The sequence below is a fragment of the Ochotona princeps genome, chromosome 7 (assembly GCF_030435755.1).
Source record: "Ochotona princeps isolate mOchPri1 chromosome 7, mOchPri1.hap1, whole genome shotgun sequence".
NCBI lineage: Eukaryota > Metazoa > Chordata > Mammalia > Lagomorpha > Ochotonidae > Ochotona > Ochotona princeps.
The window spans coordinates 71,555,019-71,791,838 of NC_080838.1; the positions used below are offsets into that span (position 1 = coordinate 71,555,019).

The 236,820-nt window shown below is 38.7% G+C and overlaps 6 protein-coding genes and 4 pseudogenes across 8 annotated transcripts; 7 read left to right on the forward strand and 3 right to left on the reverse strand.

Annotated features, from left to right (window-relative positions):
- Positions 1 to 11,170: 11,170 nt before the first annotated feature.
- On the forward strand, positions 11,171 to 28,864 carry LOC131477920 (UDP-glucuronosyltransferase 2B14-like). Its single transcript, XM_058667252.1, has 6 exons — positions 11,171 to 11,901; positions 13,395 to 13,543; positions 20,215 to 20,346; positions 22,551 to 22,638; positions 23,757 to 23,976; positions 28,528 to 28,864. Exons 1-6 carry the CDS (start codon positions 11,178 to 11,180, stop codon positions 28,802 to 28,804), a joined length of 1,590 nt encoding a protein of 529 aa, XP_058523235.1. The 5' UTR covers positions 11,171 to 11,177; the 3' UTR covers positions 28,805 to 28,864.
- Positions 28,865 to 56,157: 27,293 nt separating this feature from the next.
- LOC101526606 (UDP-glucuronosyltransferase 2B14-like) lies at positions 56,158 to 66,560 on the forward strand (annotated as a pseudogene).
- Positions 66,561 to 82,350: 15,790 nt separating this feature from the next.
- Positions 82,351 to 97,064, forward strand: LOC101526841 (UDP-glucuronosyltransferase 2B14-like). Its single transcript, XM_004596208.4, has 6 exons — positions 82,351 to 83,109; positions 84,819 to 84,967; positions 88,436 to 88,567; positions 94,008 to 94,095; positions 95,225 to 95,444; positions 96,712 to 97,064. The coding sequence occupies exons 1-6, from the start codon at positions 82,386 to 82,388 to the stop codon at positions 96,986 to 96,988; spliced, it is 1,590 nt and encodes a 529-aa protein (XP_004596265.2). The 5' UTR covers positions 82,351 to 82,385; the 3' UTR covers positions 96,989 to 97,064.
- LOC105942393 (cadherin-2-like) lies at positions 88,748 to 92,614 on the forward strand (annotated as a pseudogene). Its single transcript, XR_009245864.1, has 2 exons — positions 88,748 to 88,780; positions 90,026 to 92,614. The product of XR_009245864.1 is annotated as a cadherin-2-like (transcript).
- Positions 97,065 to 111,407: 14,343 nt separating the features above from the next.
- On the forward strand, positions 111,408 to 211,783 carry LOC101527092 (UDP-glucuronosyltransferase 2B14-like). 2 transcript variants are annotated; one of them, XM_058667253.1, is made up of 6 exons: positions 111,408 to 112,144; positions 118,489 to 118,637; positions 120,303 to 120,434; positions 122,107 to 122,194; positions 124,023 to 124,242; positions 211,595 to 211,783. In XM_058667253.1, the coding sequence occupies exons 1-6, from the start codon at positions 111,424 to 111,426 to the stop codon at positions 211,713 to 211,715; spliced, it is 1,431 nt and encodes a 476-aa protein (XP_058523236.1). In that variant the 5' UTR covers positions 111,408 to 111,423; the 3' UTR covers positions 211,716 to 211,783. The 2 variants fall into 2 exon arrangements, with proteins under 2 accessions (XP_058523236.1, XP_004596266.2); XM_004596209.3 differs by lacking the exon at positions 211,595 to 211,783 and adding an exon at positions 127,626 to 128,242.
- On the reverse strand, positions 133,125 to 134,795 carry LOC101520535 (UDP-glucuronosyltransferase 2B14-like; annotated as a pseudogene).
- LOC101520782 (UDP-glucuronosyltransferase 2B31-like) lies at positions 136,474 to 146,229 on the reverse strand (annotated as a pseudogene).
- LOC118759004 (UDP-glucuronosyltransferase 2B16-like) lies at positions 164,989 to 178,291 on the reverse strand. The gene is made up of 6 exons (XM_058667242.1): positions 177,551 to 178,291; positions 175,857 to 176,005; positions 171,151 to 171,282; positions 168,637 to 168,724; positions 167,525 to 167,744; positions 164,989 to 165,339 (listed from the first exon to the last, which is right to left on the reverse strand). Exons 1-6 carry the CDS (start codon positions 178,284 to 178,286, stop codon positions 165,060 to 165,062), a joined length of 1,605 nt encoding a protein of 534 aa, XP_058523225.1. The 5' UTR covers positions 178,287 to 178,291; the 3' UTR covers positions 164,989 to 165,059.
- Positions 194,521 to 204,167, forward strand: LOC101521271 (UDP-glucuronosyltransferase 2B16-like). The gene is made up of 6 exons (XM_058667243.1): positions 194,521 to 195,261; positions 196,484 to 196,632; positions 200,138 to 200,269; positions 201,368 to 201,455; positions 202,378 to 202,597; positions 203,862 to 204,167. The coding sequence occupies exons 1-6, from the start codon at positions 194,526 to 194,528 to the stop codon at positions 204,139 to 204,141; spliced, it is 1,605 nt and encodes a 534-aa protein (XP_058523226.1). The 5' UTR covers positions 194,521 to 194,525; the 3' UTR covers positions 204,142 to 204,167.
- A 12,213-nt stretch (positions 211,784 to 223,996) lies between the features above and the next one.
- Positions 223,997 to 235,262, forward strand: LOC101521515 (UDP-glucuronosyltransferase 2B16-like). The gene is made up of 6 exons (XM_058667244.1): positions 223,997 to 224,735; positions 225,962 to 226,110; positions 228,446 to 228,577; positions 229,676 to 229,763; positions 230,988 to 231,207; positions 234,819 to 235,262. The coding sequence occupies exons 1-6, from the start codon at positions 224,000 to 224,002 to the stop codon at positions 235,096 to 235,098; spliced, it is 1,605 nt and encodes a 534-aa protein (XP_058523227.1). The 5' UTR covers positions 223,997 to 223,999; the 3' UTR covers positions 235,099 to 235,262.
- Positions 235,263 to 236,820: the final 1,558 nt, after the last annotated feature.

The following is a 236,820-nucleotide window of genomic DNA, read 5'->3' on the forward strand; positions in this document are numbered from 1 at the left end:
GTAGTCTGAGTCTGTGGATAATAATGCTTGAATATTTTCCTTCTCCTGACTTAAGCGCCCTCATTTCTTAGCCAGCTTTTTCTAGTCATATATTTCTGAACAACATCTGGGATACGTAGAATACAAAAATCAAAACTTTAAAATATCACTCTATGTATTCTTTCTTCACAATGATGTAGTAAATGGAATCAATGAACAAATTGAACATACTTAGAAGTCTATTTCAAAAAGTGTTAAATGGCTTAAAAAATATCTACCTCTTGCACTGAAATAGTAATCAGAGGCTTTGTGTGTAGAACACAGATTATAAAGGTAAGTAAAAATATTTGCACAATTGGGGCCCAGTGCAATAGTGTAATGGTTAAGGTCTTCATTTTGAATGTGCTGGGATCCCATATGTGTACCGGTTCTAATCCCGACAGCCTCACTTCCCATCCAGCTCCCTGCTTGTGGCCTGGGAAAGCAGTCAAGGATGGCCCGAAGTCTTGGGACCCTGCATCCAAGTGGGAGACCTGGAAAGAAGTTCCTGGCTCCTTGCTTTGGATCAGCGCAGCATCGGCCATTGCGGTCACTTGGGGAGTGAATCATTGCACGGAAGATCTTCCTCTTTGTCTCTCCTCCTCTCTGTACATCTGTCTTTCCAATAAAATAAATAAAACAATCTTTTAAAAAATTTTGCATAATTGAAGATAGATTTCAATGAGCAAATGAAAGACAGATATCTACAGACAGATATTTTAGGCAGAAAAACTAATCTTTAGAATACTTTTTTGCATACAAAGGATTTTGGCAACAACTTTTAATGGTGATAATTAGGATAAAAATGTTCATCAAATAAAGAGATAACAGTTGGCTTTATTAAACTTTGAAAATACAGCCAATATAACTGAGGGAGTTTGAAAGTAAAATTACAACACACAGTGAAATATAAAAAAGGAAAAATACAATATGTTAGTGCTCTTTACACAAACTTTTCCTTAAGGGAGAAGAGCTGTGTCATTCATTAGAGCGAGGCAGGAATAAAGCTCTAAATGCACTCAGAAAGACAAATCCTGGCCTATTTTTTTTTAAGTTGAATATTTAAGTTGTGGAAACTAAATAATCACATGTTGTATTTTCTTTATGGTTATTAACCCATATTGAGTATGTAATATCTCTGTGAATGCTCAAAGTTGGAGACAAGGATTTCTTTTGTTTGTGTTCATCTTGATTGGATTACACCACTAGTTGGGATGCCCACATCCCATACTGGAGTGTCTGGGCTTGAGTTGTGCCCTTTCCTACAATTCAGCTCTCTGTTACTGTACCTGCGAGGCAGCAGATGATGACCCAAGAGTATGGGATGCTGACACGTATGTGGATGACTCACAGAGCTACTCACTTATTCCTTAACCTCATCCAGCTCAGTTGGCCGAATCTGGAGAGTGAACCAGTGGATAGACAATCCATTATTTCTCTCTCTCTCTCTCTTCTCACAAACACACACTCTCAAATAAAAATAAAACAATGTATTTTATAAATATTTAAACAGAAACTCTAAATGATCACCTAAAGGAACAACTTTAAGGTAATATTTTCTTTTTTTAAAGATTTATTTATTTTTATTACAAAGTCAGATATACAGAGAGGAGGAGAGACAGAGAGGAAGATCTTCCATCCAATGATTCACTCCCCAAGTGACCGCTACGGCTGGAGCTGCACCAATCCAAAGCCAGGAACCCGGACCCTCCTCCAGGTCTCCCACGTGCGTGCAGGATCCCAAAGCTTTGGGTCATCCTCGACTGCTTTCCCAGGCCACAAGCAGGGAGCTGGATGGGAAGTGGAGCTGCTGGGATTAGAACCGGTGCCCATATGGGATCCCGACACATTCAAGGTGAGGACTTTAAGCCGCTAAGCCACGCCGCCGGGCCCTAAGGTAATATTTTCATCTTTTTTTCTTGTTAATAGTCTTTGTTTATATCAAATACACCACATAAATCTTGAAAACACAATTCCACAGAAATTAGAGACAAGAGTCAAATATTAGTGAAATCCATCTTGCAAATAATGGATGACTCTTAAGTGATCTGCTTCAGAGCCTAATTGTATAGCTAGGAGATTTGCTGTTTAATTTCTAGTATAATGTAATTTTTTTTTTTAAAGATTTACTCATTTTATTACAGTCACATATACACAGAGGAGGAGAGACAGAGAGGAAGATCTTCCGTCCAATGATTCACTCCACAAGTGAGCCGCAACGGGCCGATGCGCGCCAATCCGAAGCCAGGAACCTGGAACCTCTTCCGGGTCTCCCACTTGGATGCAGTGTCCCAATGCATTGGGCCGTCCTCAGCTGCTTTCCCAGGCCACAAGCAGGGAGCTGGATGGGAAGTGGAGCAGCCGGGACTAGAACCGGCACCCATATGGGATCCCAGGGCGTTCAAGGTGAGGACTTTAGCCGCTAGGCCATGCTGCCGGGCCCTAGTATAATGTAATGTTTAATAAAAGATAATACACAAATATGCCAACCCTAGGTCTTCATCATATATTATTTAAGCCCATCAATACCATCAAGTATATTATTTGAAATATTGTTAGTAAACCCAACAATGAGGACAGATTCCAAGAGGAGCCTTTGCAAAGATGTGTCTTCCTTCTCCAGCACCTTGCAAGGTCACTCAATTATGCTCTACTGATGAAGCTCAACACTCAAGGAACTGTCAAAGAAGAAACATCTGCAAGGCCTAGACTCAATATCACAAAACTAAGTTTGATTTCTACAGACGAAAAAAAAAAAAACTTGGTAGAGCAGGTAGTAATATTCAACATTTTGCATCTTTTAGCAATGCACGTGTTTGAGGATCACACTGAAAATATTAAATAAAACAGATATTTTTCTGAAAATGAAGTTCTTCAAAATGGTGACACACAGAATTCTGCAAACATGAGCACAGAAATGTCTCTTTAGGTTTGCACACCCCCTTGTGGTTACTTTCTGAAGCTCAAATGCATGATTAAAACTGATGAACAGTTTGGTTGCAATCCAAGCTATCTTAATTTTAATTAGAAGTCTGTTCTTGGGCCCGGCGGCGTGGCCTAGCGGCTAAAGTCCTCGCCTTGAAAGCCCCGAGATCCCATATGGGTGCCGGTTCTAATCCCGGCAGCTCCACTTCCCATCCAGCTCCCTGCTTGTGGCCTGGGAAAGCAGTTGAGGATGGCCCAATGCTTTGGGACCCTGCTCCCGCGTGGGAGACCTGGAAGAGGTTCCAGGTTCCTGGCTTTGGATTGGCGCGCATCGGCCCGTTGCGGCTCACTTGTGGAGTGAATCATTGGACGGAACATCTTCCTCTCTGTCTCTCCTCCTCTGTGTATATCTGGCTGTAATAAAAATGAATAAATCTTTAAAAAAAAAAAAAGAAGTCTGTTCTTTCGGCTCTATGTTTACTTATCAACCATCTCCTCTCCTCCCAGGAATTCGTCAAACCAGCACTTGTGTGAACCGTTAAATGGTACCTGTTGATTTTTATCAAATAAAATAAATGAATATGTATTACAAATCCAATTGTGAAATCCTGCATTATTAATTTGATAAATCATACTTTTTTTGCTTCTACTGCATGGTCTTCTGATTTTATTTTTCTTCAGTCAGATTTTTCACATATAAATATTTTAGACATTTTTGGCATTTCATATATGACCTTGCCAGAGATTAGTTATATGAAATGTCTCTTATTCATTTGGAAAGATGATAAACACTCTCACATGAAGAAAACTTCAAAATCTTTTTGGAAAAATGAAATTAAAAATAAATGTTATTTCTTAACATAGACTCATATCAAGTTCCAAACATTTAATAAGTGACAACCTAAACCTTTTTTGTCCATCTTTAAAAACTGAGGGTCCTGGTACTGTTTTTTTTTTTCTTTTAACTTAAGAAAAATTGATGATATTTAAGTATTTATTAAGGTCAGGAAATAAAATAGCCAGAAGGAGTGAGGTTAGGAATGTCAAGTGCAAGCCTAATGGTTTCTCATCATATTACTCACAAAACAGCTGGTGTATCAATTGGACCTATACAGCTTGTCACCTCTCCACTCCAAACCACTAGTTTTCAGTCCCTGTCTCTTACCTTCAAGTAAAGTGACCTTGTTTTTTGAGACTCTTAGGATTGACTCTTCACCAACACGCACCAAGGCCTCATTCATGGACATCCCTAGGCAGCAATTCCACAACCCCAAGACCCCAGAGCTTGCTGCTGGGTGGCCAGCGAGCAGAGCATGGCACCAATAGGGTCGCTGGATGCCCAGGCAAGCCCAAAACTTGATCACTGTGTGGCAGCGGTGACTGTGGCCAGGGTCTCAAGCATTGAGTCTGACTTGGTTTGGGTACTTGAAGAGAGAAAGATCTTCCATCAGCTGGGTCACAGCCCAAATGGCCAGAATGGCCAGAGCCAAGCCCATCTGAAGACAGGAGCCAGGAGCTTCTTCTGGGTCTCACATGAGTGCACAGTTCAAAACTTTGGAGCATCCCCTGCTGTTTTTCCAAGTTGTAAGCAGGGAGCTGGGAGGGAAATGGAGCAGCTGGAACATCACTGGAGTCCATATGGAATTTGCAGTCAGAGGATTAGCCCATTGAGTTATTTTAACAGCCTGGATTGTGTGTGTGTGATTCCTACCAATCTTTTCAAGTATTCTTTCTATGCAGTTCCTCTTTGTTCATGAGGGAATTAGTGTTTCCCCCCAACGCACAGGAAATGGAAGAGTCTATGCAGAGCTTAGAGAAAGCATAATTGTGGTCAGCAGCATGACAAAAGAAAAGGTCACTGTGATTTTATCAGCCCTTGTGTGGCTGCAAAAAAAGGTCAGAAAATGATGGCAATGTTGAGGAACAATAGGATAAAGTTTCTAAGTTTTGCACAGTATGTGATTATAGGGATATTAATGTTTGAACTGTTATAATACCTCTGGCTTGCCTCTGGAATCACTTGTAAGAAAAAGATAAACACAGCAGATGGTTAAGTAATTCAGAAGGTGCTTTTGGCTAATATCAATTTTGACACTAATGTTATCAAAAAGAAATATATTTAGTGATGCAGGTTAAGGCTTTATATTATGATGATATATATTATATCAAGTACAGAGAAATCACTAAATTGTATACTCTGTTTTGTTCCTCTTACTTGCAAGGTTCCTAAGGACACTGCACATTCTATTCAGTTCTACAGCAGAGAAAGCAAGCTTAGTGCTCACCAGCTCTAAGGCCAATTACCTGTCAAGTCAAGAAGATTTATATAAAGAGAAAAATGAGTCTGCCTCAGTGATCTGGCTCTGCAGATATCTGAGGGAGGAAATGGACTCTGTATGAGTAAAATCAGAAAATGCTAGGAAATTTTAAGCATCCATTAGACAATAACAGAGAAAACAGATGAGAACCCAGGACACTTCCCACAGAGAGTGGTAACAGCTGCCTAGTAACAATCACAGAGCTATTCACATATCATAAATAAACATTTAGAACTAGTTTAGGATTGTTCATTATATTTAACAATCCTTTGTAATCCTACAAACTATTTGAGTAGGATTAGCTGTAGCAGATCCTGAGTTAAAGCCTGTTGATGTTGTTGAATTAAGCTGATACAATGCATAGGTATACTCGGTGTCTCATTAAAGTGTAGAATTAAGACATCAGGGTAAACAGGTTGAGTCACTTAGAGACCATAGATTTATTCCCAGTTTACTTTTCAGCAGTAAATCTAAACTGTGGCAACCATTTTTTTGCCTGTAATATTTTTTGATAATGTTTCACAGATTCGTACTTCTCTCACTTGGATAGAAGTTGCCAGATTATTAGCATTGTTCTCAGTCACCATGTTTCTCATTTTCTGTTGACATCCTTAGGTTACAAGCTTGCCTTGCAGTACATTTTTTTTTTCGCAGTGCATTTTTTTTTTGATAATTACTATTCCTTCTGTTTTTTTTTTTTTTTTTTTTTTTTTTTTTTGGTAAAATACTCACATAAATCATCGCTCCAAGCTGTAGATGGGTAATGAAGCCTCTTGGGAAAATAACACTGCACAAACGATTCTGTCAGTACAAGTAATAGCAGGCTAATAACAGCTTGAAACATAGCACAAACAAGGCTTCCCAAGAGCCAAAGTTCATCCATCCTTTCCCTCCAATCAATTTATACAGAAAAAAGTGGAGTCAGACAAACATGAACAGAATAGCCTCTTCTTGAATGACAATTGCACAGTTCAAAAGAAAAGAAAGTGGAGATCACAACCCTGATTTCCCCAAGGAATCCATGATCTTTTAGTTTTAAAGTAAATACAAAGTGTTTCAGGCCCAATGGATCCTGGGTACTCACAGGCTTTGTCTCACAGAACTTTTCTTCCCCAGCTCTAGGCAACTACCTAGATTGCTTTGTACCTAGGCAAGTGTTACACTTCCGGGAGAAAAGGAGCTTATAAATGTCAGATATTCTGGACCTGGTCAAAGCCAAATCTGTGCTAACTATACCAGTGTGCCAGCATAGTTGCTCATAAGATATGTGTGGTGGTGGTGGGGGGGAGATGCCAGTATGCCAACAGACAGGGTCTGAGGACAAGCGTATGACTCTGCATGAGCCCTGGGTAGGCAGCAGAGCCCCAGGCTGGCCTAGTACAGTACAAGAGGACTAGGCTTGTGGATCTATGGGCATGGGGACAGTGGATTGCTCAGGTAAGCACATCTAGAGATGTGTGGAAGGCAGGAGTGCAGGAGGCCAGCTCCAGCCAACTTCAGAGCTCCAGAAGGGTGTGTGCATTTGGTCAGGAAAAGATCGACACAGACACAGCCACTTGGTGCCCTCTCCTAACAACTCAAGAAGCTATCATTTTTATTTACTCAGACCCATCACAAGCTTCTGCACAAACATTTAATTGTTCTATTTTGCTTCATAACTAAGCAGGTGCTCTTAAAGATAACTCTGCAAAACATTATATTCATTTTCTTTAAAGCAAGCCATTATTCATTTTTCAGTAGCAGCCACTGGGCAGCAGCCAAGACTCCAAGGCCAAGACACATGTGGTTACCTACTAATCAGTAATATACTCCCACTACATTTCTGCTTCTACAGCTTAGCTATCACTTAATGGGAAAAATGTGTTAAAAGAAAAAACTTTTCTATTTTTACAACTTATCTTTCATGTACTAAGAAAAACATGTCCTAAGAAAAATATAAAAATTCAAAGTAAAATTTTTAAACATTAAATCCCTCTATAGCTACAGGATTTAGAACCTCACAAATACTCAATAATTAAAAGTGTATTTCTATAATATTAATAAAAGCATCCTTTAATTCCTGTAGCCAAAAGTCATAAAAGCAGCTGTAACAGATACATTTTCTATGTTCCAAAGAATTACAAAGACAGTCTAACATTTAAGGTCACAGTAGCTATATTTATGGCCATAGTAGTTTCAGCTCATACTCCTACCGCTTTCACTAATTTTTAGGGTACTTATCAAGCCGTTTCCCAGACGGTGTGCTACATGTATGGAGCAGATTGTGGGGCAATAGTTAGGCACATAATAAAGTGTCCAGAAATGGCATGGGCTTGATTGTACTCTTGTGTGTAAATTGTTAAATGCCCACTCACCAAGATATTATCAACAGCATTAACTCCCAAGCTCACATTGGTTGCAAAAACCATGTCACAAGGGCAAACAACAATGCCTCAGGAGATTACAGAATTCTTTGGCTGGGTGATTGAGTGCCCATGCAAAGTGGAGAAACTGGATTGAAATGGTTGGAGAGACATCTGCCAGGCCTTGCCGTGCAGCTGCAGGCTCCTTGTGGCCTTGCCAACAGGGGAGCTGTTCTCTTTACACCTTTGTGTTTCCACACCCACAGCATGGACCCCAGCACTTCCCCTTCTTTTATCATTAAGTTGAAGGGTGCACAGTTCTCTGTAAGTGGCTTGAATCACGAAGATCAAATGTCAGAAGATGACTGGACCAAGAAACAATACCAAAAAGAAAACAGTGTAATTTCTTAATTAATAAAAACAAGGAAAAGGTCTTATCAGAAACAAAAGATGAAAGAGATTATAAAAACTGAGCAGCAACACCTCCTAAGAAAGGGCCTGAAGATGAGAGTGAGAAATGGCAGAAATTTGTGCATGTAATTTCTGGATGCTGAAAGTAGGAGAAGTGCTATTCCATATACCTTGGAGATGAGTCTTAACATCATTCCAAGAGATGTGTGAATCATAAGGGAGAGGAGTGATACAAATCCACTTGTAATTTTTAAGGCAAGTGGCACTAAACCTAGTTTTTAAGTGTTTAGTTTCATTACCAATATAAATCATTGCTTCTTCTAATTAATTAATTTGGGCCTCTAAATTTTTATCAATATTTTGAGTAAATAAAGCAAGACTAACATTACAAGAAAGAGGATTAACATGACAGGTATATGAAATTATTGTACCAAGGCAGTCACTGAAGCTGTAAGAGACGCAATAAGGGCAATAAATTCAGTGAGACAAAAAGATAAGAAACAACAAAGCATCTAGGATGAGACAAAGCCATAAAAATTAATTTGAAGGCATAAAGAACAGTGTCATCCCCTAATGCTTCAGTAATATCTACAGGTAGCATTACATAAGAGAACTTTTTTTTTTTTTAACATAATAGAAGTACCAGGCATCAGGGAAAAAATAAGACAATTAATAACATGCACTTAATACAAATTACAATATACATAGGGTTATTTTGGGAAAAGGAGGGTGAGCCTAACGGTCCCTCAATAAGGGGAGGGAAAGGAGAGGTATAAGTTACTTATCAGGAGTCCATTTGGAAAGTAACTTGAGTACTTTCTAAACGGAAAGTAACTTGAGTAACTTGAGTACTGTGTGGGGTAGCAGAGGGCAGATCAGCAGATGTACTTGTGAAGTGTCATCATGGCAAGTGTTGACCTTCTGTACAGACTCAGCCTTTAAAAACCAGTTCTGATAAGGGTGGCATCAAGGCTAGTGAAGCTCCCCTCTGTTGTTTATGGCCAGAGGCAGGCAGGAAGGAGATAGCACTGGGGTTTAGTCTGCTGTTTGGTGTCTTAATGGTATCAGCTGGTCCTGGCTCTTGGCAGAGATGACAGGGTTTCTGAAAAGCCACTTGAAATTGTAATTTGGGGGAAAAGACATGTATGGTATAATTGTCTAGAGCCTGGTCATGTAGTTGGTCTGCTTATTCATCATTTCTCTGTAATATGTGGAGTTCATTGATAGAGACCATTTAAATCCTTATTTAGAAACTCCCATAAAAATTACTTGGCAAAAAGATGCACTGTTTTAAAGAGTAATTTCCATAATTTGATATTATATAATCAATGAGTAAGTATCATTCAAAAAACATGAACTGAAACTCACATACTATCACTGCAATCACCTTGGAACCTCCTTGAAGTCATCTGTTTCATATCTTCACCATGAATGATTAAATTATTTGCCAAAATTATGAATAATTTCAAAACTTGAAACTGCCATGTCTGTGTAATTTTTATGAACAGAAGGAAACTTGACAAGAAAATCTTGAAACTGCCATGTCTCATATAGTAGCAGGAGTATCTCCAAATGTAACAAGAATTACTACTGACAATTATTGAAGGGCACAGTATTGGATAGATGTTGGGATTTTCTTAAGAACATACAGCAAATAGAAAAATGAAACATTCAAAGTCTTCATAAAAACAGTGAAACCCTGTGGCAGTTCAGCATGATCTGCTCCCTTCCCCCAACATAGGGTTCGGGAAACAGCAGTGTACTTTGGTGTTGCTAGACCACCAGACTCCTTCTGCCCATAGTTGAAAGTCAGATTATGTGGCTGATAAACCTTGAAGGTATAATTGCTCCATTCTTTTTTATATGATGATCCTGTTTTTACTGCAGTTTAACATCCAGACTGGTCATCCAAGAAGGGTATCCTTTCTATCTATTCTGTGTCCTAATACAGGAGATTGCTTTAGTCAAAACATAAGTACCCAGCTGCCCCAGCTCTTCTCATAAGCTGATGCTTCCATAATGGGAGAGGTTAGAGACCCCTTTTGTGGGATGCCACACACAAGGATAAATGCCACGAACTCTATTGTAAGGCCCATTGTATCCTATTTACATGAAATGCTTACTAAAGCTGACTTTGTAGAGGCACAATGAGAATTACTACTTTCTGAGGACTGGAGTAATCAAAAAGAGGAGTAGGGTAGGAGGCACAAAAGTAGAAGGTACAAGACTTCTTTAAGAATTATTCTTTTATTCTCATTTTGATTGAAAGGTAGAGACACAGAAAGATTTTTCCATCACCTGGTTTACTCTCCAAATATCAAAAACAGTCAGAAAGAGGCCAGGTCATGGCTAGGAATTTGAAAATGAATCTGGGTCTTCCACATAATAGACAGGAACTCAACAATCTGAGACATTATCTGGTTCTTCAAAAGTTAGGTATTGGCAAGAAGCTAGAGTCAACAAAATACCACTTGTGTCCAATCTTCATCTTACTGACTACCCATGGGAAATGTAGAGGAGGGCTTTCACTGCCTCCTTCCCATGTCTGATGGAATACTTGCACCTGGTAATATGACACAGAATGCATACATGCCATGTAATGTCTTAATGGCTACATCACCTGCTTGCCACAACATTTCTTCTCGAGGTAATAAAATGTTCTGAAATTGGCAGTATGGTAGTTGTACATGCATATGTGTATTTATATGAACATTGTTGCACTTGTATAAAACACACTGTATAAGACTGTACTATACACTTTGAGTTTGTGAATTCAGAACTTTAAGTACATAATTGTATTTTATAAAGTTTTGCAAATAATCTCTTGACCTACACTGTTCAAGAAATGTGAAAATGTTACAGAATGACTACATTTGTACATCAGTAGCATGCTATATTCTTACCTTTGCCACTTTTCTTGGCACTATTTAAAAATTTATGTATCATGGCTGGTATGTAGAGGCAGGTAAAGAAGCAAATCGACTCACTAGTATAAACACAACTGTTCACATGTTTTTTCAGGGGCTATCATAGTCCCTATCTCTGGGGTTCATAAGAGGTAGACAATTTGAAAACACAGGTTATATTTTAACTTTGGATTAAATTTTCTGGAATAAGAAAGGCAGAAGACAGCAGTTGGAGAGGAATCACTGACTTCACCAGAATGTCCCTGAAACAAGTTTCAGTTCTGCTGCTGCTGCTACAGCTGAGCTGTTGCTTCAGATCTGGGAGTTGTGGAAAGGTGCTGGTGTGGCCTATGGAGTACAGTCACTGGATGAATTTAAATGTAATCCTAGATGAACTTGTCCGGAGAGGTCATGAGGTGATCGTTCTGAGAAACTCAGCTTCCATTTTCCTTGATCCTAGCAAGCACACTGGCATTAAATTTGAAACTTTTCCTATTGATGCCACTAAAGAGGACATGGAAATGTTTTACATGCAATTTGTTAATATGTGGACAAATGCACTGCAGGACTCATATTGGGAATATCTTCCAGCATTGCAAAAAATCTTTTCAGAATATTCTGATAGTTGTGAAGGTCTCTGTAAAGCAGCAGTTTTGAACAAGAAACTCATGGAAAAACTACAAGAATCAAAGTTTGATGTCCTTATTTCAGATGCTGTTGGTCCATGTGGTGAACTGTTGGCAGAGCTGCTTAAAATCCCCTTTGTGTACAGTCTTCGCTTTACTCATGGCTACACTATGGAAAAGTACAGTGGAGGACTTTCATTGCCTCCTTCCTATGTCCCTATCATTCTGTCTGATTTAAGTGGCCAAATGACATTCATGGAGAGGGTAAAAAATATGCTGTTCATGCTTTATTTTGACCTTTGGTTTCAAATATTTAACGAGAAGAGATGGGACCAGTTTTGCAGTGAAGTGTTAGGTAAGTCATGGTTTTCATTGGCAATGTGGGGATCTAACTTTCCTGTGACTTTGAAGCTGATCTTGTATGAATGAGAAAACAGATCAATTAGCCACTTACAGGTTGAAATAAAATTAAAAGATACAATTATTTAAGAATCTATCAAATATTATGGAAAGGCTTTACATTAATGTAAATTTTTCATTAATGTTTGAGTTGAGTGGCCCATCCCTAAGATAGGGCATTCCTACTGCAAATGAATTACTCAGCATTTCTCTAAGGAATTACATGTCCATTTTATCAAACATCTGTCATGGTATAGCTAAGGTAGGTGATGCTTCCTAAATGAATGTAGCTATGAAGGTCAAAGTGTTACATGTTCTAGTCCAATGATGTGAGAAACACTGATAAAACTGTGAAGAAGTTAACACTTATCTGGCAGTCTCACCTTTTTGAAAATTTTCTTTCTTGACTTAAATAACTCAAAATAAGGGTGAAGACAAACATACATGTTTATAATTTATGAAAATCCTTGAAGTGACAGTTATACCATATATTGATATGTGCTGTATATACATATTTATGTATAAATAAGTATTAATCTGCTTCTATTATAAGGTCAAAACAGCAGTAAGATCATGGAATTCCATCACATTCTTTAAAACCTCAACAGTTTGGAGCAGATGGTATAGTAGACTGAGTTAAGCAACCAATTATAATACTAGTACTCCCAATAGAATGACTGCTTTAATTTTCAATCTATGTGCCTAGAAAGTAGTACAGGTTATCCAAGGAATTGAGTCTCTACCATCTATTTGCAAACCTGTTGGGAAAAAGACGCAGAACAGAGAGGAAATGGGGCATCAAATCCTAGCCCAGTTGAATTTATTAAAGGTTAATAATTTCTCTGAGGGTGGACAACTGCTCCTGTGTAGATGAGGGACTCTATGGCAGATGCCATGTGCTGCAGCAGAAAAGACGTTTTATAGCTTTGAGTGTTGAGATAGTGGAGAGGTGGAACTGTGGTAGCTTTTCATGGTCATGTGAAACATAGGAGGCCTTGCTCCAAGGGTCTGGGTTGTTGGACAGATATTCAAAGGAGCAGGTGTGGAACAAAATGAGGCAAGGGGCAGGTCAACCTTGAAATTCAGTGCAAGAGGCCCTAGGGACACTGTTGCTGCCTGGGAGTTCTAATGGCTGTGGAACCAGAATGACTGAGGCTTGTGTCTCTGTTCTGCTAACCTCGATGGAGTTCCTGGCTTTAGAGTAGCTTCACCTAGTCTGTTTTAACCACTTGGGAAATGAACAAGCAGATGAAGAGATCTCCAACACTCGTGTGGGTGTGTGTACGATTGTGTAAATTGTACTCATGAATCAAATTTTTCGAAATACATATATTTGTTTTATGGATTCACAGGCATTTGTATATCAATTGCTTCACTTTGAACGTTCTAAGAGCATGACATGATACACTTTACGTGACAATTCTCTTTCCTTTTCATTTCACGTTGCAGGAAGACCCGTTACATTCTATGAGCTGGTGGCAAAAGCTGACATGTGGCTCATTCGAAGCTATTGGGACTTGGAATTTCCTCGTCCCACCTTACCAAATGTCCATTTTGTTGGAGGGCTCCACTGTAAGCCTGCCAAACCTCTGCCCAAGGTAAGTAAGTTTCTGTTTGCGTTGCTTTGTTAATTGTCCATTTCATTGGAAATGTCCATGCATTGCATCTTTAGCATATTTTAATTACAAGAAGGCAGTATTGTGGAAAGTGAGATATACTGACTTGCCATTTAGAATCATATTTCCTTCTATACAATACAAGTATCTGGTTTTTAGTCATTGAGGATTTCTGAGGTCTTGCCCAAGGACTGTCATGCCAAAAAAAAGAAGGAAGATGGAGTTCAGTATAAGAAAATGAAATTGAATATAAAGGCTGAATATTTTAGAGGCAAAAAAGGAAGTTATAACCCCTGATAAAGAAAAGTCTTGAGTAAAGATGAGCTGGGGAGAGCTAAGACCAAATGAGGAAATTATTGTTATGAAATATCCACTTGTATACTAATCAGAGTTATCAAATAAGCCTTCAAGATGCAGAGCCTTGGTTCATCTACATTCAACCAAGACTATGGACAGAGGAATCCTTTTGGGGGGTTGTTGTAGAGCTTCAGATACAAGGGCTGGTGTTGTACTGATTAAAGTTAAGACATTGTGTACAATGCTGTATCACTTCCCTGTGCCAGACCAACTGCACCACCACTTTCTGCTTATCTACCCAGTGTTCGCGTGAGAAGGCCATGGAAACTGGCCTAACTGTTTAATCCCTTGCCAAGTACATGGGAGATCTGTTGATATTCTGTTCAACACCATAGCTTCTGCTTTCATCTTAGGCTAGCCTGACTATTGCACCATTTCAGAAGTGAGCCAGCAGATGGAAGACAAATATTTATCTTTCTCTCTTTCTCTGTAACTCTGATTTTTAAGTACATAGATACATCATTAAATGACAAGGTGTTCAAGCACAGTTGACAGATCACTAAGTTTTAGTAACCATTGACATGACATTATCACTTGCTGTGCTTGTGGGAAATATAAACAACAACAAGGACAAAAACTAAAAATGAACATGTCTTTGAAACCAACATGGAAGTATTACCATCTGTCTGCACTTATTTGCACTGGTACACTTTTCAATTATCCAAGAAATAGATGTAACCTGTGTGTTCATCTAATGAAAATATGACACACATACACCGAACACTTATGAGACCTAAAAAAGGATGGAATTTTGTTATTTTCAGATACATGTATTGTGTGGAAGTTACTGTCACATTAAAACAAATATCTTATGATGATACCTATATGTACAATTTTGAAATGCTGATCCCATACCAGTTAAAGGTAGACTGGGAGCTACCTTAAGTGGGAGATTCTGGTACTGGGATGGAGGCTAACAATGATGATCAAGTACTAACTTATAGTTAAAGAAGAGCAAGAAGATCTCCATGGATAGTGGGGTAATTCAGGCAATTAATCTGTACAGAAAATATTTCTTTAAAAATAAGAACCTGGAGAAAGGATACATTTCAGGGGAGACATGTTTACCCAGATTGGAACATTATGTAATGTGTTTATGCTATAAAATAACATGTGGTATTCTATAAATATATATAATTCTGTGTCAGATAAAAATAAAATAAAATAATATCTGTAATCTAGATACTCACAATTGATGTTGACTGTTGACCTTACTGATCTTTCTGGTGTTATTTTGGTTGTGCTAGTAACATCAAATGTGCCAAAGTATTTAGGTATACAATAGGACATGAATTTCTTTCTTTCCTTTTTTTTTTTAACTTCTTTTTCTTATCATCTTATGGTACAGTTCCATAGGCCCTGGGATTTCCCTTGTCCTCTTCTCAATTCCCTCCCCCTCACTGAGTTCCCCATTTATTTACCATAGTATAGTTCCTCATACACAGTCATATGTCCATCAATGTGGGCATGGACAATGGCAGAGAGTTCAGCATCCTATTCTCAAGACACAGTAAACAGTTTGGTTGGGAGTCCATCTTTGTCTGGAAGTAGAGATATATACTGCAATGTATTCTCACATCTGGATATGATTGTCTCCATTACACAGTTACTATACATCCCTTAAATGAAAACCCACAATACAAGATCAACGACAGAATGAAAAAAAGAAATTTACAATGCCATGTAGTTAAATAGCATGCTACTAGATTGATAGTCTCCATCACACTGTTACTATACATCCCACTACATGAAAAGCCACCAGGCATAACCAACAACAGGAAGAAAGAAAAAATAAATGAATAACACCATGAAGTTAAGTAACATTTTGCAGAATGACTAACATGTCGCTGAAGAAATGAAAAAGAAAATCAAGAATCTTCTTGAAGAAAAGGATGCTACTGTATGATCTATGAGTCATTGAGGAAGTTAATCAGAAGAAAGTGTTTTGAAGAGGTAAAAGTGACAAAAAAAATCAAAATCCAGGATATATAGTTTACACTGATATTTGTTGGTGAAATGTGTCTCCTGTAGGCAACAAATAGATGGGTTTTGTTTTTTAATCCAGACTACTAATCTATGAAGTTTGATTGATGAGTTTAAGCCATTTTACATTCAGGGTTGGTATAAATGGGTGGTAATTTGGTCCTGTCATTTTAGCAATGGGTTACTGATTCATTTAGTTTTCTGTTGTTATGTTACTGGGATGTTCTTCACATTTGCCTTTGGTTTTGGTGGGCTCTGTTCCTTTTCTCTGTCAAGAGAACATCTTTACTTATCATTTCTAGGGCAGGTTTGCAAGAGGCATATTCTTTTAACTTTTCTTTACTGTGAAAGAATTTCATTTCATTTTCAAAAACAAAGGAACTTTTGCTGGGCATGTGATCCTGGGCCGACAATTTTTTGCTTTTAGAATCTGGAATATATTGCTCCATTCTCTCTGGCCTGTAGAGTGGCCTGTGAAAGGTCTCCTGTGAGTTAATTGGCATTCCTTTATATGTCAACTGATTTTTTTCACGTGCACATTTATGGATCTTTTCCTTATGTTCAATGGAAGAGAGCTTGATGATCATGTGTCGTGGTGAAGATCGCTTTTGGTCAACACTGTTGGGAGTTCTGTGCCCCTCCTGGATGTTGTTTCCTAACTCCTTCTCCAGATTAGGGAAGTTTTCCCTTATTATTTCATTAAATGTTATTTGTAAACTCAGCTTCTCTTACTGAACCTTCTGGGACTCCCATAACTCTTATGTCTTCAGTAAAATTCACTGTGCCTTTGTCTCTTCTTTTGCTCTTGGTCATTGTTGTTCTGGTAATCAGATTCTTGTCCTTGGGGCAGGTTTCTACTCTGTCACCCACAGGTATACTGTTGGATTATACTTATTGCAGTTGGTACACGGCTCTTTGTTTGCAGTCAGCTGTGCCACTCCCTCCAGCAAGTTCCAGGTCTGGGTTCTTCTGTTATTTTCCACCATGGTCTCCGTAGCCCCACTTCCTGGCTCACCAGTCTCCACCTCATGTGATACCTTGCTGAGGCTGCATTGCTGTCTGCATAATTTTTCTCCCACTTCCAGTTGGAGTCGGTCCCAGGATTAGGAGACACCAGATGTCCTATTTAGCTAGGTTGTTGGTGGTGCTGATCTTGCCAGTACCTGCTGGCTGTTAGGTCTGAGGGCCACACGGGTCTATTTTGACCTGCACAATGCCATAGTCAGTATTATTTTCCTATGGGACCAGTGAAATGCACTGAGATCAGTGAGTTCTCATAAGCTCAATGCAGGCACAGCTCACTGTTGTCCTTGTGGTCTCAAATTCTTTTCCAACTTGTACGAAATAACACCTGATGTGCCACTACTAGACTTCGTGATCTGCAAGCCGTCAAGTCTGAGGGCTATCTAGACCTATCTTGGGTGGGACCTGGAGGATGCCACGTTGCTGAAGTTCATTGAGCCAGACATGAGTTCACTCCCAGTTCAGTGCATGCTCACTACTGTCCATAGTGCTTGCCTCCTAAAACAAAATGGTGCCTGATTGGCTCTAAGGGGTGGAGGTGGTGAAATCCACCCTACTCCCGCACTGTTCATCTGGGATCTGCTGCTCTGTCTCTACTCCTGGTCAAATTAAACAGACCAGCAGGACAAGCACTTCTTTGTCTGGGTTCACTGCCTGAGCTCCCGGTAGACATCCCTTCCCACCTGGTTGCTGGTGGAATGCCAGCTGCCAATTCAATTCAGATCACCACTCGTTGAATGCCTCTGGGGTATCAGTCACTGCAATGCCACACTGTTGTGTCCTTTGCTTTCCTGTGTCTGTTAATCTCCAGCTATCTGAAAATGAATACAGAAAAAATGCTAACTACATTTGGAATGAAGAGCTTATTATTCCTGCATGTTGTGGCTGAAAAGGGCCTTTCAGTTTACAGTTACTTAAGCATTTAGAATGACATATTTATGACACAATACAAAAACTAAATATGTGTTACATTCATATCACATTTATAGTGCACACACAATTCTTCAAAAACTGATGAAAACTGGAGTTAAAAGTTTGTTATGTTAGAAAATATATGAACACGTGTATATATTGATAAATTTCACTATTGATAAATTTCATCTAAATAGCTACGTTATGTTTCATTTTAGTGAATGTATGCAGTATAGCGGAAAATCTATACTTTTTTTCTTTTAACAAAATCATATTTCTATCATATTTTATGTGTTTTGGTCACTGTTTTTTCTTGTGAAAGTAAGCAATAAAATTACAAATTTGCCTACTCTTCCTTTTGTGTGTCTCAAATCATTGTAATTAACAACTCACAGTAAAACATTAATGAAAGGTTTCTGAAAATGTATGAATTACCCAGTATTTACCCTTGAATTTGTGCTAGATGATTTGTTGAAGGCAGTTTTCCTTTTTCGGCTTCTCTGAGCTGTGTGTTGCTTCAATTTGGAACATTTTATTATAGATGTATAATGCAATGGTTCTCCTCATTCACTCTGTAAACAAGTCTACTGCTGCATCTTGTAACATTTTTTTTCTTTATTTCTTACTCTAAGCTTTATTTTTGTAGAAAGCAAATAAAAAATGAAAAAACCAGATTCCTCACTCATATTCTGACTCAAAGACGGTGAAACTGCTTTTGGAAACTTGTAAAAATAATTTTCAATTGGAAGCGCATTCTCATACCAGGAACCAACTTACATATGCTAATTTACTTTCTGCAAAGGATTTCATTTTTATTAAAGGTGACTCACTACATGTACAAAAAAGTGTATTTGTCTAAAAGCTTGAAATGCAGGTGATGAATCTTCAGGATGATCATGGGACACTGACCAGGTCTCAAGTAAGCCTGACACCAAATGAATTTAACGTTGAGTCCCATTTTCTACACAATTCTGTTATGTAGAAAATAACAATTCTTTATATCCGTATTGCATGATATGCTAAACTGTATTTTTATCCACCTTCTAAATAATAGTCACATAATGTCTTCTTTAACTATTACACCATGGTGTCTATTTTGATATTAAATTTCTACACTATGTACAATAACTTTCAAAGGTCTAAAATACTTGTGAAAGTGTGATTCATAACAACTCTACTGTTTTTTTTTTAAAGATGTATTTTTAATTTTTTTACAAAGTCAGGTACACAGAGAGGATGAGAGACAGAGAGGAAGATCTTCCTTCCAATGATTCACTCCACAAGTGAGCCGCAGCCGGTGCTGCGCCAATCCGAAGCCAGGAATCTAGAACCTCTTCCAGGTCTCCCATGTGGGTGCAGGGTCCCAAAGCTCTGGGCTGTCCTCAACTGCTTTCCCAGGCCACAAGCAGGGAGCTGGATGGGAAGTGGAGCTGCCAGGATTAGAACTGACACCCATATGGGATCCAGGCTCGTTGAAGGCGAGTGTTTTAGGCGCTAGGCCACACTGCCGGGCCCTAACAACTCTATTGTTGAATGTTCTCTTAGTTTGCATAATAAAGTTTCATGAGAAATAATATTAAGACATTTGGAACAAGGAAACCAGAACTAGGTAATAAAATGATGATAATCATCATGATATCAGTATGAGGCTTGAATCCAAGTTAGTAATTTCAAAGTTTATCTTGGTACTCAATGTTAATATTATCTTTATTCCACAGCATATGTTGATTTTTCACAAATTATGAAAGTTTCACATACTATCTCATGTGACAAGTGATAGTTTAAAATAGCTTATACCATTGGCTAAGTAGGACACTAATATGAAACTATCCATGGAAAAATAAAAAAAATGCAAATAATTATATACAGCAAGTATTTATACAGGTAAACACTGGAAAAACCAAAACATCTAGTAATAAAAGGCAATGATCAAATAACATATGTATGTCTATGCCAAGGCATTTATTTTATAAATGAATCCTAAACAACATTAAATTAACCCAAAATAACATTTTGTTGAAATGGGTGGAACGAAATAGAAAATAAGGACCTATTTTTTCATGTAATAAGTAAGAAATGTACAGTAGAATTGCATTTCTTTAATACATGTAACAGAAGGAATATTGTATACTAAGTTTTTAATAAGGAGAAAATAACTTTGAAACACAATTGGCACAACAATGAGACTGCATTTTATACTATTACCTGTACACTAAAAAATGAGAAGTGGCAAATTTTGCACTGTATATTTTTACCACAGGTGCTCCTCTGTCATTCCTAATCACACTCAACATTCTTCCGTTTATTTGTACCAAGCCTTTCATTAGTGTGTGCTGTGCTGTTGCTATTTTGTGATGGAGCTAATTGTTTCTTCACAGGACATGGAAGACTTTGTGCAGAGCTCTGGAGAAGAGGGAGTCGTGGTGTTTTCCCTGGGCTCAATGGTCAGTAACATGACAGAAGAGAGGGCCAATGTGATTGCATCAGCCCTTGCCCAGCTTCCACAAAAGGTCAGAAAAGGTGCTTGATGGTGGGAGGTACTGAAGTGTGTGATCAACTCTGGGCAGAGTCTGATTTCACAAACTTCTTGTATGAAAAGTGAATGATTATAGTAGATTCATTTCTTCTCAGATATCATTCTAAGATGTCAGTTAAACAACAGAGATCTCAAAGATGCTAAAACATTGATGATGGGTTTTGATTTTGACTTCGATATCACTTTTGTGATTAAAAATATACTTAACAAGCACAGGCACTGCTTTAATATTACCTAAGTAATGTGATCATGTCCTAGAAATTATTGATTTGGCCATGTCTTTTGTGCCATTCCTTCTAGGACTGACAAGGCTTCTATATACACTAAAGATATTATCAGGCATTATTTAAATTTATGAACAATGTATAGTTTAGCTTCAAACTGTCTCTGCAGAGTGAATACAAGTGGATTTTGAGGAAATTCTGAAGTGCTTCATGCAGTTATAATTTTCTTGTAATTCTAGCTTGCTATTTCCCCTACATGACTAGGTGTGTTCTGGGTGTTATTCACAAGTATATTAAATAAAGGAGGAACGGGTCTCATTAATATTGAGTTCGGGTTGTTGTTCACTTGGGTACACAGATTTCCAAAAAGAGAAATGTTTATCCTGCCTCATGGGAATGGACTCTGCCATTGTCTAAATCACAGCACCATAGCATGCGGGAGGAGGATTCGATGGGGTTCCACACCTGGAGCTTGACTTTGTCCAATATAATCGTGGCTCCTTGAGGACTTGTATCTAACCTGTCTTATTGACACCTTTTCTGTATTGAGCAAGGAGAAAGGATTATAAAGAATCCAACATTAATAGCGGTGAAATGGGAAGAGGCTTAATGTTCACAATTCTGTATAATGTAATAGGAATTAATATTCCCAATATGAGTGTTTATTTATGAATGAGCGTTTATATCTACTATAAGCTTCTAGTAAACACCTATTTGTACATTTTTGTTTAGAGTGAAAAACTGAGTTTATTTTAACAAAAGCAACAAAAAAAGATTTGCTTTTATTGGAAAGTCAGATTTATAGTGAGGCAAAGAGACAGAGAAAGATCTTCCATCCGCTGGTTCATTCCCCATGTTGCCACAACGGCTGGAGCTTAACTGATTCAAAGCCAGGAGTCAGAAGCTTCTTCTTGGTATCACACATGGGTGTAGGATTCCAAGGCTTTGGGCCATCCTCCACCGCTTTTCCAGGCCATAAGCAGGGAGCTGGATGAGAAGTGGAGCTGTTGGGATTAGAACTGACACCCGTATGGGGTCCTGGTGCATGCTAAGCAAGGAACACAGCCACTAGTCTACTGTTCCAGGCCCTGAATTTACTTTTAACATGCACAGATTGCATAGAAAAGAAACACATGTGGTTTGTATTCTAGTTTAGGATAACTTCTTTGAAATTCAAAGTCAGTGCTGTACCTTATAGTGGGCATGATGTCTGAGTAGAGAAGAGCATGTTTATCGTGCCTTGTAATGCTTTATAGTTAATTGGGAGAGTTAAATTTAGCTGAGGAAATTTAGGAACATTACAATTTTGGACCTCGTTCAAATGCTATACTATGTATGAAACAGCTTACACTCTATTTTTCAATATTTCCAACTCTAGAAATCCTAATACATTGAAATGATTTCAAAAATGCAACTTCAAATTTTCCTAGAAGTGGTGTGCACTATTTGGTAATATGAAATAAGTTTTATATAATTCCTGAGAGCAATTAAACTATTTCTCACATATTTCTGATCATATGGAATTACTTTCTTGTCACTTAGAAGATGTCAAATCCTAACAAAATTATGGAAATGTGGACATAACTCATTTTAGTTTTTACAAGGAAGCTTTTAGTATTAGATTTGAAAGATAATGCTAACATTAAAACATACATATTTGAAGAATAAATAGTTCACTGCTAGTGTGTCATTCTTTGCATGAGAATTAAATAGCTGAAGCTGTCACTCACCAGCCAGCTCACTCGCTAAGGCTCTTTGTATGGAAAATTCTTAGATTTCACATCTGATCAAATATAAAATATCAGCACAGGAAAGGGGGTTCTGTTAAAACCCTTTGTCCTTTCCTTATCTTTTCTATGGACAACATTTAGTTTTTGATATGCCAATCATTTGAAATTTGTGATATGCTTTCTTTAAATTCAACCATGGGTAAGATATTTTCTTTATTTAACAGGTTTTATGGAGATTTGATGGAAAGAAACCAGAAACTTTAGGGCCCAACACTCAGGTCTATAAGTGGATTCCTCAGAATGATCTTCTTGGTAAGACCTTGCTTAAAAAAAAAAAAAAAAAAACTGCTGAAAACATGTGTAAGAGTCAATGCAGTTAGTAACAGTGCAATAGGAAGCTGGATGACCATGTATTATGGAGGAAATCATAAGACGTGTATATATCTACTTTACATTACCTCAAGACATAAAACATCATAATAGATGGAATATTTTAAAACACATATACATTGTGTCTGGAATCAAAAGATCTTCCAATGTAGTTTTGTCCCACAGAGAAATCTTATAACGCACTGCATTGTCTGTCGCCTGCTTCATTCATTATTTCCATGCTTTCCTCTAACATCATTGATTTCCCAAGCCAGAGAAGAAAAACTTTGGTGTTATATAAATGTATCTGCATATTTAAGTGTGATCACATTTCAAAATGAGTGTTGACTATCATTCTTCTGTTTTCCTCACTGCTGGGTGCCACAACCTGCTCTGTGGGAAACCCAAAATAACAGACCTAGTGAATTTTTGTTTTGATTTGAAAGGCGGATTAGAGAGAAAGAGTATTTTGAATCCGCTGATTTACTTCCCAAATGGCTGCAGCTGAGCTGATCTGAAACTAGGAGCCAGGAGCTTCTTCCTGGTCTCCACATTGGTGCAGGTTTCTAAAGACTTCAGTGATGTCCAATTGCTTTCCCATTTCAAAAGCAGGGAGCCAGCTCAGAAATGGAGCAGCTGGCACTAGGCCCAGTACCCCGATAGGATGCTGGCACTGCAAGATGGAATATTAGTATGTGGAGGCATCACACTGGCCGCTGATGCACTATATTTCTGAAAGAGGGTATTCCAATATGCACTCAGCTTCTATTTTTGTGTACGATAATTTATTCAGAATGTTTTCTTTCTTTATGCCTATGAGGTGAATTTGTATTCACTAGTCAAATATTACCAAACTTCTTCTGCAATGTGGCCTTCACTTACGTTTCCAAAGGACTTACATACCAGTTTCTTTTGATCGGAAAGCAATTTCATGCAGATTTATGTCTGTCAGTGATTTGTCAACCAGGGAGCTCTGTCCCTTTATCATCTCATACTGTGCATTTCCCATTTCATTCTAAGATTTAGGCTTAATAATTTTATTAAAAATTCTTCTACCCTAGGTCATCCAAAAACCAGAGCTTTTGTAACTCATGGTGGAACCAATGGCATCTATGAGGCAATTCACCATGGCGTCCCTATGGTGGGTCTTCCTTTGTTTGCAGAGCAACATGATAACATTGCCCACATGACAGCCAAGGGAGCAGCTGTGAGACTGAACTGGAAAACCATGTCAAGTGCAGATTTGCTCAATGCCTTGAGGGCAGTCATTCATGATCCTTCGTAAGTATTACTTTTATTACGACTAGACAGTGTTTCTGCCCTAAGACCTCTAATCATTTGCTTTACTGGATAAAACTGTGGAGTTGCGAGAGTGCCAGCTATCCTGAGGGAAACTTCAGAGGGAACCAGCTATTAGATGGTTCGATTAGTCTTTTGCCCCTAAAGCCAAGCATTGTTCACCATCTTTCGAGTCCTAACACGTGCGCTCATGCTCCACCTCCCCAACTCTAGGGTTTTTATGATTTGAAATAGCTGCTTAGGGACACCATGAATAAGGCCAGCTTTAGTGTAGGTGAGACATGAATTCCTGGTGATTCCCAGTAATAGGGACATGAAACTCTAGGGCAAGAGTGGGACTGAGGCCTGAAGGTTTGAAGGGGAGCACCCGTAAGATCTATTTGAGCCAGACTGAAACACCAGCCAAATTAGGATCCAGAAGTTGGAGTGGCCTAGTAGGGAGATAGTGGGCACCTCCCTCGTGGGTGACTACTCCCACTGGTGAGCACGAAAACCAGGACAGGGGCAGGGGTTGCTAAACAGAAAGGCACCTGCTAGTATATGTGTGGGCTGAATAGTAGGCTGGTTGGGTCGAACTAGGCTTCAATGTCCATTGATAAGTTCCAGAGCTTAATGTGAGGTGGGACAGACAGAACAAGCCTGTGGTACATACTCACATGCATGGGAACCAGGGAAGGGAGCAGGCCTGGTGGGGGTTATGGGGAGTCGCCCCAACCAGGCTGCAGCTCCCACTGGTTTGCGTGAGGACCGAGTATGAAGTGGGTAGGATTGAGCTAGACCACAATACCCATTGGTCCAAGTAGATGACAGGGCTGGAAATAGAACTGACCCAGCAGAGAAGGTCACCTTAAGGAGGGCTATGACATTAACAAACACACTAGAGAACCATATCTGGGGGAAGATTCTGTGGGGAGGTGTGGGCCAAACCCTATGGAAATTCTAGCCCCACAGGTTACTTCAAGAGATGGAGTGGTGGTGGACTAAGCTAGGTGTGACCGGGAAGTCTGTCATTGACCACAGATTGGAGAACCGGCGGCAGTCTGGACTAGTCAGGGCAGCTGCACTCAAGTGTGCATCCTGGGTGGGGTGTGGGGTGGGCTGGACTGCAACGTTCACCAGCTCAAGCAAGGCCAAGGGGAGGGCTGGAATGCACTGGGCACTGGCCTAAAGCTCAGTGGCATGTAGGAGAACTAGATCTGGGAAGGGATCAGGGGGAGAAACATGGGAAGCTCCCCTGGCGAGTTATAGCTCCCACTGGTGAACAGGTGGTCCAGACTTGGGAGTTGGATAGGCTGGGCAAAGTTGCACCAATGGCTTGTGAATGTATGAAAAGGTGATGAACGGGTGCACTGGGCAGTACTGAGCAAACCTTAGCCTACAATTAAAATTGGTTACCAGGTTGGAGCACAGGACATGCACAGCTAGGATTTTACACCAACTGGTCTGCATGAGCCATGGATACTGAGCCACAGTGTCTAAGGCAAGGTGAAGAGCTGTGCCACGCTGAGTCAGAGCAACCACTGGCATGTGTGCAATCTATGGCTGGGAACAGACCCGGTTGGGGGGCTAAGGGAACACCCTGACTGGGTGGAGGTTCCCACCAAGGGGCACACGAGCTGGAATGGGGGCTGCGTTCTGGTCAGGATACAGTTGTAGTCTTCCTTGGCACAAGTGTGGACTGGGACAAGACGCACCAGGCCAGGCTAGACTGCAACACCTTCTGGGGTTCTGGAGGACCAGGGTAGATGTGGGACAGACTAGGCTAGGTCTCAACCCCAACTGAGCCATATATGAGCTATATGTGGGTATGGATGAGCCTTGGCTGGGCTGAAACTTCCAACAGCAAAAACCAGAATGGGTTGAAGGCCAGTTGGGAAAAGCCACTGTTCCTGCTAGGACAGAAGGCAAACTGAATAGTGCTGCTCATGGACCTACTGGTATGTGCAAATCTGGCACTTGGAGGGATTCTGATGGAGGAGCCTGGGCAACTCCTCTGGCAGAACACAGACCCTGCATGTAAGCACAAGAAGCATGGAAGGAAACAGCCAAGAGGTCATGGAAAGTGTCCCACTGGCATACATTTGGCATGGGTCAGGGGCAGACCAGGCTGAATCAGTTCACATCATCCACTGGCAAATCCCAACGCCAGAAAAGAGTGTGGGTTGAGCCAGGTTTAGTCACGACAAAAGCAGTACACAACACAGAATGCCAAGGTGAGGTTGCCTGTGCCAGATGTGACCGCAGCACCCAACCAGCACACATGAGAATCAGGAAGCGAGGGGGCAGAACCGGCAGAGGAATAAGGGGTGGTTCCCTTGCTGGGCAGCTACTCCCAGTGGAGAGCATGAGCTGGGATGGGGGTAGACCAGACTAGGCAGGGCTACAACACCTGTGTGCCTCATGTGGACCAGATCAGGGAAAAACCAGGCTGGGCTGATTATTCCTACTGGTGCAATCTACAATTAGAGTGAATGAGGGTTGTTTGGGCTTAGCCACAGCATCAGCTGGCAGAGCTGGCACTGGGGGCTAGTTCTGTCAAGTTAAACCACAGAACTACCTGGAGAGTGCATAATTTGGGAGTGGGAGTGGCCTGGGAGGGAAATAGGGGGCTCCTCCCTCTTAGGTTACCACCCCCCAGCAGAGGGCATGAAAACTAGGGTGGGGGCAGGGGTGGCTAGACAGAGAGACACCCAACAACATCCGTGAGGGCTGGATAGTTGAGCTGGTTAGATGGAACAAGGTTTTAATACCCATTGACATGTATGAGAGCAGAAGGGGATTTGGGACAGACTGGGTTAGTCTGCCACACATACTGGCAAACCAGGGAAGGGGGCGCGCCTGGTGGGGGTTATTGTGGGTTGCTCTGAATAGGCTGCAGCCCCCACTGGTTTATGTGAGGGATGAGCATGTGCTGGGCAGAACCAGGCTGGAGTGTAAACACCCATTGGGTCCAGTGGAAGACAGGGATGGAAACAGAACCAACCCAGCAATTGCAACCACCAGCTGATCGGGGTGGTGGACTGTGCTGGGCCCTATACTTGCTAGTACATACAAGATTCTGGTCTGGGAATACCTCAAAGTTTCTTTGGGGATCCCCCAATCAAGCTTTCAGACTCAGAATGCTAACCATCAAAAGACAGAAGACAGAACAAGTCCATCAACCACCTCAGTTATATGTTGGTAATGAAAATACTGGGCAAATGGAGACTCTATGATGGACTGTATCAATCCATGGATTCTCCAACGACCACGTTGTGCTTGGAGTGGTGAGAGTGGCAGTAATTCAGATCTGTTGAACTATCAAAACTACTCTGCCGGCTCTACCTTCAGACCAGAGATGGTCTCCCCAAGAAACTGATGAACTTACCTGGACAATAAGATGCTGGACTTTTTGCCTGGTAGATGCTTGCAATGAAAGAATCACAACTGAATTTGAACTGTGGTAATGCAACAAGGTGGAGGAATCCACCATTGGTGGGGGGAATCCCAGTGCCTATAAAACCGTGTCACATAATGCAATGTAATCAATAATCAATCAATCAATCAATTAATCAATAAAAAGACTAGACAGTGTTTACCCATAAGTTACCAGATGAAGGCCAATAATACTTTTTTTAGCCTTAATAATACTTTTTTTTTAAAGATTTATTTATTTTTATTACAAAGTCAGATATACAGAGAGGAGAGACAGAGAGGAAGATCTTCCGTCCGATGATTCACTCCACAAGTGAGCACAACAGCTGGAGCTGAGCCGATCCAAAGCCAGGAACCAGGAACCTCTTCCGGGTCTCCCACACAGGTGCAGGGTCCCAAAGCTTTGGGCCGTCCTCAACTGCTTTCCCAGGCCACAAGCAGGGAGCTGGATGGAAAGTGGAGCTGCCAGGATTAGAACTGGCGCCCATATGGGATCCCGGCATATTCAAGGTGAGGACTTTAGGCGCTAGGCCACGCCGCCAGGCCCAATAATACTTTCTTTTAAATAACAAATAGATTTGTTATTTATATATTTATATATATTATATATAAATTTTATACATTTATATATATATTTATATATTTTCAACATATGTAGTAACTTCAGTTAAACTGTTAAACTTCAGTTAAACTGCTACCACTATATTCTTTTTAAGTATTTATTTATTTTTTAAATATTTATTTTATTTTTATTGGAAAGTCAGATATGCAGAGAGAAGGAGAGACAGAATGAAAGATCTTCTGTTCGTTTATTCTCTCTTCTAGTGACCGCAATGGCTAGAGTTGAGCCAATCCAGAACCTCTTCCGGGTGTCCCACGTGGGTGCGCCACGTGTGTGCAGGGTCCAAGGGCATTGGGCCATCCTCAGCTGCTTTCCCAGGCCACAAGCAGAGAGCTGGATGGGAAGCAGGGCCACCGGGATTAGGACTAACACCCAGACGGAATATGCAGAGAAAAATTTTTTTCCATATTTATGTACCATTCATTTTACAGTCCATGAATTTTCCAGATGTCTATCCTTTGTATGTTCTTCAACTTGTCTGCTTGATTTTCTTTCAGTTATAAAGAGAATGTCCTGACATTATCAAGAATTCATCATGACCAGCCTTTGAAGCCCCTGGACCGAGCTGTCTTCTGGATTGAGCATGTCATGCGTCACAAAGGAGCCAAACACCTGCGGGTTGCAGCCCACGACCTCACCTGGTACCAGTACCACTCTCTGGATGTGATTGGGTTCCTGCTGGCCTGTGTGGCAATCACTACTTATCTTGTCATAAAAATCTGTCTGTCTGTTTATCAAAAGCTTGTTAAGACAGAAAAGAAAAAGAGTGATTAAGAGTTCTTTCACACCGAAAGTGTCTGACCTGTGATACTTCAGCTTAATTCATGCTCTGGAGATCAAGATATGGCAATATTTTCCTGCTTGTTATGAGAATTGTGCCTTCTTGATTTATTGCTCTATTTAAGCTCTATTTAAGCTTTAAGTAAGCATTAAGGAATGCACAAGCCTAGTTACACAAATTTTCAAACAGTTCTACTTTAATGCTGACTTAGTCACGCTATTATAATTCTATAAAACAAAATACAAAACAAGACCCACTGAAAACCAGGTTATCAGAGAACAAGAAAATGCCTGATTTTTGTGTGTGCATAATCGGAAATGCCTGTGTATTTGACTAAATAAATTTATATGGATCATATGTGTCCTTATCAGAAAAAGTAGTCAAATTCTTGTGAAAGTGTGCAAGGTAATGTTTTCGGACCACTGCAGTATGTAAAGAGCAGTGCCGCACCGACTCACCTTGAAACAACTATGATGGATGATATCTTTAAGGAAATAAAAAGTGAGCTTCCTTAGCTAAGGGAAGATTCCATTCAATTTTGTGGTAATAGAAAATTGCTCAGACTGGGTAGGTAAAACACAATACATTTTGCCTGTTGGCGTCACTGCATTTTCTTGAGCAAAGACAAATATGGATCCCGGGCTCACCTACTGCCATAATCCAAGCAGATGGAAAACAGGCTACACTTGGGAAAGTCTCTTACCACAGTGATAGGCAGGTGATAGGAAGTTACTGTTCACATAAATCATAAAACGTGAAATTCAGGATCACTAGAACCCCATAAATTTAGTCTGATAAATGAACATTAAACTCTTATGCTTGTTTCTTCAGGTAATCCTGAAGAACTTTAAAAATATCAGCAAAACAAAACATTTAGAGCAAAACACATATGTGGTTAGTGTAGGAAGCCACCTGCTGGGATGTCCACACCCTCTACTGGAGTGTCTGGGCTTGAGTTGTGCCCTTTCCGACAATTCAGCTGTCTGCTAACGTACCTGCGAGGCAGCAGATGATGACCCAAGTGCCTGGCTTCTTGACTCTTATGTGGGTGACTCACGCCATTACTTCCTGATCCAGTTATACAGTTGGCCGAATCTGGAGAGTGAACCAGTGGATAGACAATTCTCTCTCTCTTCCTCTCTCATTTGCTCTTTCTCACATACAAACCCTCAAATGAAACACGTAATATATTTTTAAAATATGTAAGCACAGACACACCAAATGGTATCATAAAACTATATTATTTAGATAATACTTTATCTCAAATAATAGTAAACTGCATTTTGCAAACAAAGCAGTTTTTTTATTGGAAAGTCAGATTTACAGAGAGGAGAGACAGAGAGATGGTTCATCCACTGGTTCACTCTCCAATTTGCTGCAATGACCAAAACTGAGCTGATCCAAAGCCAGAAACCAGGAGCCAGGAGCTTTCTTCCAGTTGTCCCACATAGGTGCAGAGTCCAAAGGCTTTGGGCCATCCTCCATTGCTTTCCCAGGCCACAAGCTAGATGGGAAGTGGAGCAGCCAGGATAGCAACTGGCACCCATATGATCCTGGTGCATGCAAAATGAGGACTTCAGTCGTTAGGTTCCTGGGCCCTGCCCATAATGCATGAATCTTAAGTGATCTCTTTCAGAGACTAATTGTATAGTTACTTTATTTGCTGTTTTATTTCTTGTAGAATGTAATGTTTAATAAGAGAAAATAACACAGGCCTAGTAGCTAAATCCTTGCCTTGCATACATAGGGTCACATATGGGTGCGGGTTCATGTCCCAGAGGCTCTATTTCCCATCCAGCTCCTGGTTGTGGCCTGAGAAAACAAGGGAGGATGATCCAAGACCTTGGGACCCTGTACCCAGAACAGGCTCCTGGCTCCTGGCTTTGGATCAGCTGACCTCCGGCTGTTGCAGCCACATTGGGGGTGAAATAGCAAATGGAGGACCTTTCTCTCTGTATCTCCTTCTCTGTATATTTCTACCTTTCGAAAAAAAGGATAAATAAGTAAATCCTAAAATTTTTAAAAGATAATAACACAGGTCTGACTACTCTAGCTTTTTTATATATTATGTGAGTATGTTATTTAATATCATGTGGCATATTATTTAAAATATGCTAGTAAACACAAAAATACAGACTCAAATAAAGCAGTCTTAAATCGCTGTGTCTTCCTGACTCCAGCCACTTACACTGTCACTTTCCTGTGCTCTACTGATGAAGCTCAGCATTCAATCAACTGTGAAAGAAGAAATATTTGCAAGACCTAGTTTCACTATCATAAGTTTTATTTCTACAAACCAAAAATATTTTATAGAGAAGGCAGTAATCTTCAATATCTCACATTTTTTGCAATGTAAATTTTTGGAAATCACATTGAAAAATATCAATTGAGGGCCTGGTGAGGTAGCCTAGCAACTAAAGTCCTAGCCTTACAAGCACCGGGATTTCATGTGGGCGCCAGTCCTAATCCCAGTGGCCTCCTTTCCCATCCAGCTCCCTGCTTGTGGCCTGGGAAAACAGTTGAGGATGGCTCAGAGCCTTGGGACCCTGCACATGCGTGGAGGACGTGGAACAGGCTCAGGGTTCCTAGTTTCAGATCGGCTCAGCTCTAGCTGTTGAGACCCTTTGGGGAGGGAAGCAACAAACTAAAGATCTTACAGTCTGTCTCTTCTCTATGTATATCTGACTTCCCAACAAAAATAAATAAAAGAAAAAAGATAAAAAGAAAAATATCAAGTGAGGCAGAGGTTTTCTTCTGAAAGTGAAGTTCTTCAAATGGTGACACTCAAAGCCTCTGCCAACTTGAACACGGACTGGCACTGATACCTTGCACACCCCCTTGTGCTATCTTCCCTGTAACTCAAATACACGAACAGAACTGACACATGTTGTGGTGGAGTTTGGGTTGTAGTCAAAGATACATCAGCTTCAATGATAAACCTGTTGTTGTGGTTCCATGTGTACTTCTCCAACACCTCCTCTCTGGCTGTGACCAGTTCACCAGCACTGCAGCGGACAGTTAATTGGTGACTTATCAATAGCAGCTGTCCATATTTACCAAGTAAAATTGTACAAACATGTTTGTGTGGGGAGTGGCCGACCCCACACGGATGAGGGGCTTTAAGATGGCGGCTGGCCAAGTGCCAGGAGGCGGGACTTGTTCCCACCAGGAGGCAGGCAGGAAGTCACAAGGATAGGCTAATGCCCCCTCGCTGCTATTGCTGGCCTATCAGATAGCGCCCCGTGGACCCACGGGCAGCAGTGATTGGTGGAGAACAGTAAAAAGCATCCCGCTTTCGGCAATAAAGCCCCTTTCGTTTGCCCTTTCGTTTGCCTTCCCTTTTTTCATTCGTTCGGTTGTGTATGTGTTTGTTCGGTGTGTGCGTGTGCCAGTTGCGGTGGTGGCTCGTGTTTTTTCCAGGCCCTTGAAATTCCTCGTCATTTTAGTGTCGCTGCAGGGCGGCAACATGTTTGATCTGCTAAATCATAATTTGTAGTTGTTGTCCATTACACTTTCAACTCTCATTCACAAACTCATAATAAACACTTTTTCAAAAAGCATTTCTTTTTAAGTCTTTAGGTAGAAAAATTACATAATATAAGATAGGTAATTGTAAAAATCAAGATGCTGAGTTTTAATAATGGTGAATCAGGATTAATGGCAACATAAAAGAAATCAATGCAAGTCAGACTGATGGACAAAATTAATCAGATATTCATAGACCCTAAAATGTAGTGCTAGCTTGAGCAGACACAATACATACATAACGTGGCAGGAGCAAGGATACGACAAAATTAAAAGGATGCAAACATAAAATATGTTTCCAAAAACTGCAATAACGAATGGAATACTTATTAAAACCAGAATAGCAGTACAAAAGAGTGGTAAAATCACAGATGATATATCAAATGCAACATGTAAACAAAAACATTATTTGAAGATGTAATCAATTTATTAACAATTATGAGGGAAATATCGTATTCAACCAAAACTACTATTCCAAGGTAAAACCAGGAAAACAAAAGTTAGCACATTCATTTAGATTACTTTATTTAACTACATGTAACTTTAGTCTTCAACAACACATATATCGCAGTGGTATGCTACTTGCATTTAAATATTGTGGAGGTTGGACAAACTGTCCATACAGTCACAAATAGGAAGACTGAGAAGTTTTAGAGAAGGAAGCCAGGCCACGTCTTAACCTTGAAGGATCCTAGGAGCAACAGTCTTCTCCAGCAACGCCACAGCAGAGGGCTCGGTGGTCAGCTGGGCCCTGGCGGGACTCCAGCCCTTTTTTGCACATGCCCAAGGACCTCAACAAGCACACTTGGGGCATAAAAAAGGAAAGTCCCTGGGGCAAGCAGTGTGCGGACGCCACCACGAGAGGGCAGCAGGTGGCACACTTTAGGACTGGGCAGGGAGCAGGCTGGGTCCTGGAAGCCATCCCCTGGCCATTTGCTCCTCACAAGCCTAGGGCAAATCTTAGCCAAGACGCACAGAACCAAGCTCAGCACCACCAGAGCAAGCCTCCCTGCAACCTTGACTCCTGGTCGCCAACTGAACCCTTGGCACCACACAAGACAACATCACTTGCTTGGGGCAGACAGCCTGATGGAACGTAGGAACGCTCACACAAGCCGTGCTCCACCCCCAGAGCACACGTGTATCTAGGCACTCACTGCCATGGCAAGGGAGGTGGCAGGGACCCGCTCCTCAATGGAAGCACAAACAAACCCTGCTTCCTCCAGCTGAGAGTGAAGAAACACATGGCAGGAAGCCCTCCTGGCAAAGGTGTCCTGGCACCTCAACACCTGTGGCCGCTCACTGAACCCACTGACTGCCTTCTAATCAAAGCTTTCTCCAATAGCACCTCCAGAACCAAGACTCACCAGGCACTTGGCTAACAACCAGACTGTCCATGGGCATCTTCAACAGCACATGCAGCTCAAACAGAGCCTTGGGTTTGGTGCTGTGGCACAGCTGGCTAAGCCTGCCCCGGAAGGTGCCAGCTTCCCACATGGGTGCTGGGTGCAGTTGATGCTGCCCCACTTCTGATCCAGCCTCCTGCTTGTGGCCTGGGAGATGGTGAGGGATGGCACATGAGCTTAGAGTTACAGGCTCCTGGCTTCGACATCACCCAACCTGGATCCCTAGCCATTTCACAAGGGTACAAGAAAATGGAAGAATGCCCCCAGCTCGCTTGCTCTCTCTTGTTTTTCTCTCTCCACACTCTTTCTGTTTCTGTTTCTCTAAGTCTGACATTTGAATAAAATTTTAGTAAAAATAGGGCCCGGCGGCGTGGCCTATCAGCTGAAGTCCTCACCTTGAACGTGCCCCGGGATCCCATACGGGTGCTGCTTCTAATCCCGGCAGCCCCACTTCCCATCCAGCTCCCTGCTTGTGCCCTGGGAAAGCAGTCGAGGACGACCCAAAGCCTTGGGACCCTGCACCCGCGTGGGAGACCCGGAAGAGGTTCCAGGCTCCTGGCTTTGGATCGGCGCAGCACCGGCAGTTGCGCTCACTTGTGGAATGAATCATCGGACGGAAGATCTTCCTCTCTGTCTCTCCTCCTCTCTGTATATCTGACTTTGTAATAAAAATAAATAAATCTTAAAAAATTTTTGGTAAAAAGAAATAAAAATGCTAAGGAAATGCATTTATTGGAAGGAGGGAAGGGAAGGAAAGGAAGGACGGAGAAAAAGAAGTAAGGGAATGTGGAGTGAAAGCAGACGGAGGGGAGGTGACAGGGAGGCAGTGAGAATGACAGCCTGTCAGACTCGCAGCAGCATGCAGCAGTTTCCCAAGGGGCAGCTCAGATCTTGCCCCCAAGCCCAAGAGCTTGTGTTTTCCTGCATGCGTGGGGGCCCCACTAGGGCTTTGCTGCTTACAGCTCTCTATTCTGGAGGCTGAGCACATGGATTGTCCACAGAGGCTGAAAGAGGATGACAGAGACGTGTTAGAGAGGAGGTGAGGTCAAGTCTTGCCCTTTGTGGGCCCTGGGGACCAGAGCCTTCATAGCTACATGACAGCAGGGGCCCCGCGGCCAACTGTGCCCTGGTAGGACTCCAGCCCTTTTTGGCAAGCACACTTGGGGCATCCACAAAGGCCAGTCCCTGGGGCAAGCAGTGTGCGGACGCCACCACGAGAGGGCAGCAGGTGGCACACTTTAGGACTGGGCAGGGAGCAGGCTGGGTCCTGGAAGCCATCCCTTGGTCCTTTACCCCTAGCCTGCCCACGCCCACAGCACAGCTCCAGGGGGCAACCACGAGAAGGGTCCTAAAAGGCCTGAGGCTTGGGCCACTGGTATCCCGGGCAGCATGCCCCCCTACCCTCCTGCCTCAGTGACACTCTGCATGGCTTGTCGAGGGCCTGGCTATCTGGGGAGCACTACCTGCGAGGGCTCGGCCAAGATCCACAGCACCAAGCTCAGCCTCCCTGCGTCCTTGCTCCCTGGTCCCGGCCTTCACCCACGGCACCACGCCAGACCTCATGACCTGCGTGGGGCAGGGAACCAGATGGAAGGTGTGAGCGGCTGGGGCGTGGCAGGGGCAGGGCACAGGCGCCAGCCTGAGGCACTCTACTCACTCACCCATGGGCGCTTTGGGACTCTGGCAAGGGCGATGGGCACGTCCTCACTTGCATGTACTCGTTACCATTAGAGTCACTACGTGCTGCTCAAAGGAAACAGACAAACCGCGGTCGCCTGCAGAGCGCACACACGGCCACGCACTAGCTGCCGTGCGAATGGCCGCACCAGCACCCCGGGCTGCTCAATGCAAAGACAATAATGTCTGACTGCTTGCTAATGTCTATTTACCCATTCACTGACAATCAATTGCCTACTTGTTAGTGCCTATTTGTTCATTAGTATCTTTTTCCATACTGATTCCTGTTTGTTCATTGATATTTATTTGTTTACTAGTAACTGTCAGTACAGTAATACCTATTTTTCAGTTCACAAATACATATTCGACTGCTCACTAATACTCATGAACACTTGTATGACTTTTCATTACCGTTGATTTGTGTATTTATATATGAATCAATAACAGTTTATTCTTTATTTCCTACTGGTGTATTAATATTATTTGTATATACATTAATATGTTGTGTGTTCAGTAATACTTTCTTGATTGTTCTTTAATATTCATGTGTTCATCCATATGCTTTTGACTTTTCATAACTAACCATGTTCTGTTCTGAAGGACCCATTTGTATGTTCTGAATAATTTAGTTCTTTGCTTCTTAATACTTAACTGCCTTACTTAGGCGGCGTGGCCTAGCGGCTAAACTCCTCGCCTTGAACGCCCCGGGATCCCATATGGGTGCAGGTTCTAATCCCGGCAGCTCCACTTCCCATCCAGCTCCCTGCCTGTGGCCTGGGAAAGCAGTCGAGGATGCATTGGGATCCTGCACCCGCGTGGGAGACCCGGAAGAGGTTCCTGGTTCCCGGCTTCGGATCGGCGCGCACTGGCTGTTGCGGCTCACTTGCGGAGTGAATCATCGGACAGAAGATCTTCCTCTCTCTGTATATCTGACTTTGTAATAAAATAAATAAATATCTGTATATCTCTCCTCCTCTCTGTATATCTGACTTTGTAGTAAAATAAATAAGTCTTTTAAAAAAATACTTAACTGCCTTTGAATACTTATTTGTTCATTAATGTCTATTAGACCATTCATAGATACTTGCGACATTATTGGCTGTTTGTTCATTAATACCTGTTTCACTGCTCATTAAAATGCAGTTCTTCATTAATACTTTTTTAAAGATTTATTTATTTTCACTTGAAAGTCATACACAGAGGAAGAGAAACATAGAGAAAGTTCTTCTGTTCACTGATTCACGCCTCAAGTGGCTGCAAAAGCTAGATCTAAGCAAATCTGAAGCCAGAAGCCACCACATGGGCACAGGGTCCCAAAGCTTTGGGCTGTCCTCCACTGCTTTCCCAGGACACAAGCAGGGAGCTGGGTGGGGAGCAGGGCTGCCAGGACTATAACCAGCGGCCCCTAGAACCAGCACTCACATGGGATCCCAGTGTGTAAGGCAAAGACTTTAGCCACTAAGCTATAGCACCCAGCCCAAGAGAACAACATTAAGTATCATTTGTAGGGCAGACCTGGAAGAGTTGTGTTCTTTGAGCTTTCTTTGCTGTGGAAAAATTTTATTTAATTTTCAAAGACAAAGGAAAGCTTTGCTGGATACAAATTCTGTGCTGACGATTTTTGCTTTTAGAATCTGGAGTATGTCACACCATACTGGCCTGTGGTTTCCTGTGTGAGATCAGTTGTGAGTCTCCAAAGCCCCACAACTGGGTCACCACTCTCCATTGCCTGTGATCCTGTGCTGTGGTTGCACCCTGTCTTTCCAACCTTCCTCCCAATTCTGCTTCTGATAGTTTCCAGGATTAGGAAGACATCAGGTGTCCTAATAACCAGGCTATTGGTGGTGTTAAGTTGAGGACCACATGGACCTATTTTGAGTTGTAAGATGCTAAAGTTGGTGTTATTTTCCCTGCAGGACCAGTATAATACACTGAGTTGGAAGTGGGTTCACTCCCAGCTTTTGCACACAGCTTTTGCCACACTGTACAGAATGGTACCTGATATGCCACTGGTGGAGTTCTTGATCTGCTGGCCATTAGGTCTGGGAACTACCTGGACCTACTTTGGGTGGATCCTGTACTTTTTCATGTCAGTGCAATGCATTGAGCCAGAAATGAGTTCATTCCAAGGTCAGTGCATGTACAGTCCTGCCCCCATAACCTTTGCCTCCTTACACAAAATAGCACTCAATGCAGATCTGGAGTGTGTCTGGACTATGAGATCCACCCTGTTCCTGCACTGCCTGTTTGGGATCTGCTGCTCTGTCTCTGTTCCTGGTCAAATCAAACAAATCAGTAAGGCAGACAGTTCTTTGGATTTAACCTCCTGAGCTCCCAGTGAACTCCGCTGCCCACCTGGCTGCCAATGGAGCTCCAGCTGCCAGTGGAGCCAATGTCATGGCTCGCTGACTGCTGCTGGGTTATCTGGTCACTGCAACACCATACTGGTGTCTCTGATGCTTTTCTGTGTCTGTCAGTCTCCAGGTATCCCTCTGTCATTGGCTTGTTCTCTATGATTTCCTGAAATGTGCCCTCTCTGCATCACTCTGGCTATTGATTCTCTGTCTGTTTAAATGTGTCCTTACTGTTTTCCTGCATCTTGACTCTCCAAAATAACACATTTTATCAAGCATTTTAACAAACAGTACAGGCCAGATCTGGTAAGAGCTTAAGATTATCATTAAAAATATACAAGTAAGCAGATAACGTTAACTTCATTTAACACTCAACAACAGCGACAGAAAAATGTACAAAACCTGAGAAATGTCAAATCTCTCATTATCCAAGTCATTTACAATAACACACATAATATGACTCATCAAATGAACATTATTTATGATGGTGAAATATATCATGAGACAAAGAAGCATAGAATCACTTTCCTGTGGTCAAGAGCCAAAGGAAGATGCTAGCATAAACTGCAGAGAAGGGAGAAAATGTCCCCCAGGCTAGTACGGGTTAATGGATTTAGATCTTTCTCTAGCTAAGGTGGGGAACAAGTTTGGCAAGCTGTAGCTGTAGGCATTCCCCCTTCCATTCTAGACAATAGCAAAGGGAGTAGAGACAAAGAATGAACTCCCACCTCTTGCTAGATATTCCTGAAAGGGCCTGCGTGGGTGTAGCCAAGAGACATTAGCTATAAGTGAAACGGAAAAAGGAAGGCAGCAGGTGTATTCAGAAAGTCTAGTTTGTAATCGTTATAGAGGTAGGGCCAGAAAATTAGCTGAGTCAATTAAATCAAAACTATCTAAACACTGCCCATTTAGGCCAACATTTCCTTGCTTGTAAGCAGGCCGTGCTGTGGTACAAAAAAGATCAAGCATTTTTCATAAAGCTCTACGGAGAAGGTCAAGAGAGTCCTGATGTTTAAGGTTGAATGCCCAAAGAATGCCTACTGTAGAAGGTTTGTTTCTCATCTTGAGTGAGAGAATTAAAACAGAAATGATCTTCACTTCTTAGCTCTCCAAAGTTTGAGATGTCTCTCAAAAAGCTCCTGCTGCCTGTGGTGTCCAGATGTGTCCAGAAGCCCAGAGGGAGTGGAGGAAGGCAATGGTGGAATTAGCGTGTGTTGCCCACAGTTGCTTAGCCTTCCATGCCTCTGCTATGGGATATGTATTTGTCAGGACAGCTTGCTCAGTGAGTGATCAGTGTTATGTACCAGCAGTATGCAAGAACTGTCCCTCTGCCTGGTCAAACATACACTGTTGCTTAGGATACATGTTTAACAGAACAGCAAGTGCAGGAAATGATACCAATGGCATGCTAGAACTGGTCAAATACATATAGGCATATAGGCAAATAGTCATTCCCCCTACATATATTTGATTATGTATATAATCATTCTGCCCTCTCAGCTTGAGTTGGCACTGACACTGAGCCTGATTTCAATAATGACCCTTCTGGGCAAAAGTCTTAGCAAAGATATTTTGAGCTAGAGTTTGGATAGTTTGTGCCAGTCCTGGCTGCAACGTTGATTAACAACTCGGCAGGTGAAAGGACAAGGAAGCACAGTGTGAGAATAAAAAGTCTCCTCGGTAAGCTTTCTCTGAGGCATAGGTTACATGGAAAAGACCTGAGAGAGGGAACCCAGAAGAGGGGGAGGTATGAAGGAAGTGTGCACCACAGAACATGACAGTGAGGAGTCCAGAGGGACAAAGCATCCGTCTGTGAAAGGGTTATTTGAGGCCTGACCCAGAACTAAAGATAATTCTGGCAAATGCCAGCTAGTGGGGTCAGGAACCCACGTCTGTAGGAATTGAGAGGGGATTTGGCAGAGCAAAGAGAACATTTAGGAGTGACGATGAGACAGAGGGTGAGAGTCTGGACCTGGAGCCGAGTGGGGATTTATTGAAGAATGCAGTACAGACCTCAGGGACTCATCCTGAACTGTGCTCAGTTCTCCAACAAATCAATTGCCAAGCAAAGAACAGAATATATTTATCAGTAATTAACCCCAGCCAATTTCTCCAGACTCCTGTGTCTTTAATGTTGTGGTCGAAGATTGGACCTAATATTTAGTTCTTAGGTTCTTGCCTCTTACTTAAAAAACATTTTAAGTACAGACACTGTGACACATCTCAAGCAAGTGATAAGGTTTATTCTGAGGGTAAGGAAAACAGACACCCATAGAACATACTCACAGAGAGTGAGCCAGGAAATATAGGGTCAGGGAGAGAGACCACTACCTTTTGTCCTCAATCTGCAAGAAACAAGAGACAAAACAATTTGTGAACAATGAACAATGAGCACTAGCACTCATAGCTGATATGCTATTCTCCCAACAGCCGACCAAACTTCTCCTCTGGATTATTTTTAGATCTCTTGTTAAAAATTTCGTGACTGTACAAGTACAGACTCACTTCCGAGTTTTCTATTCTGTTCCATTGATCTTATGTTTTTCTTGACCAGTACAAGATGTTTGGATTACCACTGTTCTGTAACATGTTTTGAAGTGTGGAATTGTGATTCCTCCAACCTTATTTTTACTTTGCAGGGGTAATTTTAGTTCCTCACTTCCGGTTTGAACTCTTTTAATTTCTTTTTCTCAACTAATACCTCTAGTTAGGACTTACTATATAATGAGAATAATAATGGTGAAAGTGGACAACCTTGCCTGGTTCCAGATCTTAGTGGGAAAGCTTCCAGTAGGATGCTGGCATTTGGCTTCTCATATATTGATTTGATTGTGTTGTGGAATTTTCCTTCTGTGCTATCTTGTTCAGTGTATTTTAGATTTGGCTTGTTTAAGATATTTAGTTTAGGGTATCTGGTTGTTTAGGGTATTTGGACTTTATCATATGCCTTCTCTGAATACATTGAGACGATCATATTTTTATTCTTAATTTTTGTTAATACAGTATATTACATTTATTGTCTGAAATATTATTGATTGTGTTGGCTAGTATTTTGAGGATTTTTGCATCTATGTTCATCAGAGGTATTGGTCTGTAGTTCTCTTTCTTTGCTGGGTCTCTATCTGGCTTTGGTATTTAGGTAATGTAGGCTTCATAGAAAGAGTTTGGAAGGATTTTCTCCATAATGTTGCTTTAGGTTTATTTATATTATTAACTGCCTCGTGATTCAGGTTTGGTAGATGGTGTGTGTCCAAAAACCTATCCATTCCTTCTGTTATCTGGTGTTACATGGTTATTTGTAATAGTTCCTGATTATTAAATGTATGTCTGAGTTATTTATTGTTTATTTTTTATCTCTAATTCTATTATTTCTTATCTTCTCCCTACTTTTTATGATTAGTTAGTGAATAGGGAGTCTATTTTGTTCATTTTCTGAAAGAACCAGCTCTTTGATAAGCTGATCTCCTGTACTGTTCTTTTAGACAATAGTTGGTCTATTTTAGTCCTGTGATTAAGATTGAATCAAGCATCTTCTCAGACCACCATGGTGTGAAACTGGAGACCAACAAGTCAAAAAAGTCCAAAAGATACGCAAATACTTGGAAATGCTTCAATGGACAATGATTATAGAAGGAATCAAAGAAATATTTTAAAAACATGCTTGAAATGAATAAAGGCAACAACACAATGTGTCAAAAATTGCGGGACACAGACAAGGCTGTGCCAAGGACAGTTCATTGCAGTCAGTACGCATCAAGAAACTAGGAAGACACAAGGCAAAAAAGCTAACCACACATCTTAAGAAGCTAGTAAATCGGGCCCGGCGGCATGGCCTAGTGGCTAAACTCCTCGCCTACAATGCCCCGGGATCCCATATGGGCGCCGGTTCTAATCCCAGCAGCTCCACTTCCCATCCAGCTCCCTGCTTGTGGCCTGGGAAAGCAGTCGAGGACGGCCCAATGCACTGGGACCCTGCACCCGCGTGGGAAACCCGGAAGAGGTTCCTGGTTCCCGGCTTCGGATCGGTGCACTGGCCGTTGTGGCTCACTTGTGGATGAATCATCGGATGGAAGATCTTCCTCTCTGTCTCTCCTCCTCTCTGTATATCTGACTTTGTAATGAAAATAAAATAAATCTTAAAAAAAAAGAGAAGCTAGTAAATCAATTGCAGAATATCCCAAAGTTTAGCAGAGAAAAAAAGAAAGAATCCATAAAAGGGAGAAATTAGTCCCATGATGACCACCTCTGGGCATTTAAAGGCACACTCCTACATGTATGCTGCCCTCCCTCCTGCTTCTTGCTGCCCCCTCTCTCCTTCTTCCTTTTGCAATCCCCTCCTGCCACTTTGGCAGAAGATGTTTCTCTCCCTCTTTCTGCTTCCATTTGCCCAAAATTTTCTGCCTTTAGAAATAAGCACTATGCTTGTCTATGTTGTTGGTAACAATACAAATCTAACAAGCAGCTCTATTTTATTCCCCTTTGGATAGGTAGGACAATAAAAGTGCATATCTAGTGTGTTCTCTTTTCATATTGAATATTCTGGTCCATACAGCATATACTCTTGTCTAAAGAAATGACATAATCTAGATAGTATTTTCAGTTCTGCCTTTTCTATTAGCACTCTGAGCATTTGACTCTACCATGGATATAAGCAAAGTCTAATTCAGAATCAGTGTCTATTTCTATTAGGAACCATTTGTAGTAATCCTTACTTTGACCTATGTGGTGTGAACTTGAAATTAAGAAAAGGAGAGACAGATAAGATAAAGTGAAAGCAGAGAGAAACACTGACTGAGCCTTACCCAGCAGCTTCTATTTACTAACTAAACGTTATGAGACTTAATGTTGATGTGTATTCAAGAAACCATCTAGAGATCATCTGACAACATGAGGGAGGAAGAACAGGAGGTGTGTCTGCTATGTAACGAGCACTTCCCTTTGGCTTGGCCTTGTTAACCTTGGAACTTGTCACTTAGCATCACCATGGGAAACCTCTCCCAACTCTTCAGTTCTTGCCTGTCACTCTAGCTCACATTGTATAGATTTTTATTTCTTTGGTGGCCACTTGAAACACTCAAACCCAGGATATTAGTGTCAATCTTGTTTGCAAAATATAGTAGGTGTCTTTAAACCAGAAAATGTGCTGCATAACCACCTTGACGTCCATTTTACTGGCAAACACAATAGATTTTTACTGCCATTGCATGCTTGAGGTGGGAAAATAATATACTATAATATATCTATGTTCTATCCATGTTACATTGCTACAATACCCCCATACCCACTGATCTATTAGGTAAATATCCCTTGAAAAGAATGTGGCCAAACATCTGCTTCACAATCCTGATTACCTTACAAATCTAGAATGTAGTCTTTGATTGGCATGAACTGTTAGGTCAGGAGGCAGTTGGGAGAGCGAGAGGCTTTAATTTAGTCAAAGAATTTTTGTTAGGGAAAATAGTCTGACAGACTGCTCCTGGCTAGGAGACAGGGCATGAGCACTTCCACAAGGCAGGGTGACCACTTGAGCGAAATGACCACTCGGGGAAAATAGCACAGGGTTTTTATACATAATAGGCGTGGGGATGGTAGAAGGTGGCAACGTCTCTGTTTGCACATGCGAGTGACCTGCAGCACAGGATACTCATCTTGGTGGGCTGACATACGACCTGAGTGCATCCTCAGGGGGCATTTCAGCCATTCCCTAGGAGATAGGGCCTGGATGATCCATTATGGCCTCACTCTAACTCTGCCTCAGACCAGCATTCTGCTTTTCCCAATCTAAAGGAACCTGCTCTGCTTTGATGCATCCCTGAAATTTTCACAGCATTTGCTCAGGATTTTTCTCTGTTTTTAATACAATGATTACCATTTCCCCTTCGGCTGAGTCTATGGGCCAAAATATGAACCACTATATATGAACCAGTAAAAACACAAGCACAAAATGATTTTATTATTGTTCACTTGGTTTTTGTCTTCCATCATTGCTAGAAAAACAGGACATGATTTAGACCTCTCTGTTGATTTATTTTTAACTTCTTTGATCACAAAGCCATCCTTCTAAACAGGATGTTGCCTTTTCCCTACAATGCCAAAAAAATAGTAGCACTTTCTGGGTCAATTGAGAGTGGTTTTGGGGGAACTATAAAATATAGAAGTTGCTCAAAATCAGTGAAAAGTGGCGAGTGGCAAGAAACTCTCTTCCTTGTATCCCCAAGTAGCCTGAACCTGTAAAATAGTAACAATAAAAATGATAATAACACCATTGTTCTCGACATAGAGGTCTTCAATCCCATTAGAGTGTCTCTCTGATATACCTATCTACAACATGTGCACTTCAGGTGCCTTTTTACCTCATATACACCTGAGTGTTTGATTATTGCCCTACAGCAAGGAGTATATGTCTCCAAGTTTTCAGAAAGCGCAGTCTCAATAGATGTCACTAGGGGGTGCTCATAACCTATTGCCATAGGCTCTGGTCTATCACGCAGATGATTTGTTTCTACCACACTCCAGTTTTTATTCTGAACCTTTTTTGAGGGGAGGGGGTGTTTAGACAATTGTCCAGGTTCTAATTTAATAAGTTATATCAGCACAGAAGAGAGGATAGATTTGCCTGTCTTCTAAGCCATAACATTAAATACAAGAGGCAGTCCTCAGAAAAATTGAAACTCCCACCACATAATGTAATCAAGTAATAGACAAAACTACATGAAATATGTTAAAGAATATAGTTCTCCTATAAAGATATCTTAATTCTCAAAACATACACATTCCTAACTATAGCTTCCATTTGGGCTTTGTTATCAAGTTTTGGTTTCATAATACTAAATAGGGCAAGAGTTTCCCCGGCAGTTTCATATATTATCCATTGCCATAACGCATTTATGAAATCCACTTAAATATTTCCAACTTTCACAGTCTTACCGGGTTACACTTTTATGTTCCTTCAGTATGATGCTGATATGTTAAAACTTCACAAGTGACACCCCCTCTTCCCCAGCAGCATGTAATGTTGGCCGAGTGAGGGAAGGCAGCCAAAATCCACGACCAGGGACTTTCACTTCCCCAGATGTTGAGAGCCACTGTCAGGTCCTTGGGTCACACTAGGCATACCAAACAGGAGCTCAATCTCTCACTGCCCCTTTTCACACCCCCCCAGCCCCCCCGGTAGCACATAGAGGTGGCTGGGGGCGCTGGCAGGCAGCCTAGGTCCAGGTCGGAGGTTTTCATGCCTCTAGATGTCGAGAGGCAGTGGCGGGCCTTTGGGTCACACTAGGCTCACATCACCTCCCAGTGTCATGTGGTGATGGCTGGTGGGAGGGAAGGCAGCCTGGGTCCACGACAGGGAGCATTCACCCCGCCAGATGCCAAGAGGCAAGGGCAGGTTTTTGGATCATGCTAGGTGAGCTCTGGGTACTTAGAGGGTTAGCAAGACCCTCGGAGCATGACCCACTTTGGAGACCCTGGGATGGCTGGGAGGCTGGATGTGGCTTCCCCCCTTGTCTCCCTCTTCTCTTAGACACAGGAAGGAAAAAAAAAAGAGAATGTGGAAATGATGGTCTCACCCACCTTCCCATAGCCCTTGGCCCTTTGTAATCTAATCAACTATGTAAAAATCATCCAAAATAAAAATAATTATCTTTAAAAGAAGAACCTTTCCCTAACTTTGTTGAGCCCAGACATTAAACTATACCTGCCCTGCCCCTTGCTCTGTGCTTTACAATAGATACTTACTTCCTTCTACTACCCAGATGTCATTGATTGTTTTTCTGTGCATTTCATGAGTGCAGCCGTTAAGGGGTTTTACAACACTGCCATAAACCAACGTGGGGTGTTGTTCAGTAGCAAAATCCCTAATCATTAACCTGAGTGATCATTTTCTTTGTGTTTTTTTTTTTTTTTATGAATAAATGACTTTCTTTATTTCTTTTTTTTTTTTAAAGATTTATTCATTTTTTATTACAGCCAGATATATACAGAGGAGAGACAGAGAGGAAGATCTTCCGTCCGATGATTCACTCCCCAAGTGAGCCGCAACGGGCCAGTGCGCGCCGATCCGAAGCTGGGAACCTGGAACCTCTTCCGGGTCTCCCACGCGGGTGCAGTGTTCCAATGCATTGGGCCGTCCTCAACTGCTTTCCCAGGCCACAAGCAGGGAGCTGGATGGGAAGTGGAGCTGCCGGGATTAGAACTGGCACCCATATGGGATCCCGGGGCATTGAAGGCGAGAAGTTTAGCCGCTAGGCCACGCCGCCGGGCCCGACTTTCTTTATTTCTTTTTCCCTACGACTAACCCCCTTTTAGATTTATTTATTTTTATTAAAAGATAGATTTACTGACAGAAAGAAAGACAGAGAGTAAGGTTTCCATTGCTGGCTTACTCCCTACATGGCCACAATGGACAGTGCTAAGGTGAACTGAAGCCAGGAGCTGGGAGCTTCCTCAAGATCTCCCACAGGAATAAAGGGTCCCAAGAACTTGGATCATCCTCCCACACTTTCCTAGGTCGTAAATAGAGAGCTAGGTCAGAAATGGAACAGCCACACATGAATCAGCACTACATGGCATGCCAGGACCTCAGGCAGAGGATTAGTCAGTTGGGGTAGCGTGCCAGTCCCTGCCCTTACTTTCTAGTATATGTGCGTGTGAGTGTGTTTCAAATTGATTTCTGTAGGCATAAAGGGAAAATTTGCTCTAAACTTATTTTTAATAAAACCAGTGTCATAACCCTGGTTTGAGATAGCTAGCAGAGAGATGAGATCATTTAAGATCAAACTAACTAGTTAAAAATCAATCAGAAAATCTAGGTTAAAGAGCAATAATGTTAATAATATACAGATTGCAAGGGTCCAGATGGGATGGACCTGAAATCAAGACAAAAAGATTGAATTGGTTTACAAATATTTCAGAAATATGCCATAAGATGGATGGTTACAGATATGAGAACAATCAGAATCAAGACCTGCTGGCATGTTAGTAAACAACTCTGCTGCATTTTCATCAAATCACTCTGAATTCTGAGAGGATTTTAGGTGATTCCTCTGATAACCTGTCTCAAAAAGCTTGATAATGCATTTTTAAATTAATGCAATTTTTATTTCTTACTTTAAACAAGATAAGTACATTATATGTGATTAACTTACGTGTAGGTATCAGAGTTTAAGATTTACACATATTTTTCTTACTACATTTGTTTCCTATATTTTATTACAGTGATTAAAGCACTTTATTCTTTTAAGCTTCCAATCAAAAGTTGTAAGTACAGGCTTTTCTCAAATCCTCTCCACGGCTATCTAGAAACAATGATGTATGGCGATCAATAAGCACATCTGATGTGTGAATCTTTGTTGTAAAGACTTTTCTTCAATAAAAAGAACTACAGCTTTAAAAGAGCTTTATTGGTCCAGGAACAAGAAAGATCCAGGCTGAGTAGCATCTCATACCTAAGAGTGAGGCACTCAAACTCTGGGGAAGATCAAAAAGATCTCAGGCACGACGGAAGGGCGCAACAACCAGTCAAGTTGGCATTAATTTCAGCTAAAAAATAATAACTATGGATTATGATGACAAAATGAATTTTAAAAATCAAATATGCAGAGCATTTATACATGTTCCCCTTTTGTTTGAATTTTCAGTTAATTTTAAACACAATTTTCATAGATTGAAAACAATAAAAATTTAAATATGAAGAAATTCATCTTCCGTTATAGTATAATCTTAATAATCATTATGAAAAAACATTATGGAGCCAGAACTCATTAGGCAAATTCCATAGTAATTTTGTTTCAGGCAAGAATTATCTGTGGATGGAGCAAAAATTAGAGGGTAATGGGGGGATTCGAGTAGGATGCTTTCATAATCTCAAAGAATCTTCTCAAAAAGCATTTTTATTCCAAAAAGAAAATATATTGAAACTTCAGAAATTTACCCATATTATTTTACGCAGGTTATCAGAGATCATAATACAATTACTGAACAGTTTCAATATTATCCGCTTTTAAAACTCATGGAATGAGAAGACAACTTTTGTCAAAAATACTTTCAATATGAGCATAAAGAAATACTGAGCCAATGTACATAAGGATTAGACAAGATCTTCGAAAGAAATAATGAGAGAGAGAGAGAAAGAAGAAATGAAAGAAAGAAAGAAGGAAGGAAGGAAAAAGAAAAAAAGAAGAAAAACAAAAAAACAAAGAAACAAAGAGGAAAGGGTAAAGGAAGGAAAAAAAGAAATAGGAATTGGAAAACTGTGAGATAGAACTGAAAAATCTGATTTGAACTTTCTGCAGTCTTTACACCTCCATTATTACATCCCCTCTAAAAAAAATAGGAGTTTTCCTCTAAAAATACTGCAATAAATTCTCCAAAATAAGATTTTTCTCATTTTAATATGCCGGGGACACTTTAGGTAAAATAACATTGAGCTCTGTATAAAAAACAAGGTCCACTGTTGCCATATCTTTCCAAGATACACAGATATGATGCTGAGTCATTCTGTTTCCACATTTTTAAATATAAAAGGACAATCAAAGGCCAGTGAACTTCTGAAGCACATGAAAGAATGCAGTGCCAGGACAAAGTAAATAAATACATGTATGTGTGCACACACACAACTGAACAAACAGGCCTGATTTGATGACGCAATCTCTCATCCTCTCAGTGCAGACTTCCTCACATCTCACCATGGAACCCCTGAGACATCTCAAGCAACAGCTTCCAGTTTCCCCATTCTGTACACCTCCATCCCATGATCATTCCTCAGCATAATCCACGGTGTTCTAATCTCTTTCAGGCTCTACTTTCTGCGGGGAAAGTGTGGTGGCTCTAAAAACACAGACAAACAAAATGGAACTTGGGAACTAGGTTTCTCTCTGCTAATTTGAATAGCAATCTCATTTATGATCAAATTGAGAACTAGTAACTGCTGGCATTCAGAAAGATCACAAAATTACAAATTTAAACATTCACTAAAGTTTGAGTAGAATTAGGGAGGGCCATGAGGAAAATGAAACACTTATTGGTAGCATATAGACAGAGGAAATGGCGTACTTCATGTCAGCATAACTTGGAGATAAGCCACACTTTTTGATTTTCACATACTTATAAAATTCATAATTGAACAAAAATGGAGTTTACTAAAAACTCAGGATTATATGTATAAAATAATGCATGCTAATAATAGTGGAAACAGATTGTGGTTTGGATTTTATATTTTTTTGCATATATTATATATCTTAATGTATCACATATTATTTTTATCTATTCAAATATATAGTTTATATATTTTGTCCTAGCTATTATACAAGTAATAAATAAATTAGATAACAAATGAATAATTAATGATTAATAAAGTATTATTACACATGTGATAAATAGTGTGTTGTATTATATATTAATATAACATATAATATTAATATTATTAATAAAAACAACAAACAGAAAAACTGGTATTGAGTTTTACATGATGCTTTGTACTTCTTCACAATTTTTGTTTTGTAAATTTAAAACTTCCCTAAATCAAATGTATTTTAAAAAAGAAAAATACGGGCCCAGCACGGTAGTGTAGCTTGTTAGGCTGTTGCATGCAATGCTAACGTTATACATGGACACTGGTTTGAGTTCTGAGTTCCCCATTTCCAACCAGTCTTCCTGACCATGGCCTGGAAAGCAGCAGCAGACAGTTAAGAATCTTGAGAAACTGTACCCACACGGGAGACTTTGATGAATCTCCTGACTCCTGGATTGGATTGGTCATTTGGGGAATGAGCCAAGGGTGAAACATCAATCACTCTCTCTCTCCCTCCCTCTCTCTCTGTCCGTGTGTGTGTTTCATTCTCTCTATGTAGCTCTTTGCCTTACAAATAAGTCAGTCTGAAAATACTAAGTTGGTGTGATCTAACATATGTGAGTCACATGCACCAATAAAATCCATAAAGATACTAAAATGGCACATAATTGGAAGAAAAATGAAAAATATTTCTTAATTGTAAAAGATTTCAATTTTAATAAATGAAAAAACTATTAAATGTGTCCATTTGGCCTTGCTCAAAAATAAACTGAACTGTGACATCCTTTATTGTTTTTCTGTAACAATTATCCTGTTTTGATAATTCTCTCAATTAGACAGAGGTTATCAGGTTATTAAAATTATTCCTAGTCATTGTTTTTCTGTTGAAAACTGTAGGTTATAAGCTTATATTACAGTATTTTTTTGTTGAATTTTACACTTTCCTCATGTGTTTTTGCTTTTTTGTTTGTTTTAAGGTACAACACACAGGCAAACCATCACCCCAATGATAAACTTCAGATGGGCAGTTAGGCCTTTTGAGACAACACACTGTAAAAGTGACGCAAAGTAAACAGTAGGAGGCTAATAAAAGTCTGGAAAGTAACACAAATGAAGATTCCCAAGAGCCAAAGTTCAACCATCTCCACCTCCCCCTGTCTAATCTTGTGAGACAGGAAAAAAGTGCCCATCAGAAGTTGGAAAATCAACCACAAACAGAATAACCACTTCTTTGATAATTGCATAGTTCAAAAGCAAAGAAAGTGGAGATACATCTCAAACGTACCAAAGGGCTTCATGGTGGATTAAAAACCTTGCATGTAAACTTCTACACATATTCAAGCCTGAGTACTTACAGGTTGTGTACTCCAACAATAGTTTTCTTTGTATCTCACTACTACAGGCAAAAAATAAAATCATGCGAGGGCAGAAAATAAATAAATATATTGTAATACAATAAAATGCCGATAAGTATTAAAAATAAACTTCGAAATTCATGGCAAAAATGCAAGTACATACATGATTGAGCATATTTTTGTATTATTTTATCTTGCTTGCATTTGAAAATTAATTGCATCAATACAAAGTTGGTTTATTGACATTTGTTCTTGTAAAATCATGAACAAACACGTTTGTAATAAATGTAAAGATTCACCTTTAGCTTTTAAGCATGATTAGCATAATCATATTAAACAATGCAACATATATGTTACATTGAATTTATATCTTCATAAATGACAGAAATTTCCTAGATAAATATTCCTGTTTTCACTACCAGTTTTTTCCTAATATTGTCTCAATTATTTATATCAGCTACAAACTTCAGCATGTATATCCAACTCTAAAGCAAAAATAGAAACCTTAGGGATTTCTGTCTATGCTTAGATGTGAGTGCAATTTACATATCACTTTCAAAATTGTAACATAGGAAAAACAGGCATGTGTGGTAACATTGTCCAGAGGCTATTTATCTACTTGGTCTACTTATCCAGCATTGCTCTACAATGTGTAGTTGGTCAAGAGGGACAATTTAAATCTATATTTGATGAATCCAATGGAAATTACTTGATGACATAGACACACTGGTTTCTTTTTGTATTTTTTAAATTATGTAGTGAGAGAGCTGCACATCCATATGGGCCTCTGATTAGACTAGGAAGAGTCAAGGTGTGGAGCAAGGTGGGTAAGATATGTGTTTCAACTCTTTTTATTCTCCTGGACCTGCAGTGGGAGACAGTGAAGGGAGAGGAGGTCCCCTGTTGTCAAATTATATCACTGTCAGGGGATGGAGATGGTTTTGCTGTTGCCTTAGAGATATCAATGTGGGAAAGAATGTTGCAAGGGTATTACTTGTGTGGTCTTGATAGTTCTGAGAAGTTGTCAACTTTGTTGCACCAGAGGTTGAGAAGAAAATCTAAGGTCTACTGGCTGACTATATCCGCAGACCTAGGTGCTTGCTGCAAAGTTCCGCTCAAGTGTTGTTCAACTTGTTGTGCTTTCTATCTTTTGATGAGGTGTGTGAAATCCCCTGTTGATGCCCACTATTTCCCAACTCCGGACCCCGAGAACGAGGACCCAGCATGCCAGGACCACAGCCGCAAGGCAGTGAGGGGTCCCTGGCTATTTCTCAGGCCCAAGCGCTACCGCCTGCCTCCGGGTAAGCCCGCCATGAGGGAATCTCCTGACCGGGGCTAGAGGGCTAGCTCCACCCCTTGGCCATAAGCTAGAGGTGGGCGAGTGGGGGAGGGACCGGAACCTTGCTGGCCTGGGGACAACATCTTCCTCCTAGGTAACTATCCCTCTGATTAACACTAAAGCAAGATGGGGGGGATTGCTAAACAGAAACGCATATGCCAGTATTTATCTGGGCTGGGTAGGGGGCTGGTCGGGTCAAATTGGGCTTCAAAAAGCATCAATAATTTCCAGAGTTTAATGAGAGGCGGGACAGACTGAACAAGACTGTGATAATGTTTTTATGTCAGTCTGATTGCTCCCAAATAATCTCTTTCCACTAGTAGAATTCATCACGTGCTCATGAAGCAGACGATGGCATCATTTTTCCCAAAAGACTTCTGTGTTTCCTTTTATTAAGCATGTGTTGGTTACTCAGCGGCGCATTATTTTATCAGGGTGCTATACTCTGTTGTTGATGTTGTTGTTGTTGTTGTGATAGATGTGGCTGTTATGAACTGATGTCAATCCAGGAAACAGTAATATTATTTCAACCCCAAACAGCCTGTATCTCATGCAATAAGACATTGTGAAGTAACCAATGAACCAACAATCGATATGAGTCAGAATGCTTATGATCTACATTAAGAAATGTAAAACCTAATAAACTTGTAAGGCCCTATGATACTTGGAAATGGGGAGGGAGAGCAGAGAAATCTTACACCACCCCAGTAGGTGTGAGGAAGGCGGGAGAAGGATAACCCAGCAGGATCATAACTGGTAACTCAGAGACAGCAGACTCGAGTCAGCATTAGACAATAGCAAAACTACAAAGACGTGGGGGGAATCAGGAGCAATCCTAACAACCTCTTAACAGGAGGTCATACACATAGAGCAGCGGGGGACCCTAGAGTGGAGCAGAGGGACAGGAGGAGGCTTGTATCCCAACCCTGAAGACTCCCGGAGCCTCACCAAGGACTTTCAGTACGACCACCGAGGACTACATCCCTACTGCCAAGGAGACCATGGGGGAAAAGGAGTGCCTTCAGAGGCCAAAAACTCTGAGGTCACCCATCCCCATTTGGACCTACAATGTGGGATGGAAGAAGCCCAATTCCTGCCTTGCAGGATCCAGGGTCATCAGAACGACAACCAGGATCCCTGAGTGGTCCGCAGAAACAGAAGAACAGTAAACTTCCTTCAGAACTAGGGAGAAGAGCTTTCTCTGGCCCTTGCTGGCTTCCAACTTTGGGTCCCCACCCTCTTTTGTAAGGACCATCAGGATTGCTCCAGAACCCCTCATAACAAACAAACATATGAACAAACAAACTAGAATAGATAGACAGAGAACAACTAGGAATACTTAGAAACAGACAGGAAGTGGCCAGCCGGGATGCACTTATAACTCACTGGGTGGGACACAAAGATTAGTTACTCCTCTCTGGGGTGTTGAGGATTTCTCTGCACACCCCTCCCAAAAACGCTCACCTAACCTGTTGACATTGGAACTGTTAAAGTGATAGAGTTAGACTACCCGAAAAACAACCAGGTTTAACAAAATCATGCTTCAATGCTATAAAATGCTAAATACTAACATTGAAATAGACAAGAGACAGCTGAATAGCAATCTATAGCCATTTTAAGGTATATGGAACATGGTTGAATATAAACCAAAACTGAAATGTCTATGAGGAAGTCACAGGTTTTGGTCGAGAACCTGCATTTCCCTAGTAACATATTGGTTAATCAATACCACGCCAATTAATGCCATAATGTTGTAAATGGTTGTAACTATTATGTTGGGTTTTTTACTTGATTGGGATGATACTCTGCTGGTTCCACCTTCAGACCAGAGATGGTCTCACCAAGAAGCCATTGAAATTACCAGGACAATAAGATGCTGGACTTTATGATTGGTCAAAACCTCCAATGAAAGAATCTCAACTGAATTTGAACTATGGAAATGCAACAAGGTGGAGCAATCCGCCGTGGTGGGGGGGGGAGGGTTTGGGGAGGGGCGGGGGGAATTCCAGTGCATAAAAAAAAATGTGTCACATAATGCAATGAAATTAATAAATAAAAAATAATAAATAAAGAAAGAAAGAAAGAAAAGAAAAAAAAATAAATTCCCTTTTGGCTTAGAAGAGCTCATTGTGTTGTTTTTCAAAGACACTCTGTAACAGAGTAAGTTCTATGAAGTTATATATAATCAGTCAGTGAGTATCACTGAGAATATTTGAACTCAATTTGGCATACTACCAATTAAATCAGCTTGGAACCTCTTGTTACTTCTTCTATTTTATATCTTCATCATGAATGATCACAAATTTTGCAAAATTTATGACGTTTCAACACTTGTAAAGGCCTAAGTCTGTGTAACAGAGAACAATTTGACAAGAAAAACATGAAACATCCACTTTTCATATAGTAGCAGGTACATCTCCATAAACAAGCTCCCAGACAAAATAACTACTCAGAGTTATTGAAAAGCACAGCATTGGATAGGTGTTTGAGTTTTCCTAAGGACACAGCAAATAGAAAAATGAAACATGTTCAAAGTGCTCATAAAAACAGTGAGGGCCTGTGGCAGTTAGATGTGACCCACTCACTTTCTCCCTACACAGGCGAGTGTCAGGGAAACCTCAGTGTACTTAGATGTTGCCTAGACCATCAGACTTCTGGCCACAACTTCGGGTTGAAAGGTATGATATTAGTTATTATCCCTTTCAGCCAGGTTGAAGGTATGACTGCTCTGTTTTTGGAGTAATCCCAGAAAGCCATGCTATGAATTACACTGGCTGAAACACAGACAGGTCACACTTAGAAGGATATCCCTTCTTCTGTCTAGCCAGTGCCCTAACACAGCTTTAGTTGTAACATAATGTATGTCCAGCTACAAAAGTGTCATTTTTCAGATCCACTCCTAGGCTCCTGGTTCCATGATGGCAGAGGCTAAAGACCTCCTCCTGCATTAGGGATATCACTCACAGGGTGAATGCACATGAAATACCCACAAACAATAACCGTGCAAAAACAAAATAAATTATTATTTTCCAAGGACTGGTGTAGTCAAAATGGATCTAGTGTGGGAGACATAAAAGTAGAAGATGCAAGTATTCTGCTAGGATTATTTTTTAAATTTTATTTTGATTTTGATTGAAAAGCAGAGTGATAAACTTTCCATCCACTGTTTCACTCTTCAGATGCCAAAAACAATGAATTTTGGGTTGGCCAAGGCAAAGACTTGGGAAATGAATCTGAGTCTCCCACATGACTGTGAGGAACTCAACCCTATGAAACATCACATGCTTCTTTCAAAGGTATGCTTTAGCAGGAAGCTGGATCAAACCAAAGCCAGTGCTTGAACCAGGAAATATGACACAGGATGTGGGCTTGTCTTATCGTGTCTTAAATTCTGTACAAAATGTTTGTCCCCAGAGCTTTTAAAAAAAAATAATTAAATCTTATAAGCTGATAGTGATGGTGTTTCTACATTGATATGAATATGTAGTATGGCACTGACATGTGCACTTGGAGTTGGTGAGTTTAAATTTTTTTTGTACGTGAATTACATTTTATCAAATTTAAAAATACTTTGTTACACCAACTGTGCAAGAAATATGGAAAAGCCATACAGATACTTTATTTCTACCTTTCTGTCATGCCATATCCTCTCATTTGTCACTGCTCTTGGCTCTGTTATAAGTGGACATGGACTTCCTTAGAGAGCCGCTCAATCCTTCATTTGTGGTTAGAATGCTCTACCCTCTGATGGGTAGAGCCCATCTGAATTCCAACTGAACCTTTACCGTATGCTTTAACATTAATGGAAAACCTTTCCATAACATCTGACATATTCATAAATCATTGTATATTCATTTTATTTTGACCTATCAAAGTCTAAATAATGTGCTCTTGCATTCATACAAGCTCAGCTTCAAAGTTATGCAAAGCAGACCTCTACATTATCAATGAAAAGCATGATTAACTAATACTTCACTGTAAAATCATCCCATCTCGCTTTATTAGATAGTTGAACCAAAAATCAAAATAAAGCATGGACAGCATACGTTTTACCCTCTCCATGTCACTTGACCACACAAGTTACACAGAGTTATGGAGACAGAGGAAAGGGCAATAATGCAGTCTCCTTTTCCATAGTGTACCCAGGAGTCTCTCTCACACGTGGGCTGATGATCCTGGCTTAGGTAAAAATACTTGTTGGAAAAATAAAAACCTACTTGCTCACATAAACACAAGACCAGTTTTTCATGATTTATTCTCCTGCCATCCCAGCCCATAGCTCTAAGCGTTCATATGAAGTAATTACTTTGACTAGAATAAGTTATATTTTAACTTTAAGTTTGTTTATAAATATAAGCACAAGTAGCCCCAAAAAAGGGACAGCAGTTGGAGAAGAAGCAGTGACTTCACCAGAATGTCCCTGAAACACGTTTCAGTTCTGCTGCTGCTGCTACAGCTGAGCTGTTGCTTCAGATCTGGGAGTTGTGGAAAGGTGCTGGTGTGGCCTATGGAGTACAGTCTGTGGCTGAATTTAAATGTAATCGTAGATGAACTTGTCCGGAGAGGTCATGAGGTGATCGTTCTGAACCATAGCGCTTCAATTTTCGTTGACTCTGGCATAACAACTACTAGTAAATTTGAAACTTTTCCTATTGATGCCACTAAAGAGGACCTGGAAATGTTTTATATACAACTTGTTAATACATGGACAAATGCACTGCAGGACTCATATTGGGAATATCTTCCAGTGTTGTAAAAACTTCTTTTTTCAGGATATTCTGATGCTTGTGAAGATCTCTGTAAAGCAGCAGTTTTGAACAAGAAACTCATGAGAAAACTACAGGAATCAAAGTTTGATATCCTTATTTCAGATGCTTTTGGTCCATGTGGTGAACTGTTGGCAGAGCTGCTTAAAATCCCCTTTGTGTACAGTCTTCGCTTCTCTCCTGGCTACACTATGGAAAAGCACAGTGGAGGACTTTCATTGCCTCCTTCCTATGTCCCTATGATGCTGTCTGATATAAGTGGCCAAATGACATTCATGGAGGGGGTAAAAAATATGCTGTTCATGCTTTATTTTGACTTTTGGTTTCAAACATTTAATGAGAAGAGATGGGACCAGTTTTGCAGTGAAGTATTAGGTAAGTCATGGTTTTCATTGGCAATGTGGGGATCTAACTTTCCTGTGACTTTGAAGCTGATCTTGTATGAATGAGAAAGCAGAACAATCAGCCACTTATAGGTCAAAATAGAAGAAAAATACATACTACTGCAATAATGTGTGTGATATCAGTGAGGGGAGGAGACTTAGCAATGAGGGGAAACCCAGAGTCCATCGGACTATATTGCAAAATAATTTTCATTACATTAATAATAATACAATTAAAATGATAATACACAATGATGTATGAATGTGTCAGATGTTATGGAAACATTTTACATCAATGTAAAGGTTTTAATTTTTGGTTATTAGTTTGTGGTCCTTCCTAGCATACATGTTTATCACTATTTCTTGTGACATATAAAGTCAGAAGACACTAAGATGAATGTAGACATGATAATTAACACGCTGTGTGCTCAAGCCCACCTACCTACCTAGGGAATCCTGGAAAATTGCTTTCCCTAGTCTATATGAGCATCCTTACCTGAAAATTATTTGTCCATCTAACCTTCAGAATTCAATCATTTTTGAGAAACACCATGTTTTGCAAACTGAAAAATCTGTTGTTTGAGGTTTGTATTGGGTCTCTATTACTTCATTAAAACTTTGTAATATCTTCTTGAAAATTTGACATTTAATTGAATTTTTGCCAAAGTGGGTCAAAACTAAGAGTGAATATTAACAGATATTTTTACAACTCGTAAAAATCTTTCAAGTTACAGTTATAATTTTCATGTATAATGTTCTGTGCAAATAAATATGACTATGTTGCTAATGTGAGCCAAAATAACAGTGAGATCAAGGAATGCAGTCATAGCTTTAAAAATCATAGTTTGGGGAATGAATTGTGTCATAGTGAGTTAAGTGAACATTTGCAATTGATTCGGTTAGTGTGCTTGATCTAACTGCACATCTAAGTGGTAGGCGGTAGATAATAATCCAAGTATTTGGGTTCTCTGTGTCCTTTTTGAGAGCCCAACAAGCGTTTACTGGTTCTTGGCAGAGTGGCCTTGCCTTTGATGATGCAACCACTTGGGGACTGTGCGAGCAGATAGATTTCTCCTCCTCTTTCTCTGTCTCTCTATTTCTTCTAATGTGAACAAATATTTTTTTTTTTTAAAAAAAAGAAGGACTAGAAAGAGACTGAATGGGGGGATGATGAAGGTAAGGGGAATGTTGGCAAAGGTAACGGGAGATAGAAGTAACCTCACGGTTTACTCGGTACTTTGTAGAAACTGACTAATTATTCCTAGGAAAGCTTTATGCAAAGTTTGATCAATTCTGACTCTAAAATATTTGTTTACATTCTCACTGGATTTCTTTTGGTAATTTTATAGAGAAAACTAGGATCATCAAATTCCAATACAGACTGTTTAATTGAGAATGGTTGTGAATATACTGACTGAGGTGACATTAGAGACATACATCTTTGTGTTGCACTTACATATATCTAATACGTGAACAAAGTGTAAAGTGTACTTGTAATTTTGCGTGGATATATATACTTGCTTTATGACTGCACAGGCCATTTTGTACATCACATCAGTATCACTTCAGCATTTCTCAGAACATTCATATGACAGTTCTCTCTCTTTTCTGCCTTCCCTTTTTCTTTTTCAGGAAGACCTGTTAAATTCTTGGAGACAGTGGGGAAAGCTGACATGTGATTCATTCGAAGCTAATTGGGATTTGAAATTTCATCACTCAACCTTACCAAATGTCCATTATGTTGGAGGGCTCCATTGTAAACCTGCTAAACCTCTGCCCAAGGCAAGTATGTTCCTGTTTGCTTTGCTTATTTTGCATTTTATTAAAAATGCCCTTTCAGTATATATTTAGCATTTTTTAATCTCAGGGAGTATAAGTTATGAAAAGTGAAATAAAGTGGCCTGCCAACTAGAAGCACATGTCTTTTTATGCAATCACAGGTCTCCAGATTATATCTTTGAGACATAATGGGTCATCTAGCAAATTTGGATAAAAAATTAAAAATAACAAAAAAATCGAGCAAAATTTAGTATGGGAGAATGAAGTTGAATATAGAGACTGACTGCTCTTGTGACAAAAGGAAGAAGTTATGATACCTGATGAAGGTATTGGAGAGAGAACCTTGGTCAAGATGACCTGGAAGAGCTATGACAGAATGATTTAGTAAGCCTATGAGCTCTGTCCTTTCACATTAGTGAAAATTAAAAGAAAAGACCTTCACGATGCAGACTCTTGTCAATCTACTCACAGCCAGGACTGAGGAAGGAAGCATCATTCAGAAGGTTGTTGCAAGCATTCAGGCACAGGGAACACAGCGTTATGCTCTTGCAGCTAATACATCATTTGCCTTACCATATCCCACATTGGTATCAGACAAATTGTATCCCGCTTCGTATTCTTCTCCCTGCTATTAACCTGGGAAGGCAATGGAAGATGCTCTGAATGTTTGTTTCCCTACCACCCATACGGCAGACCCTCTTGAAGTTCATGATTCTTGTCTCCATCTGGGAGAGCCTGGCTGTTGCAGCCATTTGGAAAGTGAGGCTGGAGACAGATGCTCAGTCTCACTAGGCCCCTTTCCTAACTGTGATGCATGTGACTTTTAAATAATTCATGAATAAGACTTTAAAACACAGAATTCAGGCATTGATGACAATCGCCCTTGAACACCCAGACATGATTATTCCTCATGGTGTAACATGTGAGAAGTATAGTCAATAGAAAAAAATCTTTAAAATGGAAATGTCTTTGAAATGAAAAGAAAATCATTTCTACATTACAGTGCTTTTCATATTAGCCAAGGAATAGATACCATCTATGTCTCCACCCACTGATAAATAGGTAAAAGAAACCATGATACACACAACGCAGTGCAGTATCATTTGGCCATAAGAAGGATAGACTCTTGTCATGTCTACAACATCAATTGTTCTGGAAGTTATTTTGATCTCACAGAAGTTCAGAGAATAATGAGGATTACCACAAGTGGGAGATTAAGGGGCTAGCTGGGATAGATAAAGATTGACGAACAAGCACTAAGCACTATAAATATGTATAATTTTTGTGTCAACTGAAGTGAAAGCAAATAAACACAACAAAATGTCCCTGGAACCTAGCAACACAAAATTAATGGTTACTCTTGAGATTGTTAATTATTTTAGTAGTACCAATACCCTAAGATGTGCCAGTTTTGAAATGTAGTTTACTATGAACTGGATTTCCAACAGATCCAAATTACCTCTCCAAAGTTATAGAGAACAAAATTGCTAAAGATTTATTTAAAATTAAATATATATGCTTTGGCAAAAAAGATGTACAAGATCCAGTGTCAAGTTTTGCTTTATGTGTTGAGGCTCCTCAGCAAAATTCTAGCTTAAAAGAAAGCCTATTCTTCAACAATGTGGACTAGTGACCCCACAGATTTGCAGCCAAATCCACTCACTGTCAACACAGCATTACCTCATTGCTCACTAGATCCCCAGGCTGAGATCCAACATAGAAGTAGTGGCTTCACTGCAGAGCTACTGTTTTCTGAGTTTTGCTGAGGAACCTTGGGGAATTTGGTTTTAGTATCATTACCTGTTTGAAGATGAATACAGGGAAAATGTTCAGTGCATTTGGAATGAAGAATTTATCATTCTTACATGGTATGTCTGAGAAGGACCTCTCATGTTATGGTTACAGCAGAATTCTTTCAGCAAATAGAATGACACTTTTATGAAGAAATAAAACGTATTAAATTCACATCACATTTTAAGATGAATAAACCATACTTCAAAGGGTCATGAAAAATGAAGTTAAAATCTTGCTTTGCTAAAAAAAATTAAAATGCACGAGAAGAATCTTCAAAAAGCTCATGGGGAAAAATCTTGCATAGATTAAAAAAAGTACCAAATGAACTTATTTTAAATTTCATTCTTTTCTATACAATTTAAAAAATTATCTTGTTATATAGAAAGTGAAGATTTTTACATCTGTAATGTATGACATACTAAAAGATGCTCTTTTCCACTTCCAAATAGCTGTCACAAAAAGGTGAGATTTTATTACATGTTATATTATAGTATCAATTTTTTGTATACAGTTTTAGACTCTAGGATAATTTTCTCAGATTCGAATGCCAGGTTAATATGGGTGAAAGTGTGATACCATAAGTCTATGCTGCCATGTCTTCTTAGTTTGTATAATAAAGGGTCAGGAGAACTAAGTCAAAGTCTTAAGAACAAAGAAATCCAGTAGGTTGGGTCATGCCATAATGGTGATATTTGTAATAATATTATTTGTATTATTACAAATATCACCATTAGAATCCAACACAATGATCGCAAAGTAGTCTGACTTCATATTCAATGATAATAATATCTTTATTCACCATTACTTGATTTTCCATAAATTATCAGATTCTCAGATAATCTATATTTTTTATTTAAGACATACATGTGAGAAATGACAAGTATTAAAATTGTTTATAGCTTGGCTACATAAAAAACTAATATGAAAATATACATGGCAAAACAATGCATGCAAATCAGTATATAAAATATGTATTTCCAAAAGTAAAGATTGAAAAACAGCAAAATAGCAAGTATTATTTTAAAAATGATGAAACTATATATTTATGTGTTTGAAACACACTACACTTTTTTTAAATCAAAGAGTCATTAGTCAAAAAAGAAAACTTGTTGTAAAGGGTGGGGCAAAGAAGATAAATCGTTTAAAATTATATTTTTCTGATGCATTGAAAAGGAAATGTGATTTATGATTAAATATTTTTTAGTGTATATCATTGAATGCATGAACTTTTGTAAGAAACAAAATTTCAGGACTTGATTGGCACAACAATGTGATTGCATGTTACACTACCACCTGTACATTTAAAAGTGAGAAGTGGAGCATTTTGTATTGTATATACTATAGCTACTACTCCAATCTTTCCTCCTGACTCAATATTCTTCCATATGTTATTTGTACCAAGTCTTTCATTAGTGTGTGCTGTGCTGTTGCTATTTTGTGATGGAGCTAATTCCTTCTTCACAGGACATGGAAGACTTTGTGCAGAGCTCTGGGGAAGAGGGAGTCGTGGTGTTTTCTCTGGGCTTAATGGTCAGTAACATGACAGAAGAGAGGGCCAATGTGATTGCATCAGCCCTTGCCCAGCTTCCACAAAAGGTCAGAAAAGGTGCTTCATGGTGGGAGGTACTGAAGTGTGTGATCAACTCTGGGCAGAGTCTGATTTCACAAACTTCTTGTATGAAAAGTAAACCATTAAGATAGCTCCTTTTATCCTCAGATACTAATTTAAGAATAGATATTTCAAAGATGCTAAAACAGTACCGAAAGCTCCTGTTTTCAAATAATTTGATAACTTTGATTTAAAAATATACTTACTAGGCACAGTAAATGTTTTATTATTATCCATATTATGCAATTCTCTGAAATCACCAAATTTGGCATATTCTTTGCTCTTTTCCCTTCCAGCACTATCACAGCTATTGTATACACAAAACATATGACTAGAAAGTATTTAAAATTTAGTTACAAAATGTCTCTGCAGAATGAATATATAAGTGGGTCTTGAAGAAATTCTGACATGCTTCATCCAGTTAAGGTTTTCTTTGTAATGTCAGTATGTTTTTCCCCTAACTTGGAAATATGTTGGAGTGTTAATCACAAACATATATAGAGAAAGGAGGACCAAGTCTCACCAATCCTGAGTTTAGGTTGTCATTCACTTAGGTGCACAGACTTAGCACAAGAGAAAAGCCTAACCTGTCCTATGAGACTGGACTTTTGTCAGTGTCTAAATCAAGCACACATGACATGTAGATCAAAGTGTGAAGCAGCGTTCACACCTCTATTGAGACCCTGGGCAACATAAAATGTGGCTTCTCAGGGATTGGTTTCTAACCTGTCATATTCACACTTTTTCTGAATTGAGGAGGGAAAAAGTAATAAAAGGAATCAGAGGCAGGGATGACATGGAAAGAGGTTCAGATGATCCCAACTCCATAAAATAGATAGGGACAAATTCTCCAAGGTATGCATAATAAATGTTATCTTTGGACATTTATAAACTAGTTTCTTAATCTGTTAAAGGCTTGCAATAATGACTCAATTGGTTATTTTGATTATTACTTAACCTGTTAACTTTATTTTATTTATTTACTTTATTTATTTATTTTCAATCTTGACATAATTAGGGTAAAAAGGTTCAAGTGCTACAGGAAGATGGGCAAGACAATTAGCTCCATATTGCTTCCTTAATATATCTGATGTAAAAGAGTATTTTAAGGGAGAAGCCCCACCCAGTCTCCCACCCACCCCAGGTACCAGATGTGGGGCATGCGCCGAGGATCTTGCTCAAGTGGTTTTGATAGTTCAACAGTTCTGAATTGCTGCAACTCTCACTACTCCAAGCATAATGAGGTCGTTGAAGAATCCACTGATTGATATAGTCCATCACAGAGTCTCCATTTGCCCAGTATTTTCATTGCCAACATATAGCTGAGGTGATTGACTTGCTCTGTCCTGTCTTTTGAGAGTGAGGGTTCTGAGTCCGGCAGTTTGATTGGGGGATCCCCAAAGAAACTTTGTCTGAGGTGTTCCCAGACCAGATTCTTGTATGTACTAGCAAGCACAGGGCCAGGCACAGTCCATCACCCCGATCAGCTGGTGGTTGCAATTGCTAGGTTGGTTCTGTTTCCATCCCTGTCTTCCACTGGCACCAATGGGTGTTTACAGTCCAGCCTGGTTCTGCCCAGCACATACTCGGCCCTCACATAAACCAGTGTGGGCTGCAGCCTATTCAGAGCAACCCACAATAACCCCCACCAGGCGCGCCCCCTTCCCTGGTTTGCCAGTATGTGTGGCAGACTAATCCAGTCTGTCCCACATTCCCTTCTGCTCTCATACATGTCAATGGGTATTAAAACCTTGTTACATCTAACCAGCTCAACTATCCAGCCTTCACGGATGTTGTTGGGTGTCTGTCTAGCCACTCCAGTCCCACTGGCATACATTTGGCATAGGTTAGGGGCAGACCAGGCTGAATCAGTACACATCATCCACTGGCAAATCCCAACGCCAGAACAGAGTGTGGGTCGAGCCATGTTCGGTAGCGACAAAAACAGTGCACAACACGGAATGCCAAAGTGAGGTTGCCTGTGCCAGATGTGACCGCAACACCCAACCAGCACACATGAGAATCAGGAAGGGAGGGGGCAGAGCCGGCAGGGGAATAAGGGGTGGTTCCCTTGCTGGACAGCTACTCCCACTGGAGAGCATGAGCTGGGATGGGGGTAGACCAGACTAGGCAGGGCTACAACACCTGTGTGCCTCATGTGGACCAGATCAGGGAAAAACCAGGCTGGGCTGATTATTCCTACTGGTGCAATCTACAATTAGAGTTGGTGTGGGTTGTTTGGGCTTAGCCACAGCATCAGCTGGAGGAGCTGGCACTGGGGGCTAGTTCTGTCAAACCACAGAACCACCTGGAGAGTGCATAATTTGGGAGTGGGAGTGGCCTGGGAGGGAAATAGGGGGCTCCTCCCTCTTAGGTTACCACCTCCCATGGGAGGGCATGTTAACTTGATTTTATTAAAAAAACACATATATTCCAGCTTTTGAGAATTTCTTAGAAATTCCAAAGTCAATACTGTGCTTTAGTACTGAGCATAGTGATTGGGCATTGCAAGGCATGTTAATCATCTCTCTCATATTTTATAGTTTGTTGCAAGAGTTAAAAATCTGTTGAAGAAAAGTTCACAATGTCACAAGTTTGGATTACTTCCCACTGCTATGCTGCTTATGAACCTGTTTACCCTCTACTTTTAAAATATTTCCAACTCTAGCTATTCTGGTACTTTTAATTCCTTTGTAACGCAACTTCAAATTTTTTTTCTAGAAATTGTTCTCAAGACTTTGAAATGTCAAACAGGGTATATATATTTCTTAATAGGAATTAACTTGCTTCTCATACACATCTATCTGCTCTCATGGAATTGCTTTCTTGTTATTTAAAAGATGTCAAGTCCTAATGAAACTATGAAGAATGTATATATAATTATATAAACATTTAATTTAAAAAACCAAAATGCCTAGTATTAAATTTGGGAAATGATTCCAAAAAGTATATATTTTAAAAAATAAATATTTCATGGGTATTATGTTATTTGGTTTTTTTTTTTTTGGTGGTTATGCTTTTAATGGAGAAAAGTGTATCAATGCCAAGGAATGTCTTATATACTCATTAGCTTAGTGATTAAAGAAATTACATTTGGGTACAGTACAATGTGTTGGATTTCAAAGAAGAGACTACACATTTTTCTGCAACCTAAGGTATTGCAAAGGCTCAAGTTGTTTCAATACTACCTATATTGTAAAATATCTGGGGGAAATTAGCAAGAGTTTTTTTAGTTGTGTGTGGTAAAACTGCACAACAATGACATTTCCCCTAGAAGTATTTCCAATAACAGTTAAGTTAGGGGGCTAAGCTATCTCAGAGAATTTTACAATCTTGTAAATCCCATGTTTGTCCCAGAGAAACATTAAAGCATGTACATGATTTTAATGTTAAGAAAATAACAAATAGTTTCCATAAAGCTTCAGTAAACACTCCAAGGCACAAGTGTTGAAGTGGCCTGTTCACTGCCATGTCACTGCAGTGTGGTTTTGGAGGTACAGGAACGCTGTGCTTGTGGGCAGAGGGCATTGACTTTATCTATGTTTAAAAGCACCAGGTACCTAACTCAGCTTCCACTGACACAGACTGCACCAGTTATCTGCAGGATAGTGAATGATTCAAGGGCTGCATTTACGGCATATTTTGCCTTTCTGCTCTTAGTGCTGGCAGGTTTTAAGCCTATAGGCCTGTAGAGTATTTTCAAAGAGTGAAGACTACCCTGAAACTGGTTCTGAACAAAGAGCCTTTCTGAAAGCGCTCCTTGGGTATTTCAAGAACGGGTGGAGAAATGAATAAAGGGCCAGTCTGCAGAAGCTGACTTTCTCAAGTGAGGAAGGATCATGTAGAGCTGATAATCTAGATTAAAATGTTTGGGCAAGAACAGGGCAGGTAAGTCACTAGCTGTAGGGTAGGGCCATCAACAGATTACAGAAACATCTCACTTTTCAATGACAGCGTTTTAGTGTACTTCTAGTGATAACCCAGGTTAAGTTTTAAATCTCACAATTCCCCTTCCATTTGGCCTTCACTTACTTTCCCAAAGGACTTACGTACCAGTTTCTTTTGATCGGAAAGCATTTTCATGCAGATTTATGTCTGTCAGTGATTTGTCAACCAGGGAGCTCTGTCCCTTTATCGTCTCATTCTGTGCATTTCCCATTTCATTCTAAGATTTAAGCTTAATAATTTTATTAAAAATTCTTCAACCCTAGGTCATCCAAAAACCAGAGCTTTTGTAACTCACGGTGGAGCCAAAGGCATCTATGAGGCATACCTATGGTGGGTCTACCATGGCGTCCCTATGGTAGGTCTACCATGGCGTCCCTATGGTGGGTCTTCCTTTGTTTGCAGACCAACCTGATAACATTGCCCACATGACAGCTAAGGGAGCAGCTGTGAGACTGAACTGGAAAACCATGTCAAGTGCAGATTTGCTCAATGCCTTAAGGACAGTCATTCATGATCCTTTGTGAGTATTACTTTCGTTAAGACAGTGTTTACCCATAAGTTATCAGATGAAGGCCAAGAGGGTAGCAGTTGAGCCTAAGCAAGAACAAATGTTGAGCACTGATTTCCTTAAGGTTGGAAGGCAACTGTGTATTTTACCATAATTTCTCATTGGCTCTAATAGAAGTGTGTGTCAGAGATTTTTGGATAGTGCACAGATTGGGAGGCAGTGTATAAATTGAATGAGATGTGTCCCTGAAGATGGCCACAAGAGGACTAAAAGGATAAAAGAAAAAGGACTGGAGACTCGCAAGATGGACGACATAGGAGGAAGACTGTGAGGGAGCTCACAGACAGAGAGGGATAGAACGCGACAGAAGTGTAAGTGGAACAGCATAGAACTACAGGGAGAAGAACGTGAAGTTCCCTGGACAGTGTGGAGCCAAAAAAATCCACACAACTCTGAAGAGCAACCAGGGAAAAACAAAACAAAGGGCAGGGAAGACGACTTTCTGCTCCTGACCTGCTGAGTCACCTTTGAGTGCAGCCGCTGAAAGTCGACCCGCAGACGCTGTGGCCGTGAGGACCAGCAGTGATCAGGACCCACTGGCACTTGCTCACCCTGGTCGCCAGGACCCACCAGGACCTGCGCCCGCTGCGGACATCAGGACCTGGAGTCATCGGAACAAGCTGGCATCTGCCCACCCTGGTCGCCAAGCCCCGCCAGGACCTGCACCTGCCACAGACTCCAGATTCCATCGGGACCCGCCAGGACCTGCACCAGATGCAGTCACCAGGAGACGCACCCGCGGCAAGGGTTACCAGCAGAGGAAAAGGCAGACTGCAAGAACCTGAGGTTTGAGTGAGTTGGGTGGGGACAGTGGTGGGTTGGAGGCTCCGGGAGTTGGCCCCCCAGGGGCATGCACAGAGCCTGAACACCCTTGGTGCTCATCTCTCCGCCCCTCCCCCCCGAGAATCCAGCATCTAGGGACACAGGACGAGTGCCTTGAAACTGCCAAAACTGTGTCTGGGAGGTGACGCACAGTGGTCCTGTGCATTGAGGAGAAAGGCAAAAGGCACACTGAATACCCCCCCATGCCTTGCTGTCTGGCACTCAGCTGGGCGGTGCTATCCCACAGGAACCCAAGCACACCTCTGGGCTGGGCAGTCCCGTGCTAGCGCTGGGGCAGTCGGTCCCCTGCAAGCGCTGGGGTGGGCGGGCCTGCGCAGGAGGCACTTCCAGAGAGCACCTGGAACACCCAACGCCCTATAGTCCCGTGCTTGGGAGACGCACCAGGAGGGCACTGCGGACCCGCGTGCAGGAGGCGTTCCCAGAGAGCACCTGGAACCTCCACGCCCTGCAGTCCCTGGCACTGGGGACACACCGAGAAAGCACCTAGACTCCTCTGAGCCCTGTGATCCCGCACACAGGGGGCGCGCACAGAGAGTGCCTTCACTCCCCCATGCCCTGTGGTAGCATACCTGTAGGGGACGAGCTGAGAGTGCGCTTTGAATCCACTGGGCCCTGGAAGTTTCACCCTGAGGTCCAGTGTTCTGGAGTCGCACCAAAAGTGCCTTGAAAATTCCCCGACCCTGCTACTCCATGCCTGCAGACTCCGATCTCTACAGGATAGTGCTTGGAGACCCCTCAGTACACTGGTGCCTAGGTCTCTCAAAAAAGAAACACTAACACAATGGAAGAAATACCAGAAAAGGTAATGATCCAGATGAGAGAGCCAACACCCTACCAATAAAGGATCAAAAGCCAATGTCTATTTCAGAGATGCGAGATGAAGACATAGAAGATCTACCAGACAAGGAATTCAAAAAAATAATGTTAAAATATGTCAGAGACAATGAGAAGAATTGGGAGGACTTCAAGGAATTCAAGAACCACATAGTCGCAGAAATACAACAAATGAAAAGTAAAATCCTTGACTTAGAGCACAAAATTGAGAGCCTAACCAACAGAACAAATACAGCAGAAGAGAGGATCTCTGAAACGGAAGACACACAAAATGAACATATCCAGCTCATAAAACAGCTGGAGACAAGTCTGAACAAAGCCAATAAGAACATACAAGAAATGAAAGACCACCTCAGAAAATCGAATATTAGGATTATTGGCCGTCCTGAAGGAGCGGAAAAAGAGTCAGGAATGCAAATGGTGCTCGACGAAATTATACAGGAAAACTTCCAAAACACTTGGAACATGAACCCAGCCCAAATCCAGGACGGTCAGAGGACTCCCAGCAGATACGACCCAAAGAGATCTTCACCCAGACATATGGTGCTCAAGTTCCACTCCAACGAAGACAAACAAAGAATCCTAAGACAAGTACGAAGCAGAGAAAAGATCACATACAGGGGAAAACCAATCAGGATCACTGCTGACTTCTCTGAAGAGACTTTACAAGCAAGAAGAGAATGGACAAAGATCTTCCAAATCCTGAATCAGAACAACTGTCAACCAAGAATATTGTACCCAGCAAAGATCTCATTCGTATTTGAGAACGAAATCAGATACTTTCACAGCAAAGAGAAATTAGAAGAATATGCCAGCACAAAACCAGCTCTACAAAATCTCCTTAGAAATGCACTAAATCCAGAAAAAGGAGGTGAATCATAAGCAAAGATGGCAAACAGGAAGATCTCCCCACTAAAGTCCACACAAGGAAGGGCAATTACACAGATATCAACACCCACAAAAACTAGTATGGCAGGGCAAAATCACAACCTCTCAATTTTAACTCTTAACACAAATGGCCTGAACTCACCAATCAAAAGGCATAGATTAACAGAATGGATTATCAAACAGCACCCAACTATCTGTTGCCTACAAGAGACACATCTAACCAGAAAAGATTCTAAGAAGCTGAAAGTGAAAGGTTGGAAACAGATATTTCATGCCAATGGACGAGAAAAAAAGGCTGGGGTAGCTGTCTTCATTTCAGATGATGTGGACTTCAATCTGACATACATCAAAAAGGATAGGGAAGGACATTATATATTGGTGAAGGGACTGATCCATCAAGAAGTAATTACCATTGTGAACATATATGCACCAAATTCAAACGCACCTAGCTACGTGAAGCAATTACTTATGGACTTGAGGGGAAATACAGATATGCACACAATAATAGTGGGTGATCTTAACACCCCACTAACAACAATAGACAGATCAACAAAACAAAAACTCAACAAAGAAACAACAGAGCTCATACAAACAATAGAACAACTGGACATGATAGGTATTTATAGAATTTTTTACCCTAAGGCCACAGATTATACATTTTCTTCAGCAGTGCATGGCACCTTCTCCAGGATCAACCACATGATAGGACACAAAGCAAAACTAAATAACTTCAAAAAGATAGGAATCATACCATGTACCCGCTCAGACCATCACGGAATGAAACTGGAAATCAGCAATTCAAAATGCCCCAGGAAATACAGAAACTCTTGGAGGCTGAACAATATGCTGTTAAACGAACAATGGATCAGAGAAGAAATTAAAGATGAGATCAAAAAATTTATGGAAACCAATGAAAACTCTGACACAACATTCCAAAATTTGTGGGACACTGCCAAAGCAGTGCTACGGGGTAAACTCATCGCAATTGGAGCTCATGTCAAGGCCCAAGAGAGGCGCCAAATACAGGAACAAAACACACACCTCCAGGAATTGGAAAAACAGCAGCAGAAGAGCCCCACACACAATAGGAAACAAGAAATCATCAAAACAAGGGAGGAAATCAACCAGATAGAAATAAAAAAAACCATACACAAAATCAATGAATCAAAAAGCTGGTTTTTTGAAAAGCTAAACAAGATAGACACCACACTGGCCCGACTGACAAAGAAAAATCAAGAGAAGGCAAGAATTAACAGCATCAAAGATGAAAAAGGCAACATAACAACAGACACCGCATCCATTAAGGCCATAATTAGAAATTACTACAAAGCACTGTATTCCAACAAATCAGACGATCACCAAGAAATGGAAAAGTTCTTAGACTTCTACCACCTGCCAAACTTAGCCCAGAGGCAACAAACGACCTGAACAAACCCATAACTGAAGCAGAGATTGAATCAGTGATTAAAGACCTCCCAACAAAGAAAAGCCCAGGCCCAGACGGCTTCACCACAGAATTCTACAAAACATTCCGAACAGAACTGACCCCAATCTTCTATAAACTCTTCAAAACAATAGAAAAAGAGGCAACCCTTCCAAACTCATTCTATGAAGCCAACATTACCTTAATCCCAAAACCAGACAGAGAACTAACAGAGAAGGAAAACTACAGACCTATCTCTTTGATGAACATTGATGCTAAGATTCTCAACAAAATCCTAGCCAACAGAATTCAAAAACACATCAGACAGATCATTCATCCAGATCAAGTAGGATTCATCCCTGGAATGCAGGGATGATTCAACATTCGGAAATCCATCAATGTGATACACCACATCCAAAAACTGAAAAACAAGAATCACATGATAGTATCAATAGATGCAGAAAAAGCTTTTGACAAAATCCAACACCACTTCCTACTAAAAACCCTAACCAAGGTAGGCATAGATGGAAAAATCCACAACATAATTAAAGCCATATATGAAAAACCCAACGCCAGCATCATACTGAATGGAGAAAAGCTGGAACCCTTCCCACTGAGATCTGGAACAAGACAGGGATGTCCACTTTCTCCACTACTATTCAACATAGTCCTAGAGGTACTCGCTGAGGCCATAAGACAAGAAAAAGAAATCAGAGGAAGCCAAATGGGAAACGAAGAAGTCAAACTCTCACTATATGCAGATGATATGATTCTTTATGTAGAAGAGCCAAGAGACTCAATACAGAGACTGCTAGAACTTGTAGGAGAGTTTGGTAGAGTGGCAGGGTACAAAATTAATGAACAAAAATCAACAGCCATAGTGTACGCGAACAGCCCCAAGATGGAAAAAGACTTAACCAGCAAGATACCATTCAAAATAACAGAGAAAAGTATGAAATATCTGGGAATAAATCTAACCAAAAATGTAGGAGAGTTATTTGAAGAAAACTACAAACTACTTAAAAAAGAAATTGAACAAGACCTGAAAAGATGGAGTAACATCCCATGCTCCTGGATAGGTAAAATCAATATCATTAAAATGTCTATACTGCCAAAAGCAATATATACATTCAATGCAATCCCAATCAAATTGCCCAAAACATTCTTCATGGAAGTGGAAACAATGATCCAAAGGTTCATCTGGAAACACAAAAAACTGCAGATAGCTAGAACCATCCTGAATAACAGTAAGTTAGCAGGGGGAATCACAGTTCCAGACCTCTGGACATACTATAGGGCAGTGGTTATCAAAACAGCATGGTACTGGCACAAAGATAGAGAGGAAGATCAATGGAGCAGAATAGAAACACCAGAAGGAAACCCACACAGATACAGCCAAATAATCTTTGACAAAAAGACAAACGACAATCCAGGCAAATGGGAAGGTCTGTTCAATAAATGCTGTTGGGACAACTGGTTAATAGCCTGCAGAAACAAAAAGATAGATCCACATCTCTCACCATACACTAAGATCAGATCTAAATGGATAACAGATCTAAACCTACATCCAGAAACCTTCAAGCTTTTAGAAGAAAATGTTGGAAACACACTGCAACACTTAGGGGTAGGCCCTCACTTCCTAAAAAAGACTCCAAAAGCAGTAGAAATCAAGACCAAAATTAACAATTGGGACCTCATCAAAATAAGAAGCTTCTGTACATCTAGAGAAACAATCAACAAAGTAAAAACGCAACCCAAAGAATGGGAGAAGATCTTCGCACACGACATAGGTGATAGAGGGCTGATCTCCAGAATATACAAAGAGCTACAAAATAACAAAAATGTCAAAATAAACAAGCCACTCAAGAAATGGGCACGGGAAATGGGCAAACACTTCACAAAGGAACAAACCCAAATGGCAAATAAACATATGAAAAAATGCTCAAGTTCCCTGGCAATAAGGGAAATCCAAATTAAAACACCAATGAGGTACCACCTAATGCCAGTAAGACTGGCCCACATGAATAAAAGCACCAACAACACTTGTTGGCAAGGTTGCGGGGAAAAGGGATCCCTACTCCACTGCTGGTGGGGCTGCAGGCTGGTACAGCCTCTATGGAAATCAGTATGGAGAATATTCAAACAACTCAAATTCAACATACCATATGATCCAGCAATAGCACTCCTAGAAATATATCCAGAACACTTGTTTTATGAGAAACCAACATGCACTCCTATGCTCATAGCAGCACAATCAGTAATTGCAAAAACATGAAGCAACCAAAATGCCCATCAACAGAGGATTGGATAAGAAAGCTATGGTTCATCTACTCCATGGAATACTACTCAGCTCTTACAAAAAGCAAAATGCAGTTCTTTGTGGCCAAATGGGCCAAACTGGAAACCATAATGCTAAGGGAAATGAGCCAATCCCAAAAGGTTAAATACCACATGTTTGCCTTAATTTAAGATGATATGATGTTATGTATAACATGTTATGTTATGAATGTTATATGTTGTGTATAAACTAAAATTGAAGTGTAGGTGAGGTGGTCACAGAAGGTGGCTGGGAACCCGCATTTACTTTGAACATATTGGTTACTCATTACTATGTCAATTAATTCCATAATGATGTAAATTTTTGCTGATGGTATGTTGGAGCTTTCGATTGACTGGGATGATACTCTGCTGGCTCTGTCTTCAGACCAGAGAGGGTATACCTAAGAAGCCGTTGAACTTGACTGGACAATAAGATGCTGGACTCTATGTTTGGTATACGTTTGCAATGGGGGAATCTTAACTGAACTTGAGCTGTGGTTATGCAACAAGGTGGAGGAATCCACCATGGTGGGAGGGTTTGGGGAGGGGTGGGGAGAACCCAAGTAACTATGTAACTGTGTCACATAATACAATGTAATTAATGAAGTAAAAATAATAAATAATTAAAAAAAAAAGAAAAAGGACTAAGGTAAGCATTAAAATGCAACTAAATCAAGCAATCAACGCATAAAAGTACTAACCTACCTTCAGCACACTATGGGTTTCTTAATGCTTGAGCACTCATAAGATGTCATATTTTAAGATGAAATTGCTCATGTGCAGTTCAGATACACAACATCTTATGGGCTATATGTAAACAGTAAAGAGATGCCTGGAGTGAAGCTCATTAACATTGACATGACCTCACATTGATAGTTGTTTGTTTTAGATTCTACCCAAATGTTTTATTTTCCATAAATGTAACCAACTCATTCTTGGCATTACATTTATTGTTTTTGCCAATATTCCTTCCTAATGCTTTTGTCTTGTCATTCATATTGGCTAACAACTGGGACTTTTAAATTTACCCAGTTACAGCTATTGAAACAAAATGCTAGTTACAAATGCAACCAGGTTTTTAAATCATACTGTTGTTGTTTCTTTCTGGAAGAACTTAAAATATAAAAAAGTGACTTAAAGTTAAATTGAAGCTTCCTGTCCAATAATAACACTTATGGAAGTAGCACATCATTTATTTGTAAGTATTTTTAATATGCACAATAATTCTAGTAAAATTGTGCAGCTGTGTTCTTGACTTTAATGACATACCGTATATGGCTCCCTCTTTTGTTTCAATGTGAATTGAAATTTTAAAAACCCACACATTTTGATTGGGAATATTGGTAAACATTAAAGCTTATATGTTTTAGAATGCAGGTCTCTTCCATTTTATTACAGCTGTCATCCATCAAAAACCAACACGAGAACCACCTTTGTTTTTCCTTTTGATTGGGAATATGCATTTCATTTGTTTATTTAAACTAAAGTGCATTGAATCATAATGTATACTTGCTTTTCAAAATTAACAACATAAGACTTTCTTAAGTAGGTGACGCATGTTGAATTCATGTGCTGTAACTCACATTGGACTAGTTCTTTCCATGCACTATTAAACTTTTTCATCATAGTCTTTATTATATTACAGACAAATCTCTGAGTAGGGGTACTATGCTTTCTAAATAGGACAAAAAGTAATTCTCCCCATTGCTATTCCTTCCGTGTCATACTACAGTTTTCTGGTTTAAATTTGTTAAAATCATAGTTCTATATGCATCCTTCAGGTTTGAAGACAACACACAAGTAGAATTGCAATGCTTTAGATAAGTATTTGTCAGTACTCATGAAGGATAAGAGGAAAAAGGGGAATGAGGAGGCAAGGCAATGAAGGAGGGATGTGTTTACTTAGAACTGTAGCCGTGAAATCCAAAAATCTATTCTCTTTATATTAATAAAATTTTTGAAATTGTATAATGAATAAAAGAAACTGCACTATTCTAAAATTGCGATTTCAAAGTAAAATGTGAGAATTTTTGAGAGAGCTTCTATTGTTTTACCACATACAAAGAACAATTGAACACTACAATTAGAAAGGCAATATTATTGCATATTTTGAAGATTTTTCACAGATTCGTACTTCTCTCACTTGGATAGAAGTTGCCAGATTATTAGCATTGTTCTTAGTCACCATGTTTCTCATTTTCTGTTGACATCCTTAGGTTACAAGCTTGCCTTGCAGTACATTTTTTTCGCAGTGCATTTTTTTGATAATTACTATTCCTTCTGGTTTTTTTTTTTTTTTGATAAAATACTCTCATAAATCATCGTTCCAAGCTGTAGATGGGTAATAAAGTCTCTTGGGAAAATAACACTGCACAAACAATTCTGTCAGTAGAAGTAATAGCAGGCTAATAACAGCTTGAAACATAGCACAAACAAGGCTTCCCAAGAGCCAAAGTTCATCCATGCTTTCCCTCCAATCAATTTATACAGAAAAAAGTGGAGTCAGACAAACATGAACAGAATAGCACAGTTCAAAAGAAAAGAAAGTGGATATCACAGCCCTGATTTCCTCAAGGAATTCATGATCTTTTAGTTTTAAAGTGAATACAAAGTGTTGCAGGCCCAATGGATCCTGGGTACTCACAGGCTTTGTCTCACAGAACTTTTCTTCCCCAGCTCTAGGCAACTACCTAGATTGCTTTGTACCTAGGCAAGTGTTACACTTCCGGGAGAAAAGGAGCTTATAAATGTCGGATATTTTGGACCTGGTTAAAGCCAAATCTGTGCTAACTATACCAGTGTGCCAGCATAGTTGCTCATAAGGTATGTGTGGTGGTGGTGGTGGGGAGATGCCAGTATGCCAACAGACAGGGTCTGAGGATAAGCATATGACTCTGCATGAGCCCTGGGTAGGCAGCAGGGCCCCACGCTGGCCTAGTATAGTACAAGAGGACTAGGCTTTTGGTTCTATGGGCATGGGGACAGTGGATTGCTCAGGCAACCACATCTAGAGATGTGTGGAAGGCAGGAGTGCAGGAGGCCAGCTCCAGCCAAGTTCAGAGCTCCAGAAGGGTGTGTGCTTTTGGTCAGAAAAAGATCGACACAGACACAGCCACTTGGTGCCCTCTCCTAACAACTCAAGAAGCTATCATTTTTATTTACTCAGACCCATCACAAGCTTCTGCACAAACATTTAGTTGTTCTATTTTTGCTTCATAACTAAGCAGGTGCTCTTAAAGATAACTCTGCAAAACATTATATTCATTTTCTTTAAAGCAAGCCATTATTCATTTTTCAGTAGCAGCCATTGGGCAGCAGCCAAGACTCCAAGGCCAAGACACATGTGGTTACCTACTAATCAGTAATACACTCCTACTACATTTCTGCTTCTACAGCTTAGCTATCACTTAATGGGAAAAATGTGTTAAAAGAAAAAACATTTCTATTTTTACAACTTATCTTTCATGTACTAAGAAAAACATGTCCTAAGAAAAAACATAAAAATTCCAAGTAAAATTTTTAAACATTAAATCCCTCTATAGCTACAGGATTTAGAACCTCACAAATACTCAAATAATAATTAAAAGTGTATTTCCATAATATTAATAAAAGCATCCTTTAATTCCTGTAGCCAAAAGTCATAAAAGCAGCTGCAACAGATACATTTTCTATGTTCCAAAGAATTACAAAGACAGTCTAACATTTAAGGTCACAGTAGCTATATTTATGGCCATAGTAGTTTCAGCTCATACTCCTATCACTTTCACTAATTTTTAGGGTACTTATCAAGCCATTTCCCAGAAGGTGTGCTACATGTATGGAGCAGATTGTGGGACAATAGCTAGGCACATAATAAAGTGTCCAGAAATGGCATGGGCTTGTGTGTAAATTTTTTAAAAGATGTATTTATTTATTTATTTTATTGCAAAGTTAGATATAAGGAAAAGAGGAGAGACAGAAAGGAATATCTTCTGCTGGGGTCTGGGAGGTGGGTGTGGAAGACAGGAAGGTGTGAAGAATATTGTTCCATTGTAGGCAGGGCCGCAAGGAATTTCCCGCTGTATGGCAGGGCCCGGTGGATGTGTCTACAACCACCTGAATGCAGTTCTGCCTCCCTTCACAAGGACACAGGACAATCCCACTGAGAATTCTATAATCTATTTAGGCATTGTCTGCTTCTGCGGAGTTAATGTTTACTACCAATGTGAGCTTGGAAGTTGACATTGCCGATAACATTTTAGACAAAGGACCTTTTATTATTGCTATGTCCATTGACCATATGCTAATCAAGGGTGTAAAGTCCCCAGTGTAGTGGGAATCTATTCTTTCCCTCTTTCCTTGATCTTCAGGTCCTTCCTTCTGTGATGCATTTCTTCCCTTGATTCAAGACTAAATTGTAGAATGAGGATTGTAGTAGGAATGTGTTACTGATTGATATGCACCATCTATTGAGAACTTCCTGACCACAGAGTCAGGATGGATAACATCCTGCTTTACAGTGAAACAAACGGCAGAATTATCCTTAGAAATACCCACTTGACCATGATGTAGAAAGTCTGAGCCAGCGTTTGACTGTTTCTGTATAAATAAAGCAGACTGCTTTCCTGCATTGTCCATTATGATCATGAAATCGTAGTGGTCCATTTCTTTCCTCTTTACGCCTCATCCATGCACCCTTCTCAAGTTCCGAACTCAGCTGGAGCTGGACTCTGGCAATCTTACATCTGTTGATTCCCTCCCCAAGTGACTGCGATGGCCATGCTGCGCCAATCTGAAGCCAGGAGCCAAGAACTTCTTCCAGGTCTCCCACGCGGGTGCAGTGTCCCAAGGCTTTGGGATGTCCTGGACTGCTTTCCCAGGCCACTATCAGGGAGCTGGATTGGAAGCAGGGCTGCTGGGATTAGAACCCATAAGGGATCCTGGCATGTTCAAGGTGAGGACTTTAGCTGCTAGGCCACTGTGCAGAGGCTTTGGGTGAAATTGTTAAATGTCCTCTCACCAAGATATTATCAACAGCATTAACTCCCAAGCTCACATTGGTTGCAAAAACCATGTCACAAGGGCAAACACCAATGCCTCAGGAGATTACAGAATTCTTTGGCTGGGTGATTGAGTGCCCATGCAAAGTGGTGAAACTGCATTGAGATGGTTGGAGAGACATATGCCAGGCCTTGCCGTGCAGCTGGAGGCTCCTTGTGGCCTTGCCAACAGGGGAACTGTTCTCTTTACACCTTTGTGTTTCCACACCCACAGCATGGACCCCAGCACTTCCCCTTCTTTTATCATTAAGTTGAAGGGTGCACAGTTCTCTGTAAGTGGCTTGAATCACGAAGATCAAATGTCAGAAGATGACTGGACCAAGAAACAATACCAAAAAGAAAACAGTGTAATTTCTTAATTAATAAAAACAAGGAAAAGGTCTTATCAGAAACAAAAGATGAAAGAGATTATAAAAACTGAGTAGCAACACCTCCTAAGAAAGGGCCTGAAGATGAGAGTGAGAAATGGCAGAAATTTGTGCATGTAATTTCTGGATGCTGAAAGTAGAAGTGCTATTCCATATACCTTGGAGATGAGTCTTAACATCATTCCAAGAGATGTGTGAATCATAAGGGAGAGGAGTGATACAAATCCACTTGTAATTATTAAGGCAAGTGGCACTAAACCTAGTTATTAAGTGTTTAGTTTCATTACCAATATAAATCATTGCTTCTTCTAATGAATTAATTAATTTGGGCCTCTAAATTTTTATCAATATTTTGAGTAAATAAAGCAAGACTAACATTACAAGAAAGAGGATTAACATGATCAGGTATATGAAATTATTGTACCAAGGCAGTCACTGAAGCTGTAAGAGACGCAATAAGGGCAATAAATTCAGTGAGACAAAAAGATAAGAAACCACAAAGCATCTAGGATGAGACAAAGCCATAGAAATTAATTTGAAGGCATAAAGAACAGCATCATCCTTAATGCTTCAGTAATATTTACAGGTAGCATTACATAAGAGAACCTTTTTTTTTTTTTTTTAACGTAATAGAAGTACCAGGCATCAGGGAAAAATTACGACAGTTCATAACAATGCACTTAATACAAATTACAGTATACATAGGGTTATTTTGGGAAAAGGAGGGTGAGCCTAAGGGTCCCTCAATAAGGGGAGGGAAAGGAGAGGTATCAGTTACTTATCAGGAGTCCGTTTGGAAAGTAACTTGAGTACTTTGTGGGGATGTCTTCGGTAGTAGAGGGCAGATCAGCAGATGTACTTGTGATGTGTCATCATGGCAAGTGTTGACCTTCTGTACAGACTCAGCCTTTAAAACAGTTCTGATAAGCTGGAGGTCATATGCGCAGAGCAGGGTGGGAGCCCAGGGTGGAGCAGGTAGACAGGAGAAGGCTTGTATCCCAACCATGGCGATCGCTGGATATACACCAAGTACTATCAGTACAGGCACCAAGGACTACATCTCAACTGCCAAGGAGACCATGGGGAACTGGAATGCCCACAACAAGGAAAGCTTAGAACCAGACAGGAAACGGTCAGCGTGGATTCACATATATGTTACTAGGTAGGACACAGAGATTAGATACTCCTCACTGGGAAATGGAAGATTTCTCTGTACACCCATCCTAAAACAGTTCTGCACCTCAACTGTTGACATATACCTTGCTAGAGTTATAAGCCAGTTTTGACTATCGTAAAATCTGCCAAGTTCAGTAGAATTATGCTTCAGTGCTTATACTAAAATGAGGATAGACATGAGACCACTGAATAGTGCCCTATAGCCATTTTAAGGTGTATAGAAGCTGGTTGCATATAAACTAAAATTTAAATGTCAATGAAGTAGTCACAGGATGTCGTTAAGAACTTGCATCTTGTAACATATTGGTTACTCAATACCATGACAATTAATTCCATAATGTTGTAAATCGTTGTTGATGTTTTATTGTAGCTTTTAATTGATAAGGATGATATTCTGACAGCTCTACCTTCAGACCAGAGATGATCTCCCCAAGAAACCATTGAATGTATCTGGACAATTAAATGCTGGACTCTTTCCTTGGTATATGCTTGCAATGAAAGAATCTCAACTGAAATTGAACTGTGGTAATGCAACAGGGTGGAGGAATCCACCATGAGGGGGGAGGATACGGGGAGGGGTTGGGGGAATCCCAGAGCCTATGAAACTGTGTCACATAATACAATGTAATTAATAAAAAAAATAGCAAATAAAGAATGGAAAAAAGAAAAAAAAACAGTTCTGATAAGGGTTGCATCAAGGCTAGTGAAGCTCTCCTCTGTTGTTTGTGGTCAGAGGCAGGCAGGAAGGAGATAGCACTGGGGTTTAGTCTGCTGTTTGGTGTCTTAATGGTATCAGCTGGTCCTGGCTCTTGGCAGAGATGACAGGGTTTCTGAAAAGCCACTTGAAATTGTAATTTGGGGGAAAAGACATGTATGGTATAATTGTCTAGAGCCTGATCATGTAGTTGGTCTGCTTATTCATCATTTCTCTGTAATATGTGGAGCTCATTGACAGAGACCATTTAAATCCTTATTTAGAAGATCCCATAAAAATTACTTGGCAAAAAGATGCACTGTTTTAAAGAATAATTTCCATAATTTGATATTATATAATCAATGAGTAAGTATCATTCAAAAAACATGAACTGAAACTCACATACTATCACTGCAATCACCTTGGAACCTCCTTGAAGTCATCTGTTTCATATCTTCACCATGAATGATTAAATTATTTGCCAAAATTATGAATAATTTCAAAACTTGAAACTGCCATGTCTGTGTAATTTTTATGAACAGAAGGAAACTTGACAAGAAAATCTTGAAACTGCCATGTCTTATATAGTAGCAGGAGTATCTCCAAATGTAACAAGAATTACTATTGACAATTATTGAAGGGCACAGTATTGGATAGATGTTGGGATTTTCTTAATAACATACAGCAAATAGAAAAATGAAACATTCAAAGTCTTCATAAAAACAGTGAAACCCTGTGGCAGTTGAGCATGACCTGCTCCCTTCCCCCAACATAGGGTTCGGGAAACAGCAGTGTACTTTGGTGTTGCTAGACCACCAGACTCCTTCTGCCCATAGTTGAAAGTCAGATTATGTGGCTGATAAACCTTGGAGGTACAATTGCTCCATTCTTTTTTATATGATGATCCTGTTTTTACTGCAGTTTAACATCCAGACTGGTCATCCAAGAAGGGTATCCTTTCTATCTATTCTGTGTCCTAATACAGGAGATTGCTTTAGTCAAAACATAAGTACCCAGCTGCCCCAGCTCTTCTCATAAGCTGATGCTTCCATAATGGGAGAGGTTAGAGACCCCTTTTGTGGGATGCCACACACAAGGATAAATGCCACGAACTCTATTGTAAGGCCCATTGTATCCTATTTACATGAAATGCTTACTAAAGCTGACTTTGTAGAGGCACAATGAGAATTACTACTTTCTGAGGACTGGAGTAATCAAAAAGAGGAGTAGGGTAGGAGGCACAAAAGTAGAAGGTACAAGACTTCTTTTAGAATTATTCTTTTATTCTCATTTTGATTGAAAGGTAGAGATACAGAAAGATTTTTCCATCACCTGGTTTACTCTCCAAATATCAAAAACAGTTAGAAAGAGGCCAGGTCATTGCTAGGAATTTCAAAATGTATCCGGATCTTCCACATAATAGACAGGAACTCAACAATCTGAGACATTATCTGGTTCTTCAAAAGTCAGGTATTGGCAAGAAGCTAGAGTCAACAAAATACCACTTGTGTCCAATCTTCATCTTACTGACTACCCATGGGAAATGTAGAGGAGGGCTTTCACTGCCTCCTTCCCATGTCTGATGGAATACTTGCACCTGGTAATATGACACAGAATGCATACATGCCATGTAATGTCTTAATGGCTACACCACCTGCTTGCCACAGCACTTCTTCTCGAGGTAATAAAATGTTCTGAAATTGGCAGTATGGTAGTTGTACATGCATATGTGTATTTATATGAACATTGTTGCACTTGTATAAAACATACTGTATAAGACTGTACTATACACTTTGAGTTTGTGAATTCAGAACTTTAAGTACATAATTGTATTTTATAAAGTTTTACAAATAATCTCTTGACTGACACTGTTCAAGAAATGTGAAAATGTTACAGAATGAGTACATTTGTGCTTCAGTAGCATGCTATATTCTTACCTTTGCCACTTTTCTTGGCACTATGTAAAAATTTATGTATCATGGCTGGTATGTAGAGGCAGGTAAAGAAGCAAACTGACTCACTAGTATAAACACAACTGTTCACTGTGTTTTTCATTGGCTATTCCAGTCCTTATCTCTAGGGTTCATAAGAGGTAGACAATTTGAAAACACAGGTTATACTTTAACTTTGGATTAAATTTTCTGGAATAAGAAAGGCAGAAGACAGCAGTTGGAGAGGAATCACTGACTTCACCAGAATGTCCCTGAAACAAGTTTCAGTTCTGCTGCTGCTGCTACAGCTGAGCTGTTGCTTCAGATCTGGGAATTGTGGAAAGGTGCTGGTGTGGCCTATGGAGTACAGTCTGTGGCTGAATTTAAATGTAATCCTAGATGAACTTGTCCGGAGAGGTCATGAGGTGATCGTTCTGAGAAACTCAGCTTCCATTTTCCTTGATCCTAGCAAGCACACTGGCATTAAATTTGAAACTTTTCCTATTGATGCCACTAAAGCGGATTCGGAAGCATTTTTTGTACAACTTGTTACTACATGGACAAATGCACTGCAGGACCCATATTGGGAATATCTTCCAGCATTGCAAAAACTCTTTTCAGGATATTCTGATGATCGTGAATTTCTCTGTAAAGCAGCAGTTTTGAACAAGAAACTCATGAGAAAACTACAGGAATCAAAGTTTGATATCCTTATTTCAGATACTTTTGGTCCATGTGGTGAACTGTTGGCAGAGCTGCTTAAAATCCCCTTTGTGTACAGTCTTCGCTTCTCTCCTGGCTACACTATGGAAAAGTACAGTGGAGGACTTTCATTGCCTCCTTCCTATGTCCCTATGATGCTGTCTGATTTAAGTGGCCAAATGACATTCATGGAGAGGGTAAAAAATATGCTGATCATGCTTTATTTTGACTTTTGGTTTCAAACATTTAATGAGAAGAGATGGGACCAGTTTTGCAGTGAAGTATTAGGTAAGTCATGGTTTTCATTGGCAATGTGGGGATCTAAGTTTCCTGTGACTTTGAAGCTGATCTTGTATGAATGAGAAGGCGGATCAATTAGCCTCTTTTAGAGTGAACTAAAATTTAAAAATACCATGGTTTAAGATTGTATCCAAGAAGTGTGCCTCACCATGGGGACCTTGGAAGGTTGGGAGGCTGGGTGCGGTTTCTCCCATTTTTTCCCCTGACCCCAGATACAGGGAAAAAATGGTATTAGTGTGGAAACAATGCTATTATCCACTTTCCTATAGCTCTTCTCCCTTTGTACCCTAGTCAACTAAGTAAGATTACTTTTAAAAAAAATAACTATAAAAACTAACAAACAAAAAGAATCTATCCAATATTATGGAAAGGCTTTACATGAACGTATATTTTACATTAAAGTTTGAGTTGATGGTCAGTGGCCCATCCCTAAGATAGGGCATTCCAAATGCAAATGAAGTACTGAGCATTTCTCTAAGGAATTACATGTCCATTTTATCAAACATCTGTCATGGCATAGATAAGGTAGGTGATGCTTCCTAAATGAATATAGCATGAAGGTCAAAGTGTTGCATGTTCTAGTTCAATGATTAGAGACACACTGAGAAAACTGTTAAGAAGTTAACACTTATCTGGTAGTCTCACCTTTTTGAAAATTTTCTTTCTTGACTTAAATAACTCAAAATAAGGGTGAAGACAACATACGTGTTTATAATTTATGAAAATCCTTGAAGTGACAGTTATACTATATATTGATACATGCTGTATATACATATTTATGTATAAATAAGTATTAGTCTGCTTCTATTATAAGGTCAAAACAGCAGTAAGATCATGGAATTCCATCACATTCTTTAAAACCTCAACAGTTTGGAGCAGATGGTATAGTAGACTGAGTTAAGCAACCAATTATAACACTAGTACTCCCAATAGAATGACTGCTTTAATTTTCAATCTATGTGCCTAGAAAGTAGTACAGGTTATCCAAGGAATTGAGTCTCTACCATCTATTTGCAAACCTGTTGGGAAAAAGACACAGAACAGAGAGGAAATGGGGCATCAAATCCTAGCCCAGTTGAATTTATTAAAGGTTAATAACTTCTCTAAGAGTGGACAACTGCTGCTGTGTAGATGAGGGACTCTATGGCAGATGCCATGTGCTGCAGCAGAAAAGACGTTTTATAGCTTTGAGTGTTGAGATAGTGGAGAGGTGGAACTGTGGTAGCTTTTCATGGTCAAGTGAAACATGGGAGGCCTTGCTCCAAGGGTCTGGGTTGTTGGACAGATATTCAAAGGAGCAGGTGTGGAACAAAATGAGGCAAGGGGCAGGTCAACCTTGAAATACAGTGCAAGAGGCCCTAGGGACACTGTTGCTGCCTGGGAGTTCTAATGGCTGTGGAACCAGAATGACTGAGGCTTGTGTCTCTGTTCTGCTAACCTCGATGGAGTTCCTGGCTTTAGAGTAGCTTCACCTAGTCTGTTTTAACCACTTGGGAAATGAACAAGCAGATGAAGAGATCTCAAACACTCATGTGGGTGTGTGTATGATTGTGTAAATCAAATTTTTCAAAATACATATACTTGTTTTATGGATTCACAGGCATTTGTATATCAATTGCTTCACTTTGAACGTTCTAAGAGCATGACATGATACACTTTACGTGACAATTCTCTTTACTTTTCCTTTTACTTTGCAGGAAGACCCGTTACATTCTATGAGCTGGTGGCAAAAGCTGACATATGGCTCATTCGAAGCTATTGGGACTTGGAATTTCCTCGTCCCACCTTACCAAATGTCCATTTTGTTGGAGGGCTCCACTGTAAGCCTGCCAAACCTCTGCCCAAGGTAAGTAAGTTTCTGTTTGCTTTGCTTTGTTAATTGTCCATTTCATTGGAAATGTCCATGCATTGCATCTTTAGCATATTTTAATTACAAGAAGGCAGTATTGTGGAAAGTGAGATATACTGACTTGCCATTTAGAATCATATTTCCTTCTATACAATACAAGTATCTGGTTTTTAGTCATTGAGGATTTCTGAGGTACCCAAGGACTGTCTTGCCAAAAAAAGAAGGAAGATAGAGTTCATTATAAGAAAATGAAATTGAATATAAAGGCTGAATATTTTAGAGGCAAAAAAGGAAGTTATAACCCCTGATAAAGAAAAGTCTTGAGTAAAGATGAGCTGGGGAGAGCTAAGACCAAATGAGGAAATTATTGTTATGAAATATCCACTTGTATACTAATCAGAGTTATCAAATAAGCCTTCAAGATGCAGAGCCTTGGTTCATCTACATTCAACCAAGACTGTGGACAGAGGAATCCTTTTGGGGGGTTGTTGTAGAGCTTCAGATACAAGGGCTCGTGTTGTACTGATTAAAGTTAAGACATCGTGTGCAATGCTGTATCACTTCCCTGTGCCAGACCAACTGCACCACCACTTTCTGCTTATCTACCCAGTGTTGGCCTGAGAAAGCCATGAAATCTGGCCTGTTTGATCCCTTGCCAAGCAGATGGGAGATCTGTTGATCTTCTGTTCAACATATAGCTTCTGCTTTCATCTTAGGCTAGTCTGACTATTGCACCATTTCAGAAGTGAGCCAGCAGATGGAAGACAAATATTTATCTTTCCCACTTTCTCTGTAACTCTGATTTTTAAATAAGTAGATACATCCTTAAAAGACAAGGATTTCAGGCACAGTTGACAGATAAGTGCATAATCTGGGAGTGAGAGAGACCTTGGAGGGAAATAGTGGGCTCCTCCCTCTTGGGGTACCACTCCCATGGGAGGGCACAAAAAAACTAGAACAGGGGCTGGGATGGCTAGACAGAGAGGCAATCAACATCCGTGAGGGCAGGAAAGTTGAGCTGGTTAGATGAAACTAAGCTTCAATACCCTTCAACATTTATGAGAACCAAATGGGATATGGGGCAGACTGGACTAGTCTACTATACATACTGGCAAACCAGGGTAGGGGCAGGCCTGGTGGGGGTTATTGTGGGTCACTCCAACAAGGATGAAGCTCCCACTGGTTTATGTGAGGGCCAAGTGTGTTCTGGGCAGTACCAGGCTGGACTGCAACACCCATTGGTTCCAGTGCAAGTCGGGCCTGAAAACAAAACCAACCCAGCAGTTGCTACCACCAGCTGATTGGGGTGATGGGCTGTGCCTGGCCCTGTACTTGCTAGTACATACAAGAATCTGGTCTGGGAACACCTCAAAGTTTCATTTGCGGATCTCCCCAATCGAAATGATGGACTCAGACCCCTAACCAAGAAAAGACGGAAGACAGAACAAGTCAATCCATCTCCTCAGCTATATGTTAGCAGTGAAATACTGCAAAATGGAGGCTCTATGATGGACTGTCAATCAGTGGATTCTTCAACAACCTCATCGTGGCTGGAGTGACGAGATTGGCAGCAATTCATAACTGCTGAACTATCAAAACCACTTGAGGAAGTATCTCAGAGCATGACCCACATCGGGGACCTGGGATGGGTGAGAGCATGGGTGAGGTTTCTCCCTCAATATTCCCCTCACCTCAGATATATGAAGAAAACAATAGGCAAATAATACTCTTACCCACTTTCCTATAGCCCTTGTACCTTTTTACCCTAATTAACAATGTAAAGATTGTCCAAAATATAATAAAAATTCATTTACAGTAAAATGTTAATAAAAGGTTTCCAATAATGTGTGAATTACCCAGTATTTACCCTTGAATTTCTGCTAGATAATTTGTTGAAGGCAGGTTTCCTTCTTTTTTGGCTTATGTGATCTGTGTATTGCTTCAATTTTGAACATTTTATTGTGTAGATATAATGTAACGATTCTCCTCATTCACTCTATGTAAACAAGTCTACTGCTGCATCTTGTAACATTTTTTTTTCTCTTCTTCCTTATTCTAAGCTTTCACTTTAATAGAAAACAAATAGAAATTTAAAAACCAGATTCCTCACTCATATTCTGACTCAAAGACGGTGAAATTACTTTTGGAAACTTGTGAAAATAATTTTCAGTTGGAAGCACATTCTCATACCAAGAACCAACTTACATATGCTAATTTACTTTCTGTAGAGGATTTCATTTTTATTAAAGGTGATTCACTATATATACAAAAAAGTATTTGTCTAAAAGCTTGAAATGCAGGTGATGAATCTTCAAGATGATCATGGGGAAATTGTGACTAGGTCTCAAGTAAGCCTGACACCAAATGAATTTAACGTTGAATTCCATTTTCTACGCAATTCTCAGTTATGTAGAAAATAACAGTTCTTTATATCTGTATTGCTTGATATGCTAATCTGTATTCTTATCCACCTTCTAAATAGCAGTCGCATAATGTCTTCTTAAACTATTACACCATGGTGTCTATTTTGATATTAAATTTCTACACTATGTACAATAACTTTCAAAGGTCTAAAAGTCATGTCAATACTTGTAAAAGTGTAATTCCTAACAACTCTACTGTTGATCTCTTAGTTTGCATAATAAAGGGTTATTAGAAATAATATTAAGACATTTAGAATAAGGAAACAAGAACTATAGACAATAACACAATGATGACTAGCCTAATGATGTCAGTATGAGGCTTGAATCCAAGTTCATAATCTCAAACTTTATCTTGATACTCCATGTTAATATCGTCTTTATTCCACACCCTATGTTGATCTTCCACAAATTATAACATTTTCACATACTATTTTTTAAGAAATGCACTTTAAAATAGCTTATAACATTGCTAAATAGAACACTAACATGAAACTATCCATGGAAAAACAAAAATGCAAATAATTATATTCATCAAGTATTTATAAAGGTAAACATTGGAAAGAGACAAAACATCCAGGAATATAAAGGCATAGTTAAATAATATATTTATTACTATACCAAAGCATTTATTTTATACATGAATACTTAACAACATTAAATTAGTCCAAAATAACATTTTGTTGAAATGGGCAGAACAAAAGAGAAAATAAGGATCTATTTTTTCATGTAATAAGTAAGAAATGTACAGTAGGATTGCATTTCTTTAATACATGTAACAGAAGGAATATTGTATACTAAGTTTTTAATAAGGAGAAAAAACACTTAAAACTTGATTAGCACAACAATGAGACTGCATTTTATACTATTACCTGTACACTAAAAAATGAGAAGTGGCAAATTTTGCGTTGTATATTTTTACCACAGGTGCTCCTCTGTCATTCCTAATCACAGTCAACATTCTTTCATTTATTTGTACCAAGCCTTTCATTAGTGTGTGCTGTGCTGTTGCTATTTTCTGATGGAGCTAATTGTTTCTTCTCAGGACATGGAAGACTTTGTGCAGAGCTCTGGAGAAGAGGGAGTCGTGGTGTTTTCCCTGGGCTCAATGGTCAGTAACATGTCAGAAGAGAGGGCCAATGTGATCGCATCAGCCCTTGCCCAGCTTCCACAAAAGGTCAGAAAAGGTGCTTGATGGTGGGAGGTACTGAAGTGTGTGATCAACTCTGGGCAGAGTCTGATTTCACAAACTTCTTGTATGAAAAGTGAATGATTATAGTAGATCCATTTCTTCTCAGATATCATTCTAAGATGTCAGTTTAACAACAGAGATATCAAAGATGCTAAAACATTGATGATGGGTTTTGATTTTGACTTCGATATCACTTTTGTGATTAAAAATATATAACTGCTTTAATATTACCTAAGTAATGTGATCATGTCCTAGAAATTATTGATTTGGCCATGTCCTTTAAGCAGTTTCTTCTAGGACTGACAAGGCTAGTGTATACACTAAAGATATTAGCAGATATTATTTAAATTTATAAACAATGTACATTTTAACTTCAAACTGTCTTTGCAGAGTGAATACAAGTGGGTGTTGAAGAAATTCTGAAGTGCTTCATGCAGTTAGATTTCTCTTGTAATTCTAACTTGCTATTTCCCCTAACATGACTAGGTGTGTTTGGGCTGTTATTCATAAATATAGTAAGAGAATGGAGGAACTGTCTCATCAATACTGAGTTGGGGTTGTTGTTCACTTGGGTACACAGATTTCCAAAAAGAGAAATGTTTATCCTGCCTCATGGGAATGGACTCTGCCGCTGTCTAAATCACAACCGTATAGCATGCAGAGGAGGATTCGATGGGGTTCCACACCTGGAGCTTGACTTTGTCCAATATAATCGTGGCTCCTTGAGTACTTGTATCTAGCCTGTCTTATTAACACCTTTTCTGTATTGAGCAAGAAGAAAGGAATATAAAGAATCCAACATTAATAGGGGTGAGATGGGAAGAGGCTTAATGTTCACAATTCTGTATAATATAGTAGCGATTAATATCCCATTGCGTATAAATATTATCATTATATTTTTATGAATGAACTTTTATCTAATATAAACTTCTATTAAGCACATACTTGTACGTTTTTTGTTCAGTGTAATAAACTGAGTTTACTTGAAACAAAAAGGATTTGTTTTTATTGGAAAGTCAGATTTATATAGAGAAGAGACAGAAAGATCTTCCATCCACTAGTTCACTCCCCATGTTACCACAATGGCTGGAGCTTAGCTGATTCAAAGCCAGGAGTCAGGAGCATCTTATAGGTATCACACATGGGTGTAGGGTCCCAAGGCTTTGGGCCATCCTCCACTGCTTTTCTAGACCAAAAGCAGGGAGCTGGATGAGAAGTGGAGCTGTCGGGATTAGAACTGACACCCGTATGGGGTCCTGGTGCATGCTAAGCAAGGAACCCAGCCAGTAGGTTACTGTTCCAGGCCTTGAATTTGCTTTTAACCTTCCCCACCCCCTACTTCACCCCCGCTGGGCTGATCTCCACCACCTCCACCCTATTCCTGCCCCACTGGAACAGACCTCCTAAGATGCTTTGTTGCCTCTGGTGTTTTCGGTTCACGAGAAATTTAGCAACTGCAATGGAAAAAGAAAAGTACAGTACGAAAGCAGTGAACCAGCAGATTTCAAGGTGGACGAAGATGGCATCGTATATGCTGTGAGAAGCTTTCCACTCTTTTCTGAGCAGGTCAACTTCCTGATACATGCCCGAGATAAAGAGACCCAGGAGAAGTGGCAAGTGGCAGTAAAACTGAGCCTCAAACCGACCTTAACTGAGGACTTAGTGAAGGAATCACAAGTTGAAGAAATAGTATTCCCAAGACAACTCACTAAGCACAATGGCTACCTACAAAGGCAGAAGAGAGACTGGGTCATCCCGCCAATCAACTTGCCAGTGAACTCCAGAGGACCTTTTCCCCAAGAGCTTGTCAGGATCAGGTCTGATAGAGATAAAAACCTTTGCCTATGGTACCGCGTAATGGGGCCAGGAGCTGACCAGCCTCCGACGGGCATCTTCATTATCAACCCCATCTCAGGTCAGCTGTCAGTGACGAAGCCTCTGGATTGAGAGCTGATAGCCCGGTTTCATTTGAGGGCACATGCAGTAGACATTAATGGAAATCAAGTGGAGAATCTCATTGACACTGTCATCAATGTTACTGATATGAGTGATAACAGACCCGAATCTCTGCACCAAGTTTGGAATGGGACTGTTCCTGAAGGATCAAAGCCTGTATCGCGTGTGATGACAGTGACTGCTATTGACGCTGATGATGAGCATGCGCTAAATGGGATGTTGAGGTACAGGATCCTATCTCAGGCTCTGAGCATGCCTTCTCCCAACATGTTCACAATCAACAATGAGACCGGGGACATTATCACATTGGCGGCCGGGCTGGATCGAGGGAAAGTGCCGCAGTATACATTAATAATTCAAGCTACAGACATGGAAGGCAATCCCACATATGGCCTTTCCAACACAGCCACAGCCGTCATCACCGTGACAGATGTCAATGACAACCCTCCTGAGTTTACGGCCGTGACGTTCTATGGCGAAGTCCCAGAGAACAGGGTAGATGTCATTGTAGCCAATCTGTGACCGACAAGGATCAGCAGCCCCATATACCAGCCTGGAATGCAGCGTACAGAATCAGTGGTTGGAGATCCAACTGGCCAGTTTGCCATTCAAACTGATCCAAACAGCAACGATGGAATGGTCACTGTGGTGAAACCGATTGACTTTGAAACAAATAGGATGTTTATCCTTACAGTTGCTGCAGAAAACCAAGTGCTGTTAGCCAAGGTAATCCAGCACCAACCCCAGTCAACTGCAGCTGTGTCTGTTAACGAAAACCCTTATTTTGCCCCAAATCCTAAGATCATTCGCCAAGAGGAAGGCCTTCATGCAAATACAATGTTGACAACGTTCACTGCTCAAGACCCAGATCGATACATGCAGCAAAATATTAGATACACAAAATTATCTGATCCTGCCCATTGGCTTAGGATAGATCCTGTGAATGGACAAAGAACTACACTCGCTGTTTTGGGCAGAGAATCACCACATGTGAAGAACAATATATATAATGCTACTTTCCTTGCATCTGACAATGGAATCCCTCCTATGAGTGGAATAGGAACACTACAGATCTAGTTACTTGATAGTAATGACAATGCCCCCAAAGTGTTACCTCAAGAGGCAGAGACTTGTGAAACTCCAGACTCCAATTCAATTAACATCACAGCAGTTGATTATGACATCGATCCAAATGCTGGACCATTTGCATTTGATCTTCCTCTGTCTCCAGTGACTATTAGGAGAAATTGGACCATCACTCAGCTTAATGGTGATTTTGCTCAGCTAAATTTAAAGATAAAATTTCTTGAGGCTGGTATCTATGAGGTTCCCATCGTGATCACAGATTTGGGTAATCCTCCCAAATCCAATACATCCATTCTGCGTGTGAAGGTGTGCCAGTGTGGCTCCAACGGGGACTGCATGGATGTGGACAGGATTGTGGGTGCAGGGCTGGGTACTGGAGCCATCATTGCCATCCTCCTCTGCATCATTATCCTACTGATTCTTGTTCTGATGTTTGTGGTGTGGATGAAATGCCGGGATAAAGAACACCAGGCCAAACAACTTTTAATCGATCCAGAAGATGATGTAAGAGATAATATTCTAAAATATGATGATGAAGGAGGAGGAGAAGACCAGGACTCTGACTTGAGCCAGCTCCAGCAGCCTGATACTGTATAGCCTAAGGCTGTATAGCCTGATACTGTATAGCCTGATACTGTATAGCCTGATGCCATCAAGCCTGTAGGGATCTGCCAACTGGATGAGAGGCCCATCCATGCAGAGCTCCAGTACTCGGTCCGCTCTGCAGCCCTGCATCCTGGGGACATCGGGGACTTCCTTAACGAGGGCCTTAAAGCTGCTGACAATGACCCCATAGCCCTGCTGTATGACTCTCTCTTGGTCTTTGACTATGAAGGCAGTGGCTCCACCCCTGAATCCTTGAGTCCTCTGAATTCCTCCAGTAGTGGCGGTGAGCAGGACTATGATTACCTAAGCGACTGGGGACCACGGTTCAAGAAACTCGCTGACATGTATGGAGGAGGTGATGACTGAACTTTAGGGTGAACTTCGTTTTTGACAAGCACAAACAATTTCAACTGATATTCCACAAAAAGCATATGGAAGCTAGGCTTTAACTTTGTAGTCTACGGTGCTTGCTGGAGGCTTTGGCATAGGCTGCAAACCCATTTGGGCTCAGAGGGAATATCGGTGATCCAATGCTGTTTGGAAAAACACTGAGCTCAGTTACACTTCAATTTTACAGTACAGAAGCACTGGGATTTTATGTGCCTTTTTGTACCTTTTCCAGATTGGGATTAGTTTTATGTTTAAGGTACTGATTTCTGAAACGATAAGTAAAAGACAAAATATTTTGTGGTGGGAGCAGTAAGTTAAACCATGATATGCTTCAACATGCTTTTGTTACATTGCATTTGTTTTTATTAAAATACGGAATTAAGCAAACAAAAAGAACTCATGGAGCGATTTTATTATCTTGGGAGATGAGACCATGAGATTGGAAACTGCACATTGCTTTTAGTTTTAGACTTTAGTTTTTTTTTTTTTTCGCTAAAATCTTAAAACTTACCCAGCAGGTTGCAAATAAAGGGAGTTTTCATATCACTAAAAAAAAAGAGAAAGAAACACGTATGGTTTGTGTTCTAGATGAGGATAACTTCTTTGAAATTCAAAGTCACTGCTGTCCTTTATAGTGGGCATGATGTCTGGGTACAGAAGAGCATGTTTATCATGTCTTGTAATGCCTTATGGTTAATTGAGAGAGTTAAATTTGGCTGAGGAAATTTAGGAACATTACAGTTTTGGACTTTGTTCAACTGCCATACTGTTAATGAAACAGCTTACACTCTATTTTTCAATATTTCCAACTCTAGAAATCCTAATACATTGGAATGATTTGAAAAATGCAACTTCAAATTTTCCTAGAATTGGTGTGCACTATTTGGTAGTATGAAATAAGTTTTATATAATTCCTGAGAGCAATTAAACTATTTTTCACTCTTCTCTGATCATATGGAATTGCTCTGTTATCACTTAAAAGATGTGAAATCCTACTGAAATTATGAAAAATGTGGACATAACTTATTTCAGATTTTAAAAGGAAAATTTTAGTATTAGATTTGAAAGATAATGCCAACATCAAAACATACATATTTGAAGAATAGATAGTTCACTGCTAATGTGTCATTCTTTGCATGAGAATTAAATAGCTGAAGCTGTCACTCACCAGTTCACTCACAAAGGCTCTTTGTATGGAAAATTCTTAGATTTTACATCTGATCAAATATAAAATATCAGCACAGGAAAGGGTGTTCTGTTAACACCCTTAATATTTTCCTTATCTTTTCTATGGATGGCATTTAGTTGTTGATGTGCCAATCATTTTAGATTTGTGATATGCTTTCTTTAAATTCAACCATTGGCAAGCATTTTCTTTATTTAACAGGTTTTATGGAGATTTGATGGAAAGAAACCAGAAACTTTAGGGCCCAACACTCAGATCTATAAGTGGATTCCTCAGAATGATCTTCTTGGTAAGACCTTGCTTAAAAAAAAAAAAAAAAAAACTGCTGAAAACATGTGTAATAGTCAATGCAGATTAAACAGTGCAATAGGATAGGAGGACCATGTATTATGGGGAAAATCATCGTAAGACATGTATATTTCTCCTTATGGTACCACAAGACATAAAAATTCATAACAGATGGAATATTTTTAAACACGTATAATTATTTATGTCTGGAATCAAAATATCTTCCAATGTAGTTACGTCCCACTGAGAACTCTCAATAATGCACTGCATTGTCTGTCTCCTACTTCAGTCATTATTTCCATGCTTTTCTCTAACATCATTGATTTCCAAAGCCAGAGAACAGCAATAAACTTCTATTTAATAAATGAATCTGCATATTTATGCGTGATCACATTTCAAAATGAGTGTTGACTATCATTTTTGTGTTTTCAGCGCTGCTGGATGCAACAACCTGCTCTGTGGGAAACCCCAAATTAAAGACCTAGCGAATTGTTTACTTATTTTTATTTGAAAGTCAGATTACAGAAAAACAGAGAGGATTTTCAGTACACTAGTTCAATCCCGAAATGGCTACAGCTGAGCTGACCTGAAACCAGGAGCCAGGAGCTTCTTCCTGGTCTGCCACATTGGTGCAGGTTTCCAAAACCTTGAGTGATTCTTAGTTAATTACCCATGCTATATGCAGAGAGCTGGCTAAGAAGTGGAGCAGCCAAGACTAGACTTGTTGCCCACTTGGGATGCTGACACTGCAAGGTGGAATATTAGCATGTGGAGTTACCGTGCTGTCCCCCAAATGCACTGTATTTCCAAAAGACAATATTCCAATATGCTCTCAGCTTCTATTTATGTGTATGATATTTATTTTATTCAGAATTGTTTATTTATGCCAATGAGTTAAATTTGTATTCACCAGTCAAGCATTACCAAACTTTTGCAATTTCGCCTTCACTTATTTTCCCAGTGGACTTACATGTCAATTTCTCTTGATCTGAAAGCAATTTCATGCAGATTTATGTCTGCAATGATTTGTCAAAAGAGAGCTCTGTCCCTTTATCGTCTCATACTGTGCATTTCCCATTTCATTCTAAGATTTAGGCTTAATAATTTTATTAAAAATTCTTCTACCCTAGGTCATCCAAAAACCAGAGCTTTTGTAACTCACGGTGGAGCCAATGGTATCTATGAGGCGATCTACCATGGCGTCCCTATGGTGGGTCTTCCTTTGTTTGCAGACCAACCTGATAACATTGCCCACATGACAGCTAAGGGAGCAGCTGTGAGACTGAACTGGAAAACCATGTCAAGTGCAGATTTGCTCAATGCCTTAAGGACAGTCATTCATGATCCTTCGTAAGTATTTCATTCGTTAAGACTAGACAGTGTTTACCCATAAGTTATCAGATGAAGGCCAAGAGGGTAGAAGCAGTTGAGTCTAAGCAAGAACAAATGTTGAGCACAGATTTTCTTAAGGTTGGAATGCAACCGTGAGGTAACTCTTCCGAGTTTTGCCATGATTTCTCATTGGTTTCAGTAGAGTTCTCTGGATAGTGCACAGATTGGGAAACTGTGTGTAAACTGAATAAGATGTATCCTTGAAGATGACCACAAAAGAACTAAAGGAAAGCATTAAGAATGCAACTGAATCAAGCAATCAACGCATTAAAGTGCTAACCTACTTTCAGCACACTATGGGTTTCTTAAAGCTTGAGCACTCGTAAGATGTCGTATTTTAAGATGAAATTGCTCATGTGCGGTTCAGATACACAACATTTTATGGGTTGTATGTAAACAGTAAAGAGATTCCTAATGTGCTGCTAAGTAACATAAAAATGATCTCACATTGATAAATATGTTTTTATTAGACATTTCACAAATATTTTATTATCCATAAAACAACAAGCTGCAATCAGTTCTTTGCTGACTTTGCATTTATTTTTTGTTAGATTTCAATGCTAGTATTCTGATCTTGTCAGTGATATGTGTAAACAATTGAAACTTTTTAATTTTCTCAAAACTGTTGAAAGAGTGCTATTTATACATGAAAGCATATTTTTTATTTCATTTACTTTTTTGTTTCTGGAAAAACTGTAAAACTGTAAAACTTGACTAAAAGTTAAACTGGAACTTCCTGCTTAATAATATTTTTTTAAATAACAAATAGATTTATATATTTTCAACATATGTAGTAACTTCAGTTAAACTGATCCCACTATATTCTTTTTAAATTTTTATTCAATTTTTAAATATTTATTTTATTTTTATTGGAAAGTCAGATATGCAGAGAGAAGGAGAGACAAAATGAAAGCTCTTCTGTTCGTGTATTCACTCTTCTAGTGACCGCAATGGCCAGAGCTGAGCCAATCCAGAACCTCTTCCGGGTGTCCCACACAGGTATAGGGTCTCAAGGCTTTGGGCCATCCTCAGCTGCTTTCCCAGGCCACAAGCAGGGAGCTGGATGGGAAGCAGGGCCACCGGAATTAGAACTAATCCCGCATGGGATATGCAAACAAAATTTTTCTTCCATGTTTATGTGCCATTCATTTTACAGTCCATGAATTTTCCAGATGTCTATCCTTTGTATGTTCTTCAACTTGTTGTCTGCTTGATTTTCCTTCAGGTATAAAGAGAATGTCATGACGTTATCAAGAATTCACCATGATCAGCCCATGAAGCCCCTGGACCGGGCAGCCTTCTGGATCGAGCATGTCATGCGTCACAAAGGAGCCAAACACCTGCGGGTTGCAGCCCACGACCTCACCTGGTACCAGTACCACTCTCTGGATGTGATTGGGTTCCTGCTGGCCTGTGTGACAATCACTACTTATCTTGTCATAAAAATCTGTCTGTTTGTTTATCAAAAGCTTGTTAAGACAGAAAAGAAAAAGAGTGATTAAGAGTTCTTTCACACCGAAAGTGTCTGACCGGTGATACTTCAGCTTAATTCATGCTCTGGAGATCAAGATATGGCAATATTTTCCTGCTTGTTATGAGAATTGTGCCTTCTTGATTTATTGATCTATTTAAGCTTTAAGTAAGCATTAAGGAATGCACAAGCTTAATTACAGAAATTTTCAAACAGTTCTACTTTAATGTTGACTTAGTCACGCTATTATGATTCTATAAAACAAAATACAAACAAGAACCACTGAAAACTCAGGTTATCAGAGAACAAGAAAATGCCTGATTTTTGTGTGTGCATAATCAGAAATACTGTGTATTTGACTAAATAAATTTATATGGATCATATGTGTCCTTATCAGTAAAAGTAGTCAAATTCTTGTGAAAGTGTGCAAGGTAATGTTTTAATGACAAAGCTACACATATTACATTTGAGTGCTAATCAGAGTCTTTGCAGAACAGATTGTAGAGCTATAAATAAAAGTGAAAGTAAGTGAAAGACAGCTCCTTTTTCCTAATAAGAGATATATTTTAACGAGCAAATGAAAGTGTTGTGTCATTAGCATTTTAACATAGAAATAGCACAAAACCTTATTTACACTAAAATAGTTTTAATAATTGATTAAATTAACTATGATAATAATGTTTACAAAATAACATGACCTGATTAAGCTTCAAAATAATACAATGAAGCAAGTTTGAAGCAAGTGTACAATAAACAATAAAGAACAAAAAAGGACCAAGCTTGATTAATAAAGACTCCTTGATTACCCTTAAAGAAAAGGACAAAAAAGGATTAATGTAGTGCATTGGTGCTGTTTACATTAATGTATTTTTACATGGAGCATTCCTTAAACACATATTTGAGAACAAATGTAAACATGGACAGATACCTGGCAAAGAATAAACAAAATTGCATTAAACATTAAACTCTTATGCTTTTTTTCCTCAGGTAATCCTGAAGAGCTTTAAAAATATCAGCAAAACAAAACATTTAAAATGAAACACATATATGATGAGTGTAGGAAGCCTCCAGCTGGGATGTCCACTCCCTCTGCTGGAGTGTCTGGGCTTGAGTTGTGCCCTTTCCTACAATTCAGCTGTCTGCTAACGTACCTGCGAGGCAGCAGATGATGACCCAAGAGTATGGGATGCTGACACATATGTGGATGACTTACAGAGCTACTCACTTCTTCCTTAACCTCATCCAGCTCTGTTGGCCGAATCTGGAGAGTGAACCAATGGATAGACAATCCTCTCTCTCTCTCTCTCATTTGCTTGTTCTCACATACAAACCCTCAAATGAAACACGTAATATATTTTTAAGATATGTAAGCACAGACACACCAAATGGTATCATAAAACTACATTATTAAGATAATACTTTATCTCAAATATAAGTGAACTGCATTTTGCAAACAAAGCAGTTTTTTTAATTGGAAAGTCAGATTTACAGAGAGGAGAGACAGAGAGATGTTGCATCCACTGGTTCACTCTCCAATTTGCTGCAATGACCAAAACTGGGCTGATCCAAAGCCAGAAGCCAGAGCCAGGAGCTTTGTCCAGTTGTCCCACATGGGTGCAGGGTCCAAAGGCTTTGGGCCATCTGGCATCCATATTGTATCCTGGTGCATGCAAAATGAGGACTTTAGCCGCTAGGCCACGTCGTCAGGCCCAACATTTCATTTTTTTGCAATGTAAATATTTGGAAATCACATTGAAAAATATCAATTGAGGGCCTGGTGAGGTAGCCTAGCAACCAAATTCCTGGCTTTACAAGCACCGGGATCCCATATGGGAACCACTCCTAATTCCAGTGGCACTGCTTCCCATCCAGCTTCCTGCTTGTGGCCTGGGAAAGCAGTTGAGGATGGCTCAAAGCCTTGGGACCCTACACCCGCGTGAAAAAACCTGGAAGAGGCTCAGGGCTCCTGGTTTCGCTTTGGCTCAGTTCCAGCAATTGAGGCCCTTGGGGAAGGAATCAACAAACCAAAGATCTTACAGTCTGTCTCTTCTTCTCTATGTATCTGCCTTTCCAATAAAAATAAATAAATCACAAATCTTTAAAAAAAAGAAATATAGGAAGAAAAATATCAAGTGAGGCAGAGGTTTTCTTCTGAAAGTGAAGTTCTTCAAATGGTGACACTCAAAGCCTCTGCCAACTTGAACATGGACTGGCACTGATACCTTGCACACCCCCTTGTGCTATCTTCCCTGTAACTCAAATACACGAACAGAACTGACACATGTTGTGGTGGAGTTTGGGTTGTAGTCAAAGATACATCAGCTTCAATGATAGACCTGTTGTTTTGGTTCCATGTGTACTTCTCCAACACCTCCTCTCTGGCTGTGACCAGTTCACCAGCACTGCAGCGGACAGTTAATTGGTGACTTATCAATAGCAGCTGTTCATTTTACCAAGTAAAATTGTACAAACATGTTTGATCTGCTAAATCACATCTTTTTTGGTCTATTACACTTTGAACTCTATTTCACAAACTCAAGCACTTTTTCCAGAAAGCATTTCTTTATAATTCTTTATATAGAGAAGTCACAAAATATAAAATAAATAATTGTAAAAATCAAGATGCTGAGTTTTAACAATGGTGAATCAGGATTAATGGAAGCACAAATAAAACCTGCTTCCTTCAACTGAGAGGGAAGAAGCACCATGGCCAAGGTGTCCTGGCACCCTAACACCTGCGGTCGCTCACCGAACCCACTGACTGCCTTCTAAAAAAGCTATGTTCAAAGCACCTCCAGAACCAAGACTCACCAGGCACTCGGCTAACAGCCAGACCAGGTATTGACCTCACCCTGCCTGAGTCACTGGCCATTTCACAAGCGTACAAGAAAATGGAAGAATTTATCTCTCTCTTCCCCACCTCTCTGCACACTCTTTGTCTCTGTCTCTGTTTCTGCACGTCTGCTGTTTGAAGAAAATTTGTAAAAAAAACCAAAAGACAGTAAGTACATTTATTGGAAGGAGGTAGGAAAAGGAATGGAAAGGAAGGACGGAGAAAAAGAAAGGGGGTGTTGAGTGAAAGCAGACGGAGGGGAGGGTGACAGGGAGGCAGTGAGAATGAGAGCCTGTCAGACTCTCTCAGATCTTGCCCCCAAGCCCAAGTGCTTGGGTTTTCCTGCATGCGTGGGGGCCCCACTAGGGCTTTGCTGCTTACAGCTCTCTATTCTGGAGGCTGAGCACATGGATTGTCCACAGAGGCTGAAAGAGGATGACAGAGACGTGTTAGAGAGGAGGTGAGGTCAAGTCTTGCCCTTTGTGGGCCCTGGGGACCAGAGCCTTCACAGCTACATGACAGCAGGGGCCCCGCGGGCCAGCTGTGCCCTGGTAGGACTCCAGCCCTTTTTGGCAAGCACACTTGGGGCATCCACAAAGGCCAGTCCCTGGGGCAAGCAGTGTGCGGACGCCACCACGAGAGGGCAGCAGGTGGCACACTTTAGGACTGGGCAGGGAGCAGGCTGGGTCCTGGAAGCCATCCCTTGGCCCTTTGCCTCTCACCTGCCCGCACCCACCGCACAGCTCCCAGGGGCTGGGGTCTGCCAGAATGGGGCGTAAGAGACCTGAGGCTGGGCTTGTTGCAGCCTGGACAGCATGGCATTTTTGTCTTCCTGTGGGTTTCGCTGTGGTTTTTAGTAAAGCTGTTGGTTATAAGAGAGTTACAGCAAAAATTCCCCTGGCTGCCTTCTGCTAAATGGGGTTCTGCTGGGGAACAGCAGCAAGGTAGACTCGCAGAAGGCAAACTGCCTTAGAGGCAAATTCTGGAGTAGCCCCTGGATTTTTTTTTTTTAAGAAATAAAATGTATTTATACACACATGACTGTATTCACAGAAACGCCTAACAAATCAACGGAAAAAGAACTCCTGGGAAAAATCAGGGACTTGAGTATCATACTAGTGAAAAATAAAAGGTAACTGAATATCAGCCAACCAACCAACAAATTGTAAAATAAAACTCAAAGTATAACATTAAAGCTAAAATACTAGGAGAAAAGGTGAATAAAATATGTACTGTGAGAAGTACAGGACATCTCTGAGATAAACTGAGGGAGACCTAACTAAATGACAATGATGACTCGTCGTTGTTACAATGTTCACTGTCTCCAGACTGATCCACAGGATGAAAGTAGAATCAGATTCCCAGAAGGGTTCTTGCGAAAACTGGCAAACTCTCTTCAAAATGTACATGAAATGCAAAGGTCCTGCAAAAGCCAAAACAATTCTAAAGTAGGAGGACTTAACATCACTGGATTTCAGGAGTCACTATAAAGCCACATTCATCAAGACTCTATGGGATAATTCACAGAAGAGTAATCCTACGGAAGGATGGACCAAATCACAGAATCTAGAAACAGAACAAAACATGTACAGTCAACTGATCTTCAACAATGAAGGCATTGAAATCTAAGGTATCACACAAAAAGCACCAGCAATAAAAGAAAATCTGACAATAGCATCAATACTGACAAAAACATCAATAACATCAAAATTAAAATGCTTTGCTTTTTTGTAGGTTATTTTAAAAATTTATATATTTTTTATTAATTACATTGCATTATGTGACACAATTTCATAGGCTCTGGGATTCTCCCAACTCCTCCCTTTACCCTCCCCCCATGGTGGATTCCTCCAACTTGTTGCTGTATTACAGTTCAAATTCAGTCAAGATTCTTTCATTGCAAGCGCATACCAAGCATAGAGCCCAGCATCTTATTGTCCAGATAAATTCAACAGTTTCTTGGGGAGACCATCTCTGGTCTGAAGGCAGAACTGGCAGAATATCATCCTGATGAATTTAAAGCCACAACATAACATCAACAACGATTTACAACATTATGGAATTAATTGACATGGTATTGAGTAACCAATATGCTAAAAAAAATGCAAGTTCTTAATCACATCCGGTGACTACTTCAATGACATTTAAATTTTATTTTATACACAGAACCGGCTGCTATACACCTTAAAATGGCTATATGGTACTATTCAGCTGTCTCGTGTCTATTTTCATTTTAGTATTTAGCAATTTATAGTGTTGAAGCATAATTTTGTTGAACTTGGCATGTTTTAGGATAGTCTAAACTGGCTTATAACTCTAACAAGGCATATGTCAACAGTTGAGGTGCAGAACAGTTTTAGGAGGGGTGTGCAGAGAAATCTTCAATACCCTAGTGAGGAGTAATTAATCTTTGTGTCCTACCTAGTAAGGTATATGTGTGAGTCCAAGCTGATCCTTTCCTGTCTGGTTCTATGCTTTTCTTGTTGTTCTGTGCCTATCTACTCTAATTTGTGTGTGTGTATGTGTGTGTGTGTGTGTGTGTGTGTTGGGGGGGTGGTGCTCCGTAGCAACCCTGATGGTCATTGCAAGAGAGGGTGGGGATCCAAAGTTGGAACAAAGACCAGAGAAAGCTCCTCTCCCTAGTCCTGAAGGAAGTTTACTGTTCTGTTTCTGTGGACCACTCAGCGCTCCTGGCTGTTGTTCCGATGACCTTGGATCCTGCAAGGAAGCAATTGGGCTTCCTCCATCCCGTGTTGTAGATCCAAAAGGTGGTGGGTGACCTCAGAGTTATTGGCCTCCGAAGGCACTCAAATTTCCCTGTGGTCTCCTTGTCTGTTGGGATGTAGTCCTTGGTGCCTATACTGACAGTCCTTGGTGAGGATCTGGGAGTCTCCAGGGTTGGGATACAAGCCTCCTCCTGTCCACCTGCTCCACTCTGACCCCCTGAATCCTATAGGTTAACTATTTTTAGTTCGGTATACGCTTGCAATGGGGGAATCTCAACTGAACTTGAGCTGTGGTTATGCAACAAGGTGGAGGAATCCACCATGGTGGGAGGGTTTGGGGAGGGGTGGGAGAACCCAAGTATCTATGTAACTGTGTCACATAATACAATGTAATTAATGAAGTTAAATAATAAATAATTTAAAAAAAACCAAAACAAAAAAAAAATAAAAATAAACAAACAAAAAAAGACTAAGGCAGGCATAATCTCTCCCAATGTGTAATTTCATTGGTCAAGCTGCAAACCATCAATGTTGAATGCTGGATTTTTCCAGTTTAAACATTTTCAAAGTAATTTTTAAAACTGAGCATTTTAATATAAGTTATGGAATAGTTCTTACTGCCTTTTTAAAGTTAAGGCACTAAGTTTCAAAACAAATTAAACTCAGTAAAGGCAATCAAACACTAAATATTTCTGGAGACTCTCATAGTTTGCAATACTTTGGTAAAGTATAGTTGAGGTGCAATTGTAAGTATAAATGTATGAAATTTACTACCTACTTCCTACCTGGATTTGAAAACTGCTTTAGCATTAGTTTTCAAAAACCTTGACTAAGAGTTAGCACATTGAATTTTCTAATAACTTAGGACAGTTTGAGTTGAAATTCCTCCTGGCCATCAAGCACAGGCACTAATGTATTTTAACAACCTTCAAAATATTTGTGTCTTATGTCTTCTTAAAGTTTAAAAGTGAGTGAGAGATTCACAGAATCATGTGGATCAACAGACATTTGGTGAAATACCTTTTTTTTTTAAACCGACATGTATTTTCTCACTTTGATAGATATCATAAAAGGTTGATATCAGAATTTTCCTTTTTTATATAAAATAGTCCTGAATATAAAGCAGTGACATTACTACAAGATACATTTGACATGATTTCATTATTTCACAATGTGCTTTTGCCTGATTTACATTAAATGAAATGACCATTAACTCATCTAGTTGATTCTCATCCCCTGAGAATTCAGGGGAATGCAAGTCCCGAAGTCAGGAGACTCCATTTAAAACTTTGTAGAATTATCAGCGCTCCAAATCACTCATTCAAAATAAAATGCATTTAACTGAATATTTTAACTAACACTGTGGTCCAGTTTGATCAGAGTTATGTTAAACACAAGCAGATAAAATTACTTTCATGCTCAACAGCAACAGAAAATGCACAAAACCTTCTGAGACACATAAAAGCTCTCATTATCTAAGTAACTTACAATACCAAAAAAGACATTGATTCAGCACATAAATCCATTATTTATGATGGTAAAACACATCATGTGACTGAGGAAGAGAATTATGCAGTCCTATAGTCAAAGCCCAAAGGAAAAAGCTAGCCGGAAGTGCAGAGAAGGCTGAAAATAACTTCTAGGATGGGAAGGGTTAATTGATTTAGATTTCTCTCTAGCTTAGGTTGGGAACAAGTCTGGGAAGTTCTGGCTGGAGGCCTTTCCCGTCACTACTCCCGCGGGAGGACATCAGAACCAGGACGAAGGCTGGGGTGGCTAGATGGAGAGGCACTCAGCAACATCCGTGAGGGCTAGATAGTTGAGTTGGTTAGAAGGAACTAAGCTTTAATACCCATTGATAGGCATAGGAGCCAAATGGGATGTGGGACAGACTGGACTAGTCGACTATGCACACTGGCAGGCCAGGGTGGGGGGCGGGCCTGGTGGGGGTTATTGTGGGTTGCCCCCACTGGACTACAACTCCCACTAGTTGATAAAAGAGTCGAGTGCATGCTGGGCAGAACCACACTGGACTACAACACCCATTGGTTCCAGTGCAAGTCGGGATTGAGAGCAGAACCAACCTAGCAATTGCAACCACTAGCTGATTGTGGAGATGGACTGTGCCGGGCCCTGTGCTTACTAGAACATATGGGAATCTGGTCTGGGAATACCTCAAAGTTTCCTGGGAGATCTCCTCAACCAAGAAAAGACAGAGGACAGAACAAGTCAATCAACCACCTCAGCTATATGTTGGGCAGCGAAATACTGGGCGGATAAAGACTCTATGATGGACTATAACAATCAATGGATTCTTCAATGACATCATCGAGCTGGAAGTGGCAAGAGTGGCAGCGATTCACAACTGGAGAACTATTACAACCACTTGAGCAGGTATCTCAGAGCATGCCCCAAATCCGGGACTTTGGGCGGGTGGGAAACTGGGTGGGGCTTCTCCCTCAATATCCCCCTTTGCCTCAGATACATGAAGGAAACAATATGGACATAAAAATCTTACCCACATCCCTATAGCCCCTAAACCTTTGTACCATAATTAACTATGTAAAGATTGTTAACAATAAAAAAATAAATAAATAAAGGGAAGAGTAGAGACAGAATGAACTTACATCTCTAGTTAGATATTCCTGACTGTGACCACAAGGGTGCAGCAAGAGACTTCAGCTAAAAGTGAGACAGTAGGGACAGACCAGGGTGTGTCCAGAAAGGATTCTCATAGAGGTGAGGTCAACACAGCAGCTGAGTCAATCCAATGAAAACGATGTAAAGAAAGCCCATGTAGACGAACCCCAGTCTCTACATTTTTAACAGGCCATGCATTGGTGCACAAAATTTTCAGGCATTTTTCTTTAAGACCAGGGGGTCAGAGGTTTCCAATGTTTTAGGTTGTACCCCAAGGGGATGTCTGTGGTAGAGGGGTTAATTGCCATCTGAAATGGAAAGATAAAAACAGAAGTGTACCTCAGTTTTTTCAATCTTTCCGAAGTTTTAAATGGCTCTCATTGCTTTCTCTCACTGCCTGTGGTGTTCAGGTGTGTACTGAAGGCAGGAAGGTGAGAGAGAGGGTGAGATTAGTTCATATTACCCATAGTCACTCAGCATTCCACACCCATAACCAGGGACATGAATATATTTGCCAGAACACATTCATAGTTAATGAATAGTTCCCTTTACCAGCAGTGTAAGAATTAGTCTTGTTGCTTAGGATATGTATCTGTCAAAACCACATACACAGTAAGTGATAGAAGTGGCATTCTGGAGCTGGGTCTCTGCCTGGATATGTCTATATATCCAGACTTGTTCCCAACCTAAGCTAGCAAGACACCTAAATCAATGAACCCTTCCTAAAATATGTAATATGTACTATACACGGCATAATATGATACATACTGTACATCCATATATATTGCTCTGTCCATGAAAGAAAATAATTGCAGCCTTGACTTGACACTGAGCCTGATTTTGACAATGAGCCTCTGGCAAGAGTCTTAGCAAGGATGTGCTGAGCTGGAGTTTGGAGAGAGAGTCCCAGGCCTGGTTTTTGCTTAGGTCAATGACTGGGTAGGTGAAGCAACAAGGAACCACAATGTGGGAATAAAAATTCTCCCTAGTAAGCTGCATTGACCAAACTGATCTGGCTGGCAGGAACCTGATGTTTCTCAGAGACCAGAGTCTCTGAACAGCAAACATGAGAGCAGTCTGCTGCTCACCACCCACCTAGATGACCCAGTGCTACATGGAGTCAGATTCAAAGTGGATGCAAGCTTCACTGCAGGTCATTCTGAATTACAGCACCAAAACTGTTTTAGGGAATTTCAGGTGAAAAGACGACAGCGACCTCAGTTCCTGTCTCAAAAGAAGAAAGAATTCTCACGTGGACAATGTCAATTAGCAAAAGCCAGGTTTATTAAAGACATCCAAGATGGTCACGGTAAGATTTGTCACTGGCCAAAACGTAAGATTCCCCGACTACCAGGGAAAGAATAACTCAGCCAAATATATGAAAAGAATTGAGATGGCCTTTATTTCAGGGAACCACAGTCACGGGCTTCCCTCCCCCTTGCAGCTGAAAGGACAGACGTGAAGGAGTGGGCTGCAGAGGAAGACTTAATGTCAGCTTTAAGTTGATGATTAAAATGATCACCATGTTAAACAATTCATGCATAAACTTCATTGAATTTACATTTTTGTAAGTCACAGCAATTCCCTTGGTGAATAAACATATACATATACACACGTTACATATATTTATATATATGACTATTTTTCTCTAACCATTGTACTTAGTATATTCTCAATTATTTATATTAGCTACAAACTTGGATTTACATAATAGCTTTACTTCAAAGCCACAGTAGGAATCCTAGGAATATCTAATCAGTCCTACTTTTAAGTTCACTTAATGTACTTGAGAAAAGGAAAAATGTTATGTATAACAACATTGTCCAAACAAACTCACATAGTTGTTCTTACTTATCCATACTCTATAAAGTTAGTCAAGAAGGATAATTAAATCCATATATAATAGGTCAAAAATATCAATTACTTGGTTAAATGGACACACTGACTTAAAAAGGACAAGTTCCAAGATTTTTCGTGTAATCAATGAATCTCATTCATAATGCTCAAACTGAACAGGCAGCTGGAGCACTGCTAATATAATCAGCTTGGGACCTCATTTAAGATCATCTATTTGTTTTTATTGTTTAAATATTTATTTATTTTATTGGAAAAATAGATCAGATTTATGGAGAGAGGGAGAGATAGAAAGATCTTTCATCTGTTGGTTTATTCCCCAAATGGCCTCAAAGGCCTGAGCCGATCTGAAGCCAGGAGCCAGGAGCTCCTTCTAGGTCTCCCACGTGCATGCAGGCTTTAGGCTGTCCTCTGCTGTTCCACAAGCAGCAAGTTGGATGAGAAGCAAAACCGCTGAGACACAAACCACTGCTCATTTGGGATCCTGGCACTTGCAAGGTGAGGATTTAGCTATTAAGTTTTGGGACCTGTATTTTAAATCTAGTGAATGAATTCTGTGCATGAATTATGAAAGGTTCCAATACTTGCCAAACAGTGAGCTCATATAATTTTTATGAGCAGAGGGAAAGTTGACAAGGAAACCTTGAAACATCCACTTCTCACATAGTAGCCTGTGCATCTCCATGAACCAGCTCACAGTTAAAACACCAGTAACCATTGAGGAGTATTTATAAGCACATTTGGTAGGTAGGAACATTTCCATGAATATATACGACAAAAAAAAAATAAAAAACATAAGTTCAAAGATTGTGTAGAAACAGAGCCTATGGGTGAGGTGCAGCCTAGACCTTTGGACTGCTTCTGCTTACAGCTCCCACTTGAAAGTTACAACCTCAACTCTACCTTGTATCAGCCAGATTGAAGGTATCAGGACTTCATCCTTTCTCACAGACTTGCTATATGTCACACGGTCTTTCACAGCTGTGCCTAAGAGAAGTCCCCACTCTTCCATTTAGCCACAATTCTGATATAGCAACCTCAGCTCCATTATATCACTCTTGGATTCCCTGTACCAAATAGTCATTGATCAGTTCACACATGCGCTTATGATTCTGTTACAGAAGTAGCTAGAGACCTACTCCTCAAATGGGGAGTGCTGTATTATTTATTTATAGGAAATGTCACATGTGCTGTGTCATTTTATTTATAGAAAATGTCCAAAATGCACAAATGTAAAGAGACATAAACTAAGTATTTGCCAGGAACTGGAGGAGTCATAAATAGGAGTATATAGGATGAGAATAAAAGGTACACTTAAGGTATAGCTCAGTTGCCTCTGTCGCCTTGTAACTAGGCAAGTGTTGCACCACTGAGTGAAAAGCAGCCAATAGCTCCAGGCATTCTGGGCCTGGTTAATACCAACTCTGTGTTAACTATATCAGTGTGCCAGTATAGTTCCTATTTTTTTTTAAAGATTTATTTATTTTTATTACAAAGTCAGATATACAGAGAGGAAGATCTTCCGTCCAATGTTTCACTCCCCAAGTGAACGCAATGGCCGGTGCTGTGCTGATCTGAAGCCGGGAACCTGGAACCTCTTCCAGGTCTCCCACGTGGGTGCAGGGTCCTAAAGCTTTGGGCCATCCTCGACTGTTTTCCCACTACACAAGCAGGGAGCTGGATGGGAAGTAGAGCTGCTGGGATTAGAACCGGCGCCCATATGGGATCCCGGGCGTGTTCAAGGCAAGGACTTTAGCCACTAGGCCACGCCTCCGGGCCCCCATTTTTTAAGATACGTGGTGAATTCTATGCGGTAGGGTGTGAGGGACACTGTACTTGCACAGGCCACCCCAGGTATGCCGTGTGCTGCTGCATGGTGGGAGCTGCAGATTTCCCTGGGAAAGGGGTGTGTGTACATATTGGAATAGGGGGCACTGAGATCATGTTTTACAGATGAGAAAAGACCTTTAGGGGCTTCAATGGAGTGGCCATTACACTGTTAGCAAATCAAAGGAGTTGAAGCAGCATGCATTAGAAAGGTGAAAGCTAAAGGCATGTAAAGATTAGGCCAAGACATCTGCCCATTGAGACACCTCAGCTAGGCTAAGTAACTTCCCATGCTGTCAGCCAGTGTGCATGAGAGCTGAAGCTGGAGGACGTACCTGGCAGGTTTGGCCACAGTATCCACCCGTGAGTGTCAGGGCAAGTGTTGGGTTTCATCAGGATGGGCCACAGCACCCAAAAGAACACAAAAGAACTGGATCTGGGGACAGATTCTGTAGAGAATTTGTGGGACTGTAGCACCCACGATTTTGTCCTAAAGCTGGAGGTGGTGATGGGCCAATCCAGGCAGAACTGAAAGACATGCATGTGACCAGGGCTGTGAGGATTCTGGGTTGAACGTTTCGCAGCACACACTGGCACATGCAAAGGTTATGACTGGGAATGGACTACGCCAAGCATAGCTACAGCACCTGCCAGCACATGTGAGATCCAGGAAAGCGGGCAGTCCCGTAGGGAAACTGGGGGAACTTGCCTGAAAGGCTACAGTTCCAACTGGTGAGTATGAGAGATGGGGTTGGGGGCAGACCAGGTAAGAAAAGGCTGCTGTACCCATTTTTATATATGTGGACTGGGTCTTGGGTCAGGCCATGCTGGGAAAGACCATAATACCTACTGGTACATATGAAACCCAGGAAGGGGTGAGGGTCATGCCAAGCATGGATACAGCATCTGCCAGGGAAAATGAGAGCTGGAACTAGGCCATGGAACCCTCTGTTGTGCATGAGGACTGGGACTGTGGGGGACTGGGCTGAGCTAGGACACAATACCTCTCAGTTCACATGAGAGATGCGGCTGGGGGAGGAACTGACTGGGCGCCTGCATCCACCAGTATGTACATTGTCAATATATGTAGGCAGCAAACCAACCTGACCCAGCACTAGCTGGTACACATTAAAGTCAAATCTGAAATCATCCATTTGAGGTGTCTTTGGGGATTCCCCATCTAGATGGCTGTATTCAGACCCAAGCCACAGGAAAAACCATAACATATGTGATTCAGCCTTGCAGTCATGTATTGGGACAGGGCCTCCTCAGTTGCTAGAAACGGGCACTGTACAACATGGCCAGATGCATACAGGGTCATGACAACCAGTTTGTTTAGGCCAGCAGAAGATGTTGCGTGCCTTGTCAGAGTATGGAAAGCAGAGCAAGTGGAACAAGTCTCCCGGCCAAGCTTTTTAGTAAATGTCCTGATCTGCAGAAGCGCTAAGGTGAACTTGATCAACCGTAAGACCTTGAGATGAGTTTCTCACCCCTGCTGCAACCTGCAACCAAACCAATAACTTCTCAGAACTATCAAAACCACTCAAGTAACACCCTCAGCACAGTTTCTCTCATCAGGATCCCTAAGGCATTCCAAGGTGCCAATGTGGTTTGACAGTAAGCACTGAACCTACCCATTCCCTCTGTGAGGACACAGGAAAGAAAGCATAAACCAAACAAGTTCCACCCACCTTCCTCCATATCTCAAAACTCTCTACCCCAATCAGAAGCCCTCATGGACATGCATTGCTGTCAACTATGTAAAAAATATTGAAAATAAAACTTTTTAAAAATGAAAAGAAAATTGGTAAAATTTATACTGTATGTTCAACTTTTTTTAAAATTTTTGATTAAAAGCAGTGGCATAAAGAATTCCTACTCATGTATTCTACAAATGCCAAGAGCATCCAGATTTGTATAGAGCCAGAGTCAGGGAATGAGAAATCAATCTGGGTTCCCACTTAGCTTGGAGGAACTCAACCATTGGAAGTATCACATGGTTCCTCGAGAGAAGCACATGATCAGAAAGATGGAATAAAACCAAAGCTGGAACTTGAAATGGGCAACAGGACGTGAGAGGTGGGCATGTGACACAGCATCTTAGTGTTAATATACTGTGCCTGCCCACAGGATTCTTTTTGGAGTAATAAAATGTGAGAAAAAGCTGAGAATCGTCGTGATTATATGTTCATTTGAGCCATATGTATGACTCTGAATTATGACTTCTATTTACTGACTTTTTATTTTTATATATGAGTTACTCTTAATAAACATTTTAGATGCAGTCCCTTCAACCATCTCCACATTTGTCACAGCGTCCAGCACTGTTGACTTACACCCTCAGACTATTGACTTTGACGTGGGGGAAAGTACTTAGTGATAAGATAGACATTTACTTGCTCAACTCAGAATCACTTACCTTTGCTTTTTCTACTGCCACACCTGTGAAAAGATTTGCTTCTTCATGCGATGTATTTGCTTTTACCAATACAGGTTATATTTTAACCTCTTCTAACATTTCTTAGATACAAGCACAAGTAGAGACAGAAAAGCACAGCTGGAGAGGAAGCATCACATTTCACCAGGATGTCTAGAAAATGCATTTTGGTTCTGCTGCTGTTACAGCTGAGCTGCTGCTTCAGATCTGGGAGCTGTGGAAAGGTGCTGGTGTGGCCTATGGAGTACAGTCACTGGATGAATTTAAATGTAATTTTGGATGAACTTGTCCGGAGAGGTCATGAGGTGATTGTTCTGAGAAACTCAGCTTCCATTTTCCTCGATCCTAGCAAACACACTGGCATTAAATTTGAAACTTTTCCTGTATCTTTCACTAAGAATGACCTAGAAAATTTTTTCACACAATGGGTCACTAATTGGACAGAGACAGACAAGGACTCATATTGGAAATATCTCCTAGCACTACAAGACATCTTTGAAGTTTATTCTGGCGTTTATGAATTTCTCTGTAAAGAAGCAGTTTTGAACAAGCAGCTGATGGCGAAGCTACAAGAAGCAAAGTTTGACATCGTTCTTTCAGATGCCATTGGTCCATGTGGTGAGCTGCTGGCTGAGCTGCTACAAACACCGTTTGTGTACAGTCTCCGCTTCTCTCCTGCCTACACTATGGAAAAGTACAGTGGAGGACTTATATCACCGCCTTCCTATGTGCCTTTGATTCTGTCCAATTTAAGTGGGAAATTGACATTCATGGAGAGGGTTAAAAATATGCTTTCCATGCTTTATTTTGACTTTTGGTTCCAAGCATTTAATGAGAAGCAGTGGGATCAGTTGTGCAGTGAAGTTCTAGGTAAGTCACATTTTTTAAAAGATTTATTTTATTTTTATTGGAAAGTCATATATACAGAGAGAAAGAGAGACAGAGAGGAAGATTTTCCATCCAATGATTCACTGCCCAAGTGGCTGCAATGGCCAGATGCTGAACCGATCCAAAGCCAGGATCCAGGAACTTCCTCCAGGTCTTCCACATGGGAGCAGGGTCCCAAGGTTTTGGTCCATCCTCAGCTCCTTTCCCAGGTCACAAAACAGGGAGCTGGATGGGAAGTGGAGCTGCTGGGATTAGAACTGGTGTCAATATGGGTTCTTGGTGCATTCAAGGCAAGGATTTTAGCCATTAGGCCACTGCGCCGAGCCGTAATTCATGTTGTTAATAATATGGAGTCCTCAACTTTCCTGTGATTCTAGTATTGAACTCTATGGATGTGAAGTCAAAGCAAGTATAGATAGGGAAGGAAATGCTTTTTTAATCTCAGAAGTTCTGGAAGTTGCAGGGTCAGATAACTTGCATACCGACGATAGGGGACAGGAGGTCACACTGTACAAGGGAAGAAGGAGTGCAGAATCTTTATGACACTATCATAAATTCCTCATGGTAGAGAAATGTCAGGAGATACTTTTGTAATATCTTTAGAAATTGAGACAAGCAGATAAAGTTGTCACACACATGCCCAATACCAGGTAGGTAGGCAACACTGAAGAAATGGTTTTCTCTGGTATATAAAAATAGTCTTAGTACAAAATTATTACAAAATTAAATTGCAGAATTAATTACAAAATTATACCTGAACAGTTCTCTAGGAGTTGAGAGATACAGTGTTTTATTGCACAGTGATTTATTGCTTAGTTTTTGTGCTGAATCAAGATTACAAGTTCCCTGGCAATAAGGGAAATCCAAATTAAAACATCAATGAGTTACCACCTAAGCCAGTAAGACTGGCCCACATGAATAAAAGCACCAACAACACTTGTTGGCGAGATTGCGGGGAAAAGGGAACCCTACTCCACTGCTGGTGGGGCTGCAGGCTGGTACAGCCTCTATGGAAATCAGTATGGAGAATATTCAAACAACTCAAAATCAACATACCGTATGATCCAGCAAAAGCACTCCTAGGAATATATCCAGAACACTTGTTTTATGAGAAACCAACATGCACTCCTATGTTCAAAGCAACACAATTAGTAATTGCAAAAACATGGAAACAACCAAAATGCCCATCAACAGAGGATTGGATAAGAAAGCTATGGTTCATCTACTCCATGGAATACTACTCAGCTATTACAAAAAACAAAATGCAGTTCTTTGTGGCCAAATGGGCCAAACTGGAAACCATAATGCTAAGGGAAATGAGCCAATCCCAAAAGGTTAAATACCATATGTTTGCCTTAATTTAAGATTATATGATGATATGTATAACAAGTTATGTTATGAATGTTATATGTTGTGTATAAACTAAAATTGAAGTGTAGGTGAGGTGGTCACAGAAGGTGGCTAGGAACTCACATTTACTTTTAACATATTGGTTACTCATTACTACGTCAATTAATTCCATGATAATGTAAATTTTTGCTGATGGTATGTTGGAGCTTTCAATTGACTGGGATGATACTCTGCTGGCTCTGTCTTCAGACCAGAGAGGGTATACCTAAGAAGCCATTGAACTTGACTGGACAATAAGATGCTGGACTCTATGTTTGGTATATGCTTGCAATGGGGGAATCTCAACTGAACTTGAGCTGTGGTTATGCAACAAGGTGGAGGAATCCACCATGGTGGGAGGGTTTGGGGAGGGGTGGGGAGAACCCAAGTACCTATGAAACTGTGTCACATAATACAATGTAATTAATGAATTAAAAATAATAAATAATAAAAAAGATTGCATTATTAAATATTTATCAATTATTTTATTGAAATGAAAACATATATTAGTCTCTATTTTTTACAAATTATGCTTCTCCATTTACAAATAAGTAAAAACTGTGTAAGAAATTTCTGTTTTGTTATTTAAAGAAATCATCCAAGTTAATCTTCTAATTATTTATAGAACGAATTGGTTTTCCCTTCCTTTCCTTATCCCTTTCTCTCCCTCACCCAGTCCCCTCATCCTCTCTCCCTTACAACCTGCTTCTCCTTCTGTATTAGTTTTTACAATAACATATTTTAAATTTACATTGCAATCATAATATGTAAAGCTTCACCAATTAAGAGGTAAGTTTAAGTAAAGAGCAAAAAGTATTAGAGTTACTTTTCACTTTGAAAGCTTTGTGGATCTTAATAGTAACGTCATCAGCTCCTGGGCATTTACTTTGTGGAGGACTTTGATTATAGTTTCAATTTCATTGCTTGTTTGGGATATGTTTAGGCTCTCTAAATCTTCCCAATTTAACATTGGCAGGTTACACATGCTCAATACTTTACTCATTTCTTCAACATCTTGCAGTTTGTTAGCCTATAGCTCTGTAATAGTAGTTCCTTATGCCCTATTGTATTTACATAAGGTCTGTTACAATGTCTCCTTTATCAGCTTTAATTTTATTTATCTGAATTTTTCTCTGTTTTCTTTGCTAGTCTGGCTAGGGATTTTGTCATTTTTCATTCTCTCAAAAAACAACTAGTTTTGTTTTCTAATATTCTTTAGTTTCAATTTTATTTCTTCTCTCATTCTTACTTTTTCTCACCTTATGCTGAGAAGGGGTTTAGTTTGTTATTTCTCTGTCTTTGAGATGCATCATTGTATGTTTAAGTTGAGACTTTTCTTAAATGTAAGCACGCATTGCTGTAACTTCCCACCTGTTTTGGTATGTTGTATTTTCATTTTCATGTACTTCAAGAAAATTTTGATTTTCTATTTAACTTCCTCCTCAAAACCCACTGAAAATTTAGGAGCATGTTGTTTAACTTCCATGAGTTTATGAATGCTCAGTTGTTCTTATTCATTTCTAGTTTTATTCATTTACAGCTTGAGAACATACATTATAAGATTTTAATCTGCTTAAATATGTTGAGATATGATTTATGATATATTATATGACCCAGAAAATGTCCCATTTTTATTTGGCTCTTTTTCATGAATTCTATTAGTGCTATGTTCATTCATGTTGCTTACTTACTTTTTTCACGTATCTTTAGTCTGCCTCTTTGTGTCTCTTATATCCAGAGTTCCCTTAAAACCATTGATTTAACTTCTGTAATTCTCTCAGATTTCATTTAGCTCAGATACAATTCTAAAGATTAACTGTTCTTTTGAGGCATCATACTGCCTTGCTTCTTCATGTATCCAGTGTCCCTATGTTGATATCGTCACATTCAGCACAATTCACTTCTTCTTTATGGAGTTTTATTGGAAAAGAGTTTATGGCTTAACTGGAATACAGGGTAACACTTGGTTTTTTGCTTTAGTTTTGATTCTAGGTGAGCTCAAATATATAGTGTGAGTGATTTATTTTGCCCTAATCAATATCAGTTTTTTTCTACAAGTGACAGAATGATTCTTTCTGCTGCATTTTAAAATTATTTTTATTGCTATTATTCTTTTCTGTGATATAGTTGTACAAACATAAGGATTCCTCCCTTTATTCACTTACTCCCTCCCCATTTCCTCTCCTAACATTTTTGCACATATTATTACAGTAGTTTAGTACTTTAGGAAACAGCTACAAGTTTAGCATTCTGCTATATAAGTGTATAATGGCATTGCAGTTATTGACAACAAATGTGGCTTTGGAATAAGGATTGATTTCCTAGAATCTATGTCTTTGGTCCACACAGAGCTCAGTGTCAGTTCTGAATGTAACAGCCAAGGCCTTGCTCTTGGTGCTGTGGGAGACAAAGATGTCCCCTTGTACACTGGAAGCTTGATCTCAGGGCATGCTGTAGAACTATTGTGACTGTATAACTATGTGATGTAGATGGAACTTTTCTTAGATCTTTCTGGAAGACAACGGGTGCTTACAACACAAACATTCCTATTCCTGGGACTAGGAACAGTGAACCGAATGATGCTGTAAACCTAAAGGGTGACTCCATGGGAAATTTTTCTGAGGCAGATATGAGTCTGAAAAGGTGAAAGGAATGTTCTTCCCCACGGACACTGAGTAGATTCCAGTAGCACTGAAACATTTAGAGCTAATTATTACAGTCCTGGTGTTTCAGGATACACTGGATTTGTAACCCAGCTATCCTAGATGGGGAACATATTTTTCTGTTTAATCAATTGCTTCCAGTGTTTGTCCCCAGATACTATGGTGAATCTCCATGGGTCACATAGAGTGTATAGGCACAGCTCTGGGAAAATGCCCGGAAACTCACAGTTGCAGGATGCAGGGGCTCACTGTTTTGTCCAACATGTCCCTGACTGTCACTCTGATTCTGGTAGGATTGGGGCATATGTGTGTTGCATGACTTTATGCTGTGAGTATGGCTCATTGCAGGGCTGTTGCAGGGGAGGGAAGAAATGCAGCTTGCCTGCTCTAAGCCTGGCAGATGTTCAGAACCCGGCAGCTTCTGAAAGACAACCAGAAGCCCTGAGCGGTCTGCAGAAACAGAAGAACAATAAATGTCCTTTGGGACCAGGGAGGAGAGCTTTCTCTAGTCCGAGCCTGGCTCCACCTCTGGACCCCCTCCCCCCTTGCAATGACCATCGGGATTGCTTCGAAAACCCCTCACAGCAAACAAACAATCATACAAACTAAAAAAAACCTAAAATAAATAGACAAACAACAGAAAGTAGAGTTTGAAATCTGACAGGAAAGAGCTGGCGTGGATTGGCTCATGCCTCGCTCGGTGGGACACACAGATTAGTTACTCCTCACCATGGTGTTGAGGATTTTCCTGCACACCTCCCCCCAAAAAAATGTGTTCTGCACCTTAAATGTCGACAAATATCTTGTTAGAGTTACAAGCCAGTCTAGATTATCCTAAAATCTGCCAAGATCAGCAAAATTATACTTCAACACAACAAATGGCTAAATACTAAAATGAAATAGACACGAGACAGCTGAATGGTACCTTATAGCCATTTTAAGGTATATAGCAGCCGGTCCTGTATATAAACTAAAATTGAAATGTCAATGAGCTAATCATATTTTGTGGGTAGGACTTGCTTTTCTTTGTTTTTTTTTTTAACATACTGTTTACTCAAAATCATGTCAATTCCATAATATTGCAAATTGCTGTTGATGTTATATTGGGACTCTTAATTGACTGGGATGATAATCTACCAGCTCTAACTTTGGAACAGAAATGGTCTCCCCAAGAAACTGTTCAACCCATCTGGACAACAAGTAGCTGGACTCTATGCTTGGTATATGTTTGCAAGGAAAGAATCTTGATTGAATTTGAACTGTAATACTGCATCAAGGTGGAGGAATCCACCAGGGGGGAGGGGAGGGGGAGGGGTGGGGGGATTCCCAGAACCTATGAAACTGTCACATAATGCAAAATAATTGATAATAATAAAAAAAAAAGAAAGTCAGTAGGTGACTGGGATGCCTTCTCAGGTGAAGCCATGATCAGTGGGTGGACATGCAGTGGTTTCTTCCTGTTATTACACAGTAAAACGGCAGAACAGAGCAGGCAGCTGGCTGCAGCACAAGGCTGTGCCGTCTCTGCTGTGCATAGTCTTTGGTGTTTTTTCATGTCTTCATTAAAAATGTCTGTCAAAATGACCCTGAGAACCATGGCCCCTCATTTGTTGTTTTTGGATCCCAGACAGCTGAATTTAGTGTGACTGTACCTGGACAGTAGGGAATGCTGACTCAAGTACTTGGTCCCTGCTGTCCCTGTGGGTGACCCACAAGGAATTCCTGATTCCCAGTTTCTGCTTGGCTAGTCCTAGCTGTTGTGAGCATTTGGAGAATGAACCAGTAGATGGAAAGGTTTTTGTTATCTGTCTTTCAAATAAGCAAAAAATAAAATTGAAAAAAGAAAAAAACTCCGGTCCACCCTAAAAATCCATTCAAGGACTAGATCGCTAAATTTAGAACATGGACTGCGCAATCCTAAGTAAGTTCTATCTATGATTATGGTCAATTCTGAAGCCAAAATATTTGGACACATTTCTGTTTTATTCTTTTCAACTTTAGGAAGAAAAAATACCCGTGTAGGTGTATTGTGGACTACATTGTTGATTATGATTATAAATATATTCAAGTAACATTAATGACATATCGCTTTTGCATAGACCTAATACATAAGCAAGACATAAAGCAAAGTGATAGTTTTAGCAGATAAGCATGTTTATTTATCAATACATATTGCAAGTATAATTTATTGAACCATTTCAGCATCTTTCAGAAATTACCTGTTATACTTCATTTGACAATACTCTTGCCCCTACATTTTCTTACTCCATTCAGGAAGACCTGTTAAATTCTATGACCTGGTGGGGAAAGCTGATATGTGGCTCATTCGGAGCTATTGGGACTTGGAATTTCCTCGCCCAACCTTACCAAATGTCCATTTTGTTGGAGGGCTTCACTGTAAACCTGCCAAACCTCTCCCCAAGGTATGTATGTTTCTGTGTACTTTGGTTTGTTTATGTTACATTTGCAGTGGAAATTACCTTTCATTGTTCATTTCTGCATTAGATTTATGGGGAGAAGGAGCTATGAAAAATAAAGTAGTCAGTTGGAAACTCACATATTTACATGAAATCAGATTCCATAATAATTAACAAACAACTTGAATAACATAACAAGATATTTTGATGAAACTAAAAGCATGTAGAGTGGTTATTGTGGCTCCCAAGAAATACCTGTTTAGTACAGAAGAATGTGGTTGGATATAGAGGCTGATTTTTTTACAGACGTTACTTGGATCCACATTCAAGGACGAAGTCAAAATATTTGGTGAGGATGTTGGCAAAGGGGTTAGAGAAGAGTTGAGCTGGGGACAGATGAATAGACATCTGTTAAGAAATAGAACCCTCTAAAAGGAAGTGTTTTGGTTCATTTGTAAAGAAACAAAGCTATGGAAAAGGAAAGCATTATTGTAATGTTGTAAGCATAGATGATAAAAAACTAAATTACAGAATACATAGACATGACTATTCCTGTCTTGTACTATATGGAAAATATTAGTAATAGAGATGATACACAAAATGTCTTTGATGTCAATAGGAAATTATTTCTGTCGGATATCTGCACCCGTACATCAATATGCCATTCCTCATTGAAATCTCAATTATGCATTGAAGAGATGGATTCTTTTATCACTGCAGCTGTTTTCTGTTTTTTTTCCTTCAAGGAAAGGGCCTTTCCTTTGAGGAACTGGGTTTCAGCATTGCATCTCATTGACAATGAGTGCAGGGAAAATATTCCTTGAATGTGGAATAAAGATGTAATCATTTCTACCACTTGTATCTGAGAACGGCCTCTTAGTTTATAATTACAAGAGAACTCTGCATAGATAAGATGTCATTTTTATGAATACAAGGATCTAACATATCTTAAATGCATATTAAACTTTTAAGACATTTATTTTGGAATATATTTTGGAATGTATATGAAGAGTCTTAAAAATTTATGGAAAGCTATGAATGAATTTCAAAAGGAATTGTATCAATAGAAATCTACATTAATTCAATTTTCCATGTACCTATGAATTCTTTACTGTTATATTGCATGGCTTCTTAAAATATTTTTATTTGCTTTTTAATAGCAGTCACAGAAAACTTAAAACTTACTAAATAGTTATAATACACTATCTATTTTGAAAATGCATGTATAGACTACGATGATTTTTACCTGTCTAGATGTTAACTTAAGTAAACATGCGCTCAAACTTTATCTTTCAAATAAATAAATCTTTGAAAAAACAAGAAAGCAGGGAATGAGAAGTTAAATAGAATATGATCACACTTTTCTCTTGCAGCTAAAAAGAAAGAAAAATTATATTAAATTCATTTAATACCTACCAGAATGTACATTGAATATAAGATTCTTTTAAATAAAGGGAAAACATTTGGGAAATGTTTGGCACACAATGGGATTATATTTAACAACAACCTGACCTCTATACTAACAAGTTGAGAAGTGGTAAATTTTACATTATATGTGTTTTAGCAAGTATTCACTCTAATAATTCCTGATAATGCTGATTTCACTGTTCATTTTGCTAGTACCTTCTGTGCTGTGGCTTTCCTATGATGGAACAATGACTTTGTTTGCAGGACATGGAAGACTTTGTGCAGAGCTCTGGAGAAGAGGGAGTTGTGGTCTTTTCTCTAGGTTCAATGTTTGGTAATGGGACAGAAGAGAGGGCCAATGTGATTGCATCAGCCCTTGCTCAGCTTCCGCAAAAGGTCAGAAAGAGTGTTCTAATTGTGCACAGTATTGAATGATCTTGTTAAACTCTGATTACAGAAACTTCTTGTGTTATAAGTAAACTGGTAGAATAGTTGTAATTATCAGATACCAGTTTAAAAACACATATATACTTGGAAGACACTAGGATAGTGCTGAGTGTTTTGTTGTTGTTTTCAGTTTGCAAAGTGACCAGGTGAAGGAGGAAGGAAAAGTGAAGGGGAAAGTATCTCCCTGGAGAGAACCAGAAGGAGGGGTGCGTCTTGAAAGGAGAGAGGGAGAGACACCCAGTGCTGAGTGATTTGATTTCATAAAACCTTGATACTAATGTTGGTATTAGACATATACTAGTATATTCAGTACAAAGCTTTAGCAGTATACAAAGATATGCAGTAAGGAACAAAGAAATCATCAAATTTTACCATGTTCTTTGTTTATTTTCCTTCCAGTAGTATTGAATTATTGTACACACTAAAAATGTTGTCACAAAGGATTTAAATATGAATTGTGGTCTTTGTATTTTGAGATCAAGGAACACTGAGTGCTACTCCTTAGCTAAGTGGATTTAGACAAATTCGGGTCTGTATCAGAGGACTAGATCCTGTCAATATCTGAACCAGAAAGATGTAGGAGAAAGAGCAGAGGTCGGTCCTGATCCAGAGATAGTCACTGTGCATTATTTAATATGGATGTATAAAGACTGCTTATAGCCCCTCAGATTAACAGCTTTACCACATTGAGGAAGAAGAAAGGAATGTAACAAATCAAGCAGAAGAATGGCCTGGGAAGAGGTTAACATGTCTCAACTCCATATAATATAGCAGGGACAAATTTTTCTAAGGCACATTATGTAGCTTTTATTGTTGGGTATATATGAACTAATTTTTATTGGATGTAGGCTCTAGAAATGCTATTATGTATGCATGCATTTATTACTTTTTTGAGATGTCAAAACACAGAGCAAATAAAACTGAAACACTTTTGCTTTGTGCTCCAGTTTGTGAGATTTGTTCAGAGATTCAAGCCAGCACCTTCCTTGTGTAGTGGTATGGAGTGTATTTGGTACATCAGCGCATACCAATAAGGATTGTCAAAGCATTATAGTGCATTGCAGAAGAGCTAAAAATTAATTAAAGAAAAAGTATCAATACTATTTGGATTTCCTTCCACTGCCAAATTAATATGAACCAGCTCTTTTTTCCTGCTATTCATTTCAAATAATAATTATAATATAATAGGAACAATAGTCAAGTGGCTAAACTGCTTGCCTTACACATGCCGGAATCCCATGTGGTCACGGGTTCTAATCCCTGCTGCTCTGTTTCCCATCAGCTCTGTGCTTGTGGCCTGGGAAAGCAGTTGAGGAAAGCTCAAAACTTTGGCACCCTGCACCTGCATGGGTGACCTGGAAGAGCTTCCGGGCTCCTGGTTTGGATCAGCTCAGCTCCAGCTCCAGCCACTTGGGGAGTGAATCAGTGAATGGAAGATCTTCCTCGCTAACTCTCTTCCTCTGTATATCTGACTTTCCAATAAAAATAAATAAATCTTTTAATAAAAATCCTTCTTATGGAAGGGATTCGCCTAGGTCATCTTTCAAAGTATTCTAGTATTCTAGTTTGTAGATCATTTGAAATTCAACTTACAAAATAAGGTATTTTTTTTACCTAATAGGTTCTCTGGAGGTTTGATGGGAAGGATCCAAAATCCCTAGGACCCAATACTCGAATCTTTAAGTGGATCCCTCAGAATGATCTTCTTGGTAAGAGTTTGGAGAAGAAAGGGTGAAATAAAGAGTAACAGTTAACCAAGTTAAGAAAAGCTCAGCAAGAAACTCAATGAGCATATATAAATCTATCTTGTAGTCCTGGAAGAAATTAAATAAATGTTAACAGTTGGCATTATACTATACACAGTCACATTCTCTGTTAGTGGAATCAAAGTATCTTTAAATTCGCTTACCTCTCACAGAGAGCTTTCAACAACATTCGGCACCTCCTGTGTCTTAATTCAGTTATTATTTGAATCTTTTTTCCTAATGGAGGTATTTTCAAATGCCTGTAAAATAGTATAGTTTATTATTACAAATGGGGCTTTATTTTCCATTGTATTTTTTTACCTGACCATTTTTTGACATTTTATTATTATTATTATTATCATTTTATGATACAATTCCATATTCCTTTATCCCCTCCCCAGTTCCCTCCTTTCCACCAAGTTCCTCTATATCATTAGTAATAGATATTACTATTGCCATTGCCGGCATGGACAATGGCAGAGAGTCCAGAATCCTATTGTCAAGATATAGTAAACAGTTTCATTTTAAGTCCATCTTTGTCTGGAAGCAGAAATGCATACTACACTGCATCCTCACATCTGGATATGTTAGTCTCCATTTCACAGCTACTGTACATCCCCTTATATGAAAAGTCATAATACAAAATCAACAATAAAAAGAAAAATAGAAATTTACAATGCCATGAAGTTAAGTGACATGTTGCTAGATATGACAGTCTCCATTACACAGCTACTATACATCCCTTTAAATGAGGAGCCACAAAACAAAAAACAACATCAGGTAGAAAAAAAAAATTAACAACAGCAAGAAGTTAAATAACATGCTATTAAATGACTAACGTGTAGCTGAAGAAATGAAAATCAAGAACCTTCTTGAAGAGAATGATGCCACTGCATGATCTACAAATCATTGAGTAATGTAATCAGAAGAAAGTGTTTTGAAGAGAAGAAACCAACAGAAAACAACAAAACCCATGCGATATAGTTTCCACTGATCTTTGTTGGTGAAATGTGTCTCCTCCAGACAATAAACAGATGGGTTTTGTTTTTTTAATCTAGTCTTCTAATCTATGACGTTTGATTGAGCTTAAGCTATTTACATTCAGAGTTTAATATGTGTGGGTGGTACTTTAGTCCTGTCATTTTAGGAGTAGGTTGTTCATTGGTTTAGTCTTTTGTTGTCATTTTATCTGGATGTTCTTCCCGTGTGCCTTTGGTTTAGGTAGGTGCTGTTCCTCTTCTCTGTCACGAGAACATCCTGAAGTATCATTAGTAGGGCAGGTTTGAAAGAGGCAAATTCTTTTTATTTTTCATTGTATTAAATCCATAATTTTTATGGTAAAATGATAACTCCCTTTTAAAAAAGTGTGGTCTCGTTTTCAGTGTTTCCAGTGTTATCACATGGCCACTCCATGCTTTGTCGGTCATCCAAGTGTTAGACTTAGTAAATGCAATACATCGTTAAGAAAAACATTCTCAAGAGTACTCAGTTTTTTGGTTTTTTTTTTTTAGTAAATGAAGATTTTTTTGGCACAGAGAATTGTTTTTTTGTATGTACACATTTATTCTTGTTCTCATTGCACAAGGGATTCAAACTGTCCATTTGTCCTTTAGGCACCTTCGCAGCCCACTTAGATGTCTCTTCCTTTTGATCTGCAGGCAGTTTTAATGCATTTTATCTCTCATATTATTTTTTGGACAGAACTCTTCTTTTAATTTCTCATATTGTACCATTCTTATCTTATTTCTCAGACTCTCACTTAATAATTTAATTGAAAATTCATCTATTCTAGGTCATCCCAAAACCAGAGCTTTTGTAACTCACGGTGGAGCCAATGGCGTCTATGAGGCAATCTACCATGGTGTCCCTATGGTGGGTCTTCCTTTGTTTGGGGAGCAACCTGATAACATTGCCCACATGACAGCCAAGGGAGCAGCTGTGAGACTGAACTGGAAAACCATGTCAAGTGCAGATTTGCTCAATGCCTTGAGGACAGTCATTCATGACCCTTCGTGAGTATTATCTTCTTTAAAACAACATAGTATTTATATACATAGTTTTCACATGAAGGTAAAGGGAGCATCACTCAAGTTTGAACATGACCATAAGGTTGTGTACAACTTTTCTCAATGCTGGAAGGAAATAACCAAAAAATATTGTTTCACTATATTTTTATTAAGTCTAATGGAAGCATTTGTCAATCGAGTTGAAGATGAAAGTATTAGAATACAACATTAAGCAAATACACAAATGAAGCATGGAACAGTAAATGCTTTAGCAGAAACAGCCAAGTTTCAACACAGTTGTGACTTACTTCCAGCATGAGAACTTACAAAATGTTATTTTCAGAATAAATTTTAGCAGGCATGTTTAAGGTATATAACATGATGTTATGGTATGCATGTAGATAGTAAAAATTTCCTATAATGAAGCAAGTTAACATCATCATCTCACATTGATTTATTTTTTGATCTCTTCTAAAATGGCTTATTAACTACAAAGCATATTAATGGCATATTAACTACTCCCATTACCTTTATTACTTTGTCAATTTTCTGTGCTAATACTGATAAATGGAAAACTAGCACTTTCAAATTTATCAAATCAAAGCTACTGAAAGAGGAGGAAGGTACTTGTTAAAAATACAGGTATACAAGGACTATCAGTATGGGCACCAAGGACTACATCCCAACTGCCAAGGAGACCATGGGGAATTGGAGTGCCTTCGGAGGCCGAGAACTCTGAGGTCACCCACCCCCTTTTGGATCTACAACACGGGATGGAGGAAGCCCAATTGCTTCCTTGCAGGATCCAAGGTCATCGGAACAACAGCCAGGAGTGCTGAGTGGTCCACAGAAACAGAGGAACAGTAAACTTCCTTAGGGACTAGGGAGAGGAGCTTTCTCTGGTCCTTACTTAGTTCCAACTTTGGATCCCCACCCTCTCTTGCAATGACCATCAGGGTTGCTCCGGAGCACCCTCCCCCCACCAAAAAAGAAGCAACCAAAAGAAAAAAAATCAGAATAGATAGGGGCAGAACAACAAGAAAAGCTTAGAAACAGACAGGAAAGGGTCAGCATGGATTCACACATAGCTTACTAGATAGGACACAAAGATTAATTACTCCTCACTAGGGTATTGAAGATTTCTCTGCACACCCCTCCTAAAACTTTTCTGCACCTCAACGGTTGACATATGCCTTGTTAGAGTTATAAGCCAGTTTAGACTATCCTAAAATCTGCCAAGTTCAACAAAAATTATGCTTCAACACCATAAATTGCTAAATACTAAAATAAAAGTAGACACGAGACCACTGAATAGTACCTTTTAGCCATTTTAAGGTATATAGCAGCCGGTTCAGTATATAAACTAAAATTTAAATGTCAATGAAGTAGTCACCGGATGTGGTTAAGAACCTGCATTTTTTTTTAGCATATTGGTTACTCAACACTATGTCAATTAATTCCATAATGTTGTAAATTGTTGTTGATGTTGTGTTGGGGCTTTTAATTGACCTGGATGATATTCTGCCAGTTCTAGTTTCAGACCAGAGATGGTCTCCGCAAGAAACCATTGAATTTATGTGGACAATAAGATGCTGAACTCTATGTTTAGTATATGTTTGCAAAGAAAGAATCTTGACTGAATTTGAACTGTAATGCAGCAACAAGTTGGAGGAATCCACCATGGGGGGAAGGTACAGGGAGGGGTTGGGGGATTCCCAGAGCCTATAAAACTGTGTCACATAATGCAACATAATTAAGAAAAAAATGCAGGTATATATTAGCTTACATGTTCACTTATTTTTGCTTATTTAGAAGGTAAAAATAGTTGACTTAAAATAGTCAAATTTGACTATCACTATTTAAAAAATAATAATTTTGAATTGAGAAATAACTGATGTCCCAAAAATTTCCATTTATATTTTGTTGTTACTAGCTTAGTTATGTATGTACATGTTCACACATATTCTATTATATTATGCATTAATTATATATGCATGTAACACATGTGTGTAATATATATTATATATGTATATGTGTATGTATGTGTCTTTGTGTGCATCTATGTCTACATATTTTTTAGCCATTATTTTTCTCCTTTTTCCCAGTGGATTCAAATGGATATAAAACATTGTGTTGGACCAATATTAAAGTTGACCAACTTTAAAATATATACAGCTTTAAATTCATTACATCTTTTGTCGATCCTAATAAGCACCTTTAGAAACACTATTGCTTTTTATTTTTGAAAGAGAACATATTATTCATTTTGGTTTCATGCAAAAATAAGCCTATCTTGTATGCATATCCAAATTAATAAATTATCATATGGAATACTGAGAAATGAAGAAAATATATTAATTTCCAAACACAGTGAATGTGTACAATAATGACGCACATTGTACCAAATTCTGCACGCAGTATATGTAGCTTGTTCACTGCAGTCTTTCTCTATTATATTACATACATGTTCTTAATTGATGCACTTCTCTGGAGATTCCCAGTGTGCTTTTTGAATAGAAGAAAGAGTAATTACTTCCATTTCTATTCTTTCCATGTCATGTTACAGCACTTTGTGGTTTAGATTTGATTAGTAAAATTCCTACATGAACCCTTCATCCTTAACTATTTGCCTCTTCATCATTTCAGTGTTACACACGAATGAAATTGCAAAGTCTGAAACTAAAATGTTGAGTATCCTGCATTCTGTGATCATAATACTAAAAAAAATCATTTGCTAATGACCTATTATAGGATAAGAATAATTGAAAGTATTCTAAGAATCAATACATTATTGCTCACTCACACTCTTAAACAGGAAAGGTACTATTCCTACACATGCTATTTAGGGATGAAAAGCTAGGAATAGAGAAATTTACAAAAAAGGTGAAGGTAGTTTCAGTGGCAGAATTCAAATAAGGTAATTTAATGGCTTATAATTTCAATCATTAATCTAATGTTGTAAGATGAGCATTTAAATTTTACCAATTTTGCCAAGACGTGTGCATAGAATTTGTCACAAACTTGCCTTTTATATCTAATTTTTTATATTATTTTGAACTTTGTGTATCAGTTTTATTCAGAATTCCTGCTGTACTATTTAAGTTCAAATAAGCAAAAGGATATGTGTATTTGTGTTTTCCAACACTCGGGGATAAATGACAATCCAAATTTCCATAGTGAAATATTAGAAATGATTTTTCTCTATATATACTAAAATTGTATGGATCCAAGTGATTCTAGTCTAACAGGTAAAATCTAGAATAATCACAGAAGAAAATAATCCATTTTTCTTCCATGATTAGGTGATATTCATTTTATCACCTACATGAATAATTTACATATATCACTTATTTCATGTATAACTTGACAACTATTTTGTTTTTCTTCAGCTATAAAGAGAATATAATGACATTATCAAGAATTCACCATGATCAGCCTTTGAAGCCCCTGGATCGAGCCGTCTTCTGGATTGAGCATGCCATGCGCCACAAGGGAGCCAAACACCTTCGGGTTGCAGCCCATGACCTCACCTGGTACCAGTACCACTCTCTGGATGTGATTGGGTTCCTGTTGGCCTGTGTGACAATCATTTCTTTCCTCATCATAAAAACTTGTCTATTTATTTGCCAAAAGTTTGCAGATACAGGAAGGAAGAAAAAGCGAGATTAGATATACTTCATTCCCAAGATTAGCAAAAAATGCAAGATATCCTGGAATATCAGGTTAGTGGATGAATACAGCAAGAAAGTTTTGTGTGCATATTCAGATACAGTCCTCTATTTGACTAAGATGCAACCAGTGAAATTTATGTATTTTATCAAATAGACTGAGATACTGGTTAAAGTTGGCAAGGCAATTTTTTTCAGACCACTTTATTCATTGCAGTCTAGTAAAATATATTTTAAAAAGTGATACTTTCCACATGAAACTCTAAATATTCGTAGATTGAAGTTCTCCATTTATTGAATTATCGTATATAACTGGATAGCATGGCATAAAATAAAAGACAAAACCACTTTTCTTTAATTAAGAATGACAAACTGAGTCCAGGAAATTTATTCTTCTCACTATAATGTTAGATTTCCCCTCCCCTCCTTTAATAGCTACCATTTTTAGTTTAACCTTTCAGAGCAGATGATTTCTAACTCCTGTAAAACTTGAGGTTCCTAAAAATAAAGAAATGGGTTAGGGAAAAGAAAATTATTCAAAAGAACAAATACAAATGGCTACTAGACATATAAAAAATTGCTCAGGATTCCCTGCTCTCAGGGAAATACACATGAAAACCACTTAAGGCTCCATCTAACTCCAGTGAGTTTGTCCTATGCTCAGAACACTGTAACAATTGCTGACTTGGATGTGCGGAGTAAGGTACATTCCTTTACTGTTTGTGGGAGTGTTGCGGGAGTGCTACCACTATGGAAGTTGGTATGGAGAATGCTAAAAGAACTGAAAATTGACCTGTTGTATGAACTAGCTCCCCAGCTTTTGGGATTACAGCCAAGGAAGTGAAATCTGCATATAAGAGAGGAATTTATAATCCTATATTTAAAGCAGTGCAATCTACAGTAGCAAAGACATGGAAATAACCCTGATACAGATCCAAAGAGGAGTGGATAAAGAAACTTAGGCACATCTATTCCATGAAACACTACTCAACCATTAAAAAGAATGAAATAAAACCATTTTCAATAAAATAGTCCCAACTAGAGACCATTACGCTCAGTGAAATAATTCAATTCTAAAAGGACAAATACATGTTCTCTCTGATATAAGGTGACCTTCATACAAAATACATCAATAGCCCTTTCAATACTGTTTGTTCTACATCTTAGGTGGTTTGATATGTTTATTTTTATTTTCATTCATTAAAAATATTTTTTCGCATTAATTTCTTTAGTGACACATACAATAGCATCATTTGCTTCAACAGGGTTTTTATTTTTTTATATTTTCAGCAGCACATTAGTTATTCAGTAGCATGTTATTTAGCTTCATGTTGTTGTAAGTTTTCTATTTTTCTTTCTGTCTCTAATTTTGTTTTTTTGAATCAAGTTTTTTTTATTTGAAAAGTCAGATATGCAGAAAGGAAGTTTTTTCCACAATGGCTGGAGCTGAGCCAATCTGAAGCCAGGAGCCCAGAGCCTCTTCTGCATCTCTCATGCAGGCGCAGGGTCTCAAGGCTTTAGGTCATCATTTCCCAGGCCATAGCAGGGAGCTGGATGGGAAGCGGGGCCACCGGGATTACAACAGGTACCTATATGGGATACTGGGATACTGGCGCATGCAAGGCAAGGACTTTAGCTGCTAGGCCACTGTGCCAGGCTCTCTTCCTCTTGCTAATTTTGTTTTATGGCTTTTCAGTTATGGGGATATAAAGTAACTGTATAATAGAAACTATCATATCCAGATGTAAAGATATAATTCAGTATGCATCTCTATTTCCAAATACAAGATAGACTCTCAAATAACTGCTAAATATATGTTCAAAATAAGATGGTAGACTCTGCCACTGTTCATACCTACAATATCAGGATATACTTAAATAGCAGAATGATGGAACTATCATTATTTATGAATCTCTATTGTAACAATGTAAATAGAGTCAGTGGAGTGGCTGTGAGAGTGTATGGAAATCCCAGAGCCTATGGAAATGTATCATAAAATAATAAAACAAATATATTTTAATAAAGAGCATTATCAATGAAGTACATTATGTAATTTTCTGAAAGATTTTGCAATGATTCAATAAATTATATTGTATATTTATAAAACAAATATGCTTATATACTTCACATAAATTATGAGCATCATTTATGTATTATTTATGTATTAGGTATATGCAAAGGCAATGTGGATAGAATTTATGTCTTTAATATTACTTGCAAATATTTATAATCATAATCATAATGTAGTCCACAGTATAGCTAAATGTGCATCTTATCCCTAAAATTAAAAAAATACAGAATTTCACCCAATTATTTTAGTTTAAGAATTGACCATAATCATAGATATGGCTTCAGCTAAGTGTTCACAATTTAGCAACCTAGTCCTTGAATGGATTTTTAGGGTGGACCGGAGTTTTTTCCTTTTTTCAATTTTATTTTTTGCTTATTTGAAAGACAGATAACAAAAACCTTTCCATCTACTGGTTCATTCTCCAAATGCTCACAACAGCTAGGACTAGCCAAGCAGAAACTGGGAATCAGGAATTCCTTGTGGGTCACCCACAGGGACAGCAGGGACCAAGTACTTGAGTCAGCATTCCCTACTGTCCAGGTACAGTCACACTAAATTCAGCTGTCTGGGATCCAAAAACAACAAATGAGGGGCCATGGTTCTCAGGGTCATTTTGACAGACATTTTTAATGCAGACATGAAAAAACACCAAAGACTCTATGCACAGCAGAGACGGTGATGTGCCCAGCCTTGTGCTGCAGCCAGCTGCCTGCTGTGTTCTGCCGTTTTACTGTGTAATAACAGGAAGAAACCGCTGCATGCCCACTGATCATGGCTTCACCTGAGAAGGCATCCCAGTCACCTACTGACTTTCACTTGACCTCAGAAGCTGCCGGGTTCTGAACATCTACCAGGCTTAGAGCAGGCAAGCTGCATTTCTTCCCTCCCCTGCAACAGCCCTGCAATGAGCCATACTCACAGCATAAAGTCATGCAACACACATATGCCCCAATCCTACCAGAATCAGAGTGATAGTCAGGGACATGTTGGACAAAACAGTGAGCCCCTGCATCCTGCAACTGTGAGTTTCCGGGCATTTTCCCAGAGCTGTGCCTATACACTCTATGTGACCCATGCAGATTCACCATAGTATCTGGGGACAAACACTGGAAGCAGTTGATTAAACAGAAAACTATGCTCCCCATCTAGGATAGCTGGGTTACAAATCCAGTGTATCCTGAAACACCAGGACTGTAATAATTAACTCTAAATGTTTCAGTGCTACTGGAATCTACTCAGTGTCCGTGGGGAAGAACATTCCTTTCACCTTTTCAGACTCATATCTGCCTCAGAAAAATTTCCCATGGAGTCACCCTTTAGGTTTACAGCATCATTCGGTTCACTGTTCCTAGTCCCAGGAATAGGAATGTTTGTGTTGTAAGCACCCGTTGTCTTCCAGAAAGATCTAAGAAAAGTTCCGTCTACATCACATAGTTATACAGCCACAATAGTTCTACAGCATGCCCTGAGATCAAGCTTCCAGTGTACAAGAGAACAATTATCTTTGTCTCCCACAGCACCAAGAGCAAGGCCTTGGCTGTTACATTCAGATCTGACACTGAGTTCTGTGTAGACCAAAGACATAGATTCTAGGAAATCAATCCTTATTCCAAAGCCACATTTGTTGTCAATAACTGCAATGCCATTTTGCACTAAAGTAGCAGAATGCTAAACTTGTAGCTGTTTCCTAAAGGACTAAACTACTGTAATAATATGTGCAAAAATGGTTGTAGAGGAAATGGGGAGGGAGGAAGCAAATAAAGGGAGGAATCCCTATGCATATGCAACTCTGTCATGGAAAACAATAACAATAAAAATAATTTACAAAACATATTGTTTAAAACAAATCACTCTGAATTTCATTTGGGCTCATCTCGGAACAAAACTAAAGCAACAAACCAAGAGTTACCCTATATTCCATTTAAGCCATAAACTCTTTTCCAACAATACTCCATAAAGGAGAAGTGAATTGTGCTGAATGTGACGATACCAACATAGGGAGACTGGATACATGAAGAAGCAAGGCAGTATGTCGCCTCCAAAAGAACACAGTTATCACCACAGCTAAAGGAAATTTATGAAATGAGAGAAACATAGCAGTCAAATAATTGTTGAAACTCCATGAGATGTCAGAGCTAGGGAGACAGGTTAAAGATAAGAGAAATTAAGTAAGCAATATGAATGAACATAGCACTAATAGAACTCATTTTAAAAAGTCAAATAAAAATGGGACATTTTCTGGGTCATATAGTATATCATAAATCACATCTCAGCATATGTAAGCAGATTAAAATCTTATAATGTGTGTTCTCACTGCTGTAAATGAATAAAACTAGAAATGAATAAGAAGAAAAACTAAGCATTAATAAACACATGGAAGTTAAACAACACGCTCCTCAATGTTCAATGGGTCACTGAAGAAATTAAATAGAAAATCAAAATTTTCTTGAAGTACATGAAAATGAAAATACAGCCTACCAAAACAGATAGGATACAGCAAAAGCAGCATTAGGTAGGAAGCTACAGCAATGTGTGCTTACATTTTAAAAAAGTCTCAAGTTAAACATACAATGATGCATCTAAAAGAGAGAAATAGCAAACTTAACCCCTGCTCAGCAGAAGGTGAGAAATAAAAAACATCAGAGCAGAAATAATATTGAATGTAAAAAATATTAGAAAATAAGACAAAATTGCTTTTGAGAAAATGAGCAAAGTAAGAAAATCCCTAGACAGTCTAACAGATAGGATAGAGCAAAACCTCAAATAAAAAAACATTTAAGATGAAAAAGGAGACATTGTATCTGGCCCTATTGAAACAAAACAGCTCATAAAGAGCTACTATTACAGAGCTATAGGCTAACAAACTGCAAGATTTTGAAGAAATGAATAAATTCTTGCATACGTGTAACCTGCCAATGTTTACAAACAATGAAATTAAGTCTGTAAACAAAGTCTTTTATAAAGGAAAAACCCAGGACCTGATGGCTTTCAAAATGGAAGTAACTCTAATAATTTTCAAAATATTTCAAAATATTGACCAGGATGGAACTAGGACAATCCCACTGCTGGGTATGTAACCAAGGGACACAGAAACATTACTTCGAAGTGATACCTGCACCAACATGCTAATACACAGTGATTCACAATAGTCAAACTTTAGAATCCACCAAAGTGTCAATCACCAGATGAATGGATCGAGAAAAGGTGGTATATATACACAATGGAAATTGTTTCGCTGCAAAAAAGAAGAAAGTATCAGCATTTGGACACAATTGGAGGGCAATAGGTAACATGAAATAAGCCAGACATAATTATAAATATCACATTTTATCCATTATTTGTGATAGGTAAGCTTTATGAAAATGAAATTGAAATAAAATAGCAAATTACTTATCATTATTGTAAGTGAGAGAAGAGGTGAAGGGGAGAGAATGGAGACAGGGAGAGAAAGAAAATCAACCAATTCCATAAATAACTACTAAGATCCATCTGAATGCTTTCTTTAAATTGCAAAAACAGATTTTCTGACAATTTTCACTTATTTTTACATGGAGAGGCATAATTTGGAAGAATAAAGACTAATTTCACATATATTCTTATTTCAATGAAATAGTGGATAAAGATCTAAAGATCTTGAGTCAACAAAATTATCAAGTATAGGTTTTCACTCTGCAAAAACACATTGTATCTCTCAACTCCAAAGAAACTGTTTAGGATATACAAAAAAAAATCTTTAATTTTGTACTAAGTCTATTCTTCTGCACCCGAGAAAGCAATTTGCTCAGTGTTGCCTGCCTACCTGGTATAGGGCATGTGTGTGACAACTTTATCTGCTTGTCTTAATTTGTAAAGATATTTTAAATGTATGTCCTGACATTCCTCTACCATGAGGAATTTATGGTAGTGTCATAAAGATTCTGCACTCCTTCCCTTGTAGAGTGTGACCTCCTGCCCACTATCAGACCCCGTAATAAAAGTCTTTCAATAAATACTGTGAGATTAAGAAAGCATTTCCTTCCCTATGATTTCACATCTGTACAGCCCAACATGAGAGCCAAAGGCAAGTTGAGGACTCCACATTATTAACCATGTGACTTACCTAGTACTTCACTGCACAACTGATCCCACTGCTTCTCATTAAATACTTGGAACCAAAAGTCAAAATAAAGCATGGACAGCATATTTTTAACCCTCTCCATGAATGTCAATTTCCCACTTAAATCGGACAGAATCAAAGGCACATAGGAAGGAGGTGATATAAGTCCTCCACTATACTTTTCCATAGTGTAGGCAGGAGAGAAGCGGAGACTGTACACAAATGGTATTTACAGCAGCTCAGCCAGCAGCTCACCACATGGACCAATGGCATCTGAAAGAACGATGTCAAACTTTGCTTCTTGTAGCTTCGCCATCAGCTGCTTGTTCAAAACTGCTTCTTTACAGAGAAATTCATAAACGCCAGAATAAACTCCAAAGATGTCTTGTAGTGCCAGGAGATATTTCCAATATGAGTCCTTGTCTGTCTCTGTCCAATTAGTGACCCATTGTGTGAAAAAATTTTCTAGGTCATTCTTAGTGAAAGATACAGGAAAAGTTTCAAATTTAATGACTGTGTGTTTGCTAGGATCGAGGAAAATGGAAGCTGAGTTTCTCAGAACAATCACCTCATGACCTCTCCGGACAAGTTCATCCAAAATTACATTTAAATTCATCCAGTGACTATACTCCATAGGCCACACCAGCACCTTTCCACAGCTCCCAGATCTGAAGCAACAGCTCAGCTGTAGCAGCAGCAGAACCGAAATACGTTTTCCAGACATCCTCCAGCTGTGCTTTTCTGTCTCTACTTGTGCTTGTATCTAAGAAATGTAAGAAGAAGCTGAAATATAACTTGCATTGGTAAAAGCAAATACATCACATGAACAAGCAGATTTATGCACAGGTGTGGAAGGTAGTAAAAGCAAAGGTAAGTGATTCTGAGTTGGGCAAGTAAATGTCTATCTTATCACTAAGTACTTTCCCCCACGTCAAAGTCAATAGTCTGAGGCTGTAGGTTAATTGTGATAAGAGCTGCAGCAAATATGTGATGTCATGACCCCAAATTAGGGACAAAATAATTACATAGAAATGTCTACGTTTCTTGTGCACTGTGGTTGAATGGACTGCATCTAAAATGTTTTAAAAGAGTAATTCATATACCTAAATAAGAAAGCCACTAAATAAAATTATTAGTCATATATGTGATTCATATGAATGTCTAATAACCAAAACTCTTTTTGTTTTTCATATTTTATTACTCCAAAAAGAAGCCTGCGGGCAAGCATAGTGTATAAACATTAAAATGCTGTGTGACATGCCCACATCCCATAGCCTACTGCCCATTTCAAGTTCCAGCTTCAGTTTTATTCCATCTTTTATGTAATGTGCATCTTTTTTAAAGGTTTATTTTTGTTGGAAAGTCAGATATGTAGAGAGGGGTACAGAGAAGATTTCCCATTCACTGATTCATTCCCCAAGTGGCTGCAGCGGTTGGAACTGAGCCCATCCAAAGCAAGGAGCCCAGAGCCTTCTCTGAGTCTCCCTTGTGTGTCCCATGGCTTTGGACTGTCCTTCACTGCTTTCCCAGGCCACACAAAGGGAGCCAGATGGAAAGTGGGACCACCAAGACACGAACCAGCACCCATATGGGATCCAGGCTCATGCAGGGTGAAAACTTACCTACCAGGCTATTGCTCTGGTCCAGGTAATGTGCATCTTTTGAAAAGCCATGTGGTATTTCAAATGGTTAAGTTCCTCCAAGTCTTGTGGGAAACCCAAACTGACTAATCATGCCCTGACTTTGGGGTTGAAACAAATGTGGATGCTCTTGAATTTGGGGACTGAATGAGCAGGTAGGAGTTCTTTAAGTCACTGTTTTTAATAAAAAATTTTAAAAAATGAAAATACAAAATAAGCATATACCTTTTTATAATTTTACTTTTTTATAAAATTAAAAATATTTTAATTTTATATAATAGTATATATAATGCATGTAATACTATAAAATAAAATATTATTTTTAATATTGTTTTCATAGTTGAGAGGAATATATGCCCTTGGGAAACTGCAGCCTATTATGGAGTCCCAAAGTCCCCTAATAGGCCTGCTACCAGCCTTGGATTTTGTGCATATATTTAGATTTTTCAACCCAACCTGGCGTGGTCCTCCTCCTGCCTTGGCATTTTCCAGTAGATGCTGCAGCCTGGCCTGGCTGGGCTCACACTCAGTCCTGGCTCTCATTTGACTTGTCAGGTGTCGCAGCCAAGCTTGTCAGGGCCCACACCCGTTCTTAGCTCTCACTTGCACAAGTAGGTGCTACGGTCTTTCCTAGCAGGGCTTGCTAGGAAACCTAGCCCACATATATGAAAATGAGTGCAGCAACCTTATCTCAGATTTTTTTGGTCATGACACTTCATTTAAATGGTTTCCCATTCTCAGAAGTAAAGTAAAGGCCACATCTCAGAAATGATAGGTAATCTGAAACTTGTGCGATGAACACAGAATATCCAGGTGCATAGAACAAAAAGTGTATCCTAGAAACAAGAAACAGCTGTTTAAAAAAAGAGAACATACATGGCGACATATCTTAATTAAATCATGTGACCACAGACCATATATGTGTATGCAAAGGCTCAGGGAGTGTCATGTTATGGCTTAAAATAAGGAGATGCTGTATTTCACTATAAAATGCATTGTTACTTCTGGTAATTATTATGGATGTTATTCCAACAGAAAATATAAATTTATAATCAGTAAGAAGCTGTTGTATTCCTCCTCTTATGGTAGGAAATGGAAGGTGAAAACTGTGAAATAGCAGACAGAAAATCCTAAAAGCTATGGAAATATTATCCATGAGTAGTAGTTAAAAGTATAGATGCTTCAATAGTAGCCATCACATATATAACTATATGAAAGAATATGTAAAGGTTTTCCTTATACTTGTATTCTCTAGAATTAAGACATCCACAAGAAAAGGTTGGGATTGTTTTAATTTTTTTTTAAAGAGAGCTTTATATACTTATCTGAAAGAGTTACAGAGGGACAGCAGAGGGGAAAAAACAAGAGAGAGAGAGCTTCCTTCTACTGGCCCGTTCTCCAGATGGCTGCAGCAGCTAGGGAAGAAGCCAGAAGCTTCATTCAGGTTTTCCACATGGTGGCAGAACCCCAGACACTTAGGCCATTTTCTGCTGCTATCCCCAGGCTATGAGCAGGAAACTAGACCGGAAATAGATCAGTGAGGACTCAAATCAGCACCCATATTGGATGTTGGAATCACAGGCAGTGGCTTTACTTGCAATGTCCCAATGCTGGCAGGATTGTTTTAATTTTCTGTTTATTTATCTCATTTTTGTAAAAATAAAGAAGACACAGACACAGATATGATTTAATTGCCTGTTTATTGGCTTGCATTCACTCAGTAGCTGAATCTGGACCAGGCCTAGCTAGACAAGTTAGGAATTCAACCCAAGCCTTTCACAGAGATGTAGGTTCCCAATTACTTGAAACCCTCTGAGCTGCTGCCCCACCAGTGAGCTGCAGTAGGGAGTGGGTTGGGACTCAAATCTAGGCACTCTGATAAGGAACTGTAGGTTTCCTAAGGTGCTGCATCAAGAGCCTGGTGCAGAAACCAGTTTGTCATTTGTTTCTGCTATTTTCATTAATGCATGTCTACTAGATATATTTCCTATTATAAGTATGTTATAGGATATGTTCTTCAGAGTCTTACCACGAAGGTCATTCTGGGCAATCCACTTATGCAACTGAGTATTGGCCCCTAAAGTATCTGGCTTCTTACCCTCAAATCTCCAAATAACCTATTCAGAGAAAGAAAATATATGCTTGAGTCCAGTCTCATATCACAGAACATTTAGATTTCCAGAAAGATCATCAATGCATGTAGTCAAGCACCTTGCAAGTAAAAAAGATAGAGAATTGGGGGCATTATGGAGCCACCATGTATTACTCATTGATTTCATCTTAAAAGACAGTATCCCTACTGAGTCTTTCATTCATAGTTAAATCTTGGAAAAAACATGTCTAGCAAAGAAAGGGGGCACTTGTTTTTCATTTTCTCTAAGTCAGATTTGCTGAGACAGGATCCTTTGTCACAAGGTTCAAAAGCCTTGCCCTTAACTTTGAACAGTACAATGAATAGGCATATTTTGACATATAAGGGAAGTAAAAAAGCACAGATTAAATACAAAGTCTATCTTGTGTGATCTGTACAGTCTTTTATTAACACCTGTTAATTATTACTGAGCTAGAGCATTAACTCATTAACATTTTGCTGCTTTCTGATAGTGATAGTTACTGTATTGTGCACAGTATTCTCAGAAATCTTACACAGTAAATGTGGAAATGACAAGGCAGTATTTCATGGTTACAGTGTGCCAGCTTTCAATATCCTTCTAATATTAATTTCCACCGTAACAGTTAAGTATAATTTATTTTTTAATTGCTTCCATTTTTTTTTCAGGCAGTTACAGAGACAGGGAAAGACAAAGTAAAGTCTTGCAACTGTTGATTCATTCCTGCAAAAGACCCCAAAGCAAAAGCTGTGCCAGGCTCACAGGACTCAGTAGATTATTTTGTTTCTCCCACATGATTACAAGGGCACAAGCTTTTGGGCTAACTTCCACTTCTTTTCCAAGTATATTAGCAGTGGACTTTACCGGAACTGGAACCACTGGGATTTGAACCAGCATCCATATGGGATACCGCCATTGCTCCGTTCCCTAAGCATAATTTTTTTACTAGTCAAAATGCTAACCAAGGGGTTAGTGCTGTTGTCTGGCGACCTGTGATACCAGAATTTGAGAGGATTAATAACATTAGTCCCGGCTGCTTAACTTGCAATTCAGTTTTCTTTTAATATGCCTAGGAAAGCAGCAGAGGATAGTGTAATTGCTTGTACCCCTTCCATCCAATTTGGAGATCCACAGGAAATCCCAGTTCAAGGCTTTCACCTATCACAGTCCTGGCCATGGCAACCATTTTGGGGAGTAAAAAAAGAGATGGAAGATCTCTCTCTCTCTCTCTCTCTCTCTCTCTCTCTGACTCTGGAATTCCCTCTCTCTCTGTAACTTGCATTTCAAATCAATTGTAAACGTATTAATGTAAAAAGAAAAGATTTTGTTCTGTACTATTTGTCACATGCCATGTAATTTTTTTAAATGATTGTGGAATTACATTACGGATAAACAAGCAAATTGGCAGAGGGAGGTTCTCGTATCAAAACTGTACAGATTTTAACAGTATACACCGTACTGCTGCCATGAAGCACATTTTCTGACCTTTTGTGGAAGCTGGGCAAGGGCTGATGCAATCACATTGGCCCTCTCTTCTGACATGTTACTGACCATTGAGCCCAGGGAAAACACCACAACTTCCTCTTCTCTAGAGCTCTGCACAAAGTCTTCCATGTCCTGAGAAGAATGAATTAGCTCCATTACAAGAGAACCACAGCACAGTACATTTATTAAAAGAATCAATGATCATGATTATGCAAATACTTGACAAGAGTTTCAGTGTATGTATTTTCCTGTGTTTAAGCAACCATACCAGAGGCATTATTTTAACAAAACCAAGACTTGTAGTAGTCTTAAACCCTTAATCAAAATTCAAGGCAAGAGTTGTGGAAGATTTAAGTGTTTCTTAGGCAAGCACAAACTGGTAAAATTGCCAGGCTTCTTTGATCTAAAGCTGGCCTAATGTCTGGAACTGCTCTCCCCTGGCTTCTTCTCTTGCAGCGCCTGTGTTTCTCTGATTCATGGCTCTGTGCAGCCGAGCCGTAACTGACTTCTGCCATTAGGGATAGCTCAGCGCAGCCGAACTTCCTTTCCAGATTGTTACTAAGATTCTGCCCTGCCAGTTCTTTCTGTTCTCTTTCCTACGATTGTGATTTTATACAAAGAACTCAAAACTTCCTTATATCTTTGGGGATCCTATGAGCTTCCCTTACTAATTCTTCTGAGATCACTATTGACCCTTCATCTCTGTTTATCTTTTCTCCTAAAACCACCTTTATTCTTTCCCCCACTCATCGTTTGTCTATCCTACTCTTGATATAATCTGACTTTCCAATTAAAAATGAATAAATAAAAATAAAATAATAATAAAACAGACAACCTGCCCTTTCTTAGATAAATGTCTAGCACAATATAGAAAAAAATGGAAAGTAAAAATTTCGCATTGCTAAGTGGCTTAAGAGATTACCATGATTTTGGAAATCTACAAGATATCAAACATGATTCAGCTTTACAGCCATGCAGCTTCTATGCAGTGATTTGCCTTTGTAGTTACACTGAGACAGCAGCTGTGGATAATGCTGACACGAATGAGCACGGCTGTGTTCTCACAGAATTTCATGCTATCAGAATCTCATATGATTTTTTACATGTCACACAGAATAAGTCTTATTCCTAAAACATAATCTGGAGGAATTCTGGGGTAGCCAGAAAGATGAGTTCCTTCCTCACGACTTACACTCCACTCCAAGTAGGTAGAAACACAGTAGATGTTGCCAAATGCTGATACCCAAGGCAAAAAACAAACAGGAAGGAATTGCTGGTCTGATACACATAGACATACAGATATGGATGTGTTGGTTAAATTTTGTGTATCAGAAAATTCATTAGGAACTTCAGCAAGTGATGAGTTGAGAAAAAATGCAATATATGAGATGAACCTTTAATATAATTAGTATAGAAAAGCTGTAATCAATAATAATGAAGCAAGATTGAAAAAAATAACAGTGTATCAAAGAATATGAAAAACTGTATGCCAGTAATGAACACTGTTCTCTCTTAACTTGTGTCATTCATAATAAATTGCTTGAAAATGTTGAAAAAAAAAGAGATTACCATGATTTTGGAAATCTATAAGATATCAAACATGATTTATCATATTTCATGTGTATCTCTTTATGCATTTGAGCTATATGTCCAAAATCTTTCTATACCTGATCAGATATTGTGAATAATCAAATTTGTAAAATTTATAAAATTTGCAAAAGTATCTTATTTTATCTTGATGTAGTGTGTGCTAAATTGTGCAGTTATACTAATAAAATATTCCTAAAATTCATAGAAATATGAAAACTAATGCAAATGATTTTCAGGTCTATATTACTTGAATACATTTTTTAAAAGATTTACTTATTTTTATTGGAAAGGCAAATATATAGGGAGCGGGTGAGACAGAGAGGAAGATCTTCTGTCTACTGATTTACTCTCTAAGTGGTCACCACTGTCAGAGCTGAGCTGATCTGAAGCCAGGAGCCTGGAGCCTCTTCCGGGTTTCCTACATGGTTGCAGGGTCCAAAGGCTTTGGAGCATCCTTTATTGCTTTCCCAGGCCACAAGCAGGAAGCTGGATAGAAAGCAGGACCGCTGGGATTACAACTGATGCTCATATAGGATCCTAGCACTAGCAAAACGAGGACCTTAACCACTAGGTTGTTGCGTCAGGCCCACTTGAACACGTTTTTGGCAAATAATGTTCCTTTGGTATTATTTGTGGAATAAAAAGTTATTTATTCAGAGTTTTAGTAGTAAGTATAATGTGTACATGTGTTTTTATTCTACCAGGATTTATCAATTACATGTTGTTAGAAATGACTTAAAGATAAATGACTTGTAATGAGGGCTAACATTGTCACTATAGTATGCTAGAATTAATGCATGTTTCAATGTACTTTGGTAACTTGAAACTTTAGTGATAATGCAATTGAAATTAAATCACAGGGCTAATGTTATGATACATTTGGTAAAGTCAGTCAATAAAGATTTTTTTGTAACAAGAATATATTACTAAATATTTGGCATGAATGCCGTAAATTATGTTGTAGAGAGAACTTGAATTTAATGATCTGAAACTGACTTTACAAAGTCCCTTTGGTTCTCATTGTTCCATACATTATAGATTTGCAAACAACCTTACATCTTACAGGTCAGGGAAACTGAATATGTCCTGGGACTCCAAAGAAAAGCTATTCACACAAATTTGTAAGAACTGTGGATGAAGCCTGCTATCTGGTGACCAATGTTGTTTTCCAGCCGCAGTTGACTTTCAGAATTCAGCTCTGAGAGTCTTTGCAAAAAATTCAGGAAAATAGTGTCGCAAATCCTCATTTGCACTCAATTTACCTTCTTTAACAGTTATGTAAATAATTAGACAATTCAGTGAGTTCTGACACACTTTGTAGATATGAATAATCTTACTTTTCTATGGAAAAGAGTAGAGAAATTTTAGGAAAATTTTATGCTCCTATAAAATTTGATAGTATACTTATTTACAGGGTTATCTGTACATAGACTGGATCACAAATGTATGGTGATCAAATTTTTAATTGATTAGTTTCCTCTAACATAGGTCTTTCAAATAGATGATGAAAATGTGCTCCATCTTTTCACTCAAGTTTTTCATGAAACTTTTCAAATCTGGCATTTATCCCTCAACTTTCTAGCCCAATGCTTCCCATTTCTGTCTTACCCGTTTAACTTGGTGCTTTGTCAACAAAAACATGAATTTCTCATTCTATTTCTGATTGTGTGAAGGTACTCCTTCAGGTTAAGATGGAAGTTTCTATGCTCTGCTCTGAGACATAACCATGACTGTAGTTTAGCACTTTAGGCCACCATTAAAGTCACTCAATACATAAACCATGAAATTGATGGGTTCCATTACCTTCTCATTATTTCAATAAAGATGATCAGATCTTAAGTCAAAGAAATCTTGACTGACTCTACTCTGAAGTCAGACATCAAATTTTCTGTGGTTAAACTATGTTTTGAAGAAATTTTAAAAATATATTTACCTTTGGCAAGGGTTCAGCAGGGGTACAATGGAGTTCTTCAATGAAATCAGTATTTGGTAAAAGAGGATGAGGCATACATCCCGGTAGGTTCGAATGAGCCATATTTTAGCTTTCCCCATTAATTTGGTAATATATGGGTCTTCCTGAAAGAGAATAACAAAACAAAATTATAAAACATGGGAAAAGTGTCAAGTGAATATATGCAAGGTGACTTTCCTTAGAGATTTGAATATTGTATCTAAAATTTTGTGAAAATATCTAAACTTTGATATAACTGATATATTCCATGTATGTGTATGCCAATACCTGCAGTACAATATGTGTGTACACATATACATAGCAGGAAACATATTGTGGAAAGACACTATATCTGTTACTCATCACAGTATTTTCATCACAACAAGAAATTATAAAAATTAGGCAGTATGTATTTAGACAGGTATTTATTTTCTTAGTAAAGCAGTGGAAGTAATAAATGCAAGTGATCCAGCAAAGTGAATATTAGCTACATATTCACTCAATGGCCAAGGCTTAGACTTTCAAAGTGATATCTATATGTCCATCTTTATTAGAACATTATCACAGTAACCAGGAAATGCAGTTTAAAAATTCATCAGCTGATGAATGGAGAAAGCGGATTTAGTGTATCTACACCAAGAAATATTCTTAGCCTTCACACAGAAGAAATCTTATTTGCAATGGTATGGATGGAACTTGAAGTCCTTATGTTAAAAGAAATAAACAAGCCCCAAAAGACAAGTGTCATGATCTCACTGATATGTAGATTCCAAAAAAAAAAAAAAACATGGGCAAGGTCGTAAAAATTTAAACTATTAATGTTAATCAGTGGTTGAGAAGCAGAATAGGAAAATGGAAAAGTTCATTACCAGATTGTAAGTTACAGCTAGATGTGAACAATAAACTTGGGGATTAATGCAGAGTTGCATGATGGTAGATAATATTAATGCATTACATACTTACAAAATCCACAATATTCAACTTTGGAAGGTGCCAGCACAACTAAATATCAAATTTTTGAATAAATAAATAATTTACCCCAGAGTACAGTCTTCAATGCATACACGAACAGGCGTAATAATGTTACCCCACAAAATGTACAATTTTTGTATGTCAGTTAAAATTTAAGGAAAACTAAAAAAATCACAAAGCAGCAGTTAATGTAAATGTTAACAAATATTTGAGTTCTGTAATCAGTGGATCTGACCTTACACAGGGGAGGTTGGAGAGGTGCTAGACTGTGCAGGTCAACTGTTAAGTTCACAGTGAGTGTAACTGAATTCTTCATATTCTTACTGAAATTGTTCAAGATAGATGCCTTCTAATATTTGCTTATTATGTAAAAATATTTGGGAATCATAATTGGAAATTTTTCATAAAAAGTGCAAATTGAGATTTGTTTCTACCTTTAGTCTTTGGGTATTTGTTAGAAAAAGGATACATAATTTTTTTTAAAAAAATCACTAATCCTTTATATGTATACACTTAGAGATTACAGGTTTTAGGAGAATCAATGAGAATCCTCCTAGTGAAAAAATTTGCAATTATTTGAAACCACAAATTGTAGGGATATGCTGTCTGGGATACACTGCATCAGCTCATTATGAAGGGATTCATTAAGAATTATAAATAAAACATTATAGGCTCAAACCGAGGAAACTGACTCCCACAAGCGGCGATAAGTTTCTCCATGCTGTGTGTAGCCAAGAAAGAAGTGCTGTGTGTAGATAAAGGGGGCTTTAAGTAGCCCAGCCAGCAGCTCACCACAGGGACACAGGGCATCTGCAAAAATAACATCAAACCTCGATTCTTTCAGCTTTGTCACAAGTTCCTTGTTCAAAACTGCATCCCCACACAAACTTTTAAAACATTAGAATCCACCCATGACAGTTCTTGAAGTACTGAATAATATTTCCAAAATGGGTGAGTTCCCATTTCAAGAACTAAGTTCAAGATTTCTTCTGTGAAATACGTCTCACATTCATCTTTGGATATTGATGCAGGAAATCACAAACTTCATAGCAGAAGCTTAGTTGTGATCAAGCAGAACAGAAACTGAAGATCTGAGAACAGTCAACTCATGTCTCCTCCACATGAGTTCATCTGGGGTGGTCTTCATATTGATCCAGTCACTGAAATCCATCAGCCACACCAACACCTTTCCACATCCCACAGCGCTGAAGTGGCAACTCAGCTGTAGCAGCAGCAGAACTGAAATTCACCTCTTAGTCGTGTCCTATAAAGGTGAAGCGTGATTTCAAACTATTGCTGGCTCTGCTCTTGAATCAGGAAGAGACATCATGCAGCGAAAATGTTATTCACTGAAGCCAAAGTAAACACACATATTAACTGTCAGAGTATCTATACAGAAGACAGAAAACAGAAACTAAACCAAATCAAACCATGAGGCCATGTAACTTAATGTTTGTGTGGGCATGTATAATGACTGTTTTACATAAGGCCAATGAGCTTGCATGTGTTTCATCTACGTTATGTAAAAGCTTTTGGAAATGTGTCAAAAAGAGGCACATGGTGTGTCTGCAATCTTGTTGACATAGAACTAGAAATACAGTATAATATACGTCAGTCAACATATTTTGGAAATCAAGATGACATTCTCTTATCTCCTTTCTATTTTCTACGTGTGTGTATACATACGTGTTACATATATACATATATTTATATGCACAAATATACATTATATACATGTGTATACATATGTGCTATATATATTTATATATACAGACATGCATATTTATATACATATATATTTTTATATATAACACATATGTATACTTTATAATAGCTTCTCTCTATATTTAGTTGATATTCTACTGATGTTAGTGCCGTATCAAATATTTTACTAACTTTAACCGCTTGATAGTCTATATTAAAATCTCAGAACTGTAAAAGCCACCAGTACAATCACTCAGAGAATTTTACAAAAACCCCTACATAATCTTATCCTTAGCTAGTTCCTACTGTCAGAACTAACAACCAACAATATACTTCCTCTTTGAATAGATTTTTCTTATATGAGGAATTCATATAAATGCAATAATACAATAGGCATCCATCTCTGACTGACTTAATGCTTCAGATGTTTTAGAGGTTCTTTGATATTGCCTCATGAACCAAAACTTCACTGTGTGCTATTGGCCAGATTAGCACTGGACAACTTGGGTAAGAAACACTTTTGCTTATTCCTTCGTAAACTGAAGGATATGTCTTTATTAATGTTTATATATGTTTTTTTTGGGAATCATTTCGTTTTGTTGTTGCTGTCGTATGTGTAATTTCAGATGAAATCTCTGACCTATATGGCAACTCTGTTTTACCTTTGAGGAACTGACGGACTCCTTTCCATTTCTCTTGTATCATTTCTCATTTCATAAGCATTATGTGAAGATCTCAGTTTTCCTGTCTACTTTAGAGGAAAGCCATGTGGTAAAATATCATATCATTGAGGTTTGAGTTTGAATTACAATATAAAAACAGTTAACATTGTGTGTATGTGTGCTTAATTTATTTTCCATGAAAGAGATTTATAAGCACACAGGTGCTTTTACCCAATAAGCACATCTTTCTTGGGGAAACATCACTTCAGATCCCTTGGTCATTTGTTTGGTCTGAATCTAATTAGAGTTTTTTTTGGTTTTTCATCAACTTTTTTTTATTGATTACATTGCATTATGTGACACAGTTTTGTAGGCACTGGGATTCCCCCCAGCCCTCCTTAAACCCTCCCCCCATGGTGGATTCCTTCACCTTGTTGCACTAACACAGTTTAAATTCAATTGAGATTCTTTCATTGCAAGCATTAAGTCTAGCATCTTATTGTCCAGATAAGTTCAACGTTTGTTGGGGAGACCATCTCTGGTCTGAAGGCAGAGCTGGCGGAGAATCATCACGATTAATTAAAAGCCCCAACATAACATCAGTAACAATTTATAATGTTATGAATTAATTGACATGGTGTTGAGTAACCAATATGTTAAAAAAAATGCAAGTTATTAACCACATTCTGTGACTTCTTCATTGACATTTCAATTTTAGTTTATATACAATCGGGTTCTATATACCTTAAAATGGCTATAGATTACTATTCAGCTGTCTCATGTCTATTTTCATTTTGGTATTTAGCAGTTTATAGCGTTGAAGCATAATTTTGCTGAACCTGGCTGTTTTTCGGGTAGTCTAACTCTATAACTCTGACAAGACATGTATCAAGAGTTTAGGTGAACAGTTTTAGGAGGGGTGTGCAGAGAAATCTTCAATGCCGTAGTGAGGAGTAATTAATCTTTGTGTCCCACGTAGTGAGGTATAAGGGAATCCACACTGACCATTTCCTTTCTGATTCTAAGCTTTCCTTGTTGTTCTCTGTCTATCTATTCTAATTTGTGTGTTTGTTTGTTTGTTTGTTTTGAGGGGTTTCTAGAGCGATCCTGATGGTCATTGCGATAGATGGTGGGGACCCAAAGTTGGAACGAAGTAAGGACCAGGGAAAGTTCCCCTCCCTAGTCCCGAGGGAAGTTTACTGTTCTTCTGTTTCTGCGGATGGCTCAGGGCTCCTGGTTGTCATTCCGATGACCTTGGATCCTGCAAGGAAGGATTTGGATTTCTTCCATCCAATGTGGTAGATCCAGAAGGGGGTGAGTGACCTCAGAGTTCTCAGGCTCCAAAGGCATTCCAATTCCCCGTGGTCTCCTTGGCAGTTGGGATGTACTCCTTGGTGCCCGTACTAAAGTCCTTGATGAGGATCCAGGAGTCTTCAGGGTTGGGATACAAGCCCCCTCCTGTCTGCCGGCTCCACTCTGGGGTCCCCTCTCCGGCTCCATGTGTATGACCTCCTGTTAAGAGATTCTCAGGATAGCTCCTGATTCCCCCCATATGCCTTTTTAGTTTTACTATTGTCTAATGCTGATTCGAGTCTGTTGTCTATGAGTTACCAGTTATGATCCTCATAGGTTATACTTCACGTCTTCCTCACACATTATAGGGTGATAGAAGATTTCTCTGCTCTCCCTCCCCATTACAGAATAACATAGGGTCTTAAAAGTGTATTAGGTTTTACAGTTCTTTGATGTAGATCATAAGCAGTCTGACTCACACTGATTGTTGATTCATAGATTACATCACATTATCTTATTGCATTAGATACAGGCTCTTTGAGGTTGAAATAATATTACAATATACAGGTACTACTTTCCGGATTGACATCATTTCATCTTAAGTTAAGGCAAACGTGGTATTTAACCTTTTGAGATTGGCTCATTTCCCTTAGTATAATGGTCTCTGGTTGGGCCCAGTTGGCCACAAAAAAAACTGCATTTTGTTTTCTTTTTAATAGCTGAGTAGTATTCCATGGAGTAAATGAACCATAGCTTTCTTATCCAATCCTCTGCTGATGGGCATTTTGGCTGCTTCCATGTTTTTGCAATTACTGATTGTGCTGCTATGAACATAGGGGTACATTTTGGTTTCTCATGTAACAGGTGTTTTGCATATATTCCTAGGAGTGCTATAGCTGGATCATATGGTATGCTGATTTTCAGCTGTTTGAGTGTTCTCCATACTGATTTCCATAGAGGCTGCACAAGTCTGCATCCCCACCATCAGTGGAGTAGGGTTCCCTTTTCCCCACATACTTGCCAGCAAGTGTTGTTGGAGGTTTTTTGTATGTGTGCCATCCTTACTGGTGTAAGGTGGTACATTGTTGTCTTAGTTTGGAGTTCCCTTTTTGCCAGGGAACTTGACCATTTTTTCATGTGTTTGTTTGCCATTTAGGTTTGTTCCTTTGTGAAATGTCTGCCCATTTCCCGTGCCCACTTCTTCAGTGGTTTGTTTGTTTTGATGTTTTGTTTTTTCTGGAGATCTTTGTATATTCTGGAGATTAGCCCCCTATCACCAATGTAGTGTAGAAAGATCTTCTCCTATTCTGTGGGTTGCTTTTTTACTTTGTTTATTGTTTCCCTTGCTGTGCAGAAGCTTCTTAGTTTGGTGAAATCCCATTTGTTTATTTTGGTCTTGATTGCTATTGCCTTTGGTGTCCTTTTTAGGAAGTTGGGACCTACCCCTAGACCTTGCAGAGTATTTCCAACATTTTCTTCCAAACGTTTGACGGTTTCTGGGTGTAGGTTTAGGTCTTTTATCCATCTAGATTTTATCTTAGTGTATGGTGAAAGATGTGGATCTATCTTCTTGTTTCTGCAGGCTATCAACCAGTTGTCCCAACAGCATTTATTGAAGAGACCTTCCCATTTGCTTGGATTGTCATCTGACTTTTTGTCAAAGATTATTTGGCTGTATCTGTGTGGGTTCCCTTCTGGTGTTTCTATTCTGCTCCATTGATCCTCGTCTCTATTTTTGTGACAGTACCAGGCTGTTTTAATAACCACTGCCCTATAGTATGTCCAGAGGTCTGGAACTGTGATTTCCCCAGTTAATTTCCTATTCTTCAGGATGGTTCTAGCTATTTGTGTTTTTTTGTGTTTCTGAATGAAACTTTGTATCATTTTTCCAGTTCCATGAAGAATGTTTTGGGTAATTTGATTGGGATGCTTCTCTTGTAGGCAACAAATAATTGGGTCCTGTTTGTTGATCCAATCTGTTAATCTATGTCTTTTGACTGATGAATTTAGGCCATTTGTGTTAAGAGTTAATATTGAGAGACTGTGATTTTGTCCTGCCATGCACATGTGTTTTTGTGGTGTTGGTATCTGGTTGTCTTTCCTTGTGTGGTATTTAGTGGGGAGGTCTTCCCATTTGCCATCCTTGCTTATAGATTCCTTCCTTTTTCTCTGGGATTAGTGCATTTCTATGGAGATTTTGTAGGGCTGGTTTTTTGTTGGCATATTCTTCTAGTTTCTCCTTGCTATGGAAGAAGAAATTCATTCTCGAATACAAATGATATCTTTACTGGGTACATTATTCTTGGTTGACAGCTGTTCTGTTTCAGGATTTGAAAGACTTTATTCCATTCCCTTCTTGCTTGGAGAGTCTGTTCTGAGAAGTCAGCGGTAATCCTGATGGGCCTGCCTCTAAATGTAACCTTGTCTGTGCTTTGTGCTAGTCTCAGAATTATGTCTTTGTATTCGTTGGAGGGGAGCTTGTCTTGGTGATGATCTATTGGGTTCAAATCTGTTGGTGGTTCTCTGACCATCCTGGATTTGGGCTGGGTTCATGTTCCAAGTGTTTTGGAAGTCTTCCTGTATAATTTCATTGAGCACCGGTTGCATACCTGACTCTCTTTCCACTCCTTCTGGAAGGCCTATAATTCTGATATTCGACTTCTTGATGTTGTCATTCATTTCCTGGATAGCTTTATTGGCTTTATTGAAATGTTTCTCCAGATGATTGATAATCTGCCTTCTTTCATTCTAGGAATCTTCTGATTCAGAAATCTTGTCTTCTGCTGCATTAATTCTGTTGGATAGGCTCTCAACTTTGTGCTTCAGGTCAAGGATCTCATTTTTGATTAATTTTGTTTCTGTGATCATGTAGTTTTTGAATTCCGTAAGTTCCTTCCCTCATTTTTCATTGTCTCTGAAGATTTTTATAATTATTTTTCTGAACTCTTAGTCTGATAGGCCATCGATTTCTTCATCTGTAATCCTGCAATTGACCAGGCCTTTTGGTGACCCTTGGGAGTGACACTGGCTCCTTCCTCTGATTCATCTATTTTTCTGTGACCTCGCCCCATGTCTATGTGATATAAGGTATTGCTGGCTTCAAACCCTTGACCTTTGCTGCCACCTACTGGGTGACGTGAGGTCTTGCTGACCTAGATTTTTTTTCTCTCTTTTTTTTCTTTGTGGCACCTGGGTTCTCCTCCCCTTACTTCTTCAGGCTGTGATCTTGTGGGCTGTTTAAAACAGGGTGAAAGTTATGGTAGCTTTTGGGCCTCCCTTCTGTGGGGTTCTCATGGCCCTGGGATTTGGTGCTGTCACGTGCTGGGGAGTTCTAGTTCCCAGGATCACCCAGGTTCTTTGTTTCTCTGCCTAGTCACCCTCTCCAACCTGTCTGCCCAGATCCAAATCTGCTGTGAATTCCTCAGTTTCGGCACCTTTCCCAAGTTCAGTTTGGCCACCCTTTAGCGCCTGCCCCTCTCCTCCTGATAAGGGCGGGCCCCTCCCTGTGTTAGCGACTCACTGAGGTTCACTCCCCAAATTTTGCTCGCCAAATTTTCCTCCAGTCTCCGCGGTCCGGGGCACCATCCTTGTCCTCCTCAGGTTGCTGATCCCAGTCTTTCGCATTTGTTTTGCTGCCACGTGCAGCGTTTCTCAGTCCTGGTGGCACTGGGGAATTTCCCACAGTGTTCCCCAAGGTTCTTTTCCTCTCTGGCTCACTTCAGATTGCTCCCATCCCTAACTTTTAGCACCCTTGGTCGCATTGGTCTAACTCTGTCGGTCATCTTCTAATCTAATTAGATTTTAATGAAATGATATCTTGTTTTGGATAAGCATGTGAGATTATATTTTAAATTAACATTACAAGGTATAAACCATAGAGACCATGTTTCAACAAAATAATATTGCTTTAATTTTTTTAAAGATTTATTTTCATTGAAAAGAAAGATTTATAGAGAGAAGGAGATACTGAGAGTAAGATTGATGTGCTGCTTTATCCCCGAAATAGATAAAATGGCCAGAGTTGAGCTGATCCGAAGCTAGGGACCAGGAGCTTCCTCTTGGTAACCCTCAGGGGTGCAGAGTCCCAAGGCTTTGGGTCATAATCTGCTGCTTTCCCAGATCATATCCAAGGAGCTGGAGCTGTCAGGACATGAACCAGTGCTCAAACAGGATGCAAGTAGAAGGCAGAGGTTTGGATAATTGAGACACCACATCTGCTCATTTTAAATGGACATTGATTAGAGCCTAGGTTTTCTCAGAAGTTCATCATTAGATTATTGTTTTTTTCTGATTTTAGTTTCTTTTCATATTTTGATCCAAATCCTTTGCCATATATTTTATTTTGAAATATATCTTATTTCTAATGTTTTTCTACTCATTATTCTATCTTATAAAATGTTCATATTTTATAATTTTACATAGTTACAGAATATAATTTGCTATTTAGATTCATATCTGCATTTTTTATTGATAAATGTAATAGCTAGCATATCCATCACCTCTTGTATTTATTTATTTTTTTGTGGTGAGAATATTAAAATACAAGTTTTATAACTGCATTGACAGCTCAGGCTCCCTAGCCATCAGGGAGATACATTGAAAACTACATTGAGGTACCACCTAACTCTAGTAAGATTGGCTTACATTCAGAAGTCAACTAAATCATACCTGCTGGCATGGATGTGGGGAGAAAGGTGCCCTCCTTCACTGCTGGTGGGAGTACAGACTAGTACAACCACTATGGAAATCAGTATAGAGAGTGCTTAGAGAATTACAAATAAACCTGCCATATGGTATCCAACTCCTAGAAATACACACTGGTAAATGAAAACTGCATATGAGAAGGGAATCTATACTCCTATATTTACAGCAGCACAGTCTACAATAGCAAAGACATGGAAACAGTTCAGGTGCCCATCCAAAGAGAAGTGGTTCAAGAAACTGTAGCACATTTACTCCAGGGAATACTACTCAGCCCATTAAAAAGAATGGAATTATACCATTTGCAATTAGATGGCTCCAACTAGAGACCATTATGCTCAGTGAAATAAGTCAACTCCAAAAGGACAAATAGCATATGTTCTCTCTAGGATAAGGAAACCATGACGCAAACCGGAATGCACAGTGATGAGGTAATGGAAGCTACCATACCCAGATGTGAAGACACAATGCAACATGCATCCTTACTTCCAAATCAAAGACGGACTCCCAGTGAAAGTGTTGGTCATATCTACACAATGGGGCGATGGACTGCCTGACATTGTCTGTAATAGCAATGTTGGGCCCACTTAAATAGCAGATTGGTGAAATTGTAACTCATGAAGGAATGTACAATTGTGACAATATGGGGAAAATCAGTCAGGGGGCAGTGGAATCCCAGACTATACAGAATTGTACCATAAAATTCAAAATTTAAAACAAAAAATAAGTGCATTGACATACAAAAATTTTGTTGCTAACTCCAGTTACCCTATTATGTAATAGGATGGCAGAATTTATTTCTCTTGTGTAATAATCACTTTGTTCCTGGATCTTCAACTTGTAAGATAAAATAAGTTTTTCCCTATCAAAACCTTCTGGATTTTTTTTTTTTTTGGTATGTTAGTTAACGGAACATAGACCAGACTAACATTTTTGAAAGCTCTATAATTTTATAGCCTAAAAATTTACCTCAGAATAGATATTGCTTTTGAAGACTGCAGTAACATGCCATATTTATATTTAACACATAAAAAGTAGAAACACGTATTTATTAAGAGGCACTAAATAATGCAGGGACAATTCCTTGCTTACTAATTATTTCATAAATTAAGGTAATTTGAAATTTGCTTGATTTCTGCTTTCATTCTGAGATGCATCTCACTTGCTGGCAGATTTCTATGGCAATGTGAGGAAGAATGCTGTTTTAGTTATGAGTTCTTAGCTGGTCATCCAGTTGCAGTGCACATCTTCCCTGTGCTCATACTACAAGGCAGTGTGATGCCAAAATCCGTATTCCTCACGGGAGCTTCACTGAGGTGGATTATTTCCATGGTACAAGGCAGAAAGCTTCTGCTCTGACACGGTAAAGTTTCTTTGTTATTCTCTAAGTTGTAAATCTTGGAGCTCAAGGAAGAACATTGTAAATGCCAGAGTAAACACAACGACTTACTGAACTTTGGGAAGGATTCTTAGTATGTAAGCCAAGTGTTTGAAGTGCTCAAAAGAAGATCCAATTTCAATTGGTTTTTGTTTTGTGTTGTGCTTTTTTGTTGTTGTTGTTGTTGAGATATCAGAAGGAGAGGGTCTCTCTCTCTCAAGCAAAAGGAAGCTTGATTAAGAACAGTAGAAGCCAACAATGTTTGGACCCAAAGCCTATAAATAACTTCAACATTTGTAGAGAAATTAACCATAGCAAGCATTTCCTTTATAAACCCATTGAATAAACTCTATACAATTTTTTAACACAACTATAAATCTGTCTACTCAGTGTACACTCTAAATTTCTTATGGAGAAATAATTAATGTCACAGTTCCACAATTTTACGTGCATTAAGATATACCATTTATTAAAAAAATTATTTGGGAGCAAATTTACACAGAGGAAAAGAAAGAACTCTTCCATCTGCTGGTTCACTCTGAAAGTGGCCACAGTGGCAGAAACTTAGCCAATCTGAAGTCAACAGCCAGGAGTTTCTTTTGAGTCTCCAAGAGGGGATTGAAGGGCCCAAGGACTTGAGTCATGCTCTGCTGCTTTTCTCAGCCCTAGGCAGGAAGCCAGATAGGAAGCATAGTAGCCATGACTAGGATCACTGCCCACATGAGATGCTGCTGCTGCAGGTGGAGGTTTAGCCTGTTGAGCTACTTGCTGGCCTCCACCTTTCATTTTTGAATTTAGATCAATCCCATGTTCAGGATATTAGCTATACAACACTTTTCCATCTTTATACCAATTTACATGTCCAAGTGGAGCATTTCTTTGTGGGCAATCTAACACACAGCATAATCCTAAAGAAGAATCCTCTTGTTCACTAATAATAGATTTTTCAACTTCAGTGTTACCAATGGTCATAGAATGTATAAATGGTTGTCATAGCAATTCGATAGCCATTTAACAGGACAATTTGATAACCATCTAATGGCTGTTGAGCCATCTTCTCAGCTTCTTGTGTCATCTTTGCTTGAATCTGTGTCATCCAGCTGAACTTCTGAACCACTGTCTGGATCAACTTGGCTCCTGTTCTCGTTTTGCTGATGTGCTCCGTTAACAGTGACTCTCCAGATCTCTCCCCCATGGCTGCAGCTGGGTGTGGTCCAGCAAGAAACAGCCACTCATGCCTGTTTCTGTGGAAACACTAGCATATCCTCTTCCCCGTGTTGTAACTTGCTCGGGATTCCATTTCTCTGTAGCCAAGTCTTTCCACCCAAAGAGCTGTCAAGGATGTTGAAAGAAAACATCTGCCCATTGTTTTCTGAAGCTGTTAAACTATTATCATCTGCCTTCCCAAAAGTTAAAGTGTTTAGAGCTTGAGACAGCTGTACACTAGGTGACATCTAACTATGTATTTGCCTTGTTTATTTTAACGCTTGGCATTTAAAGTTAAATGCAGCCATTCTACAATATATCAGCCTTGAGGATTACAGGGAATGCCAGTAACATGCCAAGTTGTAAGAACTGTTGCAATTTACTGCCAGGATAAGATGGGCCATTACCTGTTTTGATCTGTAGAGAAGCGCCCGAGGACAGATGATGGAGTCCATGCAGTAGGTGTGTATAACGTGAAGGTGTGAAGAGAACAGCTCCCTGACTGGCAGGGCCCGGGGAGCTACCAGCTGCTTAGCAGGGCTAAGTGGATTCATCTCTGACCACCTTGACGCAGTTTTCACTCCCCCTCGCATGGACTCTCAACCACCCCACTATGTAATCTATTGAGGCATTGTCTGCCCCTGTGAGATGGCTTTTACAACCAACATGAGCTTAAGAGTTAATGTTACTGAGGATGTCCTGGTGAGTGGGCCTTTAACTACACACAGGAGTATAATTAAGTCTGTGCTGTTTACCCATTGCCATAAAATCTGGCCCAGATATTCAGCATGCTTTCTGGGGAACAGCTTGATAAGAGGAACCCTAAAAGTTATCCTGTTACTGTGACCCTAAAGGTCATTCTGCTATAACAAAGAATATAGTTACTGTGACCCTAAAGGCTATCCTGCTAAGGCAAAAAATATAGTTACTGTGGTCTTAAAGGTTAGCCTGTCCTTGCAATTCTTTAGAATATAGAAAATGTAGCTGTTTTAGTTGTTTTCATAAAATTTTAGCTAGAGGAAATACAGGGTGATTTCACTAACATCATAAAGAGATATTTTTGATTATTGTTTGATCACTTATGAAGTTGTAGAGCCTGCAGTTGTGGAGGAATGTAATGTTTATAACTTTTTGTCTTAGATCTTCATGTTTTTTCTCTCTTGATGTATTTCTCCCATTTAGTGATAGATGAGTTGTAGAATAAGAATTGTATTAGGAGTGTATTACTGCATAAGATGTGTTGTCTACTGAAAAACTCTTGGTTGCAACGTTGGAATGGATAATGCCTTGTCTAATACTGAAACAATTTGTAGAATTGTCTTTGGAAACACTCACTCATCCATTGTAGAGTTGAAACTTAAATAGAGTAACTTAGCTCATTGCTAACTGCAATTCTTTCCTCTGTTATTTCCCTTGCTTTAACAAACTGTGTGAGCTTACAGACCTAATGGCCAACTAATGTCAATAACCCCGATCCCCATAGACCAAGGCCCCAGACCTTTTAACTCATACAAGATAGGGGTCTGGTTGACACAGGCGGCGCCTAGGTTATAGTCCAGACCTGAGGAGAACAGATGAAGACTGACAAGCCAAGATAAGCAAGGAATATGGATTCCTTCCTCAATCATTTCTCAAGAAGTTGTAAATTGTGCCCCCCCTGAAGCTATGTTAATATGCCCCTAAGAAAAAACTTTGTACTGCTTCTGTATAAATAAAGCGGACAGCTTTCTCGCTTTGTCCACTACGATCAAGGAATCTGGTGGTCCGTCTCCTTTCTTTCTCTCTTCACGCCTCATCCACGCACCCTTCCTGAGCTCCGAACCTCGGCCGGAGCTGGACTCCGGCAGACAGAAAAAAGCTGAAAATAAATAGTTAATAGCATGCTGTATTAATTCTCTTGTGGACATAGAAATTCAAATGAAGCCAGAAGAAGTATGTAACAATGTAAACTGCCTAGTCTCTCAGACGCAGGAATATGCATTACATCCATTTTCCTTATTTCACCTGGCTGGAGTTCTCCAAGGTCATTGCCTTCATAAAAGGGTGGAGAAGATGACAGAACAAGCAGGACCGTTGGATTTTTAAAAATTAAACTCCTATTTAACAGTGGCAGCCTGGAGCCTGACCCAGAGTTACTCAATGCCGTTGTTCAGTGCAATCACGAGGTGTGCCTACACACAATGATTGTTCCTCCTTCCCAGAGCTTACCAGAATAAACAGTCACGAGGCATGGGCATGCTACTCTTCACTTGAGCATGCCAGACACACCAGTGTCCAGGGCCCTGCTTCCATGGGGTCTCACATTAAGAAAGTACTCACAACTTACTGGATCAAGAAGGCTGAGATTCAGTTACCAGGTGATCCAGTAGCTCACTGAATATGAGTAATGGTCTGGGGCCAAAAAACAAAACTGTAAATCTACATTAAATAGAAGCTTGTTTTTGTATCCATGCTGTTATGTGTGAGATTATTGCCTGGCAGTCTCCTCATTAAACTCTGCTCGGTAATTGTCCCGACATGACCTAATCCTGTAACTGATTAATAAGCGTGAGATCCTAATGTGGTTCTTGGCTCTGGTACTCCTTAACCATGAATCTCCAGGATCCCCTGCTGGAACGTGTTATTTTTGGACTCCCATTTTTTCAGAGTTTCTCAGTCTTATTTGTTGCTGCCACATGACAATTGATTTCCAAACAGGGTCTCGAAGATAGAAGACTCCCTAAAGGGGTCTTCACAATTTAGGGAGGCAACTGAAGAAAGTTGAAGTTAGTGTCAGCTCCCTGAACACTGGGGGAGCTTGTCCTCCAGATGCCAGGGTCAACAATGGGGCAAAGTGAAAGTAAACTTCTGAATATTTGAAATGACTAAAAAGCCTTTTCTTCTGGTGTGACTGCGAAGAAACAAACTTTCAAAGAATTGTTTCACTGGATACAAAAACACTGTATAAATTGCTGCCCTTCCTCTGCAGGGTAATCTTGAGCTAGTACTGTGGACCAAGGTGAGAGGTGATTGATGAGTAACCAACAAGCACACAAACAAGCTGAAGAAGTCTTTGTGGTCTCCATGTAACTTAATCTCTCTAGCTTTACAGTCTTTGCCAGGCAAGAGGTGACAGGGCAATTTTTTTTTCCACAAAGATTTCTATGATTTGTTTTGATTTGAATATCCTTTGTAAAAAATTGGGAAGATTATCTTTCCTTTCTGCATCTGTATATAATACATCCACCGTAAGTTCAAATGTAAATTTGTTCAATTGGTGACAAAATTTTGATTTTTACTTGTTTTCGAAAGTCTTTATGGCAGCACCGTGTATGAGTCAGAATTTTGCTGTGTATAATGTTCTGCACTGGCAGGTTTTTAAAGGTTTGGACTCTACCCCTCCATTCTGTCCTGGCTTGTAGAGGTTCTTTGAGAAATCTGCTTTCAATTTGATGGCAATGCTTTTGAAAGTGGCCCAGCATCACTCTCTGGAAAATTTAAGGATTTTTTATGACTTATTTTTGAAATTCTGACTGTAAAATGTCATGATGAGGATCATTTCTGATCATGCCTAGTTTGGAATATGTACATTTTCGGAATTTCAATGTCTGTGTCCATCTCCAAATAGCTTTCTGAGCACTCTTTTTCTGTTTTTGCAGGTATTACTTAGACTCATGTTATTTGATTATTGAATGTTTTCACAAATATTCTGAACACTTATGCTAATTCTTTTTTTCTCAAAAATTTAATTTCCTTTACTTGATCAGATATTCTTATTTTCAGCATCATCTAGTCAAAGTTTTTCACTTTATTCTTTTATTTGACCTTAGTTTTTATTTGACTTCTTGAATAATTTATTTCTTATTTCAAAAAAGAGAGATTTATTTATTTATTTTAAAGAATTACAGAAAGAAAAAGGCAGAGACAGAGAGTTCTTCACTACCAAAATGCCCACCATGGCCAGGGCTGGCCCAGGCCAAAGCAAGAACCAGGATCTTCTGGGTCTCCCACACAAGTGCTAAGGGCCCAAGCACTTGTACCACCTTTGCTGCTTTCCTAGGCCATTAGCAGGGAGTTGGATTGAATGCGGAGCAGCTAGGACATAAAGTAGCACCAGTTAAGGATTCCAGCATTGTAGAAGGTGGATTTACTGACTATGCCACAATGCCACCCCTGATAATTTCATTTCTAACATTTCTACTTCAGCATTTTTAATGTGTTTATATATTTGCTGAAATTTTCATATATATCCTGTAATGATTTCCTAATTTCATTTAATTCTTTTTCTGTATTTACAACTATCCTTAGAATCATTCTTTTGAATTCCGTTTTTCAGGCATTTCATCAACCTCCATTTAGCCACATCTGAGCATTAATGTATATGGATGTGTTCATTTTGGGGGAGTAACATCACCTGCCTTGTTTATATTCCTTCTATTTATTCATTGGTTTTTATGTATGGGGATGTTTTTGAGTCTATCAATTCTAAAGGTTGGTTTGGCTCACTCACTACTTCATTCCTAGAGGTATATCTCTGGGCATTGATGTGACGAGATTGCTTTATAATTAGTTGCAGTTAGAGTTTATGGTATACTTTCTGTATGCCTTTATCTGCTGTGTGTTATGATAGCTTATAGTTGGGTTGGTTCTTTCTGTCTCCTAGTGTGGTCACCGAGACATCTGTTATGAAGGTTTCCAGCCATCTCTTGAGGTAGGAACGTGTTTTATGAGTTCCTTCAGTGCTGAAAGCACACCAATTCTGGTTTTTGCGTAGGCCTGACATATACACTCCCAGCCCAAATCCAAGGCAGGCACTACAGTTGGATAGACAGGAACTAGGAGCTGAATAGACTGAAACTTCAAGCTGGTGCCCAGATGTAGAACTTCAAGAATTTCCATAACGCTGGGTGGGAGAAGCAGTAGACACAGATGTTACTTGAGATATGGCTGGGTATATAAGAGTGAATTTGACTCTGCAACAGTAGAACAAGCTATATTAAACAACTCTGTATCGACTGCTTCTTTGAGTTCAGTTAATCTGCATTGTCTGGGCATAAGGACCCAGAGTCTATTCCCCACGAAACAAACTTTCACTTATTGAAGTAAATCTGTCTTGACTACTCTGACAAGTGACTGACAAAAGGACAAATAGAAGATGACCTTGTATTTTTAGAAAGGAGTCAATGTCACTTTTTATGATTATGTGTTGTCATCTAGCTACATTTGCCTGGCTGTATGTGCGCAAGTCTCTTGTCACAATATCTTTCTGGATGGCGTGGGAAGCCAAGGCATGTTATGTGTCCTGTGTCTGTGGTCTCCTAGACACAGAGCTAAACATGACACGGATGAATCAGCATTTCCTAGATATCAGAATTTAAAGATCTCTTTTGATCATTTAGTCAGACACCATGCATGGCACTGACCTAAACAGTACACAAATCAGTGTTTCATAATATACTTATAGAATTGTCTAAAATCATACTATACTTACAGAATGTGTCTAAAATCACAATAGATTTTCGAATTGTTCTAATTTTTCAAGAAGAAGTGTTTTACCATTTAGCTGTCTAGCTCACCATTTCTATTTTTAATCTCTAATTTTGGTATTAAGGAGACACTGGCCTCTCAAAATGAACCTGTATATTTTGTCTCCTCTTAGGGTTTTAGGAATTTGGAAGGAATCATCTCTGTTACTATTTGGCATACTCCCAATAAGTACTTAGTTTAAGAGTGATAACCACAAAGCGGGGTACTGTGAATTCATTAAAATAAGTGGTTCCACAAAGACTCTTTCTAACTCAAGAGATTAGAATAACCTTGAGAATAAGGAAGGAGAAGAAGATGCTATAAGGAATGAAGGAAAAGCAAGTTCCAGAACTATATTACATTGGTTAACACGCTGTGCCACATGCCAGCCACTTCAAGTAAATCTCTTAAGTTATATTAATCTTGTTCTTCATTTATTGTTCTTGATCTTTATGCTGTACAAATTTCAATAGCAAATGCTTAAAATTCTCTAACACATTATTCTGTTATGTAAATGCTTGATCAGATTTTCAAATTAATTTAATAAGGAAAATTCAACATGGATATATTTTAAAACATTAATTTCAAATTATTTTGCAACAAAATAACATATTAACTTACAATAACTTGCTGCACAGGACCTAATTTTATACACTAAGAAAAATAAGACAGGTTGAAAATAGCTCCTAGTAGAGCAACACAAATGTTTGTAAAATTGAAGCACCATTAGAAGCTGGATGAAAATCTTGATGCATTTTTTAAAGTATCATAACATGGCAGGAAATATGGCTTTATCAGTAAAAACTTGAAGACCAAGTATTATTAACTCATGACCTATCAAAATGTATGATTGCTTCCATCAAAGCTAAAGTTTATGCAAAAATTTAGGACGGGACAGGCCTGGTACAGTGTTAGAATGGAATGGATGGGATAAGGGACCTGGAATGCCTCTTAAGGCCATATGGTCTCACTTGTTGACATGTGTGAGAGCCAGATCATGGGGCTGATCCTAAGAGAGTTCTTCAGGTTCTCCTTGACTTGTCTACTGCACCCAAAATTGAGTGCAGGAGCCAAGACGTGGGTAGGCTAGGACCAACCAATACACCTACTGACACACAAGCGAGTTAGGCCTGGGGACAACTCAGTGCCTTTCCTTGGAAATGTGGGCCAAGTCACAATACCCTCCAGCATTGATTAAAGCTGTGTCTGGGGCCAAACATGGGAGGAATTTTCGGGGTTCCCCCAATGAGAGCCATGAGAAAGCCAGGCCTGGAAACAGGCTGATTTAGTGTGCTGCACCCACAGACATGCACAAGAGTTGAATCTAGGGAGTGGCCCAATTAGGAATTCTTAGCGTTTTCCCCAACTAGACCACTCCACTCTGTCCCTGACCTCAGGAAGCATCATAAAGACTTGTGGTCTGGCCTCAGAGCACCCGCTACTAGACACCTCTGTTGGCAATTACTGTGCAAGGAAAAAAAAAAACATGTCTGATGCACATGAAAGACAAAATGTCCTGTTTCCCTAATCTGACAAGAGTTTAAATCATCCAAGGGTGGAAAGGAAAGCATGTTGAACAACACTTAGGCTCAACTTCTACAGTAACCACCTAAGTCCGAGGAAGACCAGGAGAACCAACAAGCCATAGGAGTAAAGCTATCAACTTATCAGAATAATTAAACCACTAAGTAACATCCTCAGTTCATTCTTTGCCCCCTCTGGGTCCTTAAAGTGACGTCAGAAGACATTTTTGTCCCCTGTACTGATGCAGTGTGACAGCAAAGAGCAGAGCCCTATTTTCCCCCTTTGTAATTCCACACACAGACACGTGATGAAAGTCACAACCTTCTCTCTCACCCACCCCCTTCCCTCTCCATTCTAATCAGTAGCCAACGAGTCTGCAAATCCCTCACCCTTCTAAAAAGTCATGGCAATTTTAAAATAAAATGTGAGAAATATTGTGTATAAACAAAGCAAATTTTATGTATTTCCTATATAGCTTCTATAAGATAATGATTGTTTCCACCCTCCTACCCTGACTCCCACGCTCCCGCATTCCCATCTTCTTATTTGAAATGTTTTTTTTTCTTTAAGTATAAGTATTCCATTTTTTTTGTCTACTGAAACATGTGAAAGATCTAAGAAATAATCTTGAGAAGAAAACACAGAAGCAGAATAGTAATGTATGGAATATTATGCTTAAAAAGTTTTACAATTCACTGTGAAGAGTATATAAGTGTAGCTATGCTCCAAATTATATACACAAATTATGAAGTAAGTGAAAATACTTGTAATTTTACAATAAGTGAAAAGATGTTTATAACAGTAGTTAAAAAATGTCGTGCTCATGCATGAATAGGAGTAAATTTGTGTAACCGATTTTTTTTTTTAAGATTTATTTTATTTTTATTACAAAGTCAGATATACTGAGAGGAGAGAGACAGAGAGGAAGTGGAGCTGCCGGGATTAGAACCAGCGGCCATATGGGATCAAGGCGAGGACCTTAGCCACTAGGCCACACTGCCGAGCCCTGTGTAACCGATTTTTAAAAAGATTTATTTACTTATTTATTCTGTCAAAGTCAGATATAGAGAGAGGAGGAGAGACAGAGAGGAAGATCTTCGGTCCATTGATTCACTCCCCAAGTGGCCACAAAGGCTAGAGCTGAGCCAGTCCTAATAAGGCTTTGGGCTGTATTCCACTGCTTTCGCAGGTCACAAGCAGGGAGCTGGATGGGAAGTGGGGCTGCTGGGGTCCTGGAGCATTCAAGGCAAGTACTTTCGCCTTTAGCTGCTAGGCTATACCTAGGGCTCTGTGTAACTGATCTGTAACAACTCTAAACAAGATACATTTTGTTAAAGTTATTAATGAAGTTGCAAATGTTGTTTCATGAAGAAAACAAATAGACTGAAATTTGATTTTAGTGTTTGTATTTAGAGCTTCTTTACCGATTCAGTGCAGTGGATATATACAAGGTTGTTCTCTTTCATTTGAAGAGTACATTGATTTCATTTAAAGACCACCAATAAATTACCTTTTCTCTTGTATTTTGTTATCTATGATGCTTTTGCTTTTTTAACTGAATATTTTTATTTACCTAAATAAAACAAAGCAAGAGCAAGAGACACATGTAGGGAGTTCTTTCACCCTGTGGTTCACTCCTCACACTTGATCTTAGCCAAAGGGATGAAAAGTGATGGTTCATTCCTCAACTGTGCTCAACATTCAGGGCTTCCCAAGCTAAAGTGAGAAACCCAGAACACCACCTAGGAACATACAGTGGGCCAAGTACCGGAGCTATCACTTATTACCTTCAAGAATGCGTGAAGGATGCTATCTTGGAAGCAGAGTAACTGAGACTCAAGCTGGGACTGCAATATGGGATGCATGCATCCCAAGTGGCAGCTGCCACCACTGCACCACAAAATCTTCTCCCTACATTTTACTGGCTAGTGGTTTGACTCTATAGTTCAAATTTAATAGATGAATATATTCAAGCCTTTTTCTAAATGTTACAATTTTCTAAAAACTAATTGCTAAAATTATTCTGCATAGATGAGTGCTATGAAAATAAGTAAGCCTTTCTTCATTCTGACCATTTATATTTATTTATATTCAGGAATGCACTGCTTTAACTGGTTTTCTTTTTGTGTTACATTTACAATCCACGTTATGAGTGCAAAACCTATGCATAATGATGTATAAATGCAACAGGTAGATATTTTTATTATTTAAACAGCTATCTCCAGAATAGGTCGTAAATCACTCTACGTATTTGGAGATTTATTTGACCTATTATTTTATTTCCTATTTATTATACAAGAAGGCGACATAAAACAATGATATGAAACTCTGGTTTCTATATCCTAAGTACTCAGGGCTTAAACTGTTGAAAACATGTGAATTGACAAACCAAGGCTACAAAGTGGGAGACCCAATCATTGCAAATGGAATATATTCCAGGTATTCTAGACTGAACTTGCTGGGCCTTCTCTGTCACTTCTAACTAAATGAAATTAGTCTCTGCTTTATTTATGCCATACTGTTCAAGTTACATAGGTTACATAGAATCATTTAACATAGGAAAATGCAATTCAAGCATTTTTAAACCTTCATAAGGAAACTATCTTTGTCATCCAACCAAACTAACTTGCAATCTGTAGAGATTTGGTTATGAAGCAATTCAAGTACATTATAAAACAGACTTAATGAAAAATGTAAACAGTAAACTTCACTTAGACTTAAAATTGCTTTCCAAAACTAAGATCTTGATGAGTTGGATTACTAAGTGTGAACCTCACATTCATGCTTAGTCTCTGCCCAAGAAAACTCAAGCCTGCCAAATATAAAGTGGTGCACTGCTAAACCCAACTTTTCAAAATATTTTTATGAATTTTCCACTTCATTCTTTTATTATTTTTCATTTACAAAAATTTCAATGTTCCTTTTTCTTGTATACAGTTTTTAGTACTTAATACTCACTTTTTCTTCTTTTTAAAAATAAAGCAAACATATCCTAGTTGGAATTCAGGCGAGTTTATACTAGAGTCTCCTTCCCATGCTATTAAAGCTTGAATTCAATGTCTTGACACGTACACTGAGGATCCAGTTCTAGTTATATTTGGCAAGGACATATATATTTTATTTGACTGTACTTTTTTTGAATGGATGAAGACTATGAAAGCTCCCATGAAAAGTGCAGGGGAATCTTTCCATATCTAGATCCAAAGTGGTTGAGATAAAAGGCGTGATGTCAATTTTCAGGCTGCTAGTCCATGTACAAAATAATTTTAATCTCTCTTTGTCTTCTTTCCTGTATTTACAAACTTTTGATAAGCAAACAAGCACAATTTTATGACAAGATAAATAATGATTGTCACACAAGCCAACAGGAATCCAATCACATCCAGAGAGTAGTACTGGTACCAGGTGAGGTCATGGGCTGCAACGCGAAGGTGTTTGGCTCCTTTGTGGCGCATAACATACTCGATCCAGAAGACAGCTCGGTCCAGGGGCTTCATGGGCTGATCGTGGTGAATTCTTGACAATTTCATGACATTCTCCTTATAGCTGCAGGAAAATTAAACAGACACACATGTTAGAATGAAGTGGAAATGTGATATATAAAACATTTAAAGGTGGTAAAGGTGAATGTCACATGAATGTGGAAGACAAAGGAAAATATTTTCTTCAGTGAGTATCATAGAGACTTGAGTTTAGAAATTGAAATTAGTTGATCGCATTGAGTTATAAGATCTCAAGAAGAAATTGGGAAAGAGCAAATATTTCCAATATTGCAAACAAGAAATTGAAATCATCTAACTCACAAAGCCAAGAGAAATTTACAATAACTGGACAACCTGACATAATATGTGAAGCTTGAATTATTCTCTAAGCAATGATATTAAAACCTGAAGCACAATATTTAAGTTAGTTTCAAAATATAGATTTGGTAGCAAGCACTTTAGAAATATCAAGTACATGTCTGAGGAAGGTTTATAAGGACTTGTCATTGACTAGGAATTGGTATTGAAATTTATCATTAATCTGTGTATTAAATACTTTTATGAGGTCTGGAAGTAAATTGCCTTGGTTTGGATCCTTATCCTTACACAAACTTGTCCTTCTTATAAATTTCTTTCTTTCTAGTTTTTGTTGCTAAGTGGGTTGTATAGGGACAATATCTTATCTAAATTTTGTGAGTAGTAATATAGAATATCATAAATAATTCTTATCTGGTAGTAGACCAACAAAATTTTCATATTTATTCTTTTTCTTGGTAGTGTTGTGTTTTGGGATTGGAAAGGGCTCAAGACATTTTTAGGAATTTATATTCATGCTTGGTGTACAACTTCTCAAAGACTAATGGACAAGGAAGAAGAGGGTATGTATAGCGATGTGGTTTACCATGTCCAAATCATAAAGTGTTATCACTTACACTGTATCAGTCACAGTGGAGGTAACTTCCATTGCTGCTGTATAAAACATACAGCTGGAAGACTTTTTCATGGTGTCTACCAACCCTAATGTGGTGAACAGCCTATAATGAAGCCTATAATGAAGAAGTCAGGTAATATATGAATGAACCAAGTAATGTGTGTGACATAATGCATATAAAATTTGTATCAACTAATTGTATTTTCTTCATTTCTTGGTATGAATAATTTAAAAATATAGAAATATACCTGAGGAGATTTCTTTCTATATTAAATTAATGAATGAACTTTGAAAGAAAGGAAGTGTTTTTCAGTGTGGTCATTAGGATAAACTGTGATTAGTAAAATTGGTGTCCAACATCTTTCAATACCTAAGGGTTCACTGAATTATTATTAATAATGCATTCTTCCAAAATTATTTATTTTCATTTAAGTAATGCATGAATATCATGACTGTCATCAAGGGTATAATGGCAACAGCACATGAAAACTAATTTGAATACTGAAATAGCTTGATATTTAAATATTACAATATTGTAACCTACTGTTTAAAGTCAGTTACATCTTTGTCTTAAAATTCTTCAAAAAGGATTAATTTAATCACAGCCATAAGAATCAATATTATGGTCTTATTTACAAGAAGTTTTTTTTCCATATTTTTCACTGAGTAAATTTGAAACCTCTCGTTACATGCTAATTTTTCCTGTTAAAAACAAAACATTAGGATAAGGAATTGAAGAAGCATTAAATGCAATGGAAAGTAGATTTTGAATAGGTCATTTTAAATTACTGCAAATAATAATTTAGAATTTTTAAAAACACAAAACATGTGTTTCAAGAGAGATAAGAAATATGTCCCAATGGTCCTATGTAGTGTCCTTGAATTTCCCATCTGTATTGATTCAAGAATCATGCTCCATATCTGAAATAGACACACAAAAGTCTACTGAAAACAACAGTTTCAGAGTTTTTCTGCTGACAGTCATAAACACGCAGAAGGTTGTTAGTGCTACTCTAGTGTTCCTGGGTCACAGCTTCAATGCTCTTCCTAAGGCTTCCTTGTAGTCCTGCGATCTTCTCCAGTGACTCCACATTCCACTTTCCTTGGAAGTAAAAATATATGCACTATCCTTAAACTGCTGAAAATAGTTCTATAAAACCATTGAAAAGAGTACTTGCGTAGCTAATTATCACAAATTATTCATGATTGTCTTACAAATTAGCCAAATCTGTACTCAGCAAAATGTCCACTTTGGAATAAATTAGTCCTTGAAACAACCTTAAGTATAAATGCGATATGTTAAAAAAATAATACTCACGAAGGGTCGTTAATGACTGTCTTCAAGGCATTGGCCAATTCTGTACTTGACATTGTCCTCCAGTTCAGGGTGAGAGCTGCTCCCTTGGCCGTTATGTGGGCAACATTATCAGGTTGCTCCCCAAACAAAGGAAGGCCCACCATAGGGATGCCATGGTAGATTGCTTCATAGATGCCATTGGCTCCACCATGAGTGACAAAAGCTTTGGTTTTTGGATGACCTAGGATTGCAGGAACTTCAGTAAAGTTTGTAAATAATTAGTCTTAAATGTTAAGTGAGGAATACATAGTTGGAAGCACAAAAAGCCGAAGTGTTCTCCTTGTAACAGGTCATGAGTGATAGTCATAGAACTGGTTTTAATTTGCGTTCAGGTTAAGAAAAACTGGTTGCTTAGTCCATCAGATAAGTAAGTAAAATCACATGCAAGAGGTGATACATGACATTTGATGAATGTAAGATCATAATCAAAGACCTAATCATTTCTTAGTGCCCGTTGAATTTCCATATTAAGAGAAAGACCCAGAGAAGAAGGGTGTACAGAGAGAGACACAGAATGTCCATCTGCTGATTCACTACCTAAATGCCTACAAGGAAGGATTGGCAGCATCAAGGCAAAATGTAGGAACTCAATCTGTGTCTCTGTGATGGGTAGCCCAATGGATGCAGAGACCTAAGGACTTCAGGCTGCTACCTCCTGTGGTACACATTTGCAGAGTTTCAATAAGTGAAATTCCAACAAATGTGCTACAGCATAGGACATGAGTGTTCAAAGAGACACCTGAACTGTTCTTCCAATTGTCCCTTCAGTAGGAAGTCATTCGGAAACTCTGTGTGTTAGATGGCATCACTCGAAATAAAAAAAATGGACATGAGGTATTTGTGCATAATAATGAGTCAACTGCTATTTCTAAATTTAGAAAATAATGTATAAATGTTGCTATGTTATTTGTGCATAGTATTGTGTCAACTGTTTTTTCTAAGATTAGAAAATAATGTATAGATGTTTCCTATTTAATTTCTCAATAACTGATCATACATGTTCCAGCTCAACCACTACTATCTTAACTACCTGTTACTCATTATGTTACAGCATTTCTTTTCCAGGGTCTTACCAAGAAGGTCATTCTGGGGGATCCACTTGAAGATTTGAGTGTTGGATCCTAAGGTATTTGGCTTCTTGCCATCAAATCTCCACAGAACCTATTAAGTGAAAAAGAAATATCTATTTCAGGAGTTGAATTTTAGAGTTGTAAAGGGGTTGAGAGACCACTTCATTAAATATTTTCCTTAGAAAGGATAAGGAAAAATGGGTAGGAAGAATTAATTGATTAGAACCGCTAAATGATTACTAACATTTTCAGTAGTCCTTTTATAACAAGTCAGAAATGAAACATAACCATGTGAGTTAACTACAGTGCATTAGTTAAGTGTGATGATGAGTGACAAATTCATAGTTTTTATAGTAGCATTAAAGATTAAAATTTAATATGAAAAATAACAGTGAAATAGTATAAATACATTAATTACTATGTTGGGGTCATCATCCTAATTTAAAATACTTTTGTTAGAGAAAAAATATTGAAGATATACTTTCATTCATTGCTCGATATTTCAATATAGTTTTCCACCTTTTAATCCAACAGAAAAGCAGTCTGTAGAATAAATAAATCCTGTTTAGGAACCATATATGGCTTGTTTTTGACTAAGGGAGTAATCTCTATTCCTAGTAAAAGTTGTGACATTTTAAAACATTTATTCACCTATTTGCTTAATTACTATGTGAAAAGCAGAGACACAGAGAAAGACATACCATCCACTGTTCCACTAGCAGCTATGATTGGGCTAAACAGAAGGAACCACTTTAGTTTGCTCTGTGGAACAAGGCAGAGGTCGACATATTGAGAGATTATCTGCTGTTGTGCATAATCAGGGAGATGGATCAGCAAAAAGACAGGAGTCTAGTTTTGTGGTACAGCAGGTTGAGATCCTAAACTGTGGCCTGAGCATACCAAATGAAGTATTTGTGAAAGTCTCGGTTACTATGATTCTGATCCAGTTCCTATTAGTGTGCTGACAGGGCAGCAGGGGATGGCGCAGGCACTGATATCCATGTGGGAGATCCAGATGGAATTCCAGCGCCTGGCCCAGCCTCTGTAACTGCAGCCATTTGGGGATTGAACCAGTGAATGGAAGGTTATCTATCTATCTATCTATCTATCTATCTATCTATCTATCTATCTATCTATCTACCTATTTTTCCTATTCTCTTTGAAACCTTGGCTTTCAAATAAATGAATGAAACTTAGAAAAGGAAAGAAACGAAGGACTCCAAAACAGGTTTAAGCTGTTGAGTCACAACACTCATACCTTAAGCAACACTTTTGAAATTAATGCAAAGCATTTTTATTACTGTTAGATTAGGAAACTCTTTAAACTAGAATGCATGAATCATTTTTCAGTAAAATGGCAGCTGAGCAAAATTTCAAGATTATGATGATACTGAATTTTATTCAGCTGATTCTTACCTCTTTAAATGATGCAAATACAAGGCGTTGACAGCCCAGATTATTTATTTTTGCTATATTCAGATCATTTCCATACCAGGTGTAAAAATAAAGTACTGATTTTGGAATTCCCAAGTTATCATCATAAATGTCTATGTGAGTAGTGGAAGTACTTTCATAATCTCAGAAAAATAAATAAATAAATGACATATGACTACTGGAAACAACTGTTTGAAAACTAAGGAATATTTTGTGAATATCCAATGATAACAGTTAACATAAATTTTACAAAATTAGAACCTACCATACATATTAGAGAGGGACATCTGAACTCTTCCATGTGAGCTTGCTTATTCTGGACTTCTTCCTATAATCCTTCTCCTTCCTCAGTCTAGAAGATGTGAACCTATTCATCTAGTAACACAGTCCCTTATGGCCACATTGGATAACACACTATGTCCACCCTTAGGGTGGGAGTGTACTCATCCATTCCTTCAACATTTCTGCTTCAACCTCTGGTAGGTTTCAGTGCTCTCCCTGTTTCGCTCTCATCTCTCTCTTTCTACATCTCTCCCCAACCCCAAATTTTACACTCTTTTTCATTTTACCTGAGCTCAGAGTTGATGAACACTGATTTTTCTTTCTCTAAGCAGATTCCTCAACAGTACCAGGAATGGAATTAATCCAAAATTAGGGGAAATAAAGAATCAGGTTGCACGGACATCCTAAGCTGCATCTTTTACTTCACATCTTGATTTCAAAATCTGTTCGATGTTGTTCTGATACTGCAGTTAGCAGTTACATTCTAATTTTCATAACAAATTAGTACATAAAATGGCACCAACAATTCTGCAAAGAAAAAAGCAAATGACATTGCAGAATTTGGCGAACTCTTGTCCCCGCCTGAAACGCAATGATGATAGTGAAATGCCAAAGTTATTCACCAGTATAAATACTCTCTTGGCTCTTTTAACAGCTGCCAAATGAATTGTTTTGAAACTATTATCTCAGATAAGCATTAGGTATCATCTTAGGTTAACTTTCATAGTAGGACATTTCTGTAATCAGTTTGTTTGCAAAGACTGCCTAATGGCTGTCTGCCATTAGGGCGTTTTTTCTCACCTTTTGTGGAAGCTGGGCAAGGGCTGATGCAATCACATTGGCCCTCTCTTCTGACATGTTACTGACCATTGAGCCCAGGGAAAACACCACAACTCCCTCTTCCCCAGAGCTCTGCACAAAGTCTTCCATGTCCTGTAGAGAATTAATATGATGCATCAAAACAATTCAACATGACAACAAACACTGATGAAAGGACTGGAATAGTTAACTAAGGAAGAAATTTTCATACTATTAGAAAGTACTAACGCTCAGGTAAAATACATACTTGAAAGTGTTTTCCATCTTACACATTTTCGCAAGAATAGCTGATCCTGTTCAGCATGGTCACATTGTTGTGCTAATAATGTGCTCAAATTCGTATTCTGCCATAAATAAAGTTTATGCTGTGTGATATAATATGACACATCTGTAAGGAATTATATCATTAAAATACTTCTTTTATATGCAAAAAGGTGGAATATTCCACATGGGGGGATGGCGGGGGGAGGGGTGGGGTGATTCCCAGTTCCAACGAAACTGTATCACATAATACAATGTAATCAATGAATAAAAAAATAAAAATAAATACTCCTTTTTCATATTACAGAAAAAACATGATCTTATTTCATTTACTTTCATTATTCATGTGTCCAACTAAACTTGCTAGGATGGCTGACTTAATGTCACTTAAGGTTTTTATCAAAACACTTGTAATGCTGTAATTGTATATTCATTCTTTATTGTTGAATTTAGGCCATTTCAATAGTTATGTTCATAAATGACCACTATAAACATTGATTTTTCACATCTTAATTTCTTTCCTTTGTGTAATTTCAACTTTGTGTCTTATAAACCAAAAAGTTGTAAGTATTTTAAGTCTGTAGATGAAATCTGTCAATTTTTTTTTCTTTTCAACAGGACATAGGACAGATAATCAAGCTGCTTGGGATAATAAAGATGTGTTAAGTATTGCTAAGAACACAGACTTCAGAATCAGACTTGGATTTAACCTCATTTGTGCAACTGAATAGCAACAAGTACACTTAGTATTTGTTGAATGGGAAAAAGAAGCAAAATAGGCAAACCAGAATGATGGGAAAGCTGCAATGATAAATATTAAGTCCCTTTCTCTTTAAGCAATGAGAAAAATATTGAGAGGAGGTATGTTATATACACCTATACTAATATTATCTCACCTTTTGAGCAATGAAAATTCTCACATGCAGCTGAAAAACTGCATTCAAGGGCTGGCGGCGTGGCCTAGTGCCTAAAGTCCTCACCTTGAATGCCCCGGAATCCCATATGGGCGCCGGTTGTAATTCCAGCAGCTCCACTTCCCATCCAGCTCCCTGCTTGTGGCCTGGGAAAGCAGTCGAGGATGCTTTGGGACCCTGCACCCGCGTGGGAGACCTGGAAGAGGTTCCAGGTTCCTGTCTTCGGACTGGCGCAGCACGGGCCATTGCGCTCACTTGGGGAGTGAATCATCGGAAGGAAGATCTTCCTCTCTGTCTCTCCTCTCCGTATATCTGACTTTGTAATAAAAATAAATAAATCTTAAAAAAACTGCATTAATAAAAGGTATTGTATATCAGCAATTTCGTATCAACAGTCTGATGTTGTAATAAGAAAGTAAACTAAAAATATCACTTAACAAGGACATTATATTGAGTGAAATAAACCAGAAAAAGAAAGACAAATATCACATTTCTCCCTCATAGGTAGGCAAAAAATTAAAAACAAAGACTAAAAAACGACATTAGTAAGTAAGAAAAAATGAGATAAATATATGTATTGGTATAACTACAATATGTAGCTAAATTTTGTTTTTTATCTTTACTAGACCAGTGGTAAAGAATGATATGCTACTATAGCTTTAATGATCTGTGCTAAGAATATAATTTATAGCATATGGAAAAATTGATTATTTTTCTATTCAGTAATAATTGATTGTGGCCATTGTCTTTATTTCTACTATACTAGTTTATGTTCTTTTGCCGTTTAGTTGTTAAACTTCTTATTTGACTAAGTATTTTACTTTTTACTGTGGTGTAAGTCTAGAGTATGCTATCTCAAAACTTAAAAAAAAAAGGGGTGGAAGGGAAGAAGAATTGTAGAGAGAAAAAAGAAGGGAGAAATGGAATGTCATTATGTTCTTGGAATTGCGCCTAGTCCACTACACATTAGTGAAGAAAAATAATTTAACCAAATGTATCACTTTGGAAATGACATAATGCAACACAAACAAAAATCCCTTTCTACTGCCATGTTCAACTACAATATAAATTTCCAATAAATGAAATTTTCAATTCATAAATTAAGAATGTGATTCTGTATGTTTTGGTAAACTTTTTCAGGTGAAAGGAATTGCTGTCTTCATTCTGAAGGCATTACAAGTTGCTCCTATTCTCATTCTATTGGGGTCTATGGTATTGTAATGCATGTTCTCCAAGGCCTTTTTACTCAAGTATCCTAAAGAGTTGGTATAAGGTTAGAGCCATATGTATGCTCAGGGAAACTATTTCTTCCTCCTAAGGTACTAATCAACAGCGGTGTGACGTAATGACGGAATTAAGCAGACATGGATTTGGCTGCGATGGTTGGGGGGCCGCACATGCATGCTATGGAGGAAATGTTTTCTGAGAAGCTGAAGCACTGAGGCAAAGCCTCGATAAATGAAAACTTTACCCTTTTTAGCAAACATTTATATATTTATTGTAGATGAATGTATATCATTCTTCTCTCTCTGATTTTGCAATGCTGTCCCAGGTGTCTGTAGATTTTAAGTTGCAACAAAAACACATCTACCATCTATAGTTATTTAAATTCTGGATTTCTGACTTAACTGATAGAAGTTTTATTTTGTTCATTTATTTTTCAGAGATTGTATATATATATTTATAAGATACCATGTGATACCCTGAAATGTACATAATCTTCTTATGTCAAAATTACAGTAAACCTGTTCTTAAACATGTATTACGTCCTTATAAGCAAAACATTTAAAAAAAACCCTTTATTCTTCCTGCTATTCTGAGAAAATGTTGACTTGCATGCGTTAGAACACTTGAACTTTTCACCATCTCTCTTGTTATAACTTAATTTCTGTTTATTGATCCTTCCTCATACCCAGTCTCTACTAATATCATTTTACTCTCAATATTGATCTCTAAGAGATTAATTCTGTCAGATACACACATGAGTGAGATCATGCAGTACTTGTCTTTTGTGCCTGACTACTTTTGCTTAGCATTATGACTTCAAACCCCATTGGTGCAGATTTGCAAATCACAGGATTTCAGAGTTGGTACTGCAGAGCAATGTTCCATTGTTATGTGCCTTCCTCAGAGAAAGCACACCAAAGAACATTCCCACCTCTTGCCTTTTGTGGATAGTGCTGCAGTTGCTCTAAAAAGCAGATGCCTCTTGGGCCCGGCGGCGTGGCCTTGCCTTGAAAGCCCCGGGATCCCAGGTGCGAGCTGGTTCTAATCCCGGCAGCTCCACTTCCTATCCAGCTCCCTGCTTGTGGCCTGAGAAAGCAGCTGAGGACGGCCCAATGCTTTGGGACCCTGCACCCGCTTGGGAGACCCGGAAGAGGTTCCAGGTTCCTGGCATCGGATCGGCGCGCAGGGGAGTGAAACAACGGATGGAAGATCTTCCTCTCTGTCTCTCCTCCTCTCTGTATATCCGGCTTTCCAATAACAATAAAATCTTTAAAAAAAAAAAAAAGAAGAAGAAAGCAGATGCCTCTTTTACAGATTGAATTTCCTTTCAAAATCTACCCATCTTAGCCATTTTATTAACATTTTGTCAAACAGCGCATTATGTGATTACATTATTATAAATTGATGAGTAGTTATGTTTTAGCATTTTAGCCTAGTTCTTAGTTACATCTCCTCTATTCTTACACAATCTCTTTAATTTCACTCCTCCTAGCAATAAACCCTGTGACTTCATCTTCAGTGTTTTCTTCTCATTGAAGAGGATCTGATCATATCTCTCAACTGGTCAACTCTTTTCCTCTGGTTCCCAACCTAATAAATTCATGCCGTGTTTTAAAATTCTTGATGGTGTGTGATACAAAATTACTTCTTTAACTAAATCAACCTCTTCACTCAAATGAATATATTTTAGTGAAATAAATCCCACAGTTTGTCTTTCTCTGATTCATGCTGTCTCCCCTTGTCTCTAATTTATTCCTGAACATCACTAACTTCAGGACAGCTTATGTACTGTAATAGATGTATTTTTAGCATTGGGATCCTTTTTGCAAGATATTTACAACTGGCTTCATTGTCTGTTTTTCCAAACTTCACAGAAGGTGTTGGTGAGATCAGAAACTATCTTTACTCTACCTTTCTATATATTCATTAGTATACACTGATTTGATAGAAATCATTTCTTATATTTTGAATAATGAAGATCTTAATGTTTTTGGTAATTTATCAAAATCTCCTAGATATTGTTGTCTCATAATGATAATGAAATCTGGATACATTTGATGGTATAGAAACATAGAACAGAACTTCCAAAATACATGGAAATGAACATTCTGTTGTAATTAAATCTTCCACGTTCATTGTGAAATCATCTGCTGTGAGTTTTTGCTTGGCAGGACATTTTATCCTACTTCTAGTATCTATTCTAGGAATCCAATGCTCTAAATGCAAATTGCAAAGTAAATGCCACTGAAAACGCTAAGGAAACTAAACAAAGCAGTGCATTTTTACCTTAGGCAGGGGTTTGGCAGGTTTACAGTGGAGCCCTCCAACAAATTCAACATTTGGTAAGAGTGGGCGGGGAAACTCCAAATCCCAGTAGCTGCGAATGAGCCACATGTCAGCTTTACCCATCAGCTCAGAGAAGCTGACAGGTCTTCCTGAAAGGAGAAACACATGGAGAGAATGAGGGAGAATGAAGTCATGAAGTCTGACAAGTAACATTTTGAGATGTATTTGAATTACGCAACCAATGATGTGGGAAGTGTGTGGGCATTGATAAAAGAAATATGCTTATTTACATATATAATTTATGCAGTGTTCACCTCATAGATACATGAAAACAACGTGTCTAATGTCAACTCTATAGAGGCACACTCCTCATTGAAATATAATTAAACAAGCTTATCATGTTCTCTGAAGTTATAAAGCTACTGGATGCAAACACACCTAGTTGAGCTCCAGGATAAGGAATCCAGCAATAAAATCATTAAGGTGGGCCAGGCGGCTTGGCCTAGCGCCTAAAGTCCTCGCCTTGAAAGCCCCGGGATCCCATATGGCCGCCGGTTCTAGTCCCGGCAGCTCTACTTCCCATCCAGCTCCCTGCTTGTGGCCTGGGAAAGCAGTCCAATGCTTTGGGACCCTGCACCCACTTGAGAGACCCGGAGAGGTTCCTGGTTCCGGCTTCGGACTGGCGCGCACCTGCCCGTTGTGGCTCACTTGGGGAGTGAATCATCGGATGGAAGATCTTTCTCTCTGTCTCTCCTCCTCTGTGTATATCTGGCTGTAATAAAATGAATAAATCTGTAAAAAAAATCATTAAGGAGCTTTCCAGGAAGAATTCAGTCTGGCTTTTACATGTTAGTGTGTAGGTCCCTAATTTTCAATTTTGATGAGAATTCTAAAACTCCCTTTTATTTTGGTGGTGTGCATTTTACTTGCTTCTGCTTTTGATTCATCTGTGAAGTTTAAGAATATTTAACTGGAGAAATATGTATGCAGTGAAATGTTTGCAAATATATAGGGAAATGTTTTAATTTACAGAAACAGAGATTTTGCTCATGATCTGGATCTTTTGTTAAAAAATGAAAAATGTATTCAAAAATAAAGGCAGGTTGTATGCATATCTACAACCCTAACACAATATAGTTTTTGAGGACTTGATGTAGAAATGTGGCCATTATTACAAACCACAAGTTTTAGGCTTCTATATCTACAAAAAAAACCTGTATTTTACATGTTATTACAACCACATTAGAGAACATTAAAACAAGCCTTTAATTTTAAATATGGAAATAGATTTACACAAACAAAAATGATTTTGTCAAGGTCAATTAACTTAACATTAGACATGTATGTTACTATTCAATCTACATGTTTTTACTCATGAAGATATTAGACAAGTCATCAAACACATTTTGTAACATGAGTAATAGAATAAGGTGGATAAGTAATTAGTCAAGCAAATACTAATAAGTTTTATACCTACGTGACATCCCAGGATGCCCTACATAGTGACAGGCAAGGCTTCCCACAGAACTTGTCACTTAAAGATTTCACATTTCTGATATTAATAAATTAGTTTATATTTTGAGTTGTGATTTCAGTGAGCAAAGACATATTTCCCAATTTCTACTTTGATAAAAATCACCTGTAAAGGTTCAGGAGAGTTTGGAGTTCACACGACCCACTAAAAATAAACTTACCTAGAGCTTCACTGCAAAGCTGGTCCCACCTCTTCTCATTAAATGTCTGGAACCAAAAGTCAAAATAAAGCATGAACAGCATATTTTTCACCCTCTCCATAAATGTCATTTTGCCACTTAAAACTGACATAATAACAGGCACATAAGATGGAGGACATAAAAGTCCTCCACTGTACTTCTCATGCGTGTAGCCAGGAGTGAAGCGCAGACTGTACACGAGGGGGATTTCCAGGAGCTCAGCCAGCAGCTCCCCACAGGGAGCAAAAGGATCTGAAACAACAATATCAAACTTTGAAGCTTGAAGCTTTGCCATGAGTTTCTTGTTGAAAACCACTTCTTTGCAAAGACTTTCATAAATATCAGAATATTCTAAGAAGAATTTATTCCATAAGGGAAAATATTCCAAATAGTTATCTCTTCGCACATCATTTATCATTGTGTTGATCCAATACATGAAAAATGTTCCCATTTCTTCTTTAGTAGAGGATGTAGGAAAAGTTTCAAATTTAATTCCAGATTCATTCTTGGGATCAATTGAAACAGAAGCTGAAGACCTCAGCACAGTTACTTCATGTCCTCGCTGCACAAGTTCACCCAGGATTATCTTTAAATTGAGCCAGTGACTGAACTCCATGGGCCAGACCAGCACCTTTCCACAGCTCCCAGAACTAAAGCAAGAACTCAGTTGTAGCAGCAGCAGCCAAACGGACACACGCTTCACACACATCCTGGTCATATCCATGGCACACTCTGCAGTTGCTGTTCCTCTATTTCACTACACATGCTTATATGCATGAGTAATGCAAAAACTAATCTATCAAGTAGTTAATTTGTAACTACTGGTGGTCAAAGTAAACATGACATAAGCAATCAAAATTTGTGGATCTATTTGGAAAAATTAAGATGACTTGTATGTCACCTCAGTTATAAACGAGGTTTTATAATTAATGCCAAGAGCAATATCAAGTAAGACATGATTTGACCTGCAGTCTTGCTGAATCAAAACCATTGAATCCACATTTCTTGGAACACATGATTCAAGGGATCTTGGATTTGTGTATATTTAAAATTTGATAACATATAATTCATATATATATATATATATGTGTCTCAATCTCAAAATTCACAATTCTTTTATTTGACATTTTATTACTCCAGAAAGAACCCCTGTAACTTGTATTATTTAGCACCTCAATATATTCCAATTTGTTATTCCTGGAATCCTACAAGAATTAATCCACTTGATGTATTTCTAGGTTTTCCAACTGTGAGCATTACTTATACTTCACATCATATGACCTTTGGCAAGTCAGGACATACCTCTATGAGTGACAGTTTTGCTGCGTGAGTCTCTATAGGCTAGTTTCATCTGGCATCTCCCAACATGAAAACATGCTATGCTTGAGATGAACCACATCAAATTGGTTGTTTTAATAGTCAGGGTACTATTTCTCACACAATCTCTGTTGTGTGACTGATTGACTGATTTTCGGGCATAGTGTAATATCCGAACTGGCTAATCCTCCACCTCTAAGCATGGCATTCGTTGTTTGTGTTGGTTGATGTCCTGCCTCTTTATTTCCATCTATTTCCTTGCTTGTGGCCTGAGGAAGCAGTGGAGAATGGCCCAAGGCCTTGGGACCCTGCACTGGAGAAAGACATTCAGAAGTCCCTAGCTCCTGGCTTTTTCTAGGCTCAACTCCAGCATTTGCAGCCATTTGGGCAGTGAACAAGTGAATGGAAGATCTTTCCCTGTCTCTCCTTTTCTGCGAATCTACCTTCCCAATAAAAGAAATAAACCTTTTTTAAAAAGAGAAAATAAAGAAAAGAGCTTGGCTTTATGGAAGAAGGGAGATTCTTCTAAATTTTCTTTGCCTCTAAGGGTATAATTCTGGAGGTCTAGTTTTTACTTACAGTGTGATAGAAAGGCATAGAGAAAACAGACTGGCATTTTTCATTTTACCTTGCATTTGAATAGACATATTTTTCCTCTTTTTTTTTTTTTTTTTGTTCTTGTTTGTTCACATCTGTCTCAATTTAGCCTCCTAGATGCACAATAGAATTGGGCTTGAGAAGATAGGCACCTGATAGCTGCTCTACTGATAGGAACTGACTGATCTCCTGAAGTGTAACTGGGAGCTGAGGAGAAGGAACCTGGTACTGTTGTCTGAAGGTCAGTTGCTGCTACGTGGAATTAAGATGGGGTGCGAGGATTTGTGATAAACTGAATGTTACATACTCACCGTCTTCATCAAGTCTTGGAGAAGTCTTCCTTCCTTCCTTCCACCCTCCCTTCTGCTGTTTCATTCCTTTTTTTTTCCTTCTTCTGTATTTCATTCTTCCTGGCTACTTGACTACCTACCATCCTGATTGTCATGTGTTTTATTGGCATCAGCAACGATGTCCAAAAAAGTCTACACTCTTCACCAAAGCCTGGGAATAAACATGTGACATATATGCAGAATATTATATATATAATTATATATAAAGTTTTATAGTCAAGATTATCATCAAGATTTTATCTGCACTCTCTTGGCTTCTGAGACCTCCATTTGCCAGTGAAGAATCTGTTTTTGTGTATCCAAGCTCAGGTGCATCAATTATTCCTGTTAAATGAAATCAGATGGGAAGAGGAGAATCTGAATTTCCTGGATCATTGATCAGAATTGCCTTGTTTAGGCCCGTCTCAGTTCCTCTGGCACCAAGAAATTTCTTCCAGTCCAAGCCATCTGTATCCTCTTTCTCCCCCTCGCCCACCTTTTCCCCCTCTCCTCCTCCTTCTTCATCTTTTGTTTTTGAGTATTTTGATTTTAGCCTTTTTTTTTTACTTTGGTTAATTTCACTTGGTCTTGGTGATAATTATCCCTTTTATGACTTTCAAGAGTAATAGAAGCCAGTCAGTAGATAGATACTAAAAGGACCAAGGAGTCCCTGTGTCCTGAACAATAAAACCTAGGGAAGCAACGGTGAATTAATTTTTGAAAGCATCAAATTGTATTGCCTTTATTTAAATCCTGACTCTGATCATTAATAACTGTACCTGTGGTTCCTCTTGCTTACCAGTGAATTCCATAGCAATATGTGATTATTTTGAGCCATAATATTTTGATACTTAATAAGTTACTTAGAATTATCTTATTACATAGTAGACTTATATTATATGGTTGCATTTCAGTAAATATTTATTTATTTTCCTCGTTATTCTTATCATTTTAGAATTTCTACATGGTTCAACACTTTCCTCTGGGCAATAATGCAAATGTAAATAATTATGTATATTTATACTCTTGAAATTAGTGTGGATTAATAGGCAAGAAACAGCAGTGAACAGATAAACATGACTTCCAAGCTCAAAACCACAAATCACTACAAATTGGCCTTGTAGTTGCAACAATGCAATTCATTGCTTTCTCTTCTTTACAAAACTGGTAGGAATTTAATATTGTGGTGCAGATGGTTAAGCCACCACCTGCCATGCTGTCATCCCCGTGTATGTGTACCCTTTGGATGCCCAGCTGTTTTACTTCCTTGTCACTAGACCACCAGGAAATTATACCCAGCTGTTTAACTTCCTATCCAGTCCTATGCTAATGCACCTAGGAAAGCAGCAGCTAATGATTCAAATGCCTCAAAGCCTGATATTCACATGAGAAACCCAGACAGAGCTTCCATCTCCTGGTTCCAACCTGGTCCAGCCCCAGCTATCATAACCACTTTGGGGGTGAGTCAGCAGATGGAAAATAGCTGTCTCTCCATTTCTCTGTCTCTCTCTCTGTGTAATTCTGCTTTCAAATAAGTAAATAAATATGAATGAATAAATGCTCATTAAAAAACTGGTAGGACTGGATTTTTCAGAGGAGTGAATATTGATTTATATTTACAATATACTATGGAAATACTCTAATGAAATTGCATAGCATATTCAATAAATGAGTATGTATCAGTTACTGAAAAATTAAACATGTTGAGATTAGAATTACATTGTCTAAAAGGTTACAAATATACATTGTATAGAAATGTACTTTTAGTCTATGGCCATAAAACACTGAACGTGGCCGATCTCGTCTGCTCTCGGAAGCTAAGCAGGGTCGGGCCTGGATAGTACCTGGATGGGAGAAATACACTTTTACATTAATGAAAATGAACCCCTACAATGTAAAAGCAGGACCCATCCTCTTCTGTGTCTCTATCCCCAAAGTGTCTTTGCCTGTCCTTTACTGAAAGAAGATAACTTGCTTAAGGAGGTGATACAGCTGTCTTTACAAGTTTCCAATCACTGGATTCAAGAAATCATCTCTTTCCCTGATTTACAAGTATTTTGATGGCCAGTGTAGTCCGGGGATAATTTTTTAGGGTATTCCAGGTATGTGAAGAATGTAACAGCCTCCTTAAGAAACCACAGACCAACTGGAGCCAAGCTGTCCATTCCTTAAAGAGCAAAGTATGATTGCCCTATCAAACATAGATCACAAGCTCTCCTGGCCAACCAGGAAACTGGACATGAAATAATCATGTACCTACCAGCAACTATTTCAATCTGTAAGAGCCTTTACCCATAACTACTCTGGGAGCCTAGGAATTAAGAAATAATTGCCAGTGACACTTAATCATCCAGTAGCATGTTCTTTTACTTCATGGCACTGTAAGTTTCTATTTTTCTCTCACTGCTGTTGATTTTGTGTTGTGGCTTTTCATTTAAGGGGATGTATAGTAACTGTTTAATGGAGATCATCATATCCAGTGGCATATTGTTTAATTTCATGGCATTATAAATTTCTGTTTTTCTTCCTATTGTTGATTTTGTTTTGTGGCTTTTCACTTGCAGAGATTTATAGTGACTGTGTAGTAGAGGCTGACATGTCCAAATTTGAGGATACGGTACTTCCAGATCAAGGATGGACTCCCAGTGAAACTGTGGGATGTGTCTTGACAATGGGATGCTGGACATGCCCGCAATGGTGGACTTATGACTATTCATGAGGAACTATGCTGTTGTAATGATAATGGAGAACTCTGTTGGTGGGGCATAGGGGGAGAGGTGGGAGAAATCCCAAGGCCTATGGAACTGTATTATAAAATCATCATAATTATTTTAAGATGAATAAAATGAAAAAAGGAAAATAATTGCTGGGTTCCTTAATCTAAGCTTTGCAATAAATACCTACTTCCTACTTTGCAACAAATGTCTGGCTCCTTGATGTAAACTTAGTTATAAAATCATATTTTAAATAAACAAATAAATCGTCCTAATGTCAGTGACTGGCTTTCTGTGCATCGGATGAATGGATCCAGTTGGGGGTTCTACTACATCTCCAAATAGGTTGGGGTGGTTTTGGGCAGCATTAAGCCACCAAATAAAACCAAAAATTTAATTTCTGAATAATCAGGAACAACAAGCAGTAGAGAATAGCTCAGGTTGTTGGGATCTGAACTTGGCACTTTCCCACCAACATGCGAGACCCAGGAGATGTTTCTGGCTTTTGGGATCAGCTCAGCATGGGCAGTTGTGGCCATTTGGGGACTGAACTAGCAATTGGAAGATTCGCTCTCTCTTTTTGCCTCTCCTTTGTTCTATAAAACTATCTTTCAAATGAAAAATAAATATTTAAAAATCTTTATGTATTATCTTTGCTAAAATTTTATCAACTATAATGATGAACTTTTACATAAGTATATTATAAATGAAAATCTATACATAATAATGATGATATTAAGAATCATGAGAGGGATGGGTATTTAGCTTCACAATTAAGATCTGAGTGGCACATGTCAAAACATCTGATTCTATATTTACTCCTGGCCCCTGCTGAACTTCCTGCTGTTTCAGATCCTGGAAGACAAAGGTGATGGCTTAGTTAACTGTATGCCTTTGAATTCCTTACTACTAAAGTACTGTCCTCTCTCCAAATAGCTTTATTTGTCTCCCCACAAAATTTTTTAAAAAGATGAAAAGCAACAAAATAATTGAAATTGGATATATTCTTAAATTTTGGGGAGTCCAAAATTTTTGTTTTCAGAAATGTAGGCTTCAAACCAGGACTATTTTATCTTAAATCTTCCAAGTCAATTTCTTTCTAAATTTTATAGCTTCCTAAAAATAAGGTGAAGACTAGCAGAACCAAAAGAATTCAGAGTATATTCACAGTTACAAATAAAATCCACCTTTCTTCAAGAGTTTTAGATGATACATTTGAAAGCATGATTTATCTTTAATTTTTTTCAGAAAATTACTTTCTTCTGGTGGAGATCAAGTTATTTTTGTTTTTTCGTTTATTCAAGAAGCACAGACACAGACAAAGAAGACACTAATCTGCTGCTTCAGTTTGCAAATGTCCACAATGACCATGACTGTCCAGGGTGAAGTCAGGAGGTGGAAGTAGAGATCTGGTTTTATTTATAAGTTTTGGCTTCAGCACCAGCAGCATGTCATAGCAAACCTTTGGGGAGCAAATCAACAGATGGGAGCTCTCTTTGGTACTCTGTATCTGTCTCACCTACTATCAAATAAATCAATTTTTATAATTAAAACATCCTATGGGAATTGGTAATTGGCTATATTATGTTAATTTTTAAATAAACTTCTTAAAAGAGTATATAATATTTGGGCTTTTTGCAGAAAAAAACATACATAGGAGCTTCAGATTGGCACTCAGTTCTGATATAAAACAACTCCAAAATATGGTTGGAGGAGTTTCTTTAGAATCCACCAAACCACGTCTGGTAGTCCAACATGCAGAGAGTCAGTCACAGGCACTTTGTGGTACAACGGTGGTGTTGCAATGAACGGAGCAAAGTGCAGTGCACCCATTCCTTAATTGCCTGGTATTCTGTAAAGTCTCAGTAAAGATCTTTATGGAAGGAAGTTTGTGGGTGAAAGGTGTATGTTCAGCTCCTGCCTTACTTCTTGCTCGTTATACTGTGTTCATGGTCCTCATATGATTGTTCAGAGATATTGTGTCTAAGGAAACCTTGACAAACATAGAGTGAGCTTCAGTTTAGGGGCTATTTGCAGATGGCAATGGTTTCCTGCTTCTTGCCTACATTTTCTGAAAAAGTAGTGCTGGGAAAGCAGGTATTCAAGGTATTCAAGGTGCTGCTGGCTGCCGAGTTGCACCTTACAGAGACAAGAGGAATGGTGCTCTCTGTGTTGGGCAGAAAGGAAGTTCTTAGATTGTGTTAGTGTGAGAGAGGCTGAAGAGAAAAAATACAAAGTGAAGCAAAATATCACCACTATCACCACCACCTAAAACAAAACAAAACAAAAACAAAACACAAAAAGAGGGAGTTCTCTTAGGAAAGAACACAGAAGCTCTTAGAGGCATGCCTAGAAACCAATTTGTCATTTGCAAATCAAAAATCCTGCTCATGTCTTACAATCCTGGGCATTTTCCTGGTTCAGTTTTCACAGGAGTATTCAGTGGGATAAAATTTGCAAATATCCTTCCAGCAAGAATTTAAGTAATTTAAAACCCAGAAATCCTTCAGCCAGCAGTTTCCCAGAGGAAGAAAAATAAGGGAGGACAAGAAACAGAGGAAGTTTGCTCCCGGTTCATGTAAAGCCCAGGCTAACAGGCTGGAATCTCTTGTCTGAGTTGTCCATGTGCCATACTGGCTGAACTGTTTCATTAATCCTTCAGGCTTTCTAATTTTCTTTCTCTTTCCTATATCCGAAAACCTTTTATTATGGGGTGAAAGAACTTCTAAGTTGTTCCCGGTAACACCCAAAGAACAGATTATCATACATGTGAAAATGTAGTGAATTCAGAGCAAAAGGCAAAGTAGCTTACTGGGGTGGAAAGCGAAAGTTCCATGGAAGAAATGTGACTTGATATGAATAATGAACAGAATGCCATTTATCCAAATTTTTTTTAAAGTAAATTCTGTATTTAAAAAGGTTATAAGCAAAAGATAAATGCTGCAAGCATATTAAAAACGTATTATCTTAAAGAAGTAGTGAAGTCACTGAATCCAATATTAGGGGATACAGCACAGTAGAGAGTGGGTGGGAACTGATACTGGCATCTGAGAAAGGAGAAGACTTAGAAGATTTAGAATATTCTCATAGTGTAAAAAGGTTGGCACTTATTTTCAGAAGCAAATAGTGATTTCTCCTGGAAGGGTCAATATGGCACAACCCATTAATCTGCAAGTTATAACTCTGATCCCCCCATAACTGAGCAGTGGTTCAACAACCCCAGCTGATCCACATTCAATCCATCTCCCTGCTAACTGCCTTGGAGGTGGAGGAATATGGGCCAGCTGGTTGGATCCCTGCTTTCCAATAATCCAGGACTGAGCTCCTGGCTCCTACCTCGGCCTGGCCCAGACCTAGCAGTTGCAGCCAGTTGAGACAGGCACTAGTTCTGGTAAGTAAGGTCTATTGTCTCTTTCTGTGTCTCCCTGTCTGCCTTCAAATAAAATATGTAGATACACTTTTAGTAAGAGAGAAAGAACCCAGGGATATTATTAAAACTTTCTCTGGTAAGTAACGACATTTGAAATGAGATATTTTTATTTGGTCATACAAAGTATGGCTACATATAAAACATATCAGATATTATAGATTATTATATCCTCTTTATGAACAAATGATACATGTGAAGAAATGAGTTTGTCAGAAGCTGATAAACACAAAAGGATAAGTCAGGTCAATTAATCAGAATCAACATCTGAGGAAGCTAGTGATATACACCCTGTATTTTCTTTTTATAAACAAACTATAGAATGTATCCTGATGTTTCTTGATAGTAGCCTGGATGAATATGATAAACTAAAATGTGGGGTACTTTAATAATTGTTAGGGCTGGGAGCCATGGTGCAGTAGTCTGTGCCTCGTCTTGCGGTACTGGCATCCCCTGTGGACATATTTAATTGTATACTTCAACTAGATGAATTTTGTGATATGTAATTACATAGTTAAAATACTGACAAAGCAATTTTCTGAAAACATCTATAGTTTCTTAAACTATAGATAGTAAATCAAAATAATGTATCATATGTCTTTATTTTTATTATTCTTTTCTCCTATGGCTTCTGCAGTATTTGAAAAACCATACGCTTACATTTAATTATGTGCTCAATTTTTTTCTATTTTTAAATATGGCTTAATACATGTCTCCATTTCTGTGCATAACAACGCCATGATTTTGCTGTTTAGGGTCTCTCCGCAGAGGCTATAGAGAATGCAAAGGCTACGGTTTTCACCCCTTTTTTCTGTGTTTATAAGTTTAAGTATAATATATATCAGTATATATTGAAACACACATCAATGTATAATACAATATATATCATCAAAGAGAACAATTGACTAAAGAAATATAAAATTTGGCATCATTTAGAAACCTAAATAGTAAAAATAAAAACTATAAAAGGAGCTGCATACTTTAAATGTATCATGTTAAAAACCAAGCATATGTAATAATGTAAATTTACATCCAATTTCTCTGGTCATATCACATTAGATCCATTTACAATGGCAAAGCCCTAAGGCACTGCTGTGAAGAGAACATGTCTGCTTGCTCTTGGGTGTTCTGCAAATGAAAAGCAGTGTCCAAAGCAAAAGCTGGTGAAGTCTCCCACACTGGTGAACATCAAACAGTGGACTCTTCTTGCTGGGGGCTTAAGAAAACAAGGTTACACATCAACAGACAGTCATTTGGACTGTGAATATAGTGTGAGAACCACATGCTGTGCATTTAAGACATACTCCCTCATTCAAGCAAAACAGGATTATTGGAATGATGAGCAGGTCAGTTACCTGAGAACAAAGAGCCGATTCAGACTAACAAAGCTACAAGGGACTGAGTCAAGTCAGAGAAGAATAGCAGTCAGGCACTATAGTGGTAGAAGTACTCAACTTGAGAAAGGAAATGTACCCCACAACCCTAATCAGTGTGGGAGTACCAATTGACCTAGCTTTTTACATGCAAGGTTGCTTAACACTGGGCAAGCAATATTTCTATTTATTTGCAATGTTCAAATAACTAGTTAAAAAAAAAAAAGGACAAATTTCACATTGGCCAAAGAGCATTCTATCTTTTTCAAAATTAGATTTGTGCAACAGGGATAGCATGATGGCTGTTAGTTAATCTGATGTCTACAAGTGCTGGTATCTTACTGTTGTTGATTCTTATCCCTGATGCTCCACTTTGTCCCGACCAGCAGGACAGTCAACAGGGTCGCAGCCACCTAGGAGAGAATGAAGGGACAAGAGACACAAAGAATGGACAGCAAGACAGTAGGTCTGATCAAGCTGTCAGTTTATTGATTTCAACTGAGGGTTTTTATATTCTTCAGTAACTAAGGCTCAGGGAGGGAAGAAGAAACTGGGATGCTGTCCATGGTCTCCATATCAACAATAGTAACCAGCATATCAACAATAGCGTAGGTAATCAGTAGCAAGATGTCAGTAAGTACAGCATCAATCACATTCTGAAACAGTTGCTAGAAACAATTGAAGCTAAGCGTGTGATTAGTTTCATAACCTCTTTCCCAAGCATCTAGCCAACCGGGGGTTTTCCACTGTCCCATAGGTCTATATTCAAAATGGCTTCAGTGTGGCTATAGTGCACGGCTCCTGACACCACTTCCCATCCATCTGCCTACTTGTCACCTGGGAAATCAATGGATATGGCTGAGTCCTTGGAAAACCTGCACCTGCATGGGAGTCCCAGAAGAGCCTTACTTCATAGCAGGTCATCTCAGCTGATTATGGCCGATTGGGAGGCTAAACAAGTAGATGAAAGATCTTTCTCTCCATCTCTCCTTTTAAAATAAAAATTAAAAAAAAATTAGAAAATAAAGCACAGAAGAAATTCAATGGCATGATAAAAAAAATCATTTTAATTTTACATAACTGAAGAAAAGCTGTGACAATAGCTTGGCTGAATCTGTATTTGAATGCTAGTCCAAACTGACAGCTACTCCCTTGGCATTCCTGTGAACAACTTTGTCTAGTTGATTCACAAACTAATAAATATTTGCTATTGGGGTGACATGGTGGATAGTTTCTGAGATGCCACAGGCTCCACTTTGAATTGCAAAAACTTTGGTTTGGGCATGACCTTGTACTGGTTGAAATTTAACATATTATGCATAAAATGAGAAATGCACACTACACAATACTTTTGTTCCAGAAAACAAATTAGTATGGACATGAAAACCACATTGAGGTTGTTTTCTAAGTTCAGTGAAAGAGGAATCTAATCCCAGTCATCACAATATGGAAGAGATGGTTGTAGCTTGAGATGTTAATCACAAATAAAGGAGTGAAAATGGACTGAATGAAAAATATATCTTATAAAGAAGAAACAGCCTTGCAAAACAGGAGGGAATTTAAGATATGTATCTTATATGAATAATGAAGTCACTGAATGTGATTTCAGTGTATCCAAAGAGCTGTGGAGTGAGATGTTCAAGGTGCTTGCCTCAGAGATGAAGAAATTACACCTCAAATTGAAACATTTTGTTACTTCACAGTAAAGGTGGTAGCTTGTTTTCCCAGAAAATGCAAATCCAATTGTCATCAGTGAGGAGATAATGTTCCTCATTTCCCCTGAAATACTGATATAGTAGACAGAGCACATATGTGAGTTGTAAACACAGGAATGACAGCGCAAAAATTTATTTAAAAAAATTTATTACAAATAAGTATACCAGAAGTAAATTTGCAAATTCTGACCCTAAATGTGTTATAGCATATGAAAAATATAAATGGTTTTCTTTATCCTTGATCTCTATTAGTATAACGCAAACATAATTTTTATTTCTTCATTTTCTCTAATAAATACACCCAATTTACTTTGTGTTGAATAAAAATATAATTATTACTCATTTTTAAAAAGATTTATTTATTTTTATTCTAAAGTCAGATATATAGAAAGAAAGATCTTTTGTCTGATGATTCACTCCCCAGGTGACTGCAATAGCAGGAACTGTGCTGATCTGAAGCCAGGAGCCATTATCCCGTTTCGGGTCTCCCATGTGGTTTCAGGGTCCCAAGGCTTTGGACTGTCCTCAACTGCTTTTCCAGGACACAACAGGAAGCTGGATAGGAAGTGGGACTGCTGGGATTAAAACCAAACTGGTGCCCGTATGGGATCCCGGCAAATTCAAGGTGAGGATTTTAGACACTATTCTTCCGTGTGGGGCCCCGTAATAATTTTTTAAGTTTTCTCCCTGAAGGAATCACTTAGGCAGCTGAGTATTGGTCCCAAGGTTTCTACTTCCCTTTCATGAGATCTCCATTGAACATAAATCATATGCCTAATTATAGATTGTCAGCATTCTAAGGACATTTAATAATTACATAGGTAAGTGCATTCTATGAAACAAATAAGGAAATGATGAGAAGAGAGGTTAAGTAATGAGTTATTGAAATTATATGTAAATAGAATATCCTAACTTCCTGTTTACTTTTATACTCATATGCTGAAATAGAATCATGATGTTCACTCAACGTAAATTAGATAAACAACATTGTCGATGACAAACTGAACCATCACCTTTCACTTTCTTCCTTTCATAGCATTGACAGAATCATGTCACAAGGGCTGTGGGATTTTGTCCTCCCTTAAATCCTGTTGGATGAATAACTGAATTCAAAGTTGTTGAGCTCCGACCTTACCTTCTTGGAAGATCCTTGTGCATAAGCTTATTTCAACATAGAAGTGGAGTAAAATGGGCGTGACGAAATTCAGTTTTTTCCAAAGCTGCTTCTGCTGTTGTGCTATTGCAGTTATTCATTAACATCATTCTCCTTTCTGATAACACTTATAGAATTTCTACTGCTCTCAAGAGTCCAGTCTGGACAAGGAGGAAATGACACAGCAGAATTTTCTGATTACTGTGTACCAGCCTGTAAGTATCATTACGATGACAACTTCCAACTGTATCTCTTACACAGATTACTTTCTTCTCACAGTGTTAATGCCAAAGTTACAATCAACATCAACCCTTTTCATACCATGAGAATTCTCCAAATGTCACTGAGAAATAACTGGCTCCCCATCAGTTTTCTAAGTGATGGAAAACAGTTAATTGCATTGCTGCTGCTACAAGGTGAATCTATAGTACTTCGTGGATCAGTGCTTGGAAGTCTCATTCCTCTATTCACTGTTCCTTTAACTCACACTAATTTCAGGAGTAGAAATAATGTAATTGTGTTACCAAATTGTAAAATTTGAACACTGTAAAAATAATAAAATGATAAGAATAACAAGAATAATTACAAATGAAATAATAAGTATTTACTGCAATTCAACCATATAGTATGGGTCTACTATGTGATAAAAATAATTCTAAATATCTTAAGAATCAACATATTATGGTTCAAAATGATCACCAATTGCTATGGAATGAGCTTAACATTGAAAAGCATGCAACTGGGCCCGGCGGCGTGGCCTAGCGGCTAAAGTCCTCGCCTTGAAAGCCCCGGGATCCCATATGGGCACCGGTTCTAATCCCGGCAGCTCCACTTCCCATCCAGCTCCCTGCTTGTGGCTTGGGAAAGCAGTCGAGGACGGCCCAATACATTGGGACCCTGCACCCCCGTGGGAGACCCGGAAGAGGTTCCTGGTTCCCGGCTTCGGATTGGCGCGCACCGGCCCGTTGCAGCTCACTTGGGGAGTGAATCATCGGATACAGGATCTTCCTCTCTGTCTCTCCTCCTCTGTGTATTTCTGGCTGTGATAAAATAAATAAATCTTTAAAAAAAAAAAAAAAGAAAGAAAAGCATGCAACCAAGAGGAACCACAAGTGCAGTTATCTATTGTCAGAGCCAGGTTTTGAGTAAAAACAATGCAAATTCAATCTTTCAAAAAGTTATGCATACATATAAAAATAATACCAATTCTTGCTTGGTAGTATTACTCATCAGCTTTACGTATACACCTTAGCCATGTCATGGACCACTTATCATTGTGTTTTGCTTTGTTTTAAACCTTCCACTACAGGGCATTAATTCATTTATAATTGCTTAGGGAATAATTTAATCTTTACATCTTCAAATGATACTTCTTATTTGTTCTTCCTTTGGAATTTAAATTTACTGCAAACTCTAGAGCGTTTGATCTTGCTCAACTTTTCTCTTCACATCTTCAAATTCTGTCTGTGAATGCACAAATCATAACCCATGGATTTTTAGTCTTTATAATCATCACCGGAAAATACTTATATTTTTAACAAAAGTTGAAAAAGATCTTCTAAGATCATAATATTCAAGAGGAAAGATACAAAAAAAAATCCAAATGGTTTGGAAAAAAATTTCTTGGTGCCAGAAGAGCTGAGAAGAACCTAGGCAATGTTGTTCTGATCAGTGCCACAGGAAACTCAGATTCTCCTCTTTACACTTGATGTATGTAACAAGAATAGATGATGCACCTGAGCTTGGATAGACAAAAACAAACGGCAAATGAGGACCCCTAGCTGAGAGAGTGTGCATGGATCTTGATGGTTTTATGTGTGTGTGTATATAATATGATATGATATAATATGTACCATATATTATATATAATATATACATAGTATATAAAAACTATATAATAGATGATTTTATATATGTATAAATGATATATAAAGTATATATATATTTATAAACATTGTAACTTTATGTCATGTATTACTACCAGGCTTTGGTGTTCATTGTAGACTATTTTTTGGATGTTATTTTTGATGAAAACAAACAAAAATTTGGCCGATAGCCAGTAAGCAAAGAAACACAGAAGGAAGGAAAAGGAATTGAATACAGGAGGGAAAGTAAATGAAACAGGAAGGAAGGAAGGAAAGAAGGAAGGAAGGAAGGAAAGAAGGAAGGAAGGAAGGAAGGAAGGAAAGAAGGAGGAAGGAAGGATGGATGGGAGGAAGGAACATTTCTCCAACACTTAGTGAAAACCATTTAGTGATGTGTGCCCATCACCCACTCTGTCACCTCATCTTAATTCCACGTAGCAGCAACTGAACTTCAGACAACAGGACCAGGTTCCTTCTCGTGAGCCCCCAGTTACACTTTAGATCAGTCAATTCCCATCAGTAGAGCAGCTATCAGGTGCCTATCTTCTCAAGCCCAATTCTGTTGTGCATCTAGGAGGCTAAACTGAGACAGATGTGAACTAACAAAAAAAAAAAAAAAAAGAGGAAAAATATGTCTATTCAAATGCAAGGTAAAATGAAAAATGCCAGTCTGTTTCCTCTATGCTTTTCTATCACATTGCTACAGCAATTTTACTGGCAGTAAATGCAAACTAGGCCCCCAGGATTATACCCTTACAGACAAAGAAAATTTAGAAGAATCTCCCTTCTTTCATAAAGCCAAGCTCTTTTCTTTATTTTTCTTTTTTAAATGGTTTATTTATGTTTATTTTTTTTTTATTCATTGATTACATTGTATTATGTGATACAGTTTCGTTGGAACTGGGAATCACCCCACCCCTCCCCCCGCCCTCCCCCCATGTGGAATATTCCACCTTGTTGCATATCCACTGATCAAGTACAGTTGAGATTCCCTCTTTGCAAGCATGGTTTATTTATGTTTATTATAAAGGCAAATTCACAGAAAAACGAGAGACAGGGAAAGATCTTGCATTCACTTGTTCACTCCCCAAATGGCTGCAAATGCTGGAGCTGAGTGGAGACAAAGCCAGAAAACAAGAACTTTGGAGTCTCCCACACAGGCAGGGTCCCTAGGCTTTGGGCCATTCTCCACTGCTTCTCAAGCCCCAGCAAGGAGATAGATGGAATGTAAAGTAGCCAGGACATCAACCAACACAAACAACGAATGCCATGCTTGAGGTAAAAAATTAGCCAGTGAGACATTGCAACATTCCCGAAAATCATTCGTAATACAGAGATTGTGCATGACACTCTGAGTATTAAAACAACCAATTTGATGTGGTTTGTCTCAAGCATAGCATGTTTCCATGTTGGGAGTAGCCAGATGAGACTAGACTGTAGGCTCATACAGCACAGCTGTCACTCAAAGAGATTATATCCTGCCCTTGCCAAAAGTCACATAATTGGTTGTGTAAGTAATGCCCACCGTGGGAAAATGTAGAAATAAATGAGGCAGGTTAATAATTGCATGGATTCAGAGAACAAGCATTTTAAATATATTGAGATGATAAAGGATGGAATTTACAGGGGTTCATGCAGGAGTAATAAAATGTCAAAAAAAGAATAGTGAAATTTGAGTTTGAGTCATATATATGTATATAGGATTTACATTTTATCAAGCTTTTAAATATACACAAATCCAATATCCCTTTAAATATACCACATTCCAAGAAATGTGGATTCACTGTTTAATTATATTTTTTAATTTTTTTTATTAATTACATTGAATTATGTGACACCGGTTTATAGGTACTGGGATCCCCTCCACCACTGCCCAAACCCTCCCCCCATGGTAGATTCCTCCATCTTGTTGCATTATCACAGTTCAAGTTCAGTTGAGATTATTTCATTGCAAGCATATATCAAGCATAGAGTCAGATAAGTTCAGATAAGTTCAACAGCTTTTTGGGGAGACCATCTCTGGTCTGAAGTTAGAACCGGCAGAGTGTCATCCCGATCAATTGAAAGCCCTAACATAACATTAGCAACAATTTATAATGTTATGGAATTAATGGACATAGTATTGAGTAATCAATACGTTAAAAAATGCAAGTTCTTAATCACATCCTGTGACATTTTCATTGACATTTCAATTTTAGTTTATTTACAACCGGATTCTAGGTCAAATCATGTCTTACTTGATATTGTTCTTGGCATTAGTTATAAAACCTCGTTTATAACTGAGGTGACATACAAGTCATCTTCATTTTTCCAAATAGATCCACAAATTTTGATTGCTTATGTCATGTTTATTTTGACCACCAGTAGTTACAAATTAACTACTTGATAGATTAGCTTTTGGATTACTTGTGCATATTAGCATGTGTAGTGAAATAAAGGAACAGCAACTGCAGAGTGTGCCATGGATATGACCAGGATGTGTGTGAAGCGTGTGTCCGTTTGGCTGCTGCTGCTACAACTGAGTTCTTGCTTTAGTTCTGGGAGCTGTGGAAAGGTGCTGGTCTGGCCCATGGAGTTCAGTCACTGGCTCAATTTAAAGATAATCCTGGGTGAACTTGTGCAGCGAGGACATGAAGTAACTGTGCTGAGGTCTTCAGCTTCTGTTTCAATTGATCCCAAGAATGATTCTGGAATTAAATTTGAAACTTTTCCTACATCCTCTACTAAAGAAGAAATGGGAACATTTTTCATGTATTGGATCAACACATTGATAAATGATGTGCCAAGAGATAACTATTTGGAATATTATCCCTTATGGAATAAATTCTTCTTAGAATTTTCTGATATTTATGAAAGTCTTTGCAAAGAAGTGGTTTTCAACAAGAAACTCATGGCAAAACTTCAAGCTTCAAAGTTTGATATTGTTGTTTCAGATCCTTTTGCTCCCTGTGGGGAGCTGCTGGCTGAGCTCCTGGAAATCCCCCTCGTGTACAGTCTGCGCTTCACTCCTGGCTACACGCATGAAAAGTACAGTGGAGGACTTTTATGTCCTCCATCTTATGTGCCTGTTATTATGTCAGTTTTAAGTGGTAAAATGACATTTATGGAGAGGGTGAAAAATATGCTGTTCATGCTTTATTTTGACTTTTGGTTCCAGACATTTAATGAGAAGAGGTGGGATCAGCTTTGCAGTGAAGCTCTAGGTAAGTTTATTTTTAGTGGGTCGTGTGAACTCCAAACTCTCCTGAACCTTTACAGGTGATTTTTATCAAAGTAGAAATTGGGAAATATGTCTTTGCTCACTGAAATCATAACTCAAAATATAAACTAATTTATTAATATCAGAAATGTGAAATCTTTAAGTGACAAGTTCTGTGGGAAGCCTTGCCTGTCACTATGTAGGGCATTCTGGGATGTCACGTAGGTATAAAACTTATTAGTATTTGCTTGACTAATTATTTATCCACCTTATTCTATTACTCATGTTACAAAATGTTTTTGATGACTTGTCTAATATCTTCATGAGTAAAAACATGTAGATTGAATAGTAACATACATGTCTAATGTTAAGTAAATTGACCTTGACAAAATCATTTTTGTTTGTGTAAATCTATTTCCTTATTTAAAATCAAAGGCTTGTTTTAATGTTCTCTAATGTGGTTGTAATAACATGTAAAATACAATTTTTTTGTAGATATAGAAGCCTAAAACTTGTGGTTTGTAATAATGGCCACATTTCTTCATTAAGTCCTCAAAAACTATGTTGTGTTAGGGTTGTAGATATGCATACAACCTGCCTTTATTTTTGAATACATTTTTCATTTTTTAACAAACGATCCAGATCATGAGCAAAAATCTCTGTATCTATAAATTAAAACATTTCCCTATATATTTGCAAACATTTCAGTGCATACATATTTCTCCAGTTAAATATTCTTAAACTTCACAGATGAATCAAAAGCAGTAGCAAGCAAAATGCACACCACCAAAATAAAAGGGAATTTTAGAATTCTCATCAAAATTGAAAATTAGGGACCTACACACTAACATGTAAAAGCCAGACTGAATTCTCCCAAGAAAGCTCTTGAATGGTTTTCATCAGATTCTTTACGCTGTAATTAAACTAGCTGTGTTTGAATCTGCTAGCTTTATAACTTCAGAGAATATGAAAAACATGTTTAATTCTATAGTGCTCTTTCAGTGAGGAGTGTGCCTCTACTGAGTTGACATTAGACATGTTGTTATTATATATCTATGAGGTGAACACTGCATAAATTATATATGTAAATAAGCATATTTCTTTTTATCAATGCCCACACACTTCTCACATCATTGGTTGCGTAATTCAAATACATCTCAAAATATTACATGTCAGACTTCATGACTTCATTTTCCCTCATTCTCTCCATGTGTTTCTCCTTTCAGGAAGACCTGTCACCTTCTCTGAGCTGATGGGCAAAGCTGACATGTGGCTCATTCGCAGCTACTGGGATTTGGAGTTTCCCCGCCCACTCTTACCAAATGTTGAATTTGTTGGAGGGCTCCACTGTAAACCTGCCAAACCCCTGCCTAAGGTAAAAATGCCACTGCTTTGTTTAGTTTCCTTAGCGTTTTCAGTGGCATTTACTTTGCAATTTGCATTTAGAGCATTGGATTCCTAGAATAGATACTAGAAGTAGGATAAAATGTCCTGCCAAGCAAAAACTCACAGCAGATGATTTCACAATGAACATGGAAGATTTAATTACAACAGAATGTCCATTTCCATATATTTTGGAAGTTCTGTTCTATGTTTCTATACCATCAAATGTATCCAGATTTCATTATCATTATGAGACAACAATATCTAGGAGATTTTGATAAATTACCAAAAACATTAAGATCTTCATTATTCAAAATATAAGAAATGATTTCTATTAAATCGGTGTATACTAATGAATATATAGAAAGGTAGAGTAAAGATAGTTTCTGATCTCACCAACACCTTCTGTGAAGTTTGGAAAAACAGACAATGAAGCCAGTTGTAAATATCTTGCAAAAAGGATCCCAATGCTAAAAATACATCTATTACAGTACATAAGCTGTCCTGAAGTTGGTGATGTTCAGGAATAAATTAGAGATAAGGGGAGACAGCATGAATCAGAGAAAGACAAACTGTGGGATTTATTTCACTAAAATATATTCATTTGAGTGAAGAGGTTGATTTAGCTAAAGAAGTAATTTTGTATCACACACCATCAAGAATTTTAAAACACAGCATGAATTTATTAGGTTGGGAACCAGAGGAAAAGAGTTGACCAGTTGAGAGATATGATCAGATCCTCTTCAATGAGAAGAAAACACTGAAGATGAAGTCACAGGGTTTATTGCTAGGAGGAGTGAAATTAAAGAGATTGTTGTAAGAATTCAGGAAATATAACTAAAAAATAAAGTAAAAATTTAATACATAAGTATTCATGAATTTATAATAATGTAATTGTATAATGCGCTGTTTGACAAAATGTTAATAAAATGGCTAAGATGGGTAGATTTTGAAAGGAAATTCAATCTGCAAAAGAGGCATCTGCTTTTTAGAGCAACTGCAGCACTATCCACAAAAGGCAAGAGGTGGGAATGTTCTTTGGTGTGCTTTCTCTGAGGAAGGCACATAACAATGGAACATTGCTCTGCAGTACCAACTCTGAAATCCTGTGATTTGCAAATCTGCACCAATGGGGTTTGAAGTCATGATGCTAAGCAAAAGTAGTCAGGCACAAAAGACAAGTACTGCATGATCTCACTCATGTGTGTATCTGACAGAATTAATCTCTTAGAGATCAATATTGAGAGTAAAATGATATTAGTAGAGACTGCGTATGAGGAAGGATCAATAAACAGAAATTAAGTTATAACAAGAGAGATGGTGAAAAGTTCAAGTGTACTAATGCATAGTAGCATGAGTTTATAAAATGTTAATTTGGTACGTTTTTTTCAAAAAAGCTAGCATAAAGGTTTTCTAAATGTTTTGCTTACAAAGAAGCAATACATGTTTAAGAACATATGTTTAGTGTGATTTTAAGATTAGAATCTTATGTACATTTCAGGGTATCACATGGTACCCTATACTATCTATCTATCTATCTATCTATCTATCTATCTATCTGTATCATTGAAAAATAAATGAAGAAAATAATATTCCTATTAATAAGTCAGCATTCCAGAAAAAAAGTGAGTATAGACAGTATTGGTGCTTTTGTTGCAAGCTAAAAGCTACAGACACCTGGGATAGAACATTGCTCAGTCTCAACTCAATTTCTAGCTGATTAAAACTACATTCCTAAGCAAAATCAGAAGGAGAGGAGAAATTGCAGGCATTTAGTTACAAATAAATGTATAGATGTTCGCTAAAAGATGAGCAGATGAAGGGTAACATTTTAATGTAAACATTGAGGGTCTTCCTCATTACTCAAAGCTCCCAGAAAACCATTCTTCTTCAGAGTTCATATGTGGCCTCTGAAAAGAGTTTATTGAAATATACAGAACTGCATTTATTTATTTTTTTTTTAATTTACCTTTTTGGGGGTTGAATGTGGTAAAGGTGAGTTACAGAGGGAGAGAAAAAGAGGACAACATTCTGTCTGACTTCCTTTTGTATTTCAAGGATTCATTTACTTTTTTTGGAAAGACAGATTTACAGAGAGGAGAAGTAGAGAGAAAGATCCCTTATAAGCTTGGTTCACTCCCCATGTAGCCATCACAACTCATAAGTCCATCATTCTGCTAATTAATTGTATCCTGATATTACAGGTAAAAAACAGCACACAGTCCAGAATCCTATGTTCAAAATATATTTAAGAGTTTTCACTGTGAGTCCATCTTTGATTTGGAAGTTGAGATGCATACTGCATTGTATCTTCACATCTAGATATGATAGTCTCTATTACACAGTTTTATGCATCCCCTTAAGTAAAAAGCCATAAGACAAAGTCAAAAACAGAAAGTTAAAAAATGTACAATGCCATGAAATTAAATAACATGCTATTGAATGACCAGTGTCTCTGAAAAAATGAAAAAGAAAATATAAAACTTCATTTAAAAAATTATGTTACTGAATGACTTCTGAGAGAATTAAATAAAAAATTTAATTTATTATGTAATAAATTGTTTTGAATAAATGAAAACAAAAACATCAAAACCTGTGAGATGCAGCACAAACACTATGAAAGGGCTGTTTATTTTATGTTTTGCATGAAGAGTGCCTTATATCGGAGAGAATATATGATGTTTGTTCTTTTGTGACTGACTTACTTCACCGAGCATAATGGTCTCTAGTTGGAACTATTTTGTTGCAAAGGGTAGAATTTCACCTTTTTTTAAATGGCTGAGTAGTATTCCATGGAGTAGATGTACCAGCAGGATCAGATAAAATCTTTGCACACTGCTCCACCTTCAGCGGACTAACATCCATGATTTGCAACAGCATCAGAAACTCAATGACAGCAAAAAACAAACAACCCCATGAAGCAATGGATTAAGGAAATGAACAAACATTTTTCAAAAGCATAAATGTAAATGAATAATGGACATAAAAAAATGACAGAATCACTAACCATCAGGGAGAAACAGTTGAAAACAACCACTGAGGTTCCACCTAACTCCAGTGAGATTGGCCCACATTCAGAGCTCTACTAACATCACCTGCTGGCTTAGACATGGGACGAAAGCTGCCCTCCTCCACTGTTTGGTGAGAGCGTAGGCTTGTACAACCACTATGGAAGTCAGTCAGGAGAAAGCTGAAAATGAACCTGGTGTATGACTCAGCTACCCTTCTGTTGGGAATAAAGCCAAACCAAATGAAATCTGGATAGGACAAAGGAGATCTGTAATCCTATGTTTACTGCAGGACGATCTATGATAACAGAGACGTGGAAACGACACATGTGCCTATATACAGAAAAATGGATAAAGGAGCTGGTACATCTACTCCATGGTATTTTCTGATAGCATGCGAATTTCTGCCGTAGATAACTATTCCAGTCCCTTCACCAGTGTTTGCTGCCATGAAGAATTGTTTTCATGGATCAAATCCTTTCTTCACAGGACATGGAAGACTTTGTGCAGAGCTCTGGGGAAGAGGGAGTTGTGGTGTTTTCCCTGGGCTCAATGGTCAGTAACATGACAGAAGAGAGGACCAATGTGATTGCATCAGCCCTTGCCCAGCTTCCACAAAAGGTGAGAAAAAATGTCCTCATGGTGGATAGCCATTAGCCAGTCTTTGCAAAGAGACTGATTACAGAAATGTCCCACTGTGAAAGCAAACGTAATATGAAAGGGAATATTTATTTGAGATAATAGTTCAAAAACAATATATTTGGAAGCTGCTAAAAGAGCTAACAGACTATTTATAATGGTACATAATTTTGGCATTAATATCTGAGCAGAAATGAAATTATGTAATAGGTGCAGAATCAACTTTCATCATCATCATGACATTGCAGGCAGGGACAAAGGAATCACCGAATTCTGCAACGTCATTTGCTCTTTTTCTTTGCAGAATAGTTGGTGCCACTGTATGTACTAAGATTGTTATGAAAATTAAAATGTATTTGCTAACTGCAGTAGCATACGGCATTGAAGTTTTTGCAATACAAAGCTGAGGTGAAGCTGTGGCTTAAGATGTCAATGCAACCTGATTCTTCACTTCCCCTACTTTTGGATTAGTCCCACTCTGAGTGTTATTTAGGAGTCTTCTTAGAGAAAGCCAAATCAATGCTCATTAACTGTGTTCAGGTAAAAAGATAAAGAGTGCAAGGGGGTGAGAAGAGAGGGAGAGCGATGATACCTACTAGAGTTTTAAGCAGAAAGGAGTAAGAGACTGGTGAAGACAGGTGGACTCTAAGGGTGGGCATAGTGTGTTATACAATGTGGCTTAAGGAACTATGTTACTGCATGAAGAGATTAATACCTCTTCCAGACGGAGGCAGGAGAAAGAATATAGGAAGAAGTCTAGAAGAAGCAAGCTCACATGGAAGAGTTCAAATTACTTCTCCAACATGCATATTTTAATTTGCTAAGACATGTTAACTTTGACAATCATGTATATTGATGAAGTATTTATTAGTTTTCCATGTGAAAATTGTTTCCACTAATCATAACTACTCTGAATGTTTTTATTCTACACACCTCAATCTTTTGGCCACTCTAATCAACTAATCTCCCTGCCCTTCTTTCCTTATCATTTCTAAGGAAGGCATTTAATTAGATGGTCTCTTAGCCCCTTCAGAACTCTGAAATTCAACTCCTGAAATAGATATTTTCTTTACTTAACAGGTTCTGTGGAGATTTGATGGCAAGAAGCCAGATACCCTGGGATCCAACACTCAAGTCTATAAGTGGATCCCCCAGAATGACCTTCTTGGTAAGACCCAGGAAAAGAAATGCTGCGACCTAATGAGTAACAGTCACTTAATATTGCAGTAGTTAATCAGGAAGGTGCATGACCATTTTTTTATTGAGAAATTCAATACCAAGCTTCTATAAGTTATTTTCTAATCTTAGAAATATACTGACTGATAACAACTGATGCATTATTATGCAAATACTTCATGTCCATTACACTATTTTGAGTGACAATATTTAACACACAGTGTTTCCCAATGACTTCCTGATGAAGGGGCTCTTGGAGGAGCAGTTCAGGTGTCTCTTGGGGCACTTGTGGCCTACTTTGTAGTATATAGGTTAGTATTCCACTTCTGTTTCTAATTAGAATTTCTTGCTAATGTGTACCACAGGAGATAGCAGGCTCAACTCTTTTGGTCTCTGGGTGTATTGGATTACCCACAATGGAGACCCAGGTTGAGTTCCTCCATTCTGCCTTGATGCTGCCAATCCTTCCTTCTTGGCATTTAGGTAGTGAATAAGTAGATAGAAATTCTCTCTCTCTGCTCACTTTTGGAGTCTGTATTTTAAATAAATGAACTTCTAAAAATACTCATAACAATTTCCCATTTATCTCTGTTGTTGAATATAGTTTCTTCCTCTGTTTTTCTCTTGATACACAAACTCAAGTGGCACAAACAATTAAATCTTTGATTACTATCATATAGTTACTGGTCAAGTTTTAAGTCACAATAAAACTAATATCACGTCTTTCTTTAGCTGTCACTTCCCATCTCTTGCATTTAGCTGCCTGTTTTTCTAAACCTGAAAGCAGATTAAACGCATTCTTACGACTATTATGACCTGTTTATGGAGAACTCCTTTACTGCTTCTTACTTTGCATTTCCCACTTAATGTTTAAGGATTTTTAAATAATTTTACTGAAACTCCTGCAATCCTAGGTCATCCAAAAACCAAAGCTTTTATCACTCATGGTGGATCCAATGGCATCTATGAAGCAATCCACCATGGCATCCCTATGGTGGGCCTTCCTTTGTTGGGGGATCAACATGATAATGTTGCCCACATGACAGCCAAGGGAGCAGCTCTCACCCTGAACTGGAGGACAATGTCAAGTACAGAACTGTTCAATGCCTTGAGGACAGTCATTAACGACCCTTCGTGAGTATTATTTTTCATTACATGTTATTTATAAATAAGTGTTGTCTCAGGAACTAATTTATTCCAAAATGGACATTTTGTTGAATACAGATTTGGTTACATTTGGAAGGCAATCATGAATAATTTGTGATAATTAGCCACACAAGTACATTTATAGAACTATTTTCAGCAGTTTAAGGATAGTGCATATATTTTTACTTCCAAGGAAAGTGGAATGTGGAGGCTCACTGGAGAAGATTGCAGGACTACAAGGAAGCTTTAGGAAGAGCACTGAAGCTGTGACCCAGGAACACTAGAGTAGCACTAACAACCTTCTGCGTGTTTATGACTGTCAGCAGGAAAACTCTGAAAATGTTGTTTTCATAGACTTTTGTGTGTCTATTTCAGATTATAGAGCATGATTACAGAAACCATTCTCATGGGAAATCAAAAGGACATGGCAGTGGATTATGTTAGCATATCTATTATTTCTCCTAAGACAAATGCTTTGTTTTCTAATTTTTTTAAAATTATGTATTTCCAGTAAGCTAGAATAACATAATCAGTCTCTGTTTTGCTTTGCATTTAATGCTGCTCTGATCCTTATCCCAATGCTTTGTTTTTTCATGAATAATTAGCAATTATTTTCAAATGTACTCAATGATAAAACTAATTGAAAAAAGAAAAACTTCCTATAACTAAGACCATACTGGTGATTCTTAGGGATGTCATTCAATTATTCTTTCACAAATTTCAAATCAATGATAATATAATTGATGTTAAACAGTAGGTTAGAATATTGTAACTTAATGCTGAAAATCTTTGTAACAAGTAATATTTCACTATCAAATTCCCCAGAAATGTACCTGATATTTCTCAAGCGCTTGCTACCAAATCTATATTTTGAAAGGAACTTAAATATTGTGCATCAGATTTTAATGTCACTGCATAGAAAATAATTCAAGCATCACAGATCATGTTAGGTCATCCAACTGTTGCAATTTCTCTTGGCTTTGTGAGTTAGATGATTTCAATTTCTTGTTTGCAATATTGGAAATATTTGTTCGTTCCCAATTTCTTCTTTTTATCTTATAACTCAATGCGATCAACTAATTTCAATTTCTAAACTCTATGATACTCTAAGTCCCTATGATATTCACTGAAGAAAATATTTTCCTTTGTCTTCCACATTCATGTGATGTTCTGCTTTACCATTTACGTAAACATTTTACCTGTCACATTTCTAGTTCAATCTAACATGTGTGTCTATTTGATTTTCCTGCAGCTATAAGGAGAATGTCATGAAATTGTCAAGAATTCACCATGATCAGCCCATGAAGCCCCTGGACCGAGCCGTCTTCTGGATCGAGCATGTCATGCGCCACAAGGGAGCCAAACACCTTCGCGCTGCAGCCCACAACCTCACCTGGTACCAGTACTACTCTCTGGATGTGATTGGATTCCTGTTGGCTTGTGTGACAATCATTATTTATCTTGTCATCAAATTGTGCTTGTTTGCTTTCCAAAAGGTTGTAAATACAGGAAAGAAGACAAAGAGAGATTAAAATTATTTTGTGCATTGTCTAACAGCCCTGAAACTTGACATCACACTTTTTTTTTTTAACCAGTTTGGATCTAGATGTGGAAAGATTCCCTTGCACATTTTAAGAAATCTGTGCTTACTTGATTTCTACAAATATTTTATCCCTGAATAAACATTAAAGAATGTACAATGTTGGTCCTTAACATCCTCATATATTTGAAATTTCACTCAGTTATTACATTTGCATTATAGAGAGATTTCATTGTGCTTGGAATGGTGAGATAGGCAGGAATCCAGAACAGTTGAACTACCAAAACTGCCTGGTCAGTGCCCTGGGAGCATGGCATACATCAGGGACCCTGGGATGGTTGGGAAGGTGGGTGTTTCTTCTGCCTTTGTCTCTACCCATCCCCCTGATACAGGAAGGGAAAAGAAGAATGTGGAAGCAATGGTCTTATGCACTTTGCTGTAGCCCTTCACCATTTGAGCCCTAATCAACCATGTAAGATCATCCAATAAAAAAGAATTGATTAAAAAAAAACCATGTGTCATTGGATTTCTACAGAAGTTCACCTTTATAAAATGGTATCTTATTCTTACACCTCTTTCATCTACTGACATAATTGGTGGATATTCTGTGTTGTTTCAACACGATAATGGATGTTTTCTTTCCTTCTGATCTGGAATATGTACATGCTTGCAACAGAACTAGGAAATGATTGGATTTTGGTGCGTTTATTACACTTCACATAATTTTAAAAATTGGGAGGGACTGACTTTGTTCTAAAAATGTGTCTTTTTATTTTAATATTTACATTTCTCTCATGTAAATACTTCAGTAATTTTTGCGTTTGATATTTGACGTTGCCTGATGTCTATTTTAAAAAACATTTATATGTATTTGATATTTATATATGTGTATATGTATATGGACACATATTTGATATATGTACTCATATACACACACGTATACTCATAAAAAATAAAAGTTTCTTGTGAATTTAGGTTAAAAGAAAAACAAAAGATCTTTGTATACGCACAGTGCATAGGGGACTAATAGCCAAGATGTACAAAGAACTACAGAAACTCTCCAGAATCATAGCAAACAATCCTGTTGAGGAATGGGTGAAGAACATGAGCAGACATTTTTCAAGGAAGACATACAAATGGGTAATATGAAAAAAATGCTCAGGTTCCCTAGTTATTAAGGAAAGGCATATTAAAATAAGAATAATTCACTGGAATTCCACATAGCTTAAGTGAGAATGGCTTACATGTAGAAAACCTCAAATAGGGCCCGGAGAGGTAGCGTAGTGGTAAAAGTCCTCGCCTTTCACACGCTGGGATCCCATGTGGGCACTGGTTCTAATTCTGGTGGCTTTGCTTCACACACAGCTCCCTGTTTGTGGCCGTGGAATGCAGTGGAGGACAGCCCGAAGCCTTGGGAGCCTGCACCCAGTGGGAGACCTGGGGGAGCTCCAGGCTCAGCTCCCAGCCGTTATGCTCACTTGGGGAGTGATCCATTGGACGGAAGATCTTCGTCTCTGTTTCTCCTCCTCTTTGTATATCTGCCTTTTCAATATAAATAAATAAATCTTAAAAAAAAAAAACCAAAACCCACAAACAAAAAGTCGTTGCAGAGGATAGAGGGCAAAAGATACCTTAATCTACTGTTGGTGGGGGTGTAAACTAGTGCTACCACTGTGGTAATCAGTATCAAGATTACTCAGGGCAGCAGCCATCCCTCTGCTAGGACTATGTCCATAGAAATGAAATCTTCATGTGAGTGAGTGAGTTGCAATCCTACACGTATACCACAACAATTTGCAATAGCAAAGACATGAAAACAGCCCATATACTCATCAACAGATGAATGGATAAAGAAACTGTGGTACATCTACTCAATGTCATACTACTCAGCCATAAAGAACATTAAATTCTAACATTTACAACAAAATGGTCCAAAATTGAGGCAACATGCTTAGTGAAATCAACCAGTTTCCACAGGAATTATATCATAGGTTCTCTCTGATACAAAACAGTCGTCAGGCAAATCACAAATTAATAAATACAGGTAAACTATTTTTAAAATATTTTGAATCATTGATCCATTTCTGCTCATTTATTAATCAAACATGTTACTCATGTTATATATCATTACTGCTTCTAGTGTAGTTTAATTTAATAATTAGCATGCACTCTTGTGTCATATTTATAGCAGCTATTAAACCTTTGGTTAAATGTTTTGTAAAACTGTTACTTAATAGCTTTTGTTTAATATTTTTCCTCAGAGTAAACAACCTGGTGACTCAAACCTATTTCTTCGTTTCTTCTCTACTCTCTATAAATCTCTAAAATGTTTTAAAAATCTCCATGCTCTCTGAAAGTAATGATTAATATTTTTCTCTGTAATAACATATAAACAACCAGGCAAACTAATTATCTCACAGACATTACCTTATAGCTTTTCTAAACTTCTGTGGGCATAGTTTATGAGTTCTCAATCTATTTCAACTATTAAATCTTTCTCTTTTTTACCTCTTTTTCCATCATAAATAAGGAATAAACCTATGTATACTAATATAAAATTCAAACTTTCTGTTTTGAGTTGTTCATCCTTACATGTATGAACAATCCTCAGAGATAAGCTATATTAAAAGCACACATCACATCCGAAATAGTGAATTGTATACATTTGAAAAGTGGGATATCCCCTAGAGACACTTTATCTCTTACCATTTTTAATGCTTAATTTTAAATATTTGCCTCAAGGAGACTTTAATACTGCTGCTGGCAAACATTTTTCTGCATCTACGTTCTCTGATATGATTGTATAAATCCCTGTCTGGGTGAGACAACTGAATGGTTGATATTCTGGAACACTAATAACTCTTGGCAGAGATTATGCTGTTATCTCCACAGAATTTCCTGATTGATCCTCTGAAACACAATGGGTTCCCCTATGAATCATTTGGCCTTGGAAATACAGCAGTCCCAGGAAAACAGCCCTGCCCATGAAGAAAACGCTTCCTCGAGCACATCTTCCTCAAAGCACAGGTGAACTTGACAAAAATGTTCACCTGTACCTTACCTTTCATTGTTGCAAATGACTGAACAGGCAGATAAGGGGCCTATGATTTGGATTAACGACTCCATTTCCCTGCAATTTAGAGATCAGAGAGGCCCATGTTAGCAGAGCAAGAATACAACTGCCTTAGTATCTATTTAGGATTTCATATTCTTCCATTATGGTTGGGTATTCCCCCTCCATGTTTATCTCTGGCGAAACAGATTTGGTTAATATCTAGTTGTCTTTGAGAAACACCCCCACATTTTTTTTTGGCCTGAGCCAAGTTTTGTCTTTCAATGTAATGATAAAAACTATTCCAATACAGGAAAATCAAATCTCAATTGTACTGCTATTTCATATTAACACCAGAAATATCAACTTATGAATTGGAGTAACTGTAGTGCTATGGAAGGATTAAAGAATAAAAATTTACCCCTGGTAAATTTTCACATCATTGACATTAAAAAAAAGCAAACAACAACAACAACAACAAGAACTAAAAGAAATTTTGTGTAATCATTTAATTTCTTCTTCCTGGAATAAGTAATGTCATCATTGACATTACAATATGCACGGGCTAATTGCCTGACAGGATGGAGGTTTGGCTCCTCCTCAAGCTTGGCTGTACCACAACAGTATCTTACATTCTGAGCACGCTCAATTCTGGAAATTGCCAGCAGTTTCATGACCCAGAGAAGTATTGAAAGATGACTTCTCTGACAACTTCCATAGTAACTGCAGTTGCATTTATTGAAATAGGACTTTTTATATTCAAGTCTATGTCAACCCCCTTATGTTTAAACTATAGGAATGTTAAGTTTTAATTTCAACATTGATAGCACTAATTCCTGTGATTGTGCCTATTATACCAGTATCAATAACAGTCCAGATTTTTCCCAAGAAAATTATATTCTGCTTGTGCTATATGCTCAGCCACACATTTGGTTGCATGTTAACTTTACATGAGAATGAAAACACTCCCCAACAGAAGGGCTTCTGTTTAACATGGATTCTAAACTAATGTATTAGGCAAAATGCTTCATTGGGCTTATCATTTTAACTATTATGAGACATTTTTCATGTGCTAATTACACTGTTTACTTGTCTTAATAATTTTAATCCTATAAATTTCTATTTACATTTTGAGAGCTCTTGTAGGTGTGCAGATTCCTGTCCATCTGACATGGTCTTGGGACAAATATCCCTCCTCCCTGATGTTGCAAACCCTTATTAAAGAAGTATAAAACAGAACATAGAGATTCATGTGAGTACTAATAACTGCTATTCTGGGAATTATTGCAATCACGGCCACAGCAGCAATAGCAGGTGTTGCATTACATTAAGAAGTTCAAACCTCACATTTAGTACAACAATGATATCAAGATTCAGAACATTTATGGGTGGTAAAATGACAAATTGGCAGTCAATTGCCTACGAAATGGCAGATCTTGATTGAGCTGTCACCATGCTGGGGACCAACTGCAGCCCCTGCCTCACTACTTATCGTTAAAATGGGACTGGATTTATACTACCATCTGTGTAACCCCAGTTACTTGGAATGGATTGTCCTGTCACTGGGAAAGGATTAAAAGACAGTTAAGACATCATGGTAACATCTCTGCAGTAATCACTACTCTCAGCAATCAATTCAAGCTACATTCCAATCTCAGTTAAAACTAATCTCTGCACTAACCTATTACAGGACGTTACTGATGGGCTTTCCAGTCTACATCCTTGGTATAAAGAAAAATACTGGGGTGTTAGAATGATTGTTAAATTTTATTAACTTACCATGTTTTATCTATTAGTGCTTTGCCTGGAGCAGATTCCAACAGTTCCAAGCCATAAATCATCATCAGAGAGCTGCTCAACAAATTATGCTCTTCAATCTATAAAAGGGGGAGATGATGCAGAAGTTTGGTAGACATTCCAAGAAACACAGAAAGCAGAGGACACCCTGTGTAGGTCTGAGTCATTGTAGGCTTGATCCCAGTGCTTGATGTTTTTATTGTATCTTGGAATGTTGCCTGATTCTTTTCTTCCCACAGTTGACCTATTTGTCTACCTGCATACACATAAATGTAAGTAGAGACACTTTTATTTAGAGTATAAGGAATATATAGTGAAATTAACCATATATTGTGCTGTAACCAAGAAAATTAAATTTGAAGGGGCCTGGCGGCGTAGCCTAGCGCCTAAAGTCCTCGCCTTGGACGTGCTGGGATCCCATATGGCCGCTGGTTCTAATCCCGGCAGCTCCACTTCCCATCCAGCTCCCTGCTTGTGGCCCGGGAGGGCAGTCGAAGACAGCCCGAAGCCATGGGACCCTACACCCGTATGGAAGACCTGGAAGAGGTTCCTGGCTTTGGATCTGCGCAGCACCGGCCGTTGCGCTCGCTTGGGAGTGAATCATTAGATGGAAGATCTTCCTCTCTGTCTCTCCTCTCTGTACAATAAAAATAAACAAATCTTTAAAAAAATTAAATTTGAAAACATATCACTCATAAAGGATTCAGGGTAGGCTTTTGGAATGAGAAGCACACATTTCATCGCTGAGTGTCTGAGGTCACTGCTTTGCTCTGCTCTGAATCGAGCTTTCTACTGAAGCCTACTCTTGGTTGCAGGTGATAGTATGATCACTGAGTCACTGACAACAATGAGATTACAGCTCTTGGTTTCTTTCTGTCCCAATGTGGGTCACTGCAAATGCTAACTAATAAATTTCAAGAAAGGATCAATTATAGACAATATGTGGAAAATGGAAAGAAACAAACTTCTGTGTCTTGGAGAGCAAGCAATGTATTTCAAATAATTTAAAATAAAAGTAATGTATTACTTAAGCTTGCAAATTTATTTTAGCTGATCCATGCCCAGGTATATAAAATTAAGTAAATATGCAAACCAAAAGTTATACATTAAATGTGTACAACAGTAATAAAAATAATTCTGAATAAAAGCACTAACAGCCCAAATATTCATCAATCATACAGTGATATCAAAAATACTGAAGTAACTAACAGAAGCTTCTCAGTACAAGGCACAAATGAATGCCTATTATTAGTTTCCAGTGTATTACTAAGCAGAATTAATCTGTGGCATAGAAGTCAGGATAATAATTTTTTGGTGGAAGGAACTGGTTTTTAAATATTCAGTGGTATTTAAATAGTCCACAATGAGAGAATGCTCCCACAGAAGATAGTTCTACTGTTAAAATTAAATTATAAAAGAACTTCTATATTTTATAATACTAGTATCAAATACTCAAATCAATAAGGAACAACATAGAGAGTGCTTAGAGGTGCTAGTCTATCTTGTCAGGAAAATATTCTGAGAGTATTTATGGCAACATATCCGTTAATAAGTAAAGCATACCTTGGAAATAGCCAAGGAAAAAATCCAAGAGAAGACATTACATTGTACCTTAAATTGTTTTAAAATGAAAATATGCTGGGTGCCTTTAAGGAAACAATCCAAAATGATTTTGCTTAGAAAAGAGAGGGACAAATGATATAGAAGACATTTCCAGTGTGTCACCTTTTAGAATCCTACAGTGCAAAGCAAAACAAAATAAAAGCAAAACAAAATCAAAAAAACCCACTTTGTATTTTATGCTAAATATAGTGAGAAGCAAGCTAGAAAAATATGTGAACAATATTGTGATCCAACGGATGTATTTAAAATATGATTTCAGTTTTTGGTTGTAATAAAGAAAGTTGAAGATGGAAGACTATGGGAAACAGATTTTACAACCATTTACAATTCCCTTTACAAACTTGAAGATAATCAGTCCCCAAATGCATTCACTATATCACTGTAACATTTACAATGTTATACCTTTTTGCTTGCTCAGAAAGATTTCCTTTTCTATAGGACTTTTCATTCACTTTGAAAAAACCCATATCGATCAGAAAACAATTCCAATTTAGAATGCTAGTTTCTAGAATAATCTGAGCAATAAAGAACTTTTTTCAGTCAACTTTATGAGACTTTTCAACAACCTCTCATGCCATAATATTGTCTTTTAAGATTGATTTGTTATTTGAAAGTCTGTGTTATGAGGAGAAAGGGGGTGGGGAAGAAAGAGAGAGAGAGAGAGAGAGAGAGAGAGAGAGAGAGAAAATGAACCTTCCATCTGCCGGTTCACTTCTCCAAATGCCTCAGTATTTGGGGATGGGCCAAGCCAAAGCCATGGGAACTTCTTCCAGGTCTCCCAGGTGTGTAGCAGGGGTCCACAGACTTTGGTCTTCTGCTGATTTGCCAGGGACATCTACATGGAGCAGTATTGGAAGTAGTGAACTTGCATATCATGTAGGTGAGAGCTAAACTGACTGTGTCACGGCACCAGCTCCCTGATTTATTACTAATCACACTCCTCAATGCTCCTCTCTTTATGTTTATCCTTTAGATATAAGGAGAATGTTATGAAGTTATCAAGAATTCACCACGATCAGCCCATGAAGCCCCTGGATCGAGCCGTCTTCTGGATCGAACATGTCATGTGCCCCAAAGGAGCCAAACACCTTTAGGTTGCAGCCCACGACCTCACCTGGTACCAGTACCACTCTCTGGATGTGATTGGGTTCCTGCTGGCCTGTGTGGCCACTGCTCTACTGATCCTGTCAAAATGCTGCCTGTTTTGTTACAGGATGATTGCTACAGCTGAAGAAAAGAACAAAAGGGACTAGTTATATGTTGGCTTTAAGCAGAGTGCCCTGATAGGGAAGAGGGTCTTTGATTTAAGCAAGCAAGAAGAGGTCATGATGCAAGGCTTCCGTCTTCCTGTGACAAAACAAATTTGTAAAGTGAAAATTCATTTTTCAAAGACATATTAGCTGTAAAAAGTAAGAGGTATTTTAGGCCAAAGACCAAACAAAATGAACTGGGAAAGAAAAAATGAAAATCGAACAGCATGATCACATATTGTTGAAATTCACAGGTTTTATAAAAAAAAAAATCAGTGAATATAACTCTCAAGTTCTATGGAGACCAAAGAGCATTAAGAAATCTGTTCGTGTTGTCAATCAGATTTGCATGTACTCAGAACACTTTAGCTTAAGGACAGGATTTTTTGTATCAACTTTTTCTGTTTAGGATAGTAAGTGATTTGAATTATATTTAAAATGACTCACTTTTCTGTTTGATTTTGAAGATTGGTAGTGATACTTGTGATTCTTAACCATCTGTGTACATCCAACCTTCACATCACTTATCACTTAACATGTGAACCATATGGCAAAATTTTTTTCTTTTTTTTTTTGCAGAAAAATTTGTCTCTTAATAGAATGCATATGGATTTTGAAACATATAAATGATAACCATAAAACACTACTAGCAGGAAATTTTTGTTTAAATGTTTATTCAGTTTCATCTATTTAAAAATATAAGCAGAGGGAAAATGAACGAGAGATAGTAAGAGACAGAGAGTGAGCTCTCTGTCCACTGTTTCACTCCTCAGATGACTGCAAAACCAGTGCTGGGCCTGGGCATCTTCCGAAGGTAGGAATTCCACTTGTGTCTCCTCTTTGGGTTGCAGGGACCCATGTGCTTGAACAACTTAAACACTGCCCATCAGGTACATTAGCAGGACCTGGCTAGAGGCATAGATGGGACTTGATGCTAGGAGTCTGACATGGAATGAAGACTTCCCAAGCAGTGGCTTAAGTTGCTGTGCTGTAACATCCGTCAAAATACATGAAAGATGATAGAAATCACTGAAGCTTAAGGGAATGGAATTAAGTCAACAAATAGCTATGTATAAAAGTATATACGTGTAGTAAAAGTTACATGGTACATAGACATTACTTTGTATTTATTATAAGCAAGCCGTTGTATGCTCTCTTCTCACAGATAAAAGAGACCCAGAAATTAAAAAAAAAAGTTTGTAATACAATGAAAAATTGTGAACTTGCGCATAAAAATGTGGTCTGAGGAATGCACCAAATGCCAAAGCAAAGGATTTTAATATGTAATATTTGTGCTGCTGCATTTTTGACCTTTGACATTTCATGAATTATATGGTTCAAAATTGATTAGAGTGAGCATTTGGTATAGTAATTAAACAGCAGGGCTGAGGCACCCTAACCCCATGTAAGCATCCTTGGTTTGAATGTCTGGCTCTGTCAATGAGTCCAATTTCCTGAGAATGTACAACGCATCTTTCTATTAGCTGAATGCCAATTAGAACCATATGGTTGACGTTGGTGAGGGACTCAAAAGCACGCTTCGAGCTGCTCACTGTAGCCTCATCTACCTCTGGCTACTTCTGGCATTTGTGCACTGAACATGTGAGGCAGAGCTCTCTCTGCCTCTGTTTGCCTATGTCTCTGAATTTGTCTCTTTGTCTCCCTCTCTCTCTCTCTTACACTGCTTCTCTTGCTCTCAATAATAAACTAAAATTTTTTGATAAGTGAAAGTTAATTTGTGAAATAAACAAATTCGCACACAGTATCAGGCTGTACAGACTTATACTATTTATGGTTTGTTAGTGGCTGACAGAACGCTTGAATGAAGCTGACATCACATGTACAGTCTATTTGATTTATTTGGGGCCAAATTTCAATAAACATGTTATAATGCATGACTTTTATTAATGGATATAAAATATATGTCCATAATTTTTAGGACTTTGCTCTTGTTAAAATTCAATGAATTTCACAATAGGTTAGTAACTTCAGATGCCTGATTTGTGTGGTTATATTTTTGTCCATTTTGTAGCATGAGTCTAAATACATGACAGCCTTCTAATCAAGTCAGTTTGCCTACTCCTGAAACTCTGACAAATATCGCACCTTCTTTACAGCAGCAAATGCAAAGGGTGAGTTTGCAACACATTGTTTTCATTCTGCATTGCTGCATTCCACATTTTCTCTGAACACAGTAAGCTCTTCCAAAATAAAACATAACTAGGTCATAAAAACATTTTCAAAAGACTGAAAGGACAGATATCATTTAAAGTATACACAATGATTGCTGTAAAAAGGCACTTATAATCAATAATGAAAATAAATTTGGATGATTTGAAATTCATTAGGAATTAACAAGTGAGTAAATGATAAAATCAATGGGAGAATAATGTCCTGGTTTAACAAATGGAAAAGATTAATAAACTTAGAGAAAGAAAAGCATAATTCAGATGAATGTTGATTCCTTAAATACTTACATTACAAAGGAAGAATTTCAGATCAATAACATCCTTGGGGGTCCAGAAGAGGTAAAGCAACTAACCTCAAAGGGACTGGAAAAGGAAATAGTAAAGACCAGAGATCGTATATTTTTTAAAAAGTGCAATGCAGTCAACAAAATTAAGATCAGTTTTTTTTTAAAAGATTTATTTTATTGGAAGGGCTGATATACAGAGGAGGAGAGACAGAGAGGAATATCTTCCATCCGATGGTTCATTCTCCAAGTAAGCATTACAGCTGGAGCTGAGCCAATCCGAAGCTAGGAGCCAGGAGCCCCTCGACATCTCCTATGTGGGTGCAGGGTCCCAAAGCTTTGGGCCATCCTTATCTGCTTTCCCAGGTCACAAGCAGGGAGCTGGAAGAGAAGCGGGACCACCAGGATTAGAACCACTGCCCATATGGGATCGCAACGCCTGCAAGGCGAGGACTTTAACGACTGTGCTATCGTGCCAACCCAAGATCAGTTTTTTAAGATAAACTAAAAAATTAAATCTTATTAACAGCAAGTGAAGAGGGCCCGGCGGCATGGCCTAGGGGCTAAAGTCCTTGCCTTGAAAGCCCCGGGATCCCATATGGACGCTGGTTCTAATCCCGGCAGCTCCATTTCCCATCCAGCTCCCTGCTTGTGGCCTGGGAAAGCAGCCGAGGACGGCCCAAAGCTTTGGGACCCTGCACCCACCTGGGAGACCTGGAAGAGATTCCTGGTTCCCGGGTTCGGATTGGCGCGCACCAGCCCGTTGCAGCTCACTTGGGGAGTGAAACATCGGATGGAAGATCTTCCTCTCTGTCTCTCCTCCTCTCTGTATATCCGGCTTTCCAATAACAATAATATCTTTGAAAAAAAAAAAAAAGAGCAAGTGGAGAGGAGAAAAGAGAAGCTTAACATTAAAAATAGGAGACATATTTGCACATTTCTACCAAACACACAAATAAAAATGGTTGTGAAATATTTTGAGCAATTGTATGCCAATAAAATAAAAACCACAATTTTTTTTCTTTTAAAAGGTTTATTTCTTTTTATTAGAAAGCCAGATACACAGAAGAAGATCTTCTGTAAATTGATTGATTCCCCAAGTGGTTACAACTGCTGCAGCTGCACCGATCCGAAGCCAGGAGCCCAGAGCCATTTGGGTCTCTCATGTGCATGCAGGGTCCCAAGGCTTTGGACCCTCTTGTACTGCTTTCCCAGGCCACAAGCACGGAGCTGGTTGGGAAACGGGGCCGCTGGCACATGAACTGGCCCCATATAGGTTCCTGCTGCATGTAAGGCAGTGGCTGCTAGGCTGCTGCGTTATGTCTGAACCAGTAAATTTTAAATCAAAAATGGAAAGTTATTTTAGCCTTTGTAAACTCAATGAATAAAATGTGCTATGTCAATATAATGGAATATAAAGACTGCATTGGTATATCAATGATGTTGATAAAAAATTTTATAAATATGACAACATATATAATAAAAATATACAATAAAGTAAAAATGAAAGGAAACAGACAAATTTGCAAAACAATACAATATAAAGAAGAATCATAAAAACAATAAGACAACACAAAGTTAATACTTTACTAATATAGGAGAGTGAATGTTTTCTAAGATAAAGAATAAGTTGAGAAATTCCATAACGAACATTTTTAATCAATCTTATTGGATTATACATAAGCAATTAAACAAGAACATTAGATAAAAGGAATCAATATTAAAAGGAAAAAGTAATCTCTATTTGCAAACAGCATAATATTGTTCAGAGAATATCTTGTAGAAGTTACTAAAATACTAATTTGATTTTTTGTAAGTATGTATGACTATTAGAAAAGAAATAAGCCAAAATTAAGGGTGGATTCATCTTTTATAAGTAATTTCTGTGTTATTTTCCATTATTTGAGGATACTTTAATATACATGAAATTAACTTGATAACATGAAACACACATATGAATTTGAGAAAAGCTCACATTTACTTGCTTCTGCACCTCCCCAGGCCAGGGAACCAGTGATCAACAGAAGTGCCATCACCCAGTTTAACGGGAATAAGCCCACTGTGGCCTGTGTGCCTCTGACACATTTAGTCACAGGCAACTGAGCTGGTGGACAACTGGATGCCTACTTAATTCTAAATAGAGAGGGCACTGTTTCCTTTCTCACTCCAAAGAAGGCTCCCAATGACATAGGGTGGAAGGTGCTATCTTCCAAGGATAAGACAAGTAGAGTCTGGCCTAGAGAAGTGACAGGGGCAGGGTGCCTTATTAACATGTTCCTCTGCTCCACAAGTCTAAATGAACAGGGTGGTTAGAAGGGTGCAAGGAGAGGCATAGACTATCACGCCATGGCTCCCATCTTTAACATTTATTAAAGTACCCCAAATTTTACTTTATCTTATTCATCTAGGCTACTATCAAGAAACATCAGGATTGCCTTCTATATCTTGTGTATAAAACGAAAATCCAGGGTGTATATTACTATCTTCCTCATTGTATTGATTCTCTTGACTTGTCCTTGTGTGTTTATCTCTTGCTGGCAAGCTCATTTCTTCACAGGTATTGTTTGTTCTTAAAGAGGATATGATAATCTATAAGGTTGGAGATGTTTTATATGTAACCACACTTTGTTTGGCCAGTCAAAATATCTCCTTTCAAATGATGTTACATACCAGAGAAAGTTTTAATAATGTCCCTGGGTTTGTTCTCTCGCTTTCTTTTTTCTTTCTCTTCTCTCTCATTTGTTTTACCAATAATGTGCCTACATATTTATGTGAAGGCAGAATTATACATAGACATGGAGACAGAGAGAGCTGATAGATCTTATTTCCCTGGGCTGGTGCCTGCAACTGCTAGGTCTGATCAGGCCAAGGCAGGAGCCAGGAGCTCAATCCTGGACTATTGGAAAGCAGGGATCCAAACAGTTGGCCCATATTCCTCTGCCCTCCAAGGCAGTTAGCAAGGAGATGGATTGAATGTGGAACAGCTGGAGCTTGAACCAGTGCTCAGATAAGGAAAATCAGAGTTACAATTGGCAGCTTACCCAGTTATGTAAGCATGACTGTTGCTGGAGGAAATCATTTTGTTTTCTGAAAACAAAATATCAACCCTTTTCATACCATGAGAATTCTCCAAATGTCACTGAGAAATAACTGGCTCCCCATCAGTTTTCTAAGTGATGGAAAACAGTTAATTGCATTGCTGCTGCTACAAGGTGAATCTATAGTACTTCGTGGATCAGTGCTTGGAAGTCTCATTCCTCTATTCACTGTTCCTTTAACTCACACTAATTTCAGGAGTAGAAATAATGTAATTGTGTTACCAAATTGTAAAATTTGAACACTGTAAAAATAATAAAATGATAAGAATAACAGAATAATAACAAATGAAATAATAAGTATTTACTGCAATTCAACCATATAGTATGGGCCTACTATGTGATAAAAATAATTCTAAATATCTTGAGAATCAACATATTATGGTTCAAAATGACCACAAATTGCTATGGAATGAGCTTAACATTGAAAAGCATGCAACCAAGAGGAACCACAAGTGCAGTTATCTATTGTCAGAGCCAGGTTTTGAATAAAGGCAATGCAAATTCAATCTTTCAAAAAGTTATGCATACATATAAAAATAATACCAATTCTTGCTTGGTAGTATTACTTATCAGCTTTACGTATACCCTTAGCCATGTCATGGACCACTTATTTTTGTGTTTTGCTTTGTTTTAAACCTTCCACTACAGGGCATTAATTCATTTATAATTGCTTAGGGAATAATTTAATCTTTACATCTTCAAATGATACTTCTTATTTGTTCTTCTTTTGGAATTTAAATTTACTGCAAGCTCTAGAGCGTTTAATCTTGCTCAATTTTTCTCTTCACATCTTCAAATTCTGTCTGTGAATGCACAAATTACAACCCATTGACTTTTAGGTCTTTATAATCATCACCAGAGAATACTTATATTTTTAGCAAAAGTTGAAAAAGACCTTCCAAGATCAGAATATTCAAGAGGAAAGATGCAAAAAAAAAAAAATCCGAATGGTTTGGAAAAAAATTTCTTGGTGCCAGAAGAGCTGAGAAGAACCTAGGCAATGTTGTTCTGATCAGTGCCACAGGAAACTCAGATTCTCCTCTTTACACCTGATGTATGTAACAAGAATAGATGAATGAGGAGAATCAAGATGGCGGAATAGGGTAAGGACATGTTTAAACGGACAGAAAAACATTTAATCAGTATGAAGCAGAGAGGACATATTTCAGGAAATAAGAAAGGACAAAACAACAGCAGAGGGGTACCTGGAGACTGACAGACACAGGCAAGCAGCAGGCACAGCAGTGTGTTGCTGCAGTGACTGATACTCCAGCACGGTGATTAGAACTCCACCAGCAGCCAGAACTCCACCAGCAACAAGGCAGGAAGGGACTTTCATTGGGAGTTCAGGAAGTGAACCCAGACAAAGATCTGTTCGTCCTGCTGGTCCATTTGATTTGACCAGGAGCAGAGACAGAGCAGCAGATCACAGATGGGCAGTGCAAGAACAGGGTGGATTTCACAGCCCAGTCAGCCCCCTAGAGCCGAATTGGGTGCCATTTTGCCTAAGGGGGAATGAGCAAGGGAAAGGACGGAGCATACACTGAGCTGGGAGTGAACTCATTTCTGACTCTGTGAACTGCAATGACATGGCATTCTATGGGTTCTACCCCGAGGCAGGTCTGGGTAGCCCTCGGATCTGACGCCCAGCAGATCAAGAACTGTAGTGGTGGTATGTTAGGCACCATTTTGCGCACTGTGGCAATAGCTTTGGGACTGCAGGGGACAACAGTGAATTGCGCATGTGCTGAGCTTGGCGAGAATTCATTAAGTCCAGCAAATTGCATTGGTCCCGCAGGAAAATAATACCAACTGTGGCATCATACCAGCCAAAATAGGTCCGTGTGGCACACAGACCTAACGCCCAACAAGTTCCGACAAGATCAGCACCACCAACAACCCAGTTATATAGGACACCTGGTGTCTCTCTAATCCTGGGACCTGCTCCAACTGGAAGTGGGAGAAAGATTACAGAGACAACGGCGCAGCCTCAGCATGGTATCACAGGAGGTGGAAGGTGGTGAGCCAAGAGTTGGGGCTGTGGAGACCATGGTGGAAATCTGACATAAGAATCAAAACCTGGAACTCACTGGAGGTTGTGGCACAAGTGGCTGCAAGCAAAAAGGTGTGTACCAACCGCAATAAGTAAAATCGCATTGTAAACATGTGGGTGACACAGCTTAGAAACCTGCCCCAAGGAGAACACTCTGCTAACCAGAAGTACAATGATCAAGAGCAAAAGAAAAGACAAAGGCATAATGACTATTACTGAAAACTCCCCTGCAAAGGAGCAAAACCCTATGCCAACCCCAGAGTTAACTGAGGAAGACATCGAGAAAATGGGGCACACAGAATCCATAACACTCATTTTAAAGCTTCTAATAAAAAATGAGAAGCTCATGCAAGAGTTCAAAGAATTTAAGGAAGCAACAAAGCAAATCAAAGCTGGTATATCAGAAATTAAGAACACAGTAGAGCAAATTAAAAGTACAGTGGAGGGTCTCCAAAATAGAATGAAGCAAGCAGAAGAAAGAATCTCAGAATTGGAAGATATTTCCTGTCACCAGGGGGAGGCAAACAAAAAGCTGGAAGCAGAGCTGGATCAGGCCAAAAAAAGTATTCAAGAATTGAAAGACATTATTAAGAGGCCAAATATAAGAGTTATGGGAGTCCCAGAAGGTGCAGAAAGAGAAGCTGAGTTTGCAAATGTATTTAATGAAATAATAAAGGAAAATTTCCCTAATCTGGAGAAAGAATTGGGAAACAAGATCCAGGAGGGGCACAGAACTCCCAACAGGCTTGATCAAAAGAGATCTTCAGGCCCAGCGGCATGGCCTAGCGGCTAAATTCCTCGCCTTGAAAGCCCTGGGATCCCATATGGGCGCCGGTTCTAATCCCGGCAGCTCCACTTTCCATCCAGCTCCCTGCTTGTGGCCTGGGAAAGCAGTCGAGGACGGCCCAAAGCTTTGGGACCCTGCACCCACCTGGGAGACCTGGAAGAGATTCCTGGTTCCCGGGTTCGGATTGGCGCGCACCAGCCCGTTGCAGCTCACTTGGGGAGTGAAACATCGGATGGAAGATCTTCCTCTCTGTCTCTCCTCCTCACGGTATATCCAGCTTTCCAATAATAATAAAAAAAATCTTAAAAAAAAAGAGATCTTCACCATGACAAATGATAATCAAGCTCTCTTGAACTGAACATAAGGAAAAGATCTTTAAATGTGCACGTGAAAAAAAATCAATTAACATATAAAGGAATGCCAATTAAGCTCACTGGAGATCTCTCACAGGAAACTCTACAGGCAAGAAGAGAGTGGACTGACATATTCCAGATCCTAAAAGAAAAAAATTGTCTGCCTAAGATAACATATCCAGCAAAGCTTTCTTTTGTCTTTGAAAATAAAATAAATATCTTACACAGTAAAGAAAAGCTAAAAGAATGTGCCTCTTTCAAATCTGCCCTACTAATGATACTTCAAGATGTTCTCTTGGAATAGAAGAGGAACAGCACCTACCAAAACCAAGGGCAAATGGGAAGAAGATTCCAGTAAAATGACAATAGAAGACTAAACCAATGAACAACCCATTCCTAAAATGACAGGACCAAAGTACCATCCATGTATATTAAACTCTGAATGTAAATGGCTTGAGCTCAATTAAACGTCATAGATTAGTAGACTGGATTAAAAAACAAAACCCATCTGATTATTGTCTGCAGGAGACACACTTCAACAAAGATCAGAGGAAATTATATCACATGGGTTTTGTTGTTTTCTGTTGGTTTCATCTCTTCAAAACACTTTCTTCTGATTAAATCATTCAATGACTCGTAGATCATGCAGTGGCATCATTTTCTTCAAGAAGGTTCTTGATTTTCATTTCCTCAACTACACATTAGTCATTTAATAAAATGTTATTTAACTTCTTGGTGTTGTTAATTTCTTTTTTCTCCCTGATGTTGATTTTGTTTTGTGACTCTTCATTTAAGGGGATGTATAGTTTCTGTGTAATGGAGACTGTCATGTCTAGTAACATGTCATTTAACTTCATGGCATTGTAAATTTTTATTTTTCTTTCTATTGCTGATTTTGTATCATGACTTTTCATTTAAGGGGATGTACAGTAGTTGTGTAATGGAGACTGTCCTATCTGGTAACATGTCATTTAACTTCATGGCATTGTAAATTTCTACTTTTCTTTCTATTGTTGATTTTGTATCATGACTTTTCATTTAAGGGGATGTATAGTAGCTGTGAAATGGAGACTAACATCCAGATGTGAGGATGTAGTGTGGCATGCATTTCTACTTCCAGACAAAGATGGACTTACAATGAAACTGTTTACTATATCTTGACAATAGGATGCTGGACTCTCTGCCATTGTCCATGCCCGCAATGATGGATATATGACTGAGTATGAAGAACTATATGTTAGTAATGATATAGAGGAACTAGGTGGGGGGGGAGGGAATTGGGGAGGGCATAAGGGAATATGGAGCTGTATCATAAAATGATAGCAATAATAATAAAATGTAAAAGAAAAAAGAATAGATGATGCACCTGAGCTTGAATAGACAAAAACAAACAGCAAATGAAGACCTCAGAAGCCAAGAGAGTGCACATGGGTCTTGATGGTTAGAAATATCTGTATCTATACTTATATAATGTATTACATATTATTTAATACTATATAATATATTTTGTAGCATGCTATATATAAAATAATGCATAATATACATCTACACATAGAGAATCCTATATTTATGTCATGTGTTACTCCCAGGCTTTGATGATAATTGTAAATTTGTTTTGGATATTACCTTTTATGAAAACAAACAAAAACTAGGTAGATAGCTAGTAAGGAGACACAGAATGGAGGACAAAAGAAATGAACTGCAGGAGGGAAGATGAAGGAAAAGAAGAAGGAAGGAGGGAAAGAAGGAAGGAAGGAAGGAAGGAAGGAAGGAAGGAAGGAAGGAAGGAAGGAAGGAAGATAGATAGATTTCTCCAAGACTTGAAGAAAACTGTTTCAGTGACATGTGTCTATCACAAAGTTCTTCATCTCATCTTAATTCCACATAACAGCAAACTGAACCACAGACAAATCTATCAGGTTCCTTCTACTCTCAGCTCCCAGTTGAATGTTAGAATAGCAATTCCCATCAGTAGGGTGGTTATCAGATTCTGGTCTTCTCACGTGCAATTGTGTTGTGCATCTTGGTGGCTAAATTGAGACATGAGTGAACAAGAAAAAAAAAGGAGGAAAAATATGTCTATTCAAGTGAAGGTGAAATGAAAAATGCCAGTCTGTTTCCTCTATGCTTTTCTATCACATTGCTACTGCAATTTTACTGGCAGTAAATGTAAACTAGACCCACAGGATTGTACCTTTAGAGACAAAGAAAATATAGAAGAATCTCCATTCTTCCATAAAGCCAAGCTCTTTTCTTTATTTTTCTTTTTCAAATGGTTTATTTATGTTTATTGTAAAGGCAAATTCACAGAAAAATGAAAGACAGGGAAAGATCTTCCATTCCCTGGATCATTCCCCAAATGGCTGCAAATGCTGGAGCTGAGTGGAGACAAAGCCAGAAAACAAGAACTTTGGAGTCTCCCACACAGGCAGGGTCCCTAGGCTTTGGGCCATTCTCCACTGCTTCTCAAGCCACAATCAAGGAGATAGATGGGAAGTAAAGTAACCAAGACATCATCCATTACAAATAAACAATGCCAGGCTTGGAGGTGGATGATTACCCAGTTCAAACATTGCACCATGCCGAAAATTAGTTACAACAGAGAGATTGATTGTGTGAATCATAGCACACTGAGTATTAAAACAACCAATTTGATGTGGTTTGTCTCAAGCATAGCATGGTTCCATGTTGGGAGAAGCCACATGGTAAGTAGTAGACTGTAGAGATTCATGTAGCACAGCTGTCACTCATAGAGATGTGTATTCTGTACTTGCCAAAAGCCACATAATTGGATGTATAAGTAGTGTCCATAGTGGGAAAATTTATGAATACGTGAAGAGGGTAATAATTCGATGGGATTGGAGGAACAAGTAATTTAAATATATTGAGGTGATAAAAGATGAAAGTTACAGGGGTCCGTCCTGGAGAAATAAAATGTCAGAAAGAGTTGTGAAGTTAGAATTTCAACAATATATATGTAAATGAAGTGCATTTTATCAAGTTTTTACCTAGTAGCATATAAAAGACCCCTTTTATGCTAGTTTCCAAGAAATGTGGATTCACTATTTATCCATGGTTTTGATTCAGCAAGACTGCAGGTCAAATCATGTCTTATTTGCTATTGCTCTTGGCATTGCTCTTGGCATAGTTATAATTGCTGGATTATAACTGAGGTGACATACAAGTCATCTTCATTTTTGCAATGGCATTAAGGTTCACAAACTTTGATTGTTGATATCATGCATTAACTTTGACCACCAGTAGTTACAAATTAACTACTTGATAGATTAGTTTTTGCATTACTCATGCATGTAAGCATGTGTAGTGAAATAAAGGAACAGCAACTGCAGAGTGTGCCATGGATATGACCAGGATGTGTGTGAAGCATGTGTCCGTTTGGCTGCTGCTGCTACAACTGAGTTCTTGCTTTAGTTCTGGGAGCTGTGGAAAGGTGCTGGTCTGGCCCATGGAGTTCAGTCACTGGCTCAATTTAAAGATAATCCTGGGTGAACTTGTGCAGCGAGGACATGAAGTAACTGTGCTGAGGTCTTCAGCTTCTGTTTTAATCGATCCCAAGAATGATTCTGGAATTAAATTTGAAACTTTTCCTACATCTTCTACTAAAGAAGAAATGGAGGCATTTTTCATGTATTGGATCAACACATTGATAAATGATGTGCCAAGAGAAAAATATTGGGAATATTTTCCCCTATGGCATAAGTTTTGCTTAAAATATTCTGATATTTATGAAAGTCTTTGCAAAGAAGTGGTTTTCAACAAGAAACTCATGGCAAAGCTTCAAGCTTCAAAGTTTGAGATTGTTCTTGCAGACACCATTGCCCCCTGTGGGGAGCTGCTGGCTGAGCTCCTGGAAATCCCCCTCGTGTACAGTGTCCGCTTCACTCCTGGCTACACGTATGAGAAGTACAGTGGAGGACTTCTGTTTCCTCCATCCTATGTGCCTATTATTGGATCTGATTTAAGTGGTAAAATGACATTTATGGAGAGGGTGAAAAATATGCTATTCATGCTTTATTTTGACTTTTGGTTCCAGACATTCAATGAGAAGAGGTGGGATGAGTTTTGCAGTGAAGCTCTAGGTAAGTCTTTAATTGGCTCGTGTGAACTCCAAACTCTCCTGAACCTTTACAGGTGAATATTTTTATCAAAGTAGAATCTGGGCAATATGTCTTTTGTGAGTGAAATCATAAGTCAAAATAGAAACTAATTCATTAATCTCAGAATTGTTGTGAACACCTTATATGACAAGGTATTTGAGAAGCCTTGTCTGTCAGTATAGTTGGGCAATCTGGGATGTCTTGTGGGGATGAAACTTGTCAGAATTTGCTTGACTATTAACATGTGCACCTTTCTACTTTTCTTATTACAAAACGTTGGTAGAGACTTCTGTAACATCTTCATGAATAAAACATGTAGATTGAAGAGTAACACACGTGTCTGGTATAATGATTAATTGAACTTGACTTCTGTTTGTGTAGATCTATCCTTATGTAAGATTAAAGGTTTGTTTTTTAATGTTATGTAAAGTGCTTCTAAAAAGTTGCAAGATAGAGAATTTTTTGCAGACACAGAAATGTATAAATTGTGATTTGCAATATTGCCACATTTCTTCATTAAGTTTTCAAATATGTTTTGTTAAGGTTGTAGATATGCATACAATCTGGCTTAATTTTTTGAATACTTTCTGCCTTCTAACAGGAGATGCGGAAATGATGAACAGAAATCTCCATTTCCACAAATTAAAACATTAACATTAAAACATTTCCCTACATATTTGCAAATATTTCAGTGCATACATATTTCTCCAGTTAAATATTCTTAAACTTCACAGATGAATCAAAAGCAGTAGCAAGTAAAATGCACACAACCAAAATAAAAGCAATTTTAGAGAACTTATAGAAATTGAAGGTCAGGAACAAATACACTAAAATATCAAAGCCAGACTGAATTCTCCCAAGAAAGCTCTTGAATGGTTTTCATCAGATTCTTTACGCTGTAATTAAACTAGCTGTGTTTGAATCTGCTAGCTTTATAACATCAGAGAATATGAAAAGCATGTTTAATTCTACAGTGCTCTTTCAGTGAGGAGTGTGCCTCTACTGAGTTGACATTAGACACGGTGTTTTTATATATCTATGAGGTGAACACTGCATAAATTATGTATGTATATAAGCGTATTTCTTTTATCAGTGCCCACACACTTCCCACATCATTGGTTGTGTAATTCAAATACATCTCAAAATATTACATTTCAGACTTCATGACTTCATTTTCCCTCATTCTCTCCATGTGTTTCTCCTTTCAGGAAGACCTGTCACCTTCTCTGAGCTGATGGGCAAAGCTGAGATGTGGCTCATTCGCAGCTACTGGGATTTGGAGTTTCCCCGCCCACTCTTACCAAATGTTGAATTTGTTGGAGGGCTCCACTGTAAACCTGCCAAACCCCTGCCTAAGGTAAAAATGCACTGCTTTGTTTAGTTTCCTTAGCGTTTTCAGTGGCATTTACTTTGCAATTTGCATTTAGAGCATTGGATTCCTAGAATAGATACTAGAAGTAGGATAAAATGTCCTGCCAAGCAAAAACTCACAGCAGATGATTTCACAATGAACATGGAAGATTTAATTACAACAGAATGTTCATTTCCATGTATTTTGGAAGTTCTGTTCTATGTTTCTATACCACCAAATGTATTCAGGTTTCATTATCATTATGAAATAATATAATATGTAGGAGATTTTGATAATTTTTCAGAAGTACTAAGATTTTATTATTCATATACAATACATGATTTCTATTACACCAGCGCATATTTATGAATATATGCAGAAGTAAGGTAGACACCTTGCTGATCTCACCAACATCTTCAGCTATTCATCTATTATAGCTCATAAGTGGTGCTGAAATCACAAACAAGAGAGATAAGTGATGTGCAGGAATAGATTAGGGATAATGGGAGAGAACACAACAAACATGCAGAATTCATTTCACTAAAATATGTTCATTTGAGTGAAGAGGTTGATATAGCTAAAGAAGTAATTTTGTATCACACACCATCAAGAATTTTAAAACACGGCATGAATTTGTTAGGTTGGGAACCAGAGGAAAAGAGTTGACCAGTTAAGAGATATGATCAGATTCTCTTCAATGAGACGAAAACACTGAAGATGACGTCACAGGAGGTTATTGCTATGAAGAGTGAGAATTAAAGAGATTGTTGTAAAAGTTCAGGAAATATAACTAAAAACTAGGCTAAAATGCTAAAACATAACTACTCATCAATTTATAATAATGTAATTGCATAATGCGCTGTTTGACAAAATGTTAATTAAATGGCTAAGATGTATAGATTTTGAAAGGAAATTCAATCTGCAAAAGAGGCATCTGCTTTTTAGAGCAACTGCAGCACTATCCACAAAAGGCAAGAGGTGGGAATGTTCTTTGGTGTGCTTTCTCTGAGGAAGGCACATAACAATGGAACATTGCTCTGCAGTACCAACTCTGAAATCCTGTGATTTGCAAATCTACACCAATGGGGTTTGAAGTCATGATGCTAAGCAAGAGTAGTCAGGCACAAAAGACAAGTACTGCATGATCTCACTCATGTGTGAATCTGACAGAATTAATCTCTTAGAGATCAATATTGAGAGTAAAATGATATTAGTAGAGACTGGGTATGAGGAAGGATCAATAAACAGAAATTAAGTTATAACAAGAGAGATGGTAAAAAGTTCAAGTGTACTAATGCATAGTAGCATGAGTTTATATAATGTTAATTTGGTATGTTTTTTTCAAAAAAGCTAGAATAAAGGTCTTTTTTAAATGTTTTGCTTACAAAGAGGCAATACATGTTTAAGAACATATGTTTAGTGTGATTTTAAGATTAAAAGATTATGTACATTTCAGGGTATCACATGGTACTCTATACAATATATATATATATATATATCACTGAAAAATAAATGAAGAAAATAATATTCCTATTAATAAGTCAGCATTCCATAAAAAAAGTGAGTATAGACAATATTGGTGCTTTTGTTGCAAACTAAAAGCTACAGGCACCTGGGATAGAACATTGCTCAGTCTCAACTCAATTTCTAGCTGATTAAAACTACATTCCTAAGCAAAATCAGAAGGAGAGGAGAAATTGCAGGCATTTAGTTACAAATAAATGTATAGATGTTTGCTAAAAGATGAGAAGATGAAGGGTAATGTTTTAATGTAAATATTGAGGGTCTTCCTCATTACTCAAGGCTCCCAGAAAATCATTCCTCCTCACAGTACATATGTGGCCTCTCAAATTGCAGCCAAATCCATGTTTACTTAATTCCATGATTACATTACACCATTATTGATGAATATTTTAGGAAGGAATGATTTCATTTGTCAGACACAGCTCTAACTTTACACCAGCTCTGTAAGGTACTTAAGTAAAATAGCCTTGGGGAACACGCATCACAATATCATAGGCCCCATCGGAATGGGAATAGCAGGAACTTCTAATGCCTTCAGAATAAAGACTGCAATTCCTTCTACATACACCTGAAAATATTTTATTGAAATACACAGAATGGCATTCTCTCTCTCTTTTTTTAATTGTAATCCTTTTTTTGTGTTTTGGGGGGATAGGTGGTGTAAGGCAGAGTTAACCCAGGGAGAGACAAAAAGGACAATAATCTGTCTGCTTTCTTTTTTCAGTTTTAAGATGAATTTACTTTCATTGGAAAGATAGATTTATAGAGAGAGGAAGCAGAGAGAAAGATCCCTTGTCATTTGGTTTACTCTTCTCAGGACATGGAAGACTTTGTGCAGAGCTCTGGGGAAGAGGGAGTCGTGGTGTTTTCCCTGGGTTCAATGGTCAGTAACATGACAGAAGAGAGGACCAATGTGATTGCATCAGCCCTTGCCCAGCTTCCACAAAAGGTGAGAAAAAATGTCCTCATGGTGGATAGCCATTAGCCAGTCTTTGCAAAGAGACTGATTACAGAAATGTCCCACTGTGAAAGCAAACGTAATATGAAAGGGAATATTTATTTGAGATAATAGTTCAAAAACAATATATTTGGAAGCTGCTAAAAGAGCTAACAGACTATTTATAATGGTACATAACTTTGGCATTAATATCTGAGCAGAAATGAAATTATGTAATAGGTGCAGAATCAACTTTCATCATCATCATGACATTGCAGGCAGGGACAAAGGAATCACCGAATTCTGCAACGTCATTTGCTCTTTTTCTTTGCAGAATAGTTGGTGCCACTGTATGTACTAAGATTGTTATGAAAATTAAAATGTATTTGCTAACTGCAGTAGCATACGGCATTGAAGTTTTTGCAATACAAAGCTGAGGTGAAGCTGTGGCTTAAGATGTCAATGCAACCTGATTCTTCACTTCCCCTACTTTTGGATTAGTCCCATTCTGAGTGTTATTTAGGAGTCTTCTTAGAGAAAGCCAAATCAATGCTCATTAACTGTGTTCAGGTAAAAAGATAAAGAGTGCAAGGGGGTGAGAAGAGAGGGAGGGCGATGACACCTACTAGAGTTTTAAGCAGAAAGGAGTAAGAGACTGGTGAAGACAGGTGGACTCTAAGGGTGGGCATAGTGTGTTATACAATGTGGCTTAAGGAACTATGTTACTGCATGAAGAGATTAATACCTCTTCCAGACGGAGGCAGGAGAAAGAATATAGGAAGAAGTCTAGAAGAAGCAAGCTCACATGGAAGAGTTCAAATGTACTTCTCCAACATGCATATTTTAATTTGCTAAGACATGTTAACTTTGACAATCATGTATATTGATGAAGTATTTATTAGTTTTCCATGTGAAAATTGTTTCCACTAATCATAACTACTTGAATGTTTTTATTCTACACACCTCAATCTTTTGGCCACTCTAATCAACTAATCTCCCTGCCCTTCTTTCCTTATCATTTCTAAGGAAGGCATTTAATTAGATGGTCTCTTAGCCCCTTCAGAACTCTGAATTTCAACTCCTGAAATAGATATTTTCTTTACTTAACAGGTTCTGTGGAGATTTGATGGCAAGAAGCCAGATACCCTGGGATCCAACACTCAAGTTTATAAGTGGATCCCCCAGAATGACCTTCTTGGTAAGACCCTGGAGAAGAAATGCTGCGACCTAATGAGTAACAGTCAGTTAATATTGCAGTAGTTAATCAGGAAGGTGCATGACCATTTTTTATTGAGCAATTCAATACCAAGCTTGTGTAAGTTATTTTCTAATCTTAGAAATATACTGACTGATAACAACTGATGCATTATTATGCAAATACTTCATGTCCATTACACTATTTTGAGTGACAATATTTAACACACAGTGTTTCCCAATGACTTCCTGATGAAGGGGCTCTTGGAGGAGCAGTTCAGGTGTCTCTTGGGGCACTTGTGGCCTACTTTGTAGTATATAGGTTAGTATTCCACTTCTGTTTCTAATTAGAATTTCTTGCTAATGTGTACCACAGGAGTTAGCAGGCTCAACTCTTTTGGTCTCTGGGTGTTTTGGATTACCCACAATGGAGACCCAGGTTGAGTTCCTACATTTTTTTTTGTTTGTTTGTTTTGCATTAGAGTAAGCTTTATTTTAGGATTGAAATTCCTCCCATCAGCCAATAAAGTCCTGGGAGAAACCCAGAAATTCAATTCGCAGTGAATTCCTGAGGCAACAGCAGCAGGGAAGCTAGGAATTAACACTGCCCGCAAAACGCCTGCCAAACACCCTTGAGGAGCTTCCAGGTGCACCATTTCTTGGCCTCCGTCTAGTTGCCTCACTCCTGCCTTGAGGCTTGGAGGGCTACCCAACCCCATCCACTGGATGCCTTTCTCATGGGTGGAGTTCTTCCATTCTGCCTTGATGCTGCCAATCCTTCCTTCTTGGCATTTAGGTAGTGAATAAGTAGATAGAAATTCTCTCTCTCTGCTCACTTTTGGAGTCTGTATTTTGAATAAATGAACTTCTAAAAATACTCATAACAATTTCCCATTTATCTCTGTTGTTGAATATAGTTTCTTCCTCTGTTTTTCTCTTGATACACAAACTCAAGTGGCACAAACAATTAGATCTTTGATTACTATCATATAGTTACTGGTCAAGTTTTAAGTCACAATAAAACTAATATCACGTCTTCCTTGTAGCCGTCACTTCCCATCTGTTGCATTTAGCTGCCTGTTTTTCTAAATCTGAAAGCAGATTAAACGCATTCTTACGACTATTACGACCTGTTTATGGAGAACTCCTTTACTGCTTCTTACTTTGCATTTCCCACTTAATGTTTAAGGATTTTTAAATAATTTTACTGAAACTCCTGCAATCCTAGGTCATCCAAAAACCAAAGCTTTTGTCACTCATGGTGGAGCCAATGGCATCTATGAAGCAATCTACCATGGCATCCCTATGGTGGGCCTTCCTTTGTTTGGGGATCAGCCCGATAACGTTGCCCACATAACGGCCAAGGGAGCAGCTCTCACCCTGAACTGGAGGATAATGTCAAGTACAAAACTGTTCAATGCCTTGAGGACAGTCATTAACGACCCTTCGTGAGTATTATTTTTCATTACATGTTTTTTTTTAAATCTATTTCATTGTATTGTTGTTGACAATCTTACATAGTTAATTACAGTTAAAGAAAGAAAAAGAAAAAAAAAAGGTTCAAGAGGATAGGAAAGTGGGTAATACTATTATGTCCATATTGTTTCCATCATGTATCTGAGGTAAAGGGGGATATTGAGGGAGAAGCCCCACCCGGTTTCCTGCCCACTCCGAGTCCCGGATGTGGGGCATGCTCTGAGATATGTGCTCGAGTGGTGTTAATAGTTCTCCGGTTATGAATCGCTGCCAGTTTCGCTCGATGAGGTCGTCCACTGATTGATATGGTCCATTATAAAGTCTCCGTTTGCCCCATATTTCGCTGCCAACATATAGCTGAGAGGAATGATTGATCTGCTCTGTCTTCTGTCTTTTCTTGATTAGAGTTCTGAGTCCAGCAGTTCGATTGGGGAGATCTCCAAAGAAACTTTGAGGTATTCCCAGACTAGTTTCTTGTATGTTCTAGCAAGCACAGGGCCCGGCACAGTCCATCACCCCGATCAGCTGGTGGTTTCAATTGCTGGGTTGGTTCTGTTTTCGTCCCAAGTTGTACTGGAACCAATGGGTGTTACAGTCCAGTCTGGTTCGGCCCTTACATCAACCAGTGGGAGCTGCAGCCTAGTTGGGGCGACCCACAATAACCCCCACCAGGCCCGCCCCCTACCCTGGTTTGCCAGTATGTGTAGCAGAAGACCAGTCTGTCCCCCATCCCCTTTGGCTCTTGTACGTGTCAATGGGTATTAAAGCTTAGTTCTATCTAACCAACTCAACCATCCAGCCCTCACGGGTGTTGTTGAGTGCCTCTCTATCTAGCCATTCCAGCTCCCGTCCTAGTTTTCATGCCCTCCCACGGGAATAGTGACCCAAGAAGGGGGAACCCACTTTTTCCCTCCCAGGTCTCTCTCTGTCCCCGTTTATGCACTCTTTAGGTGGTTCTGTGGTTTGACTTGACAGAATTAGTCCCCAGTGCCAGCTTCTGCGGCTATGCCCAAACATCCCTCACCCACTCTAGTTTATGCTTGCACCAGCAGGAATAATCAGCCCAGCCTGGCTTTTCCCTGGTCTAATCCACATGCAGCGCACAGGTGATGTAGCCTTGCTTAGTCTGGTCTGTCTCTATCCCAGCCCACGCTCTCCAGTGGGAGTGGCTGTCCAGCGAGGGGACCAGCCCCTTAATCCCCCTGCCGGTTCTGCCCCTCCCTTCCTGCATCTCACGTGTGCTGGTTGGGTGCTGCATTCATATCCAGTACAGGCAACCACGCCCTGACATTCCATAATGTGTACTGGTTTTGTCGCAACCAAACCTGGCTCATCCCACACTCTGTTCTGGTGATCGGATTTGCCAGTGGGTGACAGGAACTGATTCAGCCTGGTCTGTTCCTGACCCATGCTGAATGTGTGCCAGTGGGAAACTTTCCATGGCCTATTCTGGGCTGTTTCCTATCATGCTTCTTGCGCTAACCTGCAGGGACTGTGTCCTGCCAGAGGAGTTGCCCAGGCTCCTCCATCAGAACCCCTTCCAATGCCAGATTTTGCACATACCAGGGGGTCTTTGAGCCAACCCTACCCAGTTCACCTCCTGTCCTAGCAGGAACAGTGGCTTTTCCTGGCTGGCTTTCACCCCATTCTGGTTCTTGTTGTTGGATGTTTCAGCCCGGCCATGGCTCGTCCATACCCACATACAGCTCACGCATGGCTCAGTAGCGGATTGGGACCCAGCCTAATCAGTCCCACATCTATCCTCTGGTTCTTCATGACACCAGATGGTGTAAGGGTCTAAACTGGCCTGGTGCATCCAATCCCAGCCCACACTAGTGCCTCGGGTGACTACAACTGTTTCCTAGATAGAATGCAGCCCCCATTCCAGCACATGCACCCCTGGTGGGAACCTCAACCCAGTTAAGGTGTCCCCATGCCTCCCCAACTTGGCCTGTTCGTAGCCGTAGATCATGCGCCTGCCAGTGGTTGCTCTGACTCAGCTTATCTCAGTCCCTCACTTGTCCTGTTGTCTCAGGAACTAATTTATTCCAAAATGGACATTTTGTTGAATACAGATTTGGTTACATTTGGAAGGCAATCATGAATAATTTGTGATAATTAGCCACACAAATACTTTTCTCAATGATTTTATAGAACTATTTTCAACAGTTTAAGGATAGTGCATATATTTTTACTTCCAAGGAAAGTGAAATGTGGAGACTCACTGGAGAAGATCGCAGGACTACAAGGAAGCCTTAGGAAGAGCGTTGAAGCTGTGACCCATGAACACTAGAGTAGCACTAACAACCTTCTGCGTGTTTATGACTGTCAGCAGGAAAACTCTGAAAATGTTGTTTAGAGTAGACTTTTGTGTATTTAATTTAATTATAGAGCATGATTACAGAAACCATTCTCATGGGAAATCGAAAGGACATGACATGGGCCTGACAGCATGTCGTAGCGGCTAAAGTCCTTGCCTTGAACGCGCCGGGATCCCATATGGGTGCTAGTTCTATCCCGGCAATTCCACTTCCCATCCAGCTCCCTGCTTGTGGCCTGGGAAAGCAGTCCAGGACAGCACAAAGCTTTGGGACCCTGCACCCGCGTGGGAGACCTGGAAGAGGTTCAGGTTCCTGGCTTCAGATCTGTGCAGCAAGGGCCATTGCACTCACTTGTGGAGAGAATCATCGGATGGAGGATCTTCCTCTGTCTTTCCTCTATGTATATCTGACTTTGTAATAAAAATAAAATCTTTAAAAAAAAAAGGACATTACAGTGGATCATGTTAGCATATCTATTATTTCTCCTAATACATGTTCTTTGTTTTCTAATTTTTTTTTTAAATTGTGTATTTCCAGTATGCTAGAATAACACAGCCTCTGTTTTGCCTTGCATTTAATGCTGCTCTGATCCTTATCCCAATGCTTTGTTTTTTCATGAATAATTAGCAATTATTTTCAAATGTACTCAATGGTAAAACTAATTGAAAAAGAAAAACTTCCTATAACTAAGAGACCATTCTGGTGATTCTTAGGGATGTCATTCAATTACTCTTTCTAATTTTTAAATCAATGATAATATAATTGACGTTAAACAGTAGGTTAGAATATTGTAACTTAATGCTGAAAATCTTTGTAATAAGTAATATTTCACTATCAAATTCCCCAGAAATGTACCTGATATTTCTCAAGCGCTTGCTACCAAATCTATATTTTGAAAGGAATTTAAATATTGTGCATAAGATTTTAATGTCACTGCATAGAAAATAATTCAAGCATCACAGATCATGTTAGGTCATCCAACTGTTGCAATTTCTCTTGGCTTTGTGAGTTAGATGATTTCAATTTCTTGTTTGCAATATTGGAAATATTTGTTCGTTCCCAATTTCTTCTTTAGATCTTATAACTCAATGCAATCAACTAATTTCAATTTCTAACTCAAGTCTCTATAATATTCACTGAAGAAAATATTTTCCTTTGTCTTCCACATTCATGTGATGTTCTTCTTTACCATTTACGTAAACATTTTACCTGTCACATTTCCACTTCATTCTAACATGTGTGTCTGTTTGATTTTCCTGCAGCTATAAGGAGAATGTCATGAAATTGTCAAGAATTCACCACGATCAGCCCATGAAGCCCCTGGACCGAGCCGTCTTCTGGATCGAGCATGTCATGCGCCACAAGGGAGCCAAACACCTTCGCGCTGCAGCCCACAACCTCACCTGGTACCAGTACTACTCTCTGGATGTGATTGGATTCCTGTTGGCTTGTGTGACAATCATTATTTATCTTGTCATCAAATTGTGCTTGTTTGTTTTCCAAAAGGTTGTAAATACAGGAAAGAAGACAAAGAGAGATTAAAATTATTTTGTGCATTGTCTAACAGCCCTGAAACTTGACATCACACTTTTTTTTTTCAACCAGTTTGGATCTAGATGTGGAAAGATTCCCTTGCACATTTTAAGAAATCTGTGCTTACTTGATTTCTACAAATATTTTATCCCTGAATAAACATTGAAGAATGTACAATGTTGGTCCTTAACATCCTCATATATTTGAAATTTCACTCAGTTATTACATTTGCATTATAGAGAGATTTCATTGTGCTTGGAATGGTGAGATAGGCAGGAATTCAGAACAGTTGAACTACCAAAACTGCCTGATCAGTGCCCTGGGAGCATGCATACATCAGAGACCCTGGGATGGTTGGGAAGGTGGGTGTTTCTTCTGCCTTTGTCTCTACCCATCCCCCTGATACAGGAAGGGAAAAGAAGAATGTGGAAGCAATGGTCTTATGCACTTTGCTGTAGCCCTTCACCATTTGAGCCCTAATCAACCATGTAAGATCATCCAATAAAAAAGAATTGATTAAAAAAAAAACCCATGTGTCATTGGATTTCTACAGAAATTCACCTTTATAAAATGGTATCTTATTCTTACACCTCTTTCATCTACTGACATAATTGGTGGATATTCTGTGTTGTTTCAACACGATAATGGATGTTTTCTTTCCTTCTGATCTGGAATATGTACATGCTTGCAACAGAACTAGGAAATGATTGGATTTTGGTGCGTTTATTACACTTCACAGAATTTTAAAAATTGGGAGGGATTGACTTTGTTCTAAAAATGTGTCTTTTTATTTTAATATTTACATTTCTCTCATGTAAATACTTCAGTAATTTTTGCGTTTGATATTTGACGTTGCCTGATGTCTATTTTAAAAAACATTTATATGTATTTGATATTTATATATGTGTATATGTATATGGACACATATTTGATATATGTACTCATATACACACATGTATACTCATAAAAAATAAAAGTTTCTTGTGAATTTAGGTTAAAAGAAAAACAAAAGATCTTTGTATACGCACAGTGCATAGGGGACTAATAGCCAAGATGTACAAAGAACTACAGAAACTCTCCAGAATCATAGCAAACAATCCTGTTGAGGAATGGGTGAAGAACATGAGCAGACATTTTTCAAGGAAGACATACAAATGGGTAATATGAAAAAAATGCTCAGGTTCCCTAGTTATTAAGGAAAGGCATATTAAAATAAGAATAATTCACTGGAATTCCACATAGCTTAAGTGAGAATGGCTTACATGTAGAAAACCTCAAATAGGGCCCGGAAAGGTAGCGTAGTGGTAAAAGTCCTCGCCTTTCACACGCTGGGATCCCATGTGGGCACTGGTTCTAATTCTGGTGGCTTTGCTTCACACACAGCTCCCTGTTTGTGGCCGTGGAATGCAGTGGAGGACAGCCCGAAGCCTTGGGAGCCTGCACCCAGTGGGAGACCTGGGGGAGCTCCAGGCTCAGCTCCAGCCGTTATGCTCACTTGGGGAGTGAACCATTGGACGGAAGATCTTCGTCTCTGTTTCTCCTCCTCTTTGTATATCTGCCTTTTCAATATAAATAAATAAATCTTAAAAAAAAAAACCAAAACCCACAAACAAAAAATCGTTGCAGAGGATAGAGGGCAAAAGATACCTTAATCTACTGTTGGTGGGGGTGTAAACTAGTGCTACCACTGTGGTAATCAGTATCAAGATTACTCAGAGCAGCAGCCATCCC

Coding starts and splice junctions, on each gene's coding strand:
- LOC131477920 (XM_058667252.1), top strand. CDS start 11,178: ATGTCCCTGAAACAAGTTTCAGTTCTGCTGCTGCTGCTACAGCTGAGC. Junction 13,544..20,214: donor CTGCCAAACCTCTGCCCAAG/GTAAGTAAGTTT, acceptor GTTTCTTCACAG/GACATGGAAGACTTTGTGCA. Junction 20,347..22,550: donor TTGCCCAGCTTCCACAAAAG/GTCAGAAAAGGT, acceptor TTTATTTAACAG/GTTTTATGGAGATTTGATGG.
- LOC101526841 (XM_004596208.4), top strand. CDS start 82,386: ATGTCCCTGAAACAAGTTTCAGTTCTGCTGCTGCTGCTACAGCTGAGC. Junction 94,096..95,224: donor TCCTCAGAATGATCTTCTTG/GTAAGACCTTGC, acceptor CTTCTACCCTAG/GTCATCCAAAAACCAGAGCT. Junction 95,445..96,711: donor ACAGTCATTCATGATCCTTC/GTAAGTATTTCA, acceptor ATTTTCCTTCAG/GTATAAAGAGAATGTCATGA.
- LOC101527092 (XM_004596209.3), top strand. CDS start 111,424: ATGTCTAGAAAATGCATTTTGGTTCTGCTGCTGTTACAGCTGAGCTGC. Junction 112,145..118,488: donor GTTGTGCAGTGAAGTTCTAG/GTAAGTCACATT, acceptor TACTCCATTCAG/GAAGACCTGTTAAATTCTAT. Junction 122,195..124,022: donor CCCTCAGAATGATCTTCTTG/GTAAGAGTTTGG, acceptor CATCTATTCTAG/GTCATCCCAAAACCAGAGCT.
- LOC118759004 (XM_058667242.1), bottom strand. CDS start 178,286: ATGACCAGGATGTGTGTGAAGCGTGTGTCCGTTTGGCTGCTGCTGCTA. Junction 176,006..177,550: donor GCTTTGCAGTGAAGCTCTAG/GTAAGTTTATTT, acceptor TTCTCCTTTCAG/GAAGACCTGTCAGCTTCTCT. Junction 168,725..171,150: donor TTGCCCAGCTTCCACAAAAG/GTGAGAAAAAAC, acceptor TTCACTTAATAG/GTTCTGTGGAGATTTGATGG.
- LOC101521271 (XM_058667243.1), top strand. CDS start 194,526: ATGACCAGGATGTGTGTGAAGCGTGTGTCCGTTTGGCTGCTGCTGCTA. Junction 201,456..202,377: donor CCCCCAGAATGACCTTCTTG/GTAAGACCCAGG, acceptor CTGCAATCCTAG/GTCATCCAAAAACCAAAGCT. Junction 202,598..203,861: donor ACAGTCATTAACGACCCTTC/GTGAGTATTATT, acceptor ATTTTCCTGCAG/CTATAAGGAGAATGTCATGA.
- LOC101521515 (XM_058667244.1), top strand. CDS start 224,000: ATGACCAGGATGTGTGTGAAGCATGTGTCCGTTTGGCTGCTGCTGCTA. Junction 224,736..225,961: donor GTTTTGCAGTGAAGCTCTAG/GTAAGTCTTTAA, acceptor TTCTCCTTTCAG/GAAGACCTGTCACCTTCTCT. Junction 226,111..228,445: donor CTGCCAAACCCCTGCCTAAG/GTAAAAATGCAC, acceptor TACTCTTCTCAG/GACATGGAAGACTTTGTGCA.